This window comes from Sabethes cyaneus, chromosome 1 (genome assembly GCF_943734655.1).
Source record: "Sabethes cyaneus chromosome 1, idSabCyanKW18_F2, whole genome shotgun sequence".
Taxonomy (NCBI): Eukaryota; Metazoa; Arthropoda; class Insecta; order Diptera; family Culicidae; genus Sabethes; species Sabethes cyaneus.
Genome location: NC_071353.1, coordinates 167,539,227 through 167,752,382, shown reverse-complemented (window position 1 = coordinate 167,752,382; position 213,156 = coordinate 167,539,227). Strand labels below are relative to the sequence as shown.

Below are 213,156 nucleotides of genomic sequence, written 5' to 3'. Positions count from 1 at the left end.
TCCGTGATCGCACACATCAGCCCATAGAGTAGCAAGCAGCGCAGAGGTCTATTCAGCAGTCCAGTTCAGTCCGGTCACGTAAATAGCCATCCTCGGCTGTGCCTCAATCATGGTCATCATCAGCAGCATCAGCATTATCATCACCATCGGGATCGGAGAGGGGGAGTTCAAATCTACAACAACGATGTCAACAAACACAAACAGCACAAAACTCCTTCGCCTCCGGCCGTCGTCGTCTTCGTTCCGTCCGTTCGCACTACACTTGGCACCCTTCGGGCGCATAATTTGCCTTTCTGATTGAATAATACGTTTCCTGAAAAAAAGCGAGTACCTTTGATTGAATTATAAGCACATTATTCTTATTGGTTTGTCTCCCCCACCATGCAATACTGCTGCTGATGAAGCTGACGTATTTCTTCTTCTCGCTGTCACCGCGCTCGCGCGATCATGGCTAGCTTCGACCTAATCACGGTCGACCACTACATTGATTGAGTGATTGAGTGATCATCCAGTGGAGATGGTCGTTTTAAGATCAAGATCCGCTAGGCTAAGTCACTTTCTATTCTGCGGGTGGAGGAGCAACGCTCCGGGGAAGGAAATACGCACCACAATTAGATCGAATTGTTTGTTCAATGTTTTTCCTCCATCCTGTTGCAAGTTGTTTCGCTTTTCGTTGTTAGCGATAAGTATGCACACTAATCGAAGAAACATTTTATTACGTTTTACAGCAGGGATTCATTAAGCCTTTCATTAGGACTGGAATCGTTAACTCAACAAAGGGCTGAATCAATTACGGTGCACCGTTTCCAAAGGTATCCTAGATGGTCGAATGTCTAATCTATGGTAAAAAAATATCGCAATTATACCCTCAGTGAAAAGAACGTAAAATCGCCAAGTTTTCTCTTCACAGTTATTAAATGGGTGATTGACTATTAGCTTAAATTCCTCAACATCTTTCATCTTCTATGCTGTTGGGTTGTAATTGTTTATGTTGGTAGTCTTCCGGGGTACGCTCCCAATCAGACGAGATAGGCACAATGCATGTTCAGAAATGTGTCCGAAAATGACCATGCAACTCACTACGATTTTATTGGATTCATAAAGCGATGCAATCGTGTTTCGACAGCAAGTTCCGATATAGAGTGCTTCTTTGCCTCCAGATCCAGTGTAACTTGTGCGTTGAAACTTCTCAAAGCAGGCCAGCCATTTTCGGCACGTCTTACGATATCCACTGTCGATGGTTAGATGCTTGGTGCCGGTGGGGTTGTTGAAGAGGACTTTTTTCGTCACACTGTCGTCCGGCATCCTTACGACGTGTCCGGCCCACCGCAGCCTGCTAACTTTCGCTAGATGTACGATGGGATTCTCCCCAAGCAGTGCCTGTAGCTCGTGATTCATACGCCTCCGCCACTCTCCGCTTTCAGTTTGTACTCCGCCAAATATCGTCCGCAGCACTTTCCGCTCGAACACAGCAAGGGCGCGTATGTTCACCATGAGCAGCGTCACGGCTTCAGATTCATAAAGAACTCCCGGTCTAATAAGGGTTTTGTACATTGTTAGCTTCGTGCGGCGGCGTATGCTTCCTGATCGTAGCGTTTTACGAAGGGCAAAGTAGGCCCGATTTCCCGCTTGGATGCGCCGCTGGATCTCCTTACTAGTGTTGTTGTCCGCGGTCACCAGCGATCCCAAATACACGAACTCCTCTACCACTTCTAGTTCGTCGCCGTCAACGGTTACCGTCCGTGGGAGGCGCGCATTTGTTTCCTTTGAGCCTCTTCCTTTCATGTATTTGGTCTTCGACGCATTTATTTTTAGCCCAATTCTCCTAGACTCCGCTTTCAGTCTGGCGTAGATTACCTCCGCCGTCGCAAAGTTTCTGGCAATGATATCGAAGTCATCTGCAAAGCCCAGTAGTTGGCTACTCGTGGTAAAACACATCACTCGATCCAATGTAGCTCTGATCAGTCGCATCAGTTTGTCCGGAAAACCGTATTCGTGCATTATCTGCCACAGCTTGTCTCGATCGACTGTATCGTATGCTGCTTTGAAATCAATAAAGATGTGATGCGTGGGCACGTTGTGCTCCCGACATTTCTGCAAGATCTGTCGGATAGTAAAAATTTGGTCCGTAGTTCGCGGGCCCCCGTGAAACCCGCCTGATAATTCCCTACGAAACCTTGTGCTATCGGTGACAACCGGCGTAACAGGATCTGGGAGAGTACCTTGTAGGCGGCGTTTACCAGCGTAATATCGCGATATTTGCAGCAGTCTAGCCGATCACCCTTGTTTTAGATGGGACAAACAACTCCTTCCATCCATTCCTCCGGTAGCTTTTCTTCCTCCCAAAACCTTGAAATAACCCAGTGTAGAACCTTTGCTAGCGTTTCTCCGCCATGTTAATAAAGCTCGGCCGGTAGGCGGTCCTTCCCAGCAGCTTTATTGGTCTTCAGTAGCCTGATTTCTCGTTTGACTTCTTGGAGATCAGGTGCTAGGATATTACTATCTTCCATGGGCGCTCCTAGGCTAATTTTCGTTCCGTCTCCTTCTGCGACTTCGTCATTGAGGTGATCATCGAAGAACTGCTTCCATCTGTCGACCACCTCGCGTTCGTTTGTGATTAGATTTCCTCTCTCGTCCCTACACATGTCAGGTTTTGGTGTGTAGGCCTTCCGAATTTGGTTCACCTTCTCATAAAACTTGCGCGTGTCATTAGCTCGGAATAGTTGCTCTAATTCTTCACGATCTCTGTCCTCCATTTGGCGCTTTTTCCTCCTCAGGATCGTGGTCAACTGGTTCCTAGCTCGTCGGTATTTGGTCAGGTTCTCTCTAGTGGCAATACTTAGATAATTTTTCCGATGGCAGAGCGTATTCTGCCCCAACCGTCTTCGAGGTTTGTAGCACCTAACTTCTCGGAAGAAGGTAGTGCCTCATTCAATACTCGCACGTAGTTCTCGGCAGCTTGCGGGTTATCTAGCTGCCTAATGTTCCACCGGTCTATAGATTTCTTCCCTACCGACCTGGGCGTCTCCGCTATGTTTATAAAGCTCTGCCGGTAGGCGGTCCCCGATGATCCCCGATCTTGATATCCTGTGACGAGCAGCTGTCGTACGTTGCCTCAAGCCTCGCGTAGAACGCCTCTTTCTCATCGTCGGGTCCCGTGCGGGCAGTGCACGTTAATAATGCTATACACTCAAGTACTTTTTTTACACGGTTTGTTTCTTCGATTATTAAGAACAGGGAAACTTAGGGACCATTCATTTATTTCTCAACACATTTGGGAGAAGCCCGATATTCGTCACGTAGTTTGTAAATGGACCATCAGTTGTACAGTTCTTGAGTAATCTAAAAAAAACCGTGTAAAAAAGACTTGAGTGTAATTGGAGAAACGGCCCTTTATCCTCAATACACATATTCGCTCGTTGATCGCCTTCCAAACTATCACGCGATCCTGCATTCCGCCCAACACTACAAAGCCCGTTCCCAGTTCGTTGGAAGCGCCACCGCTCTGGTAAAACATTGCCTTTCCGCCACGGATCTTCCATACCTTCTCTCCTTTGCGACAGATTTCCTGCAGAGCCACGATGCCGAGTTTGCGGGGTTCAAGCTGCTCAATCTTCACCCGCTCGCAACCTACGAAATTTAGCGATCTACAGTTCCAAGTACTGAGTCTCCATTCGTCGTCTTTGTTCCGTCGCGCGATGCCGAATATTCCGCTCCGAATTTGCTTGAATTTCGTAAGTGTTGTAATTTAATTTAGGTGTGTAGCCGTACTGGGGCAACACTACCGAGTCTCGCGATGGGCCTGCCATCTCATAGTGCCGAGACGCACTATACCTCCTTCCCGGTTAGTATACGACCTTAGTTTCCACCGGGGTTGGTTACCCGATCTCCGCTAAGGTTGCTCGTATTCCGGCTGGTACCACGAGGAGGTCGGGATCGGAGTTGCTGGATAAGAGGCTAGCGACCACTATGGGGTCTATATTCCACATTATCCAGCCATTTACCAGGCTCAATTAGCTCAGGTACAAACACTATGTTAGCTAGCTCAATTTTGTTACTTCATTCTAAAACTGTGAAAATTTTGTATTGAAAATTGCTCTTAAACCTCCTACTTCATGAAATTTGGTAACTTTTTTGAAGAAAAAAGCTTTTAAATAAGTGTTTCTCAAGGCGTTGTTATCAAATTTCTCCTAAAAAGATGTGATTCAATTGATTGCCGTCGTTTACCAATTTAAATCTCTGGAACCGTTCTACAATTCGTTCTTTGATGTAAAACTTCCATCTCCTTTAGTTTAGTTGCAATTTCATTTTAAACGTATGGTTTTGGGTGTTGGATAAGTATCTGGAACTGCACGAACTCATACATCACGCATAGCACACTAGATCAACGCGTGCGACGGACACAGTTAGACGCATATACGTTTCTGAAAACGATTGCAGTAATAAAAGCAACGACAGCCCAGAAGGCAGGAGTATGGTTGTAGATTTTCTGATCGTCGGCTATACCTAATGCAAGTAAACGAACACAAATCCAGAAGCGTTCGTATTGTTACACAATGATTTTAATTCAAGGACAGCTTCCGAGAAGGAACGTTGTTTTCAACAAGGCTTCGAGGGGAGCATCATCAGCAAGTGGGCTTCAGCGATTGACCATAAAATTTTGCGGATCGTGGTAAATGATGTTAAGACAAGCGTCACCGTGGAGGTGTGGAGCGTGCTGAACCGGGTAAAAATGCATCCTTTCCACACTACAGGTTCAATAGCTGCTGCATGCGACTGAAGCTATGTGGCTTGAGTTTTTTGCAGGATTATGCAAGCAAACGTGGAGGCGGACCCCTAAATTTTTGAGAAATCTTGTTGGTGCTGTTGTTGTTTTTCATACGTGTCAGATTGTTTTCGTCGCACGCGGTTATCTAATGTGCTGTGCGTGATGTACAGTTTTCAAATACTAATTCAACACCCAACACAATACATTTAAAATAAAATTGCAACGAAACTAAAAGAGATAAGCGTTTCACGTCAAAGAACGAATTGTAGAAGGGTATCAAAGCTTTCAATTGGAAAATAAAAGCTATCAATTTAATTACACTTTTTTTAGGAGAAAATTGTTAACAACGCCTTGAGAAACCACCTCGAGTTGACCAAGATCCTGAGGAGGAAAAAGCGTCAGAAGGAACAATTATTCCGTGCTAATGACACGCGCAAGTTTCACGAGAAGGCCCTAAACCTGACGTGTGTAGGGACGAGGGAGGGGATCTAATCACAAACGAGCGCGAGGTGGTCGACAGGTGCGAGGCAGTTCTTCGATGAGCACCTCAACGGCGATATAGCAGAAGGAGACGCAACGTAAGTTAACCTAGAAGTGCCTACAAATGACAACAGCGTGTCGGCGAGACCCGGCGAGAAATTCGTCAGCTGAAGAATAATAGAGCCGCAGGTATTACTCTCCAACAAATCCTCCAGAAATGTCGAGACTACAACGTGGATTTCAGAGCAGCATACGATACAGTTGAACACGAACAGATATGGCAGATAATGTACGAGTACGGTTTTCCGAACAAACTGACACGGCTGATCAAAGCTACTCTGGAGCGAGTGAACGTGAACGTCACTCTCGTGGCGCAGAGGGTTGTGGCTAGGGGATGGACTGTCCTGTATGTTATTCAATATCGCTATTGAAGGTGTGATCCCACGATCGGGCATCGAAACGAGAGGAACGATCTTCTGCAAAAGTAGCTAACTCCTAGCCTTCGCAGACGACCTTGACATCATTACTAAAAACAGAGGCTAGGAGGCCATACAAATCAATGAGTCGAAAACCAAATAGATGGTAGGAAGAGGCTCCAGATAAAGCTACGTTCGTTTGACACGGACAGTGACTATTGACGGCGATGAACTGGAAGAGGTTCATGGGTTCATATATTTGGGATCTCTGATCACCGACAATAATACGAGTAGGGAGATTCAACGAAGCGTTCAAGCTGGAAGTCGAGCCTACTTTTGCCATTCGCGTGTGGTGAGGTCATCGGATGCTTTGGAGTTGTGGTATAGGCGAATGGGACACCTGAATCTGCAGAATCTCAAGCAACTTCTTCCGTTATGTGGTTGTACTTTCGTCATGTGTTCCGTGCTTGTGTAAGAAGCACCAACGTTAACCATTCCAGTGTTCGAGCAGACGAAGTGCAAGACCTGACACATTCCGATTTGTGAGACCAAATGGAAACGACTTCGTTAACCGGAGGCAAGTATTTTCTTACGTTCATTGATGACTGCAGTAAGAAATGCTTTGCGTACTTTCTGCGGACGATAACAGGAGGGCTGCATTGTTTCAAAGATTTTGAAGCTGATGTTAAGAAGCAGATAAATCGTTGTGTGAAACGATTGTGGACTGAAAACGGCACAGAATACTTCAACCAAGAAAAAGAAAGATCTTCGATAATGTGGCACTCATCATGAATCCAGCGTGCCATACAACCCGGAAGAGAATGGTTTCTGATTTCTTCTATTCGATGCGTGTCTGGATAAAACTTTTTGGACTGGAGCAGTTGAAACGACGACATATTCGACCAACTGATTGCCTACTAAAGTGCTTGACGTAGTTACAGCAGAAGAATAGTTCACCGGAAAGAGATCAGATCTATCGCAACTGCATGTATTCGGGGCAAAATTTGTGGTCCATGTGTCGAAAGTGCGAAGGAAGCAATGGAATTCGAAGTCCAGGGCTGGAGTATTCGTTGGATATGCAGGAGGGACCAAGGTATACCGTGTCTACAATCCACAAACGGAGAAAGTTTTTGTTAAATGAGACCACATGAGACGTTGTGTTCCCGAGTGAGCAGCGGAAAATGGACAAGAGAATCTAAAATTAATTGAGCAGAAAAGAATGGAGTTTCCAGTAGCAGAATATGATGTTGCTTACGAGTCGCATTCCAATTCGGCAGAAAAGCCCACGGAACTGCCCCCAGGGAAGAAAGCGCTCAATTCGAAGAGGGTCTACAAGATCAAAACGAAGACAGACGAATCGTTAGAGAGATGCAAAACTCGACTTGTCACACAGAACCGAAGCGGAAGTTTAAATCGAAACACGTGCCTACTACTTTCTACAGACACTAGCGAACCTGGTGGTAGTGGGTGACTTTTTTCCACGAAAACACACGGAAGCATGTAGAACCATATTACAGCGATAGACAGCGAGCGTTCTGCTTATATTGCTGTTATTCTTTTGTATGTGAAAACCTCCTCAAAGAAAAATAAGCGCAAAAGAAACTGCTACCGTTTTTGATCGCCGAATTGTTCGAACTTCCAGTTCTGTTTTGTGCTTGTCATCAAGTTCTGTCAGCAGATGAAAGGCATGGATCAGGAGCCTGTGGTGAGGTATGCGATGTTCCGTTATCTGGTGGTGTGACGGCTAAGCTGGGTTTGGAGGCGTTCCAGCTTAATACAGTTGCTGCATTTCTTCAAAGTGACCTAGCTGATGAAGAAATCTATATAGAGGAACCCGAAGCTTTTGCTGCAGACGGTGAGAATGCCGTATGCAGAGAAAGCGACATACAGAGTAAAGCAAGCAAGTCGCGTATGGAATACTAAACTTGACGAACAGTTTCGAAGCAATTCTCGAACTTTTCCTGTAATATGGCTTATTCGACGGCGCACACTTTCTTAGTCCCTCGTTTTGGCTATCTTATTCCACCAGGTCTGTTTTTGACAACTTTTCCCTTTGCCTGGAGTCTCCTCTTCAGGATTGCCCAGTATTTCTCAATAGGGCGAACCTGGGGGCAATTGGGTGGCTTAAGGTCTTTCGGAACAAGGTGGACCCCTTTCTGTGCATACCATTCTTGAACGACTTTGCTGTAATGACAGCTTGCCAAATCTGGCCAAAACATCACGGGATGGTGGTGGGATCGAATGAACGGCAAAATTCGTTTTTGTAGACACTCCTTTTGGTACAGTTCCGACGTCATTATCTTATTTGTAAGGAAAACTTTCGTTTTTCTGCCACAGCTGCAAATGCCCTGCCAAATCATAAATTTTCGTGCTTAGAACATCCCCCGAGCCGTTGCAAAGTAAAATTTTTGACCTGGCATTTGCCCGAAGTCAGCCTTGACATAGGTTTCATCGTCCATCAGAAGACACCCGTCGAACTTGGTTAGCACCCGGTCGTATAGCTTTCAAGCACGGATTTCGGCCACACTATTCTGTTTTATGGTTCGGTTTGGCTGTTTGCTAGCTCGATACGACTTGATTTCTTCCCGGAGTCGAATTCTCCTCACGGTACTATGGGCAGCACCGAATTTTCTGACCAAATTACGGTTCGATAGATTGGGATTCCTCTTGATGGTCTTCAAAATCTTACCACGCAGTTTCCAGTCGACAGTTGCACTTCGATGATTATAGCTTGAGGCTTCCGAATCGTCGTCAATGTTTCCTTATACCGTTTGATAACACGCCATACGGTATTTCTGGACAATTTCAGCTGTTTAGCTAGTCGATATGCAGACCACAATGGATTTTCCTAGAGTGACTATATACAGAGTGGTGACAATGTCAAAATTGGAATAATTATCTGTCAGTGTCATTCCAATCGAGCAGACGACCTATCCAACGCGTATGCAAGAAAGAGAAAGAAAAACCTTGGAAAAACCGCATTGCATACATTTGGGATGACTTGTCGCCACTCTGTATATAGTCACTCTAGATTTTCCAAATAACTGTTGTTTGTTTACAAAATACAGTCGTTTTGCGGAATGTCAAAAATACATAGGCAAAACTAACAAAATTTCCGACACACGTGAGCGCCAAGAACTTCCAAATGCGGCCACCATCTACCGTTCCTTTCGTCGATTGGCCAAGGTCAAGACAAAACAATGAGGTTGGTCTTTGCTTGATAGATTGCGTGATTATGTGCGTCTTACTTTTTACATATTTTTTTGGGCATAGTCTTTAGGAGCGTCATCTTATTTAAGGCACTGTTTCGATCCGAAGAGTGATTATATCTCTTCTTAAGCCGGCCTAAATCTAAAACATTAATCCGGTGTCACATTGCGTGAAACTCTGTCTTTTTCCATTGGCGCATGCTAAATGAGCAATGTAAAACAGAGACAGGGGCAAACTTTACAGGAATCTTGCTTTCGGGGTAGGTACCATCTTTTTTCCGCGAGTTCCACGGATGGACGGAGAACAACCCATCAGTCGGCATCGGCATCAGTCTCTTTCCGTGTCGCAACTCGAGTCGGGGCGGCTTCAGCTTCAGCTGAAGCACCTCACACCCGCCGCAGCAGAACTCGTTGAAGAAATAGACTTTCTCAACCAAACGACGAACCCCGCGGTGTCATAAATTCCACCGCATGCTTCGTTCGTTCAGTCACTCGCAAGCGCAAATCCAATCCCCACAACAACCCCATAAGATTATTGTAGCTCTAGCTAATGCTGGGTTTGGTATTGCGCTGAATCTTTGCTCGCACTCGTTCTGTCTTTCTCTTTTGGATTCAGTCGATGTGTTTCTTTTCTATCCAGCGAGCACACACTAGCCACCACAAAAGCCAAAGCGTGATGAGCATGAATGAGTGAATAAGTAAGTAACCAAACCACCATCACCATCATCATCATCATAGAGCTATCTCCTCCTGTTCGTTCGTTCGTTCAGTGCATTTATGGTAAAACGACATCCATTCATCCGCGCGAGTTTGGAATAGAAGAGACACGGTGCGGTGCTGTGGGCCGGTTGGGGTGGTGTGGGACGATGATCCGGGACTGGGGGGACTCGATTCGACTCGGCGCGATCACCGCGGAGCTGGCTCTGGCGCTGGGCTGAGCTGAGTTCGGTTTCCAGCAGCAGTCACTAGTCAGTCGCTCACGAGAGCGTAACGGAGACGGTTGTGCTTTTGGTGTTGTCTGGTTGTTGCTGGAGTTCCTCCTGAGTTTTGTAGGTAGTGTTTTTTCTTGATTTATTTATTGTTTTCTTCCTATGTGTGGTGGACAACCAACGAACGGACGGACGGACGGGTTTACCTGTGTGTCAAAGAAGTAGTGGATATTGGTGGCACCCGCACCAATCGTGTGCTCCCCCACCCCGTGTGGGGTTTCAGTTCTGCTTTTTTCCTCCTGCTGCTGCTGCGGCTGATGTCGCTTGTGCCCTCAGTCAGTGAGTTGATGTTTTTTTTCTCGGTTTTGTTCAACTTCTGGTGAGTGTTAGTGCGCAAAAAGTGGTTTGCGCGGAGTGAGAAAGTAAGGTACAAACCCGCAAGTACATACATTAGTATCGTTATTGCTTGTGCTACTGTTGCGCTGGTCGGTGTTCCAGGTTGTAGTAGTATCGAACAACTACACGTAGAACCGATTACTATCACCGCGGATGCGGACGGGACACGACACGGCGGATAAATTCAGATATTAATTTCTTCTTCAAACTGCGTTGTCGCCTGCGTAGTTTGACGTTGTTGCGTTTTTGCCTTTTATAATTCAGCGCCTGCTTATTTTTGCCGGATTCGTTTCGCTCGGATCGTTGCTTTACATTCAAATCGGTGACGTGAAAACAAAAAGAAGTGTTTCGTGCAATTGAGCGCTCGTCGCAAAGAGGAAGAAGCCGCGCGCACTCGCGCGGTTGTTAGTGGAAGGGTAGAGCAATAAAGAAGCAACTAGCAAAACGGAAGACTAAGAAGAAAGGCAATCACGAAGTGGCTGTTGAACACTCTCTTTCGATCGCGCATCGGTCCCGGGACTTTGGCTCACTGTTGGTGTGAAGTGAAGGGAAGACGATCGGAACGGGCTTTCTCAGGTGTACGCGACACGGTTTTCTCCACGACGCGACGGTAAGTGTGCTCGTGTCCCCGTGTGGTCCGTGCGGTGTATGTGTGCCCGGCGAAGAAGATTAAATTGACGAAGAATAGTGCCTCTAATGGATGTGTTCTGCCGTTCCGCGGTCTAAGCAAAGTCGACGACGAACAAATTCATCATAAGTCCCAGAGCAAGCGTGAAATTCGTTAAACTTGACAACCTGCGCGACCTGCGTGTGTGTTTCCCAGAATCCGGATCATCAATTAACGGATATCACTCCAGTGCTCGCAGTGACGGTGTCCGACGGTAAAGAGGAGTACGACGGCGAATGACAAGCTCTGAGCTGTCCACTGTGCGAGCTGAGGAACGAACGACGAGAAGACGGTAATTCATACTCATACGTAGATTAAGAAACTTTAGCCTTCGGTGTTCGGTGGGTTGACTTGACTTGACTTAAATGAAGAGCGTTCGAGTGTATGCACTTTGCGCAGTTCGCAGACCCGAACCGCCGAACAACGAGAGGAGTTTTATTGGCCAATTAGACGTGTGCTCGGTTCAAAGGTTTCGTTTGCTGCGAGACACAATGGGATGCGGCGCTGGTGGTAGGGAGGTTCGTTGCTGTCGCCGTGTCGGCCGCAACAATCGACGAAGAAGACGACGACGACGTCATGGTTTTGGGTTGTTTTTCGGTGGAATATTCTACAGATTTGTTTACAAGCATAGTGCATGAATTGAAAACTTTATAAAAATATTTTTTATCGATATTTTAAAAACTTTTAGTGTCAAAAATTTCACGATAGAATTATGCTTTGTTCCTGCGTTTTTGTAGCAGTGTTAAAAGTGAAAAATCGTTGGTATTTCGTGTCCAGTCCGAAATGGCAAACTGTTCCGGATGTGCGACGAATGCGTAATGAAGTCTTTTTTCTCAAAAAGTTGCAGAGCATACTAAAATAAGCAATTTTGCTTAATATAGTAACTATCTATCTCTTCCCGGTTGCGAAATATAATGATGTGCCAAAAAGGAGCACTTAAAAATCAATTATGCTCAATAACTTTGCACACAAGTTTTTTATTGCTTTCAAATGTTCTACAAAGTTATTCAGTATGCTAAAATACACATTTTCTCTGAAGACTGTTTTTCACGAAGATGCATATTTAATGAGTTATAACAAATTTTATCAAAAAATAACACATTTTTCAATTGATTTTTCTGAGATTCCTTTGGAGATCTGATGGAAATTTTTTTTATAGATAAAATATAGTACTTTCACCAAATGGTTGTCTAGTTTGTGCAAAGCTGTCCGAAATTGAAAAAAAATATTTTATAACTTATTAAATATGCGTCCTAGCGACAAACAGTCTTAAGTGAAAATGTGTATTTTAGCATACTGAATAACTTTGTAGAACACTCAAAAGCAGTAAAAAAATCGTGTGCAAAGTTATTGAGTATAACTGATTTTTAAACGCACCTTTTTAACACATCATTCTGTTTCGCAACCGGTAAGAGATAGATAGTTAATGTATTCAGCAAAGCTGCTTATTTTAGTATGTTCTGCAACCTTTTAAAGAAACAAATTTTTTTTGAAATTATTTAAAATAACAATAGTTTGTATCACCCTAATAGGTGAAATCACGGTCACTCTAATAGTGCAGAAAGATGCGCTATATTTTATTATTAAACTTCTCCGAAGACACCACCCTTTGAAAAATTACGCATTTTTTACCCAATTGCTAATGTCCGCGTTTTTGTTTTAATTTGACCACTGTGCGACGCGGATACCAGTTTGCAACCGTTCCACTAAACATCGTCGCAGTGATTTTTATACCTCAAACAAACCGACTACCGTCACTAGACCCGTCGAATCGCACCTAAGTTATACTGGGTGTATCTTTCGTGGTTCTACCCCACCGTGACATCCGATGTCCTCGAGTGAGCTGTTCGAGACGGTCCACAAAAGTCAGGATTGTTCCACTGGTGGAGAAAGGGACCGACAAAGTTGACTTTCTACTGGTGTACAGTTGTGGCCTTGAACCCCGGTACTTGGCCACAAGGACTTCCAATATACTACCAGAACGGTCGTGGACTTCTGACCACAATTGACGACTCGTTTTTGATAGCTACCGAATGTGGTTACAGCGTTGTTGTATTGACCGAAACCTGGCTGGATTTTGTCAAATTGACTGGCATTTTCAGGAGACTTCGTTGCCCCGACTCGTCCCGAATGATCTAGTGTTACTATAGATAGTTGTTGTGGTCTTGTTATTGACTAATGTTTTATGGAAGAGTCTCGAATTTCTCGAGTTCGATTAGTTTTTGAGTTTCGCAAAAAAATCTGTTTTATTTGAATGAGAGTCCATATCCCCCTACCACAGGGGTGAGAGGTCTCTAACTATCATAAAATAAATTCAAGACACCAAAATCTCCCACATGCCAAATTTGGTTCCATTTGCTTGATTAGTTCTCAAGTTATAAGGAAATTTGAATTTCATTTGTATGGGAGCCCTCCCCTCCTAAACAGGCGAGGGGTCTTAATTCATCATAGAAAAAATTTCTGCCCCCTAAAAGCCCCACATGCCAAATTAGGTTCCATTTGCTTGATTGGTACTCAAATTATAAGGAAATTTGTATTTCATTTGTATGGGAGCCCCCCTCTTAAAGGGGAGATGGGTCATAACTCGCTTTCTAAAGAGGAGAGGGGTCTCAATTCACCATAGAAAAATATCTTGCCTCCAAAACCACTTACATGTCAAATTTGGTTCCATTTGCTTGATTAGTTCCCGAGTTATGAGGAAATTTGTTTTTCATTTGTATAGGAGCCCCCCCCTTCTAAAGTGGGGAGGGGTCATAATTCACTATAGAAAAAAATCTTGTCTACAAAAACACCCACATGCTAAATTTGGTTCCATTTGCTTGATTAGTGCTAGAGTTATGAGGAAATTTGTATTTCGTTTGTATGGGAGCCCCCCTCCTAAAAAGGTAAGGGGTCCTAATTCATCATACAAAAAATGGTTGCAGCCAAAAACACCCACATGCCAAATTTGCTTCTATTTGCTTGATTATTCATCGAGTTATGAGGATATTTGTATTTCACTTGTATAGGAGCCCCCCCTCCTAAAGTGGGGAGAGGTCCTAATTCATCATAGAAAAAATTCTTGCCTCCAAAAACACCTGCATGCCAAATTTGGTTCCATTTGATTGATTAGTTCTCGAATTATGAGGAAATTTGTATTTCATTTGTATAGGAGCCCCCCCTCCTAAAGTGGGGAGGGGTCCCAATTCATCATAGAAAAAATGTTTGTCTCTAAAAACACCCACGTGCCAAATTTGGTTTCATTTGCTTGATTAGTTCTCGAGTTATGAGGAAAATTGTATGGAAGCCCACCCTCTTAAAGGGGAGAGGAGTCATAATTCCCCTTCTAAAGAGGGGAGGGATCTCAATTTACCATAGAATAAATTCTTGTCACCGAAAACACCCACATGCCAAATTTTGTTCTATTTGCTTGATTAGTTCTCCAGTTATGCAGAAATTTGTGTTTCATTTGTATGGGAGCCCCCTCTCTTAGTGGGGGGAGGGGTCTCTAACCATCACTAAAACCTTTCCTGGCCCCAAAAACCTCTACATGCAAATTTTCACGCCGATTGGTTCAGTAGTTTTCGATTCTATAAGGAACATACGGATAGACAGACAGACACAAATCCTTGTTTATAGGTATAGAAGATTTCCCAAATTTTGATTTCTAAATTTATAGGAAACCCACTAATACTAAACGAGTGATACTTATTACGTCTAACCACTGATTTCAAAACAAAATGGCCTCTTTTCACCACATAATTCATTGTCTGGAAACTCTTCCACTGAGTAAGAAAGGAAAAGAGACTGAATTGATTTATATTTTAGAGATCGCCAGGTTGCATGGTTATAAGAAAGAAACCATCCAAGCTATTTTGAATAAAAAAAGGAAATTAAAACTCAGAAATTCCAGAAATCTGCTGAGTATGCTGTTATGATGGGATGCATATTGTCTACACTAGTGGAAATAACCAGCTCCAAACACATACAGCATATACAGCTTTATAATTCACAGTCATGAGTTGTATATGAGGACATGCACGACTGCAAAACAATTTATTGTTTTGACATACTTTAATCTTTATACAATTTCTATGTAAAGTTGACATGCATACGATTTAATGTAAACTTTCCATTACGATCTTGTGTTAAATGGATTTCGGATAAATGGAAAGTCCAGAAGCTGTCCAGAACCCCCCGGGGGATGCTGCATCGTATAGACCAATATGCCTGCTGAATACACTAGGGAAACTATTGGAGAGGATCATTCTCAACAGTCTGCCGGAATGTCTGAAAAGTAACCACGGACTATCCGAGAGGCGGTTCGGGTTTCGGAGAGGCAGTTCTACAGTTACTTCGAGAATCGGTTGCTTCTCTATGAGACCAACAAGGGACAAAGGTCGATCAAGATCACAGCAGGAGTTCCAAAAGGCTCGTGGAACGTGATGTACGACGGTGTACTCAAGCTGAACCTGTCTAGAGGCGTAGACATAGTAGTTTTTGCGGACGATATTGTGGCTGTTATAACAGGAGAGTCGCTGGAACAGATGGACATGTTGGTGACTGAGTCGATAAATATAATTGTTAGCCGGAGGTAAGGGGTAAAACTGCAAATAGCTCACCACAAGACAGAAATGCTGATCGTTAGCAAACGTAAGGCGGTTCAAATGGCGAAGATTACGGTTGGAGAGCACACGATAATCTTGATGATTGATGGCTTGATGATCGGTTGAGTTTCACTATGTGTTGTTCGTTGACTATGTCTGTGAGAAGGCGGCAAACCCGATTAAGACGCTGGCAAGAACCATACTAAACAACTCTGGTTCAAACAGCAGTAAAAGGTGAATTTTAGCCAGTGTATCCAGCCTGGGTCGTGAGCGCGTACAGAACTATTTCTTCGAAAGCGTTCTGTGTCCTAACCAGAATAATTTCCATAAACATTATTTTGACAGAAGTCAGCAAATGCTATAGGCGGAAGGATGCCAACGGAATTTGAAAAACCATGAGTGCGGAATCAATAGTAAAGTGGCAACGAAAGTGGAACTCCGCGACTAACGGATGATGGATGCATACCAGAAATACGGAGAAGTGAACTTCTATTTGACGCAATTTCTCTCGGGACACGATTGCTTGAGACAGCACTTACACCGATTCGGGCATGCATGGTCGCCCTTCTGCCAGGAGTACAGCGTTGTCGAAAAACATCCGAGCATGTAGTCTTTGCATGCCCCAGATTTGAAGGGTTCTTCATGATGGTCCAGTATTTCTCAATAGGGGTTCGCACATGGGGGCAATTGGGTTTGGCTAAGGTCTATCGAAACATTCTTGAACGACTTTGCTGAATGAAAGCTTGCCAAATCTGGCTAAAACATCACGGGATGGTGGTGGGATCGAATGAACGGCAAAACGGAACGGAACAAAATTCGTTTTTGGAAACACTCCTGTTGGTACAGTTTCGACGTCATGGTCTTATTTGTAACGAAAACTTTCATTTTTCTGCCATAGCTGCAAATGGCCTGTCAAATGATAAATTTTTGTGCAAATTTGTCGGTAAAAACAAATTTAAATTTGCTTGGAACATCCCCCCCCCCCGCCGTTGCAAAGTATAATTTTTGACCTGGCATTTGCCCGAAGTCAGCCATGAGATAGGTTTCATCGTCCATCAGAAGACACCCGTCGAACTTGGTTAGCATCCGGCCGTATAGCTTTCGAGCACGGGGTTTGGCCACACCATTCTGTTTTATGGTTCGGTTTGGCTGTTTGCTTCCCGGAGTCGAATTCTCCTTACGGTACAATGGGCAGCACCGAATTTTTTGATCAAATCACGGTCCGACAGATTGGGATTCTTCTTGATGGTCTTCAAAATCTTACCACGCAGGTTCCGGTCGACAGTTTCACTCGGATGATTAGCTTGAGGCTTTCGAATCGTCGTCAATGTTTCCTTATACCGTTTGATAACGCGCCATACGGTATTTTTGGGCAATTTCAGCTGTTTGGATAGCCTAGATGCAGACCACAATAGATTTTCCAAATAACTGTGCACAATTTTTTCCCTTCTTTCGGCTTCCGTGTTGTTTGTTTACAAAATACAGTCGTTTTGCGGAATGTCAAAAATACATAGGTGAAGCTAAGAGCGCCAAAATATGAGCAAAAGTTTGTTCCAGTAGTAAAGTTTTTTTTAGTGGCCATCTTGAATTTGATCGCCATATTGCATTTTAACCGATTTTCATTTTGGGACCACCATTGGAAAGCTGAGAAAAATGCAACAAGAACCATTAATAAAATTAAGTGTGCATTGGCACTAACTGAATGAAACATTACAACGAACTATCTGTAGCAAGATTCACAACCATGAATCGAGAATTTCATTAAAGAATCAGTATTTTCTTCATCGTGGAAACTCGAAAGATAGAGCTTGGTTGTTCTCATCCAGTTGTTCATAATAAAAGTACTCTTTTTTCCTAAGAGAGTAAAGCTGTAGTTTTCAAAGCAGAAATCTTCGCAAAATATATATTTGTGATGTACGAACTACGAATTGCATCGATATTTTGACATCAACCGATCGGATTTCCTCGACACAGCTTTTCCTGTCAGCGCACTTCAGACGTCCCGGGTCGATTTGCGAGCTCTGTGGAACAAAGCCCCCAAAACTAAAGCAGTGACAAGTGTACGAATTCTTTTCTGCTCAATGCTGATCTGATACATTCGGACATTCGGAGGTTGTACTAACCCCATCACACCCTGGAACATGCAATCATGATAGCCTTCCTCGATCTCCCCGATGACGTAGTTGTGCTATTCGTAATACTTGAAAAATCCGGAATGGTCTGGTTTAAAGTTAGCTAAAGTGCTAAAGTTGTCGAGATCAGAGTATGCATACAGTCTACAATGCACTCAAGCAACAAGAGCTACAAGGAAATTCCAAGTGTGGATACAAACCGGAATCAGAAATTTAGAACTGAAGAGGAAGGTCTCGGTCTGGGATATTATTGCGAAGCAAATTCATTAAATTAAGCACTTTGTGGTCTAGCTCTAGCTTAATCATGTAGTTGGTTTGTCAAAATTCTTACCTGTTTTCGGTGATTGGCAAAATAATGTCAGCTTTCGAAAGAAAAAACGACGTGCCACATTTCACAAAAAAAAAAATGAACCCATCGACGACGTGACTCATCGGATCGCAGTAGTCATTTGTTTCGGCAAAGCTGGGCCGTGGACACACCGTGTTCTATGCTGCGCGTTGTTAGCTTGCTGCGCTAGGCTTTCACATTCAGTCAGTCAGCCAGTCAGCCAGTCAGTGCTTTGTTTTTGTTTATTATTTTTATTTATTCACACTCGGGCAGACCGGTTCTGCTGCTGCGGGTTTATGCCTGCCTCTGCAACCTACTTGTGCGCGGCTGGAGTATAGGTACTGCAAAAGGTACCGAGTAGAATTATTTTCGGACCGGCTTTTCTGTTGGGTAATTCACCTCTAGCTGCTGCAATAATTTGCGCGGTATAACAGTTAACTGCCCAATTTTCGATCTATTTTTCTGACGCTTTTTAATCGTTTAGATGCTCACAAAAAAAAAACGATTGTTTGTGTGTTGAAAATTGACGTGAAATTGTTGGTGCAGTCAAATAAAAGCTCTATTCTCGTTTTTTCTTTCGTTTAATAGAATGGTTTTAACGTCGAATAAAGATTGACATGCATGGAACAATAACTGACATATAGAGAAGGTAGGAGCTCGGCGGTACCTTCGTCGGGTGGCTCACGTTCAAAGTTGTTTCATTGTGCCCCACCGTGCTCTATTCTAATGTCGCAAATCATCTCGATAATAATCAGCGTTGCAACTGTGTGTTCGCACTCAACAGCAGAAATAAAAAGAACCAAGAAACCGGTAATCATTGGTGTCGAAGCGAAGATGAAACGACGAAACGTTTCAACAACCAACTGGACCAGGACAGAAATATGCTGATGCGTGTTAAGTGAGACGAGCAGTTGAGTGCGTCATTGAAAGCAACTTACGATCATGGATTTAACCAACAACTAGGCATAGGGACCGTAATCTGAGTTCTGCTGGCTTCGCAGTTGCAGGTTACTCAATTTTCTTTCTTGAAAATATATCTATCTATTTTTGAAAACTTAAAAATATAAAAAGTCGAAGTTCAAAACCTTTGTTATACCATCTTACTTGTTATTAGAGATAGAAATCGACAAGTCTTCGGAACGTACACTAAGAATACCGCATGATTTATAGCCCGATCTCGACGATTACGATGCCAGACAATAACCGTGCATCAAATGTCCTCTGGTGCAAAAAGTGCTACGAATGTGCTCTCCTACCAAATACGTAATAACAACGTTCTACCAAAATTCGTAATAGCAACATTTATGACAGAAAATCGGTCTGCGAATATTTCTAAGTAGTACGAATATAGTTTTGTGAATACATTTTCTAAGAAACAACGAAATTTTGTTCTCATTGTAGCTTCCTTGATGCATCAAACGTTGCCGTTTATTCGTCATCCTATTGTTCTCTTTACCATTTCTTTTCGTCGTTTTTCTCCTATTTGTTGTCTTTGCTTCGTATTCGTCGTCTTTTACGCTGATTGGAAAGGTGTTTTACTCACTTTTACTTGTTTTTACAAAATAGATGTATCAAAATATAAAAGTGCTTCGAATATGTTCGAGTTTTGTTCACTTTTTCCACACGAATTTTATGAAACAATTTTTAACTCGTATTGTTTATATTTGGCACTTCTGGTGCCGATTGTTGTGTTAGATTGGCACCAAAAATAATCGTTTTTGCTAGCCTTTTCTTACCTTAAAAAATTCATTGCTTTTGAACCGAATTTAATGATTTTGGTACCAAATGAAAGCCGCTAAGTATTTGTACTAACACTGCATCAACAAACGGTTGAATTATGTTCCGAAGATGTATCGATTTCTATCTCTCAAACGACAGACAAATGGTTCCTTTCGTCAATAGATGGAATAATTCGGGTTTTTTTCATCACCTTTTTGCTTTACTTGTCATTATTTTTTCGCCGCCTTTCACTTTTCGACTATTTGCTGTCTTTTCGTCGTTCTTTTATCGTTTATTCGTTATCTTATTGTTCTCTTTACAACTTCTTTACGCCGTTTTTTTTCTTCTTTGGTATCTTCGTGGCTTCGTATTCGTATTTTTATCGTTTTATGACGTCCGATTTTGTTTGTTTTTTAGCGACTTTTGCCGTCCGTTTGTTGTTCTTTTGGTGTCATCGTCATCGATTCTGCCAATTTCAAAAGCAGTTTTTTTGTTTGAAACAAAAATTCTGTTCATGAAAATATATTCGCTGTGTTCAGATTGGCAAGAAGAATGCAGTATTTTAAGTTTTTATGAACAGAATCCCGCTTTTGGACCCAAAAACTGCTTCCGAAATTGCGCTTTCCGACTAAAAGTTAATGACTGCTAGTTTCCCGTTAATAAAAAAACTTTCTTCTCCTTCAGCAGCATAAAGCCGGGATGGTAAGTGGTGTAATTAGAGTTACGCTCCGCTGTATTGGGTCCTGGGCTACTTGCCGCCAATTCGTTGAGCATCTCGACACAAGCAAATCGGCTTCAACCTGGTCGAGCCATCTAGTAAGTTGGGTTTCTCTTTTTCTAAAGGCCCTCATACGCGTACGAACATGTTGGCTGAAAATGTTGGTGAATTCATGTTCGGTCACGACTCTCGCCTGTGTATGAGCGCCACGAACCAAACAGGCAAACGAAGATGTTGGGCTTGTCGCTCGACCTGAATGACCCGCCACCATTTTATTTATTTCCAACTCAACATATGCGTACGTGTATGAGGCCCTTAAGGACGATGAAGGTCTAGAAGAGAACAGATTCACTGCACGGTCAACCGGTATTCTTGCGCCGTGACCGACCCATTGTACTTTCCCAACTTTCAACAAGTGTTGAGAATTTTTCCGAGTAGTTCCTGCAGTACATGGTTCATACGCCTACGCCATTCTTCGCTTTCCGTTTGCGCTCCACCCTCCACTCCCTGATGAAAATCTATTCGCAACAAAACACAACAATCAAAACACTCAGATAAACGTGATGGAAAAGTGGCATTGACGATAATAAATTATTTGGAAATTTTTAGGGAGAGATTTTCGAATCTCTTCAGAATCCGCAATCAGCAGATTCATCTTCGATGAAGTAGCTAGGTATGAGGACGAAGTTTCTGAATTAACAGGAAGTTGAACCGAACTTTTTCAAAAAACCGACAATTATTCAAAAGAAATGGCGGTTGACTGTGACCAGTGATGCGAAGCCCGCACTTATGAGGGCTAATTTTCTCACACACGCGTACTCGTTCTAATGAACACACCGGCATAAGCATTCCTTTCGGATTCCCGCTCTTGTTTATTCATGCACCGCCACGACTTTTGCGAATGTATATTTAGCTAACAGCCACGGTCGTCGCTCTCGCATGTTATTACAGCCTGAGCAACTGATACCGATCACTCGCGAGTACTCCAGAAAACCAAATTTAATGCAAAATCTATATACCAGTGTGCCGCTAGCCCTCACGGGCAGCTGGCTGCTCACGAGTTGTTTGCCACGTGAGTGGTTATGCAGAAAGACGCTACTAGACTGTGCGTTTGCGAGTGTGTAGGTAGTAGAATGCCTGAGCACAGCAACGCCGGCTGTTTTTCGTTTGTTCTTGGGCGCCATTTTGAGAGTTTGCGTGGAGCGACAATTTGGCTAGCGCCGGCCCTGGTTGCCGAGACAACAAAAATGTTGTTATTGACTGCTTTTCCGTCGTTATGTTATTGTATATTCATTATCTTTTCGTCTATTTTTTGTGTGTTTTGTCATTTTTATTACACTTTTTGTCCTAAACCAACCTCGTGTTTTGTCTTGGCCTGTAGTGAGGTCAGGCATATAATTAACTAGCTGATGGCCAGATCTTACTCGGGGCCTCTTTGCCCCTCAGCCATTTGTAAATCTGTCTTCTCTTTGGCAATCTCTATAAGACGAGACAAAGCCTGCTTTACGCTTTCGACCTCCCCCCCGCGCCCTTGTCTATGGCCGTCCTATTCCCCCCTTTCAGAAATCTCTTCTAGTCGTCCAGCCACTTGTATAACTACTATCATTCTATAGAGTAGGTCGGGGCATAAGTGCGATATTTGAAGTTGTCATCAATTTTCGTGAGATATAAAGAAAGACAACTACATAATCTATTTTATGGTGATGCAGTAACTCAATGTCTTTAGATTCAATTATAAATCATCTGCGGTAATAGTGTTTTGCAAAATAAATTCTTGTTTCTTCTGATCCAGTGCCGATTCGCACTTTTACCCCACTAGCGGGGTAAAAATGCGAATACCGCGGGGCAAAAGTGCGAAGCTCGAATTCACGAAATTAGCACAACAGTAGCTAACAAAGCCATATTATCTTCAATCTGCGTTATGTTTCGGTAAGGAACATTCTCAATTTGCACCTTTCCTATTTTGCGCTGGTGTATTGTAGACTCCGTTAGATCGAAACTTTTCCAAACGTTTGTTTTTTGTTTCATCAGCGGAAAAACATTGTTTTCCTTCGGTCAACATCTGTAGAGCACGCAGTTTTCTACAGATTTTCCATTTCTAGTTTCTGTAATATAGTGCCTAAAGCTGTACATAATTAGCTATACATTTTTGCCTTGTCCATGAATCGTACTTTTGCCCCGTCCGTGAATCGCATTTTTACCCCGCTAGGCGCTTGACGGCGTTAGATTAAATTACGGAAAAGCGAAATATATTTTGTAAATTCTTTTCACCCTATTTTCAAAACAGATATGTGAGTGATGTTGAACGCTGCCACAAATATTCAACAAGTAATATCCTCCTGTTGATATCGTATTTACCGTATAACGAAAAATTACATCAAAACCGTCCTAAAATAACATTTGCACATAACTCAGCAACTATGCTTCGTAAGCAACCAAAGTTTACGTTAGATTCAAGCTGTCAAAGTAGTCACCCATCCATGCCAATGCAGTCAATTTACTCGGAATCTGCACCGATAAATCATTGAATTGCACTTTTACCCGCTTCGCACTTTTAGGCCCTCCTTACTCTACGCAAATGACACGCACCTCTTTCTCCATTATAACCTTGCTCCCAAACTTCTAAGAGACCGCCTCTCCCTCCCTCCTGCGGGGATTTTTTCATGTCAAGAAACTTGCCAAGGAATGTTCCACGTTTAGTGAAGAACCATCCAGGAGTTTCGGAGTTACGGCGGAACATACATTACATTCATAATCATGTTTCTCGTCCTCGGGGGGACGGTTAACTCCCTCTCAGTCAGCTCCCCTTCTGTCACGTAGCCAATTGTGCTTATGTTTACCCTCCGATAATCCCTATAAAATGGAAGTGAATCAAAACCTTTTCTTTATATACATGTGTGTCAAGTATGGTGGAGAAATGGTTATGGCGTTCTAAAATTATGGTATACTAGCTGACCCGACGAACTTCGTATTGCCACAGATTAAACTGTGTTGTACATAAATCGTGAATCTAGGATGATCTTTGTCACAGTCTCGAGTTTTGCAAGTTTCTGAGGAGCTCAACCTTAGATGATTGATTTTGGCAGTATTTCATTTGTATGGGAGCCCCCCTCTTAAAGGGGAGAGGGGTCATAATTGACCATAGAAAATTTTCTAGCCGCCTAAAGCCCTCACATGCCAAATTTAGTGTTATTTGCTTGTTTACTTCTCGAGTTATGAGGATATTTAAATTTCATTTGTATGGGAGCCCCCCTCCTAAAGGTGGGAGGGGTCCAAATTCACCATAGAAAAATATTCTGGCATCCAAAAACCCCCTCATGCCAAATTGAGTTCCAGTTGCTTATTACTTCTCGAGTTATGTGCAGAGATTTGTGTTTCATTTGTATGGGAGCTCCCCCTCTTAGTCCCCCTCTAACCATCATAAGAACCTTCCCCGGCCCCAGAAACCCCTACGTGCAAATTTTCACGCCGATCCGTTCAGTAGTTTTCGATTTTATAAGGAACATAGGGACAGACAAGCAGACAGACAGAAATTCATTTTTATAGGTATAGATAGATTATTTATAACGTTTATCTTTACAATCGACGGTGGGGACGGAGATGAAAGTAATGGAACAAAAGTCTTGATAGTGTCCAAACAGAAGGGAGCAAGGAAGGGTGAAATGAAAAGAGCGTTGCTTCAATGACCCGGCCGTACCTAATTCCCCACTTTCTCTGTTCGAAACTGGATCTTGTGCTCTTATTTGAATAGCATTGGTGATGTTTATTGGTTACCTGGGATGCTTTCATAGTTACGTAACTGCCAAAACGAATCATCTAAGGTTGAACTTTTCAGAAACTTGCAAAACTGGAGATTGTGACAAAGATGATCCGAGATTCACGATTTATGTACAACACAGGTTAATTAGTGGCAATACGAAGTTTGTCGGGTCAGCTAGTAAATAAATAAATAAGAACCAGAGAAATGCAATAATGTAACACAGTGAAATTTAAAGCTGAATAAAAATACCGCAATCCAGTCGTTTAGGGGTTTTTCTGCGACATTCCAGTCCCGATTTAAGATTGTTCTATGCGTCCAAATTTACTTTTAGCCAGGCTTTAGCCACTAATAGTTTGTAGTCGGTGATAGTCTGAAGCATATCAAATTACACGGCACTAGCTGTAGCCTGCGTGTCCCGCTTCGGGTCTAATTGAGAAGGAATCGGAGGCACTTAACCGGATTTTCTACAATTTCGATGAAAAACATCTTTTTGCTGTGATAATCTAGATTCATTAAAACGGAGATAACCGGAATGTACGACTAAAACGCTATGTAACTGTATGAAATGTAACTACGTTACTGAAGCTTGTCATAACAGTTATCTGGTATATTTTTCTGAGTATTCGCCGATATTAATATACTAATTTGTCACTGAGCACTGACATCTGTACATCGTTGTATCACGAATTTTGTTATGTTTGTAACACCAATTTCTTTTTCGGACCCACAGAAAATCCTGCCCTGGATAAGAGTGGGTTCGTGAAGTGTTCCCACCAGCTGTAGTTCCGATACATATGTATTCAGCTTTGAGTAAAGCATTTAGGGAGCGAGCTGTCATTCTTGCTACGAAAACATGACGTCCTGTCAGAGGTCTGGTTTTCGGTATAGACAAAATAGGGCGCTTACGGTGTTAGATAGTCCTCGTTTGTTTCTTTGAAAAAAGTCGGCCACAAGATTAACAAGACTGCCATCGGGAATTACGTAGGTATCGTCATTTACGTTGTAATATCCTAAAAATTCTCTCAATTTCTACAAACGCTTTTTGGTTGTTCGCTTCCCAGTTTGTTAAACTTGGTTCCTCGAATGTAACGGTACACAAAATTAACCAGACCTAGAAAACTCCTCACTGCTTCAGTTGACCTTGATTGCCTCCATTTTTTCTTGAACTACTGATATTTCTTGGCTAGAAATGTGATATCCAAGGAAATAGAAATAGTCCAAGTTGTTGATTAATACATTGTTTTTCGCAGGCGTTCGCGTACTAAACCAGCTCTATATGTCAACTCATTTTCATTTTTGATGATTAGCCATAGAAAATCGGTCAAAATCGATTCCATGGACATCAAATTCGATGTCCATAGACATTAATATTCGTGGAATGGAATATCGAGGAGTTGGAGTGTTGCTCGATACTGGTTATCTTTACTAGTGAGTCTGTAATAGATAGATACCTATATTACAGGCTCGCTAGGCTTTACTAGTGAAGTCGGATTCAGATCGAGAAGGAACAGAAGTGATTTGAAAAAATGGTTGATATGATGTGTAATATTTAATGTAATTATTAACGTCAGTTTATTGGCAATAAACATAGCATTCCCTAAACATTATTACAATTTTTCCTTGCGCATAGAAACTCGTTTAAATACAGTATGGAAGCTGTAAAACAAACGTCTCTCTCTCCTTCCCATGAATTCCAGCCTCTCGGGGTAGCAGCAAAAACCTATCGCTAACAGCAGCGTGACAGTTTCGTCATGCATGCGATCACATCCATTACCATAACTATACAACACTCACTGATGAGAAAACTATTTAGCGTTATAATTGCCGAAATCACTGACAGTGCAAAACCGGTGGTGCTCCTGTCACTCTCGTCCATCCTCGTTCGTTCGTGGCAAACTACGATGACGACGGTTTTCCTGTTCGGAATTCGAAATTGCGACAGCAGAGCAAGTACATGCGTCTATCTATCCAAGTCTACTGCGATTATATGCGGAAGCCGCGCGTGAACTTGCGCCGTCGCGTCGGTGTGTGTACGTAGGTAAGTACATCCATACAAACGCGAGCGATGCGTGTGCGGCTCTCGGCTGGGTCGGTTGAAAGCAACCAGAAACTGCTTTCTGCACGTTGCGAGGCTACCTACCGAGAAAGTGGTCAATGGCCGTACCGGGGCAAAGCCGTCCCATACCTAGCTGACGACGACGCGGGACCAGCAGCAGCGGTGAGCAGAGCAGAGCAGAGCAAAGACCAGTTTCGCAGCGGCGCCATACGGTGTGGAACCGCACACCGAACGACGACGAAACGATCGTACCCTGTCCACCTAAAATGGAACTACGACTAACGACTTTTACCTGTTGTTGGTCATAACCTAAAGAGTAAAACATTTATTGCGAAAATTTGTTGTTACTTTTTGCATGAATGGAAAAGCAAAATCTTTTATTTTACGAAACTGCTCGGAAAAGCTCAGTCCGTCATCATCAGCTGTGCCTCCATCTTGACATAAACTACACGCAAAAAAGTTTACTCTATGGTGCCCCCTAACTTTTTGCAGGCACCTCCGACACTAATAAAACGATCCGATGAATGATCAACATTCCATCTGAAAAAAATTCCCGAGAATTCGTACAGAAAAAAAACAATCGCTTGCGGAAGAGTGAAAGCGATCACTAATGGGGGACCATAAATTTGCCATACCTTTATCTATACCCTACCCAACCCGGGGAAGGAAAGCGATATATTCGAGGTCAAATAATCGAACACCGTCGGTCGAATCGGAACCGATCAAACCAGCACACCCACCATGGCTTGTGCCGCCTCGCCACCCGCTGCCTCGATCACCACAGGAGCCGCGGCGCGAGCGAACAACCACCACCGTCAAGAAACAAAGCAAAGGGGTGTATGTAGACTCTAGAGGGCTTGCTCCGATTGTGTCTCTACCGTGTCTACGATCGGTCGGTCGGTCGGTGTCATCGACTTTCGTTCCGTCTCTTGTGGCGCTCAGCCATGCCGTGCGTCGGTCCCGGACGCTTGCTTGGCCACTCTCGTCGAGAGTCAGTGCTGGTTCAAGTGTCGAAAAATTTCTTTGCCGATTTCGGTTCGGTTTTCTTTTTATCTGTCCACGTCCAGTCAGTCCAGCACTCGCACTCGTTCAGCGCTCTTTTTTTTTCGTCTTCCACTTATTCGGTATCGATATGGTCATAGCAATGTGGTTTTGGTTTGGTCCATGTCCACGCGGTCCGTCCGGTGGTGTTAATGAACCTCTCCGTTAAGGCGCTTGAGCGGAGATGTGGCCAGCGTTGTTGGCGGTTGATGTGCCATTTCTTCCGGTCTACTAAGCGCAGAGGTTCGCCGACTTTCGTCGCTTTGCTTTTTGGTGCTAAACCTGACAAGTGTAGTCAAGTGAATAGTGTTTTTTTTTGTTTTTCAATCAACTCGACATTCTTTTTGAAAGTCCCATCGTTCGTTAGTCGAATACCAAAAAAATAAAAGCTACAGAAAGAGATTCTTATAATTACCGTCAAACCTTAAGCTGTTCCAGGCGAGTTTTTTTGCCGTACCATTAGTTACACTTCTAAACTAATTAGGGTTTATTTCTAATTCCCGTCGTAGTAAGTAAAGCCATTCTAATTTTCATCATGTGTTGTTGGAGTAAAACACACTTACCTTCCGATCTGTGAACTTGGAAATCACTGAAAAGCGATTATTAAAGCATATTATTGAAATTACGCAACTGACTTTATTTCTTAAATTCGTCGTACCGTTTTAAAATCCGTCCATCGAAATTTTTCATCGTCCGAACTTAAAATCACAACAATGTTTACGATGCTAATGCGCATGTATTTGTGTAGGACGGCATGACAAATGTTATTCTGCACAATTTCTGCAGGTCAGGCAAGTTTTCCTGGCTGTGGAATAACGACAATGCCTTGCGTGAGTTATTTTCATTTATGAATGACGGAAACTAAAACGATTAGTCGGCTTTTTTTTCTTCGTCGCACGAAAAAACGTAGGAAATTTGGCTGGTAAGACTTCTTTAATGATATAAAGCATTTAAATAAATTTCAGCTCACTTTGATTGATCGCGTATGATAGACAACAAACTAAAATATTAGGGAATAACTAGTTTTGCACTGTGTGTCATAAAAATGCTGATATTTTTAATAATTTGTGTTGAATAGGACGGGAATAGGCAATTACGATGAAGCAGCAACATACCCTATTACCCTATCATTAAAAGCACAAAACACAGAGCTTAGTTGTTCTCACTCGGTTGTTCATAAATAATCCTAAAATGTTGTTGCGGTGCAGTGGAGCTGCAACGATATTTCCCGCTTTTCCTGCCAGTCGGCCTATCAGTCGTCCCGGGTCGATGTGCGAGTTACGAGAGAGGAATCCCCCAAAAACTTAAGCCTTGCCAAGCATAAGTGTATCTGTTTTCTTCCCACTGCCGATACATTTCGTATTTTCACTCCCCAAATTAGCGCTTACGAAATTCTTGAACTTGGAATCTCTCTCGTGACATAGTTGAGTAAGTGTATGGAACAGTACGTTTTCTGTTCCCAGTAGATTTACTACCAGAACGTGGGTGGACTTCGAACAAAAACGATCTCATCTTGCGTCCTGAAAAAGTGACCTCTTTCATTCTTGTTTGATGTTGGTTTGGTGACCTGATAGCAGGCTTTATTCTCGGTTTATTGCTCAGTAGATGCTCATTTGCCTATAGCGCCTCAACTAAACAGAATTCGAAAAAGTAGTGTAAAGGGCAATTGTAGAGCTAACTATTACTACATTATTGTTGAAGAAAGTATAGTTTTATCTTTTGTATTTACGACGCTATGCGATTGCTACCACGTTGGTAGCCAAATGAGTGGCTGAGGTGAAGAATCGAATCAAAACTCACATGACACATTATTTGGGTAGTTGCCGGTAGTGCGTAACTGGCACAGAGAAAAAATATCGAGAGTTGGCTCGTAGCTTCACGCGTAAATAGTAGTTAGTTTATGCCAGATAGTAAAGCGCGAGACTTCACATTGGCGATCTTTGGCCAAATTGAACTTTCTGTGTGATTTTAGAGGTAAAATCTGAGGTAAGAAACATGAAATATGTTTTGTAACGCAATATATTGACTATTCCGAGTACAGAGTGGGGATTTGCTTCGGCTGGCGTTTGGTTTGCGAAGTTGTTCGCACTGTGAGCTGTTTTTCGGTTGATGAGTTGTTGCTGGGCCTGTTGTGTTCATCGAGCTGTGTTCGAGCGTTTTGCTTGGAAAGATGTGCATAGTTGCAGTCGCAATAACAAATGGAATTTGTCGGACCCGTCGGATTTGTGATTAAAGTAATAGGGTGCTGGATGGGTTCGTCTACGGCGGGTCTTCGTCTACTTTCCAAGCATACAAGCAAGAAACCAGCATTACAACCAATTTTGATGCGAATTACATTCTAACTAACCTGGTATTGATATTTATGGGTTGTCTTTTCGCTATCGAGGAAAAATAATGTTAAAAACTTCTCTATTTGTTGGAAACTTTTCACTATTTGTTTAATAAATAGAAGTCCTCTTGGTTTTTCTACCAGTTTCGAGTATGACGTAGAAAATCTGCTGATCGCTCGGAGTAAGTACTTGAAATGATGATGATTTCAACGTATATTAAGATTGAGCCGGCGAGAGGGCCATGGCCAACGTGTATTATGATTGAGTTGCGAAAAGCCCATAGCAAACATTCGTTAGGGTTGAGTCGGGAAAAGCATAAGGCCAACACCTATAAAGATAGAGGGTCGAGATGAGTCTAAGGTTGATGTTATGAAAGCACCAAAACGTTGGCTAGGTACAATATCTGACCTTTGAGTTCAGGAAGGCAAGGTTCAAAGATGTACAATATCAATGACCAGTAGTATTTTCTATTTTAGGTCGTCACATTATAAAAGTTAGCGATTTCTCTACAGATTATCTATAAGAGTTAACGAATTGCGATATAACAAACAAGAAAAATTTGAAGACTGTAGCGACAATGTAATTTATAATGGACCTGGAATAATATCATATATTGAATTGTTAATTTTATGCAGGGGGAGGATGTGGCATTTTGCTATTAATAGCGTATTAGAAGATTTGCCTTGAGGGTGTAATGTGTGTTAATAACACATTATTTGGGTAGTTGCCGGTAGCGGGTAACTGGCACATAGAGAAGGTATAGAGGGTTGACAGCTTCGTGCGTAAAAAGTAATTAGTCAGTTTGTGTTAGACGGTGAACCGCAGGACGTCACAGGAACGTGCTTCACGCTCCACGATGGAACAAATGTTCACCTTTCTTACGATAAATTCTGAGAAGTCAGCTTGCAGACTCAAGTCTGTTTATAGACTGACTTGTTTATAGACTTCGTGGCAACGTAGGATTCAGTTAAACGAAATGACCTGTGGCGTATTATGCCTCAAGGAGGGGGAGAGAAGAGAGAGAAGGGAGCGCAAAGAGAGCAGAGAGAGAGAGAAGATAAATATTTGTTTCTTTACTGATTAGTTTTATTTAGTTTTTCTTCTAATATACTTTTGATCGTGATTACCGCATTTTTTTCAGCTTTCAAAATTAATATAGACAAACGAGGGGTTGCCGATAAAATGTGATCCATTTTTATTGAAAAACTAGCTGACCCGACCAACTTCGTATTGCCACAAATTAACCTGTGTTGTACATAGATCATGAATCTCGGATGATCTTTGTCACAATCTCGATTTACATTTTACAGCTAATTTACAGCTAATTACCGACACGAATTTACAACACCTATCCTCTCCTCTCCTCTCCTTACTCGCTGTCGCTCGTTCCAGGAAACCCAGGTAGACCCAGGAAAGCAAATAAGCCTAGACAGTAGTGATTTCTGCGGGGAGTTACCTCTCCCCAGTGGGCGGCGCTTCCGACGGCGGGTCACCGGCAACACTCGCGGCCGTCTCGTCCTGAATGATCTAGAATTACTATAAATAGTTTTTGTGGTCTTTTCAATGACTAATGTTTTATGGAAGAGTCTCGAATTTCTCGAGTTCGATTAGTTTTTGAGTTTCGCAAAAATTTCTGTTTTATTTGTATGAGAGTCCACATCCCCCTACCACAGGGGTGAGAGGTCTTTATCATAAAAGAAATTCAAGACTCCAAAATCTCCCACACGCCAAATTTGGTTCCATTTGCTTGATTAGTTCTCAAGTTATAAGGAAATTTGAATTTCATTTGAATGGGAGCCCCCCCTGCCAAACAGTGGAGGGGTCTTAATTCATCATAGAAAAAATTTCTGCCCCCTAAAAGCCCCACATGCCAAATTTGGTTCCATTTGCTTGATTAGTAGTCAAATTATAAGGAAATTTGTATTTCATTTGTATGGGAGCCCCCCTCTTAAAAGGGGAAGGGGTCGTAATTCACCATAGAAAATATTTCTGCCATCTAAAACTCCCACATGCCAAATTTGGTTCCATTTGCTTGATTAGTTTTCGAGATAAGAGGAAATTTGCATTTCATTTGTATGGAAGCCTACCTTCTTAAAGGGGAGATGAGTCCTAACTCGCTTTCTAAAGAGGAGAGGGGTCTCAATTCACCATAGAAAAAAATCTTGCCTCCAAAACCACTTACATGTCCAATTTGGTTCCATTTGCATGATTAGTACTCGAGTTATGAGGAAATTCGTTTTTCATTTGTATAGGAGCCCCCCCTCCTAAAATGGGGAGGGGTCCTAATTTACCATAGAAAATATTCTTGCCTACAAAAATACCCACATGCTAAATTTGGTTCCATTTGCTTGATTAGTTCTAGAGTTATGAGGAAATTTGTATTTCGTTTGTATCGGAGCCCCCCCTCCTAAAAAGGTAAGAGATCTTAATTCATCATAGAAAAAATGGTTGCCTCCAAAAACACCCACATGCCAAATATGGTTCCATTTGCTTAATTAGTTCTCGAGTTATGAGAAAATTTGTATTTTATTAGTACAGGAGCCCCCCCTCCTAAAGTGGCGAGGGGTCCCAATTCATCATAGAAAAATTTTTTGTCTCCAAAAACACCCACATGCCAACTTTGGTTTCATATGCTTGATTAGTTTTCGAGTTATGAGGAAATTTGTCTTTCATTTGTACAGGAGCACCCCCCTCCTCTTAAAGTGGGGAGGGGTCCTAATTCACCATAGAAAATATTCTTGCCCTCGAAAACCTTCACATGCCAAAATTGGGTCAATTTGCTTGATTAGTTCTCGAGTTATGAGGAAATTTGTATTTCATTTGTATGGAAGCCCCCCCCTCTTAAAGGGGAGAGGAGTCATAATTCCCCTTCTAAATAAGGCAGGAGTCTCAATTTACCATAGAATAAATTCTTGTCACCAAAAACATCCACGTGCCAAATTTTGTTCTATATGCTTGATTAGTTCACGAGTTATGCAGAAATTTGTGTTTCATTTGTATGGGAGCCCCCCCTCTTAGTGGGGGGAGGGGTCTCTAACCATCACTAAAACCTTTTCTGGCCCCAAAAACCTCTACATGCAAATTTTTACGCCGATCGGCTCGATCGGTTTTCGATTCTATAAGGAACACACGGACAGACAGACAGAAATCCTTTTTTATAGGTATAGATTTGACTGTTATGTGTATGATGTAAGCAAAACAAATAGGGCACGGGAGGGTATTTTCAGCCCATTAAGGTGAAATTAGTCGTCATCGATTCTGTAAAGTTCAAAAGCAGTTTTTTTGTTTGGAAAAAAAATAGTCTTCATGAAAATATACTTCTCTGTGTTCAGATTGGCAAGAAGAATACAGTGAATACATTTCTATAAACAGAACCCCGCTTTTGGGCCCAAAAACTGCTTCCGAAATTGGGCTCTCCGACGAAAAGTCAATGACTGCTAGTTTCCCGTTAAGCGATGGCATCGATTTTTTTGGCCTATGGCCTAGTTCTAGTGGAAGAATAGGTGGTTTTGACGTTCTTTGAATAAAAAATAGTACAGATTACTTACAGTCTTGAGAAAATAGTTATAATAGTATGTCGGCAAAGTATTTTTATTGGCGAAAGAAAAGGCAAATAGGCTAAATTTAGAAACCTGCCGAAAATATCCTCCCGTACCCTGCATTAAAAATCAATGTTACATTACATGATAGGTATCCGAATAGACAGTGATGTTTTGCTAGAGGGGATTGAAGGAGCTTTAATTTGCGTCTTTTGGGCAGTTTTTTGACTCAAATACTTCTCTATGTATCGTTTATTTTTATTAAAAACAATCCACGACTACCAAGCTCAACGATCTCTCCTAGAACCTGAGTCATTTAATATCTGAACGCACTCTTTATTTTACTGCAGCGCTCCTAGTGGTTGGATCTGGAATGTTTTGACAGCAACTTTTTCAGTGCTGAAAAGGTAATCTTTTCGGGCCAACATGCAACCAAACAGAACACTGAAGCAGAATATAGTGGTCAAAAGACGTACTCGGAAGTTATTACGAAGTACGTAGAGTGCATTCTCATGGAAAACGAAATGTACGTGAAGATAGATGGATTATGGGCAGCTTCCCGGCGAAAAGATCTATAAGGTCACTGAAATTTTTGTCGATAAATTTACAAGAAAGTTCATGATCTGGCTAGGTACTTGCAGCTGTGGACCAAAAACCCGAAAATTATTGCAAAGATTAATTTATTTCTGTGATTAAAAAAGCCTACTTAGATAATACGAATACCTACCTATTAAGTGCCTGGAAAGCTGCAGGTCGACCAGTCATTTGAACAATTTCCGTCGCATAAACCGGTTTCACGTAATACTACGTCAGCTGGTCATATCATGGACCCTTCTAATTCTGAATCCTTTTGTTCTTAAGGTATGTTTTACTTCGGTGCATAATACCAACTCAAATTTGTTGGCATTATCAAGATTTTTTCTTGTGCTTTTTGGGACGAGCAACGGTCATTATTAGTGTCCGACCTTTGCTACCGTGGAATCAAAGGGTCCGGTAAAACAAATTGTCAAAATTATCTTTCCAACAAGGAAAAAACATCGACACTGACTGGGCAGAAAAGCCCCAATGTAAACGCATTTCCGCGCTTACTTTCTCGTGATATTTTTTTCCCCGTTTGTTTATTTTCGCTTCCTACAACAATAATCCATTGCTCCAATCCCCCCGTCAAGCAAAACTAACAACAATCTACTTTCTTTTGGCCAAAATTGTGCGAACTGCCCGTGCTGTGCTGTGTACGTGTTGGTCACCTGTGCTGCAGGCCAGACCTGGCCTGGCCTGGTGAACAGGCGGAACTATTCGCACAGAGTGGGCGGCCAATTTCGAAGGCACGCGAATTTCGCGGGGGCGACACTACTGACTGCGGTGAATTCCGCACCGCAACCAATTTCTGCATCATCGCGCATCGTTGCGGCGAACAATTATCAAATCATGACACGTTTTGTTCCGCAGCTAGGAGGTGCTAAAGCGGTTGCATTTCGGATTCAAATTGGCTTCCATCCTGCTCCATGCTAACGAGTCTAGACGAAGTGCAACGATCAGCTTGATTAGACTTGAGACCTGAGAAATGGGTGGCACGGAGGAGATTGGTCGTTCTAACAAGCTTGTATGTGGGAACCTCTAGTCACAGTTTCTCACGTTTCCCAGAAGCTTGCAATTGTATGCCTAATTATACATAAAGTAGTTGCTTTGTTTCTGAGATTAACAGATTTCTTCTATGAGCTGTTGATGTGCATGAGTCTTTTTTTTTCTACGTCAAGTGCAGTTCCAACTTGCAGTGAACTAACATTCGTCTATCAAAAATTACTGCACCGATTGACACAAAATAATGCCATTCCATTGCCGAGCCAACTGCTAGGTTAGGTACATGATTGCATAGATCTCACCGAAACAAAATCACGTCACCCGCGCCCGCGCGGTGCGCACCGGAGTCTAACTTTTGCCGAGCTAAACCGGAGCTTAACTGCTGGCTTGTGTTTGGCGTGTGCGACTTCCCCTTCCACTTCTGCTCCCGAACCCGGGTAGAAAAATTTTTGCCAACCGCGCGCGCCGCGCCGCCATCATTATTCATTGTTCTCGGTCGGGCTCGGCGTGCAGTGGAAAGTATTTAGTTGCTGCTGGCTGGTGATGTCGGTTTGTGCTACAATCGCCCCCAATTTCCTCCGGCTGGACCACCTCTCTGTTTCATGAGTGCTCTGTCTCTTTCCTGAGGTGGGATCACCCCCGCAATCAGTGATCTGAGGTAATCACGTCCGGACCGGTGTCTGGTTCTATAAAGTATCTTTTCAACAGCAGCAGCAGCAGCCGCAGCAGGCGCTGGAATGTCGATATGGTTGCGTGAATTTTGCTTGACACGCACACACGTTTTTTGTTTTCTTATTTTTTGCGCTTGTTTTGCTGTAAGAAACCCTGGACCGGACATGAATCTATGTAAAGCCGGTTTGCAGCTTGGAAACGGTTGTTTTTTCTTCTAGCTACTACCTTCAGGGGATGTCCCGTTTCTGAGTAGTGAGTGAGAGGTGCTAAAAGCTAGTTGTGCTAATCAATTTCACTTAATTTATGTGGCCTTTTTGTAGAAGAATATGGCTCTCCGTGTTTTGAAATTCTCTTCTGATGAACAAATTTTTTTTCCAAACGACAAGGTCGTCAGAGTCCGTTTATGGCAATCAGTATGGCACCGAATATCACCCTTCCCTTCCCTTCTTCAGTATACCAACATGCTCCCATAGCCTCGGGAAACCATCACAAAAAAATAAAATTAGTTCCACTAACCTGCTAGCCGCAATAAGATCTTGCAACTCGAAGCACTAAACATTCCATTCTACAGGTTCTAGTACTTTTTGGGGCATAAATTACACTAAATACTGAGATTTCAGCCCAATTAAAATTCATCACTATATTTTCACTTTTTCGCCGTCGATTTTTCATTAATTTTTTCGGCCGTTCCAGTCGTCACATCACTCGCGAAAATTAACTTGAGACACAGAAAACTTTAATTTACAACCCAAACAGTTATTTGGTAAGATATTAGAATGATTTTGCCCAAACTGTTCACTTGAATTGATCTGAAAAACTTTACTTCGTTTCAATTGCAATTCCGAACCCGCGACCGCCGTTGTTGTACGTTACCAAGGAAACGGGTGTATATGTGGAGTGATGCCATATTTACGTTGAGCATGAAATTGATCAATAATTTTCGCTATTAAGATAATGGTCGTAGAGTGTCGAAAATATATTTATAAAATTCACTGATAATAAAATTCACCATAAACAGCATTTTATGTAATAGAATTACTGTTGGATCTCGTTCGACAGCAAAAATAGATACGCGATTCTACGTTTTATAATTGTTCATAACAGATTATTACCTACTACTAGCAACTTTGTTCTCGTCGTGAAAGTACTGAAATCACTAAAAAATGCAACTGGACTTTGACGACCTTCACCTTTACTTGGCTGTGAGCTGCCGCTCTCCAATTCCTTGGATAAGTCATGGTTTAAAAGCTGTTTTAAAGGGTTTGTCCACGAATAACGCTTCATAGACAATTTTCATGAAGCGATACAAGTATGGTGTCTTTGACAAAGTTATTTGCATTGATGTTTACTACAACTTTGCCGAAAGTACCAAACCTGTATCACGAATGTACGAGAAAATAAATTTCGTATCTCACTTTTAAGGGAATTAATCACCCAAAGATTTCTCTCACAAGAAGGGGCTTGTTATACCAAGAAATGTTCCTGAAGACACTATATGCGAAAAACTTCACGTTTCGGCGCAATATCACACGATCACGTATTTCGCTTTTTGGACCACTGTGCAGCGGGCAGAAAAGAAGAAAAAAAAACTAAAGGCAAAAAGATGGAAAACGAGGCAAGAAAGGGAATGCGGAACAGTAAACTGGAGAAGCCAAGAAGGGACAAACCGATAAAGGAAATGAAAAAACGGGAAAAAGGGTTGTGACCCCGGAATATAAAAAAAAGAAATATGGGATAAAAAACGGGAAATAAGAAGAAAAGAAAAACAGTGAAAACGGTAAAACGGAAGACAAAAGATGAAAATCGGGGGATAAAATCGAAAAAAGTTAAAGAAGGAGAAAAAACCAGAATAGAAAGACATAAAAATTGGAAAATAGGAAACCTACAAAAGGAAAATTGAGAAGAGGAAAGACTGAAAACGGGATAGAATAAAACAAATAAGAATTTATGGACTAGGAAATAAAGAAAAAATACAAGGGTCCATGCCTAGTGGCGCGGGGGCAGGTTTGACGTAGGACTACGAATGTAGTTCAATTCGTCTCCCACTGCTAAAGCCGGTGATTTTTGTACGAATTTCATATGTAAATGCCCTAGTTGCGCATTAAAGTATTGTGTTCTTACATGTGAGAAATTCATAATTTCAACTCTTCAGTTAATTTAAATGGAGGACCTGAAAAGGTCCGTTTGTTAATCTATCATTCTCACATTTCTAACTTGTGGTGTCCATTGTCTACTTTCGTCCATCAGATAGGTTATTGGTGTGTGGATTAATGGTGGGAATACTGTTTACCGGACAAACGCTACTGGTAGGATCTGTAATCAAGATAGACTTTTATGTTTATGATGTTATGTTATGATGATGTTATGTGTCGCAAGCTAGCTGCTTGCCGATGTGTCGCCAACCAAAGCCGCTGACCGAATGGCGATGCGCACCGTAAGGCAAGCAATGTTTCAAATAAAACCTTTAAAATGATGCCACGAATGCGAGTCGAAAGCTACCTGACCGATGCACTATGGCGCAAAGCTTGCCAAAAGTCAAAAATCCAATTTCAAGCTTTTTCCATTATTATATTTTTATCATTTTCTGGAATACTTTGGGAGGTTAACCTGAAAATTCTAGCTAGTTTGAAGTTAAAATGAATTCTTGACAAATGTCTGAAGTTGAACATGTTGAAGAATGACATTTTGTTCTTCCATACAAAATGTATGGGAAACTCAACACCAATATTCAGTGATCAAGTAAGTATGGCGGGAAACGTCAGAAAACGTTCACGTTAAATGCATCTTATAGGAAATTTTCTCTACCTTTTGGAAATCTAGGTGGCTTTCTGCGCTTTGCTGCGCTAAGGAAGTAATATCGACTTTTTGGCGGGCATATTAGAAGTGATTTCTTCTTCTTACATGAAGGAATGATTTTCTCTTCCATAGGAGAATTCCACGAAAGTCCCAATTAAAAATGCTCGGGTTTGTTCAAATTTTGTGTAGTTGTTTCTTTTCAGAAAATTTTAGAGCCCTGATTTTTTACTTGGCGCTTAGGGTGTCTTTTCTGAGTTAGGGTGATGCCAAAAGTCATCATTTTTGACCAATTTTCTTTCTTCAAAAACTCGTAACTGTTGAATTACTGAACCGATTAGAATTTATTTTTATATAGTGAAGCTACCTTACGATGGCGCTTCGAAGAGCTAATTCTATAGTTTGAAGGAGCTTAGTGGATATCGCAATTTACTAAAGTTTTTTTTGTAACCATTTTTTTATGGCTTGTGAACCACCCTAATGCATTATGATACAAGTTTTTTATGCTTTCAACGGCAAATACAAAATTTGCCATCTCAAAAACAAAAACCACAATGAAACAAGTAAAAAAACGAATCTATGTTTTTTAAATTTGTGAACCACCCTAATGAGCGATCAGTTTCTTCGATTTCTGATCCCAAATTTGAAATCAGTGACCCAAAATTAGTTTAAGATGTTATATTCAGCCGATTTGAAATAACTTTTGACTTTTGGCCAAGCTTTGTATGGAGGAGCGCCACTGTGCGATGTGTCGTCAACCAAGGCCGCTGACCGAATGACGATGCGCAACAAAAGGCAGGCAAGCAAAAGCAATGTTTCAAATACAACCTTTCCTGCCGAAGTGTCGCGACCGAATGACGATGCGCAGCAAAAGGCATAGCATAGCCAAAACCATATCGTTCGCTGCCGGATGAGTCGATGGATTCTTCGGTTTGTTGGCGTCTCGCTTGGTGAATTTGTTTGGATGTCTCTGTTGCCTTATCCGGGGAAGCTGCAACAGCTAGGGCGTACATTAAATACAATCATAATGGAGCTTAAGCTATAGCTCATCTCCTATATATTTCTGTAATCCGAGCTAGGGAAGCATTGTCGTGGGAAGACGAAAAAATGAAAATAAAGAAATGATGAATAGTCGCCTAATATTTTCTCAATTATTAAATCGTCTGTTGACGAAACATGTAATCTACTGTATTGTAATGGATTTTTTGAAACATTTCCAATCGATTGATACCAATATCTCTAAAATATATTGACGGATGATTGAGTTATAAGCGTGCAAACTATAACCCCTTTTCGTTCAAAGACGTAGTCGTACTCCAAAACGGAACGATGAAACAGGAAACACGGAACAGAAAGAAAAGGAAAACCGAGAGAAAAAGAGGGAGAGCAGGTGGAAAGTGCGAGCAAAAATTACGAAAAGGAGAAACAACATAACAAAAAGTAGAAAAATAGAACTAGAAAAGAGTAAAAAAACAAAACAGAAAGAGGTAGAACGGTGGAGAAAAGAGTAATTCTCGTTGAAACAGGGCCACAACTAACATGAGGTCTTCAAAAATTGAAACTCTTGTACTTGGTATTGGTAGAAAATGGTTGGAAAATGAGAAATACACTTTAATTGTTAGCAAGCCTCGAGATCCATATCATGTGATATTTCCTAAATTTGCAATGAAACAACTAACAAATGGCAAGGCTTTGTAAAGCAGAAGAATAGGGCTTTGAAATGGGTGAAAATTTTTTGGCAGCCATCTTAGATTTGGTCGCCATAATGGGTTTTATTAAAATATCGCCGTTTTCGCCATGAACCCCAATCAATTTTCATTTTAAAATCACCATTGGAAAGCTGAGAAAAAATGCTGCAAGAAACATTCATATAATTTGGTGTGCATAGGCATTAATTATATGAAACAACTTGTTATCTGTAGCAAGGTTCATAAGGTTCAAGTAAAACTTCCTGTCTAATATCGTGTCCATGTCCAATTTGAAGTCAGATTTCAAGTTCAAATTAATTCAAATTTTTCCAGACCGAAACATTCTTCTGTAAGGTCGAATGCCCTAGTTAACTTTGAGCTACGATGCTGGCCTAAAAAGCCAGTCGTCGTACGTTTGAATCTCGGCTAGCCGGTGCTGCTAGATTAGAGTCAGTAGGATTGTTGCACTAGCCCCGTAGCTGTCCTGTACCCTAACAGCCGGCTGCGAAGTCTAGCGATAAAGAAAGGTCAAGTCTTAGAAAGACGTTTATGCCCAAGGCTTTGCTTAGGATGCCCCATCTTTTGTTTATGTCTGGGCTTGGTAATGTCAATCACACTTAGGTACAGGTAGTTGCAGCTGAGCGTGGCTTGACACTTTATTTTGTCCTAAATTCGATTTCGTTTAAACTCGTGTGCTCCACTTCCAAGAACGGTTAATCGGCCACAAACAAACTGATACGCACTCACTATGCTGCTTTGTCTGTAACCCTAGCGTGAGAATTAGTCATCTAGTGAGGTTCTTGAAATTTGACTACTCCGTAATTTATTTTAAAAATATTTCAATCGAATGTGACGGGGCTGCTGTGAGCTTCGCTTTGCTTTATTTACATTATTATTGTTATGACTACGACGTCGAACTAACATCGGCTCCTATGATCTATACAGCTTCATCAGTAGAAAATATTGGAACAAACAAAACATAATCAAATCATCGATATTGTCGTGTTTTTTTTTTGTTGACATGAGCTGGAATTACGTAGTATAGTGCTTGTTCCAGTGCAATCTAAACAGGAAATCGAGTTTCGCCAGCGATGCCCCACCGCATGGATAGCAGCCGCGCCGTGTTCAGGAACTTGGTGTCCCCCTCTTCTCGGTATCATACCTCGCAGCAGTTAGTTTGATGGTAAATCGAAATCGCACGAATAGACGACAAATACCTACCACCTACCTTTGCAAAACCGGTGCCATGAAAGCCAGCCAACCAGCCAGCCAGCGAAGTCGATCGCATCGGCACGTTTCCGGTCGCGGCCGGTACTCGACTCGGAGCCGGTTTTCTGTTGCAGTTGCTTTGCTTTTTTTCCACTCTCACACACATTTTATGGAGCACTTTTTCCGATCCGATCCAATCCGATTCCGAGCAAGCTGCCGAGATGCGAGATCAAAGTCGGAGCCGGATGGGGGAAATGGAAATGTGCAAAACATAGGCAAAAACGGGTCACACTTCTCGTGACGATTTCTGCTGATGCGATGCGATGCGACGATCGCTAATCGGATCGGCATTATTGTCAATCACAGCACAACGGATCGAAATCGAACCTGGAACGTCAATTGAATTGATGTAAAACAGCCGGTCGCCGTGGGGACCCTGGGCCCCAGCTGCCCCATCAGGAAGTTGTTTTTCCGACCGACTGAACTCACGGAATCGCGATCGATCGCATTATCGGGCTGGGAAATAACCTTCTTCTCCGTCTGCTGCTGCCGCTTCACGAATGCGACGTCAATTTGCGCCTGCCTGCATGATCTAATCGGTGCAACCAGATCGCGTTCCGACGGACGAACGGACGGACAGCCGTTGCGTGATGTTCGGTCGATCGGGCGGCGAAGGTTTCGGTTCTTCTCTGCTGCAACGTGGACAAGTTTTGCTTTCTTTTTGCTCGCGCTGGAAAGTGGACCCTGTCTTGCGGTGGCCACCAGCTTGCTTCGCAAGCCAGTTTTGACCGACAACGATGGATAATCAGTGCGGCCAGTCGGTGAAATGCACGGTTGAAGTCTACTTAGCAAACAGCTTGTTTCGCTTGTGTTGCGTTGCGAATTGTGTGCTGTGCTGTGCGCTAAGCTCGGACGGAACGAACCGAACGAACGGGGAAAGATGGTGTTGCGTTCGGTCGCGATCATCACCAGTACCAGTACCAGTACCAGTCAGACGGCGGACACACACAAGCAGGCATAGGCAAAGCACACAAGCCCGGCAACCCGGGGTTTGAAAATAATGGAGAGAATAGGTGATTATTGTTATTATTAAATTACTAGTTGAACCTTTGCGCGAGTGCTGGGGATGCGACCTTTCGGCAACGGGCAGCAAACGACGTTGGAATTGCGTCGGGAATCGTCTTGAATGCAAAGATCCCATCGAGCAGCGAGAAAAGGTCAGTCGGCGGAGATGAACCGATCGCCGAGCTAACGCAAAGTTAGCATTAGCAGGTGGGGGAACAGAACTAACATTAAACTGTGTTTGAATTTTATTCCATTTTTAACACCAGTTCCTGATCCTGAACTGACTCACTTGAGTCTACACCAAAAAACCCAAGATTGCATCACCACTTAAAAGGGGCTGATTTTATTTGTTGTGTTTCTTGAGTTTTTGACCTTTTGCTGGATTGTTATTTTCAAAATTAGATTTTAATGATTTCAGAATGCATTTAATGAAGGTGCCATTTAAAATTCGTTATCTCCACAAGAGCATTTAAAAGAACTACTGAATCTGGCATTTAAGCAAAAAAAAATAATACGAAAAATCGTTTCGTTAGAATGCAAAACCTAAAGATTTGAAGATATTTCGGCAGAAAAAAAAGCCAAAGTTCTGATTCAAAAACTTTTTGTCTTAAAATATTGTTCTATTTTTCCATATGAAAACTCATTACTGCGATCAGTACCGTTGATTTTTTGTAATATCACCCGGTTGTATCCTGCTGTAATCACCATTCCAGTGAGGGAGGGTTTGGAAAGCTTCCAGTGAGAGGGAACTAGTGAGGGATATGGCTCACTATTAATTATTCGCATCATTTGCTTATCGTCGAATCAACGGTCAACGCTATCTTTACAGAACGCATCAATCTGTCCCACGTTCCTCCCATTTTGAGTGTGTACTAAGTGAGCTAAAGTGTTCTAGAGTCCGCAAAGGAGTTTTGCACTTATCATTGACTGAGTGAAACTCCAATAGATTGCCCTTCTATGGTCATCAAAAATGTATCTTTTTCAGTTACTATAGCTGGCCGAAGGTGATAGACGTAAAAGTTAAAAAGATAAAACTTTCACTGAAAGGAACACCTAAAATTGGTTGCATTTGTGGCGCAATCATTAGCATTAAAATATATCTACAGAACTTCCGGAATTTATCCGTTGAACCCTTTTTGTGTACAATAACGTACGTCTTGATCAGAGCAATTTCTGTGAACCTCGTCCTAATTGCGACACGCTTTGAACAAACAGCTGCTCAGACATGCAAAATAATTGCATTGGAAGTTGATGAACATTTAGATTTGAATAACCTTACATCAACGTAAACAAAAAAAGAACTCTCATGATGAATACCCACTCGAAGCATTTTTAATGGCACACGTTAGAACGTTGCAACCCAGAGTTTAATGATTATTTCGTCGATATTGTTTTGTTGATCAATCTGTCTATTCAATTGTTCGATGAGCCCGACGAAAAAAAACACAGTTTTTAATTGCAATTGTACCGAACTTCAAAGGATCTGGTCGTGTGGGTAATGGTAACAATCTTCAGGTGCCCCCCCCCCCTTTTGTTTATCGTGATACATAAATGACATGCGACGAGTTTTATACTTTTGTGACGACAATCTAATAATTTTTATGCTCGCATTAGGTTTTATTTTGTTTACCACTGACGAACTGACATGACGCTTAGAAGAAAATTCTATAAAGAAATCATTGTCCTACAGACTCGGATCGCATCACTAACACCCTCCGTTGCGAGTGTTGCGAAGCAACTTATATTGGTAGAGTTTACCGCCAATTTTACAGCGTCTAAGGGAGTGATTAAGTGCTGTTACATTAAATTTTTCGGCTTTTTCCCATAGAAATAAAAAACCAAAAACTGTAAACTTTGTGGTACATTCACTGTAAGTTTCACACTATTTTACAATGAAGTTACAATGAAATTTAAGGTAAATTCAGCAAATAAAATTGTAGGCTTTCGGATTATTGCAAAATAAAATCGGCTGAATAATTACGGTATATCATGTTTTTGAAAACATATGACAATGAATTTGACAAACTTCGAACTATTATGATTTTCGAGCCGAATTCATTGCTCATATTAGGAAAGTACTAGAGGTCAGTACACCTACATAAACAAATTCCGCTCTTTCCCCTTCACGCCTGGTCTCAATCAGAATCTATTAGATATCTAACTAATTAAGGATATCCTATCGACTCTTTGTTTCATTACTGTCTTCTATCGTTCCCTCCGTCAATTGTAAAATCTACCGTTATAAAAACTTAATTGTATGCCTGACCTCAAGGTTCAAGGTTAAGACATAAAAACATCGAAGTTGGTCTATTCCATAGGAACGGAGCCTTTCCTCGAACACCCGCGTTGAGAATCGCGGCTAACACGCTGACAGACGAACGAGCGTTAGTCGCAAGCGCCTGCATAGTGTCGTCGTGCTGTTAGTAAAACGAGTTAGATTAAACTTTTCAATCGGTGGTTTCTACAGTAGATGGAGGAAGAGGCACCATTTGTGTCTAAAAATAACTCAACCTGCCAAGGATTGGACCTTAGATAGAGATGATATCCGGCGGCCGGCGGCCAGTTGGTTCGAAACAATTTGCATTCTTGCCGGATTGTATGAAATTTTTTTCTAGAACGGCACAGTGAAGTTACAGCATAAAGTGTTGTAAACAGTAAAATTCATTGTAATCGTAATGTTTTTACATTAATAATTCGTTATGCATTTCTAACTGGGTGGCAAAGAGGAAAAACGGGCCTGAAAATGAAGAAAAACGGACGAAGACGATAAACGGAACAAAAATGGGAAAAATCGGGACTGATCAGGGCGAAAACGGGACAGGAAAAGAAGAAAAAGAGCAAGCGGGTAGAAAAAAACAAAAAACGAGATAAAAGGAGGGAAAACTAAACAAACAAAAAAAGAAGACGGAGAAACATGGGAAAGAAAATGAAAAAATGTGACAGAAGAGGTGGAAAAAACGGGAAAGAAAAAGAGAGAAACCCAGACAAGACGAGAAAATGAAACAGAAAACAACGGAAACCAAAGGGAAGAGTAGAATAAAAAGTAGTGCGAGAGATAAGACAAGCGATAGAGCAAAGTAAAACAAGAAAATCGGACCAATGAAAGAGGTAAAACCAGAGATAAAAAGGAAATTCGGAGGGCAAAGAAGAAAAGGAAACTAAAAACAGAATAAACGTAACAGAAAAGAAGAAAAATTTGGGCATCTAAAAGAAGAAAAACGAAACAGACGAAGGCGAAAAACTTTAAGGACAAGAGATAAATTGAATAAAAAAAGACGAAAACTAGTAAAACGAAAAAAGGAAGGCGGGGAAAACAAAAAACGGGAAAGGAAATTACTAAACATTAGTGAAAAACAAGTGTGAAAAAATGGGACAGGACACGAAGAAAAAAAGCGAAAAGAAGACAAGAAAGAAACGAGAATGAAAATGCGAAACTGGAAAAAAACAAAGAACAAACGGCACAAAAAAAACAAAAGGGGAGTAAGAAGATAGAAAAACGAGAACAAAAAAGAGGCAAATGGAGAGAAAACAATGAAAAGGGAAGACAAACGGGACAGTGAAAGAAGTTGGACACGATGAAAGAAAGGACGAAAAATATGTTGGAACAGAAGAGGGAAAAATCGGGACTGAAAAGGGTGAAAAACATAAGAAAGGACTGGAGTGGAAAGGGGCAATGACAGGAAAACAAAAGGAAAAACGTACCAGTGGACATAAAAAAGAAAAAAACCAGGGAGAAATTAAAAAAACGAGACAAAAAAGAAAGACGAGGGAAGATTCCCGCCAAGAAAACTAAAAAGAGAGGAAATGAGAAATGAAAGGGAAAATAACACATAAAAGAACGGGAAAGAGAAGATAAAAGAAAACCGATAGAGGAAACGAGACAAAAGGGAAAAAAAGATCTAAATGGGAACAAAAAGAGGAAAAAGTAAGGTAAAAGAGGAAAAGTGAGAACAAAAACCAAGAAAACGATACAGAAAAGAAGAAGAGTTTTACAAAAAGTGGAAAAACACGACTGGAAAAGATAAATGGAATAGAAATTTACCTGTTTTACATGTGAGAGGGTAAGACGAAATATGTCAATCCTAATTGCAAGTAACACATCGTTCAACTCTTTTTCCCGCTCACTGATAGCTGGTTCTAAACTTTTTTGTTTCATTTTTAATAAAAACTGTGTGCGTCCGTTTTTTCGTTCGATTTTGGCTTCTAGGAACATAATGAAAACGGAGGAAAAGGAAAAACGAAGCAATAAAAGATGAGACTAGACAGAAAACAGGGAAAATGAAACAGGAAAAAAAGAAGGAAAAATTACAATGCAAACGAGAAAGAAAATGAGGACAAACTGAACAGAAAAGGAGAAAAAACATAAAGGCATAAAATGTAATAAAGAAAGTGAAAACGAGGGAAAAAAGACTGGATAGAAAAGAGGGAGAAATATAAAAAAGAGAAAGAAAATGAGAAGTTGGACAGAAAAAAAGGGAACAAGAAAGGAAAAAGCGGGATAAGGAAAAGATACGGAATGTAAGAACAAGAAAATTCAGATACGAGAAAAATACGAAAATGAAGAAAGAGAATGGAAGGAGTTAATGGAACGGAAAGCAAAAACTGGAAACTGGAGACTGAAAAAGAGGAAAAACGGGCCTGAAAATGAAGAAAAACGGACGAAGAAATACGAAAAATGGAAAATGAAATGAATTTAGGACTGAAAAGGGCAAAAAACGGAACAGGAGAAGAGGAAGACGCGGTGAAAAATGAAATACCATAAATGAAAGGAGAGAAACAAGACAGATAGAAGACGAGGAAAGATCTGAAAAAGAAAGGGATAACGGAAACAATGGTAACCAAAAGGGAAATAAGAATGGCAAGAGAGAGAAAAAACTCCGATATAGGGAATGAGAAAAAGAGATCAAATGGGATATGGATATGGAGGAGGATGAGACAAAATGGGAATGACAATAGGAAAAGACAAAAAAGAAAAACAAAAATATCGGACCAAAGAAAAAGGTAAAACTGGAAATAAAAAAAAAGAAAAATGGGAAATGGGAAAAAAGGAAATCCGGAGAGCGAAGGGAAAGAGGGAGCTAAAAGCAGAATAATCATGACATCTAAAATAGTGAAACGAAACGGACGGAGACGAAGAACGATATGAGTCAGAGAGTCAGAAAAAGACGGAAACTGGAAACGAAAAAGGAATGAAGAAAAAACGGAAAGCAAAAAAAAAAGAAAATTACAAAAATGAAAACAAGAGGAAAAACAGGACAGGAAAATAAGAAAAATGGGACAGCAAACGAAGAATAACTGAACAGTAAAACGGAAAATACTGGACAGAAAATAGAACAACGAGACAAAAAGAGATAAAAGAAGATAAAACGGACAATAAAAGAAGAAATGTGGGAGCGAATAACAAAAAAACGGCACAAAAAAGAAGCAAAAGTGGAAAATGTTACTGGAAAAGGTAAATAAAGGAATAGAAATTCACTAGATTTTACAAGAATTTTGTCAATTCTAAGTAAAACTTGCTAGTAAACGAAACTAAAGAGAGGTGCCAGAAAAGAGAAAAAAATGAAGACAAAATAAGGTAAGATTATTTAGAGGAAAACGAGAAAGTCAAAACGATAAAACAGAACGTGATAGAAAAGGAGGAAAAGCAGGACACGTTAAGAGAAAGGACGGAATAGACGAAAACAAAAAAAATAGAAAATGAGGTAATGAGGTAATGAGGCGAAAAACGGGACAGGAAAACAACAGGAAAAAGGAAACAGTGGGCAGCAAAAAAGGAACAATCAGAGAGAAACGAAACAAACAGTGAAGACAAGGGAAAATGGGAAATAAAAAGAGGGAAAACGAGACCAGATAGGAAAAATGGCACAGAAAACAATGAAAACCAAAAGGACAAAAGTAGAAAGGGCGAGGGAAAAAAAGAAAACCGGTAGAGGAAAGAAGGAAAATGAAAACAGAGGTCAAACGGAACATAAAAGGAGGAATATGGGACAAAATAATGAATGAAAAATGGGATAGTAAGAAAAGAAGGAAAGGAAAACAGGAAAATTGGACCTCTAAGGTAAAGGTAAAAAATAAAAACTTGAAAAATGGGAAATAAAATGGAAATCCAGAGAGCAAAAAAGAAAGGAAACTAAATACAGAATAAACGTGACAAAAAAGAGGAAAAATGAAACAGATAAATAGAATGAAAAAAGACGAAAACTGGGAACGAAAAAGGGAAGCGGAAGAGATGGAAAACAGATGGTAAGAGAGAGATGGTAATTACAAAACATAAAAAAATATGAAAAAATGGAACAGAAAACGAAGAACGAAACAGAAAAGAAAGAAAACTTAGAAAAGATTGAGAAGCTTCATGTCAAAAACGTAGAAAAAGTGGAACAGAAAAGCAAAACCCTGGGATAGAAAAAAAAAAAGAAAAAGAAAAGGGGAAAATGTGGGAGCAGACAAATTGAGGAACGAGAACAGAAAAAGAGGAAAATAGATAGAAAACAATGAAAAGGACGGTACAGAGGAAAACAAACAAATTGGAAAGGAGTTTCCGGGACAACAAAGGAACAAGACTGGAAAAGAGGAAAAACGGGCTTGAAATGGAAGTTAGATGAAATATGGGTAGATGAAAAATGGAACAGAAAAGCGAAAAATCAGGACTGAAAAGGGCGAAAATCAGGAAAACTGAACAGAACTGAACTAGAAAAGGCGAAAGACAGGACAACAAGAGGAAAAACGTAACAGTGGACAGAAAAAAGGAAAATCCAGTGGCAAACCAGAGAAACGAGACAAAAAGTGAAGACGAAGCAAGACGGGAAGGAAAAAGAAAAGGAGAGCTAAAAAAGAATAAACGTGATAGAGAACAAGAAAAATAGGGTATCTAAGCTTAGCTTAGCTTAGGCAGTCTGTCTGTAGTTGCAATCCATGGCCGAACCAGTAAGATTGCACAAAGAACCAATTCACCAAAGTGCTTGGAAGTAGCGTGGTATTCTCATTGTACTAGAAGGAAAAACAATATAGAAAACAAGAAAGAAAATGAAGATAAACTGGACAGAAAAAGAGAAAAAACGGAACTAAAAAGTAAAAAAAACGGTATAGAAAAGGAGGAAAAGAAATTGGGAAAATATAGCGGCATGAAAATTGCAAAGCCAGGACAGAAAAGGAGGAAAATCAGGACACGAGAAGAGAAACGACGGAACAGACGAAAACAAAAAAACTTAACAGGACATGGCACGCAAAATAAAAAAAAAACAGACTACAAAAGAAGAAAAACGGGCTTGAAAATGGAAGAAAAAAGATGAAACACGAAACAGAAAAGCAATAAATCAAGGTTGAAAAGGCCGAAAAACGAGGCAGGAAAACAAGAGGAAAAAGGAAACAATGGGCAGGACAAAAGAAAACTACGGAAACGAGAAGGCGGGAAAGAAAAAGAAGAAAAGAAGAAAACGTTACAAAAACAGGAAAGAAAAATAGAGAAAACGAGGGAAGAAAGGGAAAATAGAACAGATGACAACGGAAACCAAAAGGAAGAAGTAGAATAGCGAAAAAGAAAAAGATAACCAACAGAGAAAACGTGGAAAACAGGAACAACAGGTCAAATGGGACACATAAGATGGAACTAAATGGGAATGGGATGGGTAAATAGGAAAAGAAGAAAAACAGAATAACAAAAAAAAAATAAAAACGAATGAAAAGCTATGATAAAATTGAAGAGAAAATTAATCGTAAAAATGGGGAAAATGAAAATGGGAGAAAAAAGGGAAAACGAGGCAAAAAAGTGACTGAATTAAACAGAAAAGAGGGAGAACGGAAAATATTCTTTGCAGGAAGGAAAAACTATAAGAAAACCTAGGAAAACGAGAAAGTAAATGAGAGCAGACTGGACAGAAAAGGAGAAAGAACGGCACAAAAAAAGAAAAAAAAACTGTATAAAAGAGGAAAAGAGCAGGAAAATTAACAGAACAGAAAAACTGAAAGACAAATGAGAGAAAACAAAAATCAAAACGTGGCAGAAAAGGAAGAATCGCAGGACACGATAAGTAAAAGGACGGAACAGACGTAAACAAAAAAAAAAATAGAAAAGGAGTTAACAGGACAGATAACAAAAAATCGACACTGGAAAAGAGGGAAATTGGGACTGAACGAATGTAAGTAGTTGCTAAGGGTAATCAGGACTGGAAAAGCAGAAAATGGGACAGAAAAAGAAGAAAACGAAGAAACAGTAGGCAGGAAAATGAAATACCAGAGAGAAAAGGAAGGAAACGAGACAAAGAAAGCAGACGAGGGACGACGCGCAAGAAAAAAAAACGTTGCATGAAAGGGCCGTTTTCCCTTCCAACGAAAACAACGAAATCCAAAAAGGAAAAGAAGAATAACGAGAGAGGAAGAGAAAGAGGAAACGAGAAAAACAGAAAGAAGAGATCTAACGGGATATAAAAGGTGAAAGATGGGACGAAATGGGAATGGGATGGGAAAGCACGACAAAATATGAAGACAAGATAAATAGGAAAATTGGATCAAAGGAAATGGTAAAACCAGAGATAAAAAGATAAAAAACAGAAATCCAGAGAGCAAAGGGAAAAAGGGAGGCAAACACAGAAAAAACGTAACAGAAAAGAAGAAAAAACTGGGCATCTAAAAAATGTCAAACCAAACAGAGGAAGACGAAAAACGAAAATTCATGATCGATTTCATGTTCATGACCGATTTCATGTCTAATTCAAAATTATTCCTACTTTAAATCCAATTCCAAATTCAATTTCAAGTCCAATTCTCAGTTCAATTTGAAATAAAACTTCAAGCCTAAATCAATCAAAATCCTGCCCCAGAGAGGAACCGACCTCCGAGCCAGCCAGCCGTAACATTTTGGTGGCTGACCAAGAACCTCTGGCCAGCCATCCGTAATACCTCCTTTTCCCATTCTGTATCAGCAAAGTTCCTCTTTCGTCAGACCTGCTTGTACAGCCCGAAGTTCTACGGCTACGGCACTCAAAATTCTGTGCAGACGCACTTGTATCTTGTATCTTTTCGGTTCGTCTAAAAGGGAGAACTATCAAGCGATCACCATGAATGAACTCAAATAGTTTTCAAATATTGTCAAAACAGCAGAAGAATCAAATCCCATTCATTCCATACTGTGCGAAATGTAAGAATAGTCCATTTTGCCCAATTCACTCCCATATTCATAGATAACTTAATTAAAGCGATTAAAACTAATAGCAAATTTATTTATTCAATCTGGGTTGGAACCGGATGAACTTTATCTGCCAGATAGGAGCAAATGAACACAAAAAATTCATCCAGTTCCAACCCGGAATGAATAAACAAATTCGCTATAGCTCAAAGGCGAAAACAGTCTTCAGAAAAAATGTGTATTTTATCATGCTGAATAACTTTGGACAACAGTTGAAAGCAATAAATAAGTTGCAAAGTTATTATGCAGAATTGATTTTTAAGTGTACTTTTCAAGCAAATCATTATATCTCGCAACTAGTAAAAGATATACAGTTACTATATTCAGCAAAGTGGCTCATTTTAGTGTGTTCTACAATTTTTCTGAAGAAAATTTTTTTTGGACGGATGCAAAAAAAAACAAAAGTTTGTATCACCCTGATAGATGAATATACGGTCACCCTAATCTATATATATAAGAGCCGTATATGTAGCCAAAACCAGGGGCACGATATGTATTTTCGCGGTAATATTCGCCCACATTAAGCAAAGACTCAAACCAATCATACCAGATTGCATTCAAGACGAGCAAAAGTAACGTAGTTGCACCTCATAGAGTTACATAGCGTACCTCCAATTTGCTCTCAACTAGACGCGAGGCGACGCGCGCGGGTTACAGCTAGTAGTTTATAAAAATGCATTGTATTTATTATAAACTTCTCTGAAGACACCATTGTTGAAAAATAACGAATTTTTGCGCAATAGCAAATAAACGTGTAGAACGGACCGATTGTGAATTAATCACGGTACTAAATCGATGGCATTCAACTCTCCTGATGTCTTTTGAATGTACTGGTGCTATTCGAGTTTATTCCCCTGTCTTTGAGTTAGTTTTAAGCGCTTTACTATGTATTTTGGGGTGAATTGGGCAAAATGGACCATTCTTGCATTTCGCACAGTGTGGAATAAATGGGATTTGTTTCTTCTGATTCTGATTCTTCTCGGTTTCGACAACGTTTGGAAGCTATTTGAGTTCATTTCACTGGCGACAAACAATTTTTTATACTGTTTAATAAGCTTTTATCTCGGTTTCTAAGGATAATAGGGCAAAATGGACCACTTCCCGAGGTCTGCGCAGGATGAAACCATCACCAATAGATTTCCTGCATTTTTTTACATAGGAATAGGTATGTTGTAAGATTCCAAACCAGCGGCTACTTATTCTTGGGATTACGCGCTCGGTTTTGCCCATTGTGAGTTCTCTGCCTATAAAGAGCTTTCTCAGATCATCCTTCGCTGGCAAGTAGCTTTACAATAAGTTAACAAGCCGTTTTCATGGACGGGCGATCGACAAAGGACCACAAATATCTGTGTTTCGACAGATCCTTCAAAAATGTCGCGTATACTGCGTCACTGTGCACCACCGATCTCATTGATTTCAAGGTTGCATATGATAATATCGAGCGTGAATGAGCTGTGGAGAATAATGAACGAGAACGGCTTTTCCGCGAAACTGATCAGACTGATTTAGGCCACTATGGAGTGACAGTGTTGTGTGAATCATCCGTACATCAATATGTACGGTAAAATTTAATGCGCATTTAATGCATTACTACGGAAACTACTGAAAATGTATTATTCATTCTCTCGGATATTTCATTAAGGTCGCTATAAATCAAATCATCGATCAGCATGATCTTAGTAAAACTTTAACTTTTCTGCTCACGGTTATATATTTTCAATTTATTAAAATTGTTTAGGTGATTTAATTTTTTACGCAGCAAGCTTTATGCCTTAAAGCTTTGTCGAACAAGGCGAAAAGCTTAGATTATTCACTTATGAATTACCAATGGATCTAGAGGTAGTCCGTCCTATGCTGCTCCTGCAGAAGAAAAACGTGACAAAAACTGGACAAAAGAAACCGAAAGAGAAGATAAATGCGAGACAGAAAAGAAAAAAAAATGCGTTAAAAAATGAAAAACGAAAGAATAATCGTGTCATAATGGGAGGGAAAACGGAACACAGAAAGAGAAAAAATTCGAAAAGAAGGCAACGAGAAAAAATACAAAATGAGGTGAAAAAGGAGAACACAACAGAATGGAATAAAAAAGAACAAACGAATATAAACAAAAGGAAGAAAACGAGAATTTTCTTTCTCGGACAAACTGAAAAGAAAAGAAGAAAAAACGGATAGAAAAGGAGGCAACTAAAAGGGGAAAATATGGGGGCAGAAAAATTGAGAAACCAAAACATAAAAAGAGGAAAATGGAGAAGCAAAAAATGAAAATACGGAATAGATGTGACAGAAAAGTAGGAAAATCATGATAAGATGAGAAAGGACGAAATAAAAAAAACCACAAATATCTGTGTTTTGACCACAAATTACGAGCTAGAAAACAAAACACGAAACTGGAAAAGAGAAAATACGGGCTTGAAAATGTAATCAAAAAGAAGAAAGCGAAAAAGAAAAGAGAAAAATCTGGGTTGAAAAAAGAAAAAGAACAGGAAACACAAAAAAGAAAAAAACAGGATTGAAAACAAGAAGAAATGGGACTGAAGACGAAGAATAATAGAACAATAAAACAGAAAACATTTTGTTGAATCGAAAGAAAAAGAGGGAAAACGGAAGATGAAAGAAGAAAAGTGAGAGCGAAAACAAAGAAAACGGTACAGAAAAGAATAGAAACGAAACAAGACAGGAAAATAGGGTTAGAAAAGAACGACGAGAAAAGAATAAAATAGGTTAAAACGGAGAAACAAACCAAAAAGAGTAGACAAGGGAAGATGGGAAAAAGAAAAAAACGTGACAGAAAAGGTGGAAAAACGGGAAAGAGAGAAAACGAGAAAATGGAACAAAAAAATGGAACAACGGAAAAGTAGAATAAAAAGTAACGCGAGAGAAAAAAGAAAAGCGATAGAGGAAACGAAAGAAACTGGAAAAAGAGATCAAACGGGATGTAAAAAATTAACAATGAAAAATGGTAGAATAGGACAATAGGAAAAGAAGGAAAGAAAAACAGTAAAATCGGCCCGAAGAAAAAAGTAAAACTGGAGATAAAAAAGAAAATTCGTAGAGCAAAGAGGAAAAGGGTACTAAAAACAGAAAAAACGTGGCAGAAAAGGAGAAAAATTGGGGCATCTAAAAGAAGAAAAACGAAACAAACGAAGACGAAAAACAAGGATAGGTGAAAGCTGGAAACGAAAAACGAAACAAAGGGATCGGAAAAGACGGAAAACGGGAAAGAAAATTACAAAATATGAATGAAAAACAAGAAGAAAACCAGGACTGAAAATATGACAATGGAACAAGAAACGAAGAACGAAAGAGAAAAAAAGGAAAACCTTTAAAGCAAAACTAAAAAGAAAATGAGAAATTAGACAGGGACGTAGAAAAAACGGGACAAAAGAGCAAAAAACCGGCATGGAAAAAATAAAAAAACGAAAATGGAAAAATTTGAGAGCTGGAAAATTGAAAAAGGGGAACAGAAAAAGAGGAAAGTGGAGAGAAAACAATGAAAAGTGAAGACAAACGGGACAGAAAAGAAGCAGGACACGATAAGAGAAAGGGTAGAACAGACGAAAACAAAAAAAAAGAGACTGGAAAAGAGAAAAGACGGGTTTGTAATTGAAGAAAATAGACGAAAAATGGAACAGAAAAGGGAAAAAGCAAGTCTGAAAAAGGCGAAATACAGGAAAACAAGCGTTAAAAAGTTACAGTGGACAGAAAAAAGAAAAAACCAGGGAGAAATCAGAGCAACGGAACAAAGAGAGAAGGCGAGGGAAAAAGAAAAAGAGAGGAAATGGGAAAATAACACCTAAAACAACGGAAACCAAAAGGGCAAAGAAGAATGTGATGAAATAGATGAAACGAGACAACCGGGGAAAAGAGATCTAAATCTGAAAACAGAAAAACCCAACCAATAAAACTGTAGATCAAAAGGAAATCCGATGAGCCAAGTGGAAAAGGGAGCTAAAAATAGACTAAATGGGACATAAAAGAAGGAAAAACGGGACATTCAAAACGAAACAGGCGAAATAAGAGAGGGAGGAGAGTTGAAAAGTTAGCCTAAAACTGGAAAAAACGTAAAAAGGGTGGAGCATAGATGAAAAACGGGAAATAAAATGACATAAAATAAGTGGAAACTAAGAGGAAAAACGGGACTGAAAATAAGAGAAAAATGGGACAGGGAACGAAGAATAACGGAACAATGAAACAATGAAATAGGGGACAGCAAAAAAACAGACAAAAAGAAGGTAAAAAAAGAAAAGTGAGAGCAAAAACCAAGAAAAAGAGTACCGAAACGAAGAAAAAAGTGGGAAAAATGACTGGAAAACATGGTTGGACTTGAAATTTACCTCTTTTACATGTGAGAGGGTAAGACGAAATATGTTAATCCTAATTGCAAGTAAAACTTCGTGTCTAATTTCGTATCCATGTCCAAATTCAAGTCCAATTGTATGTCTGATATTGAGCCTAATTTAAATAAAAACTTCAAATTTTCTTTTAAACCCGATTACAGTCCAGTTTCCAGTTCAATTTGTAATCCAAATTCAAATCTAACTTAATGTCAAATGCGATTTCAAGTCCAATTTCAACTCTAATTTCCAGTTAAATTCCAAGTCCAAGTTCTGGTCCAATTTCAACTTTGATTTAAATCCAATTGTACCCGAAACTCCGAAGGTTTTCAACCTAATCGGTCGTTATTTCTGTGGCAAGCAATAATAGACTCGCCATCTTACGATTTCTCGATTTTTCAGGCCAAAACATTTTTCTAAAACGTCGGATGCTCTACCTTTTGACTCAAGCTTTCACGATTAGTAAATGTTTTCTTGATCGTCCGTTTCCAATTTCTGGCCACTTTTCATGACAGATGCTGGAAATAGTTGTAAAATGGCACTGCTCGTTCCACATGAAAATGACAAAACTTACATAAACAAACGAACGCAGCCAATCCGATGAACACAGCAAGCGGGCGATTCACGGCACGTTAACTAGTAACTAGCCGACCCCCCAGCAGGTCACCATTTTTGCCATTCAATTTCTGATTTAATTTGTTAATTACCGTCGTTTGATAATTTGTTAGAAAACCACTTTTGCGGAGAGAAAACTAGCGTATTATTGCCCAACTGCATTCCACTGTGCGTTTTGCAGTTTTGTAACGAACCGTGCGCGCTAGTGGTAGTGGTGCCGGGCGGTGTGTGACAAACGCACACTGCGTTCTGTTGCTGGTGTTCATCCGTGAACACTCTCTCGCTCTTTCCGATTGTCGATAACGGAGAGTGCTGGCAGGCAGGCAGTGCCCACTCCACCCACTCTGTGAGCGACGATCGACGCAAACATAATGTTTCTCTGGTACGATCCTATGATGAGTGCCGTTGGCGAAGAGCTCACGAGCTCACGAGCATAGGTGCTCGTGTGTTGGTGAGTGAGTGGCACAGTTCAGCACAGGTGCGGCGGAGGGCTAGCTAAAAGCAAATCACGACCTGAATTGCTGCGCGATCCGTCAGTTAGCTGAGCGTCGTGGAGGAGTGAAGATCGTCGTACTGTGAACTGTGTTTCGGATCGGATAAAACTAGTGACTCCGGGTGCGGACTACGTGGAGGTGAGGTGTGTGTGCAGAGAGAAGGGCGTTCGAGGTGAAACTGATGAACCCTCGAGAGGATTTTTCGTGAGGGTGAAAGGTTTTGTGGTTTATATCGTCGTGAAGGTGAAACTCGAAAAACCTGTGTGCTTCGTGAAAAGTGCAGTGCAAATTCTAACGAACCAGCAGATCGGTGGCTTCAGGTGAAATTGCGAGATGTAAGTGTAGTGTGTGGCAGCGGTTCCAATCCAGTTTTGAAAAGTCAACGGATAGCCTTATACCTGTTCTCTTTTCCCGATCGACGAAAGGTGTTTTCCTGTCTGTTTGTTCCTCTCTGTCTCTCTCTCTCTGTGTGTCCTCCTTTGTGCTGTCGTTTTTCGAGGTCTGTTTCAAGCAACCGACCGACCGACCGTATGATTGCACTGGCAAATGGGAATGAGACAAGTGGGCTCAGCCGGGCCGGATAACCGCCGGTTGACGGAATTACCGAGGGGGCGAAAGACGGCGCGACGACTGTCGCGATAGTTTATTCTATTAACCTATACCTAGACAAACATCGAGATTTCCTCGGAGGGCTTCGACGGCGGTGAACGTCGTCGGGATCGTGATCGCGGTGCAGCGCGGCTAGTTTTGCAACAGTCGAAAGTAACTTTTCGCGCTGGTTCGAAACCTTGGAGAATCTTCTCGATGTTCGATGTCTCTTCTCCGGACTGCGCACAGTAGTGCAGTGGTTCGGAAGGGCTTTGCCTAACGCTGCACTTAGGTCTCTTTTGCCTAACCAGCCAGTCAGACTCGACTCGATCATGGGCACGGCCATCCGTATGGCATACTAATGAAAACAACTCTTGCCTCTTGGCAGACTCGCGCAGGCCTGGTACTCTTTCTCGTGATTGGGTTTTTATTGCCCGAACTCGACTGACTGCTGGCTGCGGCCAGCAGCGACGAGGGGCTCTCGAGACAATCGATCTGCGGCTTTTATAAACTTTTGCATTATAAACATCACATTATAATAGGCAAAACGATCGAACGGAGAGCCTCTCTTCGGGTCTCTGCAAGAACCGTTCCAAATATGGCCAAGCCATCGGAGCGTGTAGCAATGGTAGCAGCAGCAGTACCAGCAAAAAAGGAGGCTTCTCCATATCTCTTCCAAGCTGTCAAGATATAAAAGTAGCTTTAATTTTATGCGCAAATGGAAAAGATTGGCGAGCATAAAGTAGCCGTGCTGTGCTGTGCTGCTGCTCGTTTGTAGATTCATACATCGCGTCTATTTGGGAATTCAATGATCGTGAACTTTTTCCGTTCCGAGCGACCGCCGATCGCGTCGCCGACGTCGCCGTCCTCGTCGTCGAACACGACAATGGCGGTGGTGGCGACCGGTGAAGCGCGGTGGGGCAAACACGACGATGATGATGATGATCAAGTTAAAAATTAATTCACGTGATTTGTGGATTCATTGCACTTTATAGCTGGCTGCTGGCTGGTGGTATAAAATAAATAAATAAAAAATGGAAACCAGCAAAACTGTGCGCGACTGACGTATGGCGTAAATTATTAATCGCGATTATTTGGCGAAAAAAACCAAAACCGGAGCCGCAAACTAATGGATAATGTATTTGCTTCGAGGATCGCATCGATCCTTGAACGGGGGAGGAGGTGGTTTGGTGATTGGAAAGGAAATTTCCTAACGGTCAAACAGCGACGGCCCAAATCGAGATTTGGGCTTGCGTAATCGATCGATTGAGATTGCAGTGCAAAACTGAAAAACTGAAACCCCAAATCCGGTGAGAAAGGCAGAGGATGGATTGTTGATACGGGCACGGGTGGGCAATTATCAAGTCCGCGACGATCGTCGCCAAATTACTTGACAACACAGATGAAAGGATTTTTTTGTGACTGTTATGTGATTTGTTTTCGATTCGCTCCAGTAAACTGGATTGATTTTGCTGAAATTTCTTTGTTAGCTATGTGCAGAAAATTATTACTAAAATGGGCTTTTACTTTTACGTCAATATAAGTAAGATATCAGTTTGAATGACAGTAAATTTTTGCTTTGGATTGGGTTGTTGCTATGACAATCGGATTTCCAATCAGCAAATTAGAACCTCTTTGATGAACATGAAACATTACATGGTTGCTTTGATCTGTAGAGCTATTCACTAACGTGCCCAGACATAACTAAAAGGTGAGGTACCTTTCAGAAGAATCTTTTGGTCTTTACTTACCGCAAACCCTCCAAACTTTCGGGTGCAATTGGATTTAAAATCAAAGTTGAAATTAGACTAGAAATTAGATTTGAAAGCGGTCTTGACATAGGGAATTAAATTAGCTTTTTTTATGGACGAGATCTTAATCTTATTGTCTCATTGTATTTTATTTATTCATTAGCAGAAGGAAAACCCCTGGGAGTGAAGCTACTTAGCCTCTTCTCCCACAGACACAAAACACTCTGGGGCTTTTTTAGAGCCTTGTGTCTGTGTGCGTCCAGGCTCCAGGTTGAAATCCTACAGTAGCTGACCGAACTTGGGCTACTGGGCTAGAGGGCGGAGTGGTCTAAACGTCGCTGCGGACAAAAAACATTTCAGGCTAGGGAAATCTGAAATATTCACGCGTACTTGTCTGGTGGTACAGGCTGAGAGACCCCTGCCTCGACTCCGACCACAAGACCGGGACGACTTTGATGGCAAAGGATACATTACGGGTGTGGCGATTCGTCCCGACAGTTACGATTGGGTCAGTGCCGACAGGGGCTCTCCTAGTACCTTGTAATAAGTAATTGGATTTAAAATTAGAGTTAAAATTGGAGATGAAATTGGATTTGAAATTATGCTCGCAACTACCCAGGTAACCAATAAGCATTAGTACAAGCAGTAAATCAATCGTTTATTAGCATCCCTGGCATTTTATACGGCAGGTTGCTGTTTATCAGCCTTTTGACTGCATAACTGTTGTAAATTGGCATCCACAATTCTATTTAAAAGCTTCTTGTCGGTAACTAGCTGCAAATAAGCATTGCCAGCACTATATGAGGGCTAGCAGTAAAGTAGCCGCATATTTTGCCAAAATAGCATTTAAGTAGCATTTAAGGCAACTTAAATGCTTATTGGCTTGCATTTAATTTGCATTGGAAATACTTATTGGTTACCTGGGTAAACTTAAAATTGGAATTGAAATTGGACGTAAATTGACTAGAACATTTGAAATTATGCTTGGAATTGGAATATAAATGTTACTAGAAATTTTACTCTAATTTCAAAATCAGAATCAAATTAAACTTGAAATTGGGTTTTAAATCGAAATAAATGGTCTTGAAATTGCACTTGACGTTGGATGTTAAATTAAACTTGAATTTGAACATGGTTTTGGGTAGATACGAAGTTAGACACGTGATTTTACCTGAAAACAGGAGTGACGTATTTCGTCTTACTCTCTCACACGTTTCTCCCCTTTATTCTTTTTGTTTTCCCTCTTTTCCAGTCCCATTTTCCACGTATTGTTTAGTTTTTTTTTGTTTTTTTCTGTACCGTTTTTTGGTTTTTAGTTTCACTTTTTTCGTATTCCTTTTCCTATTGTTCTCTTATTTTTCTTTTTTCGTCCAGTGTTTTCTCTTCCTTTGTTCCGTCTTTCTTTGCTTTTCGTCTCATTTTTTCTTATGTTCAGTCTTGCTTTTCCTCTCGTATTTCACTCATTTTTTGAAGTTTTTTTTTTCACTTTCTCTCTTTCCTTTTATCCAGTTTCTAGTTTTCATCTTTTCTTATTTTCGTTTTTCGCCTTCGTCTGTTCCGTTTTTCCTCTTTTGATGTTCTTCTTCTTCCTTCACGTTTATTCTGTTTTGGGCTTCCTTTTTCCGTTTTGCTCTCCGGTTTTTCTTTTCTAGCTCCCGTTTTTCGTCTTGGTCTTACCTTATTTCGTTCGTCTTTCCTGCTTTTTTTTGTCTCCTTTTATGTTTCGTTTGACCTGTTTTCCCATGTCAGTTGCTTTTTCTATCGGTTGTATTTTCTCTCTCGTGGTTCATAATTTTCCTTTGGGTTTCTCTAGTTTCCTGTTTTCCCCTTGTTTTAATTTCTTTCTTTTCCATTTTGCCTAACTTTCACACATGTTTTATCTTTGTTTTTCTCATTTATAGTCCCGTTTTCCACATTGTTCCATTTTTTCTTCTTGTCTTAACCGTTTTCTGGGTTTTGCACTCACTTTTTTCTTTTGTTTTTCCTCCTTCACGTTTTCCTTTTTTCTGTCTCATGTTTTCCTTTTCATTCCGTTTTCCTTCATTTCCTGTCCCATTTTTTCTTATCTTCAGTCATGTTTTTCCTCTTCTAGTTTTTCACCCATCTTTACTTTTGTAATTTTCTTTCCCGTTTTGTGTCTTTTATTTTCCGTTTTTCGCCTTCGCCTGTTCCGTTTTTCTTCTTTCACGTTTATTCTGTTCCTCTTTCCTCTTATTCCTTCACGTTTATTCTGTTTTTGGCTCCATTTTTTTTGGTTTTGCTCTCCGGTTTTTCTTAAGTATCCCTCGTTTTTCGTCTTGGTTTTACATTTTTCCGTTCGTTTTTCCTGTTTTCTTTTCCTCTGTTTTTGTCCCATCTTTCTTCTTTTATATTCCGTTTGACCTATTTTCCGATGTCACTTGCTTCTTCTATCGGTTTTATTTTCTCTCTCGCTCTCCAGTTTTTTTCCTTGGGGTTTCCAGTTTTCAGTACTGTGTTCCTCATTATTTACTTTTCCGTTTTTCCAACTTTTCTGTCCATTTGACCTTTTTCCATTTGTTTCGTTTTCCCCCTTCTCTCTCGTTTTTTTTCTTTTTTCTACCCGATATTTCCGCTTCTTGGTGTCCTGTCTCGTTTTTCGCACTTTTCAATCCCGATTTTCCTACAAATTCTGTTACGTGCTAACGTGTGGATAGCGTTACACTAAATGTAGACATAATTTTCTGCTTGTTTTTCTCTTGACTGTTATGTTTTTGTTTTTTTTTCTTTTTTTCAAGTTAATTAGACACGAAGTTTTACTTGCAACAGGGATTGCCACTTTTTGCTTAACTTTTACACATGTTTTATCTTTGTTTTTCTCTTTTCTAGTCCCGTTTCCCACATTTCGTTACATTTTATCTTCTTTTCTTGACCGTTTTCTGGGTTTTGCTCTTTTTTCTTTTGTTTTTCCTCTTCTCGCGTTTTTCCTTTTTTTCTGTTTCGTTCCGTTTTTCAACGTTTCCCGTCCCATTTTTTCTTATCTTCAGTCATGGTTTTCCTCTTCTTGTTTTTCACTCATCTTCACTTTTGTAATTTTCTTTCCCGTTTTCTGTCTTTTATCTTCCATTTTTACTTTTCTGTTTCCAGTTTTCGTCTTTTCTTATTCTAGTTTTTTGCCTTCATTTGTTCCATTTTTTACCCTTTCAGATGCCTCGTGGTTTCTTCTTTCCTGGTACGTTTTTTCTGTTTATGGCTTCTTTTTTTCGTTTTATTTTTGTTTTCCTTTCATCTCTCGTTTTTCCTTTTTCTGTCCGTTGTTTCCTCTTTTCGTTTGTTTTCCTGTCCCATTTTTTGCCCTTTTCAGATCTGATTTTCTTCTTTTCTGTTCTGTCCTTTCTTCCATTCTTGATTTTTCTGTCCCTTAAACTCTTTTTCTACCATTTTATCGTTAACTGTTGCGTTCTTCCACTTATTATGTTCTGCAGTTCCTTTTTTTATGTCACGCTCTGTTTTTCATTTGTCCTCCGTTTTTTGATTTCTCTCTTTTTCTGTTCTCTTTTCCTTATTTTCCTACTTGTGTATTCTCTACTTTTCTTTTCCTCCTATTCTTACTGATTTTGTTCTAGTTTGTCCTCATTTTCTTTATCGTTTTTCCTTCTTCCATTTTGCTCTTTTACCCGTTCTTCGGTTCTGCCTATTTCTCTGCCTCTTTTTCTGTCCTTTCTCCGCTTTTTTGACTCGTTTTCTCTTTTTTTTCCATTTCCTATTCTATTTTTTTCTTTTTTTACCTCCCTCTTGTGCAACGATTTTTCTTTTTGCTCTTTTTTCAGTACAGTAATGTTCCGATTTTGTCAGCCTCATGTAGATTTTTGGGCCGACAAAATCGGGAAAATTTTTTGGTCGAAATTTTTTTAATAATTCAAGATCTTGCAATATCGAAGACTTCTACTAAAAATTAAATTTTAACCCTCAATTGGTCGACCGAAAGCTTAATGAACCGGGCTCAGCACACTGGTCCAGGGCTTTTTTTTGGTGCGCATTAGCTTTGAGCGGGAAAACTTGGTCTTAGGTTTATGGAACCTTTGGAAGAGTTTCTTAAAATTAAAAGTTTTATCGTCCAGTGGAATTCAAATTTTGATTAATCCTCCTAAAATTTCAATAAAAAATTTATTTTTCTTCAGTTTCAATATAACACATGGATGTGTTCTGCAAAGTTTTACAGCATATTATTACAAAAAAAATTGCTGAAGACAGTAACCTTCTATCTCTTCGGCAAAGATAGAAAAATCCTGTTTCTCATAAATGAAAAGTCGTTAAAATCAGTTTTTCTATTTTAGCTATTTTTGTACTTGTTGTATGACTTTTTCCAGTTTTACAAAGTTGTACAAATAGTAAAAATACACAACATTGCTGAACATAGTATACCTCTATCTTTGCTTGTTTAGGAACTATAGAACTTTTACTATAAAAATATCCTAATTTTGACCCCGAATTACTCGTAAGAAATTGAATTCCAGTCCCGTTTTCCATGTTTTGTTTAATTTTTTCATCCTATTTCTTTACCGTTACCGTTTTTGCGTTTATTTTTTCCTCATTCCTTTTGGTTTTCCTCTTTTTCTTTTTGTTCTGTCTCGTGTGTTCTATTTCATTTTTTCGTTTTACCATTTTTTTAATTACAGTTCTGTTTTTCCTCTTGTTTTTCACTATTTGTTGCAATTGCCTATTGTTCTTTTACATACTCCGATTTTCCTTCTTTTCTGTCACATTTCCTGGTTCATTGGCTCCCTATTTTAGTTTGGCTCTCCGGTTTTCCTTTATCATCTTCCGTTTTTCATCTTGTTTTTTACCTGGTGTCTTACCCTTTCTTTTGATACGTGTATCGTGTTTTTCTTGTCTCGTTTTTGTTCCATTTCCCCTTCTGTGTTACTTGCTGTTTCCTCTTTTTTCTTATTTTCTTGTTTCATTTTTCGTCCTTTTCAGTTCTAATTTTGCTCTCTTTTTTATCTTTTCTGTTCCATCATATATCTTACATTTTCAAGCCTTTTAGACAGGAAGTTTTGCTTGAAATAAGGTTTAATATTTTTCGTCACTCACTCGCTTTACCTCTTTTCTGTTCCATCTTTTTTTCTTTCATAGTTCCGTTTTATACTTTTTGTTACATTTTTTCTTTTTCTGTACCATTTTCTTGGTTTTCGCTCTCATGTTTCTTTCGTTTTTCACTTGTTCATTTTCACGTTTTCACTTTTTTCTTATTTTATTTCCTTTTTTCCCATTTTTTTTATTTTTCAGCCTTTATTATCATTATAGTTTCCAGTTTACATCTACTCTCTTTTCTTCACGTTTTTCATCTTTGTCTATCCTGTTTTCTTCTTTTAGATGCTCCGTTTTTATTTCTTTTCTTTGACGTTTATTTTGCTTTTTACCCTTCCTCTCCGGTTTTCGTTTTTTTTTCTGTCTTTTTTCCTGACTTTTAGTTTCTCTTTTCAGTCTAATTTTTAGTTTATTTTCTGTCCCGTTCAGACTTCTTTTCTTTGCTTGTTTTTCGGTAACGGCTCTCGTCTTTTTTTTCGTTTTTCACGTTTTTCGTTTTTGTCTGTTTCATTCTTTCACTTATTATGTCCTACTTAAATCTCCCCTTGTCCTGCTTTCTGTCACGTTCTGTTTTTCTTTTTCGTGATTTTCCTTTTGTCTTCTGTTTTCATTTTGTTTTTCTTTTTCTGTCCCGCTTTTTTCTGTTCAGTTTATCCTTATTTTGGTTTTTTTTCGTTTTCTTCATTGTCAATCTTTTTTTTATTTTCTCTGATTTTCTTTTTTCTGCCGTTATCTTTTTCCGTCCAGTCTCCTCGTTTTTGGCTTCTCGTTTTCCCTCTTTTTTCGACCCGTTATCTACATTTTCACATTTTTTCTGTTTTTATGTCCCATTGTGTTCCGTTTTTCCATACATTCCGTTCTCGAAACTTGACCTTCTGCTTTTTATACGACAGACTTTGCAGCCAGCTGTTAGCTGTTGCAGGACAATTGCAGGGCCAGTAGCTACGCTCCTATTGACTCTAACAGCCTCTCCCAGCCGAGATTCGAACACACGACGACTAGCTTCTTAGACCAGCGTCATACCTCGATGCCAACTGGGAGGTTAGACTTGAAACTAGACTTAAAATTGGGTTTGAAATTGGGTATGAAACCAGACTTGAATTTGGATTTGAAATTAAGCTTAAATTATGCTTGAATCTAAACTTGAAATTTAATTCATAATTGGACTTGAAACTGAACTATTTTTAAGCAATTAATTTACTTATAGCAAAATTAAATTGAAAACTGTGGACTTCTGGGTTACAGAAATTATTTTGTTTTACATTAAAGCTTACATAGAAGATGAATGAGAGCTTACATAGAGAGATGAAAAAATAATAAACAAATAGCAAAAACAGAGCCATAGAAAATCAAAATAGTCTAGACCAACCCTCATGAAATAACAAACTAAGATAAGAAACGCTAAACAAATGAAAATCAATAATAAATAAATTGTGAAAGTATAGTATTAAAACATATCTCAAAGTGACGGACTCAAAACGGAATATGAAGAGAAATAATCCGAATGAAATAGACAAAGGGAATGGGAAATTAATAAAACAAAAGCCACAAAGAGTTAGCTTTCCACGAGCGTGAACGGCTCGTGCACAGTGGCTGCGTACTTCCAGTTGACTTTGACATTTTAGGAAAGTGTAATTATTCTGGCATAGACAAGAAAATGTAAGGTGAAATATGATGTTTAGTGATAAAAAGCAAAAGCAATAATACTGTAATTATTGCTACGCATCAAAGCCGTGATGATAATATTATCCTTTTGCCATTGAAAAAAGCAGCACGAGATTGTCGTCATCATTTCACTTTTCAGCAATTATGTTTACATCACTAGTTATACTATCTACCGCTGCTGGAGCGAACATCAAACACCGAACAATACTTTCTTCGTCACCTTCTCTTTTTCACTTCGGCATAACTGCACACCGCAAACTTTAAAATCAGAGGAGGGGGGTAGAAAATGTGCCAGCAATTGTCCACCTTTCTCGCTTGCGCAGAAAAAAAAACGGCACTGTTTCGGCACTAATCGTGAATCCGTCGTAAATCAGCGATGATAGCTCGATACATGTTGATATTCCCAGTATTTTTAATTTCTTTGTATTACGACAATCACATATTTATAAGGAGAATCTCTTGATGACGCCCCAAAGCTTTGCAAAATTTTGATACAATCGAGAAATACATATAGCGTATGTTGCTGCTTCGTCGTAATGGCCTATTCCCGTCCTATCCAACACAAATTATTAAAAATATCAGCATTTTTATGACACACAATGCAAAACTAGTTATTTCCTAATATTTTGGCTTGTTGTCTATCATACGCGATCAATCAAAGTGAGCTGAGATCTATTTAAATGCTTTTTATCAATAAAGAACTCCTACCAGCTGAATTTCCTACATTTTTTTCGTTCGACGAAGAAGAAAATGTCGACTAATCTTTTTAATTTCCGTCATTCATAAATGAAAATGACTCACGCAAGGCATTGTCGTTATTCTACAGCCAGGAAAACACAAATACATACGCGTTAGCTTCGTAAACATTGTTGTGATTTTTAGTTCGGACGATGAAAAATTTTGATGGACGGATTTTAAAATGGTACGACGAATTTAAGAAATAAAGTCAGTTGCGTAATTTCAATAATATGCTTTAATAATCGCTTTAAAAGTTCACTGGTCGGAAGCTAAGTGTGTTTTAGTCAAATCAGCACAAGAACTTTTGGAGTATTCATTAAATCCATCCAACAAATGATGAAAATTAGAATGGCTTTACTTACTACGACGGGAATTAGAAATAAACCCTATCGTATACTGAATCGCTTACCTATGTTTTGTGTTCTTTGAGCTTTTAACCCCTTGCGGCTTAGCTGCCACTAAATGGAAAGCATGATCATTTTAATTCTGTGAACCTACCACTGTCGATCAGTCGAATTTAGTGAAGAAAAAAACTTTTTTCCAGTGAAGAAATTGTGCCATCAAGCCCATAAACAGCTTATGTTTATGTTGTGATTGTCTACTAAACCTACTAAACCGAGCGACTAAACCGTAAACATGAGAAAAGCTAGAAACAACTGTTCACACCTGACAAGTCATAAATCCCAGTTGCCGGTTGACGTAACCAACGAACCGTAATCAACGATTTTAATTTTCGTCGTACGAAATCCGCGGCTTACTACAATTGAACAACGCATGGAGCCACGTACGCAGCTGGCTGTTCGCGAGTTAGTACGCAACTGATTTTCTCTGTGAAAGATGCTTATTGTAGGATGCAACCATTTATGTTTTAGTAATAAAGTTCAAAACATCCCGAAAGGTTGCAGACACCGAACCTATTGCCTATAGGGTCTCTGAAATGACTTTCCACACGTTCGTTGCTGCTGCTGCTGCTGCTGAATGATTGCGATTGTGTGACTGGAGCGCAAGCGCAGAGGTAATATTAATTAAGGTAACGGTAAATCTCCCGCCCGCATGCAAAGTGCTGTACCCCACCGCACCGGCAGAGGTTTACGATGCGCCTCGTCCGCTCCACTCCATCCTCCGTCGTACCATGTCTAATAGAATGTCAGCGCAAAAGAGCAACAGAGCAGCTGAGCTTGCACTAGTGATTGTGCTGTCATAATACTTTTTACAACTACATCATCATCGTCATCATAGCAGCCCGTGCCCCGTGCTGAGTCTTGTCTTGGCAGCCAACAACAGCACGCAGCTAAAGCTAGAAAGAAATGCGCAGAACGAACCGACGAACCCTTTCTTTCTTTCCTGGTGGTGTGGTAAGTAGACAAGAAAGATTGGAGGGATGGTAGGTACATGCTGCAGCAGGGACTGCTTTGGAGGCGACGAACCGCCGCCCGTGCCGTTCGGGTGGCATTGGGGCAACCCAAGGCAAAGAAAACACTTCATCGTGGCAAATAAATGGCCAACTCAAGCTTGTCTATACACAACAGGCACACGATGATGTTGATGTTGATGATGATGATGATGATGACGATGACGATGACGATGGTGATGCCACAATGGCAGCAGAAGTTACGTGTAGCACCACACTAGCAAGCATGAAAGCTGAGGCAAGCACATTTCTTGGTTCTTCTTTTCATCGGAGTTATGTCGAGTGAAAAAAAAAGAAGCAACTCCGTGTATTAGCCATCAGCCATCATTATGGCAGAGAAGGTGCCTAACCACCTAACTTTCGTTGTTGGGCGGAGAAGGTCAAATAATCGACGATCTCGGGAACCGGGGGATCGCGTATCGCATCTTTCGATACGATTATCATCACAGACCAACTCACCCAGCTTCCTCAACTCAACGACGACGTTACGACCAGAAGAGGTTTTTGAACTTTCGCGGCGCGTAATGACCTGACAAAATCGAAACGTAAATGATGGGTCAAACACAAGAGGAAAGTTGAAATGGTGGCCGTTGATTGGGATGATGGGATTTTGACCGTGCACGCAAGAAATTGCACGTCACGCCGCTGCCGCTGCCGCCGCCGGCGGACGGGTGGACGAACTTCGTTCGGAGGTTACTGAACGAACGAACAGAAGTTCAAGTTTCCAGAAGTCGAATTGAGGTTAGAAGCGACGATCGGCAAAGCAGTGATTTGAACAACTTTACAGACGCTGGTGTGCCCAGGCTGGGGCACACGGAGGCCAACTTCAATTCCTACTTTAAGTACTAGATTTAACTTTAATTCAACTTCAAGTATAATTTCAAGTCAAGTGGGGATTTTGCATTATTTATTTGGTGAAAATAATTGAATAGAATTTTTTATAAAGTTTTTTACACAATTGCGTCTCCTGTAAAATTTGCTTCTTTGTGAAGAGTACAAAAACCTTATTAGACCGGTAGTTCTTGCTGGACTTGTAGCTGTGATACTGCTAAACGAGCTATAGGTACTGTTTAGAGAGAGTCCATCCGTACATCTGGCGAAAGTCCGTCGCAAGGATGCCGGACGGACGACAGTGCGACGAAAACAGTTCTCTTCAACAACCCTACCGGCTCCAAGAACAGAGGGGCTCAACGTGCAAGATGACTTGATTAGGTCGAAAGTGATTTGCGGCTTCTGACACGAATGGAAAATTGGCGACGAGACGGATTCAAGCTCGCCAGTTTCTGCGCTTTTTCTCCAGGGTATTTCGTCCAGATCAATCGAGCTCAGTACTTAAAAGACTTATTGGCGAAGCAGTTTGGAGCGAATTTTCCACAAGGTACGTGTCGAGAATCTGCGTCTGGTGCAGAGTTCATTGTGCCTGTCCGAATTCACTCCTAGATGGAGCTCTTTTGGTGCCATTGCCAGTGAAGGTTGGTAAAGGCAGAGCAGAGTGGTTCACAGTCTGTTAAAGGATTCCTGTTCCATGGCTGCAAGAAGGTTGTGAATGTGAAATGTAGGACCGTAATGACCTACTGGGAACCATACGAGTCGTTCATAGTTTATCCCGCCTGGTACTGCACATTTGAGCAGTACGTGGGAACGAACTGTCCGCTCAGTGAAGACAGGCAATTGAGACCATATTAGATACACAACTGTGAGCTTCGGAAGACGGTAATTATCGAAGCGGAAACGATGGTTGAATTGATGGAAAATCAGTGGGGTAGAGTAAGAGTGATCAGGGTTATCCACGGAGAGGACGATCAAGTGCACCAATGCACAGTGGTCCAGGAGACAATTTTAGGCGGAAATTAAGGTTTCTAGCCTAAAATTGAGCTTCCAGACCAAACTTGTGTTCGACAAAGTTGTTGCATGCAGAAAGGCGCTCATTTGTGTGCTATCAAATTTTAGGGTGGTTCTTATTTTCAAAAAAATCGAAAATCTAACTTTTTTATTTCGAAAAATAGAAGTAAACATTGTTCGTCAAAGTTGTAGAGCTGTTAATTTTATGCAATTTAAAAAAAATTTTTTGTTGTATCTCTGAAATTGACTGATTTGGAGCCTTTTTCCTGAATCGATTTAGGGTGACTCTTAAAAAAACGGTTTTTTCGTTGTAACTTTTTAATAGCGAAATTCTCGCAAAAGTTGTCTTCAGATGACTTTTAGAACTCTTTAAGACAAAAATAGGCTCAATAGATAAGCACGCTCTATGCTGCAAAATTTTTGTCTTAAAGAGTTCTAAAAGTCATCTGAAGACAACTTTTGCGAGAATTTCGCTATTAAAAAGTTACAACGAAAAAACCGTTTTTTTAAGAGTCACCCTAAATCGATTCAGGAAAAAGGCTCCAAATCAGTCAATTTAAGAGATACAACAAAAATTTTTTTTTAAATTGCATAAAATTAACAGCTCTACAACTTTGACGAACAATGTTTACTTCTATTTTTCGAAATAAAAAAGTTAGATTTTCGATTTTTTTGAAAATAAGAACCACCCTAAAATTTGATAGCACACAAATGAGCGCCTTTCTGCATGCAACAACTTTGTCGAACACAAGTTTTGTCTGGAAGCTCAATTTTAGGCTAGAAACCTTAATTTCCGCCTAAAATTGTCTCCTGGACCACTGTGCAATGGTGGGTGCAGACAACTAATGGGGTATTCTGCCAACCTGTCGGGAAATTGACGTTAATAAATAAGAGATAATAGTTAACAGTCGTTGTAGTGGATAAACCGGAAGTAGAACAACTACACGGTTTACATGTGAGGGAATGTAGCGTCGGTTATCAGCATGAGATGATTGTGGGCTAATTTCTTGGCTAGGTGATAGACGGTCAGATTGTCACGAAGCGTCATTGATAGTGATGAAGCAAAATTAGATTTGTCACGCTTTGAAAAAAGAATTTTTTGCGTAGCTAACCTAGGCTTTAATGGTCCTAAGTTACTTCCCTGTGGAACTCTTGATCCGTTATCATAGAGCTACATCACGTCTTTTAAGTTTCACTGATTGCATTCCATCTGGACCTGCGGAAAAACATGTTTTCAATGTCAAAAACTTAGTTAGTTGGATTTTTCCAGACGTTGAATCACCGAGAAACATGCTAGAAGCGAAGCCATTCTGTTTACGCTTCTCGTTGACAAAGGACCGAGACCGTTTCGGATTACGTCTAAAGTCGTCAGTTTCAACCATTGCTTCATGTGTTTCAGATAACGCAAGCGTCTTTGGCTACTTCATTCTTAAACACTTAGTGCGGGTTCTGAAGAATTCCAAGGTTCACGCTTAGTTCTAAGAAATAAGTGCATTGGCGTAGCTAGGAAACTTCTCTGGAAAGGGTTTAGCGGGTGTCGTCAAAAAAATTCATCACCAACCGCACCAGCAAGTACAGTCTACGTTAAATCCAACATATAGTCTTTAGCACTTTTGTTCGTGTGAATATACTGCTTAATATAAAAGTGTCAAAAGTTAGTCAGCGCTTACTATAGTAAATATATAAAAATAACTTTTTTATGTTAGGAAATATAGACATAGTTTCATCGGCAAAGTTGTAAATAATGTAAAAACAAGCAACTTTGCTGCAGAAATAAAATTTCTATCTTTATCGAGGGCTGTACTGTAAAGCATATTTTTTTAAACTTCTTTAAAATTTAGTTTTTCATACTTAACTTTTGTTAGTTGCATTTTACAAGAATACACTGTTCTAGGCAATTATTTAAGCACTCAAAACACACGTTTTTGCAGAAGACCGCAAATCTCTTGGACCTTTACTTGCTAAGTTATCGCAAATTGAAGATTTAAATTTACATAGCTTCACGAGCCTATGGGGTAAAATGGGGCAAGTTGATTTATCAAATCAGTGCTCCATCTTAAAGCGTGGGTCGTGTACTACAAACTTGTATAGGTACCGCTAGTGGCGGTACTATAGGCTCGATCCACTTCCATTTTTTTGTGTTAGTAGATAGACACATGGTTTCTTCGGCAAAGTTATATAAAATATAAAGGCAAACAACTTTGCTAAAGAAATGACATTTCTCTCTCTATCGAGTGCAGAGCTACAGAGCATTTTTTTTGGAAATTCGTTATAAATAGGTTTTTCATACTTAGCTTATGTTGGTTGCATTTTACAAGAATGTATGGTTCTAGGCGATTATTAAAGGACTCAAAACACATGTTTTTACAGAAGGTTGCAAATCTCTAGAATCGTTCCTTACAAAGTTATCGCTTATCAAGCTTTATTTTTCCTTCACTTCTCGAGCCAAAACTAACAAAAGCTAGGTATGAGAAACTAATTTTCAAAGAAGTTTTAAAAAATATGCTCTATAGTTTAGCACTCGATAAAGATAGAAATTTTATTTCTACTAGCAAAGTTGATTGTTTTTGCCGAAGAAACTATGTCCATATTTCCTAACATAAAATAGTTATGTTTATTTTTTTTATTATAGTAAGCGATGACTAACTTTTGACCCTTTTATATTGAGCGGTATATTCATACGAACCAAAGTGCTGAAGATCATAAATGATTAAATGAAAGCTAAAGACACTACGGAAAAAGTTCCACTTTGCACCCTTTTGGACCACTGTGCATCGTCGTCGTCCTCGTCGTCGTAAGCAGCATAGAGCCGGAGTGGCTCGTGCTGTTTCAAGCAGTCGCACAGTGGAACGGCATTCAAAAAAGGCGGACATCAGCTTTTGCGTAGAAATTACTAAGTAGTTTGCATTTGTGTCTTCACAAAAGTTTCTTGATTTTTGAAGTACTTTTTGTTTGCTTAATTTAAAAATTTACATTAAGGGGATGGGTCAATAAAAAATCCATTTAACTTTTTTATATAAAGCCAAAAATAAACAGAGCCCAAGGAAAAGTTTTACAAAATGTTATTTAAGGAGTTTTTGTCGGAGAAAAAGAACTTTTATCTCTTCAGGGAAAGAAGTTGTAGTGCTACAAACTAATATATCCCCTTAATACCAGTTTTTCTAATTTTTTTCAGGTTATTTCGACTTCTACGCAGTTTTGATGTTCCACGAAGTTTAACATACTATGAAAATTCACCTTTTTGCTGAAAGAAATGCAGCTCTACCTTTCTTGGTTTTCGTGCTATTCTAAGTTTTGTCTAATTTTCAATCAATTTTTAAAGGGCTCTATTTTAAAAGGGCGCAGGTATACGCAGCCAATCTCAGCCACTTTACGTACTGCAATGTAGTCTGTTTCATTCCATATGTATGTCACGATGGATCACGGTGGAACATTTGAGAAAACTGTAAATAAAATTACCAATTTCGCACGATTTTTTGCTTTGAAATCGAAATACTCTAGACGCAAATGCTAAAAGTAAGTCAAAAACAAAAATGCTTGGATGTGAGTGTTTCATAAACACTGCAAGCCTTGCCACGCGATTGTTGATTATTTTTGGCAATATTTTTTCTTGAATATTTTGATTCAGCACAAAGAAATCATGCAAAATTGAGAATTTCGTTTGCAGTTTCTCAAATGTTCCACCGTGATCCACCGTGACATACACGTGGAATGAAACAGACTACATTGCAATACGTAAAGTGACTGAGATTGGCTGCGCATATCTGCGCCCTTTTAAAATAAAGGCCCTTAAAAATTGATTGAAAATTAGACAAAAGCTGGAATAGCTCGAAAACCAAGAAAGGTAGAGCTGCACTTCTTTCAGCAAAAAGGTCTATTTTCATAGTATGTTAAACTTCGTGGAACATCAAAACTGCGTAGAAGTCGAAATAACTTGTAAAAATTTAGAAAAACTGGTATTAAGGGGATACATTAGTTTGTAGCACTATAACTTCATTCCCTGAAGAGATAGAAGTTTTCTTTCTTCTACAAAAACTCCTTAAATAACATTTTGTACAACTTTTTCTTGGGCTTTGTTTATTTTGGCTTTAAATAAAAAAGTTAAATTAATTATTTATTGACCCACCCCCTTAATGGAAGTTTTTTTTTGGTATAACAAAAAAGTACTTCAAAAATCAAGAAACTTTTGTGAAGACACAAATACAGAAAAGCTTAGTAGTTTCTACGCAAAAGCTGATGTCCGCCTTTTTTTGAAGCCGTCCCACTGTGAGTCGTCTCCATTCAACTCGATCTTTGGCCATCCGTCGCCAATTTACCAGTCATCTCAGAAGTTGCAACTCACTTTCGATTTGATTGAGCCATCTTGCACGTGGAGCCCCCTTGTTCCAGGTGAACAGCTGGTGGGGTTGTTAAAAGAACTATTTTCATCGCATTGTCGTCCGGCATCCTTACAACATGTCTGGACCACCGTAGCCTAGCGACTTTCGTGTGAGATGTACGATGGGAATCTCTCCAAGCAGGGCCTGTAGCTTGGGATTCATACGCCTCCACCACTCTCCGCTTTCAGTTTGTACTGCTAAATCTTGGAAATAACCCAGTGTCGAGCCGTTCCCAGCGTTTCTCGGTCATATCTATGAAGCTCTGCCGGTAGATGGCCCTTACAAGCGGCTTTATTAGTCTTCAGTATCACGATTTCTCGTTTGACTTGATTGGAGATCAGTTGCTAGGACATTAGTATCTTCCATAAGCACTTACAGGTTAACTTCCGTTCCGCCTTCTTTTGCAACTTCCCCATTAGGAGGGAATTATTTTTGAGGACATATGCACTGATTTTTTCCGGTTTTCAAATATTAATAAAAATTTCTGGAGGGGGCCTGGCCCCCTAGGCCTAGAGCTGATCTGCAAAATTAAACAATGTTTACATTTTTACACTCGAACAACAAACAATCATGGATGTTTCCATAGTAACTCCGTCAGGGCGAACTCGACGCACCTGCAATGAATGTCAAAAGATTGTGCCCACTTATGCTCAATAGCCGCCATTATCGCTCGTGGAAAGCTGGATTCACTGGATTGTACTTGCCAATCTGAACGCAGTGAATATATGTTCATGAACAGAATTTTTATTTCAAAAATAAAAAACTGCTTTTGAAATTCACAAAATCAATGACGACTCATTTCTCCCTAAGTCTCTCTTTTTAAAATTCTGTCTTATTTATCCTATTTTCAAAGGTCGCGGTTTCAACTTTTTTTTCTCCTAATAACGAAAAAGCTTGACCAGAAAAAAATGTCAACTTTCCCATGAAGTTTTGCAACCCGACGTCCAAATTTAGGCCTCTGAAAATGGTTTCATTATGACTTTTTAGACTTGGTCACCCGTAACCGGTATGTTAACGGCGGTCGGTCGGTGGTGCAAATTAGCGATGATCCTACGACGGCCGCTGCGCTTTGTCGATCCGCGAACCGTCTAACAACACAACTTTCACCCATAAAAATTTTAAATTGACGTTTTCTACCCAAAACAGCACACTCACTGACACTGACTCCGACTGTGTTGAGTTGATGTTGTTTCCAAACGATTCGACAAGCTTATCAGCAGCAGCGCCTGCTTCTCGAAATCGAAATCGAAAGCCCAATCGAGCCCCAGCGAAAGGAAGGACGGGTTCCCTTCGTTACCGCTCGTCGCTGTCACCGTCACCGCGCGAGCGCTGGAAAGCTCAGCAGGGCAAAGCAGCGTGGGACTTGGATTCGATTTTTAATTTATTGTCGCCATTCGGGGAATCTCACTTTCGTTTGAGCAAAAGCAGGGAAAAAACAGAATAGATTACTAGCACTGAGCATAAATTATGCTGAAGCACACACCTCTGCTGGCATAATTTTCTACTTAATTCGTCTGTGTCGCCTACTGCGTTGGGCAACTCGAACTTCGAGTCAAAAAAAAAACAGAAAACGGGACGTTTGTGCGTGTGCGTGATATGCCGCTACGCGGCAGAGTGAACTAGAATGAAGTGGAGTGAAGGTCAAAGGAGAAAGTTACTTCCAATTCCAATCCAAATATAGAGAGTTCATCGTCGTCATACGACGAAAAAGCGTGCAGGGTAAGTGTAGAAGGAAAACAAAAAGCAAAATAAAGGAAAATGTTTATGAGTGTATGACAGATACACCTTGAAAAAGGCCCTGTCGTGCTACTGCAATAAACTAGCACCTGGTTATCCCTCCGGAGGAGGAGGAAAAGGAGGAGACGGAAGAAAAGAATCCACCTGCAGGGAGTTTGAGGTTATGTGAGCGAACAACAACAGGTGCTTCGCCTGGTGGTTCTGATGGGATGGTAATTTTTCAAGGGAACTCTGTCGAATTTGTCAACTTCTCAGTCAGTGAAGGTCGTAAGCACAGGGGTATTTTTCATCGTCGAGATGACGGTTTCCGATTGCGATAAAAATTGAGAAACGGACGAGCTCCTAAAAAAGCTATACAACATGAAACGACAACAACCCAACGCCAACCAACCATCCAACGGCAACAGATCTGATTTCGATTATGATGAGGCCCAAACCGGTTCCCGGCGAAGCAAGGAAACTGGTAAAACAACATCAATAAAACTGAAATATCGCGATCGCAATGTTTGGAACTGATCGTGTCGTCGTCGTGCCAGCTCCGCTCGCTTGTTAGGCAGGCGCAGGGCATGAATTCCTAGTAGTAGTCGTACCTTCGTAATTGAGCCTGTCATGAGCTCTACCTATTCCGGCACTCCGGCAGGGTTATTATTTTGAATATTTATCTTACTACGTTTGTTTCTGTCAACCCGTAATTTAGTACGTATTTACTTTTGATCGTAAAGATCGAATCTGTCATCAGGACAGAACGGCCCTCGAACGGTCGATCGAAGTTGTTGTCGCGCGTGCCCCAGAACAAAAACAAAGAATAAAAAATATTTTTTTATTTCTTCTTGCAGCTCATGCTCACATGCAAAAGTTCTGTAAAAAATTCCTCACCCAGAAAAAAACAGCTTCAAGAAGGACCACATAATGCAATGACTTTGACTATTTTTCTTTCGATCCACCAAACACACAAAGAATAAATAAAAAAACAAAAAAAAACCAACCATCACTCAACTAACAAATTTATTTTTCGTCTTTTTCTCGTTTCTCCAATTCGCAGCAGTCCACCGCAACACACAGCGCCGAGCTTCGTGCGGCCGCCACACGCCGCCGCCACGATCCCGTGGGAAATCCCGGGCCACTCCTTGTCGACCGGCTCTCGCCCTTCCTAGGTGCTGTGTTGTATTATTGTTATTTGACCTCAACCGTCAACTCCGATGAATTCGCTGGAAACCACCACCCAACCCGACCAGGCTCGGTGACTTTGACGACGACGACGACGACGGTTCCCAATTCCCGGGAATGATCGTTTCTAGACTGTGCGTTAGAGAAAAATCGTGCTGAAGAACGGCAACAATTCTGTGAAGCTGGCAGCGAGTTGTGTAGTGATCAAGCAAAATACATATAGCTAGAAGTTGACCAAGGTGAACCCCCGGATAGTTGGAGTTTAGCAGCAAGCAGAGTGCCGCGAGCAAGAGCAAAAGTGGTATCCGATCGATCGGTCGATCGGTTTGATCACGAGGAGCGCTGCTGCTGCTGCTACTGCAGCAGTGGGTCTTTGTTTTAGGGTTCTGTTTTTTCCCCTCTGTGTGTCAGTGTGTGCGCGGCAGTCAGTGGTGAAGATCTTCCCGGAAGAAGCAGTAGTCGATGGAAATTGAAAGTCACTCCCCGCAGTAGTTGCTCAGTGCCTCGGTTGTGTAGTGTTGTAAAGTGCACACAGAAGCGCACACAATAAATAAGGAAGGAATGCTGCGCAAGGCAAGCCGCCACGAAGAGTGATTTAATGATCTTCTGGGGTCAGCTATAATTCCGAGCAATCAAACCATCGGATACATCGCAGTGCGTGATCGATCGTGTGTGATTGTGTGTTTTCATTGTGACCTTGTACGGGGTGAAACCGAACGGACCACAACCATTTCCTGCAATCTTCTGGTCCGTCCGTCCGTACGGAACTCGATCCCTGGGGGGTCGGCGCTGACTCTGGCTGGCTAGCTGTTCGCAATGGGGACGCAAAGCAGGAGACAAAAGGATCACGATCGATGGAAAGCGGCGGTAGCGTCCTCCGGTCTCGCACGGGCCATCCCGCCAGTGCTGCTGACCGGCTGGTTCTACCTGCTGCTGGCGGTTACGGTTACGACCTCCACGGTTCGAGCAGAGTCCAAAATAGAGTTAGGTGAGTAGCAGCTGGGAACTCGGCGGCCGCTGTGCGTGCAGAGCGGCCAGTATCTTAATTGTTTTGTTCATTTGCTAAGGTGGAACATGAGTTATGATCCCATTGTCTGATTCTTGTACCGATTATAATCGCAAATAGTGTGAGAGAGAGAGACAGAGAGAGGCGGTCTTTGACCCGCGGCAGCATTCGCATTACGTGCTTGGTTTGCGGTTGTGATACCTGTGTTATGCACCCGACTAAACGCTAAATGGCGTCTTTTTTCACGCGAAACTAATAACTTGCCAAACTAATTACAGTATTGTCTCAGAGTATGTGCGCCGCAGGCGCACACGCCTGATTTTCTTTGAACAAAACAGTAGGCGACTGCTCGCTGTCACACAGTAAACGTCAAATGTTAACATATTTTAAAACCGAATAAAAGTGATGAAAAGTTGTCGAAACAACCGTAAATGAAGATGATCTCAACAGTAAACATCAGCAGAAGTTTTTTTTTTGTTACCAGATTGAGCAAAGTAGTGTGAAGTAGTCGCTAAATGTTTGTTTTGCTTTTTGTAAATTTGGATAAACCACTTCCATCATGGCGTGCATTTCCATTAGTGGAGGAATTGAGCAAAAAACAAATGGACTATAAAAGTGGTCTGGACAATAAAAACAACTACGGTGGTCAGGTCATAATGGTGCCCGACAAATAAAATTTGCACCTTTGTTCGACGATTAAGAATGTCTAAAAATGGGAAAAAAGAACCTGCACTTGATTGCCATCGTACTGAACGTTGTCGTTCGATTGAACTTTGCCAGCACGCAGGTTGGAAATTTCGCAAAAAAACTTTGATGTTTGAAAAATGGAAAAATTGATTCACATAATTACAAAAAAGTGCGTGTTAATTGATTCAAAACTCACAATACTTAACTAAAAATCCAAACTAAAAATACTTAATTCTAAAAACAAATTAAATCATTAAACCAAACTGAGAACTGTAAACCGGATATCCTAGCCACTAGACAATATGGGAAATTAATATCTAAGCCGTGCAGTAGTTATAAACTACTCATCCAGAATTGTAAGCCGAATATCCTAGCCACTAGACTATATGGGAAAATAATCTATCCAAAACTTACAGTAGTTCAAAACTATTCAACCGGACTTTGAACCAGTTTATGATCGCCTTTTGTAGCTTCGAACACGAATGCGCTTCTGTCAAATCCCCTTAGTCTTCATTTTTAGTCTGGCGTAGATTTCCTCCGCCGAACCAAGGTTTCTAGTAATGATTGACGTCGAGGTCGTCTGCGAAGGCTTGCTGAAGATCGTTACTCTCGTTTCGATGGCCGCTCGCCGGATCACACCTTCAATAGCGATGTTGAATAACATACAGAACAGCGCATTCCTTTGCCGCATCTCTCTGCGCGACGCGAAAGAACTTGAGAGTGCTCCCGAAACGAGCACGTAGCACATCAGCCGCATCAGTTTGTCCGGAAAACCGTACTCGTACATTATTTGCCGTAGCTGTTCGCGTTCAACTGTATCGTATGCTGCCCTGAAATCCACGAAAACATTATGCGAGGACACGTTGCACTCCAGACATTTCTATAGGATTTGTCGGAGAGTAAAAATTTGATCCGCAGCACCTCGGGAATCTCATACTGCCCTACGAATTATCTTGCTGTTCGGGATAGACGATGTAACAAAATCTGGGAGAACGGCATTGACCAGCATAATACCGCGGTAATTACAGCAATCTAGCCGATCGCCCTTTTTGTAGATGGAACAGACCACACTTTCCATCCACTCCTCCGGTAGTTTCTCCTCCTCCCAAATCTTCGAAATTATCCCGTGAAGTGCCGTTGCTATCGGTTCTATTAGTCATCAGCCGACCGATTTCTCGCCGGATGTCTTCGAGATTGGAAACCGGCATGCTGTTGTCGTTTGATAGGCACTTCTAGCTAAACTTCCGTTGCATCTCCTTCTGCTATTTCGCCGTTGAGGTTCTCACTTGTCGACCACCCCGCGCTCGTTTGTGATTAGATCCTCTCCCTCGTTCCTACACATGTCAGATTTAGGTGTGTAGCCCTGGCGAGTTTGGCTCAACTTCCCGTAAAACTTGCGCATGTCATTAGCACGGAATAGTTGTTCCAGCTTCTCACGATCTCTGTTCTCCTTTTGGCGCTTTTTCCTCCACAGGATCGTGGTCAACTCATTCCGCGTCCGTCGATACTTGACCAAATTCTCTCTCGTGGATATGCTTAGATGGTTTTTCTAAGCTCTTTTTTCCCTCTATAGCTTGTTGGCATTCCCCGTCAAACCGATCATTTCGTGCACTCGAGGTTTCCACTCCTAGCACCGCGGTTGCGGCCTCACTGACGGCCGAGTGTATCATACTTTATCCGTTTTCGATGGTCGAAGTATCTAGCTCCATAGCGGAAGGCAGAGCTTCATCCAGTACGCGCGTGTAGTTTTCGGCAACTTACGAGATGTCTAATTACCGAATGTTCAACCGAGGAGAGCGGCTTAGTCGCGAGGTGTAAACCGTCGGTAGTTTTGAGCGCACGTGTACTGCTACTAGGTAATGGGCCGAGTTGATATCCGCACTCTGTAGGGAGCGCTCGTTGCTTTCCTACCGACCTGGGCGTTCATATCCCCGTTGACGATCTTGATGTCCCATGGTGAGCAGTTGTCCTACGTTGCCTCCAGCTGCGCATAGAACGCTTCCTTCTCGTCGTCGGGTCTACCTTCGTGTGGGCAATGCACCTTCATGATTGTGTTGTTGAAGCCTCTCATCGGCCTTTTGTCCTAAACAGGCATATCCTCTCGTTGATCGCTTTCCAGTTTATTACGCGATCCTGCATTTTACCCATCACCGCGAAGCCCGTTCCAAGCTCGTTGGTCCGCTCTGGTAAAATTGAGCTTTGCCGTCACGGATACTGGACTGCTTCAAATTGTATTGTATCATCAGCATTTGAAACTTAGCGAACCTTTTTCAATAGAATCCATATGTGCTTGAATAACCTCGAAATCAGCACGCTTATCTGGTGGTAAATAAAAACATCCAATAAATAGATGGCTGTTTCTCAAGCGAATTGAAACGAATATTTGTTTCAGGCCAGCGCAATGGGCAACTTCGCAATAGGCTGGGTCAAAACACTTTCTGAAGGACACTGTTTGAAGGATTTCGATCCATTCGGTAAACAGCGTACTGCTTGTCAAAAATAGTAGTTGTACGGAATTGATTCTGTCGTCTGTCGAGCCAAGATTCTACTAGCATAACAACGTCATAATCCTGGTCGGTACAAGCTAGAAAAAACTCATCGATTTTCGATTTTAATCCTCTGACATTCTGGTAGTAAAACCGCAGAGAAGTAGTGACGTCGTCATCGTTGCGTGATCCATTTGGTCCAGTAGAAGCAGGCTGGGAGCCCTCTGTCCCAGTCTCAGTCCCCACAGGATCGGAACGATTCCGTTGGTAAGGTTAGCAGAGGATTCGATTGGTTCGAACGAAGCAGGAGCTCCCGTAGTGTCTAAAGCAGGGCTTCGACCGATCCTTTTTTTTACCGCAGTCACACCAACGCGCATTCAAGTTCACACCGTCCGTTTAGAGGTGGAATACGAACGCTATGCATAACACAACTGGCAGTTTGCTCAGTCAAACGCCGATCGCACGCAACAGAACGAATGCGCTCTAAAATTTTTTGACATTTTTGTTTCGATCAAGTTGCCTTTACCGTTTGGAGCAGCGAATAACTGCAAAACAGTCAAATGACTGGCAATCACCACGCTAACGAAAAGCAATCGCACAATCGTATGATTCAATACTACAAAAAAACAACCACTACATGTGCATGGAAGAAGTCGGTCGGACTCCGTCCAATACAAACGAATATTTTGCTTGCGTCGGACCGACGTCAGGGTGACAAACTATTACTGTGAGCAGCCGATTTGGAGACAAAAAGAGAAACGAAAAATACGTCACCGTATGCTTCCAGTCAGTTTGCAGTTTATATTTTCAAAGCGCAAAGCAAAACGGGAGATTGACTGTTTGCTTTTGCTGAGATGCCGCATGAATTGTAAGACAGCAGCAGCGCAGGCAGATTGACTGGATAAGAAAAACAGTCACATGATCGTTCAAAAAGCGGAGTTTGAATGCGGAAAGTTCGCATTCACGGCAGTCACATTCAACTTGCGATCCCTTTTCAAGCCCTGGTCTAAAGACGTGCTTTCTGGTTCATCATCGATCGAGTTCATAGTAACAATCGGGTCGCTGCCAATAGGTGGGATTTCAGGACACGAAGGAGCGTGAATGTGATGATACTTGCCCGATCGAGCAAGCTGGAAGAACCCCTCACCATTTCCGGACACAGGACTTTGCAGGCGAGAACTAAACAGTGTCAGGCTAATAACTTCTAAGCACGACTGTGTCGCAGGACTAGGGGTCTTCCATCACGCTATTTATCGTGCGTTCCGTTGTCGAAGTGGTCAGCAATGAAATGGAAGTAACGTCTAGACGAGTTTTCGAGTTATGCAGAAATTTGTGTTTCATTTGTATGGAAGCCCCCCCCCCTATTAGTGGGGGCAGGGGTCTCTAACCATCATAAGAACTTTTCCAGGCCTCAAAAACCCCTGCATGCAAATTTTCAGTAGTTTCCGAGTCAGACAGAAATCCATTTTTATAGGTATAGATATAACGGGGTATTCCTCTGTGACAAAACAGATCATTTCTCGTCATAAATAAGTTATTTTTGCACAAGTGAAGATCATGTTGCACCAATGCACGACGTTAACCTTCTGTCTGTACAAAAAATACTTACGTTTTCTGTACATTGGGGTCAATTTGACCCCAAAATTCAAACTGCTATATCTCAGCGAAAAAGGGACCGATATTCGAATTTTTAAGTGTTTTAGAAAGGCAATTTAATGGACTAAATGATAAAATTATGAATGATGACTTGGCGGGGGAACTTTTATCAAAGAGGGGTTTTAGTAAAAATGAATCGGATAAATCGAGTTTTTCTTAGATTTGTGACGTTTATATCACGAAATCCGTAGCACGTAGAACAATGCTTTCTTCTACAAAAATATACGCGAATATGAGATCTTCGAAGTTACGTGTGGCATTTTACAGGATATGCTCGCTAGGTGCCGTTAATGCGAGATTATTCGACTTTTCCTGTCTTAAATTTATGAATTGTCTTCGTGTAGCGTATAAAAACCGCTTAAGCACGGCACTCGAGTTGAAACTTAATAAAAGAGAACGGTATAAGGAATTATAAAACCGTGTAAAGGCAAAAGTTGCGCTACTTGGATAGTAGGATATTGTCGAAAGTTTTGTGGCAATGACTGAAGAGAATAGGACTAAGCAAGGATACAGTAAGCCGTACCGTTCGACCAGTACCAAGCTGGAAGATCATTAATGCTTTATGGAAAGTCAAGTCGAACGCAGTTGGTTTGGATGGCTTACCATTGGTAACTGAACATGTAACTCACATGTTCAACGCTTTCATTAGATCATCTGAAATGTTGGGAGCATGTGACCCTGCTAGCATAACTGGCTTACTGCGTAGAAAGCAACAACCCACTAACTAAACTCCAGGCCCGTTTTCGTGAAGGTAAAATGCATGATGATTTATGAGCGATCGATTAAAACGGTGTTGGTATTCTTCTGCTGGATCCTGCATTTGTTTCCAGACTTCAAGACGGTGTACGATTCAGTTAAACGAAATGATCTGTGGCGAATTATGCTTGAACATTCCAATAAAACTTATTAGGCCGATGCGTGCTACCCTTGATGGCTCAAAATCAAGCGTCAGAATAGCGGTTGACACATCGAACTCGTTTGTGACACTGGATGGTTTGAAGCAAGGGGAGGGACTATCGAATTTGCTGTTCAACATCGCATTGGAAGGTGCTATCCAAAGGGCAGGCGTGCAGCTGCAGAGAAGCGGTCGACGAATTTGTTCACCCACCTTGGTACGTTAGTGACATGTGACAACGATGTAAGCCGTGAAGTAAAAAGGCGGATAGCGGTTGCCAACAGGGCCTTCTACGGATTACGAAGCAAGCCGAGGTCTCGTAGCCTGCAACTCCGAACAAAACTCGCGCTCTATAAGACGCTAATTCCCCCGGTGGTACTCTACGGCCTCAAATCGTGGACATTAAAAGAGAGTGACCGACGAGCTCTTGGAGTTTTCGAGCGTAAGATCCTGCGATCAATTCTTGGCGGCATATTAGACGAAGGTGTGTGGCGCAGGCGCGTGATTCATAAAATATACCAAATATACAAAGATGTGGATATTGTGAAGCGACTAAAATACGGCAGGTGACAATGGGCTGGCCACGTAGCAAGGATACCGGATGAGAGACCAGCGAAACGGAATAGAAAAAATGGATGAAAAATTAAACTGCTCATATCAGTAAACTGCGATGAAGTAATCAAAAAATCAAGACAGGTTATTCCCTTGAATATTCACCGATATTCCCTCGAAGGACATCGCCGACAAACACGCCTTAACCACAGTGCGCCTTGCTTCCGACGGTTCTAAAGTAATGCTTGTAACGGCTTTCGTAACACGGCAGATTTCGTGGGTCACAGAAAGCACTCCATGCTCTACCGATGACTCCCAGCTTCTTCTTGTGGCTGTATCTAACTTAGACGTCAGCAACGTAATAATGATTGCTACAGAGACTATAGCTTACAGAGGCGCCGAGACACTCAAAAACCGCTCGGTTTTGAACGAAAGCGGAGAGTTACCTTTATTTATGATGGTACTCTCGGTTTTCGTTCAAAATTTAGCGGTTTTTGAGTGTCTCGGCGCCTCTGTAATCTATAGTTTCTGTACTGTAATCTACAGTCTCTGTAATGATTGCTTCTGCCATCTTGTCCATTTTCAAGTTATGGCACTCAAGGGATTCAACTCTCTTTGTACAGTCGTCAAGCAATGTTTTCAACTCCTGAGTGGAATCCTTAGTCATCGGTTTAACGTTTAATAACTTCGATACATGTCTGTGTATAACCATTGGAAGGTTCTCAAAACCTTCGTAATTGTTGTCGTTTAACGTTTGCTCATCGATCACTCCTTTGGCCTCCCCCACGAGAGCCTTATCTAGATAATGAAGCTTGGTGGCTGGAGAATCATGGATGCATTTATCAACAATGTCACAAAACCTGGCCTTGAACTTATACCAATGTTCATATTGACCGTCGAATGTTGGCAAGGGCATTTGCTGCAACAAAAGCGGTGGATGCATCCGTTGCTGACTGTTTGAACTGCTGACAACACGATCATTGGAATGCGGCTCCCAGTGCTGATTCCCTTTTATCAAGGAATATGTGTGCCAAGTTAAGTGGAGATCGGTCAAGGCGTTCTGGAGTTATGGTGGAACATACATACAAACATACTCACGCTCACTTTCATATAATAGATTAAAAATTGTACATGAAGCATTTCCAGGTTATTTTTGTTTGTGGTAAGGAGAAAAAATCTTCAAAAAGCTGGACTATAGTGTGATGGCACTATGTGGGATTCTCAATCGTGCACTTTGCGTCCTTCGTTACATTCGATCATTTCTCGTCATTCTAAGCTGCACCACAATTTGGCAAACAAAAACCTTTTTGGTTCAGCATTGGGACTGGAAATTAGGGAACCAGTTTTTCTCAGGTTCTCTATATGGGAACCACGACGACCGAACCAAACCGAATTGACCTAATCTTTGGAGTGGTCAGATGTTTCAAAAATTTGTGTACCATGAAACGTAGCTTTTGTAGTGACACATAACAACAACATCTTCAATATGTGAAGGACTTTTCTGAAGTTTTGCTACTTGAAATAATTAATCAAATTAGCGCCGTTTGTCGCCTTCGTAATGAAACCATGATGATGATGGGTAGAAAGCATTTCTCTTGGCTGGCTGGCAAGCATTGACGCTCGATCGGCGGAGTGAAAGCGCATAAATGTGTAAGCACAATCGGAAGCGATTCCATAACTGTTGTCTGCTGTGCAACCTGTGAAGACTACTGACTGTGGAGGGAGACGAAAAAACACATTCACAATCGCTTGAAAATGCATATATGCGATACGATTGATGAAATTTCGGGTTGACGACGCGATAATAACCACCGAGAGAGAGAGAGACCAGCTGACCGGAAAGTGGGGCTTGAATGTGGAATGAAAATTAGCAATGACCGGTTAATTAACCGGGCTGCGATCGACCGTAGGTCGATCGATGACGGAATTGTGAACAGAAAAAAATTCCAGCCATCATTGTCGGTGTCTTTCACTGAAGCTGGCGACTTAGCTGACAATGATACTTATCGGTATCATTTCGTAACAAATACTCTAATTCGGAATTACCATGTTTGGCGTGATGTTTTGATTATATTGTTTGCCTGGTAATTAGGCTAATGTGCCTATCATTAGGTTGGAACATTTTGTTTCTCGATACTGTGGAATAACCTGATCGCACGTGAGCGATACTCTGCACATTCCCGGCTTGCCTGTCACTATTGCCTGACCAGTCAGTGTGGCATGTGGCCATGAATGCACATAACATCATTATTTGCACAGATTGAATCAACTAATCTGCTCCTCTTCATGAGGCTTTCGTTGGTCAATCACAATGCAATGGGAACGTGCCAGATGCGCTGCGCACGGAATTGGAATTTTGCCAAGCTGCCTCATAAATATGTCACGTTTGACCGTTCGACAGCTAAGGATTTCCTACGTCCCCAGTCCTAGAACAAAGGAGGAATGTTTTCGCGATAAAACTCCTGGCGACAAGAAATCAATGGTTTACTCGGCTTCTTGTCTGGTTTTATCGCAATGACCATACCACAGACAGCAGCTGCTGTGATTATCGCAGTATACGAACGGAATGCTAATAAAAAACTAATCTCGGTTGGTGTTTTGCCTAGACTCTGGCTGCGCAACTGCTGTCCATCCATACAGACGGTACTAAGGCGGGGCTTGACAGGAGGGGCACGCAAGCAGCCGCCGCCACAAGTAGCCCACAATTTATTGCTCCATTGTAAAGTAGTTAAACGCGTTGCATCTTCCCAATACGTATAATATAGTGACGTTGATGGCCCCGGCTTCGGCTCCGCCTTTTGTCCACAGCCGGGTCGGGAATGGGACAGAATCCGCTTTTGAAAAGGTTAGTTTATCCAATTAGATAAACAAAATTTCCGGTCAGACGGCACTGCAATGTAACGAGAGTGGCTCTGAACTCGGTGTGTGTGTTGGTTGACACATTCTTTACGCTCGCTGTAAATAAGCGTCATTTTCGGTCATTACACAGTGGTCTAAAAGGGCAAAAAGCGGATCATTTATAGTCTTCAGCATTTTTGTTCGCATGAATGTCTCCCTTAATCTAAAACTGCCAAAAGTTAGCAGTTGCTCACTGAAAATAAAAAAATAACTTTTTTGTGTTAGGAAATATAGACATAGTTTCTTCGGCAATGTTGTAAATAATGTAAAAACAAGCAACTTTGCTGAAGAAATGAAATTTCTATCTTTATCGAGTGCTGAACTATAGGGCATATTCTTTAAAACTTCTTTAAAAATTGGTTTTTCCTACTTAACTTATCTTAGTTGCATTTTACAAGAATACAATGTTCTAGGCAATTATCGAAGCACTCAAAATATACGTTTTTGGAGAAGAGAGCGAATCTCGTGGACTTTTACTTGCTAAGTTATCGCATATTCAAGCTATAAATTTCCATAGCTTCACGAGCCCATGGGGTAAAATGGGACAAGCGGATTTATGAAATCAGCGCTTCATCTTAAAGCTTAAACTTGCATGGGTTCCGCTTGTCCCCAATCACCCAAATGAGAGTACGGCAAAGGTCCATTCTTTTGTGTTAGTAGCTAGACACATGGTTTCTTCAGCAAAGTTGTAGGAAATATAAAGGCAAATAAGTTTGCCAAAGAAATCACATTTCTATCTCTATCGAGTGCAGAGCTATAGAGCATTTTCTTTAGACATTCCTTATAAATTAGTTTTTCATACTGATAACTTATGTTGGTTGCATTTTAGAAGAACATATGGTTCTAGGCGATTATTGTCGGACTCAAAATACACGTTTTACCTTTGTTATACTATAACAAAGGTTTAAAAATTGGTCGAAAAACACGAAATTGATCCGAGGCCCGGAGGGCCAAGTCACATATACCAATCGATAGGGTTCGACGATTTGAGCAATGTCTGTGTGTGTGTGTGTGTGTGTGTATGTATGTAATGATTTTTTCTATCGCCTGTTTCTCAGAGATGGCTGAACCGAATCGTTCGCTATTACTTTTGTTTAAAAGGTATTATTGTCTAGTAGATCACTATTGAGTTGTTTCGTGATACGACGTTTCGTTTAAAAGTTATAAGCAAAAATGTGAAAAATACGTGACACGGGTTTCTCCGGAACTACATGACCAATTTCAACGATCTTAATATCAAATGAAAGCCCTTATTAAAGCTAAATTGTTCAGGATTTTTTTATTGAAAACAAACTAGTAGTTTAGAAGTTAGCCTTAAAAAACCTGTTTTGACAAGGTAATAATTATCGCCTGTTTCTTAGAGATTGCCAAGCCGATTTATGCGCTATTAGTCTCATTTGAAAGATAATATATCCTAATAGATCACTATTGAATGATTTTTTGATTGGACGTTTAATTTGAAAGTTATGAGCAACCGTATACACCACACCAAAATTAACAATAATTTAGAATGATTTTAAGAAGAAAATTTACCTAATTTCAATTATTTTAATATCAAACGAGAGGTTTTCACACTACGAATATATATGCAAAATTTCATAAGAATTGGTTTTACCGGTCAAAAGATATTAACCTTCGAACACTCGCGCCAACTTTTGTAATACAGTTACTCGCGCGCAAAATAGTCCCAAACCAAAGAAAACGTGTGCAAGGGAGTTTTGACTGGGAAAACTTGGTTTTAAGTTTATTAAACCATTGTAAGAGTTTCTTGAAATTGAAAGCTCTATCGTCTGGTAGAATTTAAATTTTGATTAATCCCCCTAAAAGTGAAATAAAAAATTTATTTTTCTTCAGTGTCAATATAACACATTGATGTGTTCTGCAAAGTTATAGAACATATTATTACAAGAAATTTTGTTGAAGACTGTAACCTTCTATCTCTGCTTAAGCAAGTGCTGCACCGCACCGATCCATTACCGTTTATCCTACAGACAGATTCTTATTAGAACTAGTTACCTCTCTCTCTTTCTCATATTTGCACTTGCAACTGTAAAATACCTCTCTTTCTCTTATATAGTGTCACGTTTTTTTTTTTTTTTTTGGCGAAGCAGATATGGTGTGAAGCGTGGGAGGATATTGTCATTTTTGATTTTATTCGTCATGTTTGCTATCCGCGTGCGCATGTCGTTGAACACCATTGACTGATTTTTGTTTCGTAAATGCAGTTACATGAGCTCACTGTGCTTCCAGGTCGAGCCTTATATTGCGGGACGGTAAATCGGCATTGTGCAGATTTCATAAAAGTGTTTAACCCTTGGTTTGGACTTGCAATTAATTGAGGGTGCGGTGGTTGGAATGCGTTTTTTTTCGCCTTTGGACGTTGGCTTGGTTTTGGATCCTTTGAATAGATTCTTTTGATGGTTGTTTGGAAGACCTGTGAATTCTCAGCTGTGAATAGGTTTAGTGCAAATGTGTTTTAAGCAAATTTGGATAATTTGACATTTTCTCAGTCAACTGAAAACTATGTATTGTCTGTCGTTTCGTTTTTTATGTTGTTCAGAGCTCTAGATATATAAAATTTTGCCTGTTTGGGGACGCGATAGGTAACTTTTTCGACACGTACAGAGTGGTCGTGCGGTTCTGAGTAAACTTAGGTATCAGGCTTTCACTTTAATCTGTAGACTTCGTAAGCGGTTTTTGCCGCCACACCGCATCAACTATTAGAAGCATATAATTTCCTTCAATATATTTCTTATATCGCGTGATAAAGATAATAATAACTACTAGTTTAAAATTGTAATAAGTAGCCAGTTTCATCCATGTTACCGAGAGTTATGAATGAAGCGAAATATTGACTTATTTTACCCCACTACCATCTTTCGGTTAGTAGTATTTATGTTTAAACGTACTATTCGTACTATACTATGAAATACACCATCTACAGGGATGAGACATTGTCGCGGTTATGCACGATTTAGCAACACTCCCTACAGCCGGCTGTCTGGAGTTTAAATTGCTATAAATACTTTTACCTAATATATAACTCTCTGCTTACACTTAGTAATAGTGTGAGTACTCATTCAAATTTTTCATTGGAACAAATATATTCTCAAAACTATAATAAATGAAAAAATTAAATACGATCGAATGAATAATGAATAGACGAAAAACATACCTAAAATTCTACATTTTATAAAAAAAAACAAAAAAGCAACGATCGCATCACTTATCAAGGTGAATCCTGATCCAACAAACCCAACCTTACTAGCAGAACTCCTTCCTGTAATCTTTGTAGGGATGCAGAGGTTAACACGGTCCCTAGAACAGCAAAGATTACACTAACATTCCTTCCTCGTTCCCACCTGATTGCAAGGACATGGCCGGCGCAGTTATTGATCATTACTATGTCGAATCACTGAATTTTGCACAATGAGAATGATCGGTAAATCCCAACCACATTCATTTGATTCATTGTGCAATTTCACTGGTTCTGGTCAATCACTGAGTGCAACCATTGATATGTGCAATCAGTCTAAGCTAAGCTAAGCTAAGTGTCAATATAACACATTGATGTGTTCTGCAAAGTTATAGAACATATTATTACAAGAAATTTTGTTGAAGACTGTAACCTTCTATCTCTGCAGCGAAGATAGAAAAATCTTATTTATTGTATATGAATTTGTAAAATCAGTTTTTCTATTTTTGCTCTTTTTGTAATTGTTGTATAACTTTTATATGTACTACAAAATTGTACAAATAATAAAAATACACAACTTTGCTGAAAATAGTATACATGTATGTTTGCTTGTTTAGGAACTATAGAACTTTGATTATAAAGAATGCCCCAATTTTGACTCCGAATTACTCGACTACCAGCAGACGGATACATTTTAAACATTTTACATTTGCTGATAGTTTTGCTGCATACATTTTCCCAACAGTTTAAATTATTAATGCATTGAATAATTATGACATTTTGCGCACAATAAGTTTGTTGAAGAATATACGTTAGTTAAACAACGTTTTGTAACTTTATAACAATATGGCGTTGGAAAACCTACACGTGTTGTATCAAATACAACAGCGTGAGTAACCGAAGGTTAATAAAAATTGATGAAAATTATACGAGAAAACTCTACTGATGTGATTCAAATAGAATAGCCACAGAGAACAGACATCCAAGCAAAAGGTCCCCACTTGGATAAAACTTATGTCAAATTAGTTGGGAAACTATAGTGATGATGTCGCTGAAGGCGCATAAAATTCTACACTAAACTCATAACAGCTAGCTTCTGGCGCTAGCATAACGCTTATAGTCCATATAAACTAGCGCCAGAGGAGCCAAAGGTTGTCAGTGTGCAAATCAAAAGTAGTAGTAGTAGTAGTAGTAGGGGAAAGCCACCATCATTTCAAGGACTTGCCAATGTATGTGGGTAGAATTACAGTAGATCCAAATTTGATTATCAAATGAATTTCACACTAATGCTGTTACAGAAGGGCCAAAAGGGATTGGGCGGACCCACAAGCAGAGGCACTTGTGCGCATTCCGGGGTTATAAGAGTCGCCTTCCAGCATTAGGATCCTTCCATGTAATAATCAATTTCGCTATACCAACTTTAACCCACGTGATGATTTGTTTGTTTTGAATTGAGAAGTGCCATATTTGCTTCAGACCTTAAGGATTCAGGTTGGCAATCCACTCCGTCATCCAGCCTTCCACATTTATGATATCAATAATAATACTGTTAATATATGATATGATATTAAGATGAAATGTGGTATAAATGATAAAAATAGAACAATCTCACCAGCAGTCCTTCGTATGGAATAGAGTAGCGTCCTTTGGGTTCCATAAATGCTTCTTATTTAATTTTAATTTTTAAAAGTTAATTTAATTTTTCATTCTGGTATCCATGTGCAGTATTAAAACTCGTTTTGGCCAGTTTTTACTATATAGCAGGAGATGCTTCATAAGCTAAAACGAAAAAAATAATTAAAATAACTTATTAGGCTTACCTATTAGCTAGGCCGTGTGGCTCCGCCGTCTGCCCAAAACCGCGGTTTTGAAACCAGGCAGCCTGGAACCACCCAGCAACGCACCTCCTAGCTTGGCTACTCAATAGAGCATTACCAGGTATGGCCACGTGGAGGCGCTAGGTAGGGGCTTGGGATGGCTAGAGCTATATTGGACGCTCATTTGCCTTCCCCATTTCATACCCGGTTGTCAGTGTGCAAATCAAAAGAATCATTTAGTTGGGAAACTATAGTGGTGGTGACGCTAGCATATTAGGTGATTTTAATTTGAAATTTTATCCAACAATTTCCAAAAAAATTGTTCGTGAATGGATGTCTGTTCTCTGTGGAATAACATTACAGGAAACTATGCATAGTTCAAAAATCTATAAACTAGACCTTTACTAAACAATGTATATGTTAAAGAATAAGATTTCCTCTTACAACTTACTTTTATTTGCACTTACTCAGATTAATAACAACAGATTAATAATAACTTACTTATCCTTACTCAGCAATTTCATGAAAAAAGAATCTATCAAAATTTAAAAGTGTTCTTATTTTGATCAAATTTTGTAAACTTATTCAATTTTCAAAAATTTTATGTAAACCAACGCACTGCGTAACGATAACCAATAGATGAATTATGTTCCGAAGCCGTGTCGATTTCTATCTCAAATAGCAAGTAAGACCGTATAACAAAGGTTCCTTTCACCACTAGGTGGATTAAATCGGGTTTTTTTTTCAGAAGATTGCAAATCTCTAGGACCTTTCCTTACAAAGTTATCGCTTTTGGCTCTTGAAGTTAGAGGAAAAATAAAGCTTAAATAGGCGATAACTTTGTAAGAAAAGGTCCTAGAGATTTGCAACCTTCTGCAAAAAACATGTATTTTGAGTCCTTCAATAATCGCCTAGAACCATATACTCTTGTAAAATGCAACCAACGTAAGCTAAATATGAAAAACTAATTTTTAGAGATTTTCTAAAGCAAATGCTCTATAACTCTACACTCGACAGAGATAGAAATGTCATTTCTTTAGCAAAGTTGTTTACCTTTATATTTTCTATAACTTTGCCGAAGAAACCATGTATCTATCTATTAACACAAAAGAATGAACGTGTATCGAGCCTGTAGCGAACGCGAAACACATAAAAGGTATACTTGCCGTACTCTCATTTGGGTGGTTGGGGACAAGTGAAACTCATGCAAGTTTATGGTACTCGGCTTAAGCTTTAAGATGAAGCGCTGATTTCATGAATCCGCTTGCCCCATTTTACCCCATGGGCTCGTGAAGCTATGGAAATTTAAAGCTTGAATATGCGATAACTTAGCAAGTAAAGGTCCGAGAGATTTGCGGCCTTCTACAAAAACGTGTATTTTGAGTGCTTCGATAATTGCCTACAACATTGTATTCTTGTAAAATGCAACTAAGAAAAGCTAAGTATGAAAAACCAATTTTTAAAGAAGTTTTAAAGAATATGCCGTATAACTCAACACTCGATGAAGATAGAAATTTTATATCTTCAGCAAAGTTGCTTGTTTTTAAATTATTTACAACATTGTCGAAGAAACTATGTCTATATTTCCTAACACACAAAAGTTATTTTTTTATTTTCATAAAATGTAGACCATAAATGATAAAATGAAGACAAAAGACACTAAGAAAAAGGTTCCACTTTTCGCCCTTTAGGACTACTGTGCATTGGGATACAATGTTAATGTCTGTTGAAGTATTCCGGGAACGAGGGCGGCGACATTTTTTCGATTCAATGTCTAATTAATTAAATTTATTTAATTTTCAGAGGAACTCAGTCCCTCCAGTTGACGGTAATGGCAAGAAATTGAACAGTTTGAAAATAAAATGAAGTCCAAAGTCGGTTTCAACCGAGTAGTGACGTTAATTGATATGCTAATGATATTTATGAAAAGCTCAAGTCCTTCACAATCAGTAAAAGCTTTTTGATTATGCATGAACCTACATATAGCACCTCCCAATAATATATTTTTCTTATGTAGATTTCTTTTAATCGAACCCATGCTAATAGGTGGTACGTTATTAGGTGTAAAGAGTCCGTAATGAATTAATGAAGAATCTTACCGCGGAACCAATCGTGTGCCAGTGGCGGTGCAATAGATTTCAAGAGTCGGTTTTGCAACCCGGCGGCGGCGGCGGCGGCGCTGGGAATGAACCACTCCATTCTCCTTTCCCGTACTTCATTTTCCTGTCCGTTTTTTCTTTGTTTCTTTCTGACTTCTTTCTCTCGGATCTGCACTCCACTTCATTTGCGTGAATGCGCTAATGACAAGAGCGAGTGAAAGTTTGTAAACTGCACAATCAAAATAACCTTATTTCTTCTTCCTTCTTTTTTTTCGTGCGCGCGCGCGTTGCTTCTGTCGGCTGTGTGCATAATTCGCTTTTTATTTTATTTTACTTCTTTCCGCCACTTTGTTTAGACTCACACACATCCCACCGGTGCGAGGCGGCGCGGCGCTTCGCGTCGCATCGGTTCCGTCTGGCAACGCGTTTTTCGCGCTTTTCAGCTCGTGTTTTTTCTTCTTTCTAACCGTCCGTCACTAATTTCCCTTTCTCCCGGTTGCCCGGAGGCAATGAGGTTTAAAAAGGTGTGGCAGATGAAGACATTTGATGGTATTAGTAGCGAAAAATCAGAAAACGACGTCAAACTACAAAAACAAACCGCGTCGGACAATGGGGTTTGTTTTTGGAGTTTTACGTCACGCTTCATCGTGATTGGTCGATTTACGATTTCACCCACACCATGATGAAATTTCTTCATTGCACTAACACCACTTAACCAACTTTGCCACACCTGTATATATCACATTGGCCCGGAGGTGGTTTGCTACAGAAAAAAATAGAAAAGATACCTAGCCTAGCTTGTTGTTATGTTTTGCTACCTAGTTTCCATGGTAATGCCATTCGGTGGCAAAAGAAGGAAATGTGCTTTTTCGTTGATTGCTGTGTTTACGAAATTGTTCGCTAAGCACTTCTTCGATGCGCTTCATTGTATGACGCAAAATGAATCGTTAGAGTTCATGTCAGCTGATTTGAGCTTTCGTCAAAATACTGTTTCACCGCCTAGGAATGTTAGAAATTCATTTGGAATGATGGCAAATTCTTTATCATAATATTCGTCCACATCATGCCACGCGTCGTAAATCGTGCCAAATGATTGTATTAGACTGAATTATTCATCTAATTAAGAAACACTTTGAACAAGTCGGTCATTACTTCTAAGAAATTGTCCAGCGTTGAATGCGCAAATGAAAATAAATTGCTGAAAAAAACGAAACGAAACCCGCCTGTCCGCTGGTTTGTGATTGCTTACGATGATGATGCTGATGATGATGCAAACAGCTTGTCTGTCTGTTATCGCGCTTCTGAGGCCGTCCAGATCAGTGTGTTATCTGGAAATGTTTATCCAGCAGCCCCACACCTTCTCGCCGACTGAGCGAGAGCGAGCATCCGAGTAGGCCGATCACGATAACGGCGGCGGTGGCGATGTTAAGAAGTAGAGCAACAAAGAAACAAAACAAAGCAAGCAAGTAGATCAACAACACACGGACAAAAGTTATCTTTAATTTGCTCTGCAATATTGCGTTCTCGTAAGTTTTGACGTAATACATAGCGAAAAAAACCCGATTTAATCCACCTAGTGGTGAAAGGAACCTTTGTTATACGGTCTTACTTGGTATTTGAGATAGAAATCGATACGTTTTTGGAACATAATTCATCTATTGGTTAACGTTGCGTAATGCGTTGGTTTACATAAAATTTTTGAAAATTGAATAAGTTTACAAATTTTGAACAAAATAGGAACACTTTTAAATTTTGATAGATCCTATTTTCATGTAATTCCTGAGTAAGGATAAGTAAGTTGTTATTAATTTGAGTAAGTGCAAATAAAAGTAAGTTGTAAGAGGAAATCTTATTCTTTAACATATACATTGCCTAGTAAAGGTCTAGTTTATAGGTTTTTGAACTATGCATAATTTCCTGTAATGCCATTTTATTTGATTCACATCAATAGAGTTTTCTTGAATAATTTTCATCAATTTTTATTAACCTTCGGTTACTCACGCTGTTGTATTTTGTATAACACGTGTAGGTTTTCCTACGCCATATTGTTATAAAGTTACAAATCGTTGTTTAACTAACGAATATTCTTCAATAAACTTATTCTGAGCAAAATGTCATAATTATTCAATGCATTAATAATTTAAATTGTTGGAAAAATAGATCAGCATAAACCGTCATCACAGAAATGAAACAATCAGCATGCGAGGTGTACCGCAATTGACCCCAAGTGGAATTTTCTTTCGTTTCTTCATATGGAAAAATGGTGTCTGTATGCAGCAAAACTAACCAATGTAAAATGTTTAAAATGTATCCGTCTGCTGGTAGTCGAGTAATTCGTGATCAAAATTAAGGTATTTTTTATAATCAAAGTTCTACAGTTCCTAAACAAGCAAACATAGAGGTATACTATATTCAGCAAAGTTGTGTATTTTTATCATTTGTACAATTTTGTAATACAAGAAAAAGTCATACAACAATTACAAAAAGAGCAAAAATATAAAAACTGAGTTTACAAATTCATATACAATAAATAAGATTTTTCTATCTTAGCTGCAGAGATGGAAGGTTACTGTCTCTAGCAAAATTTCTTGTAATAATATGCTCTATAATTTTGCAGAGCACATCAATGTGTTATATTGACACTGAAGAAAAATATTTTTTTTTATTTCACTTTTAGGGGGATTAATCAAAATTTAGATTCCACCAGACGATAGAGCTTTTAATTTCAAGAAACTATTCTAAAGGTTTGATAAACGTAAAACCAAGTTTTCCCAGTCAAACCTCTAGTGCGCACGTTTTCTTTGGTTTGGGATTATAGTGCGCGCGAGTAACTGTGTTGCAAAAGTTGGCGCGAGTGTTCGAGGGGTAATATCTTTTGACCAGTACAACCAATTATTATGAAATTTTGCATATATATTCGTATTGTGAAAACCTCTCGTTTGATATTAAAATATTTCAAATTAGGTAAATTATCTTGGTTAAAATCATTATAAATTATTGTTAATTTTGGTGTGGTGTATACGGTTGCTCATAACTTTCAAATTAAACGTCCAATCAAAAAACCATTCAATAGTGATCCATTAGCATATATTATCTTTCAAATGAGACTAATAGCGCATAAATCGGTTTGGCCATCTCTAAGAAACAGGCGATAATTATTTCCTTGTCAAAACAGGTTTTTTAAGCATAACTTTTAAACTACTTGTTTGTTTTCAATTAAAAATTTCTGAATAATTTAGCTTTAATAAGGGCTTTCATTTGATACTAAGATCGTTGAAATCGGTCATGTAGTTCTAGAGAAACCCGTGTCACGTAGTTTTCACATTTTTGCTTATAACTTTTAAACGAAACGTCGTGTCACGAAGCAACTCAATAGTGATCTACTAGACAATAATACCTTTCAAACAAAAGTAATAGCGAACGATTCGGTTCAGCCATCTTTGAGAAACAGGCGATAGAAAAAATCATTACATACATACACACACACACACACACACACAGACATTGCTCGGATCGTCGAACCCTATCGATTGATATATGTGGCTTGGCCCTCCGGGCCTCGGATCAATTTCGTGTTTTTCGACCAATTTTTAAACCTTTGTTATAGTATAACAAAGGTAAAACGTCTCCGTGGTTGCATCGAAGCCTGTGCATGGGTAAGACGGGGTAAGAGTAGCAATGGTAGCCATTTTTTCTTCTTAACCATTTGGTCAACATTAATGATACATAGATACATAACAACTTGCTAGCTCAGTTTGTGTATTTATTTCTTCTCTGATCCAAACCCGCACCGCCCTTGAACCTTAAACCGCCCTTATGAACTCTGAGAGACATGAGATTACGAGAACATATTTCGAATTTCTAGAGGGAGCGAACCATCGCTCATAACCACAGAAAACTGAACGATGATTTATTTGCAAGAATCAACATGATTCAAATAAATTTCAAAAGTTTGATAAAACTATCTCAAAAACCTATGTTTCGGTGACCCGAGGAACATCACAATAACTCCGGCATCAGGTGACATACGGCAGGCACAAACTTTATAAATTATGAAACGAAAAGAGTGCTCTTCTTATCTTCGAGTATGGCGAAAAAATATTGCACACACAAAAGTTTCTTCAATTTTCGTGCATGTCTCAGATTTTCGAGGAGTCATTGAAAGTTTAGCAGCCAAGTAAAGTAAAAGATGTAAAATTCATACCCTGCATTCGTCATTGTGCTGCAAGTGAATACTGTCAAGGTTGTCATACACATGAGATATAGGACTGTACACAATTTTTCGCTCCTCCTATTTTAGCAGCCTAGCCACCCTGCGCCACAGCACAGTGGTCCAAACAGCGAAATACGTGATCGTGTGATATTGCGTCAAAACGTGAAGTTTTTCGCATACAGTGTCTTTAGGAACATTTCTTGGTATAATAAGCCCCTTCTTGTGAGAGAAATCTTTGGATGATTAATTCCCTTACAAGTGAGATACGAAATTTATTTTCTCATACATTCGAGATACAGGTTTGGTACTTTCGGTAACTGTAGAGCGGTGTAGTGGGTGGATATCACTGTTGGAGAGTTCGCTGTTGCAACACCGCACTGCGCTGCGGCGCGTCAAATGAGTACTGCTGTTTAGAAAGAGATAGAGACAAGATGAAAGTAAACAAGAAGATGGAGTAAGTGTAGATGCAGTAGTAGTAGTAAGGTAATATAGACTAGAAGGTGACCATAACATCGCCATCGTGAATGCCACTACAAACAAACTGTATACAGTTCATGGCCATGCAAGTCAAGAGTGCTTATAGAACAGTTTTATCCGAGGTAGTATGCGTCATGGCAGGAATGATCCCTATCGACATAACAATAATGGTGGAAGACAGGGAGTGCTCTATGCGAAGGGAAACCAAAGGAACCCGAAAAGTTGTCAGAAAGGAATCCCTGACCAAATGGCAACAGGAATGGGATGCTCATATCGATATTCTATTGAGCTGGATGAAAAGGAAGCATGGAGACTTGGAGAGGTGAACTTCCACCGGACGCTGTTCTTATCTCAACACGGTTGCTTTAGGCAGTACTAGCATCGGTTCGGCTACACTGCGTCGCTATCATGTCCATAAAGCGGGACCGTGGAACAAACATGTAATATTCGGATGCCCAAGGTTCGAAGTAATACGGAGTGAGATACCTAGCCTAAATGTGCAAAACATTACGGATGAAATGTGCAAAGAGGAAAGCACCTGGAATGCTGTTAGTAGCGTAGTTTTATAAATTATGTCGGAGCTACAGCGAAGATGGAGAAAAGATCAAAGAGCCAGCACGGTCAGTTAGAATCCACGTAACGAGACGTAAAACATAACCTACATCCATAATACTTGACGGTTGTTCCGGGAGAGTGGGAAATGGACGGAGAAAGTAAGGAGTTTTTTAGTGGTCAGGCACAATGTACACGATTGTGAATCCCACACAGTGCCATCACACTATAGTCCAGCTTTTTGAATTTTTCTCATTTTTTTCTCATTATGTACCACAAAAAAAAAATAACCTGGAAATGTTTCATGTACAATTTTTAATTCATCATATTTCTTGTCGAAAAAACAGTCAATTATGTTTGTATGAATTACATCTATGGTTAGGTGATTCAAAATGATGTTCTTATCAAAAGAGCCAAAAAATATGAACAAAATACTGCATTTTAAGCTCATTTATGTTCAACTGATTAAAATAGGCGACACCTAATTAATTCGTTCCTTACTCTAATTCGCATCAAAATTAGTCCAGCACCCTACTTGAACCGGGCACTTTACGTCCCGCATCAATGAAGTAGGCGATAACGGCATATGTCGCCCACACCAAGCTTCCAAAGAAATTCTTTCTGCGGCTAATGATCGACGAGAAGGAAATATCTAAACCGCTGTTCTGTCCTTCGTAGCTGGCGGTAAACGGGAAGATATACAGGAGAAACTACCGAAGGAGTGGAAGGAAGGTGTAGTCTGTTCCATCTACAAAAAGGGCGTCGTCTATCCCCAATAGCAAAAACACTCCATCAAGAAGTCTGGCAACTCTGCCAAAAGCCCAGAGACAGTAACAGAAATGCTATTTGCCGAGTTGAAGTTGAACCAACACATACTAGTGTGTGTAAATTAGAACATGGATGTACAGAGACACGTATGCAATGCATTAACACGCTTGCACACATTTTTTCCCACCAATACATGTATACACAGCTTCAACTTTTGTCCTGAGGGGTGCGCAGTTGCTTCTGTTACCCGGCATTTGTATGGGCGTGGGGAAGAGATGCCAGCCTTCTTGATGGAATGCTTTTGCCAGTAGCAAGAGAATTCGTAGGGCAGTATCAGGCTGGCTTTATGGGAGTCCGTGCTACTTCGGATCAAATTTTTACTCTTCGACAAATCCTCCAGAAATATCGAGAGTATAACGTGCCCACGCATCATATTTTCGTGGATTTCAGGGCAGCATACGATCCAGTTGAACGAGAACGGCTAGGCAGATAATGCACGAGTACGGATTTCCGGACAAATTGACGCGGCTGATCAAAGCTATTCTGGAGCGAGTGATGTGCTACGGGCGCGTTTCGGAGACACTCTCGAGTCCTTTCGAATCGCGTAGAGGATTGCGGCAAGGGGATGAACTGTCCTGTATGTTATTCAATAAAGCTATTGAAGGTGTGATCCGGCGAGCCGGCATCGAAACGAGAGAAACGATCTTCAGCAAGAGTATCCAATTGCTAGCCTTCGCAGATGACCTCGACATCATTACTAGAAACCTTGGGACGGCGGAGGCAATCTACGCCAGACTAAAAACGGAGGCTAGGAGGATAAGGTGACAAATTGACGCGTCGAAAACCAAATATATAGTAGGAAGGGGCCCCCGAGAAAGTAACGTTTGCCTCCCACGGACAGTGACTATTGACGGCGATGAACTGGAAGTGGTTGATGAGTTCGTATATTTGGGATCTCTGATCACCGCCGACAATAATACGAGTATGGAGATCCAACGACGCATTCAAGCTGGCAATCGAGCCTACTTTTCCCTTCGCAAGACGTTTCGATCAAGGAGCATACGCCGCCGTACAAAGTTGACGATGTACAAAACGCTAATCAGACCGGTAGTCCTCTACGGACTTGAGACAGTAACTTTACTCACGGAAGACATACGTGCACTTGCCGTTTTTGAACGAAAGGTGTTGCAGACTATTTTTGGCGGAGTACAGACGGAAAGCGGAGAGTAGCGGAGGCGTATGAATCACGAGCTACAGGCACTGCTCGGAGAGGTTCCCAGATTCCTTCTTCAAGAACTCCACTGGCACCAGGAATAGACGGGCCCAACGTGCTAGATGGCTCGACCAGGTTGAAGCCGACTTGCGTGTGTCGAGACGCGCAACGAATTGGCGACGAGTAGCCCAGGACCGAGTACAATGGAGAGGAATTCTTGATGCGGCAAGAGCCACCCCGGCTCTCGGCTATATAAGTAAGTAAGTACCCTGCTACTTGGTGATAAATTCACGGTAACGCCAATTGTAGCAACCCTGTTAAGTATATAAACATATTGATATCAATATTTGCCGCTGCCATAGCGAAAAATCAAGCAACTACGCTTGATGCTCTATTCGTATTGCCAGCTGCACCTCGTAGCAACGAAGCTGGACATCGTGAGGAACTTCGTGCCCGCCGCATATAGCCGATCCGTCATTTAAAAAATCTCCTCTGAAGAAAGGCAACAGCCTCGAACGGAGGGTGGCTCTGACTACCCAACGCACAGTGGGACCATTCTGGAAAAAGACGGTCAAAAGTCTTTTCTCGCTTTTTCTGACGTTTTTGAGCTTAGGTAGCTTCGGGGAAGTTCCTTAAAAAAGTATTCTGCATCTGTTGACATTTTCATATAATTAGATATTAAGGGGATAACACATTTGAAAAAAAAAATATTTTTTATAGGAACTAGATAGCATGTTCATGTGTTCGATAAAGTTGTAGAACTTTGAATTTCATTAAACTTTGCCGAAGATACTAAGTATCTGCATCATATGGTTTGCGAGACATAATTGACTTTCTGTCATCACCCCCTTAAAATCAGTTTATTAAACATTTTGCACACAATACCTCATCTAACAGGTTTGACATGTTCTACAAACTTTTAGATACTATCAAAATACGCAACTTTCTAGAAGGCCTAAATATCGTATGTTGCTTTATTTGCCTTAAAAATTGATTTGAAGCATAAATTTTACCGGTCTTAACAAGTATTTTTTCCGTAAATAGGCACCTACTGGCAGCTAAAGTTAGCATCGCTTGAACCGCCATAGAAGATAGTATAGGTGACGCTTCTGCATTTTTCTCAGATTTTCGAAAATACTCATTTTTCACTGCCTGTCACTGCAAGGGGGATTGATCAATCCATACAAAACTTTGAGAAATAAAATGTGGGGTCGGCATAGGCAATTATTCCAAATTGGGTTGAAATCGGAAGTGGTCGATTACAATGGATATGATCTCTTGAGAGGGGATGACCCCGAAATAACCTTGAAAATTGAATTTTTCAAAATACCCAAGATTGAATATTTTAAGGCCTTCTCTAAATTAATTGTTTTGATTAATACTAACATCCTGTGAAGAGAAATCTGAGGTGCATGTAAGTTAAATAATAAATACCTTCGGACATAGTGTGAATCACCCAGAAAGAGCTGGTAAATATATCTTTCCGGTGAAGCGGTGAAGATTGAACTATTGAATCATGCCATAGCGCGGTTGTTTTTCGTTAGTGTGGTCAATTAACAATCAATCAGTCAATTAACTGTTTTGCACTCGCTGCTCTAAACGGTAAAAACAACATGATCGAAACGAAAATGTAAAATAAGATCAGAACGCATTGATTTTGTTGTACAATCGGAGGTATGACTGAGCGAGGTTGTGTTATGCATAGCGTTCGTACTCTATCACTAAACGGACGGTGTGAATCTGAATACGCGGTAGAAAAACAGGACTAGTTAAAGCCCTGCCCACACCAAGTTTCCGAAGAAATCCAGCGACCGTTAGAAAATTTTTGCGCGAACCTCAAACGGACGATCGGCTCCGAAATTTCGTGTTCAAACAGAGAAGCAGTTGATCCCCAAAGCCACGGTAGAGTTGAAAAACATGCTGACAACATCCATCTTTTCATTGGTCATAGCTAAGGTTCTGGCTAGCTGCCTCTTCTTGCCCGGGGCAAGTTTATAAGAGTGATGCTAACTCGAGGTGCGTTATGTAGCCACTTGTTCCGCTGCATAGTTCTAGGAACGGGAATAGGGATGCAAAATAACAAATTTCAAGGAAAAAACACATACCCTCCTTTCGTGCTGCACTCTGGTTGATGGTTGATGGTTGATTGAAAAGTAGTAAAAATAATCATAATACTGGTCGCAGTGATAATCTCCATGCAGAAAAACGTAGAGTTCAGACACTTATTCTGATCGTTTGCCCATGGGTTACTTTACTCATCGCCAAAAGCTGAATAGGATAGTTATCCAATTGGAAAGTGTTAATATCATTAGTTTAGTATCCGCTATCACCTCTCATTAGAAGCACATATTTTCCACTATTTCAAATACCGATGCAAGAGAAAATGACATGGCCGCATTTTATTTGCCCCGTGCGACTCCCATCACCGAAGGGTGAGGGCAAACTTTCCTTGTACTACATCGCGTTCGATTGCTGCCTGTTCGTGGCCACACGGCACCGCTGCAACTTGGCTTGTCTTAATTAGTCGCACTGTACTTATGTCGTACCGGGCAGCTTTGAAATGCGGATGTTAGGTACAGACGACTGCTAAGCTACTGTTACTAACGGGTACATACTAACCTTAACAGCAAGAAAAAAACACCTTTTACAAGCACCGCAACGGATTTGCGAAATGAAAAGCGCAATCCGACGGCGGGCGTGTGTTTGCTGTGATGCATTGGTTAGGAAAACAGGGGAAAATGTCAAACCGCCTGCCGCCCGGCGCCGCCTGCTGTGTTACCGATAGTAGTGTCAGTAGCTAGCCCGGGGGTGGTCCACCGACGGCGTCGTACGTGTTCGAATGTGCCAGCAAAGCTGGCTGAAAGTGAAAAAAAAGTGTGGTAGCAAAATCGCGATTAACACTCACTATCTGTCCACGGAAGTGCGATAACTAATTGTGCTTCGGGAATGTAAAACGATTATCGATGATTGCTTGGGCCACCCGCCGCCGCCGCCACGCTGCGCCGGTGGCGTTCACGAACTTTCGGTCGATTTCGGTAGGCAGACATTCCCGGGCCCGATCCGTCCGACCAGAGTTTCTGATGTTTTAACATAATAATCGAACACGGTTGGTTGCCTGAGGGTGTCCACGCCGGGCCGGGTACGTATGAATTAAGTCGTTCAAATTCGGTCCGAATCCGAACCGAAACTGTTTAAACTTCCATTATAGTAATCCCAACTTCCGTTCGAATCTCTACGATTAAATTGAAATTAACCCGCATCGTCCGGCCTTCGGCCGGGCCGAGTGCGATGTGGCGGAAAATACGTTATTTCCTCACGACTCTTGAATGACCAATTCCGACAATTTGTGGTTAATGGTTTTAACCTATGACTGGTGCTGGTACCGAACCGACCAAGTCGGTGTTTCTTTTACGTTGTTTCTCCTGTGCATTCACTTAAAGCCTAGTTTGGTTTGGTTGAATTGAAGAAAGCAAAGCGCGACGACGACGGTTAATGGTGGCTCACCGCACGGTTACTTAGAGGCAGGCCGCAGGCCAATTAGAGAGCCTTAATTTTGACGTTTACGATATAAGGCCGTACGCTGGGTCTGATATGAGTGTAAGTGCGTGTGAAGTTGCGTACGTCTATAGCTGTTGGGCGTGATTACATCAGGTAATGTTAATGTTATTTGAAACCGCGCTAACAAGTTGGAAATGTTGAACTACTTTTCCTAATGGCGGTGCCATTAAACATTCACCACTGAAGTACGGTTCAAGAGTGTCGTTAGATAACTTTACTTATCACGATTTGAAAAATTAATTGTTACAGCAAGCTCCTGGCCTTGTCTTCCTTTGCGATTAGGAGGACTTTCCACCCTAAGGGAGGGTTTTTGAGTCCACTGACAGGGACTGACTAGTGTCTGATGATAGCTCACCACCACCAAACCAAACCAGACCAAACGACGGATTGACATTGACATACGCGACCGAGGTAGATTCAATTAGGCTCAATTATGCATCGATCGGTTCGCTCGAAGCGAGAGAGACACAGAAGTAATAGGCATCAACTGATATGCCAACCAACCAACCAACGATCCAGCAGATACGTAGAATCGATAATCGAAGGTCTCCCCCTGGCACTCGGCAGCAGCACCACCAGCAGCAGCGGAGTGAGGTGGATTGATTTGTACCGTTTCCGGGGTCTTATTTTGCCTGTGGTGCATCATCGGTGCACTAAGGACGGACGCGACGGGACAGACCGACGACGACGTGAGTGTAATTTTGAAACCGAACAAACGAACGAGTTCGTGATTACTGACTCAGCTCAGTACAGAGCCAATTTTTTCCCGCTGTTCACGGAAGATTTACATGTGAAATGGATCGGTATATTGGCTTGGCGGGCGACGTGCTCTGCAACGGAATACGCGGTCGAAGGTCTTCTCCGGTGTCCGGCGATGATTGCTCGTGCCACAAGGGATACTTTTGCTTTTGACCGTCCGCAAGGTTAAGCAAATATGGGTTTTTTTGTGCGTCATACGATTGTAATGATCTTGGAAACAAGCCTTTTCCGTGTAACTGCTTGAAAAATGATTTTTCACTAATCTGTTTTTCGAACACTTGATGATTAAGATCTATTGCAACATGATAACATTACCTAAAACCAATTTCTTTGTTCAACTGACCACAGATGATCGATGAAATTCTTTACGAATGCTTGTGTTTTTGCACAACCAACGAAATAAGCTCGCAATGTTTTGTTAGATACAATCGATTGTATGTACATGTTGGGGCCCATATGCATAAATCCCTGATTCGTCACGATCTTTAAGACACTATCTGATCAAAGGCATGTTAGCTAACACAGCTCTCAAAAAAGTAGTGCAATATTTCATACCCAGTTGTTAGCATTGTTCGGTTGTTGTTTGAAATATCGCGATTGTGGTGCGATTTCATGGGAACCATCATAACCAATCGACACGAACTTTCTCTCGATCAGTTGTTAAATTATGAGATATCCACCGTGACGACGACGACCAAATGCCAAATATAATCGCTGCAATATTAAAGATAGGAAATCAACAACGCCAATGCCGGCATGCCGGCGAAATGTCGATGAATTACATGAAATTCTTTCGATATCAGCCTATCAGGTCATTGATATTTTCGTTTTCAAGAGCTGAAATTCATCCGAAAGCCTACGAGAATCACTATCGAGTTGCGAAAGCAGTGCGAACACTTCATCCTGAAAGATATATCAAGTAAACCATGAGAATAGTTATAACATGGTACAACGAGATGCCAAACAGCAGAAGCAGTCAAATTTATACAGACCTCAAAGCAGCGTTTGATCGGGTTGATCACGGCATCTTCCTTGCTAGGCGGGAGAAGCTGGGAGTATCTGCATCGTTCTGCAAGTGGCTAAACTCGTACTCAACACACCGTAGGCTGAGTGTAAAGATTGGATCCGAGTTTTCTAACTCGTCCTGCAAAATCTTTGGCGTAAAGCTTGCTTCAGATAGTATTGGAACAAAAACAATTGCGTGTATTTCAGTTATTTCTTACTAGTTGAGCCCGAATCTTACGGTCCGGAAAATATAAATGTCTGTTCAGAATTCAGAAAACTGCGGATACATTCCTTTGGCCAATGTTTGTGAAGATGTTTAATCTTTGTATTAATTCTTTGAGTTCTTGTCTTGAATAATATAGCTCTAAAATATTGTACATAAAAGAGTCATAGCCGGAAACTGAAACAATTTTTTTTAATGGTCGTATTGGATTTTATTTAACTGAATAAAAACATCTGGCGGTTTGCAACATTTATGTAGTCTGATTAGAGTAAAATGTTGCTTAGAAAATTCTTGATCGTTTAATATCATTAACTCATTTTTTTAATTTTGCGCCTTGGTCCGGTCTGATTTAACACCGACCATATGATATCGCGATAAGCAATCGAGTTGAGCAATGGAGTCAAGCAGTTGGGTCGAGCAGTCGAGTCGAACAGTCAACTCGAGCAGTCAAATCGAGTAGTCTAGTCGAACAGTTAAATCAAGCTGTTCAGTCAAGCAATCCGGTCGAGAAGTTGTTCGAGCAATTGAATCGAGTGGTCGAGTCGAGCAGTTAAGTCGAGCTGTCGAATCAAACAGAAGTCAAGCTGTTTATTCGAGCAATTTAAGCGAGCAGTTAAGTCGAGTAGTCCAGTCGAGAAGTCCAGTCGAGTAGTACAGTCGAGCAGTTGAATCGAGTAGTCTAGTCGAGCACTCAGATCGAACAGTTTAGTCAAGCAGTCTAGTCGAGCAGTCGGGTCAAGCGGTTCAATCGAGCAGTTAAGTCGAACAGTTGAGTCGAGCAGTTCAGTCGAGTAGTCCAGTCGAACAGTTGAATCGAGCAGTTCGAGATGTCGAATCAAAGATTTATGTCAAGTAGTTGAGTCGAGCAGTCGGGTTGAGTGGCTAAGTCGAGCAGTCTAGTCGAGCTGTTGAATCATGCTGTCAGTTGATTCGAGCAATCAAATCGAATAGTGTAGTCGGGCAGTTGAATCGAGCAATCGGGTTAAGCAGTTGAGTCGAGCAACCGATTCGAATCGAATCCAATCGAGTAGTTAAGTCAAGCAGTTCATTCGAGTAGTCGAGTCGAGCAGTTGAGTCGACTAGTCCAGTCGAGCAGTGGTATCAAGCAGTTGAATCGAGCAGTTGAGTCGAGCGTCGAATCGAACAGTTGAGTCGAGCAGATGAATCATGCTGTCCAGTCAAGCAGTCCAGTCGAGCAGTCGAATCGAACAGTCCAGTCGAGCAGTTCAATCGTGCAGTTGAGTTAAGCAGTCGGGTCGAGTAGTGAATTAAGCAAATGTTTCAAGCAGGAGAATCGAGCAGTTAAATCGAGCTGTTCAATCAAGCAGTCAAGTCGATCTGTCCAATCAAGCAGTTGAGTCGAGCAGTTGAATCGAACAGTTCAGTCGAGCAGTTCAGGTAATCAGTCCAGTCGAGCAATCAAATCGACAAGTCCAGTCGAGCATTCTAGTCAACCAGTTGAGCAATCGAACAGTCCAACAGTCGACCAGTTAGGTGACTGAGAATACAACCCATTACTACGAAAGCATGGCGTCCTGTGGGACCTGCTTTTAGTTACCGATAAGCCTCTTATAGCGTCCTGTCAGAGACCTGGTTTTCGGTACAGACATAAGCCTCTTATATAAATAGAAGATTGAATTCAAGATCTTTTCTTACAAAAATGTAGCATTTTCTTCAAACTTTTATGAAAAAATACGCATAAAATTATTGATCACGGTTTCGAAGGAATTCTCGAACTTTTCCTGTAACATGGCTCATTAGGCGGCGCACACTTTCTTCGTCAATCGTTTTGGCAATCTTATTCCAGTAGGTCTTCAGGACAATTTGACAATGTCCCTTTGTCCCCTTTTCATGACTGCCCAGTATTTCTCAATAGGGCGGAACCGGGGGGCAATTGGGTTTGGTTAAGGTCTTTCGGAACAAACTGGACCCCTTTCTCTGCGTACCATTCTTGAACGACTTTGCTGTAATGACAGCTTACTAAATCTGGCCAAAACATCACGGGATGATGGTGGGATCGAATGAACGGCAAAATTCGTTTTTGGAGACACTCCTTTTGGTACAGTTCCGACGACGTTGACTTTCGTTTTTCTACCACTGATGCAAATGCCCTGCCAAATCGTAAATTTTCGCGCAAATTTGTCGGCGAAAACCAATTCCCGAAGTCAGCCTTGACATAGGATTCGTTGTCCATCAGTGGACACCCGTCGAGTACAAATTTTAACCACACTATTCTGTTCTGTGGTTCGGTTTAGCTGTTTGCTAGCTTGATACGGCTTGATCCTTCCCGGAGTCGAATTCTTCTCACGGTACTATGGGCCGCACCGAATTTTCTGGCCAAATCATGGTCCGACAGATTGAGATTCCTCCTGATGGTCTTCAAAATCTTACCGCGCAGTTTCCAGTTGACAGTTCCCCTCCGATGATTAGCTTGACCGTTTGATAACGCGCCATACGGTATTTCTGGGCAATTTCAGCTGTTTAGCTAACCTATATGCAGACCACAATGGATTTTCCAAATAGCTGTGCACAATTTTTTCCTTTCTTTCGGCTTCCATGTTGTTTGTTTACAAAATACAGTCGTTTTGCGGAATGTCAAAAATACATGGGTGAAGCCAAACAAAATTTTCGACACGTCGGCGCCAAGAACTTCCAAATCCGTCCACCAAGAGCGCCACTACATGAGCAAAAGTTTGTTCCAATTCTAAATGAAGCAAGTTTTACCACAGGGGAGCAACCTTAGACCACTGCTTTTGCTCTTGCTATAAATAAACTGTCAGCTTTCTTCAGCGGTCTTTTTATGTTGGCGATGTAAAAATCTCCAATGTAATTAAAATGGATTGCATTGAACTGCAACGCCTTATCTCAACACCAGCATCTCAAATCTCAAAGTGCCATCTCCTTTCACCGTAAAAATAAGCCTACAAAAAAAAAGCAATCTGTTTGGTGGAGTCTTCCAGGTATCTCTGAACAGTGCCTGTAGGTAAACATTTGCAAGTGTGCCTCAAGGAAGCATCCTGGGGCCCGTTCTGTACAACTTATATACACCTGACATCCCTCCCCTCGCAGATTGTCTAAGTTTAAGTGAGGTCTGGATGCTCCGATTTCATTGATAATTGTTTCTTGGTTTTAACTTTTTAATGGCCTAGAGTTTACGAGCTATTCTTTCTAAAGCAGAATGTTGCTGCAGACAGGATACTTTACTTGGGTAAGCTTGTGTTTGTGCATAAATGTAGAGAAAATACTAAGCTACTCTCAATTCCGCAGGAAATAAATCTCCTTCTTCTCATGTTTATCTTGTTTTTTTTTTTTACTTTTATCTCTAAAGTTGCTTCGAAATCTGAGAAACCGCACTGTTGTTCGTGGTAAATATTTCCAACATGGGAATTTCTCAATCCAGTTCTATTTAATAGCACTTTTTCTTCAACCATGATTGACTGATTCAACGGTTCTGACTGCCGTTTTTCAATTGTTTGCCACAGTAATTCAGGCCCTCTGAACCAACGACAACCTTTTGACAAATCCGGTTGGTGCATCCATTTTCGATGATCTGACCTAAGCCAACAACTGCTCCTTTTTCTAGCGCGGCGACCAATTTTATTAAATTATATAGGCGTCCTCGCATTTCGAAATCACCTTTTGAGTGAATAGTTTTCAGCACTTCTCGAGCCAGTAGGACCGCCTCACTCTCAGTCTCAACACTAGCTAGCATTTTATCCACATCATGTTTATTAAATCAACTCGAGGAAAGCTAGACTCAAACCTTCTCGCATTGATATTTTTTTTATAAATTGAGCACATCCTGGCGAGTAACCAAGGTCATTCGTTGGATTACGTGGACGGGATCCTTCCACCATTAATCAGTCTAAAAAGTCCAATTCAAAATCCGATTTAAGTTCATTTTCAAGTCAGTTTTCCAGTCCTAACTCAAGTTTAGTTTCAAGTCCAATTTATTATCCAACCATGGTTCCAATTTCATAACAATTTCCCAGAGTTAAGTACATCACAAATACCGTTCACAAAAAGCACGAAAATTAATGGTCCCAGAGTACTGCCTTGAGGAACTCTAGATGGTATAGGAAAGTAATAAGATTTAGCTACTTGTACATTTTGGAAAGCAGTGCGACCAGTTAGATAGGTTGCATTTCCACTTCGGTTGGCCTAGACGCTTCATTTTCTCAACTTTATCGAACGCCTAGGAGAGGTCGACACCAGTAGAACAGTGGAACCAAGCAAAGTAAATTGGTTCAAATTTTGAGTTAAATTTCATACCCAATTTCAAGAAAAGTTACAAGTTCACTTTTAACGCCAATTTCGAGTCTATTTCAAGGTGCAATTCCAGTTCTGGTCCAATTTCATGTTCCGTTTTAAGTCTTGGTTCAAGTCCGGTTTTGAGCTGAATTTGACTCGAATTTCATTTCTAATTTCACGTCTCATGTTAACTACATTTTCAAGTCTAATTTAATTCCAGTTGCAACGCTAATTTCAATTCTAATATCAAGTACGTTTTTAATTTTAATTTAAGTACAATTTCAGGTCGAATCTCCTGTCCCATTTTAAGCACAATTTCAATTCTAATTTAAGTCCAGTTTCAACTCTAATTCGTGCCCTATTTTATGTCTTATTTTCAGTTTAGTTGTAAGCCCACTTTTTTTCAGCAAAACCTAAGTCCAGGTTGAATTCTGTATTCAAATAAAATTCCCTGATCTAATTTAATGTCAAATCCAATTGTAAGTTGATACCTCGAAATAGTGGACCCCTCGTGCGCCAAAGGGTCTAACAGGTTCAAAACAGATGAATTTTGAACAAACCTTGAGATCTATATCATGTGTTCTGTAAAAAAGAAGAACAGGACTTTCAAATGGAGTAAAAAAAAATTTTGACGGCCATCTTGGATTTGGTCTCCATACTGGATTTTATCAAAAAATCGCCTTTTCGCCATGATCCTCTCAACCGGTTTTAATTTTAAGACCACCATCGGACAGCTGAGAAAAAATTCTGTAAGGAACATTTATCAAATTACATGTGTAGTGGCATTAAATAAACGAAACAATTAATTATCTGTATCAATGTTTACAACTCTCATATAATGGAATATCTTGCTACAGAATATTAATTGTTTTATTTAGTTAATGCCATTACACACGTAACTTGATGAATGTTTCTTGTAGCATTTTTTCAGCTTTCCAATGGTGGTCTTAAAATAAAAATCGATTGGGGGCTCATGGTGAAAACGGCGATTTTTTGATAAAATCCAATATGGCTACTAAATCCAAGATGACCGCCAAATATTTTTTTACCCTATTTGAAAGCCCTGTTCTTCTTTACAGAACCGGGCCATTTGTTAGTTGTTCCATGGCATATTTATGAAATATCACATGATATAGATCTCTAGGTTTGCTCAAAATTCAACTTTTTTTTAACCCGTTAGACCCCTGGCGCACGAGGGGTCCACTATTTCGAGGTATCAAAAGTGTAATTCTTATTTTTTAACCATTTTCAACCAATTAAGCGCAAAAGTTTCAATATTTGAAGACCTCGTGTCAGTAGTGGCCCCATTTCAGCGAGAATTACTTCCTTACATATGATGTGAGCTAATTAGCAATGCGTGATTATCTACATCTTCATTAGAACCGTTCAGAATTTGAAACTGTTTCAACTTGTTTCGCAGTGGCCAATGTTCTTAATATAATTTTGTTCCAACCATTCATGAGGCAAATTATTACTCTCAGCTTTCGTTAATGGTGCTGAGGTGTTCAGGCTATGAGTATTTTACTGTAAGAGATCAGCATCGTTTGCTTTCGTGCCTCGTTCGTTGCAACAACTTTGATAACATTTTTCCGAAGCCGTAACAATTATGCAGCTTTAAATTCAAGCAAGCAGTTTTGAATAGCGGTTTGTAATGTAATTTACAGTCATGTTTGACTCAGGTGAAAAGCCGAATACAGGAGTCCCAGGTGGCCGGGCGCCCAGATACGTTATTTGTATGATTTTTGTTATGAAACGGTTAATTCACGGAGCAGTGAAGTTTTTAATGTAACGGTTCGTACCAAAATGAACCCTGATCTGTACCTTCTCTTACTAACACAAATCCACAATATCAGACTAATATTCCTTCCTTTTCCTATGTAGTACAGCCTTTTGGTCGTGACCAGCGCACAGTGGTCCAAAAGGGCGAAAAGTGGAACTTTTTTCCTAGTGTCTTTTGCTTTCATTTTATCATTTACGGTCTTTAGCACTTTTGTTTGTATGAATATCCCCCTTAATGTAAAACTGTCAAAAGTAAGCTATTGCTTAGTATTATGAAAATAACTTTTTTTCGTTACGAAATATAGACATAGCTTCTTCGACAAAGTAGTAAATAATGTAAAAACAAGCAACTTTGCTGAAGAAATAAACTTTCTATCTTTATCGAGTGCTGAACTATAGGGCATTCTCTTTGAAATTTTTTTAAAAATTAGTTTTTCATTCTTAGCTCTTGTTAGTTGCATTTTACACGAACGCATTATTCTGGGAACTTATCAAAGCACTGAAAATGCACGTTTTTGCAGAAGGCCGCAAATCTCTTGGACCTTTACTTGCTAAGTTATCGCATATTCAAGCTATGAATTTCCATAGCTTCACATGCCTATGAGATAAAATGGGGCAAGCGGATTTATGAAATCAGCACTTCATCTTAAAGCTTAAGTCGAATACTATAAACTTGCATGAGTTCCGCTTGTCCTCAACCACCCAAATGAGAGTACGGCAAGCATACGTTTTAGGTGTTTCGCGTTCGCTAAAGGCTCGATACACGTCCATTTTTTTGGGTTAGTAGATAGACACATGGAAGCTTCGGCCAAGTTATAGAAAACATAAAGGCAAACAATTTTGCTAAAGAAATGACATTTCTATCTCTATCGAGTGCAAAGCTGTAGAGCATTTTCTTTGGAAATTCTTTAAAAATTAGTTTTTCATACTTAGCTCATGTTGGTTGCATTTCACAAGAATATATGGTTCTAGGCGATTATTGAAAGACTTAAAATACACGTTTTTGCAGAAGATTGAAAATCTCTAGGACCTTTCCTTACAAAGTTATCGCTTATGGCTCGTGACGTTGAGGAAAAATAAAGGTTAAAATGAGGAAAGGTCCTAGAGATTGGAAACCATCTGCAAAGTTATGTGTTTTGAGTACATTTTACGCCATGGACTAGTGAAGCTATGGAAACTTAAAGCATGAATATGCAATAACTTAGCAAGTAAAGGTCCAACAAATTTACGGTCTTCTGCAAAAACGTGTATTTTGAGTGCCTCGATAATTTCCTAGAACATTGTATTCTTGTAAAATGCAACTAAGGAAAGCTAAGTATGAAAAACGAATTTTTAAAGATGTTTTAAAGAATATGCCCTATAGTTCAGCGCTCGATAAAGATAGAAATTTTATTTCTTCAGCAGAGTTGCTTATTTTTAAATTATTTACAACTTTGCCGAAGAAGCTATGTCTATATTTCTTAACACAAAAAAGTTATTTTATTATTTTCGTTATAGTAAGCGATGACTAACTTTTGACAGTTTTAGATTAACGGGGATATTCATACGAACAAAAGTGCTGAAAACCATAAACGATAAAACAAAAAACAAAACACACTAGGAAAAAAGTTCCACTTTCCGTCCTTTTTGACTACTGTGCAGCGTCGTTATTTGATTAATAATTTTCAAAGCATTGAATTAGTAGAAGTTGCACAATGAAAATGTCATGCTACTCCCAAGCCCAGAAGAACAGAAAGGCAAGTTCGTTCTCGAGTCTCCTGTAGTTCCAGGCTAGTTAACTTTCTAGCACAGTCCTTTAACAAATAATAATTAATGATCTTATCTTGCAACGCGATCGTTAATGCAGGTTCTCTGCTGATTCGCTTTTTCCGTTAACCTGCATTCTTTTTGCACACGGTAGACTGTCTGGCAACAAGATTTAGTCATACTTCCATAGGAGATCAGTTCGATAGCAATCATTTTTCCATTTGATGAACGATTTCCTATTCTGTTTCGTTTGGACTTATGGTAATTGTGTCTTGACGATCTTTGAGTGCGCGGCTGAGGTCCATTCCGATGAGTAAACGGTAAGGAATAGGAAAAAAAATTAACAATATGTCGCTGAAAAAAGGAAATCTTCCCACTTGGTACTAGTTTTCAAATCTGGTGCCAAGGCTGACACACGTAATTTTCCTGGAATTGCCATTATCTCATGTATTTCGAAACTATTTGAAACACATTTCAATAAAGGAAAACACCAAACTACAGCTAAGCAGCATGGCTTTTATAAAGGTCGCTCAACTATCTCAAATCTTTTGGAATTTATAACATTCACTCTGAATGCGACGGACAATGGCAAACAAAGTAGCATCTCTTTACACTGACTTCAGTATACGTACAGCGTTTGACACAATTGAAAAAATATGGAATAAAAGAAACACTTCTGAAATAGTTACAGTCATATCTCACCAAACGGAAACAAATAGTTAGCTTTCAAAACACTTTTTCCGAACCATAACAAGTCACTTCTGGAGTTCCACAAGGTTCTCACCTGGGCCCTCTTCTTTTCATCTTGTACATAAATGGGAAATGGGATAATATCACTAGGTTGTTCCCACGAAACGCTAAGGAAAACAAATATCAACCGTGCCAGAGTATCGGTATCAGTAGGAGCAAGATGCCCAAAGTACTCCGTTTGCGGCTGGCATGTTTCGACCCCTCCAGACATTCGTCATTGGCACGGATTTACACCTTGGCTTATGGTCCACCTTGGTCCTGCTTTGCCGACTGCCGTGGGAGGGTCACGTTCCGTTGCTCCATTTTTTGCCTAAGTTTAGCTCCAAGTTTAGCAAGAACGAGGGTTTCACCAAACTCCCACATTGGGTTTCATGACCAAAGTTGGTCATAAATGCCATGACAAAAGTGTAGTGAAACTGAAATCGTCACCCGAGAAATTCTCTAGCGCAGCTACTCAAATGTAAGCATTTAAGTATTTCCAGGTGTGGTCACATGGAGGCGCTAGGTATTTGGATCTTGGGATGACTAGAAGTATGTTAAGCGTTCTTTCAAGACGGTTTCCCCATTTCACACGCAGGGCCTGTGATCATTGATCAATCTTGCAATATGCCAAGCCCACCGTATTCGTGAAATAGTTTTTTCGCCATAGAGTTGAGCGAGTTCATGGTTCATCCTCCCCATACTACATTCTCCTTGTTTAAGTACTATGAAATTCAAATTATGTTTTCATGAACATTTTTCCTAGCCCTAGAAAATGATTTTTGACAGCAAAAAATCATAAAATATTCCGCTCATCAACCAATTGCGACGATCGCGGAAAGAAAACGACCAGCAAACTGATAAAATTCCAACGCCTTGGACCGTCCAGTCCAACTACATACCTAATTGCTTAATTAAATTAGTTGGCAGGCAAAAAGCCGCGCTAACGAGCGCCGCGGCGTCGTACTTAGTTTCAAACAGTTGTTGATCGCGATCGCGTGGATCGCGCCTATACCACTTGGTATCGAAATTTAAATGCTGCATTCGCCTACTATTTTCTTTCAAAATGATTGCCAAATCACTAGTCTTTTTCGAAGCTTTTCAAAAACTCATAAAGCAGTCATCAATCTGATCAGGTGGTCAGTTTCTCAGCAGACGACGTGATTGTTTTTTTCCGGTTGATGTTTTTCGTTTTTTATCCAACCCCCCAAAAAAAACGATGAAGATCATCTAGCTGAGAAAGTTCACTATCAATCAACCATCTGCGTTTTTTCCCACGTACCATCCATCGCATCGCTCCGCGATGATCGGTCACCAGTGCCAGTATGAAACCATCAACCAAAACAACGCATAACGAAGAATGGGACAGGCCAATTTATGCCAGTCACCGCTTGCTTGCCATTGTTTTGACGTTGTTTTTATGCTCCAATGTCGGAACTATGTTGAAGCAGCGTATCTCGCCTACTACGGATCGGCTGCTACTGCTGGCGGTGCTGTTCAACACATAGGATCTATAATGATCGATCTGCACGCTAGTTAGTAGGCTGGTAATAGGTATAGAGAGGGTACATCTACATAAATGTTTTCACCATAACATGATGGGTGCCGTCGCTTTAGCGACGACGCAAAGAGTGCATTGACCGTGCCACCCGAAACGGAACAACAAACGGACGGCCGGGCCGGACAGTGCCGGGCTTGCACGAATGAGGTAGCTAATCCGCCGGGGCCCTTTTCATGATAGGCTACTTTGATACTGTTATGCTGCTGCACTAGTAGTCGTCCATTGGAGTTGACGTCTAAATGGAACACACATGATTCGTGCTCGTTTAGAAAATGTGCGAAGCAAGTTGTGGGTTTAATGTTGATAAAAGTTGGCATACCAGAGTTATTAGTTTCCAGCAGCGAGATCAATTTGGTTAATTTGCCAATTTGTATTGCAACATAAATAACGTTTAAGTGGCAGTAGGTATTTCAACACTATTTATACTGTTTTATGAAAGGCTTTGTTGGAACTTTAATATTGGAATTTAATGTTTATTTATTGTAATAAGTTAAAGCAACATGTAGGTATAGTGCATTACAAAAGCAGATCGAAAATCATCATTTGTCTTTGTTCCTTTGTACAGAGTGATCACCCTGTAATTCTGAACATTTTGCAATGTCAAACCAGCACTGGAAAGTCAACGCCTCCTGTGGGGCACTTTGATCGAATTGTTTCAACTGTCAACTAAAGTTTGTTTTTGTTTTTTTTTGCTCTCGTTCTCCCATTTACAGGTGGAAGTATATTTAGGAACGAAACTGACGTGCCATGTCCATCGGGGACGTTTCGATGTTCGGAGGGCAAGTGTATCCCCCAGACGTCGGTCTGTAACTATCAGAAGGACTGCGAGAAGGGCGAGGATGAGTTCAATCACTGTCGTAAGTATATTGTCGCCGTCGTTTATGGAGCAGCTTTTCCTCGTGGTTGGTTCGGACGGTTCGTTGGTAAACACGTCAATCAACAGGCCATTGTTGACCAGTTGCGGTCCAGACTTGGCCAAGTTCCGCAGCTGCCAGAAATCGCAATCGCAAGCCCATTATTGCATAACGACTTTCCGCGATAATGAGCACGCCGTAATTGGTCATTGGGTGCACGCTGTTTATGTGAAAAATGTAGGTAACGAGGGTAGGCCCCGAGCTGGGTTGTTGTGGGCTTGGGCGCACGCCGTTGGATGTTCCATAACACGGCCCCCCCTCATGCTATACACTACACTACAACCGATTGATCTGCACACGTCAGAAGAAGAAACTGGCGGCAGTTGCGCCACCGCCGTGTACATACGGACGATCGGTCGGTGTCGGTCGGATCGGCGGGAATGGAACGAAAAACAATACAATAGGAAAGTATAAAATAAAAATGAAACCACTTGTGCGCCACGTACCGATACATCATGTCGGAACACCGCACACACGGTGTGTGATCGTGTATGCCACGGTGTTGGCATGTATGGCTGGGCTGAAGAACCACACTCACATCACGTTCCGCGTGATGTTCGACGACGACGACGACGACGAACGATGGGCTTGGCGCCAACCAACGGAAGGGAATTGTTTTGCAGACCGTAATCAGCTCGACTTTTTTTTGTTATTAGCGAAAAAACTATTTCCTTGTTTTGGAGTGGGTATGGTAAAGTGAAACCTGCTCGTTACGAACATTTGCGAGGCCTGTTACGGGGTTGGTCTTCCAGAATATCCAACAAGCTGTTTGCGTGCCATTTGTTGTTTGATTTAGTTTATGTTCGAGTTCATGCATGAAGCTAAACTAAATGTTTAACACTGGCACAGCGGACTGTTCAAGTCAAAAATACTTAACCTCGTGTTGTTGTGTTGACTTAACAATGAAGTCAGACATTTGAACGATTTTTTATAACGATAGTCGTTACAATAGTTGAGGAGTTGGGGGAAATGGTAGAAGAAAGTAATGTAATTAAAGGTGAAAGGGGAAAGGAGCGGAAAATTAGATGGTAGCAGGATCATTTGAACCACACTTATTAGGCTCGTAATTCGTTGTATTTCGCTAAACCACGCAATTTTATTGCCAATGTCGGTCCCGAAGGTGATTAGCAAACTTCATCAACTCTAGGGCCGCCCGGAGCACCTAATAGACTGTAATTTGGAAAAGGTAAAGCGACATTTATCCCTTACAGAAACGTATTGGAGTAAGTATGAAACCACATTTGATCAGTCTGCTCCCTAACCAGGATCTGATAGACAATCTGCCGGCAGCAGATAAGTTTCCGGAACAAGAGGAAAACAGTAATGTTGTGGATTTTTTCTGATTTTCCCTTTATTATTGTTTGCGAGGCATGCGAGTACCTGCCAGCACTCAACACATGACACTACGGGCAAATTGGTAAAGGAAAAAACAAGGAGAAAGCAGCAGTTTGCAGACATAGCTCAACCGTGAATCTGGGGAACGATCCCGTCGCAAATGATATGGTGAAACCCCATTCTACATACAACCTGTTGGAAGCCAGATCATCGTCTGTTTTAGTGTCTGAACTGGACTTCGAAGCGATCGCGTTAGTAGAATTTCCGATGTTACTGAAAATGAATCGAACTCCTGCCGAATAAATGTGAAAATTTCCTTTTCAGAAAAAGTTGGAGCTACTGCTAAATTCAGTGTGCCATCGAAATCACCGCTACGTGTAGCCTTTTTCGGGGATCCGCGCAATGTACCACCAATCAAATCTTAGGAAATTTAGGCGGCGTTTATGGGAGGTTACGCGACGGCGGGCCAAATTTTTAACACCTGACAGTGCTCGCATAAATGTCAGGAGTACAACTTGCCCACGCATCACATCTTTATTGACTTCAAAGCAGCGTACAATACAGTCGATCGAGACCAGCTCTGGCTCGAATAATGCTCGAACGCAGTTTTCCGTACAAACTGACACGACTGATCAAAGCTATATTGTGATGCAAGTGATGCATTTCGTGCACATCTCGTGGACACAGCCCTCCCATCGAGACACTATGAGAATTGAGACGAGGTTTCGGCTTTACCTGCACGCTTTTCAACCTCGCTCTTGATGAGGTGATCTGAACAGCGGGCATCGAAACGAGAGTCACAATTTTTAGCAACGGTAATTAACTCCTAGGCTTCGCCGATGACTTTGACGCAGAGCCTAGGAAGATTGGGCTAAAAATAAACGTGTCGAAAACCGAATATGTGAGAGGAAAAAACTCAAAGAAGACAAACGTGCGCTTCCCACGGACGGTAACCTTTGACGGCGTGAACCGGAAATGGCAGATGGGCTCGTGTATTTAGGATCGCTGGCGACCGAGGACGACAACACTTGTAAGAAGACGCCGCAGCGGCGCATTCAAGCAGAAAATAGGGACAACTTTACCCTTCACAAACCGCTGCTATCAAGAAACGTACGCCGCCGTACGGAGTTGATAATATGCCAAACCTTTATTAGACCGACGATGATTTTTGAAACTGGGAACCAACGGGAAACCGGGATGCAACGCGCGAGACGGCTCGACCAGATCGAAAACGACTTGCAACTTCTGAGACGCTGGGGAAATCGGCGTCGTCGAGTGGCCCAAGATCGAGATGAGACGACGTGGAGACGACTTCCTTAAGTTCCTTAAAAAACGATTCTGCATCTGTTGACATTTTCTTACAATTAGATATTAAGGGGATAACACATTTGAAAAAATTAACTTTTTATAGGAACTAGATAGCATGTTCATGTGTTCGGCAAAGTTGTAGATCTTTCAATTTCAATCAACTTTGCCAAAGATACTAAGTATCTGCATCATATAGTTTGCGAGATATAATTGATTTTCTGTCGTGACCCCCTTAAAATCAGTTTATTAAACTTTTTATACACAAAACCTCATCTTACGGGTTTGAAATGTTCTACAAACTTTTTGATACCATCAAAATACGTAACTTTCTAGAAGCTCTAAATATCGCATGTTGCTTGATTTGCTTTAAAAATTGATTTGAAGCATAAATTTTACCGTTTTTACAAGTATTTTTTTCCGTAAACTGGCACCTACTGGCAGCTAAAGTTAGCATCGCTTGAACCGCCATAGAATATAGTATATATGTGCCAAAAATCACGGCCGGGCAGAATACTTTTTTAAGGAACTTCTCCAAAGACACCTAAGCTCAAAAACGTCAGGAAAAGCGAGAAAAGACTTTTGAGCGCCTTTTTCCAGAATGGTCCCACTGTGTGTCGGTCTGCTGACACAGATAGCTACTTCACTTACTTCACTTTTCTTTACTTTAGAGACGACCGTCAGTTATAGATCCTGTGCCTAACGAATTATGGTCTTCCAACATTGTCGGTCCTGAAGCGCCGTTCTCCAATCCCTTCGAACACGCATCATCCCCAACAACGCACATCCACCGGGTCGCGGAGTCTGCCCCAGAATCTACGGTCTCTTCCTGGTTCTTCACCGCAAGCAGTTTTGAGTTCTCTTTCATAGGGCATTCTAGCCACGAGCCCAGCTCACCACAGTCTGCCACATTCCACTTAATGCTTACTTCTAGTAGCATTCATAGAGCCGGGGGGTCTCTTGCCGTATCAAGAATTCCTCTCTACTGTACTCGGTTCTGGGATACTCGTCGCCAATTCGTTAAGCTTTTCGACACACGTAAGTCGGCTTCAACCTGGACGTTACGTTGGACTACATTCACTACACAGTCAACCGGCGTCCTTGCGACGTGGCCAGCCCACCGTAGCCTCTCAAATTTCGCCAGGTGTACGATGGGAATCACGATGGGAAGTGTTGCCTGCTGCAACGCGTGGTTCGTATGCTTGGGCCACTTTCCGTTTGTACTCTACCTCTAATTAACGTATTCTACATCGTCAGTTTTAGTTAAGGGACTCGTGAGTCCCCCCGAAGCACGCACGTAGCACATCACTCGTTCCAGTGTCGCTTTGATCGGCCGCATCAGCTTGTCCGGAAAACCGTTCTCGTTCATTATCTGCCACAGCTGTTCGTGCTCGACTGTATCATATGTAGCTCTGAAATTGTATTCGTGGACGCTGGCCGTTTCTCTTTTCGCAACGGAAGATGCTAAGCACCCGTTAATTCTACCCCGTAGCCATCATATCACCGCACCGCTTTGATAATGGTACATTACCACGAAAAATACCACCTTCAAAATCACGAGACTTGTATCAACGAGATTCGACAAATGTTTAGGATCCCAAAGCTTCGAATGGTCTAGTAGTAGGGGAAAGCCACCATCATTTCAAGGACTTGCCAATGCATGTGGGTAGAATTACAGTAGATCCAAATTTGATTATCAAATGAATTTCACACTAATGCTGTTACAGAAGGGCCAAAAGGGATTGGGCGGACCCACAAGCAGAGGCACTTGTGCGCATTTCGGGGTTATAAGAGTCGCCTTCCAGCATTAGGATCCTTCCATGTAATAATCAATTTCGCTGTACCAACTTGAACCCACGTGATGATTTGTTTGTTTTGAATTGAGAAGTCCCATATTTGCTTCAGACCTTAAGGATTCAGGTTGGCAATCCACTCCATCATCCAGCCTTCCACATTTATGATATCAATAATAATACTGTTAATAATATAATATTAAGATGAAATGCGGTATATATGGTAAAAATAGAACAATCTCACCAGCAGTCCTTCGTATGAAATAAAGTAGCATCCTTTGAGGTTCCATAAGTGCTTCTAATAGTTAATTTAATTTTTCATTCTGGTATCCATGTGCAGTATTAAAACTCGTTTTGGCCAAAGTTTTTACTATATAGCAGAAGATGCTTCATAAGCTAAAACGAAAAAATAATTAAAATAACTCATTAGGCTTACCAATTAGCTAGGCCGTGTGGCTCCGCCGTCTGTCCAAAACCTCGGTTTTGAAGTCAGGCAGCCGGAAACCATCCAGCATCGCACCTCCTAGCTTGGCTACTCAATAGAGCATTACCAGATATGGCCACGTGGAGGCGCTAGGTAGGGGCTTGGGATGGCTAGAGCTATATTGGACGCTCCTCATTTCATACCCCAAAGCTTCGAATGGTCTACGCCAAAATTAGCAGCAAATGCCCGGTCAATGCTACAATTAATATGGCTAATTTACCAGCGAGGCGTTTGTATGCCTTCACCCGGGGACTATGGTGTTGATTTTGTTTGGACCGTACGAAGTATCCACTAACTTGTGCAAAAACTGTGCTCCAAGAAGCAGAACAATCCATTCTCCAGAACGAGCTGATGAAGAAGTTTGACGAGTCGGAGACCAACTGGCAGTTTCTGCCTCTGTCTTCAGCTCACATGGGTGGCAGTTGGGAACGCTCAGTAGGAGTTTTAAGAAAAATCTAACAGCGAATTTACCAGCCAGAAAGCTGACTGGCGAAGTTTTGCCAAATCTGTTTGACCGAAACTGAAAACATCCTAAAATCCCGACGCTTGACGCATATTCCGAGTCAGACTGATGATGATTCACCCGTTACTCTGACGTCTAATGATTTCCTTCTCGGCTCATTCAATGGAAGGAAACCATTGTGCAGAAATCATTTGGCAAACCAAGTGGTTGGGCAAAATGTCCGAAAGTATCGATAATTGAATATCAATTTACTCAATCCGCCGCTTTATCAATGCCCTCAATATATCGCTCGCTAAGTATTGATATTAGCTTTATCGATACTGTTTAAGGCAGCATTCTGAGAATTTGAAATGTTGAATAAAATAAGGGCATAAAAAATACGTTGAGCAACACTGAAACAAAGCAAGAATTAAAATGCAAAAAGAAAACTGAAAGAAGATCGAAGAAGCTAGCACATTTTTTCAAATGTCGTAAAATACTGTGTAATTTTTTCGTGAATGGCCAATGCGTTATTTTTCTCATGCAACGTCAGTAATAATGACATGCGAAATTGTGTTATCTTTGTTTATGAGAAACGCAATTTTCGATAGTTTCTCGCATGATTTCGTAAAACTATGAACAGTCCGTGGCTTTGACCAACGTTATGCCGCGGTTACATTACAGCAATCTAGCCGACCGCCGTTTTTTGCAGATGGGACAAAACACACCTTCCATCCACCTCTCCGGTAGTTTTTCCTCCTCCCAAATTCTTGAAATTATCTAGTGAAGTGCCGCTGCTAGCGGTTCTTGGTCATTTTTGTAGAGTTCTGCTGGGAGTCGGTTCTTTCCGGTTCTAGCTCTTCCGGATCTCTGTCCTCCGTCTGGCCCTTTTTTCCTTCTTAGGATCATTGTCAACTCGTTCCTTGCTCGTCGATACTTGGGCAAATTCTTCTTCGTTGCAATGCTTAGATTGATGAAAACAGAGATGTCAAAAATGATATTCTAGTTTTATGAACTACTGACCCGACAAACTACGTATTGCCAAAAACGAAACTGTACTGTACATAAATCCTGGGGGCCCCCCGCAGTGGCCGGCGTTTCCGACGGCAGATCGCTGACAACACTCGCGACTTGCGACCGGCTTGCCCTGAATCATCTAGTGTTACTATAGGTAGTTTTTGGTGGTCTTGTTATTGATTAATGTTTTATGGATTTTATGTTTTAAGTTACGCAAAAATTTCTGTTTCATTTGTATGAGAGTCCACCCCCACTACCACCTGGGTGAGGGGTCTCAAACCACCATAAAATAAATTAATGCCTCTAAAATTCCCCACACGCCAAATGTGGTTCCATTTACTTGATTAGTTCTCAAGTAATCCATTTGTATGGAAACCCCCCTATATTATAGATGGGAGGGGTTCTAACTCATCATAGAAAGAATTCTTGCCTCCAATAACCGCCACATGCCAAATTTGGCAAATTTGGTTCCATTTGATTGATTAGTTCTCGAGTTATGAGGAAATTAGTATTTCATTTGTAAAAAGGGGGAATCCTCGGGACAAACTGGCTGTTTAAAGGGTCCAGAATGTTTCCAAGGTATTGGTATGGGGATGTTTCACCAAAAATTTGAAGGTTCCTTTGTTGTTCGTTGAGCCTGGTATTTAAATCAACACTAAATATAACATCGAAGATGATTTGAAGAACCATTTGCTTCCCATCATAAAAAAAACACTGCAAGAATTTACCATACTGCTTCCAACAAGATTCTGCACCGGCTCACCAGGCGAAAGCTACACAGGCTTGGTGTGAGGATAAACATTCGAATTTTGTGTCTACGAATGAGAGGCACGCCTTTTCGCCTGGCTTGAATCTTCTATGCATGAAGCTCCATGCTAGGAAAACTAGGGAGCACCAAAAGATTGACTGTGGATACTTCCAGGCATCGTTTGGAGAAGATTTTGGAGAAATGTTATGGATATACTTTACAGGATATACTATAGTTTTTCCAAGGTCTTTTTTTCCTCTCCATCGATTGTTGGCATTCCTCGCCAAACCAAATTGGGCTTAAAATGGTAATTAAACTAGGCTTGAAATCAGTTCTAAAATGATACTTAAATTAGACTTGGAATTAAAGTTAAAATTGGAAATGAATTTCCAGTTAAAATAAACCGTGACTTGAGTGTAATTGCCATAGTACCAGGGTGACCTCAAATGTCAGTTTTACCTGACGAGACAGGCAATGTAGCTCACTGAAACACAGGTAGAGCCCCAAGCATAGCCGATACGGCTATGCCCGCAGGCGGACGCGTTCTGGCCCTGCGCGGACTCCTCGAGCTGACTCTGAGATCTCTCTGCCAAAGGCCGGGATGTCATACTTTAAATATGATGATGATAAGAATTATTCCACACATAGAATAATCATCTGGTTTCATCCCCCTGGCATTTATACACTGTTCCAAGATAGACCTACAAAGTAAACTGAACACAGCAAGACGTGAACGTTCGCGGTAGTCGATAGAGGCTTTAAACCATAGGGTCGCACCCGCCTCCCAACCCTCGAGACTGAACAGCTAGTGCCGCGTGTTTGTAACGGGAATCCGTTGCGAAACCTCAAAAATTCACCGCTGCCAAGCGCCCCACTGCACTATGGGCCAAAAATTAAAATTCCGGAACAAATATATTTGCGGTTAAACGGTATGTCTCAGCTCAATGTGGTCTTCGATAACTTTTTGAATGAAAAAATGGTGCATCTTTTGAAGGGGTCGTCCAATATTTAGGTGTTACTGTAACAACAATTTAAGTAATAATTTTTTGAGTAAATTTTTTTTCACCTTTTTGGTTTCAAAATATTAAAGATAAACCAATTTCAAGTATTTTTTCTGAAGATCAAACTTCTACCTTTTACCTATTTTCAGCAATAGACCTTTGTTTATAAACGACCCCTCAAATCACATTTCTTCTTGTAACATGTTTATTTCAACAGACAGCTTAATGTGATGTTCTAGATAACATTTTGCACATAAAAGAGGAATATTTTTGCCGAAGGCTGTTTTGCTTTTTTTGCATTAATTGATAAAATATAACTGATTTTAGGTTAAAAACCATTTGATGAAAAATGCGTAATTTTTCCAGGGCGGTGTCTAAGGACAAGTAATATAATAATATATAGCGCATCTTACTGCACTATTAGGGTGATCATGAATTCACCTATTAGAGTGATACAAACTTTTGTTTTCTTAAATTAAAAAAAAAAAAGTTTTTTCTCCAAAAGTTGAAGAACGTACTAAAATAAGCAATTCTGCTGAATAAAGTAACTATCTATCTCTTAACGGTTGCGAAATATAATGATGTGTGTGTTAAAAAAGAGCACTTGAAAATCAATAACACTCAATAACTTTGCACATGATTATTTTATTGCTTTTAAATGTTCTACAAAGTTATTCAGTATACTGAAATACATCTTTTCTGTGAAAACTGTTTGACGCTAGGACGCATATTTATGAAGTTGTAAAATGTATGAAAAAAAAATCCGCGCTATTCCCAGGTATTCCCAGATATTCTTTGAAATACACATTTGGGCAGATAACAATTCCCTACAAAATGGTATGCAAACTAGTTGCAGCTACTTACAGATGGCTAAGATATTCGGATTTTTCATCAGACGGTTTTTAACCTAAAAACAGTCATAATGCAGAAAAAGCAAAACAGTCTTCAGCAAAAATATTCCTCTTTTATGTGCAAAATGTTGTCTAGAACATCACATTGAGCTGTCTGTTGAAATAAACATGTTACAAGAAGAAATGTGATTTGAGGGGTCGTTTATGAACAAAGGTCTATTGCTGAAAATGGGTAAAAGGTAGAAGTTTAATATCTTCAGAAAAAATACCAGAAATTGGTTTATCTTTAATATTTTGAAACCCAAAAGGTGAAAAAAATTTACTCAAAAAGTTATTACTTAAATTGTTGTTTAAGTAACGCTTAAATATTGGACTACTCCTTCAAAAGATACATCAATTTTTTATTCAAAAAGTTGCCGAAGACCACATTGAGCTGAGACATGCTGTTTAACCGCAAATATTTTTGTCCCGAAATTTTAATTTCTGACCCATAGTGCATTGTCCACATAGCCTACATAGATATCTTAGAAACTACGTAGGACGTCGAAACGTATTTTTCTCCCTTCTGAAATTATAAAATCGAGATGGCTTTATACATTCTAGAAAACTTCGATCACCAATGGCAGAAATCTTACTTGATCTAAATGGGAACATCATTAGAATGAATTATGTAAAATATGGGATTAAAATCAACATAAATTTTTGCATCTTCTAATATTTACATTTTAACCATTTTATTCAAACTGATTGTGAGGTTTTTCTTCGGGGTTTTGCTCATTATCCCTTAGAAATATTACTTATTATTTAGAACTCCCAGCCGCACTTCTATATAAAGGATTTTTAGGAGATTTTTATAAGAATTGAGGATGCAAGAGTTCGATTAATTTAGAACAATTAGTTAGAATGCACTTTTTGAACAACGCAACCATCATATTTGGTCATTTCTACCCCGAGTCCCACTTGAATTCACAAAAGTATTCTATTATATGCATCCACATTCAGAATTGAACGTGACCGCCGTTCATTTACTGATCAGTTAAAAAACCCTGCACCACGTCTAGGTTCAGTTTTATCGTAGGGAAATCGCCCAAGAAACATTTATGCGCTGAATAAACATTTTATCAGCCATAGCTGAATATGCATCGAATTGAATTTATGTAAACAACTGTACAATACTTATTCAGCCGTAATTGGAGAACTTATACAACCTATTTTATTCGAGGCGGAAAACACTTGTTAAGCAGTTATATCGCCTCTATGCGCCTTGTTTCCAGCTTTGCGCAAATTAATTATTTAAAAACGCGCAAAAGCCTCTATTAAGCTACGTTACAGCTTCAAAGCAGCTATTAGCAAACCCGAAGCTTGACTCAGATGTTTAAGAGCTGAAAAAAGGTTTTTATTTCTAATACTAAACCATAGTTCAGCCACAGGTTGAATAAATTCAGCTAAAAAACGTTTGATCAGCCTGGAATTGTTACTTGGGTAGCTGCTTTAAAGCTGAAATGGAGCTTAATAGAGGCTTTTGCGTGTTTTTAAATAACCAATTTGCGCAATGCTGTCAATTCTATTTTTAGAACGAGAAGTAGTTTTGCAATGCTTTTTCAGTCGCTTAATCAACGTCTTATCAACCTTTATGCAGCCAAAAAATGATCTATTTTTAAATTTAAAAAAGAATAGAACGCGTCATATTTATGTTGCTATGGCGTCGTATGCTATGTTTTGAATTTTGAATAACTTGAATTCGTATATGCAAGCTAATTAAAATTGCATGTCATCTTGTTTCGGGAATTGAACCGCCATCTTCTGATCAATAAGCAACTGTATGCATCGGCAGAACAGACAGTGAAAATAACTTTACACTTGAAGCAGTCGATAATGTCGATAACTGACATATTTTTGCTGCCAGTCGAATTGCGAAACTCCATGATCTGACAGTGTGTGTGTTGTGAACCGAATGAAAGTTTGGTATTAGTTTGTAAGTCAGGGTGTTCACCCTGTTTGAAAGCTGTGAGCCTAATGAAAGCGTCTACTGGTTTATAAAGCCACTTTAACACCTTTAAGCAACCGTAAAACGGTTCTATGTTTATGGCTGTTTAGAAGCGGATTGTTTAGCAGAAAGATCCGCTATTAAGCTTGTTTATCAGCTTTGGAGGAAAGCGGGTTTGGAAAAACTTAAAGTAGCTTAAACATCGCTTGGTCAAACACCATCTGAGTGCTTACTTTATGCAGCTTGGATCGCCTTAAACCAACTCGTAAACAGCAATTGCTCTTGCTGTTTACGGGTTGGTTTAAGGCGATCCAGTGTACAAGATTTTTCGAAAACAGACACTGACTGAGAGCCTGCATGTCGTAGGCGAAATACGTATTTGTCACGAATAAATATAAATAGCAGAATTTAATTGGAAAGTTTGTAATTTCAGAAAATGGCGGTTCAATTCCCGAAAGATGACGACTTGCATTTTTAATTAGCTTGCATATACGAATTCAAGTTATTCAAAATTTAAAATATAGCTTATGACGCCAAAGCAAAATAAATTTGACGCGTTCCATTTTTGAAATTTAAAAATAGATTATTTTTTAGCTGCATAAAGGTTGATGAGACGTTGATTAAGCGACTGAAAAAGCATTGCAAAACTATTTCTAGTTCTAAAAATATAATTGACAGCATTGTGCAGATTGTTTATTTCAGAACACTTAAAAGCCTCTATTAAGTGCCATTGCAGCTTTGAAAGCAGCTACCCAAGTAACAGTTTCAGGCCGATCAAACGCTTTTATAGCTGAATTTATGCTACCTGTGGCTGAACTATGGTTTAGTTTTGGAAATAAAAACCTTTTTTCGGCTCTTAAATATGTATATTTAGTAATTTTATCAAGCTTCGGGCTTTCTAATAGCTGCTTTCGAAGCTGCAATGGAGCTTAATAGAGGCTTTTGCGCGTTTTCAAATAACCGATTTGCGCAAAGCTGGAAACAAGGTGCACAGAGGTTATATAAAGGGCGATATAATTGCTTAACAAGCGTTTTTTCTACCTCAAACGAAACAGGTTGTATAAGTTCTCCAATTTCGGCTGAATAAGTTTTGTAGAATTCTTTACATAAATTTTATTCGATGCATATTCAGCTATGGCTGAATAATAATGGCTGCTAAGATATTTAATCAGCGCATAAATGTTTCGTGGGGGGCTGTTTATTAAGACGACAAATCGTTTATTCAGCTAATATAGCACAATTATTGAGCATATTGACGGGTTGTGGAGAGGTTGAAGATGCGCCTAATCTGCTTGTGACATTATTATGTGAAGCAGCTGATTTACAGCGCATTCGTTGGCTGCTTAATCACTTATAGAATATAGAGGCCTTTACTTCAATTTATTCAGCGTCTACCACCTGTATTCAGAGTTAAATCAGCTGTGACCAAATCAGTAGCATTTTAATTCAGCTTCGGTGTATGTTGGGCGATCATGAAATTGGAATTAACTGGACTGGAAATTGGGCGTGAAATTGGACTTGAAATTGAAATGGGACTTGAGATGGGACATGCTTTCATTCAAATTGAACTTGAATTAGGACAGGACCGAATTGGACTTGAAATTAAACTTTGCATCGGATGCGAAATTGGACTCGAAATTAAGGTTGCAATTGTAGGTACTTGAATTTGTCAATTTGGAGTTGAAATTTGACATTAAAACTTGGCTTGGCCATGAAATTGAAGTTGAAATGGGACTTTGAATGGGAGCTTGACATCAGCATTCAAATTGGTCTCAAAATAGGATTCAAATTGGACTTTGATTGAACTTAATTTTCACCTTAGAATTTAATTTTAATCGGACCTGAATTAGGACATGAAACTGGACCTAGAATGGAGCTTGAAATTGGACTTTAAATTATTAATTTAAAGTTGAAATTTGACATGAAATTGGACATGAAATTTAGGAGGGGACCTCACTCTGGAAAGTCGGAAAAATCGATTTTTTTTTTGATTTTCGAGAGACTTATACCTTCAGAAATGTCATGACAAAAGAATTTTTTAATATCTGATCTCGTTGAAGTTACTGCAAAAACTGTACGGTCACCTCAATGGAAGTGCATCCAAAAGTTGTGAAAATGTTATATCACAATGGTTCTAAATAGGAACGAAGTCTACAACCAATGCAATGAAATGGCCAGTGCAACATCCAACCATCATCATTCAACATTTATGGCAAATAATTGTTAGTTGTTGTTGAACTATATCTCAGCGTTGCAAAGCTGTTGTTCCAACTAAGGGAGACCAAACTAAAAGCTAAAATCATGTTTCATGCTAAGATGGATATACTTTTCCTAATCTTTCATGTAATTGACAATTTCGTCATTTAGTCTTTGGACCGGGTGGATAAACTTGTTTATTTACTGTGTGTGCAACTGCTCAAGTCCAAGTCTATTAAGACCCCTTTCGGAATCATCTTAGTTTATTGTTCTAAAATTATTTCTAAAGGGTTGGACTCAAGTCACATAAGCAGTAATCATCAGAACGTTTATTTTTATCTTTAGATATTAACCTAGAATAGCCATTAAAAAAACGTGATTGGAACCGTTCGGAGCCTGCAACACGTCCAACTTCGAACGACGGTTAGTTTCAGCGCTCATAATCGATGATTTACGATCCTTGAAAAAGTTGTTCCATAAACGCCCATTCCATAGTCTACGAGAGCTGCGGGCTTCTAGCTAATAAACCTGCCCAACCAACCGTACCAACCGGCCACGACAATTCCGAATCGGAGGAATTCGCAAGCGCAAGCTAACTCTAACTCAAACTCAAACTCAACTAAGGTTTTTTTCTTCTTATTATCCCTTTTATGTGACAGCTCCCCCGGAATGCGAGCAGGGCCAGATAAGCTGTGGTCAGTACGTGTTCAACAAGACGTACTGCATACCGCCGCACTACAAGTGCGACATGACCGTGGACTGTGTGGACGGAACGGACGAGTCCGACTGCAGTAAGTATCGAATCCTATTATAAAAGTTTAATTGTACAAAACGCACATCCTCTTCTGCTGTGTTTTACTACCAACCAACAACAACCGCAGCCAGCACCAGCTTACAGCTGTAACGGGATGGGAAAACGGCGATCACTGTTATTATCTGTGTTGTACGGATGGACGGACGGACGGAACATCATCGATCGTCGTCACTGTGCGGCCGCGCCGCCGCCGCGGATGGAAAGGTGCGGAGTTCGTGACCGGTTCTGACAAGACTGCACGGTTGCACCCAAACGTCGTCGTCGTCGTCGCTGGCGTCGGTGGTGTACTGCTTTGTACCTGCTTTAAAGCTTTTTCCTCTCCGAACAAATGTCAGAATCTGTTTACATCACTTAGATCTTAGCGTGCCATGGAACGAGACGTTACACCAGTGACATTAAAAGCTTCGCTTCTATACTTGTACCTGTTCTGTTATTGGGGGTCTCTCTGACAGCAACCAACGACAACGGGGGGTTTCCCCTTGCGTCACACTTTTTTGCTGTCTCCCATCTTTGCAATTTGTGCCGCTGCTGGTGCTGCTGCTGCTGCTGAGTTTTGCTAAATTCTAGGCCTAGCTCAGCCTGCGCTTCAAGGTGAACAACTCCGCCGCTGTGCGGCGCGCACTGTCGAAGTCGGAGATGGAGAACTTGCCGGCTGCTGCTGCTGCTGCTGCTTACAAGCGATGTTTAAGCTGCTACTTTTGCTTATCGCTGCGCTTTTCCTTACGGGGTCATCGTTTATTTAATTTCGCTCGGTCTTCTGCCTTGGGCCTTTTGCGAGTGCACTCTTACGGTAAAATATTACTTCAACTCAATCATAGAAGAGTGGCCATTATTCATGAACATCTCGCCGCTGCTGATAGCACTGGAAATATGTAATTGAAACGAGCACATCTAATGTGTGCCCTGTAAAATCAGTGCCTCCAGCCACTATTCCGTAACGAGACTTAATGGCTTTAAATTGCAGAATTAATGCTCTAGCGAGGCTACACGCACTCCCGCAATTACACCGTTCTTCTCTTCTCTTCTCTTTGACTTTTCTCACCCGCAGCATACCGCAAATGTCAGCCGGATGACATTCACTGCGGGGCGCCCGTGCAGGCCGTCTCGATAAATGGCCGCGTCGCGGACATTTGTGTGCCAAAGGAGAAGAAGTGCGACGGCTATCTGGACTGTCGCACCGGGGTGGACGAAGCGGGCTGCCCGGGAACGGCCTGCCGGTTGGACCAGTTCCGGTGCGCCAACGGGCTCCGGTGCATCGACACCGCGCTGAAGTGCAACCACAAGAACGACTGCGGCGACAACTCGGACGAGCAGAATTGCAGTAAGTACCCCTAGTGCTAGGCTAGCGCATATAGTTTAACCTTTTAACATTTTCCTAGAAAAGCAAGCACAGTCACAGATTCTTACACAACCACTTTAGCTGTGAGCTGCTGCAAAACAAGACAATAAATCAAACGCTTCCCTCAGGTGGTGATGAGGACTGCGGCTGAAACATCCTACTCGTTTCAGCAATTAATCCTACATCCGCTTTGGGCTGCGCAGTGGTCCAGAAGGGTGAAAAGTGACTCTTTTTCCCGAGCGTCTTTTGCTTATTACGATAAAAGTCGAATGAATAACTTATTTGTGTTAAGAAATAGAGACATAGTTTCTTTGGTAAAGTTGTAGAAAACGTAAAAGCAAACAACTTTGCTGAAGGAATGAAACTTTCATCTCTATTGGGTGCAAAGTTATAGAGCATTTTTTTCAGGTCTTCAAAAATTTGTTTTTCATACTTAGCTTCTGTTAGTTGCATTTTAGAAGAATATATTGCTCTAGACAATTAGACAAGTTCTCAAAGGACACGTTTTTGTAGAAACCCGCAAATCTGTAGGACCTTTACCTGCTAAGTTATCGCATATTCAAGCTTTACTTTTTTCTTAACTTAACAAGCCACTAAGGTAGAATAGGGCAAATGAAAACGTGAAATCAGCGCTTCACCTTGAAGCATAGCAAAACATTTTAAAAACTAAAAATCGATTTCCCAAAAAAGCTGTCTCAGAAATTGATGAAATTTTGTCTGAAAATAGATAATTATGTGGCCTACAAGTCTGCGATGCATCGCAAAATGATCGTAGCTAAGAAAAAAAAATTCTAACAAAAAAAATTTCATATACACACTGATAAGTTTTTGTTAGGAAAACTTTTCCGTTAAATATGACCATTTTACAATGTATGGAAGAATGGTAGGCCACATAATTATCTAGGGTATGTTGCTGCTTCGCCGTAATTGCCTATTCCCGTCCTATCCAACATAAATTATTAAAAATATCAGCGTTTTTTATGACACACAATGCAAAATTAGTTATTCCCTATTATTTTAGTTTGTTGACTATCATACGCGATCAATCAAGGTGAGCTGAGATCTTTTTGAATGCTTTTTTTCATTAAAGAACTTCTACCAGCCGAATTTCCTAGGTTTTTTCTTGCGACGAAGAAGAAAATGTCGACTAATCGTTTCAATTTCCGTCATTCATAAATGAAAGTTACTCATGCACCGCATTGTCGTTATTCTACAGCCAGGAAAACGTGATTTTAAAGTACACGGATCGGAAGATAAGTGTGTTTGAGTTAAATCAACACAAGAACTTTTGGATTATTCATTAAATCCATCCAAGAAATGATGAAAATTCGAGTGGCTTTACTTACTACGACGGGAATTAGAAATAAACTCTATCTTTAAAAAAATTTCATCGATTTCTGAGATGGCTTTTAGTTTTTAAAGTTCTTTTTTTTTCAGTGTAGAAAATAGATTTTATTTTTTTCAGTACCTATTTTTTATGAAAATTCGGAGTATGTTTTAAAAGTTACTCATAAATTATTTCTGTGAAGGTGCTATAATTTGCGGAAATACTGAAATACCATTTTTTCTCGTAAGAACTTGAAAAAGTTTTTGTTAGACAAACTTTTTTCCTTCAAAATTGACTATTTTGTGATGTATGCAAGACGTCTCAAGTAACATTGATGGTTTCATTACAGTTTTATGATAGTTTTTGTGGCCGGAATTGGTCATAAATACCATTATAATTTATAAGAGTGCAATAAAACTAAAACTGTTACTTCGGTTGTAGGCCACATAATTACCTATCTTCAGAAAAAATTTCATCAATTTCTAAGATGGGTTTTGTGGGAAATCTGTGTAGGAATTAATTTGTTCAGCATTTTTTATGATAATTCAGAATATTTTCTGAAAGTCACTCATAGATTATTTTTTTGTAGGCTAGAGAATTTCGAGTTGCATTTTTTATAAAAGAAAAGAGAAGAAATTTAAGCCCTTTCCAATAGTTGGTCTAGGCGTATTCATATGAACTCTTTACACACACCTAAAGTTTCATTGAATTCTGAGAGGGTGCTGCCAACCTCTGATCTCGAGTTGGCGTGAAATCCGTCTATGGTAAGCGTATATTTTGTATGTTAATTGCGTTCGCCGTCCATGTTACTGTTGAACAACTTTTTTGTGCCAGCAGATAGAGGCGTGTTTTATTCAACAAAGTTTTAGAACATATAAAAGCAAGCAACTTTGCCAAAGAAATGATATTTCTATCTCTATCGGGTGCAGCGCTATGGAGTATTTTCTTCACAAATTCGTTAAAAATTAGTTTTTCATGCTTAGCTTTTTTGCCCTTTTCTGTTCAATCTCTTTCTTCTCCGTTTGAGTCTTTTCTGTCTCTTTCGCGTATTTTTTCTGACTTTACTGAAGTTTTTTCAGACGAAGATTGAAAGTAAGGAAAAACTTTTTTCGGATTTCAATTTATTCCACTATCTAGTACTGAACGTGGAATTAAATCGTGAAAAAGTTTTTCTTCAATATCTTGTTTTAGATTTTTCTTTGTTTTTGTTTGTTATTTTCTGACTTTTTAAAGCTTTTTCTGTTTACCTTTTTACCTTTCTTGTCTTTTCTCTATATTTTGCACTGTTTTTTTTCTGTTTCTGACTTTTTTCTGTATTTCTATTCCTCTCTTTTTATGTCTTTTTCTTCTTTTTTTGTCATTTTTCCGGTCCTTATTCTGGACATTTCTCAACTCTTTCGGTTTTCTTTTGCACTTTTCCTGCTTATTTTCGGCTCCTATCTTATCTCCTGCTTATTTACGGCTCCTATCTCTTTTTCTAATTCAAAATTCTCAACTGCCTGACTGTTTTCAGTTTTTAGCTGTCGCTCTCATTTTCGTTCTCTTTGTTCCTTTCTTAGCTCCGCCTGTCTGTTCCGTCTTTTTCTTTCATTTACCCTCATTATTCTGCCTCTGTTTTCTGACTTTTCAAAGCTTTTTCTGTATACCTTTTTACTTTTCTTGTCTTTTCTCTATCTTTTGCAATGTTTTTTCTGTCTATCCACTTTTTTCTGTTTCTGACTTTTGTCTGTATTTCTATTTTTGTGTCTTTTCTACTTTTTTTTGTTACTTTTCCTGTCCTTATTCCCGACATTTTTCTAACTTTTTCGACACCTGTCTCTTGTTCTTAATTCAAAATTCTCAACCGTCTGGCTGTCTTCAGTTTTTCTTCAGTCTCACTCATTTTTCTGTCTTTTTATTCCTTTTTTAGCTTTCTGTCTAGTTTCAGTATATTTTCTGTCTTTCCTGAGTATTTCTTGCTTCCACTTTCCTTGTCTCCTTTTCTTGCCTTTCCTGTCTCTTTTTCTGTTTTCTCCCGTCTCCTTTTCCCATTTTCACAGTTTCTTTTTTCTTTTCATTTATCTGTTCCTAATCTTTACTCTCTCCCATTAGAGAGAGTCTGTCTGTCTATTCTTCAGTAGTTTTTTTCTGATTTTTTTTCTTTTGTCGTCGTCGTTTACTACATTTTTCCTCTATTTCTGTTTTTTATTCTATGTTTTGTCTTGCTCATCATTGTTTCTGTATTTTAACCTTCGGAAAGTCTGTTTTGTCGTTTATCTCTTTACTTTTATATTTTTTGTCGTATATTTTTCCGTTTTTTTTTGGTTTTTTGCATCTTTCCGTTTTTATATTTTCTCTTTTTGTTTTGTTTTCTGTCCATTACGTTTTTTATCTTTATCTTATTTTTTTCTGCCCTTTTTGTTTTATTTTGCTGCTCATTTTTTATATTTTTTCCTCCTTTTTTGTATTTTTCCTATCTTTTTGCTTTTTTTGTATTTTCTCTAGTACTTATTCATCTTTTCATATCCTTTTTATGTTTTTCTTGCTATCTTTTTTAAGTCCTTTCCGACTGTTTTGGTTTGGTTCTGTCTTGTTGTTGCTTTTTGCTTCGATTCGTTTTTCTGTCCTTTTGAGACGAAGATTGAAAGTAAAGAAAAGCTTTTTTGGATTTCAATTTATTCCACTACATATTTAGTACTAAACGTGAAATTAAATCGCGGAAAATTTTTTTTCAATGTATTGATTTAGTTTTTTCTTTGTTTTTGTTTGTTGTCTCCTAACTTTTAAATGCTTTTGCTTTTGCATTTTTACCTTTCTTGTCTTTTCTGTATCTTTTGCGCTGTTTTTCTGCCTTTTTGTCTATCAATTATTTCCGTTTTTGTTTTTTTCTGTACTTCTATTTTCCCATTTTTATGTCTTTTCCTTCTTTTCTGTCATTTTTCCTGTGCTTATTCCCGACATTTTTCTAACTTTTTCAGTTTTCTTTTGCAGTTTTCCTGCTCATTCCCCCCAACTCCTGTCTCGTTTCCTCAATTCAAAATTCTCAACTGTCTGGCTGTCTTCAGTTTTCTCCTGCCTCATTGTTCTTTTTAGCTCTTTTTAGCTTTCTGTTTGTCTTGTATGTTTGTTTCGTCTTTTTACCGTAATTTTTCTCCGTTTTTCAAGTATATTTTCTGCCTTTCCTAATTATTACTTGCTTCCACTTTCCTTGTTTCCTTTTCTTGCGTTTCCTGTTTCTTTTTCTGTTTTCTCCCGTCTAGTTTTCTCATTTTCATAGTCTCTTTTCTTCTCATTTATCTGTTGCTTGTCTTTACTCTCTCCTTTTAAAGGGAGTCTGTTTGTCTATTCTTCAGTCGTTTTTTCTGATTTTTTCTCTTTTGTCGTCGTTGTTTTCTACATTTTCCTCTATTTCTTATTTTACTCTTAGACTTAGTTTTGATTTGTTTATCTTTTTTCTGTATTTTTCCCTTCGGAAAGTCTGTTTTGTCGTTTATCTTTTTCTTTTTAATTTTTCTGTAGTATATTTTTCCGTCTTTTTTGGTTTTTGCCTTTTTCTCTTTTGTTTTCTGTCCATTACGTTTTTTATCTTTATTTAATTTTTCTGTCCGTTATTTTTCAGCTTGTTTTTTTTGTTATATTTTTTCTGCCTGTTTTGTTTTTTTCTTTCTTTTTGCTTTTTTCTGTCTTATCTCTTGTGCTTATTCGTCTTTTTCATATCCTGTTTATGTCTTTCTTCCTATCTTTTTTGAGTCCCTTCCGACTCTTTTCACACCGTTTTTAACACTTTTTCTGTCCTTTTTATGTTTTATCATGTCTTATGGTTCTTTTCCTGTCTTGTTTTGGTTTTGTTCTGTCGTTTTGTTGTTTTTTTTTTGTTTCGATTCGTTTTTTCTCCTGTCCTGAAAGTGATAGAATAAAAACGACAGAGAGCTTTTATTCTCTCACTTTCTTTTGCTCTATCGTTTTTCTCGGTCTTAAGTTCCCTTTTGTCTTTTCCATGGCCTAATTTTCTTGCTTTTCCTGTCTTTCGTTTTAATTTTGTTCAAAACACAAGTTTTATTATATTTTGCTAAAAAACTGCTAAGCAGTTTTGTTAGAATTTTTTTTGGGCTAGCGTGAAATCCGTCTATGGCAAGCGCATATTCTATATGTTTTGTGTTCGGTGTCAATGTTACTGTTGAACAACTTTTTTGTGTTAGTAGATAGAGGCATTTTTTATTCAACAAAGTTTTAGAAAATATAAAAGCAAGCAACTTTGCTAAAGAAATGATTTTTCTATCTCTATCGGGTGTAGTGCTATTACTTTTCGCAAAATTCGCACAGCTCTTCGCAAGTTCGTTAAAAATTTAGTTTTTCATGCTTAGCTTTTTTGATTCTTTTTCCTTAGCTTTTTTGTCCTTTTCTGCTCAATCTCTTTATTCTCTGTTTGAGTCTTTTCTGTCTTTTTTGCGTATTTTTTCTGTCTTTACTGAAGTTTTTTGAGACGAAGATTGAAAGTAAAGAAAAACTGTTTTCGGATTTCAATTTATTCCACTATCTAGTACTAAACGTGAAATTAAATCGAGAAAAAGTTTTTCTTCAATGTCTTGTTTTAGTTTTTTCTTTGTCTTTGTTGTTTTCTGACTTTTTAAAGCTTTTTCTGTTCACACTTTTACCTTTCTTGTCTTTTCCCTATCTTTTGCACTGTTTTTTCCTGTCTTTTCTCTATCAATTTTTTTCCATTTCTGATTTTTTTTCTGTATTTTTATTTTTTTGTCTTTATCTTCTTTTTTGTCATTTTTCCTGTCCTTATTCCCGACATTTTTCTAACTTTTTTTCAGTTTTCTTTCGCACTTTTTCTGCTTATTTCTCACGGGTCCTGAATTTAAAATTCTCAACTGTCTGGCAGTCTTCAATTTTTTCCTGTCTCACTCATTTTCCTGTCTCTTTGTTCCTTTGTTTGGCAATCTGTCTTTCTTGTCTGTCTGTTCCGTCTTTTTTCTATCTTTTACTGTCATTATTCTGCCTTTTTCTAGTATATTTTCTGTTTTTCGCGATTATTTCTTGCTGCCACTTTCCATATCTTGCATTCTCTGTCTCTTTTTCTGTTTTCTCTCGTCTCCTTTTCTTATTTCCATTCTCTCATTTTTCTATTCCTTATCATTACTCTCTCCCTCTCACTGTCCGGGTGTTTGTCTGTCTGTCTATTCTTTAGTCTGAAATTAAATAATAAGAAAACTTATCCAACTTAATTGGAATTAAGTTGGGTAAGTTTTCTTTTTATTTAATTTCAGGTTTCGTATTCTACTAAGACGCTCCAAAAACTTTACTTATTCTCTAGTCTTTTTTTCTTTTGTTTTTTTTCTGATTTTTTTGCTTTTGTCGTCGTCGTTTTCTACAGTTTTCTTCTATTTTTTTATTTATTCTGTTTTTTACTCTTTGATTTGTCTTGTTTATCTTTTTTTTTGTATTTTAACCTTCGGAAAGTTTGTTTTGTAATTTATCTTTTGTATATTTTTCCGCTTTTTTTGGTTTTTTGCTTTTTTTTTGTTTTTATATCTTCTCTTTTTTGTTTTGTTTTCTGTCCATATGTTTTTCTTTATATTTGTGTTATTTTTTCTGTCTGTTTTTTTGCTGCTTGTTTTTATATTTTTTCTGCCTTTTTATTGTTTTTTATCTTTTTGCTTTTTTCTGTCTTTCCTCTTGTGCTTATTTGTGTCTTTCTTCCTATCGTTTTTGAGTCCTTTCCGACTCTTGTCTGTCCTTTTTTCTGTCTTTTTTATGTTTTATCATGTCTTATGGTTCTTTTGCTGTCTTGTTTTTTATTTTTGTTCTTTCTTTTCGATACGATTCGTTTTTCTGTCTTGTTTTGGTTCTTTTCTCTGTGTCGTTTTTTGTTTTTTCACTTCTGTTTTGTTTTTGTTTCTGTCGTTTTTCTGTCTTAAGCTCCCTTTTTCTCTGTGTTTTTCATGACCTTTTTTGTCGTTTTTCCTGTTTTTCGTCTTAATTTTGTTTAAAATATTTAAAACACAGCAAATTTTATTATAGCAGGGATTTATTATGCTAAGCAGTTTTGTTAGAATTGTTGTTATTTTAACTACAGTAATGTTCCGATTTTGTTAGCTCCCGATTTTGTCTACCCCCGGTTTTATCAGCTTTTTATCCCGATTTTGTCAGCCTATAAATTTTGTTTAACTTTTGCGCTTTTAGACATGATTTGTAAAACTTTTCAGCCTGCTTGAAATTATTTCGATTCTCTGAGGAGACTTTTTGAATAAAATGATACCATTTTGCAAGTAATTCAGGGTCAAAATTAGGGTATTTTTTCCTAAACAAGCAAAGACAGAGGTGTACTATGTTCAGCACTGTTGTGTATTTTTACTATTTGTACAACTTTGTAGAACAGGAAAAAGTCATACAATAACTACAAAAGCAGCTAAAATAGAAAAAACTGATTTTTTTTTTCATGAGAAATAGAATTTTTCTATCTTTGCTAAAGAGATAGAAGGTTACTATCTTCAGCAAAATTTCTTGTAATAATATGCTGTAAAACGAATTTGGCGAATTTGGCAGTTTCCCCATTTTGTCAGCCCAAAATTCAACATGAGGCTGACAAAATCGGAACTTTACTGTATTAGAGAAACCTAAATTATAACAAATCGTCTTATAAAAACCGTCGTAAAATAATATGATGATTTGTAAAAATTTTTGATATGGTTGTCTGATCGGTTGTGATTTGTGAATCTAAGAAAAAAAATTAAACTGAATATGCGATAACTTTGTAAAAACAAACCCTAGAGATTCGCGGTCTTCTGCAAAAACGTGCGTTTTGTGTGCTTCGATAAATGCCTAGAACAATGCATTTTTGTTAAATGCAACTAACAAAAGCTAAGCAATAAAAAACTATTTTTAAGGAACTTCCAAAGAATTTCCACTGTAACTTCCCACTCTATAGAGATAGAAATCTCACTTCTTCTGCAAAGTTGCTTGTTTTTACATTTCCTACAACTTTGCTGAAGAAACTTTATACCGGTTTCCTAACACAAATAAGTTATTAATATTTGATTTAAAAAAAAGTTCCCCTTTTCACTCTTTAGGACCACTCTGTGTGGGCTGGCACATTTAAAAGCTCCACTCTTCTAACCTTTATCTCCTTCCGCAGACTTCCCCCCGTGTCACGGCGGCCAGTTCCGCTGTACGAACTCGCTGTGCATTCCGGCAACGTTCCACTGCGACGGTTATCACGACTGCTCGGACGAAAGTGACGAAGCGAACTGTACGGCCATTGCCTGTCCGGACAATAAGTTCCTGTGTCCGCGGGGTGGCCCCAACGGGCAGCCCAAGTGCATCGACAAGACGAAGCTGTGCGACGGCAAGCGGGACTGCGAGGATGGAACTGATGAGGAAACTGCGTGCTGTAAGTCGTTTTATTCTAACCTCAAAATTGGATCGCATTTTAATCGAGTTGGATCGTTTCAGCGACCGCTTCCTGTCCAGCGCTGGGTTGTGAGCATAAATGTGGACCTTCTCTAACGGGTGGAGTATGCTACTGTCCACCGGGGCGAACCCTTTCGCCGGATAACCGAACCTGTGCCGATCTGGACGAGTGCAACGTTTGGGGACACTGCGATCAGCTGTGCACCAACACGGACGGGTCGTTCGTTTGTGCCTGTGCCAACGGGTACACGCTGATGGACAAGTCGCGCTGTGTGGCCCCAACGGCGGCCCATCTGGAGCTGGTTTTCGCGTACGATCGTGCGATCGTACGGATGAGTTCGCACGGGCAGGACTTCCGAACGATCGCCAACGCTACCGGAGCGAGTGGTTTGTCCTATCACTACGGTAAGAATTTGCTGTTTTGGTCGGATATTAAGACCCGGAAGGTGCAGTCTCAGGTGCTGATGGATGGAGGTTACGGAGGACATGATTTTACTCTGCCCGGAACGTGGGCTCCGGTGGCGATCGCGATCGATTGGATTGGTGATAAGTTGTACGTTGCGGATTTGGTGGGTCAAAAGGTGGATGTTTTTGAACTGGACGGACGGTGGCATGCGGTCGTGTTGGGTTCTAACCTTACGAGTCCGGCTGATCTGGCGCTTGATCCCACTTCCGGGTTGATGTTCGTCGCGGACGGTAGTCACGTCCTGCGAGCTCATATGGACGGTACCCATGCGAAGTCGATCGTGTCGGAAGCTGCCTACAAAGCGTCCGGTGTGGCGGTTGATGTGATAGCTAAGCGCGTGTTTTGGTGTGATTCGCTTTTGGATTATATTGAGTCGGTTAACTACGATGGGGAGTATCGAGTGATGATCTTACGAGGTCAACAGGTCCCAAGCCCATCTCGGTTGGCTCTTTTTGAGAATCGAGTGTTCTGGACGGACGCCACCAAGCAGGGCATCATGTCCGTCGACAAGTTCGAAGGTTCATCCAGCATTCAATCGATTTTTAAAGCAAAAGACATTCGAGAACCTAAGGCGATCATAACGGTTCACTCTCTAACACAACCCAAGGTTTCGAACCCTTGCGGAAGCAATAACGGAGGCTGCTCGCAAATGTGCGTCGTCACCGCTGTTCAGGGTGCACCCTCCGGCCTCGGATATCGCTGCGCTTGTCACACCGGTTGGCAACTGTCGAAGGATTTGATGAACTGTCACCTGGTGCGGCAGTTCCTGATGTATTCTCAACAACGCTTCATCAAAGGTAAGGTTCTGGACCCGGTTATTGAAGGCTTCAGCGACGCCATCCTACCGGTCGTTTCCCGTCGGGCTCGTTTCGTCGGCTTGGACTTTGACGTTGTCGATGAACACATTTACTATTCGGACGTCCTGCAGGACGTAATCTATCGGGTTCATCGTAACGGAACCGGGCGAGAAATTGTTTTGGCCTCACAAAACGAAGGCGTTGAAGGACTGGCAGTCGATTGGGTCTCCAAGAATCTGTATTACATCGACAGTCGGAAGGGAACGTTGAACGTCCTATCCACTCGAACCGTCAGCTATCGACGAACTCTACTGAAAAACCTAAAACGACCACGAGCAATCGTAGTCCATCCGAACAAAGGTTACATCTACTTCTCGGAGTGGGATCGACCAGCCAATATCAGCCGAGCCAATTCCGATGGCTCAGGATTAATGGTATTCAAGAACGTAACCCTCGGCTGGCCAAACGGGCTATCAATCGATTTCAAAGAAGACCGTGTCTACTGGTGTGATGCCCTGCTGGATCACGTCCAGCATTCGAACCTAGACGGAACGGACGTACGAACCGTCAACTCGCGACTTATCCGTCATCCATTTTCAATCGTCATTCACGACGAGTGGATGTACATTACGGACTGGCGGTTGGACGCCATCGTGCGGCTGAACAAACTAACCGGAGAACAGGAGGAAATCATGGTTCGAGAACCACAAACGAACCGGCTGTACGGTGTGAAGGTCTACAGTCGAGCGATTCAAACCATCGAAGGAACGCAACCGTGCGGGATCAATAATGGTGGCTGCGAGAAGCTTTGTTTTGCCGTTCCACGGAATAATTCCGATGGGTTGACGGTTAAGTGCGGTTGTCCCTATGGTGAACGGCTGGGAGACGATGGCAGGAGTTGTTTCGCGGATCCGAACGCCGAACCACCGGTGCAGTCGTGTCCGAATACGTGGGACTTTACCTGTAACAATCAGCGGTGCATTCCGAAGAGCTGGATTTGCGATGGCGATGACGATTGTCTGGACAACAGCGACGAGGAGCAGAACTGTACAAGTAAGTGGTTTGTTTAGTGGCTTGAATCTGATCATCATAAGTTCGTCCCATTTGTTGTTTCATCATTTCGTAATTTTGTCAGATTCACTTTGTGATTTGTACCTTTGTGGAAAGAGATAGAGAGAGGGACCAGAAAAGCTAAAAAATGAGTCAGGAAAAACCCTAAAAAGGAATAGGAAAGGTGTGAAAAAAAACGCAGAAAAGACATCAAAACAAAAGCGTGACAAAAAAATAACATAATCAAGAGACAAAAAAATCATAACAAGGAAAAGACACAAAAGACATTACAACAACCAAAAAATAAACAAAATAGGCATAAAACCCCAAAATAAGACAGAAATAAACGTGAAAACAATAAAACCGATAGAAAAAAAATAAAACCAGATAAGAAAAAAGACAAAAACAAATAAAAAAGACAACAAAACCAATACAAACAGAAAAAATAACACGATATAAAAGATAGATAGGGTAATAGATTTAAAAAAAACAAGAAAAAGAGCAGAAAACAACCGGAAAAGGACAAAAAAGGACTAGAACAAGACAAAAGAAGGACAGAACAAGGGCATAAAAATGAAAACAGAAATACCTGACAATAAAAACAAACAGAAAGATTCATAACAAGGCAGAAAAAGACAGAGAAAAGATGAGAAAAGAGAAGGATACAACAAACGGCCTGAAGAAATGCTGGAAAAGACAAAAATAGGCAGAAAAACAGACGAAAATGGAATGAGATGGAACGAAAATCGCAAGTAAAAAGACAGAGAAAAACGAAAAAACTAGCAGAAAGAAACCAAAAACAGAAAAAACGCGGGATAAGGACAGAAAAAACTGAGGAGAAAGGAAAAAAGCATAACTCAGGGAAAAGACAAATGACAGAAAAAGACAAAACAAAAGGACATGGATAAGACGTATAACCACACGAAAATAGAAGACACAAATTATAAAAAACAAAGACATACAGAAAAAAGACAGAAAATGACGGAAAGAAAAACGGAAAAAAGACAGGAAATAAAAAAGAAAAAAGGCTAATCAGTTTAATGAAAGAGACGAAAAAAAAACAAGAAAAAAGATTGAAAAAATAGAAAAAAGGCGTTTTAAAAGAATAATAAGCAGGGAAATGGACAGAGCTGAAAAAATGGAAAGCTGAAAATACAAAAAAGGACGTAAAACAGACGAAAAATGTCAAAAAAAAACTGAAACAAGGCAGACCAAAAGCAGAAAAACTACGGAAAGTCGCATAAAAGATGAGTATGACACGAAAAAGGCATGGAAAAGACAGACGGACGGGCAGAAAAAGACAGAAAGAGTAGAAAGACAGAAAAAAGAACGTGAGAAAGACAGAAAAAGAACATGAAAAAGACTAAAAGAAACAAGAAAGTAGAAAGACAAAAACAGAAAAGACAAAAGACGTATAAAAAACAAATAAAAACAGAAAAAAACAAAACAAGACAGAGAAATTACGGAAAGATGAAAAAAGACGGGGAATAAATTAGAGAAAAGGCCAGAAAAAGACCGGAAAACTGTTAAAAGACAGGAAGAAATCAGGAAATTTAAAATGACGAAAAAACAAGAAAAAAAATAGAAAAGACATGATAAAAACAAACCAAAAACCAAAACAAAAAGAGAAATGACAAAAAAGAAAAACATAAGCAGGGAAAAGGACAGAAAAAGGGTCGAAAATACAAAAAAGGACTTATAAAGACGAAAATTTACAAAGACAGAAATAAGCGACAAATATGTACCTACTGAAAAACACAAAACAAATACAGAAAAGGACAAAAGGCAGCAAAAAGACCGGCCGGACACAAGGAAAAAGATGGAAAAAATAGAAAAAACACATGATGAAAAACTCTCAAAAGAAAAAGAAAAAAATTATCAAGGAAAAGGATATAAAAAAGACGAAAAATGACAAAAAGACCAAGAAAAAACAAACCGAAAAATTCAAAATTAGGCAGACCAAAAACAAAAAAAAACACGAAAAGACAAACATGACATGAAAAAAATATTAAAAGAACATGTAAAAGACGTGAATAAGGCATTGAAAAAATTAAAAAGACATGAAAATAGATAGGAAAACAGACAGAAAAAGGAATGAAATGGACGAAAAATCGTTGGTAAAAAAACAGAAAAAATCAAAACACATGCAGAAAGAAACCAAGAACAGAAAAACCGCGGGATAAAGACCGAAAAATCTGAGAAGGACGGAGAAAGACAAAAGTCTGGATATAGACAAATGACAAAAAAAGGACATTAAGGAGAAAAAGTTGAACAGACAAAGAGAAAAAAGTAAGAATGACAGAAAATGGATATGAAAAAGACGAAAAATCACAAGAAAGAAGAAAGACAAAATGAAATAAAAGACTCAAGATATAAAAAAAACAAAAAGGCACAGAAAAAATTAGAGAAAGGCAGAAAAAGTACAGATAAATGACGAAAAGAAAAGAAACAATAAAATAAAATTTAAAAAATAATAGAAAACAGTAAGAAATCTGGAAAAGTATGTAGACTAAATAGAAAAAAAGTCATGACAAAAAGAAACAAAATACTAAAACAATGCGAAAAAATAGAAATAACAAAAATAATGTAATAAGCAGGATAGAAAAAGGGCCGAAAATGCAAAACGGGACATAAAAAAGACAAAACATTACAAAAAGACAAAAAACAGCGTTAAAAACTAAAACAAGGCAGACCAAAAGCAGAAAATGAACATGTACAGACTTGAATAGACATAAAAAGAGACATGAAAAAGACAAAGACAAGACAAGAAAAAGACAAGGAAAAGACATGAAAAGATATGAAAAAACAGACAAACAAGAAACAGGCATGAAAAAGACAAAAAAATACCAGAGAAAAGTCTTGAAAAAGACTTGAAGAAAACCTGAAAATGACCTGAAACAACCTAAAAGAGACCTAAAAATTTCTGAAAAAACATGAAAAAGATAAGAAAAAGCCATGGAAAAAATTAAAGACATGAAAAAGACGTGTGAAAGATAAAAAAGATATGAAAAAGACATGAAAGAGTCATGAAAAAGACGTAAAACAGATAGACAGGAAAAAGACATGAAAAAACATCAAACAGGCATCAAAAAGACATAAAATTTACCTAACAAAATCCTGAAAAGGACATGAAAAAGACATGAAGTAGATCTGAAAAAAAACCTGAGAAAGGCGTGAAAAAGACCTAAAAAAACCTGGAAAAGATCTGTTCTGAAAAAGTCATGAAAAAGACTTGAAAAGACAAAACAGACATGAAAAGATATGAAAAAGACATGATAGACAAACAGGAAAAAGATATGAAAAAAACATGAAACAGGCATCAAAAAGACATAAAAAATACCTGACGAAAAGTTCTGAAAAAACCTGAAAAAGATGAAAAAGACATGGAAAAGACTAAAGACATGAAAAAGACGCGTGAAAGATAAAAAAGACATAAAACTAACATGAAAAGAATATGAAAAAGACATGACAGACAGACAGGAAAAAGGCATGAAAAAAACATGAAACAGGCAACAAAAAGAGATAAAAAATACCTGACCAAGTCCTGAAAAAGACATGGCAAAGACATAAAAAAGACACGAAAAAGACATAAAAAAGAAATGAAAAAGAGATGAAAAGGACCTGAAACAACCTACCTAAAGAGACCTAAAAAGTCCTGAAAAAACATGAAAAAGACTTGTAAAAGATAAAAAAGACATAAAACAGACATGAAACGAATATGAAAAAGACATGACAGACAGACAGGAAAAAGACATGATAAAAACATGAAACAGGCATCAAAAAGACACAAAAATACCTGACAAAGTCCTGAAAAAGACACGAAAAAGGCATGGCAAAGACATGAAAAAGATAAAAAAGAAACGAAAGCAAAGCAAAGCCTAGGTGCTACATTCCGTTATCGAAACTTGACCTTCTGTTTTTATACGACAGACTTCGCAGCCAGCTGTTAGAGTACAGGACAATTGCAGGGCCAGTTGCTACGATCCTATTGACTCGAACAGCCTCTCCCAACCGAGAAAAAGACACAAAAAAGACTTAAAAAGAGATGAAAAAGACATGAAAAAGACATGAAACAGACATGACAGACAGACAGGAAAAAGACATGAAACAAATATGAAAAAAACATGAAAAAGGTATGAAAATGTCAAAGACTTGGAAAAGATAAAAGACATGAAAAAGACTTGTGAAAGATAAAAAAGACATAAAAAAAATAAACAAGACGTGAAAAAAATCAACAAGACGTAAAATGACATGAAAAGGACATGAAAAAGACATGCAAAAGATATTAGAAGTACATGAAAAAGACCTGAGAAAAAGACACGGGGCGACATGAAAAATATATTAAATATTCATGCAAAATACATGAAACAGGCATGAAAAAGATATGAAAAACAAGACATGAAAAAACGGAACAAATTAAAAAGACAAGACTAAAGCCAGAGGAAGACAAAAACAGGAAAGACTACAGAAAAAAGAATCAAAACAAGGAAAAAACAGAACAAAACCAAACCAGACAGAGAAGCAGAAAAGACAGAACAGACGATAAAAAGTGAAAAAGCAAAACAACATTTTTAGATAGGAAGAGTGAAAAATAAGCGAGGAAAAGCGAAAAAAAGGATACAGAAAAACAAAACTAAGTCAGAAAAAAGGCAGAACAAAATTAGATGAACGAAAAAAGAAAAAAGACATAAACCAAAACAAAGCGAAAAAAGACGACAACACAAGGACAACACAGAAAAATGAACCAAAACAAGGATGAAAAGCAAAAATACAGAACAAAACCAAAACAAGACAGAAAAAATAAGGCAGAAACAAAAAAAGATAAAAGACAGAAAAATACACGAATAAGTAAGACAGTAAAAATAAATAAATAACCAGAATCAAAAATAGGTTTAACAAAGAACCAAAACAAGGAAATAAACCAAAAAAGACAGAACAAATTAAAACCAAGACAGTAAAAGTTAAAACAAGGCAATAGTCCGAAAAAGACAAAAAAGGTGATAAAAAGAATATAAAAACCAGACAAAAATAAAAAAAACAAAGACCAAGGCTGAAAAACTGGAAAAGAATTCAATAAAAAACAAAAAAAAACATTTAAAAATAGAAAAAGACGAAACACAGAAAAAATGACAAAAACAACAAAAAAAGAACAGGAAAATGACATAAAAAGAAAGCTTAAGACAGAAAAACGATAAAACAAAAGAAAGTGTATACGCAAATTCCAAGCAATAAGGCCACTGCAAATTATTTTTAAAGTTTTTGTCACACTCTGCAGCCTGCCCCCCCCCCTTTACTGGCCCAACACCGGAGGGACAAAAACTTTTTAAAATATTTTTAATGGCCTTACTGTATAATAAGCAGGACAGAAAAAAGCTCATTGAAAGGACGAAAAATTACAAAAGTCAAGAACAAAAGCAAACAAAAACCACCGAAAAAACTACATGAATGAAAAAGGCGTTAAAAGGACATGAAAAAGACAAAACAGACATTAAAAAAGATCCAAAAAAGTTCTGAAGACCAGAAAAAGACATGAAACAGGCATGAAAGTAGATATAAATCAGACACAAAAAAAAAAACAAAATGACAAAAAGCAAAGAAAAACCGACTGAAAAACTTGAAAAAGACAAAGTGCTGAAAAACACATAAAAAAAGTGCTGAAAATGCATGAAAAAGACATAAAAAAACCTGAAAAAGACCCAAAAATGTTCTGAAAAGAACCTGAAAAAAACTTGAAAAAGACCCAAAAAACTGAAAAGGACATGACAGACAGACAGGAAAAAGACAGAAAACAATGCTTTAAAAACATCTGAACAAGTCCGCCAAAGGCTGAAAAAACCACTAAAAACCTGAAAAAGACAAGTCCTGAAAAAGACATAAAAGGAAGTTCTGGAAAAGACTTGAAACCGGCATGAAAAAAACATAAAACAGACATGAAAAAGATATAAAAAAGAACTGAAACACGTAAACATGTTCTGAAAAAGACATGAAAAAGACAAGACAGACAGACAGGAAAAAGACAGAAAGGCTGGAAAAAGTCCCGCAAAAGAATGAAAAACGATTAAAAAACCTGAAAAAGACATATAATCCTGGAAAAGACATGAAAAGACATGAAAAAGATATGAAACAGGCATGAAACAGATACAAGAAAGACCTGAAAAAGACTTAAAAATGTTTTGAAAAAGACATGAAAAAGCCATGAAATCGGCATGAAACAGACAAAAATACCTGAAAAAGACCTGAAAAAAAATGTAAAAAGACCTAACAAAGTCCTGAAAAAGATCTGAAAATGACCTAAAGAAGTTCTGAATAAGACATGAAACAGATATAAAACAGCAAAAAAAAAAAAAACTAAATAACAAAAAGCAAAGAAAAAACGACTGAAAAACCGGAAAAAGACATAAAATCCTAAAAAACAGATAAAAAAGTACTGAAAAAGGCATGAAACAAACATAAAAAGACCTGAAAAAGACTCAAAAATGTTCTGAAAAGAACCTGAAAAAGACATGACAGACAGACAGGAAAAAGACATGAAAAAGGCTTGAATAAGTCCTAGAAAAGACTTACAAACGACTAAAAAACCTGAAAAAGACTAAGTCCTGGAAAAGACATGAAAGAGACATAAAAAAGATATGAAACAGGCATGAAACAGATGCAAAAATGACCTGAAAAAGACCTAAAAAAGTTCTAAAAAAGCCATGAAATCGGCATGAAACAGACAAAAAAACCTAGGAAAGACCTGAAAAAATCTAAAAAGACCTAAAAAAGTCCTGAAAAAGATCTGAAAATGACCTAAAAAAGTTCTGAAAAAGACATGAAACATATATAAAACAGCAAGAAAACTAAACAAAAAGCAAAGAAAAAACGACTGAAAAACCGGAAAAAGGCGTAAAGTCCTGAAAACCCCATTAAAAAGGTACTGAAAAAGGCTTGAAACAGACATAAAAAGACCTGAAAAGTCCCAAAAATGTTCTGAAAAGAACCTGAAAAAGACATGACAGACAGACAGGAAAGAGACATAAAAAAATGCTTGAAAAAGTCCCAGAAAAGACTTACAAACGACTAAAAAACCTGGAAAAGACATAAAAAAGATATGAAACTGGCTTGAAACAGATGCAAAAATGACCTGAAAAAGACCTAAAAAAGTTCTGAAAAAGACATGAAACAGATATAAAATAGCAAAAAAATCTAAATGACAAAAGCAAAGAAAAAACGACTGAAAAAGCTGAAAAAGATCTGCAAAAGATATAAAAAGGACATGAAACAAACATGAAAAAGATATGAAAAAGACAAAACAAAGATATGAAAAAATGTTTGGAACCGGCTAGAAAGACATGAAAAAGGCATGAAACAAACACAAAAAAAAACAAAAAGCAAAGAAAAAACGACTCAAAAACTAAAAGCGGAAAAATACATAAAAAGACATCAAAACATATACATTAAATGAAGCAGACATATAAAAGACATGAAAAAACATGAAAAAGACGTTAAAAAGACATGAAAAAGACGACAAAGACATGAAAGAGGCATGGTAGAGACATAAAACAGACATGAAAAGATATGGAAAAGACATGAAACAGATATAAAACAGACACGAAGAAAACAAAAAGCAAAGAAAAAACGGCCAATAAAAAAACGAAAAACCAAAACCAGGCAGACCAAAAGCGGAAAAAACATCAAAATATAAACATTAAATTAAAAAGTCATGAAAAAGACATGAAAATACATGAAAAAGACATGGAAAAAAATAGACAACCCAAGCAACAATGTGAGTTTTATTGCTCTCTTATGGCGGTTTTCATGACCAATTTTGGTCTTAAATGCCATCATAAGAGTATAACAAAACCCAAATTGTTACATGGGAAGAAAAAGATATGGAAAAAGGCATGACAGACAGGCAAAAACCTGACAGGCAACATACCTGAAAAAGACAAAAGAAAAGAACAGAAAAAGTACATAAAGACAAGAGGATAAAGAGGAACGAAAAAGATCAGAAAAACAAAAAACCAAATAGGTAAAGACAGCCCGAGAAAAGACAAAATGGAAAGAGTGCGAAAAGGAGAAAAGAGGAGAAGAGAACAAGAGTGAGTTAGAGAGACAAACGGGGAACAAAGAGAAAGAGTTGTAGATAGAGAGCAAGAATGGAGAGGAGAGAGAGAAACGATTTAAAAAAGAAACAAGAAAAAAGTAAAAAAAGAAACAAAGAACAAAGCCAGACAAGAAAATAGAAAAAAGAAAGGAAAAGGACATAAAACACACAGGAAAAGATATCTAGAAATCTAGGAAAGAGAACAAAATAACAAAAGTTTAGAAAACACGATATAAAAAACCAACATAAGACAAAATACATAAGAAAATCAGAAAAAAGACGAGAAAAAGACAAAAACATGAAGAAAGACAGAAAAAGGATATGAAAAAGACAAAAATTCCAAGCTATTATTATAGCAAAAAAGAAAAACAATAAAAAAAATAAGGCAGACAGAAAGAAAAAACTCAACAAAATCAAATGAGAAAATCAAAACGGCAAAAAAAGTGACAGAAAAAAATATCTTTATAGTTAGTTATTATAGTTTAATAGTGGAAATAATAGTAGAATTCAATCGTGAAATCGTGTTTTCTTTAATTTCAATCTTCGTGTTCCACAAAGACGCCCAAAATACTTCAGTAAAAAAGACAGAAAAAATCTGCTAGGGTAGACAGAGAATCAGAGGATATAATAAGAGATATAAAAACAGAAAAGGACCAAAATACCAAGAAAACAGACGGAAAAGGGCATGAACAATAGAAAAAGACTTGAAAAACGGCGATAAACATGAAATATGGGATAAAGACCAAAAAATGACGAAATAAAAATAGAATAAAAGACAGCGAAAAGATAGCAAAAGTATAAAAAGGCGGAAATAAGCAAGAAAAAGACAAAAAGGAGACAGAGAAGAGACTGAAAAGAACAGAAAGGAAACCAAGAAGGACAGGCAAATTGTAAATTAAGCTGAAGAAGATAGCAAAATGTCAGGAAAAAAGACAAAACAGTAGAAAAAGACAAAAATGGAAAAACAGAAATACAGTGAAAAACAGAAAATGACAAAAAATTGTTAATAGACAAAGAGATAAGAAGTAAAACAGTAACAATAAAAGAAAAAACAAGAAAGTTAAAATAGAAAAACAAAGGAGCGTTCTTTAGAGTCAGAAGAAAAACAAACATACAGAAAAAAGGGGACAGAAGTGCCAGAAACAGGGAGAAAAAGAGATTTAAAGAAAGAAAACGACATAAAAAGGAACAAAATAAGACATTGAAAAATGCATCCAAAACGGAATAAAGACCGAAAAATGTCGAAACAAAGAAAGAATCAAAACAAAAAGATAGCAAAAATGTAAAAATAACAGCAAGGAGGCTAGAGTAGCACAGAAAGGAGTCAGAAAAGGACAGAAAGGAATCAGAAAAGGACAGAAAGATGTCAGAAAGGAGCCGAAAGGAGATAGAACACGGTCAGAAAGTCGACAGAAAGGGGCCAAAAAAGAAACAGAAAAGGACCAAAAGGAAACCGAAAATAATAAAAGGAAGCAGAAAAACCCGTAGAAAATTACAGCAAGCCGACAAAAAAGGTAAAAACAAGATAAAAAAGGACAGACAGGTAGCAGTTTACGCTTTTTAGATAAATTGAACAGTTTTCATTCACATTTGAGCGATAAACTAAAAATTTCAAATAAAATGGGACGAACTTTTACTAGTACTGTAGCTTACTGACCTTATTAAATCATTATTTTTGTTCGCTTTCTCCCCCAAAATTCACAGAACCAACCTGTGGCACCAACGAGTTCCAGTGCAAGTCGGGCCGGTGCATCCCGCTGAACTTCCGGTGCGATCACGAGAACGACTGCGGCGACCACTCGGACGAGTTCGAGTGCGGCAACGTGACCTGCGCGGCGTCGCAGTACGCGTGCGAAAACGGACGCTGCATTCCGAACATTTGGAAGTGCGACAGTGAAAACGATTGCGGCGACGGGTCGGATGAGGGCGACTTTTGTGCGGAGAAGACTTGTGCCTATTTTCAGTTTACGTGCCCCCGGACGGGGCACTGTATTCCGCAGAGCTGGGTTTGCGACGGGGATGACGATTGCTTCGATAAGCAGGATGAGAAGGATTGTCCGCCGATTACGTGTTTGGCGAATCAGTTTAAGTGTAATGATTTGCGGCAGTGTGTGGAGGAGACGTATAAGTGTGATGGGATTCCGGATTGTAATGACGGGAGTGATGAGTTGGGGTGTCCCACGATGGAACCGAATCAGTGTAATTTGGAGAAACATTTCCGGTGTAAGTCGTCCGGGGTGTGCATTCCGGTGGCTTGGCACTGTGATGGGTCTAATGATTGTGAGGATCATTCGGATGAGGAAGAGTGCGGGAGGATTACGTGTCCGAATAATTTCTACAAGTGTAAGAATTCCAAGTGCGTTTATAAGTCGTATATTTGTGACGGTAAGGATGATTGCGGGGATAACTCGGATGAGGGGGTGGAGCATGCCTGTGTAACGCCACCGTTGAGATGTCCGCACGGACAGTGGGCTTGTCCGGGTATTACGGGACGCTGCGTGAACCTAACCTCGGTTTGTGATGATGTCGAGGATTGTCCCAACGGAGCGGATGAAGGATTGGGATGTGATTTGGCTCAATGTCAGCATCAATCCGGTTTGTGTTCCAACGGTTGTCAGAAGACTCCGCTGGGGGCTTTGTGTATTTGTCCTCCGGGCGAGGAACTCGCCCCGGATAATTTCACCTGCAAGGATTTGAATGAGTGCGACCCTCCGGGTCTTTGTTCGCAGATCTGTACCAATACCAAGGGCTCGTACTTCTGTTCGTGTAAGGATGGATACATTTTGGAACCGAACAAGCACACCTGCAAGGCGGTGAATCATTCGTCGGCGTTCTTGATCATCTCCAACCGGCACTCGATCTTGGTGGCGGATCTGAACGAGCAGGGTCTCGAACGGGTACCGATCATTGTGGAAAATGTTGTGGCCACTGCTTCGAACATGCACACCGGAACGATCTTCTGGAGTGATATGAAGTTGAAGAAGATTTCTCGATTGGATCGCGGTCAGGAACCTCAGGAGATCATCTCCACTGGGTTGGATCTGGTTGAAGGTCTAGCTTACGATTGGATCGGTCAAAACCTGTACTGGTTGGATAGTAAACTGAACACCATCGAGGTGTGTAATGAAAATGGTTCTAATCGGCTGGTTCTGGTGCGGGAAAACATCACTCAACCGCGTGGAATGTGTCTGGATCCAAGTCCCAACGCCAAGTGGTTGTTCTGGACGGATTGGGGTGAGAATCCTCGCATCGAACGCATCGGCATGGACGGAACAATGCGTGAAACCATCATCAACACCAAAATCTACTGGCCCAACGGTCTTACGTTGGACATCGCAACGCAGAGGGTTTACTTCGCCGACTCGAAGCTGGATTTCATCGACTTCTGCTACTACAATGGAACGGGTCGCCAGCAGGTGCTGGCCGCTAGTCATTATCTTCTGCACGCTCACTCGCTGTCACTGTTCGAGGACACCCTCTACTGGACGGACCGACAGCTGAACCGAGTTCTGTCGGCCAATAAGTTCCGTGGAACGAACCAGACCGTTGTGAGTCATCTGATCTCGCAACCTCTGTCGATCCACGTTCATCATCCGTCGCTGCAGCCCATGTACGAGAGCCCCTGCAAGACGGCAACCTGTCAGCATATGTGCCTGCTCAGCCCGTCGGAGAAGTCCGGCTTCTCGTGCAAGTGTAAACCGGGTTATAAGCTGGTGGCGAACGATAAGTGCGTTGAGGAGGAGAATGCCTACCTGATGGTGCTGAAGGGTAATCAGATTGTGGATGTGCCCTTCAATGGGGGGGATGTTCGTGCCGGTAGTTTGATTCCGGTCGTTGGTATCGATAGTGGGATTAGTTTGGACTACGATCGGAAGGGGGAGACCCTGTTCTGGGTGCAAGGAAAGGAGGATGATGATGAGAATTGTACGATCTTTACGAGTCCCTACGGAGGGGGGAATAAGACGGAGTTCCTGGGGGTCGATAATGGATTGGTCGGGGCTGCGTACACCATTGCTTTCGATTGGATTGGAAGGAATTTGTTTATCGGTAATCGGATGGCTAGCAATATCGAGGCGATCAACGTGGATGGGAAGGTTAAGTACCGGACGATTGTTTTGGTTAACGATGGGAATAAGACTTCGGTTTCGAAGCCGAAGCAAATCGCTTTGGATCCGGCGAATGGTAAACTGTTCTGGATAGATGAGGGTGGTTTTGGGGTACCGACGAAGGTTGCTATGTCGAACATGGATGGTTCCGAACCTTCCATTCTGGATGACACGATCCAATACCCGGAAGCGATCACCGTGGATGCCGATAAGCGAATGGTTTACTACAGTTCCCAGTACCCACCGGCGATCATGTCGATCGATTACGACAAGAACAACAAAAAGACCATTCTCAGCGAGGAACACTCGATCTCCAAACCGCGGGGTCTTGGAGTGTTGGAATCCAGGCTGTACTTTATGGACCCAACGTACGAGAAGATCGTTCGGGTTGATCTTCCCAATGGCGACAATGCGAAGACCATTATGGACAACGAACCGGACCTGAAGAACATGATCATCTACAAGAAGCGATCGATGCTGCAGCATCCGTGTACGATGAGCAACGGCGGTTGCGAGCACATTTGCATCCCGCACAAGAACAGTGCTCGGGTTTGTGCTTGCGGAATTGGTTACAAGAAGGAAAATGAGGTGGCGTGCACGCCCTACAAGACGTTCGCTGTAGTCTCCCAGCTAGACATGACCCGAGGTTATAGTTTGAAAGACACCTCGGAGGCAATGGTACCGATCACCGGACCCGGTCATCACATCCTACACGTTGACATTCTCTACCGAGAATCGTGGATCTACTGGGTTGAATACAACCGAGGTCATTGGAACGGAATCTTCCGTATTCGTCCGAACGGTACCGAACTGCAGAACATCATCAAGGACGGCATTGGAAGCAACGGAATCCGGGGGATCGCGATCGATTGGGTGGCAGGAAACATGTACTTCACCAATGTCTTCCCGCACGAAAACTACGTCGAGGTTAGCTGGCTGGACGGAACGCATCGAAAGATCATCGTTAAAACCACCAACGATGCCCCTCGTGAGTTGGCCGTCAATCCCATCAAACGCCTTCTGTACTGGATCGACTACGGACAGTACCCTAGAATCGGTAAATGTTACCTAGATGGGTCCAACTGGACCCCGGTGGTCACCTCGGGAATATCCAACCCACGTGATCTCACTGTGGACATGCTAACGCACGACGTCTACTGGGTGGACTCCAAGCTGGACATGATTCAGAAGGTCTCCTACACCGGCGGCAACCGCCAGGTGATCCGACGAAACCTTGCCAATCCGATGGCGATCGCCGTATTCCTAACCGACATCTACTGGGTCGATCGTAACCTACTCACGGTGTTCAAGGCCTCCAAATTCCCCGGCAATACGACCCTACCGGAAAAGGTCCGTACAAACCTGCAAAAACTGCGTGACATCGCCATCTACGACATCAACAACCAACCGATGGACGACAACAACCCGTGCCTTCGACTCGGAAACGGTGGCTGCGACCAGCTGTGCTTCAGCTTCCCACCGGAGTACAACCAAAAGCCAAGCTTCAAGTGCGACTGCGCCGTCGGTAGACTGTTCAGCGATGGACGCACCTGCGTCCTAACCGACGAATACGTAGTATTCTCCACGCGAACGGAAATCAGAGCCATCGAGTTGGATCACACCTCGACGAACGTCCCGTTCGCTCCGGTGGTCAACCTAACCAACGTCGTTGGGCTGGACTTCGACTATGCAGACAACAAGCTGTTCTTCACGCAAATTCGCCCCTGGGCGAAGATCGCCTACATGCAGGGTGACAAACCGGATGCCGCAGGCATCGTCCCCGTGATCACCCGTGGCATCAATCCGGAAGGTATCGCCTACGATTGGACCCAGAAGAAGATCTACTGGACGGACAGTTCGAACAATTCGATCTACGCCATGAACCTGGACGGTTCGGACCTAGTAATGATCTCCCGAGTCGAACGCCCACGGGCGATCGTTCTCGACCCATGCAACGGTACCCTGTACTTCACCGATTGGGGACGCTTCGGAACGTCCGGAAAGATCTTCCGCACCACCATGGCAGGCTCGCTGAAGCGAGCCATCATCGATAAGGACCTTTCACAACCCAGCGGCCTTGCAATCGATTACGACGAACGAATGCTCTACTGGACGGACGCAGTCCGTGAAAAAATCGAACGTTCCAAGCTGGACGGAAAGAACCGCGAGGTTCTGGTCTCAGCCACAATCTACCCCTTCGCGATCACCGTCTTCCGAAACTACATCTACTGGACGGACCTTCAGCTGCGCGGTGTTTACCGCGCAGAAAAGCACACCGGCGCAAACATGGTCGAAATGGTCAAACGCCTGGAGGACTCCCCTCGGGACATTCACGTCTACAGCCACAGCCGCCAGCAGTGCCAGGCAAACCCTTGCCTGCAGAACAACGGCGGTTGTGCGCAGAGCTGCCACCCGGGCCTGAACGGAAAAGCGGAATGCAAGTGTGACGATTCGACGAAACCGGTCAACGAGGGTCGGATGTGCGCCCCGAAGAATCACACCTGTGATTCCAGTAAATTCTACTGTCAAAACGGAAAGTGTATCTCGCGGATGTGGTCCTGCGATGGGGATGACGATTGTGGGGACAATTCGGACGAAGACGTTAACTACTGTGCGTTCCACTCGTGCGGACCGAACGAGTTCCGTTGTAACAATGGACGGTGTATCTTCAAGTCGTGGAAGTGTGATCACGAGAACGATTGCAAGGATGGTTCGGATGAGGAGAATTGTTCCTATCCACCGTGTGTGGATGGGGAGTTTACCTGTTTGAACGGAAGATGTATTCCGCAGAGCCAGGTTTGTAATGGAGTTAACGACTGTAAGGATAACGCTACGTCCGATGAAACGCACGAACGGTGCCCGAAGAACACGACCTGTCCGGCGAATCATTTGAAGTGTGATAAGACCAATATCTGTGTGGAACCGTATTGGTTGTGCGATGGGGATAACGATTGCGGGGACAATTCTGATGAGGATCCGCTGCATTGTGCGCAGCGGACGTGTCCGCAGAACAGTTTCCGCTGTCCGAATCATCGGTGTATTCCGGCTACTTGGTATTGCGATGGAGACGATGACTGTGGTGATGGAGCCGACGAACCGCCGGAGTACTGCAAGTCCGAAGGACGTACGTGCTTCGGTGATCTGTTCACGTGCGACAACGGCAACTGTATTCCACGAATTTACATCTGCGATGGAGACAACGATTGTTTGGATAACAGTGACGAAGATAATCGACACCAGTGCAATGATCGAAAGTGTGACGAGGAAACCGAATTCACCTGCCAGGAGAATAAGGCTTGGGCTAGGGCTCAGTGCATTCCGAAGAAGTGGATTTGCGATGGTGATCCGGATTGTGTGGATGGTGCCGACGAGAATACAACCCTACACAATTGTCCAACGCCACAACCGTGTAGCGACGATCAGTTCACGTGCGCTAACGGACGGTGCATCAATCAGGTAAGTTCCCAAACGCACAAACCCGTGGAATCTGTGTAAATTTCATTTTGGTTTTTCCGACTTTCTTAGGGCTGGGTTTGCGATCACGATAACGACTGCGGTGACGGGTCGGATGAGGGTAAGAACTGCAACAGCCAGTACAAGACGTGTTCGACGCAGGAGTTTACCTGCCAGAACTTCAAGTGCATTCGGAATCAGTATCGGTGCGACGGGGAGGACGATTGCGGTGATCACTCGGACGAGGTTGGTTGTACGAAGGAGAACAATACCTGTCCGGATGGTAAGTTTACTTGCCAGAATGGGCAGTGTATCGATTATCAGCTGGTGTGCAACAAGGTGCCCGACTGTTCGGATGAATCGGACGAACCGCTGCACTGCAATGTAGACGAGTGCGCCAAGGTGGAGATACATCGGTGTGGGCACAAGTGCGTGGATACGCTGACCGGATACTACTGTGATTGTAATCAAGGATACAAGTGAGTACAATTTGGATAATTTGGATGTAATAACTTACCATGTAGAATTGCAGCTGAAAAAGTTGACTGACAAAATGATATAACTCTTTGAAGAAATTCCACAAAAAAATAACGTCAGACACACATTTACGGTATTCAGCATTTTTGTTCGTATGTATGTCCCCCTTAATGTAAAACTGTCAAAAGTTAGTTATTGCTCGCTATTATGAAAATTAAAAAAATAACTTTTTTCTGTTACGAAGTATAGACAAAACTTCTTCGGCAAAGTTGTAAATAATGTAAAAACAAGCAACTTTGCTGAAAAAATAAAATTTCTATCTTTATCAAGTGCTGAACTATAGGGCATATTCTGTGAAACTTCTTTAAAAATTAGTTTTTCATTCTTAGCTTTTGTAAGTTGCATTTTACACGAACCCATTGTTCTAGGAAATTATCAAAGCACTCAAAATACACGTTTTTGCAGAATACAGCAAATCTCTTGGACTTTTACTTTCTAAGTTATCATATATTCAAGCTTTAAATTTTCATAGCTTCACGAGCCTATGGGGTAAAATGGGGCAAGTGGATTTATGAAATCAGTGCTTCATCTTTAAGCCTAAGACAAGTACTATAAACTTGGGTGGGTTCCGCTTGTCCCCAACTACTCAAATGAGAGTACGGCAAGCATACGTTTTATGTGTTTCGCGCTCACTCAAGGCTCGATACACGTCTGTTCTTTTATGTTAGTAGATAGACAGATGATTTCTTCGGCAAAGTTATAAAAAATATAAAGGCAAACATCTTTGTTAAAGAAATGAAATTTCTATCTCTATCGAGTGCAGAGTTATAGGGCATTTTCCTTCGAAATTCTTTAAAAATTAGTTTTTCATACTTAGCTCATGTTGGTTGCATTTTACAAGAATATATCGTTCTAGGCGATTATTGAAAGACTCAAAATACACGTTTTTGCAGCAGATTGCAAATCTCTAGGACCTTTCCTTACAAAGTAATCGCTTTTGGTTCGTGACGTTAAGGAAAAATAAAGCTTAAATAAGTGATAACTTTTTAGGGAAAGGTCCTAGAGATTTGAAGCCATCTGCAAAAACATGTGTTTTGAGTCCTTCAATAATCGCCTAGAACCATATATTCTTGTAAAATGCAACCAACATACGCTAAGTATGAAAAACTTATCTTTAAAGAGCTTCCAAAGAAAATGCTCTATAGCTCTGCACTCGATAGAGATAAAAATGTCATTTCTTTAGCAAAGTTGTTTGCTTTTATATTTTCTATAACTTTGCCTAAGAAACCATGTGTCTATCTACTTACAAAAAAAATGGACGTGCATCGAGGAGCCTTTAGCGAACGCGAAACACATAAAACGTATGCTTGCCGTACTCTCGTTTGAGTAGTTGGGGACAAGCGGAACCCATACAAGTTTATAGTACTTGTCTTAAGCTTTAAGATGATGCGCTGATTTGATAAATCCGCTTGCCCCTAATTTACCCCATGGGCTCGTGAAGCTGTGGAAACTTAAAGCTTTAACATGCAATAACTTAGCAAGTAAAGGTTCAACAGATTTGCGGTCTTCTGCAAAAACGTGTATTTTGAGTGCCTCGATAATTTCCTAAAACATTGTATTCTTATATAATGCAACTAAGAAAAGCTAAGTATGAAAAAAGCAATTTTTAAAGAAGTTTTGAAGAATATGCCCTATAGTTCAGCACTCGATAAAGATAGAAATTTGATTTCTTCCGCAAAGTTGCTTGTTTTTATATTGTTTACAACTTTGCTAAAGAAGCTATGTCTTTACTTCTTAACACAAAAAAGTTATTTTTTTATTTTCATTATAGTAAGCGATGACTAACTTTTGACAATTTTACATTAAGGGGGATATTCATAAGAACAAAAGTGCTGAAAACCATAAACGATAAAATGAAAACAAAACACATTAGGAAAAAAGTTCCACTTTTCGCCCTTTTGGACTACTATGCAATGGACGAGAGACAAGGCACGACGGGTGAGGAACACATTGGTTGACGGACGATGGACGATGGCCGTGGAACGGTGGACAGGGGTGATGGACGATGGTCGGGGGATAATGGGCAAGGGATATTGGACGAGTAACTATGAACAACGAACGATGGTTTAGGGACGATGGACTAATGAGGAGGGACTGATGATCGATGGACCTTTTTCCTCTTCTCCAGCCCCGTTTCCCACTTTTTATAGTGCCGGTTTCTGAGTTTTGCTTACTTTTCTTCCTTTTCATTCCATTTTTCCTCTTTTTTGTCTCGTTTTTTCTTTCCGGTGTGTTTAATTTCATTGCACCGGTTTTTTTTTCGTTTTCTTTTCCAGTTTTTCTTCTTTTCACTCTTTTATTGTGATTTTCCGTTTTTCGTACACTTGCCTCTCTTCCTTCACGGGCCCTATTCATTTCATACAGTCACCACACAGTCATTCAGGTGATGGGAGTCACAATCGGAAATTGCAAATTGGGTTCTTACCTAAAAAATTTAAGTGAAGTGAAGGTGAAAAAAGAGCCGTTTGTTTCTTTTTCATTTTTATTCGTTTAGATGCTTCGTTTACCCGTTTTCCCCATTTTCTCTATCAGTTTTCTTTTGTCGCTCTCGCTATTCTTCTTCTCCTTTTTGGTTTCTCTTATTTTTGTTCTGTTTTACCTTTCTTATCTCGTTGCACCTTTTTTCTTACACGTTATCTCCCTTTTTCTGTCCAGTCTTCGTTTCCCTCCTTTTGTTCTTCCCTTATTCTGCCTGCCGTTCCCTCTTATTTTTCGCCCCTTTCAGTCCTAATTTCTGTTTTTCTCTTTCTGTTCAATTTTCTCGTTTATTATATTTGTCTGTTTCCCTTTCCCTCTTATTATGTCCTTCTTATATCCTTCTTTTCTTTCGTGTTCTGTTTTTCGTTCTACACCGTTTTTCTTGCGTTTTCTTTTTTGATTTGTCTCTTTTTCTGTTTTCAGTTTTCCTAATTTACGAAATATTTTCGTATTTTCTCATTTTTTGTTTCATTTTTTGTCCAGCTTGTCCTCATTTTTTTCTCGTTTTTCTTATTGTCTTTGACATTTCCTTTCTTTTCTCTGATTTTTCTTTTTTCTCTTCTATCTAGTGTTTTCTTTCGTTATTTTGTTCATGCCATGTTTTTCTTCTTTTTGTTTCTAGCGTATTTCCACTTTTTCTATCGCGCTTGTCCAATATTTGTCAAGTACTCGTTTCCGTATTTTTTTTTCCAAGTTACAGAACATAATTTTCCGATTTTTCTTCGGATTTTTCATTCTCACTTTACTTAAAATTGGAAACAAATCTAAATTAGTTTTTAATCATTCTTGAAACTGGATTTGAAATTGGACTTTAAAATGGAATTGAATTTGCACTTGAATTTAGACTTGGAAATGGACTTGGGCTTAAATTAAATTATTTAGACTTAGACTTCAAATCAGACTTTAAATTTGACTCAAAATTGGGATTAAATTGGACTTGAGATTGGACTACTCGAACTGCATGTTCAATTCCAATTGCAATTGTAGTCCAATTGTACGTTGGACTTAGAATTGAACTTTTTTCCTTTGTGGGGGTATTGCACCACTGCGACCACTTCTTTGATCTATTGTGGTGGGCATTAGATATTAAATTAGACTTTAATTTAAGTACGGACACGAAATTAGACATAAAGCTTAAAACTTAAAATTAGGGTTGACATGTCTCGTCTTACACTCTAGCACGTTTTATTTCTTGTCTGCTCCTTTTCCAGTTCCGTTTTTCCTTCCTTTTTTGCACTCACTTTCTTTTTTTGCTTACATTTTCTTTCCTCGTTTCTCTTCGTTTCCTGTCCCATTTTTTCTTATTTACAGTTTTGTTTTTCCTTTTATTTTCACTCTTTTATTGTAATATTCTCTCCCGTTTTCTGTCTTTTTTCTTTCATTTTTTCGTTTCCAGTTTGTGGGCACTTAGACTCAGTTTGCACTCACCTCACTTTACTCCCTGACCCTAACAGTCAGTTCTAACCTTTTTCTATGGTTCATTTTTCCTGTTTTTCTTTTCTTTTTCTGTTGCATTTTTCTATTCCGTTCTCATTTTGATCCCTTCTTGTTCCATGATATCCCGTTTGACCCCGACTTTTTGCCGTTTTCCTCGTTTCCTCTATCGGGTTTCTTTTTTTCTCTCTCGCTATGCTTACTTTCGTGTTTGGTTTCTTTTGTTTTCTCTATATTTTTTCTTGTTTTACCACCTTTTCTGGCATGCTTTATCTCTCTCTGTCCAGTCTTTCCTCTATTTATCACGTTTTCCCTCCTTTTATCGCTCGTGCTTCCCTTTTTCTGCCCGTAGGCTCCGTTTTCTCTTCTTTTCCTGTCCCCTTTCCTGTTCGCCCTTTTCAAATCAGTTCTGATTTTTTGTTTTTCTCTTTTCTGTTTCGTTATTGTCTTTTTGCTTCCGTTTTCTCTCAGGCCTTTTCTTTTTCAGTCTGGGCTTTTGTCCGTCTTTTTTTCTTCTTTTTCGGTTCTAAGTTATCCTGCTCACGTATTTTCTCCTATTCTTTTCGTTTTTCAATATCTTTTTCAGTTTTTGTCTACTTTTATATCCTCATCTTCTCTCTCGTTTTCTTTGTTTTCTTTGTTTTTTTTCTTTTATCTTCTGTTCTTCCTCTTTTTCTGTTAAGTTCGTCTCCCTTTTTTCTTCCGTTTTCTTTTTTTCTATTTCTCTTCTTGCTCATTGATATCCCGTTTAACCCTCACTTTTTCCTGTTTTCCTCGTTTCCTTTAACGGTTTCTCTCTCGCTACTCTTAATTTCGCTTTTGGTTTCTCTTGTTCTCTTTTTTTGTCGCGTTTGTCCTATATTTTTTCCCCGTTTCCCACTTTTTCTGACATGTTTTTTTCTTTTCTACCCAATCTTTTCTCTGTTTGTCTAATTTTCCCTCTTTTTATCGCTTGTAGTTCCCTTTTTTCTACCCGTTGTTTCCTCTTTCTTTTTTTTCCTGTCTTGTTTTTCCTGATTTTAATTTTTTCGTTTTTTCTGTACCGTTTTTGTCTTTTTGCTTCCGTTTTCCCTCATTTTCCGACCCGTTTTTCTTCTTTTCCAGTCTCGGCTTTTGTTTTCATCTGTTCCGCTCTTCCTCTTATTATGTTCTGTGTTTTGTTTTATTTCCTTTTGTTCCATTCTCAATTTTCCTGCTTACGTAATTTCTTCTATTCATTTCTCCATTTCTACACCATGTTTTCTCCTTTTTTGTTCAGTTTTTTCTCATTTTCTGTCCAGTTTGTCCTAGTTTTCTTTCTTTTCTTTCTCGCTTTATCTGTCAAATCTCCTGTTTTTTGCCTAGTTTTCCGTTTTTTTAAGCCCGTTTACTTTTATTCCCTTTTTCATCTCTTATTTCGTGTCGTTTTCCTTACCACACTGGTAAGTTTTGAAATCTGCTTTTGAAATTGGACTTGAAACTGGATCTTAAATTCTTTCGCAATAAATTTACTTTTTTATGTTTAAAATTTGAATTAACGTCATCTCGTTTTACGTCCAAAATTTGAACTACTGTCCTCTTTTTTGGCGTCCAAAATTCGAATTAGCATCCTCTTTTTTACGATCGATTTTTTGCCGTTCCCCCAACGGTGATTTAGTAGGTTTGAGTGTACTGAAGTTCAAAGAAAAGGTCAGGCACGTGTCCCAGTATGTTTCAGTCTGCTGGCACGTCAGTGGCCTCATGCAATTGCCTGCAGTCCGGCGTCGTTGTTGATTAGTCGATAAAATCCCTGGAACAGTTAATTCCAGAACCCACCAAGTTCTTAAAAGTTAGGCTTGGATCACTAACCACGTCATCTCCATCTGAAAGCTGGTTTAATTTTTCCATGGAACTTCACCATTAATCATAGAATATTGGACGGTAAATGAGGGACGATGGTGAGTGGACGGGGAACGAGCGACGATAGACGAGGGATGATGAGCAAGGGACGATGGTCGAGAGACGGTGGTCGAGGGATGATGAATGAAGGATGCTGGTCGAAGGGTGCCCAGACCTGTTGGATGAGAAACGATGGAGGTGGAATGATAATCTATGGATGGTGAACGAACAAGAAAGGATGAGACACGACGGACAAGGGATGTGGGATCGTTGAGGGATGATGATCGATGAACGATGGACGAGAGAAGATAGTCAAGGGACGGTTAACGGCGGACAATGGACCAGAGATGATGATCAAGAGACAATAGTTGAGATACGATAAACGACGGAAGATGGTCGAGAGATGGTGATCGATAGACGGTGGTCGAGGGATAACGAATGATGGTCGAGGGACAATAGACGATGGTCGGTGGACGTTGAACGAGAGACGATCAACGAGAGATGACGCGAGATGACGGATGGTAGTCGAAGAACGATGGACGAGGGAAGATGGTCGAATGACGGTGGTCTAGGGGCGAAGGCCGATGGACGAGGGAAGATGGTTACTTGAGAGACGGTGGTCGTGGAATGATGACTAAAGGAGGATGGACGATGCTCGATGGATGATAGCCAATGGAAAATGGTCGAAGGATGGTGATCGAAAGAGAGGGACGATGCGCGTAGAAGAAGGGATGATGGACGAGGAACCATGCCCGTTGGATGAGGGACGATGGTCTATGATTTATTGATGGTAACCGAAAGACGATGGACAAGGGATGTGGGACGATGATCGAGGCATGATCATTGATGAACGCAGGCCCAGCACTATGGGCCAGAAATTAAAATTTCGGGACAAAAATATTTGCGGTTAAACAGCATGTCTCAGCTCAATGTGGTCTTCGGCAACTTTTTGAATAAAAAATTGATGCATATTTTGAAGGGGTCGTCCAATCTTTAAGCGTTGCTTAAGCAACAATTTAAGTAATAACTTTTTGAGTAAACTTTCTTTCACCTTTTTGGTTTCAAAACATTGAAGACAAACCAATTTCAAGTAATTTTTCTGAAGTAATGAAACTTCTACCTTTTACCCATTTTCAGCAATAGACCTTTGTTTATAAATGACCCCTCAAATCACATTTCTTCTTGTAACATGTTTATTTCAACAGACAGCTCTATGTGATGTTCTAGAAAATATTTTGCACATAAAAGAGGAATATTTTTGCTGGAGACTGTTTTGCTTTATTTGCATTAACTAATAAGATATAGCCGATTTTAGGTTAAAAACCGTCTGATGAAAAATCCGAATATCTGCCATCTGCAAGTATCTGCAATTAGTTTGCATACCAATTTTTTGGGAATTATTAAAGCTATCTGCCCAAATGTGTATTTCAGAGAATACCTGGGAATATGGCAGCGCGGATTTTTTTTCATTCTATAACTATCTATAACTTAATAAATATGCTTCCTAGCGTCAAACAGCCTTCACAGAAAATATGTATTTCAACATACTCAATAACTTTGTAGAACATTTGAAAGAAATAAAACAATCGTGTGCAAAGTTATTGAGTGTAATTGATTTTTAAGTGCTCTTTTTTAACACATTTTCATTATATTTCGTAACCGGTAAGAGATAGATAGTTACTTTATTCAGCAAAGTTGCTTATTTTAGTATTTTCTGCAACTTTTGAAGAAAAAAACTTTTTTTTTAAATTATTTAAGAAAAGAAAAGTTTGTATCACCCTAATAGTGCAGGAAGATGCACTATATTTTATTATTTTACTTCTCCGAAGACACCACCCTTGAAAAAATACACATTTTTCATCAGACGGTTTTAGCCTAAAATCAGTTATATCTTATTAATTAATGCAGAAAAAATAAAACAGTCTTCAGCAAAAATATTTCTCTTTTATGTGCAAAATGTTGTCTAGAACATCACATTGAGCTGTCTGTTGAAATAAACATGTTACAAGAAGAAATGTGATTTGAGAGGTCGTTTATAAACAAAGGTCTATTGCTGAAAATGGGTAAAAGGTAGAAGTTTGGTATCTTCAGAAAAAATACTTGAAATTGGTTTATCTTTAATATTTTGAAACCAAAAAGGTGAAAAAAAATTTACACAAAAAATTATTACTTTAATTGTTGTTAAAGTAACACGTAAATATTGGACGACCCCTTCCAAAGATGCATCATTTTTTGCATTCAAAAAGTTGCCGAAGACCACATTGTGCTGAGACACGCCGTTAACCGCAAATATATTTGTTACGAAATTTTAATTTCTGGCCCATAGTGCCGAGGAAAGATGATCGAGGGATGGTTGTCGAAGGACGATGGTCGAAGGACGATGGACGAGGGACAATGGACAAGAGACGATGATCAGAAGTCGACAGTCGAAGAATGATGGAAGCAATACGATAGACAAGGAACGATGGGCAAAAGACGGTAGACGATGGATGTGTGATGGATGTGGTCAAGTCGAGAGACCATTCTGTATTTGTCCTCTGATTGTTCGAATTCACCCCTCAATTCAATAAATTACTTTTAAAAACAGTCATTAAAACTAAAGCATATAATCCGTGAATTAAGCTAATCCAATTTACTTCCTTCCCCCCCCGTTTCAGACTTCTGGAGGACGGCAAAGCGTGCGCCGACATAGACGAGTGCATCGAGACGCCCGGCGTTTGCTCGCAGCACTGCTCCAACACACCAGGTGGATTCTACTGCAAGTGTGACGAACGGTACTACGAGCGGCAGAACGATGAGCACACCTGCAAGCGCAAGGACTCAACGGAACCGTGGTTGATCTTCAGCAATAAGTACTACGTGCGGAACATGTCGGTCGACGGTCGGCAGTACAATCTGATCCATCAGGATCTGATGAACGTGGTGGCGATCGATTTCGACTACCAGGAGCAGGAGATGTACTTCTGCGACGTGACGGCTAAGACGATCTTCAAGTCGAAATTCGGTTCGGTGCGGAATGATGAGAAGATCGAGAAGATTCCGGTGGTGAAGCATGATTCGCATGGGTTGGAGGGTATTGCTATCGATTGGGTTGGACGGAAGTTGTACTGGTTGGATAGGCATTCGAAGAATTTGGATGTTGCCGAGCTGGATGGAACGAAACGAAAGACGCTGAAGAGTGGCGTTGTTGATCCGCGGGCTATTGTTGTTCATCCTGGAATCGGGTATCTGTACTTTACCTCGTGGCATTTGCAGTCTTACATCGCTAAGATGGGTATGGATGGTTCCAATTTCACTCGAATTTTAACGTGGGAGGATGATATAGCTTGGCCAAACGCGTTGACGATCGACTACTTCACCGATCGCATCTACTGGGCGGACGCCCATTTGGACTACATAGCGTTCGCTGATTTGGAGGGTCGTCACAGGCATGTTGTCCTTTCAGGAAATAAGGTCCCGCACATCTTTGCTTTGTCGATCTTCGATGATATGCTGTATTGGACGGATTGGAATTTGAAGGCGATCATTCGGGCGAACAAATTTACCGGTCAAAACTTCACCGTGATCCGGAATACAACCCATCGGCCGTACGATGTTCACATTAGCCATCCGCTGCGCCAGTTGCCGTACTCCAACCCGTGTGGAAGCACCAACGGAGGATGTACGCATCTTTGTCTGCTAGCGCCTCCGCTGGAGTCAACCTATCTGAACGTGGAAGGTTACATTGAGGAGGGAGCCCCAAGCTATAAGTGTGCCTGTCCGAATCAGTTCTACCTGGCGAGGGATATGAAGACGTGCATTGCGAACTGTACGACTGGACAGCATCGCTGCGGAGGAATGGATGAGAAGTGTATTCCGTGGTTCTGGAAGTGCGACGGCGAACCGGATTGTAAGGATAAATCGGACGAACCGGAGTCGTGTCCGGCACGGCACTGCCGTGCGGGAACGTTCCAATGTGGTAATGGAAATTGTACGCCATCGACGACGATCTGTGATGGAACGGATGACTGTGGTGATGGAAGCGACGAACAGAACTGCGATCTGCCTTGTCCGGTGTCGGATTTCAAGTGTCGCTCGAGTGGACGTTGTATTCTGGATAGCTGGAAGTGTGATGGAGACGCAGATTGTAAGGATGGTAGCGACGAAGATCCGGAGATATGTCGTAAGTTCATCTAAAATTGAGATTTCCTCGAAATGTTCTAAACTTTAGGGTTTTTCGATTGTTAGATAAACGCGCCTGCGATCCGGAAACGGAATTCAGCTGCAAAAACGGACGCTGCATTCCGAAGCTGTGGATGTGTGACTTCGACAACGATTGCGGCGATGATTCGGACGAACCGGCGTACATGTGCCGTCAGAGAAACTGCACCACCGGTTGGTCCCGTTGTCCGGGCCAGTCCAACTACCGCTGCATTCCGAAGTGGTTGTTCTGCGACGGTAAGGACGATTGTCGGGATAACAGCGACGAACTGCCGGAGAACTGTCCGAAGTGTAACACGGAGACGGACTTTAAGTGCAACAACAACCGTTGCATTCCAAAGTAAGTTGAGGAACCACAGAAAAAAACTAGATCAAGTTGGTTTAACCGTTTTTAACCATTTCACAGACAATGGATGTGCGACTTTGCGGACGATTGTGGCGACGGAAGTGACGAATCGGAGGCGCAGTGTAAGGGTAAGTTCCGCGAGTGTTCGGAGTCGGAGTTCCGGTGCGGCAATGGGAAGTGCATTTCGTCGCGGTGGCGCTGTGATCACGAGGACGACTGTGGGGACAATAGCGATGAGTACAACTGTGAAGGATTCCAGTGTAAGAACGGAACGTTCCAGTGCACGTCCGGGCACTGTATTGCTTCGTACTTCCGGTGCGACGGTGATCGTGATTGTCGGGATATGTCTGATGAAATTGGCTGCCCACCGAGGTATCCGGGTGGACGCTTCTGTCCGGAATCGCGCTTCCAGTGCACCAACAATCTGTGTGTTTCACCGTCGGATCTGTGCGATGGAACGGATGATTGCGGGGATAATTCCGATGAAGCAGCTTCGGTGTGTACCAACTTTACCTGCGATACGTTGCGTAGGTTCCAGTGTGCGAACCATCGGTGTGTGGCACGCTATCAGACTTGCGATGGCGTCGATAACTGTGGGGATGGTTCGGATGAAAACAATATGACACTGTGTGCGGCGAGAGTTAAGCCGTGCGATCTTTACACCCAGTATCAGTGTGCGAACAAGAAGTGTATCGATCGGACACAGATCTGCGATTATGCGGACGATTGTGGCGATAATTCGGATGAGCTGGGCTGTCATCACACGAGTACGTGCTCGGCTATGACTAAGGGTGGTTGCGAACATCACTGTATGAATTTGACCGACGGAGGATACATTTGTGCGTGCTATCCAGGGTTTATCATTGATGCGGAGAACAAAAAGCACTGTTTGGACATTGATGAATGTGCCACGGGAACGCACAAATGTTCTCAGATGTGCACAAACATGAACGGAACCTATGCATGCTCGTGCCGAGATGGATTCCGCCTGGTGGATGCCGTTTCTGGTGACTGCAAAGCACTGAAGGATGAAGTTTTGGTGGTATTCAGTAGTGGTCCAGAAATACGAGCCTATGACTTAAAGATCAACGACCAGTTCGATGTAATTGGTGGGGAGAAACGCATCGAAGCACTGGATTATAACCCAGAAACGCAGATGATCTTCTGGGCCGACAGCTATGACAAGACCATCAAACGAAGCTACATGGTAAATGCCGTCAACGGAGAAGCCAAGATCGGTTTCGCACAGGACTTGAACATGAAGGGTAACTCAAAACCGACTGCGTTAGCAGTCGATTGGGTGGCAGACAATCTGTACTGGGCGGAAACGGATCGTACAGGATCGAAACCACGAGGAAGAATCATGGTTGCCAAAACCGATGGACGTTACCGAAGGGCACTGGCCAACGCTGGTTTGGAGGTTCCCACTTCGATCGCTGTAGACCCTCAGCTGGGTCGAATGTTCTGGGCCGATGCCGGCTCGGCACCGAAGATCGAAGTTTCCTGGATGGATGGTTCCAAGCGGCGTCCGCTGATCACGGAAGCCATCCGTCATCCGGCTGGGTTGACGATCGACTACTCGCAGGATCATATGGTTTACTGGGTCGATACCAAGCTGAACACGATCGAGGTTATGAAACCGGACGGGTCGATGCGTAAGGCGATCCTGAAGGGCGAGATGCTGAAGCATCCGGTTTCGCTGGATGTTTTCGAATCGTACCTGTACTGGATCACGCGGGACACCGGTGAGCTGTTGCGGCAGGACAAATTCGGCCGGGGAGTGCAATTTGCGGTGCAGAGGAGCCTTGCTAATCCGTCCAGCTTAAAGAGTGAGTAAATTTTTTGGAATTCTTTTTATTTTGGTTGAGGCATAATTAGGAGGTGTAAGTATCTTATTCTAGGGGCTCTCTTTTAAACTGTGGGTTTATTACATTTGTCCTCATTATTAGTCATTATCATGCATGGTCCGCCGTAGCTGTTTTCGAAAGACTGTATCCTACGCAGCCTCAAAATCGAATGGAAATTTGATGCATGGACAGGTTGTATTTGTGATTCTTTGAAAAATCTACCAGATTGAGAAGATTTGCTCCTTTTACGGAGCCCACCGTCTTTCGTGATATTTTCCTGCGGTTTATAGAACATAGCCCTTGCGCGATCGATTAATCTTCCCGTTAAATCGCTGTCTAACCTCCCGCTCATTTTATTAATTATTGGGTAGAGAATTTAGGTTTAATCAAGAGTCTGGATAGCATTTAAGAGGTATTCAATAAATTTATGTGACGACGATTCGCTACCGATTCTATGTACTATGGTTCTCCAGTATTTACTCTAGTATCAACTCTATTTGTTTCGTTGGAAAACCATGTTAAAGCATTACCATAGCTCATTTCACTTGACTGAATCGTACGCCGCTTTGAAATCCTCCTTTATCTAGCAAAATAGCCGGGGTTGATTATTGTGCTGTATCAAGAGCTTGTCTACATTATACTCCACCGGTCCTAGACGCACTTCTTACTTCTATCAGCACAGAGCCGGGGTGACTTTTGCCGCATCAAGAATTTCTGTCTACTGTAATCGGCCTGAGCGACTCGTCACCAATTCGTTGAACATCTCGACACACGCAAGTCGGCCATCTTAGCATATATTTAGTTTTCGGTGCATTAATTTGTAACCCAACCCTCCTAGTCCAATTCTCGCTTCAGGCTAGCTTTGATCAGCAGCGTCAATTTGTCCGAAAAACTGTTCTCGTGCATTATCTGCCATTGCTGTTCGTGCTCGACTGTGTCCTGAAATCCACGAAAATATGATGCGTGGCCACGTTGTGCTCCCGACATTTCTGAATTCCCCCATAAAACCCGCCTGATACTGTTCTACGAATTGTCTTGCTATCTACTAGAGACTAGGTCGACTATCTACTAGATACTAGATAGAGCATTTTGTAGGCGGTGCGGATCGCCCTTTTTGTAGATTGGACAAACCAAACCTTCCATCCACTTCTCCGGTAGTTTCTTCTCCTTCCAAAGCCTATAAATTATCCGGTGAAGGGCCGTCGCTTGCGGTTCTTGGCCATTTTTGTAGAGTTCTGCCGGAAGTCGGTCCTTTCCAGTGGCGCTATTATTCTACATCTGACCGATTTCTCTCCGGCGCTCTTCGAGATCAGGAGTCGGCGCACTGTTATCGTTCGTAGGTTGAAAGTGTGCGTCCCATAAACCCGGAATAGTTGTTCTAGCTCTTTACGACCTGTGTCCTCCCTCTGCGGCGTTTTCCTCGTCAGGATCGTGATCAACTCACGATCCGGCGCGTGTAGTTCTCTGCAACTTGCGAATTAGTTGTCTAATTGCCGAATGTTTAACCCAATAAGGCGTATTTGTCGCGACCGTCGATAGTTTTGAGCGCACATGTACTGCTACTACGTAAGGAGCCATGTTGATATCGGCACCCCGTAGGGAGCATATCGGTGCAGGCTATGGTGCCCGATCATCGGTCTATACATTGCTTCCCTTCCGATTTGAGGTGTTCAAATCCCCTTTGACGATCTTGATGTCTCTTGGTGAGCAGCCGTCTTACGTGGCCTCGAGCTTTGCCTTGCCACCACGGATCGTCCACACCTTAATGCCTTTGCGATAGATCTCCTGCAGTGCCGCGATGCCGAACTTTCGGGGTTCTAACTGGTCCTGCAACGTCCTGTCGCCATCCACGTAATTTAGCGATCTGCAATTCCAGGTACCAAGCAGTCCATGCCCTTATTTCGTTGCCATTGTCCACACCAAATGGTCCGAAAATGAGAACAGACACGCAAGACTGACAAGGCTATTCCTTCTTTTGGGGGAGTTTTGTCGCCGTAACTTGATTATCTATTTATATAAGAGGCTTGTCTGTACCGAAAACCAGGTCTCTGACAGGACGTCATAAAAGGCTTATCGGTAACTAACGCTTTCATAGCAATGGGCTGTAGTCTCAGTCACCTCACCGGTCGACTGCTGGACTGCTCGATTGCTCAACTGGTTGACTAGACTGCTCGATTGGACAGGTCGATTAGACAGTTCAATTTATTCACTCGACTAGGTTGCTTAACTGTACTGCTCGACTGAACTGTTCGATTCGACTGCTCGACTCAACAGCTTGATTGGACAGATCGACTTGACTGCTTGACTGAACAGCTCGATTTAACTGCTCGAGTGGACTACTCGATTCGACTGCTTGACACATTTGCTTGACTTACTACTCGACCCGATTGCTCAACTTAACTGCACGATTGAACTGCTCGACTGAACTGTTCGATTCGACTGCTCGACTGGACTGCTTGACTGGACAGCATGATCCATCTGCTCGACTCAACTGTTCGATTCGACGCTCGTCTCAACTGCTCGATTCAACTGCTTAATTCCACTGCTCGACTGGACTACTCGACTCAACTGCTCAATCCGATTGCTCGATTCAACTGCTCGACTAGACTACTCGATTTGATAGCTCGACTGACTGACAACTTGATTCAACAGCTCGACTCAACAGCTTGACTTAACTGTTCGAATCGACAGCTCGACTTAACTGCTCGATTCGACTGCTTGACTGGCCTACTCGACTGACCTGCTCGACTCATCTGTTTGACTTAACTGCTCGACTGAACCGTTTGACCTGACTGCTCGACTAGACTGCTTGACTAAACTGTTCGATTCGAGTACTCGACTCAACTGCTCGACTTGACTATTCGATTCTACTGCTCGACTCAACTGCTTGTCTTCTGTTTGATTCGACAGCTCGACTTAACTGCTCGATTCAACTGCTCGCTTCAAGTACTTGACTTAACTGCTCGACTGGACTACTCGACTCGACTGCTCGATTCGACTACTCGATTCGACTACTCGACTCAGCTGCTCAACTGGACTGCTCGACTCGACTGCTCGACTCAACTGCTTAAATAAACTGTTCGACTGAACTACTCGACTCAACTGCTCGACTTAACTGCACGACTCAACTGTTCGACTCAACTGTTTGACTGTTTGACCGCTTAACCCGACTGTTTGACTAAACCATTCGATTCGACTGCTCGATTTAACTGCCAGATTTGACTGCTCGAATTGACCACTCGATTAAACTGCTCGACTGGGCTGCTTGCTGAACAGCTTGATTTAACTGCTTGACTTGACTGTTCGACACGACTGCTCGACCCAACTGCTTGATTCAACTGCTCGACTCGAATTGCTTGTCGCGATATCATATGGTCGGTGTTAAATCAAACCGGACCAAGTCGCAAAATTTTAAAAAATGAGCAATGATAGCAAACGACCAAGCATTTTCAAAGCAATATTTTACTCTAATCAGACTACATAAATGTTGCAAACAGTCAGAGTTAGAAGATGATGCATGAAAACTTTGAATGCGTTTTCTCGAAGTCAAAATTTGGCCACTCGGTTCTGTTTGACTTAACACCGACCATATGAATCGGTTTGCGGCAGACAATAGACGGTTCAGAGCCCCTCACACAAAAGAGCCATATTGCCCGCCTATAGAATCAGCAAAGTGGAGTTTTTATTCAGTTAAATAAAATCCAATACGACCATAAAAACTATTTGTTTCAGTTTCCGGCTATGACTCTTTTATGTACAACATCTGAGAGCTATATTATACAATATAAGAACTCAAAGAACTAATACAAAGATTAAACATCTTCGCAAACACTGGCCAATGGAATGTATCCGTAGTTTTTTGAATTCTGAACCACGGGGCTAATCACTTCAAATATATTAAATATATTAAAAATATTTTATACATATTAAATATTTTTACTCGGGTGCTAAATATATTATTAAATATTAAACGAAAGTTTCCACGTCCTTCAAAGCAATCTTGATGCTGTCTAATCCCATAACAGTATGTGACAAGAGTTGTTATGATGAGGTGAACATATTTAAAATGCTAAAAATATTTGTCACATATTGAATATTTATACAGGAAGTGATTTACCCCGTGTTCTGAACAGACATTTATATTTTCCGGATCGTAAGATTCGGGCTCAACATAGTCGAGCATTGTCCACGTTTCGTGCCCGTAGCGGACTACCGGTCTTATTAGCGTTTAGTGCATGGTGCATTTGGTACGGGGGTGAAGCTTACAAAACCTTAAGGTCTTGTGGAGTCCGTAATACAAATTCATCCACCTCCTCAAACTCATCTCCGTCGACTACAACACTATTGCCTATGCGAGCTCGATCGCGCGCGGTTTCTCCTGCTAACTGGTACTTGGTTTTAGACGTGCTACCACGTCGTCAGCGAAACAGATAAGTTAGCTAGATTTATTGAAGATCGTGCCGTGCATGTTAAAATCCGCACATTTCATAACACCTAGCGCGATGTTGAACAGGAGACAGGGAATACCAATGCCTTGTCGAAGTCCCCTCCGTGTTTCAAACGGGTTCAATAACGCACCCGCAATCCTCACACTGCACTGTACACCATCCATCGTGGCCTTAATCAGTCTTGTTAGCTTCCCGGGAAAGCCGGCTTCGTTCATAATTTTCCATAGCTCTTCACGGTTGATAGTATCGTACGCGGCTTTGGAATCTATGAATTGGTGATGCGTAGGGACTTGGTATTCGCGACACTTTTGGAGGATCTATCGTAGCACAAATATTTGGTCTGTTGTGGATCGCTCGTTTACAAAACCGGATTGATAACTTCCCACGAATCTACTTGAAAGCGGCGATAGACGACGAAAGATCATCTGAGAATTCCAACTTGTCGCGCGTCTAGTATATTAGGCAGATTACTCCCTCCTTTCGTTTCTCCGGTAGATGTTCTGTTTCCCAGATCCTGACTATCAGCCGGTGCAGACAGGTAGCTAACCTATCCGGGCCCGTCTTGATAAGCTCCGCTGCGATGCCATCTTTGCAGCTGCCTTGTTGTTCCTGAACTGCTGGATGGCTTCGATCACTTCACTTATTGTGGGGGTCAGCACATCACCATCACCCGCGGTACTAAAGTTGTCATTTTCGCTGCTGTCTTGATATTCCGTCTCTGCTCCACCTTTCAATCACCCTAAGTTCATCCGACAAGATCCGGCTCGCGACAAAAAGCCTTTGCGGGATACGTTCAGTATCTTGTAGAATTTACGCGTTTCCTAAGAACAATACAGCTGTCCTCGCATTCCATTTCTTCCAGGCGACGTTTGTCCCGGTTTGTCCCGGGCTTCATTTAGCTCTCCCTCACCTGGCAGCGCAACCTCAAGGCAAGTTCAGTCGTTCCAGATTGTACCGTGGCGGGCGACGGTGCCGAATGTTGGTAACAACGGAAAGTCTTTGGCTCAGTTTAACCATCAAAGATAATGACCAGAATCGATGTTTGCGCCACGCTAGGTTCTAAAGCCGATGATGTCCGAGCCGAGAAGTGCCTTCCATCAAATAAAACGTGGTCGATTTGCGAGTCCGTGTGTTGTGGTGATCTCCAGGTGTACCGGAAGTAGTTACTTGGTAGTATGGCCATACTTTTGAAAGTGGCGAAGTCAATGAGCCGATGACCGTTTCGTTTGTAAGCGGGTGTGCTTTTAACTTTCCAATAGCCGGTCTGAATTCTTCCGCCGGGCCAACTTGAGCGTTGAGGTCTCCGATGACGATTTTACCTTCATGTCTTCGACAGTTGTCGTATTCATGCTCAAGATGCGCGTAGAAAGCGTCCTTATCGTCCTCGTCGCTTCCTAGGTGTGGACTATGGGCGTTGATATGGTAATGCTAATGTCACGATAAAACCTGTACCCAGCTCGTAGACCTTTTCCAGCATACCTCCTGCAGCGCTACAATGTCGAACTTGCAGGCAACTCAATAAGTCGGAAAGGTTGCGGACACTTCTAGTTACGTGTTCCAAGCTTCCCATCCTTTTTCGTTGCCTTGGTCTATGCCGATCGTTCCGGTCCCTATTTACATTATTTGCTGACTGTACTAGTTGGTTTTACGGACACGAGGACAATGATTCTCTCTTCTCTGTCAGCATACGACCTTAGTTTCCACCGGGGTTGGTTACCCGATCTCCGCTAATGTTGGTCATATCCCGGCTGGTACCACAAGGAGGTAGAGTTAGGATGCATCGTTGTCTTTCCTTGCAGTTCTCTGTCTTACGATTGAAACGATGGCATCGCTCGCTAAATAAAATCTTCTGAATAAACGATTGTGCTTGTGAGTACAATATGTATAATAATTATACCTTTTCTGGTAGCTCCTTAGTGCTAACTCGAGTTGTTGGTTTCCTTCCCAAGCAACAATGTGAGTTTTATTGTACTCTTATGGCGGTTTTCATGACCAACTTTATTCTTAAATGCCAGCATAAGAGTGTAATAAAACCCAAAATGTTACTTGGGTTTTGTCATCCCTAAATTGTGCTAAGACGCTCAAAAACAAACTTTTGTTATATTATATATTGTTTATGTGCTTCCACAACAGCACAATGTTGCTTTAGATTAAACCAAATGAATTTTGCTTCTTTTGTTATTTGCTTATTGCTAGGAAATTTAATTTTGTTTACAGTTTTACATGAGCAATTGGGAATTGTTCTCGCTATATCTCGAGAACGGGACGGAACACCTCGTGGTTTTGAGTGATTCTTATGTAAAAAAGTCTGAGGAACACGATGGTGTTGAAATTTTTGAGATCAAATTGTACTCATTGAGTACAAATTTATTGTGGTTGATTATTTTGTTGGCTGCACCAGTCTCCTATAAACTTCCCATAAGTGTGGCGTAACAATACAAAATGGCGCACCAATCAAAATTGATCTTATCGCGGTTACTTGTCAAACCGCAATAAATCTGTTAGTTTTATAGAGCTACTAAAACGGTAACACCCTGACCAAACAGTTCTTTTGCTGCTATTATGAAGAATACCAAAGTTCAACGCCAAAATCATTTTCTTATGTGAAGCCATATTGCCATATTGTAGTATTTTGTTTTAGCTCGCAAACAACAGTTCATCAAAGCAAAGTGTTTTGCAGAAAGAAAGTTATTATCAATCGGTTTTCCTGTTATTGGAAACACCCAAAAGGGTTTTGCTAGAAATTGAGATTGATTGGTTTTCGAAAATTGCTAAAGTTCAGTGGCGCGCTGATTTTATTGACCAATGATATCAAAATGCACGATGAAATTAAATGCGCACATGCTGCACCAACGAAATTGCTTAAAATTTAATAAATATTCTATGGGATATTTTATTCTGGTCGCTATGACCCAAATCGTTCAAAATGATCTGTCGGTAAAACTAAAACTTTTCTGCTCACGGATAAATTTTCAAGTTGACAAGGCTAGCGAACTTATTTAGCGTTTGCCAGAAAAGCGAAAAGCGAAAAGCTTTTTTAAATTATGGCGATGGCTGTCAAGCAGCGAAAGCTTAATCGGTTTTATTGCTGCTTTCAGCAGAGCGTGATACGACTACTTGAGCTTATAACCTGATTCTTATAGCGGATATGAAAACATTCTGAGGAGTGGGCCACTTGATCAGAAAGCAGTTTTATAGCGGTCATCAGAAAGTTCTGGTGAAGCTCAAAGTTTTTTTAGCGGTTTCATGAAATTGGTAATGAAAACCATTATACGAACGTAATAAAACTTGGAATTGTTACTTGAGTTTCACACGGATGCCAATGAATCAGATCCCTTGCCAAGTCATGAACTTTTATCAGGAACCCATCCCCAAAACCAATCTAAAATCTGCTACAAACCCTACCGCGTTTGGCTGAAATCGGCCTTCTCTGATGCGTTTTCATCATCGAGTCAGACACATGTATCGCGTTTCGTCCAATGTTGCGAATCGAGTGAGAAGTCAACCATGCCTTTACACACGCGAAAGAGTATAAGAAACAGCATTCAACGCTTACGCCCCACACGCAGGCATAAAAAAAACAACCACCGGTACTGCGTGCAGACATTCTACTACCCACACACTCGCGCATGCACATACTCACATCGCCTTTCTGCTAAGTTTACTCGCGAGTTAAATAACTCCTGAGGAATCAGCTGCCCGTGAGGCGTAGTGGCGCACTGGGATAAAAATTTTGCATTACTTTTTTTTCTTCTTCATCTTCGCCCTCGATTCTACCGGTTTCGTCACCACCCGGCCGCGTAGCCCGCGAGACCGGATTCTAGCCTTTGTTTATTGTTTGAGTTGTTGGGCTCCCCACTTGCTCGGTAACACTTGTAGCCATTCCGAGGCGGATTGGCCGTTTAATACAGCGGTTATTATTCAGTATTTTCGCCAAAGCATGCTGAGATGTGATGCTGAGATCAGCCTTGACTTTCCGAAACCCTCAACCGCTTGTTGGTGGTGCCTTGTCGTCATGCACGTCCATTCTCCGAAATCCGGCGGGCGCGTACCGCCTGCTCCCAGACCTTAGTAACTAATTCCACTAAAGTATACAAATACCTTCCATCCAAACTCCGATGCATCGAAAAAGTTCAAAAGTGTCACTGAAATTGTAAGAAAAATCCTGAGAATTCGCACTACGCGAAATACGTAACCTTTCGCCTTGACGGAAAAAACTCTCAAAGCCTTAATGCTCGATTCACTCGACTCGATAACTGAATTCTGTTTGATTGAATGTCAACAATTTGACATTCATGATTTGAACATGATTTGATTCGTGATTTGAACAAAAATAATCAAAAATATTTGCACAATTTTATCTTTCGATGCAAGTCAAATTCAACAACTGTGGAAGTGACAGTCTTGCATGCGATCTTGTATGAAATTCACAAGCAAGCTATCCCACTGAATCGGTTATTGAGGTTATTGATGACGGCTGGTTTCGAAAACCACCACAGCTTGCTGTTGGCGCTGTTGTCTATGGCAAATCCATTATATCACTAGCGCCAACGGTAAGCTGTGGTAATTTCTAGGTTTAAATTTCATTTTATTTTAAAAAATGAACTGAATTAATTAATAATTATTTTTTTCTGTATTCTTGTTTTCATTGTGCAGTTTATCACGAGCTTCGCTACAACACCTCGCTAAACAACCCATGCTTCAAGAACCCTTGCTCGCACCTGTGTCTGCTGGTTCCCGGTGGAAGACGCTGCTCGTGTCCGGACAATACGGTTCAACAGGTGTCCCACCGCAGCACCGCGGAAGTCATTTGTGATGCACGTGAGTAACCCCCCATGCAAACACTAAACCTAAGTTTTTCGAGTCTAAACGTTTCTTTTGATGTTGTTCAAAACAGCCGCTGAACGACCCCGACCCGCGCCGAGGGTGTGCCCCTGCCAGAACGGTGGCCTCTGCAAGGAGGACGACACCGGTAACGATCTGATCTGTTCCTGTCTGCCGGAGTTCAGCGGACCCCACTGCGAGCTGTACAGCGAGTGGATGCTGGGCTCCAGCCCGGGCAGCGCGACCGCCATCTACATCCCGATACTGGTAGCGATCCTGATCGCCGGCACCGTCGGAGCGTACTTCATCATCAAGAAGAGGCCATTGTGAGTTGGCGTAAAATGCTTGCCTTTTTTTAGAAGACTAATTTATGCTTTTTTCGCAGTGGCAAACCAAGCCTAACGTCGTCGCAAAGTGTCTCCTTCCGGCCGGGCACCAATGTGGAGTTCAACTCACCCGAGTTCCCATCGGGACGACCGCCAACCGGTGTGCTACCGGCGGGCGGCGGAGTAGCTCCGCTGGATGGGTACAGCTTGGACACGCTGAACAATAAAACTACCGATTTTAGTAATCCGATGTACGATGCGGTCCAGTCGGGTACGACTGATCCCAGCATAGGCAATGGATCCGGTAGGTTTTGAACTAGGTTGCGAGTCATTTTTCATTATTTTTTCGATTAATTTCACAGGCATCTACGAGGTTCCATCGGATGTCACTGCAAAGGGCGCCAAGCTGGCGCCCACCAGTGGTCCGTTCACGGAACCGGTGTCGGCCATCCTGGCGCCCAGCAGCATAACGCATCGTACCTCACCGCAGCTGCATCTGAGGCCGAAGGAGCTCAGTCCGTCGTCTCACGACACCGGCAAGGACACTCAGCTGCTGGTGGAGGAGGAAGAGGATAAGTCCGAGTGCTAAACGCAAACGGGCGGACGAAACACAAACCAAGCATACACACAGACAGAGACAGACAACCCCCGTAATAACGGGGGGGAGCTGAATGAATGAACCAACCGTACACGACACACATGTGAGCCTGTGGTTTTTTTATGAACTACAAAACACAGGAAGAGAGAGTAATATTTAATTGTCATTTCGATTGTTAATTTGGAGCCAAGCTCAAACGATGGGCGCCAAACGTCGACGGGCCCAAAAGCAAGCAAACAATTCCACTAAAACATTCCCGTTTGAGTTGAGAGTTTTCTTCTATATATTTATGTATACACAGAACAAGAAAATGTGGTACGGAAAACAAACGGATAAGCAAGCAAGCAACACATTAGTAAGGGGTAAGTTGTAAATGAAAGTTTTCAAAAAAAAAAAGCGTTTGTACATAGACTCTAACTGTAGTATCGTTAATTTTTTTAAAAGAATACTATTTATAAACGGAAAACAGCAAGAAGTGAGCATAGAAATTTCAAGCAGAGAACATACACGCACACACACACCTAGATGAAATGAAACTACCTACTTTTAATGGAACTATTTTTAAAGGAAAAGAAAGTTAAACACAACACCATGGCGGTCCAAGATATCAAAATTTTAAAACTTGTTATTGCAGTACATAATTGCTTTTATTCGGTAAATTGTGTAATATTTGATGGCTGACTGTGCAATCGAGCGAGAGAGAGAAAGCGAGAAACGTGACATGATATTGTTTGAATATATTGTTAATTACCTAAAAAAAGTGCGAACTCCGCTCCACGTAAAAAGGCGATAAGTAAGGGTAGAGATAGAGTTCGGAGAACAAATGTGAAACACGTATATTTATCTTGAAAGGTGATATTTTCATATGAATATAAAAAAACAAGAAGATAAAACTATCCTAACTGTTAACAGCAATCTGCTCACAATACCATAAAACATAAACGCAAACGCCTGCAATCTGTGCTGCTTTTACCTATCAGAGCAATACCAGTCTAGTAGAGAAGGTAGAACCTGCCCGAACCCGAGCAGTTAATCCGTCCAAAAACGAAGCGAACATTCCAGAGTATCGGTGGTGTAATCCCTGTGTCCCATCCCTCTCCCATAAGTAAAAAACCAAACGAAAAAAGACAAGAAACATATCATACTCAATTGTAGTTGTAGTATTGAGCCACAAAACACCAATCGGAGAAGAAGAAAAAACCTAACGAAAAAAAAACGAGTATTACTCACTTGTTCAGTATCAACTAATTGACTGGCAGCTAAAGAGAGTATTATTTTAGACAAAAAAAATGTTTTGAGCTAAGTTCTGAGGGCGTGTTGCAACTGAAAAAGTGATTTCCTAATTTAGCTAAGCAAACAACAAAAAACAACAACAACAAAAACCCCCAGCAACCTTATAGCAATCGTAGTAAGCTGGGAGCTAGAGTGTGACCGAAAAAAATGACAGATCAGATCTTTCGTTTGTTTGTTCGTTTGTTGGTTTATTAATGTGAAAATAACAGTAAACTAGTAAGGCAAAAGCAAATCAATAACGCGGAAACGGAAATCTATAGTCGGAAAGGTGAGTACACGTAGGAAGCAGTAGTGGAACAAACAATTTACAATATTAAATATACGAAACATACACACAAGCAAGCCCCTGCCTGGGCCCGTGTGGTCCCGGCGGCGGCGGTGCGCTTAGAAACAGTCGCAGGCAAAGTAAACACGGCCGGAAAGACAGAGCGAGAGAGAGAGAGAGAGCAGAGATAATTATTTTAAAGAACTGTTTTAAATAAAACTATTTTAAATTACAAAAGAAACCGCGCGTGGTGAATGAAGCCTTTCGGCACTTGCTGAAGTTTCTAAAACGAACCTAAAGCTCTCTAAAGGTTAACCTTTGGATATTTAAATTTGGATTATTCTCCAAGGCCAACAGAAGTGTCGCTGCAACCTGCAACCGACAATTCCCATTTTTTCTGGTACAACAAAAAACCTGTCGCAAATTGCTGCAAGACAGGTTTTAGGGCATGAGCTATCCATTTTCAGCGGGAATCCAAAAGAGTGGCCTAAGACGCTCCAAAAACTTCAGTTCACTCTTTTTCTGCTCCATTTCTTTCTTTTTTTCAGTTCCGTTTTTCCACTTTTTCAGTTCAGTTTCAACTCTTTTTCAGTTTAATTTCTCTTTTTCTGTTCCAACTTTACAGTTCCGTTTTTCCTCTTTCCATTTTCATTTTTCCTCTTTTTCTGTTCCGTTTTTCCTCTTTTTCTGTCAACCTTTTTGCTTTTCCGTGTTATTCCCTTTGTCTACCATTTCTACCATTTATTCATTTTTCCTCTATTTTTTCTGTCTTTTCTTCTCTTTTTCTGTTCTCGTTTCTTCATTTTCCTGCTTCCGTATTTTCTCTTTTTCTTTTGACGTATGACTACGTATTAAGGCAAGGTTTGGGATAGGATGTCATTTCAGAAAATCGCAAAATGCGAGCGTCCGGAAAATATGAAAGATTTTGAACGCCAATAGCTCTGCCAATTATGAATGGATTTCCATGGTTTAGATACCGATCAACTCATAATAGATGTAGCAATTTATCGCCGGGTCGGGATCGTAAAGTTAGTCCGTTTAAACCAGGTTTTAAAAACTTGTTTGCAATATGCTTGAAACAAAAGAGGTGATATTAGTTAGAGATTGTGCCAAAAAAATGTAGAGGTTTAATGGTTCAGTAATACTTCAAAGAGGCACAAAACTTTCTCAAGATCTACAAAAGCTAAGCTGATTTAGCCAGAAATCTCGACCCATTGAAAAGAAATGGAATCGACGATTTTGAGAAATTACTGGAGAACCATCGATCGAACAGTTGTACAAAAACCTAGTGAGGAAACTCAACAAAACTCTAAAAACAGAAACATGCAAAACATTTGGAAAGCCTTTTCATGAGTTTTTTTCGGAGGACCTCCAGAAGTGTAATAACGAACAACAGTATGTATAATAAGTATGTATAATGTATAATGTATAATTAGAATAGTAGTCAACAACAGTATGTATAGTTGAACATTTATTATTTCGTTGTCAAGAACTAATACTAAACTTACATTAATTTAAGATAAAACCACTTAGCAGAGCTTCAGTCGCTTAATTTGCTGCGTCACCTCTTCAATGTCATCGTTCAACCGCCGTTTTGCAGATTTCAACGCCGGCGTGATCTCCGAGCTGTCCATTTGGAATGCTTCGAACTGGACCGGTGTATCCGCTGGGTCTTGAACGAAATAGTTACTTTTTTGGTAACCCTTTCTCAGGACGTCGATTGGTAATAGGTAAAGGATGACAGGTAAAGAAAAAAGTGCTAGGTAATAACATAGGTAGAGCTTTGGCAGATCACAATCGGTTTAATGTTATACCTACCAAGCGATAGGCCAGTAAGTTGTTGTGATATGCCAAAGCTCTACCTATGTTATTACCTAGCACTTTTTTCTTTACCTGTCATCCTTTAAATAGTGATCTACGGACATGCTTCTGTATCAGTCGTTAACGTCTAGTGGACAAGTTTACGAGTTTACATCAGGCTTATCACTAAAGGACAAATTTTTACAAACAAGATGTCGAAAAGCGGTCGGTACAATAAGGGAGCTTTGGAGCGCACCTCAGGAATTAATGCGTATAGCACAGCATCAACAACACACGTGTTCGATGGAAATTTAGCGACATTTCCGGCGTGGCTAAACTATGTTCAACATCGATTAGCCGAGAGGAATTTGTCGCACACATTGCGGTTGACACCGGCAGAGGAACCGTTCTTCAATCCAACAAAAGGAGCATCCGCGGAGCAGGAAGATGCCCGCAAAAAAAGCCTGCGGAAAAGGATGCAGGAGGATATGGAAGCGTTGGACGAGATTGTAATGCTCGTTAGTGCCGATGTTTTCCATGAATTAATTTACGTCGATTATGCCAAAGATGCAATCGACGTCCTGAGAAAGAGTTACGGAAGCAGTAACGATTTCGTTAAAGACCCAGCGGATACACCGGTCCAGTTCGAAGCAATCCAAATGGACAGCAGCCTGGAAGTCACGCCGACGTTGAAATCTGCAAAACGGCGGTTAGACCATGACATCGAAGAGGTGATACAGCCGGCATTAAAATCTGCAAAACGGCGGTTAAAAGATGACATCGAAGAGGTGACCCAGCAAATTAAACGACTGAAGATTTGCTAAGTGTTTTTATAATTAAATTATTATAAGCTTTAGTATTAGTTTTTGACAACGAAATAATAAATGTTCAACTATACATACTGTTGTTGACTACTATTCTTTAAGATCCTCCGAAAAAACTCCAGAAAAGGCTTTCCCAATGTTTTATATATTGCTCCTTATACCCTGAACCCTTATAACCCTGAACTTTTCGACCCGACCCGGATAGATTATTCACAATGTGTAAAGTCGGAAAATATCTAGATGCTCTGTTTATTTGTTTGCAGCGCTCCTAGCGGTCATCTGGAATGTTGTGACCGCGTTTTGTGTTGAAATGTTTCCTATGTCAGTGCTAAAAAGTTCGTCACGTTGAATTTTATTTCAAGGAAGTTATACTTGATTGAAAAGACGTATTCATTCATACATACATTTCATCTTTCATACTGCGAAATCTGCAGAGAAGCAATCGACTGGAATCCGCAAAGGCAACCTAGAGGAGGCAGTCCCAGAGACTTATGACGACGCAGCTTAGCCTACGATATCCGGGTTGTTGCTCTGGTGACAGATGAAAGCCGGACCGACGGACATGGACCAATAGGTAGGAGATAGATCCGTTTTTTGCGTCCGCGCTTTACTATTTACAACCTTTACAAAAGTCATTTTCATTGCCATCTGAGTAGACCTTTACTAGGCAATGTAGGGGAACTGTGGGTAAAATGAACAGGGGAGGTAAAATGAACAGGCAACCAAATTCCCAGTAAATCGATTAAAATCTGTTCCAGATCAATAGGTATCTTCTCCTAGAAGTATTTCAAGCTGTTTGAGACAATATGTGGTGGTCATAAGCTTTACAATGTGGAAAAAACTTAAAAAGTAAAAAATATTTGCTGAAATCTGACGCCGATGTTAATTTCCACTATTAGTAAATAAGCTATTTTGGCGAAACCAATTAAATTTCGACTATTGGTATCATTCAGTGTTGTTTGCAGGATCACTATCCTGCGGATCTGTCGAAAATTCCAAATGTTTTTATCAACTGTTTGTTTATAATGAACACTGTTTTGGGGGTAAAATGAACACCTCACTATGGGGGCAAAATGAACAGTGTGTATAATGATGTTTTATCTTCCATTTATCAGCAGCTACGAAATAATTAAAATTCAAGCAATAAAAATGATCGAGTCTCTCGAAAAATGACGGAAAATAACCGAGCGCTGGAAAATCCTGCGAGCTAAAAGTCAAGAATTGTATGAACGTGGCGAAGATACATTATGTTAACTTTGTGGAGTCCCATTTTAATTCCAACAGCCCTGTTGAATGCCTACGGCTTATGTAGAACAATGATAATGTAAAATAATGTTTAATTAAGACAAACTGCATGTTAACTTTAGTTTTCTATGACATGTTCATTTTGCCCAAATTTTTCATGACAAATCGTACTTTTTCAAACAACTTTATATATTGCTGCGTGGAATATTAATCCAGCTTTCAATTCATATAGTGCGATCACCATTTGGTTGGTTCCTGGGGGAGAAAATGGCGAAATTGCTAAGGGTGTTCATTTTCCCCCCAGTTCCCCTATATGCTAAAGAATAATATTTCTTCTTACAACTTACTTTTATTTGCATTTACTTATACTTACTCAGCAATTTCATGAAAAAAGGATCTATCAAAATTTAAAAGCGTTCCTATTTTGTTCAAACTTTGTAAACTTACTCAATTTTCAAAAATTTATGTAAACCTAGGCACTACGCAACGTTAACTAAGAGGATTAAATCGGGTTTTTATATGTCCTCCTCAGCATACCGATTGCTTCTTTAGCATAATCGCAGTAAATTATGCCATGGAAAACATTGGCACTAACGAGCATAACTATCTCGTCCAACGCATCCATGTCCTTCTTCATCCGAGTCTATAAGGAACACACGGACAGTCAAACAGTCGCCAACAACTTCCTTGCACCGTACGGATATCGGATTTTGTAAACATAAAAAGGTTGCAATCGTTGAATAATAACATTAGGCAATTTCCAATGCAATTTTGTCATATCAAAAAAGGGTCTCGATTTTGGCAACATAGACGACATGCATTTGTTGCCACATTCGAAATCCTACTATACTGGGTTTCGAAGGTATCGTACAGACAGCTCTAATATATATTAATTCTAAATTTAAATGGGAGAGAAAAGAAACACAGTAAAACGAACAAAAAAATAAAACGGTAAAACGAGAGATTTAAAAGGAAACCCGGAGAGAAAAAGGGACCCAAAAAACCGAATAAAAGTGACAGCAGAGACGGAAAAACAAAGCACCAAAAAGAGGTAAAACGGAACTGAGAAAGACGAAAAACGAGAAGGAAAGGAACTAAAAAGAGTGGAAACGGAAAAAGGGGAAATAAAAAAAATTGACAGAAACCCCGGACTGAAAAATAGGACAAAATGGGATAAAAACAAAGAACAACAGAATATTGAAACGAAAAAAAAAAACGCAAAACCATACTGTAGTTGCGTTTTGAATTCTTTTGGCTCTAGGCAGATTCAGGAACTTATCCAATTCATATGTGGTGTTCCCGTCAATTCAGTATTCCGAGGATGTATCAAAAAACGCTACCTAGGAATACCTAGGTACCTAGATAAACAATGCATTCATGGCACCATTTACCTGTAAAGAAATAGCAATTGTGCATCTGCCGGTATCACCTGTTCAGATAACCTGGTTGGCTATTACCTGGTCAGGTATTACGTAGGTATACGCGCATTCTATTTAAAAAGGCAGCTCCGAGGATAATCGTGTATCAATCGTGTCAGTCTCTAGTGGAGAGCTAACAACGTCTCAAGGCAAGAAATTTACTATCGAGTGTTTTCGTTATTAGTGAAAAATAAACCTACATAAATTAGAGAGATGGCCGCAAACTACGTCACTGCAAGGTCTGCTACAAATGGTTCGAAGAAAATAAATATCTTCGATGGCAACCGGAATGCGTTTGATACTTGGAAGTGCCAAGTCGAAGGTCGGTTGAAGCGTATGCAACTGTTGCATACGTTGTTGCGGATTCCGACGGAGGAACCGTACTACAAACCGGTGAAAGGTGTCACAGCAGAGCAGGAGGAAGCTCGAAAGCTGCAGCTTCAAAAACGATTAGACGAAGATGAAAAGGCGGTGGATGAGATCGCCATGTTGGTAAGCAACACGGTATGCTCCAGACTGTATGGCTTAACCTACGCCAAGGAGGTCATGGACGCGCTAAAGGAAGCCTACCAGCTAAAACTGTACAGCAGCACGCCGGCGTTGAAATCTGCAAAACGGCGGTTGAATGACGGCATCGAAGAGGTGACGCAGCCAAATAAGCGACTGAAGCATTCTCAAAGCAAGCACGTCAAAGCCAACTTTCAATCGCCGCTACCCTGTAGGTCTGCTCAAAATGGTTCGACGAAAATAAATATCTTCAACGGCAACCGGAATGCGTTTCTTACTTGGAAGTGCCAAATCGAAGGTCGACTAGAGCGTAGGCAACTGTTACATACGTTGGTACGGATTCCGACGGAGGAACCGTACTACAAACCGACGAAAGGTTCCACAACAGAGCAGGAGGAAGCTCGACAGCTGCAGCTTCAACGAAGGTTAGATGAAGACGAAGAAGCGGTAGATGAGATCGCGATGCTGGTAAGCAACAAGGTGTGCTCCACGCTGTATGGCTTAACCTACGCCAAGGAAGTCATGGACGCGCTAAAGAAAACCTACCAGGTGAAACGGTACCGCACAAAAAGCACGCCGCCATTGAAATCGGTAAAACGGCGGTTCAACGAAAACACCCAAGATGTAATGCAGCAAATTAAGCGTCCGAAGCTCCGCTAACTGGTTTTTAGTTTAAATTAATATAATATAGTAATATAAGCTTTAGTATTATAAGTAAAATAAACTATGTTCAACTATACATGCTGTTGTTCGTTGCTACTTTATAGAATCATCCGAAAAACTCCAGAAACGGCTTTCCAAATGTCCCCTGGCTCCTTATACCCTGAGATGCAAATCCCTATTTCTCTTGTTTGTTTTTAGAGTTTTGTTGTGTTATGTGCCTCTTTGAAGTATTCCTGAACCATTGAACCTCCTTATATTGCAAACAATTTTTTAAAATCTGGTTTAAACGGAACTTTTCGGCCCCGACCCGGAGATTATTCAATGTATAAAGATCGACTCATTTAACATCTGGGTGCTCTGTTTATTTTACTGTCGAGATCTGGAATGTTATGACAGCAGGTCTGTCACACTATCACTGCGCTGTAGTGGTGTGCCGTCAATACAGTAATCAAAAACTATCGGGTACTTTTTACGGGTAAATCTGATGACAGTGCATTTCTGAATACTGATTAGCATATGGCTAATATAGCTGCACCATTTCACGAACATATCAACCAATTTTTGCAGACTCAAATAGTCAGTGGTTTTTTTAATTTGCAAATAAATTTTTAGGTCATCTGCATAGCACAACCATGTTGCATGAGCCAATAGTCGAGTGACATCATTAACGAACAGTGAAAATAATAGTAGTCCTAAAATGCTACCTTGAGGTACTCCTGATCCATTCTGAAACCGCCTCGAATGAGAAGGGACTAGTTTAACGGCGTAAATAAGTGCTCAGCCAGGAAAGTAAACTAGATGAGACACCCAATTTGTCCAGCTTGGCTAGCAAAATATCATGGTTCACACGATCGAATGCCGCTTTCAGATCAGTGTAAATGGCATCGACCTGATTAACCTTTTCGATAGTATGTAGACATAGCGAGGTGAACTCCGGTAAGTTTGTGGTAACTGATCGGCCCGGATAAAAGCCGTGTTGCGATGTGCAAATATAACTTTTCACACGGAACAAGAGATGACCTACATTGCCTAGTAAAGGTCTACTCAGATGGCAATGAAAATGACTTTTGTAAAGGTTGTAAATAGTAAAGCGCGGACGTAAAAAACGGATCTATCTCCTACCTATTGGTCCATGTCCGTCGGTCCGGCTTTCATCTGTCACCAGAGCAACAACCCGGATATCGTAGGCTAAGCTGCGTCGTCATAAGTCTCTGGGACTGCCTCCTCTAGGTTGCCTTTGCGGATTCCAGTCGATTGCTTCTCTGCAGATTTCGCAGTATGAAAGATGAAATGTATGTATGAATGAATACGTCTTTTCAATCAAGTATAACTTCCTTGAAATAAAATTCAACGTGACGAACTTTTTAGCACTGACATTTCAACACAAAACGCGGTCACAACATTCCAGATGACCGCTAGGAGCGCTGCAAACAAATAAACAGAGCATCTAGATATTTTCCGACTTTACACATTGTGAATAATCTATCCAGGTCGGGTCGAAAAGTTCAGGGTTATAAGGGTTCAGGGTATAAGGAGCAATATATAAAACATTGGGAAAGCCTTTTCTGGAGTTTTTTCGGAGGATCTTAAAGAATAGTAGTCAACAACAGTATGTATAGTTGAACATTTATTATTTCGTTGTCAAAAACTAATACTAAAGCTTATAATAATTTAATTATAAAAACACTTAGCAAATCTTCAGTCGTTTAATTTGCTGGGTCACCTCTTCGATGTCATCTTTTAACCGCCGTTTTGCAGATTTTAATGCCGGCTGTATCACCTCTTCGATGTCATGGTCTAACCGCCGTTTTGCAGATTTCAACGTCGGCGTGACTTCCAGGCTGCTGTCCATTTGGATTGCTTCGAACTGGACCGGTGTATCCGCTGGGTCTTTAACGAAATCGTTACTGCTTCCGTAACTCTTTCTCAGGACGTCGATTGCATCTTTGGCATAATCGACGTAAATTAATTCATGGAAAACATCGGCACTAACGAGCATTACAATCTCGTCCAACGCTTCCATATCCTCCTGCATCCTTTTCCGCAGGCTTTTTTTGCGGGCATCTTCCTGCTCCGCGGATGCTCCTTTTGTTGGATTGAAGAACGGTTCCTCTGCCGGTGTCAACCGCAATGTGTGCGACAAATTCCTCTCGGCTAATCGATGTTGAACATAGTTTAGCCACGCCGGAAATGTCGCTAAATTTCCATCGAACACGTGTGTTGTTGATGCTGTGCTATACTCATTAATTCCTGAGGTGCGCTCCAAAGCTCCCTTATTATATCGACCGCTTTTCGACATCTTGTTTGTAAAAATTTGTTCTTTAGTGATAAATCTCTTGTAAACTCGTAAACTTGTCCACTAGACGTTAACGACTGATACAGAAGCATGTCCGTAGATCACTATTTAAAGGATGACAGGTAAAGAAAAAAGTGCTAGGTAATAACATAGGTAGAGCTTTGGCATATCACAACAACTTACTGGCCTATCGCTTGGTAGGTATAACATTAAACCGATTGTGATCTGCCAAAGCTCTACCTATGTTATTACCTAGCACTTTTTTCTTTACCTGTCATCCTTTACCTATTACCAATCGACGTCCTGAGAAAGGGTTACCAAAAAAGTAACTATTTCGTTCAAGACCCAGCGGATACACCGGTCCAGTTCGAAGCATTCCAAATGGACAGCTCGGAGATCACGCCGGCGTTGAAATCTGCAAAACGGCGGTTGAACGATGACATCGAAGAGGTGACGCAGCAAATTAAGCGACTGAAGCTCTGCTAAGTGGTTTTATCTTAAATTAATGTAAGTTTAGTATTAGTTCTTGACAACGAAATAATAAATGTTCAACTATACATACTGTTGTTGACTACTATTCTAATTATACATTATACATTATACATACTTATTATACATACTGTTGTTCGTTATTACACTTCTGGAGGTCCTCCGAAAAAAACTCATGAAAAGGCTTTCCAAATGTTTTGCATGTTTCTGTTTTTAGAGTTTTGTTGAGTTTCCTCACTAGGTTTTTGTACAACTGTTCGATCGATGGTTCTCCAGTAATTTCTCAAAATCGTCGATTCCATTTCTTTTCAATGGGTCGAGATTTCTGGCTAAATCAGCTTAGCTTTTGTAGATCTTGAGAAAGTTTTGTGCCTCTTTGAAGTATTACTGAACCATTAAACCTCTACATTTTTTGGCACAATCTCTAACTAATATCACCTCTTTTGTTTCAAGCATATTGCAAACAAGTTTTTAAAACCTGGTTTAAACGGACTAACTTTACGATCCCGACCCGGCGATAAATTGCTACATCTATTATGAGTTGATCGGTATCTAAACCATGGAAATCCATTCATAATTGGCAGAGCTATTGGCGTTCAAAATCTTTCATATTTTCCGGACGCTCGCATTTTGCGATTTTCTGAAATGACATCCTATCCCAAACCTTGCCTTAATACGTAGTCATACGTCAAAAGAAAAAGAGAAAATACGAAAGCAGGAAAATGAAGAAACGAGAACAGAAAAAGAGAAGAAAAGACAGAAAAAATAGAGGAAAAATGAATAAATGGTAGAAATGGTAGACAAAGGGAAACACGGAAAAGCAAAAAGGTTGACAGAAAAAGAGGAAAAACGGAACAGAAAAAGAGGAAAAATGAAAATGGAAAGAGGAAAAAATCTTAGAACAAGCGCATAGGGAGGTGATTCCACGGTAGTGCTTCATACTATGCTTGTTGTTCCTTTTTTTTAAATACGACCTCCAACTTTCGGGAAATTTTTGCGCTCGTAGAGAAAGGTTGAATAAAGTAGCGATTGGAGCTTTCAGGGTATCACAGCATTTATTTAATAGGGCAGCAGGAATTCCGTCAGGACCAGGGCAATACGATTGTTTCATTTTATGTACTGCATTAGCAACGTCTTCCGTAAAAGGTCCAACTGAGAATTCGGCATCAGGAACGTAAAACAGGGCACCTTCCAAGCTATCAGGCAAGATTGACTCCGTGCAAAACACACTCTCGAAGTATTTAGCAAATAAAGCACATTTACTACTAGTGGAGGATACAACATCATTATCCAAGAAAATAGTAGATGGAAGGCCGTCCTCTTTCCGTTTACTATTGACAAATCGCCAAAACTGTTTAGGGTTACTTCGCAGTTTACGTTCGGTGTAGCGTACATAGTTGCAATAAAGACTTTTGTTCAGAGACTTACATTTTTGACTAGCCAATTTGAAATTTTGACGATTGCGTGCACTACTGGATGAGTGGTAAGCACGAAGGCGACGATTTTTCTGGCGTTTTAGACGGTTTAGTTCGCGGTTTCCCCATACTGGCTTACAGCGCGGTCGTACTCGGGGGACATGCTGCAATATAAGCTCATGAATTTTAACAATAAAGCTAGCAACTGCATCATGAACATCGGTATAGCTGGTTAAAAGGACCGATCAGCATTGCCTAAAGCCACAGTTATTGCATCGAAATCACCTCGCCGAAAATCGTATGCATTAGAGTCAAATTCATCATAAAATAGCGAACTGATAGGCTTGTCATATCTAATCATAACGGGAGGATGATGAGGATCAATTGCAAAGCTCATCAACTGCAGTGGTCACTGAGCAGGCTGGCAGAGCATGACTGTTAACAAAAATTAGATCCAAAAGCCTGCCATTATGATTGAGCACTGGGTTGACCTGGTAGAGGCCATTTAAGGCAACGCCGTCTAGAAGGCAAGAGCTGCCAGAGTTAATATGAGAATGCAGAGTATTGACAATCAAATATCTGTTGATATCTTAACTGGATTGGGGGCCCGGTGGCCATAGTCCATAGTCCAACGATGGATGACCATTCAAATTTAGGCTGTCTGACGAGGGGTAGCGGTATCCTGGGCTGGTACTGAAGTATCGGTTCGCGGAAGTTCGTTCGCACTGGGAAGCCAAAAATCCCGGGATACAGTTCCGCGTTCTTCGAAGGCACGGAAGTAAATTCCCTTAGGTCAGGTAGATGGATCCAGCGAAAGCTCCTTTAGATTTAAATCAACACCGACTTTGAATGACACAAAGGCAAACGAGTTCAAATCGGCATCTTTTTTAATCAATTTCTTAACAACGGGATGAGCATACAACGGCATACATGACTCAACAAGTGTACAAACTTCAGCTTCAGAGACGTGCGGGGCACTGCGCGAAAGATACAGCCGAAATTTTTCAGCTGGCTTAGGCACTGTTTCGATAGCAATATCAATATTATCAGCCATCCGAGTTCCACCATACAATTTTTTCGTTACTTTGGTAGCTTCGGGGTAACATCCGGCGAATGCACCCTCGGGCGCTTATTTGTACGATTATTTGATGAAATTGCAACGGATGGGGATGCAACGGATAGCATTTTATCAGAAACACGTTTAATGCATTCATTGGTTTGTGCAAGCTCTTTTTTATGCCATTCATACAGCAGTTGATCACATCAGACACCGAAGAAACCACCGCTTTGGTTAAGTCAATCTGATCTGAGTTATTCAGAGACAATTAAGATATTATTTTAAATTTCATTACTTTTGTGCATTACAGGCCAAACCAGATAAGTTTTCTTTGCAACTTCACGAATCTGTATTATTTATATCAGAAAACAAGGTAACCATAGCAACGCTCTATAGGGCTGTGCGAAATTGTTCTCTTTTTTGTGTGTAGAAATGGAACGAAACGATGAAATAAAGGCTGTCCACAAAAAAAATTCACAAAACATTCCTATGGGCAACGGTGAGACACAGAGACGTGGGTAACAATCCAGGTCTCAGTAGTAAAATAAACAGAGCATCCAGATATTAAATGACTCGAGCTTTATGTCCGGGTCGGGGCCGAAAATTTAGTCCATTTAAACCAGATTTGAAAAAATTGTTTGCAATATGTTTGGCACAAAAAAGGGAGGTATCAGTTATAGGGATAGCGCCAAAAAATGTAGAAGTTCAATGGATCAGGAATACTTCAAAGAGGGACATAATTCTCTCAAGACCTTCAAAAAGTCAAAAATGTCCCAAACACATACCGATATGCTGGCTAAACGCTGAAGTTGAACAACAAAACTTCAAAAACAAATAAGGAAAAGAGAGAGCGTTTCGCATCTCAGAGCCATTGGACATTTGGAAAGCCTTTTCTGGAGTTTTTTCTGTCTTTTGTGTTTTACTGTCTCGTTTTTCTTCGCTTTTTCTGTTCTCATTTCTTCATTTTCCTGCTTGCGTATTTTCACTTATTTTTACGTAGGACTACATCTTACGGCAAGATTTGGAATAGGATGTCATTCCAAAAAAACGAAAAAGGCGAGCGTCACGAAAATATGAAGGATTTTGAACGCTAATAGCTCTGCCAATTATGAATGAATGGAAACAAAAGAGGAGATATCAGTTGCGCCAAAAACTATAGAAGTTTAATGGTTCAGTAAATTCAGGGAGTAAGGAAAGTCTTTTCAGGAGTTAAAAAGTAGTAACAAACAACAGTATGTATAGTCGAACATAGTTTATTAAAGATTGTTAAAAACTAATACTAAAGCTTATATTAATTTAAGATAACTTAGCAAATCTTCAATCGCTTAATTTGCTGCGTCACCTCTTCGATGTCTTCGTTTAACCGTCGTTTTGCAGATTTTAACGCCGGCTGCGTCACCTCTTCGATGTCATCGTCCAACCGCCGTTTTGCAGGTTTCAACGCCGGCGTGACTTCCAGGCTGCGGAATTTCTTTATTGCTTCGAACTGGACAGGTGTATCCGCTGGGTCTTTATCAAAATCGTTACTGTTTCCGTAACTCTTTCTCAGGACGTCGATTGCTTCTTTAGCATAATCGACGTAAATTAATTCATTGAAAACATCGGCACTAACGAGCATTACAATCTCGTCCAACGCTTCCATATCCTCCTGCATCCTTTTCCGCAGACTTTTTTTACGGGCATCTTCCTGCTCCGCGGATGCTCCTTTTGTTGGATTGAAGAACGGTTCCTCTGCCGGTGTCAACCGCAATGTGTGCGACAAATTCCTCTCGGCTAATCGATGTTGAACATAGTTTAGCCACGCCGGAAATGTCGCCAAATTTCCATCGAACACGTGTGTTGTTGATGCTGTGCTATACGCATTAATTCCTGAGGTGCGCTCCAAAGCTCCCTTATTATACCGACCGCTTTTCGACATCTTGTTTATAAAAATTTGTCCTTTAGTGATAAGCCTGATGTAAACTCGTAAACTTGTCCACTAGACGTTAACGACTGATACAGAAGCATGTCCGTAGATCACTATTTAAAGGATGACAGGTAAAGAAAAAGTGCTAGGTAATAACATAGGTAGAGCTTTGGCAGATCACAACAACTTACTGGCTTATCGCTTGGTAGGTATAAAATTAAACCGATTGTGCTATTACCAATCGACGTCCTGAGAAAGGGTTACCAAAAAAGTAACTATTTCGTTCAAGACCCAGCAGATACACCGGTCCAGTTCGAAGCAATCCAAATGGACAGCTCGGAGATCACGCCGGCGTTGAAATCTGCAAAACGGCGGTTGAACGATGACATCGAAGAGGCGACGCAGCAAATTAAGCGACAGAAGCTTTGCTAAGTTATCTTAAATTAATATAAGCTTTAGTATTAGTTTTTAACAACTTTTAATCAACTATGTTCGACTATACATACTGTTGTTTGTTACTACTTTTTAAGCTCCTCTGAAAAAAACTCCAGAAAAGACTTTCCTTATTCCCTGAATTTACTGAACCATCAAACCTCTATAGTTTTTGGCGCAACTGATATCTCCTCTTTTGTTTCCATTCATTCATAATTGGCAGAGCTATTAGCGTTCAAAATCCTTCATATTTTCGTGACGCTCGAATTTTTAGATTTTTTGGAATGACATCCTATTCCAAACCTTGCCGTAAGACGTAGTCCTACGTAAAAATAAGTGAAAATACGCAAGCAGGAAAATGAAGAAACGAGAACAGAAAAAGCGTAGAAAAACGAGACAGTAAAACATAAAAGACAGAAAAAACTCCAGAAAAGGCTTTCCAAATGTCCAATGGCTCTGAGATGCGAAACGCTATCTCTCTTTTCCTTATTTGTTTTTGAAGTTTTGTTGATACCTCCCTTTTTGTGCCAAACATTTTGCAAACAATTTTTTTCAAATCTGGTTTAAACGGGCTAAATTTTCGGCCCCAACCCGGAGATAAAGCTCGAGTCATTTAATATCTGGATGCTCTGTTTATTTTACTACTGAGACCTGGATTGTTACCCACGTCTCTGTGACTCACCGTTGCACAGTGGGGAATCGCTGGCCAGCAGCCAAAAAATGGAAGTTCATTTCGACTCTCCGTTGTATTTTTCCTGTGATTCTATACTATTGAAGTGTTCAAATCCAAAATTTTAGATCAATATAACGAAATATGAATTTTCTATGAACCTTGAGAGTATGCTATCTCAGCATGTTTTAGCTTTTTTTTTGAAAAATAATGCAGTATATCAAAATATGCTACAGGTCTCATGGTAGCTCGGAGTTGAACGATGTCTTAGGAAAAGTTCTTTAAAAAATAGTGCTGAATAAATCCCATTTATTGAGTATGCAGTAATTTTATCATAGTATGCCACAATTTTAATTTTCATTAAAAAAGTACCATATTTTTGCAATATTTTTTACGGCAAGGTTTGGAATAGGATATGATTCCAAAAAATCGAAAAATGCGAGCGTCACGAAAATATGAAGGTTTTTGAACGCTAATAGCTCTGCCAATTATGATTGAATGGAAACAAAAGAGGAGACCAGAAAACTATAGAGGTGCAATGGTTCAGTAAATTCAGGGAATAAGGAAAGTCTTTTCTGGAGTTTTTTTCAGAGGACCTTAAAAAGTAGTAACAAACAACAGTATGTATAGTCGAACATAGTTTATTAAAAGTTGTTAAAAACTAATACTAAAGCTTATATTAATTCAAAATAACTTAGCAAAGCTTCAGTCGCTTAATTTGCTGCGTCACCTCTTCGATGTCATCGTTCAACCGCCGTTTTGCAGATTTCAACGCCGGCGTGATCTCCGAGCTGTCCATTTGGATTGCTTCGAACTGGACCGGTCTATCTGCTGGGTCTTGAACGAAATAGTTACTTTTTTGGTAACCCTTTCTCAGGACGTCGATTTGTAACAGGTAAAGGAGTAAAGGTAAACTTACTGGCCTATCGCTTGGTAGGTATAACATTAAACCGATTGTGATCTGCCAAAGCTCTACCTATGTTATTACCTAGCACTTTTTTAATTTACCTGTCATCCTTTAAATAGTGATCTACGGGCATGCTTCTGTATCAGTCGTTAACGTCTAGTGGACAAGTTTACGAGTTTACATCAGATTTATCACTAAAGGACAAATTTTTACAAACAAGATGTCGAAAAGCGGTCGGTATAATAAGGGAGCTTTGGAGCGCACCTCAGGAATTAATGCGTATAGCACAGCGTCAACAACACGCGTGTTCGATGGAAATTTGGCGACATTTCCGGCGTGGCTACACTTCGTTCAACATCGATTAACTGAGCGGAATTTGTCGCATACATTAAGGCTGACACCAGCAGAGGAACCGTTCTTCAATCCAACAGAAGGAGCATCCGCGGAGCAGGAAGATGCCCGCAAAAAAAGCCTGCGGAAAAGGATGCAGGAGGATATGGAAGCGTTGGACGAGATTGTAATGCTCGTTAGTGCCGATGTTTTCAATGAATTAATTTACGTCGATTATGCTAAAGAAGCAATCGACGTCCTGAGAAAGGGTTACCAAAACAGTAACGATTTCGTTAAAGACCAAGCGGATACACCGGTCCAGTTCGAAGCAATCCAAATGGACAGCTCGGAAGTCACGTTGAAACCTGTAAAACGGCGGTTGGACGATGACATCGAAGAAGTGACGCAGCCGGCGTTAAAATCTGCAAAACGGCGGTTAAAAGATGACATCGAAGAGGTGACGCAGCAGATTAAGCGATTGAAGATCTGCTAAGTGTTATTATAATTAAATTATTATAAGCTTTAGTATTAGTTTTTGACAACGAAATAATAAATGTTCAACTATACATACTGTTGTTGGCTACTATTCTTTAAGATCCTCCGAAAAAAACTCCAGAAAAGCTGGACCACCTGGACAATTGCAGATTACCACCGAGCGAGAAGTTTAAATCTAACTGGTGTTTACTGGCAGGACGATTCTAGGCGCGGGTTTTCGAGGGAAGGCTTTCTTTCCCCTACCGTCCCTTCATCAATTGTAGTACCATCGTTTCAAAAAATATTAATATATATGTATGTCCGCATTTCAAGTTCAAGACTAAAAACTCGAGATTAGTATATTTCATAGGAACGGGGCCTTCCCTCGAAAACCCGCGCTGATAATCGCGGCTAACACACGCTGACAGACGAACAACGTCACATGCAGTGCCTTGCAAGTCGTAAGGGCCGGCATGGTGTCGCCATCCTTTTTTTGGAATTGAAAAAGTACTATGCCCCCTTAACTTAACGGACGCTTTGAAGAAAACATACCAGGCGAAATACCCGCCAAAGAGATGAGCAAAACAGTGAATGATGCACTGTTGCACTGTTGACTTTTCTACTTTCATACTTTCATTATTCCGAATGTTATATTACGAAAACACGCTTTCTGCATTCAACCTAGTCGAAACTGATGTCCTGAAAGAAAGCAGTGTTGTAAAAAAACGCAGCCACGTCCTTTCTATGGTAAGATTTTATCGCTATACCAGCAAATCTTAAACTTTGAAAGGAATTTTGATAGCATACCGATAAAGTCCATCCGAAGAAAGGTTCTGGATGCGCTTGTTTACAACACGGTTTACTTTCAGGACATCAACTACGTTTAGGTTGAACCTAGAAAACGGTGTTTCGTTTCGTGATATAACTTTAGAAATAAACAAAAGTCAACATTGTATGTGACGTAATCGCAACGGAGGATGTGCTGACTGGTCTGTAGTACAGCTTTTCCAGTGGAGTTCTTATTGGTAGAATAGTACAATGTCTGTTTTATCTTAGAATAACTTGAAACAACTGTTCTACAGAACTACTTAGCGTATGTTTAGTCGACTAAACTGTTAAACCATCATCCCAAAACGTTGTCTTGCAGTTCTCCGAATTGTTCTGGTATAGCTCCAGGGTCTTGAATGAAATAGTTGCTTCTTTGGTAGGTCTTGCTCAGCATGTCAATTGATTCCTTAGCATAATCGCAGTAAATTAACCTATGAAAAAGAAGGCTACTCGTCCAACGCATCCATGTCCTCATCGATCCGTTTCCGCAAGCGTTTTTTTGTGAGCATCTTCCTGTTCCACGGATGCTCCTTCAGTCGGAAGGAAGAACGGTTCTTCTGGCGGTGTAGTATAAGCCACAATGTATGCGATAGCTAAGCGATGTTCAACGTAGCTTAGGTACGCCGGAAACGCTGCCTTGTATTCATCGTGGTTGATGGTGTCGTATCAATCTCTTTGGTGCGCTCCAAAGTTTCCTTGTTATAGCGACCACTCGTTGACATCTTGTTTGACTTGTGAATTTGAACTTTTTAAATAAAAATGGAGCTTAATCTCCCTCTGAACTGTCGTCTATAGCCAATTCATAGGAACTTTCGAATTTTCTCGGACGACGCATATTTTAAAAACTTAGATTTTGAACCAAGCGTCGAAAAACCATGTTTTTGTTTTCTATTCTATATTGGGGTACATTTTACAAGTACGAGAAATGAACATGTAATGATAAGTGGTTACGTTTTGCACACTCAGCCAAAATTCATAAAATTTTAGAGATATTTGCATCATACGATCTGAAATTTTTCTAAGCAGATCTAATAGAAATTTGTCTAATCATTCGAATCAACGAATCACATGGCAGCATGATTTTACTTTTCAGATTCGCAACGGCAAGTAACAAGTTCACACAGTTGCGATTAAACCTAGACCAAGCTGATGTCTTGAAAGAAAACAGTTATGTGAAAGTGTAAAACTATCCTTTCGCTTCAAACAAACAAAAAAGGAAAGAATTACCGTTCACTTCTCTGTGACGTTTCACTTTCAGGACATCAATTTGAAAAAGAGGAAAACTTCTACAAAGTATAGTTTATTCACGGCAGATACGTATTTCGCCTACGACTTGCATGCAGTTCGAAAACGGACACTGAGGAAGCGTGCAAGTCGTATGCGAAATACGTATCTATCGTGAATAAAATATACATAATAGAAATAAATTGGAAAAGTTTTCTTAAAGTTAAAGTTGAAGTTTTTTTAATTTTAGGTTTCGTATTCTTCTAAGACGCTCCAAAAACTTCAGTCATCAATTTGAGCTGTATTCAATGTTTAAAGATAAATTCGATTGACAAAAGGGATTGTTTTATACTTTAACAAAATTGTTTACTTTCAGGACATTAAATTGGACTAGGTTAAATGTTCAAACGATAACATCGGTTGAAAAAATGGGGTGGTTTTGCACTCTGGCCTGGCGTACTTCCCAAGCACAGATATCGAATTAGTAAAGAATCTTCGACCTGTTGGGACGAGAGCCCCTTGTCACTTTTTTTTTCTAAAAATATAGTAATCAAAACCAGCAGATGGTGTATTTAACTGTCGTCCCTGTCGGTGGCAAGGCGATCACGAAGAAAATGTATGGCGATATCTGACCTTGAAGTTTTTCGTTAATTTTCTCTGATTAGTGATCGAAAAAGAAAGTTATATGAACCAAGAAAATCCATTCCTAATTGGAAGAGCTAGTAGTGTTTAAAATTCTGAGTTATAAGTTAATTTATTGCGATTATGCAGTGTCAGAAGCAGTGTCAACGGTTTCTGGAACAGATAGCTAATATCTTCCCGTAATCACGCAACTAGATGAAAGAGGACTCTAGGCAGGTTCAGGAACTTATTCAATTCTACTGTAGTGTTCCCGTAAATTCAGTATTCCAGAGATGTATCAATAAAAGCTACCTAGGAATACCTAGGTACCTACATAAACGATGCCTTTACATGTAAAGAAATGGCAATTGTGCATCTGCCGGTATTACCTGGTCAGATAACCTGTGTTAGGTATTACCTAACCGCATAAGCGCATTCCGTTGCATACGCTGGTACGGACTCCGATGGAGGAACCGTACTACAAACCGATGAAAGGTTCCACAGCGGAGCAGGAGGAAGCTCGAAAGCTACGTCTTCAAAAACGGTTAGATGAATTCGAAGAGGCGGTGGATGAGATCGCGATTCTGGTAAGCAACAAGGTGTGCTCCACGCTGTACGGCCAAGGAAGTCATGAACGCACTAAAGAAAACCTATCAGCTGAAACTGTACCGCACAAAAAGTACGCCGGCGTTGAAATCTGCAAAACGGCAATTGAACGATGACACCGAAGAGGTGACACAGCAAACTAAGCGATTGAAGCTAAGCTAGGTTTATTTATCTTAAATTAATATAAGCTTTAGTATTAGTTTTTAACAACTAAATAAACTATGTTCAACGATACATACTGTAACTGTTGTTCGTTACGACTCTTTAACGTCATCCGAAAAAAATCCAGAAAAGGGTTTTCTCCGAATGGATGCAAAATGCATCAATCGCTTTTCCTTATTTGTTTTTTGAGTTTTGTTGTGTAATGTGTTCCCTTTCTGAGGAGTGGGTTGAGATTTCTGGCCAATTGGTTTAACTTCAGCTTAGCTAGCTAGCTTAGCTATATCGGTGTGCGTTTTGGATATTTTTGCATTTAGTAGATCTTGAGAGAGTTATTAAGTATTCCTGAACGATTGAACTTCCACATTTTTTGGCGCTATCTCTGTAACTGATACCTTACTGATACTGATCTTTTGTTTCAAACCTATTGGAAACATTTTTTCAAATCTGGTTTAAACGAACTAAATTTTCGGCCCCGACCCGGAGATAAAGCTCGAGTCTTTAAATATCTGGATGCTCTGTTTATTTTACTTCTGAGACCTGGAACGAATCTGGAACACCCACGTCTCTGTGCCTCACCGTTGCCAATAGGAATGTTTTATGAAACTTTTACCCTGGACACCCTTTATTTCATCGTTTCGTTCCATTTCTACACACAAAATAAAAGAAAATTCTCGCACGGCCCTATAGAGCGTTGCTATGGTTACCTTGTTTTCTATATAAATACAGTAATCCCTGTATTGTGGGCCACCCAGTATAATGGATCAGTCTGTACTTTACGTTAGTTTTATACGTAGCAAATTAATATTTAACTATCGAGTATGAGTTTATCAAATAGAAGCAACATTCTGCTGCATGCTTGACAGCAATACACTTAGTTGCAATCCGTTAATTTTCCGATTGTTGTAAGTTGGCTTACAGTCACCTGGGTGACTGTACAAATCAAATGGGGCCTGTAAGGTGAAGTGACTTTAGGTGAGGTGACAGGAAAGTGAAAGAAGTGAGAGAGGTGAGGTGACTGTGAGAATAGGGCCCACAATGAGATTCCTAAATCGTGAGAATTACACACACACACACACACACACGTTTTTCTTGAAATAAAACCAATTTTGTTTTACTGACCCATAACACTAGGAACATTCTGACCATTGCTTACATTTTGTTGTTCTGCAAAAAAGTGTGTGATTTTGGAACAAGATTGCCTAAAGATTATCAAAATATGATAAATTTATAACCAATTAAGTTGTAAATAAACTGTTAATTATTTAAATCTATGTTTCTACCAATAATTTTGAAGCATCATCATGGCCCTTAATACTGGGATGACTGTAATATAGATTGTAATATAGTAATATAAAGAAAACGTACTGCCTGTCACTTTAAGTGCACAAAAACAATGAAATTTAAAATAATATCTTAATTGTCTCTGAATAACTCAGATGGCAATGAAAATGACTTTTGTAATCGTAAAGCGCGGACGCCAAAAAACGGATCTACCTCTTACCTACCTAGTGGTCCATGTCCGTCGGTTCGTCCTTCATCTGTCACCAGAGCAGGTCCTCTTCAACAGCCCGGGTATCGTTGGCCAAGCTGCATCGCCTTGAGCCCCTGGATCTGCCTCCTCTACGTTGTCTTTGCGGATTCCAGTCGACTGCTTCTCTGCAGATTTCGCAGTATGAAAGATGAAATGTATGTATGAATGAATACGTCTTTCATCTAGGAGCGCTGCAATAAAATAAACAGAGCATCCAGATATTAAATGACATTGTGAATAATCTATCCGGGTCGGGGCTGAAAAGTTAGTCCGTTTAGTTGAATCAATTGGCCAGAAATCTCAGACCCATTGAAAGAAAATGGAGCCGACGATCTTCAGAATTTATTGGAGCATTGAACAGTTCCACAAAGGAACGAAAAAAAATCCCCAAAAACAAATAAAGAAAAGGGAAACAGCGAGAAATTGCATCAGTTCAGGGTACAAGGATGTAAAACATTGGGAAAGCCTTTTGTGGAGTTTTTTTTTGGAGGATCTTAAAGAATAGTAGCCAGTATGTATAGTTGAACATTTATTATTTCATTGTCAAAAACTGATACTAAAGCTTATATAAATTATATATATTATAGAAATGCTTAGCAAATCTTCAATCGCTTAATTTGCTGGGTCACCTCTTCGATGTCATCGTTTAACCGCCGTTTTGCAGATTTTAACGCCGGCTGTGTCACCTCTTCGCTGTCATCGTCTAACCGCCGTTTTGCAGGTTTCAACGCCGGCGTGACTTCCGAGCTGTCCAGTTGGTCTTGAACGAAATCGTTACTGTTTTGGTAACTCTTTCTCAGGACGTCGATTGCTTCTTTAGCATAATCGACGTAAATCAATTCATGAAAAACATCGGCACTAACGAGCATTACAATCTCGTCCAACGCTTCCATATCCTCCTGCATCCTTTTCCGCAGGCTTTTTTTGCGGGCATCTTCCTGCTCCGCGGATGCTCCTTCTGTTGGATTGAAGAACGGTTCCTCTGCCGGTGTCAACCGCAATGTGTGCGACAAATTCCTCTCGGCTAATCGATGTTGAACGAAGTTTAGCCACGCCGGAAATGTCGCCAAATTTCCATCGAATACGTGTGTTGTTGATGCTGTGCTATACGCATTAATTCCTGAGGTCCGCTCCAAAGCTTCCTTATTATACCGACCGCTTTTCGACATCTTGTTTGTAAAAATTTGTCCTTTAGTGATAAATCTCTTGTAAACTCGTAAACTTGTCCACTAGACGTTAACGACTGATACAGAAGCATGTCCGTAGATCGCTATTTAAAGGATGGAAGGTAAAGAAAACAGTGCTAGGTAATAACATAGGTAGCGCTTTGGGAGATCACAACAACTTACTGGCCTATCGCTTGTTAGGTATAAAATTAAACCGATTGTGATCTGCCAAAGTTACCTATGAATCTACCTATGTTATTACCTAGCACTGTTTCATTTTCGCTATCATTTTTTTTTGTTACTACTTTTTAAGGTCCTCTGAAAAAAACTCCTTATTCCCTGAATTTATGCAAAAATTTTTTTTTCTTTTTTTTCTGAGTTTTGTTGAGATTCCTAGGCTTTTGAACAAGTCGATGCTTTGATTTTTCCAGTAATTTCTCAAGATCGTCTGCTCCATTTACTTTCTGAGGAAAGGATTGATAGTCTAAAATTTCTGGCTAGTTGGTCAACTTCAGCTTAGCTAGCAATATCGATATGCGTTTTGAACATTTTTGCTTTTTGTAGGTCTTGAGAGAGTTATGTCCGTCTTTGAAGCGTTACTGAACTATTGAACCTCTATATTTTTTGGCACAATCCCTAACTGATATCTCCTCTTTTGTTTCCATTCATGCATAATTGGCAGAGCTATTAGCGTTCAAAATCCTTCATATTTTCGTGACGATCGCATTTTTCGATTTTTTTGGAATGACATCCTATTCCAAACCTTGCCGTAAGACGTAGTCCTACGTAAAAAAAGTGAAAATACGCAAGCAGGAAAATGAAGAAATGAGAACAGAAAAAGCGAAGAAACACGAGACAGTAAAACAGAAAAGACAGAAAAAATGGAGTGAGGAAAAATGAATAAAAGGCTTCTTATACTCAGAGATGCGAAACGCTATCTCTTTTTTCCTTATTTGATTTTGGAGTTTTGTTGTTCAACTTTAGCGTTTAACGTTAGCAACTTTAAAGCGTTTAGTTAGCATATCGGTATGCGTTTGGGACATTTTTGACTTTTTGAAGGTCTTGACAGAATTTTTTGGCGCTATCCCTATAAATGATACCTCCTCTTTTGTGTCAAACATATTGCAAACAATTTTTTCAAATCTGGTTTAAACGGACTAAATTTTCGGCCCCGACCCGGAGATAAAGCTCGAGTCATTTAATAACTGGATGCCCAGTTTCGCACAGCCCTGTAGAGCGTTGCTATGGTTACCTTGTTTTCTGATATAAATAATACAGATTCGTGAAGTTCCAAAGAAAACTTATCTGGTTTGGTCTTGCCTATCACTTTAAGTGCACAAAAGTGCTGAAATTTAAAATAATATCTTAATTGTCTCTGAATAACTCAGTTGGCAATGAAAATGACTTTTATAAAGGTTGTAAATCGTAAAACGGACGCAAAAAAACGGATCTACCGTGAACGTACCATATTCTGCGCAGTTTTTATGATTCTTCCGCTATTCTAAGTATTCTAGATTTAAATTAACAACGTAGATAGCAGCAACGTGTAGTGCTACGATCTATAATATCTGGTAAAAAATATAGGAATTATAAGTCGACTAACAATTGAGTATATTTTTCGTTTTGTAAACTTATCCACGGTGCCTAATTCTGCGCACTTTCTTGTCCATGTTCCTAATTCTGCGCATGTTTGCTCCTAATTCTGCGCACCCAAAAAGTGAAAATAAATACTCCTGCCATACTGTTTATGTCTTTATACGTTGAAAGCACACCAAAAAATCCGGCATTAGCTATTACCATAAATAAATCCATGATCCGGCCTTCTTGTGCTGTCCGGGTAGCAAAGGAATATTGTTATCATTTTGATTGCCTCATTTTAAATATTTTATTCTCGATAATGTTAAGGGCGAATTGATTCGGGGTTTCTGCATACTTAACATTACACTTTAGATTAATACTAAAAATTGTGTTTTCATATAGAAACCACTTCCCCACTCTTTGACAGCCCCATGAGGTTGGACATTAAAAAAAATAGAAGACATGGTTTCATGAACTGGCGCTCGTAGGTTCGGACCCCGAGACACAGCACAGGATTCCAATCAATGCAAGTTAAAGATTCTACTTGAATTTTCATGCCTCTAGACCTCAGCCATTTGGGTGCGGTTGCGTATTCTTTCGTAATTTCTTTGTAGGATACATTACTGCGCCGAATTTGGCACATGAATAAAAAATCTGAGCCTAAATCTGCGCATTATTGCATCGCATTTTTTTGAGGAATACAATGCATGCCATCACTCTTTTTGTCTAAAACATGACTAAAACTAATTATTCTTTCTAATTATGCTAACTAATTTGATCATTGCAAAGAATTTCGATCATAAATTTGTTCATTTTGTAGAAGGAGAATATTAGCGTTACTGCTAACGACGATGTTTTCTGCCATAAAAAATACTTTATGTTTCACGTTAAATTATTTCGCTCTCAAATATTATGGCCCGTTTGTGAATAATGGCGTAATATTCAACAGACATTTATAAAAAAATAACGCAATGATCATAGTTATGCGCAATGCTAAAAAATACTTATATATAGAAAAATCGCAGAATTTGGTGCGGTCACGATATCTCTTACCAGGGCAGGTCCTCTTCAACTGCCTGGGTATCGTTGGCTAAGCTGCGTCGCCATGAGTTTCTGGGTCTGCCTCCTCTACGTTATCTTTGCGGATTCCAGTTGATTGCTTCTCTGCAGATTTCGCAGTATAAAAGATGAAATGTATGTATGAATGAATACGTCTTTTCAGGCACTTCTTGTCACGTGCGGTTATCCGAGAAACTGCCCGTAAACTATCTTCACGTACGTTTTGTTGTCCATGAGGATGCATACAGCGTACTTCGTAGGAACCACGTGACACAACTTCCGGCCTCGTCTTTCGGTTACCAGATTCTGACTCAGTGCTCTGGATGGCTTTGGCTGGCATTAAATTTCTTCGCAATATCATAATCGGTTCGCGGTTTCAATCAGCTGTAACTTCCTTGAAATAAAATTCAACGTGACGAACTTTTTAGCACTGGCAGAGGAAACATTTCAACGCAAACTGCTGTCATAACATTCCAGATCTCAGCAGTGAAATAAATAGAGTATCCAGATGTTAATTGAGTCGATCTTTATACAATGAATAATATCCGGGTCGGGGCCGAAAAGTTAGTCCGTTTAAACCAGATTTTAAAAAATTGTTTGCAGCATTTGGGTGTGGAGGTTAAATGGTTCAGGAATACTTCAAAGAGGCACATAACACAACAAAACTGCAAAAACGAATAAGAGAAATAGGGTTTTGCATTCTCAGGGTATAAGGAGCCAGGGGACATTTGGAAAGCCTTTTCTGGAGTTTTTTCGGATGATTCTAAAAAGTAGCAACGAACAACAGCATGTATAGTTGAACATAGTTTATTTTACTTAAAATACTAAAGTTTATATTACTACATTATATTAATTTAAACTAAAAACCACTTAGCAGAGCTTCGGACGCTTAATTTGTTGCGTTATTTCTTGGGTGTTATCGTTCAACCGCCGTTTTGCAGATTTCAATGGCGGCGTGCTTTTTGTGCGGTACGGTTTCACCTGGTAGGTTTTCTTTAGCGCGTCCATGACTTCCTTGGCGTAGGTTAAGCCGTACAGCGTGGAGCACACTTTGTTGCTTACCAGCATCGCGATCTCATCTACCGCTTCTTCGTCTTCATCTAACCTTCGTTGAAGCTGCAGCTGTCGAGCTTCCTCCTGCTCTGTTGTGGAACCTTTCGTCGGTTTGTAGTACGGTTCCTCCGTCGGAATCCGTACCAACGTATGTAACAGTTGCCTACGCTCTAGTCGACCTTCGATTTGGCACTTCCAAGTAAGAAACGCATTCCGGTTGCCGTTGAAGATATTTATTTTCGTCGAACCATTTTGAGCAGACCTACAGGGTAGCGGCGATTGAAAGTTGGCTTTGACGTGCTTGCTTTGAGAATGCTTCAGTCGCTTATTTGGCTGCGTCACCTCTTCGATGCCGTCATTCAACCGCCGTTTTGCAGATTTCAACGCCGGCGTGCTACTGTACAGTTTCAGCTGGTAGGCTTCCTTTAGCGCGTCCATGACCTCTTTGGCGTAGGTTAAGCCATACAGTCTGGAGCACACCTTGTTGCTTACCAACATGACGATCTCATCCACCGCCTCTTCATCTTCGTCTAATCGTTTTTGAAGCTGCAGCTTTCGAGCTTCCTCCTGCTCTGCTGTGACACCTTTCACCGGTTTGTAGTACGGTTCCTCCGTCGGAATCCGCAACAACGTATGCAACAGTTGCATACGCTTCAACCGACCTTCGACTTGGCACTTCCAAGTATCAAACGCATTCCGGTTGCCGTTGAAGATATTTATTTTCTTCGAACCATTTGTAGCAGACCTTGCAGTGACGTAGTTTGCGGCCATCTCTCTAATTTATGTAGGTTTATTTTTCACTAATAACGAAAACACTCGATAGTAAATTTCTTGCCTTGAGACGTTGTTAGCTCTCCACTAGAGACTGACACGATTGATACACGATCATCCTCGGAGCTGCCTTTTTAAATAGAATGCGCGTATACCTACGTAATACCTAACCAGGTAATACCCAACCAGGTTATCTGACCAGGTAATACCGGCAGATGCACAATTGCCATTTCTTTACAGGTAAATGGTACCATGAAGGCATTGTTTATCTAGGTACCTAGGTATTCCTAGGTAGCGTTTATTGATACATCCCCGCAGTACTGAATTGACGGGAACACCACACCATATGAATTGGATAAGTTCCTGAATCTGCCTAGAGCCAAAAGAATTCAAAACGCAACTTCTGTTTTTCTTTGTTTTTATCCCATTTTGTCCTATTTTTCAGTCCGATTTTTCTCTCAATTTTTTTTATTTCCTCTTTTTCCCTTTTTCCGTTTCCAGTTTTTGTTCTTTTCCTAACTCTTTTTAGCTCCGTTCCTTCTCGTTTTTCTCAGTTCCGTTTTACCTCTTTTTGGTGCTTTGTTTTTCCGTCTCTGCTGTCACTTTTATTCGGTTTTTGTGTCCCGTTTTCTCTCCGGTTTTCCTTTTTAATCTCTCGTTTTACCATTTTTTTGTTCGTTTTTTTCGTTTCTGTCCCATTTAAATTTAGAATTAATATATATTAGAGCTGTCTGTACGATACCTTCGAAACCCAGTACAGCAGGCTTTCAAATTTGGCAACAAATGTGTGTCGCCTATGAGACCCTTTTTTAATATGACAAAATTGAATGTAAATGCATTGGAAATCGACTAAATGTTATTATTCAACGATTGCAACCTTTTCATGTTTACAAAATCCGCTAGCCGTGCGGTGCTAGTTAGTCTTTGGCGACCTGCGGTAAGACGTGGTCCTACAGCCATAAAAATATTATTGTTCGAAACATTCTATAACCGCAATTTTTTTCCTGAACACAGCATTATTTTTTCGTCATTTAAAGTATGTATGCGAAAACTGACTGATATTTAGGCATATTTTTGGAAAAAATATATTTTGTATTGCCAAAAATGAATGAACCATGCCAAAATCGGCTGTCACCGATAGCACAAGGTTTCGTAGGGAATTATCAGGCGGGTTTCATGGGGGCTCGCGCAACTACGGACCAAATTTTTACTATCCGACAGATCTTGCAGAAATGTCGGGAGTACAACGTGCCCACGCATCACATCTTTATTGATTTCAAAGCAGCATACGATACAGTCGATCGAGACAAGCTATGGGAGATAATGCACGAATACGGTTTTCCGGACAAACTGACGCGACTGATCAGAGCTACATTGGATCGAGTGATGTGTTTCGTACGCATCTCTGGGACACTCTCGAGTCCCTTCGAGACGCGACGAGGGTTGAGACAAGGTGACGGTCTATCCTGCATGCTGTTCAACATCGCTCTTGAGGAGGTGATCCGACGAGCGGGCATCGAAACGCGAGGCACGATTTTTACCAAGAGTAGCCAACTTCAAGGCTTTGCAGATGACTTCGATATCATTGCCAGGAACTTTGCGACGG

At 40.4% G+C, this 213,156-nt stretch overlaps 1 protein-coding gene across 2 annotated transcripts; it reads left to right on the top strand.

Moving 5' to 3' along the window:
- Positions 1-9,878: 9,878 nt before the first annotated feature.
- LOC128739110 (low-density lipoprotein receptor-related protein 2) lies at positions 9,879-184,750 on the top strand. Of its 2 annotated transcripts, none has more exons than XM_053834528.1 (16): positions 9,879-11,157; positions 76,909-78,021; positions 117,873-118,016; positions 131,892-132,023; positions 133,095-133,367; positions 141,833-142,087; positions 142,150-144,423; positions 154,211-160,068; positions 160,138-160,544; positions 169,029-170,533; positions 170,599-170,911; positions 170,978-172,746; positions 181,869-182,033; positions 182,110-182,362; positions 182,422-182,666; positions 182,725-184,750. In XM_053834528.1, the coding sequence occupies exons 2-16, from the start codon at positions 77,850-77,852 to the stop codon at positions 182,949-182,951; spliced, it is 13,992 nt and encodes a 4,663-aa protein (XP_053690503.1). In that variant the 5' UTR covers positions 9,879-11,157; positions 76,909-77,849; the 3' UTR covers positions 182,952-184,750. The 2 variants fall into 2 exon arrangements, with proteins under 2 accessions (XP_053690503.1, XP_053690504.1); XM_053834529.1 differs by lacking the exon at positions 9,879-11,157 and adding an exon at positions 56,775-57,041.
- The last annotated feature ends 28,406 nt before the right edge of the window (positions 184,751-213,156 follow it).

Excerpts from the sequence above, each read along its gene's own strand:
- LOC128739110 (XM_053834528.1), top strand. The coding sequence starts at position 77,850 with ATGGGGACGCAAAGCAGGAGACAAAAGGATCACGATCGATGGAAAGCG. Across the intron at positions 78,022-117,872 it reads AGAGTCCAAAATAGAGTTAG|GTGGAAGTATATTTAGGAAC; the intron begins GTGAGTAGCAGC and ends TCCCATTTACAG. Across the intron at positions 170,912-170,977 it reads AACAACCGTTGCATTCCAAA|ACAATGGATGTGCGACTTTG; the intron begins GTAAGTTGAGGA and ends ACCATTTCACAG.